General features: G+C 47.2%; 2 protein-coding genes and 3 long non-coding RNA genes across 15 annotated transcripts; 4 read left to right on the top strand and 1 right to left on the bottom strand.

The window, feature by feature from the left end:
* The first annotated feature begins 12,391 nt into the window (after positions 1-12,391).
* Positions 12,392-62,789, top strand: LOC128912627 (uncharacterized). Of its 2 annotated transcripts, none has more exons than XR_008467698.1 (5): positions 12,392-12,459; positions 16,658-16,923; positions 17,295-17,459; positions 61,746-61,862; positions 62,652-62,789. It is a non-coding gene; the product is annotated as an uncharacterized LOC128912627 (long non-coding RNA). The 2 variants fall into 2 exon arrangements; XR_008467699.1 differs by lacking the exon at positions 12,392-12,459 and adding an exon at positions 12,822-12,928.
* Positions 62,790-91,604: 28,815 nt separating this feature from the next.
* On the top strand, positions 91,605-97,149 carry LOC128912628 (uncharacterized). Its single transcript, XR_008467700.1, has 3 exons — positions 91,605-91,812; positions 93,356-93,479; positions 96,320-97,149. It is a non-coding gene; the product is annotated as an uncharacterized LOC128912628 (long non-coding RNA).
* Positions 97,150-127,860: 30,711 nt separating this feature from the next.
* On the top strand, positions 127,861-139,635 carry COPS8 (COP9 signalosome subunit 8). The gene is made up of 8 exons (XM_054208164.1): positions 127,861-128,034; positions 130,747-130,817; positions 132,328-132,376; positions 133,874-134,006; positions 134,986-135,093; positions 135,557-135,619; positions 136,798-136,839; positions 138,173-139,635. The coding sequence occupies exons 1-8, from the start codon at positions 127,957-127,959 to the stop codon at positions 138,250-138,252; spliced, it is 624 nt and encodes a 207-aa protein (XP_054064139.1). The 5' UTR covers positions 127,861-127,956; the 3' UTR covers positions 138,253-139,635.
* A 12,760-nt stretch (positions 139,636-152,395) lies between these two features.
* LOC128912381 (uncharacterized) lies at positions 152,396-211,475 on the top strand. Its single transcript, XR_008467616.1, has 8 exons — positions 152,396-155,122; positions 167,822-167,903; positions 169,429-169,521; positions 170,478-172,682; positions 173,517-173,627; positions 193,911-198,018; positions 200,716-200,853; positions 209,859-211,475. It is a non-coding gene; the product is annotated as an uncharacterized LOC128912381 (long non-coding RNA).
* Positions 211,476-215,366: 3,891 nt separating this feature from the next.
* COL6A3 (collagen type VI alpha 3 chain) lies at positions 215,367-281,092 on the bottom strand. 10 transcript variants are annotated; one of them, XM_054208153.1, is made up of 45 exons: positions 280,846-281,092; positions 271,088-271,237; positions 269,520-270,137; positions 265,122-265,724; positions 260,360-260,962; positions 256,938-257,537; positions 255,068-255,634; positions 251,746-252,366; positions 250,068-250,667; positions 248,883-249,485; positions 247,876-248,478; positions 245,887-246,233; positions 245,413-245,491; positions 244,936-245,081; positions 243,440-243,532; positions 242,972-243,025; positions 241,867-241,938; positions 240,864-240,890; positions 240,707-240,751; positions 240,548-240,601; positions 240,311-240,373; positions 239,845-239,910; positions 239,100-239,153; positions 238,874-238,909; positions 238,299-238,361; positions 237,927-237,989; positions 237,119-237,181; positions 236,376-236,438; positions 235,566-235,616; positions 235,001-235,036; positions 234,832-234,894; positions 234,617-234,679; positions 233,918-233,950; positions 233,764-233,812; positions 233,000-233,493; positions 231,379-231,478; positions 230,171-230,869; positions 228,809-228,917; positions 227,789-228,069; positions 225,724-225,984; positions 223,848-223,922; positions 221,269-221,448; positions 221,100-221,153; positions 216,365-216,535; positions 215,367-216,146 (listed from the first exon to the last, which is right to left on the bottom strand). In XM_054208153.1, exons 2-45 carry the CDS (start codon positions 271,173-271,175, stop codon positions 216,106-216,108), a joined length of 9,654 nt encoding a protein of 3,217 aa, XP_054064128.1. In that variant the 5' UTR covers positions 271,176-271,237; positions 280,846-281,092; the 3' UTR covers positions 215,367-216,105. The 10 variants fall into 10 exon arrangements, with proteins under 10 accessions (XP_054064128.1, XP_054064129.1, XP_054064130.1 ...); XM_054208154.1 differs by having other exon boundaries at positions 221,100-221,150; XM_054208155.1 differs by having other exon boundaries at positions 227,792-228,069.
* Positions 281,093-285,426: the final 4,334 nt, after the last annotated feature.

The following is a 285,426-nucleotide window of genomic DNA, read 5'->3' as shown; positions in this document are numbered from 1 at the left end:
AAAGCTTTGCGAGGTTTCCAGTGTTTGCTGCTTCCAGTCAGGCTGGAATCCAAAAGTGCAAAGGCCCGTGAAAATGATTAATAAAGAACAAAAACCAGACCCTGAGACAGGTTCAGCTCCGCGACTCCTCTGATATCGTAGGCTTGCAGAAGTCTCTCACTTTACTTGGGTAGATTTGCTCTTTTAAAGCTGAAACCCCATTCTTCAAACTGGATTCAGCCGCAGGTGCTGTTTGTGTAAGGGTTAAGAGCATCTTCAGGTATAAATTGCCATTGTCCGTCAGCATCGGTGGGTTATACTCCTTTATGTGGCTGGAAAGTCTGGTCCAGGTCGTTTGGTGGAAGTAAATGGGATTTACCTGCGTGGGTGGGTAAGCGCTTCTGTACATATAACCTTCTCCCTGCAATTTGCCGTTGTTCTTGATGGCACCTCTTTTATCTTATGTCAGTGAGAAAGTCCCAGATGCCTCTTGGCCTTGTACGAGGCTTCTTGATTCCCTCCTGCTCTATGAGACCAGCAGCTTGTTGCTTGAGGTGGGTGTTGGACCTGGGAGAGGTGTTTGGGGGAAAGGGAGGTTTTTTCCCCATTTGAGCTGTCTGTGTGGCATGTAAGGAAAGTCTACGCAGGCAAAGATGCCTTTGGAGATGGTATAGACCCAAAGATGAGTTGCTGTTACGCAAAATATGAAAGGAAGCTTGGGATTATGAGTCAAGTTTTGGTGATTTAGCATTGGCAGGAAAGCAGCCCTGCCTTGAAGGGTCCTTCTCTTTGGCCGTGCATCTTCTGATCCGCTTCCATGTGTTGAGTGTTATTCCAACGCAGAGATGGCTCCTGTGAATAATGGGACATCCCGTACATCGGCGGCACATCGTCTCCGTCAAGGGATGCCCACTCCTGAGTTACAGGTGGTGCTTCTGTGCTCATGGCTGCCATCCAGGGCAAGAAATCTTGGCCTGGCTGAATCCAATGGGATGTCATTGACAAATGGGAACTGATCTCTGCTCAGCTAATTCTGACTTGTAAGATCAGACCCTGGGGCCTTCAAGGGGTTCCCTGGGGCCTTCAGGGGGTTCCCTGAGCCCTCTTGTAATCTTTGGCTGTTCAGAAAGTTGGGGCCTGATGCAAAAGTACAGCAAGCTCTCCTGAGGCTTGTTGTGGGGTTGGCATAATGAGGTCTCAGTCTGATATACTAGGTCAGCAGAAGTCGTTACTAAGAAGAATTATGTGGTCATCAATAAATCAGACTGCTAGAACTTAATGAAATTGGCGTCTTTATACTATTTGTACTGTGTGTATGTATACACTATACCATATATTTTTACTAATATCGATCTAGTCCTGGGGGTGGATGGCATGCAGTACCAGAAATCCTACCTGGGCTCTCACAAATCCCTCCTCCTTTCCTCGCGTGAGTGACCAACCACTTCCACTTTACAAGGCATTGGGTTACGTCCCCATCGCTTAGGAGCTAAAACTGTCTCAGCTTGCACGGTGATGGAAACGGGAACTTTCCATGAACCGCAAGTCATCAGATTTGTGTAACGCACATAAAACCTTCCTGCAGGGAGTCGCTGTTGGCCAATTACACCACCTTCCCCCCTTCCATTGACAGCTGAAGTTTATGGAAGTTGAGTAAGACAGCAAGGGAGAGAGGTTCAAAACAAGGTTCCCATCATCCCATGCCTTGTAGAAGGAGGCGGTTGGAGATAACTGATGGGGGAACAGCCAAGCTGCTGACTGTTTCCAGGACCTGCGGTTCACAGGTGAGGGACGGTTTTTGCCCTTTGCTGCTGTATGATGTAAGTTAAGCTGCCATCTTAACCAGAAACACATTCAGTTCTGATTTGGAGTCAGCTGAAGTGTTGCTGGAGGTTTTTTTGTCTCTCTGTTTCATTGCTCTTGTTGTTCATTCGCAGGGGTGAAGATGGGGGGGGCGGTTTGGAGTCCACAGGGAAGCGGTAGGGTTTTGCATCGTTCTCTTGTAGCAGCATCTGCTTCATGACCAGTGCTGCATTCATTGGGATAGATAAAACTCCAGGCGTGTTCTGCTGGATTGGCTTGACTGTGCTTTTCCTCTGCTTCGTGTGGTCATCTTCACCTCCTCCTGCAAACCTGGGGCCGATTCGTGTCCTGCTTTTCCACCAGTCCCAGGGGCCTTATCTCTGCCTTGCACGCGGATGGCTGGGAGCAGGATCCTGTCCTATCTCTGCACGAGCTGTCACCTGAAATCCTAACAGCAGGGCTGGTAGCGACCACCGAGTCCTCTGCTCATTTCTTCCCTTACCCTTGCAGGTCGCATCCTCTTGAGGGTCATTTCTCTGGGCCCCTTCACAAACACGCACAAGTGAGGATGCTTTGTAAAAGCCGTTTTGTAGCCATTCCGCTGTGGGAACAAGGGCGACGTGCGTTTCAAGCCAGGTCCCTCCCTGGTGCACTGCTGGTCTTGCTGCCTGCAGCGCTCCCACAACCCAGGCGAGGTTTGTAGGAAGCCATCTCTCTTGTTAGATGAGTCGATAGATTTGGGGGAAAAAACAGACAAGCCATTCTTTGGGCAAAAGCATATCTGTTTTTTTCCAGTGGTATGTATCTGTGTATCACGTATAGCCAGCTGATAAAAGACAGGCACCGTGGTCCCCACGCTATCAAACGCTGTGAGATGTTGCAGGAGTTATCTGCCTGTTATTGGCAGCAACCTGTGATCTGGTGGAGTCCAATTCTTACGTGCCTCTGTCTGAAATCCCCTTGGTAGATGATCCCTGCTCGGGCAGGGGCTTCCCATCCGTATTCCATTACTCAGTTGCTTACCGAGACGCGAAGGTCTCTTCTCTTGGTGGAAAGCATCCCTGGAAGCGCATTCCCCTGGCAGCTCATGAGAGCCAGGGTTGCATGCATCCTCCTTCCAATCCACGTTAGACAGACTCAACCAGCTTTTTATAAAACTCCTCTGAGATAATACTGTATCTATTTGAAATCTCTTTTGTTTTATAGTGTAATCCATGTATTTTTTCCCCTCTGTTTCCTGGCTGCAACAGCAGCCAGTTGTTTCTGTGCAAGTCTAATACATGTTAGTAATATATCATGGGGTAAAATTATAGGTTTTTCTCTAGTGCCAGATATTTGGAAGCATCTGGTTAGTTAGAGAAGTACCCAGCGTGGATAAATCATGTTTAAAAAGGTTGTCACTTTTTTTTTAACTACTTTTTTTTTTTTTTTTTAAATTATTTTTTGTGTGCTTCTACCTCTTGGGGCGTCTCCCCAGCTGGCTGTGGAGGGGTGATTGTCAGCGAAAGCCCAGCCCAGCGGATGCTCTGCTGGAAAGACAAGGAAGTAGTGGAGATGCTCCGAATTCAGTTTTATACCTCATTTACCCGGGATTGCCTTTAAAAGCTGATTCTTCAGCTAAAGTGGGTTTCCTTTTACTCTTTTGGCGAAGGAAACATTTTGCACAGGGCTTTTCTCAGAGCATCTGTTCCCTTCATCTAAAAGCTGGCTTTTTAAGCTGTGCTTTGTAAGTCTGTAGTATAGCACTGCTTCTATAGTAATTCTTTGCTCTGGTTTATGATAGGATGGTCTTCTCGGTTACATATACCTTTGTCAGCCTTTGCCTATTGGGACTGGAGTTTTCCACCTGAGCTGTCTGCCTCGAACCAAGTTCTCCTGGAGAAATAGCAGCTCAGAGCAAAACGGTCCTCTCTGAGAATAAGACCGCGGAAAATCAAATAATTTGCTCCACATTTGGTCTGGCTCTCTCTTGTGGAAAAGGCAAGGGGGAAAAAGGAGAGAAGACGTATTAGAGCTTTTCAAGTTACTTTCCTGAATATGCCTATACGTGAACCGTATTTTATCTCGCCAACATCTCCCTCTGCACCCAGGGATACGGGACAGAACTGTCCTTACATTTGTGTTTGTGTGAGCCCGAGGGCTTTGGCCTGGAAGAGATGGATGGCCTGTTATTGAGGGGAACTTGATCTCCATTCTGGTGGCTTCTAGTAGGATGAAAAGAAGCAGTGAACTGGCTGGAAACATGATCAGTTTGTAGTTCATGCTTTTATTGTGTTTGAGACTTTTTTTTTTTTTCTTTTTAAAGACAAGCCATATCACAAAATAGAAGAAGTTATATGGTTTCCAGAACACACAAAAATCTGGACAAGCTAATCACACTGGGGTGTGCCTGGGGCATCATCATGATGCATCATCATGATGATGCCTGGGTCCATCATCCCAAAGGCACTGGGGATGCCCACTAGAAGGATGGAGTTGGCTTCGTTCAGGCAGCAGGTTCTGCAGCAGCCCGGGAGGCAGCCTGTGTTTCTGGGAAGGAGAAGAACTGGTGTGGCTGTCGGGGAAGGAGCACCCAAGGGTAACAGATGATGGGCAGCTTGGACTGCTGGGCCACCTCCAGCCTTGGGACCTGCAGTTTGGGAAGGAGAGGATGGTTCCTCTCTCTCTGCCCCTTTTTCTAATGGCTACCGAGCCAGGCCATCCAGCGTTTGCAAGTGGGAAGATCAGCTCCGTCAGCATCTGCCTTTCAGGTTCATTGTCCTTGGTGTTGTGGAGTCAAACTGTTGCTTATTAGGGACTCCATCCCAAACCGCAGTGATTCTGCAGCACACGTGTGTCTTAGCGTGCGAAATGACCATGAATCAGTCAAATGCAAGGTTAGAAGTGAACGGGGTGGGAGTCAGGCCATATTTCCAGGTCTGCTGTATTTGGCCAGAGCTGAGTCCAGATGCAAACCATGAGCTTGCCCAGAAGGAAGCTGGCCTCCTGATCGCAGGTGAGTAGCCAGGCAAAACCCAGCTGTACTTCTCGCCTTTGGAGAAGATCCAAAGGGGCAGTGGCTGTGGGATGTGTCCCTCGAGGAGCTGTGTCACCCTGTGAAGGGGAGCAAGCTGGAATCAGGCATTTCCCAGCCACTGGTAGCAGCGGTGGAGGGGAAAACAGCCTGGGGTGCAGTGAGCTGGCTGGCTGCCATCCCAAAAAGATGCCCAGGGTATTTTTCTCTCCGGAGTAGCCCTGAAAGTGAAGATATTCAAAGCTAAATGAAAAAAAAAAAAAAAAAAATCATGTTTACATGAGTGAAAGCCCTGGGCTGTTGTCTGTCGGCCGACGTGCAATTAACCTCTCCCAACGGATTGTCTGCCTGTACGTGATAAGAGAGGAGGGTGGGAGTGGGGTATTATTGATAGTTTCTGGATGCACAACATCCTGGGGATTTACGCCGGGGAATGATGCAAGGGGACGTCTCCCCTGGAACAGCCTTTGTGTTCAATTCACCACTGATTAGCTTCCACAAACGAAGACGCGCGTAATCTGCATGAGAAAAGCTTGCGGAGGGACAGAGGCCAGCTTTGAGATCCCATCCCATCACGTACCACTGTTCCTGTGCATGGGGTAACGGAGTGGGCTTGGAAAGGCCTTTTTGGTGGCAGCCCAGCTTCCAGGGAGAGAGTGAGAGGCAGCCAAACTCCCAGGGCAGGTTTGGTAGCCGAGGGCTAAAATTAGTGGGTCCTGCAAGCCTGACTTGCTAGGCAAAACGTCTCTGAGCTGATTTCTGCTGGGCTCGGTCTCTGTATGCATACATCTTGGCGCAAAGAGTGGTCAAAGCCTGCAAAAAACAGCGTTTTCACTAATGATACAAAGCAAAAATGAGCTTCTGCAGAGCTACCTTTCCTGGGACAAAGGCGGGAGCGGTGTTTTGGTGATGCAGAGGATACTGAGGCAAGGAGAGAATTCCTGAAGTTTGTAGGCATATGTGTAGAAAAGCAAAGAAAACGCCTGAGCTTGTAGAGGCACAACAGCGAGAGACGTTTTTTGAGCAGCGACGTGATGCTGTGTGTGTAGCACCCAAGCCACGGGCTTACACGGACATGTCAGCGTGCCCTCGCCAGCCAGGAGGGTGCTGCCACCTCGCTGCAGGTGGGACGAGTTTGTGCGCCAAGCTGCCCGCGGTGCCTCACAGGATTGAGCTAGTCTTAGGAAGAGAGGTTTTGCCATTCCTGCCATAGGGATGGTGATGGAGGGGGACCAAGCTGGGGAGAAGAACGACGGGAGGTTGGAGGGTCTTGCTACCTTGGAGAGGAGACGAACGGAGGATGAGGGCTCTGGCCACTCTCCCCATCTTTTGCTATTCTGTCCCTTTCCCTCCCAGCACTGACTGGGTGGCAGGAGAGGTTGGTACCCCAGCTGTGGTTGCCTCTGGCAACTCATTGCCCTTGGCGACATCTCCTGTTTGTGCCCTTCAAACCCGGGTTTGGCGTTGTAGCAGGGTAAAAGGGTTCTGTTGGGGTTACTTTACTTCTGTTTGAACTTTCCCGGTTCTCTCATCTCTTAATTAATCCACCCCCTGGAAATCTTCATGCGGAAGGGCATTACTCAGCAGAGTATTTAGCCCAAGTAGATTAGGGAAAGGCAGGAAGAGCTTCTGATTGTGCTGTATCTGTAGCATAGGTGTTAAAGATGTATTTGTGAGCCAGTCAGAGAAGAATGCTGAGGAAATCCTGTTTGGGTTAATCTTGTTTAATTTTATAATAAAAACCAGATGGCTGGCCATCTGGTGCTTCTTGCAATCAAATATCTCACAATTAACAGTAATTTACTTGCCCTGAGACTTCCATGATTGTCGTGGGCGGTTTTTTTTCCCCTTCAACCTGAGTCTGTGTGGTCCCTTCCCGGAGCAGCGCTGGGCCCGAGTCTCGGCCCTGGAGCTGCCTGGAGAAAACTGTGGTGGAGAACCCTGCGGGGCTGCCCAGAGGCACCTGCTTTCCCGCCAGACCTTCCACTTAACACCCCCAAAATAAGAGGCAGGCAGCGTATCATCTGCCTGTCAGACCCTGGAGGAACCACGGTCAGGATAAGCTGAGCGAATGACGGTACATACCTATGTATGACTCATTGCAAGACAGATAAGATGGCGCTTCAGGGGAATAGACAAATTAGATCTACATTTTCCACCAGGTGATGGAATTTCTTCATATCTCAAGATGATGATAGCCAAAGCGGGTTTTCTCTCGCAGTTTAAGTAACTGAGCGTAATTAAACAAGATGCAGGTGACCCTCTGCGCTAGGAAAGCTTTCTGAGGGAATTAGCAGCAAAATGGGATGCACAATAAAACCCACTGGGCAAACACGCCGTTCTTCCCTGCAGTCTTTCCTCCAGGAGGTTTAGAAACCCACAGGATTCATCCCACTGAAGGTGTTCTGTGGTAACGCCAAGTGCGATGGGCCACTACCAGCTACAGAACCAGACACGGCGTCACTAGCTCATCTTGGTTGATCCCATGGATAAATTTGGACCTTTGAGACTCGAGGTGTAACAGACGTGCCTTCTATTTCTGATGACGCTAATGAATTTGCACACAGGAGGCAGAAGCGTCCTGCCTTTCGGAGGGGTGGGAGCTGTATCTGTTTGATAACGCTGGATTTCCAGGTGGTGCTGGTGCTGCTGAAAATGGCATTTCTTCTTCTGAAACATTAGTCTGCGGGTTCGGTTACGTTATTTCCCGAGGAGACATTGGCAGTGGAGAACGGTCTCTTCAATACCTTCAGGTCTCTTTTGAATGGGTCCTTCCCCAACCACCTCTGTAGTTTAATATCATCAATAGTGAACATGAATAAATGAATTCCAGATGAGAGATCTGCATGCCAGTAGGTAAGAGCTCTCCCAGGCATTCCTGTGTGATTGCTAGCTGTTTACTATCCTAATATTTTTTTTTGCTAGCAGATGAAGAAAAATAATTGAGCTCTTCCCCTCCTCCTCCATAAAATCCCTGGCTCTGTGTGCTGGTGCTAGCTTCGTCAGGGAATCAGGTCGTGGACCTAAAGGATATATGCAGATCCCAGGGTATGTTAGGCTGCTGCTATGCTCCATCCTCCCAGTTGTTTCTTTAAATAGAGAGGAACCTTCTGAAGGGCAAGAGCTCATTTTAACAGGGCTCCCAAAGGGGACTTCAGGCCATGGGTGGGATCCGCAGAGCTAGCAGGTATAGGGTTTCACGTTGCCATAGCCCTCAGAATGATCAGATCTCAGAGTTGTTGGTCTGACGTCCATCCAGAGCAGCTCACCATCCAGTCTAGATACTGGCAGTTAGAAAAACACAGTGATTAGTGGGACGGCATGCATGTGCGGGTCAATAAAGTGGTTGTTGCTATTAGAGTAGAAAAATGCTGCGTATGATGATCTGGGATCTGCGTACGTGAGCATTTCTCGACGAGTGCTGCTCAGCTTTGCTCAGCGCAGAATGCGTTTTGGATTGGAACCTCTTCACCCTGTTTCCCCCTTTTCTTTTTCCTCTCTTTCCGGTGGGACCAAGGCAGACTCTTTTGTCCTTCGATGCTTATTTTTTTTTTTTTCTCTACTGCAGCCGGTATCTACGGTACCTTTTAAAGAAGAAGGATAAGAATGGATGATCCAACCACTGGGACCTGTGTCTGACAGGTAACCCCACAGAGGGCACTCTCTTTTTTTCTGTGGTATGTGCTGCTTTGGGATGTCACTAAGGATGCGATTACAAGCTTTGGTCCAAACTCTGCTCCAGTTCAGGGTTTTCCCCACCCTCCTGCTTATTGATGTGGAGTGGATGGAGGCCCTGGGACTCTCTGGGAGGGATTGCTCCCACCTGAACGTCCCCCATCTTCCTTGTTCCTGCCACTGGCGTGGCACAAGCCCACACCGCCGGCAGAGCTTGGCTCCATCTGCATGGTGTGCGTGATCCCCAAGGGGTGTGGAGGCCACGAGACTTGCTCCAGCCTGCTCTTCGCCCTGCCCCTGAAACACTTGGAGTCGTGGACCCTGCAGGGCTCCTCACCCTATTGCTGTCGCTCACCAGGATGGGAGAAAGCCTGGATGCCCCCCAGACCTCTGATGCCGCTTTGAAGGGTCTGTGCGGTCCCTGCTAGGCAAAGTGAAGAGACACTGGGGACAAATAAAGGGTGATGAATCGGCCGTGCCAGGAAGCAAGCCTAGTTCTTTAGGAGAGCTAGATCTTGCCAGCACAATAGCGAGATTGCAAAGCCATTTCCTCCAATTACCTTCTCTGTCAAACCTCTGTGTTGTCTGGCACTAGGAAAGCTTGGATCCAAATTCATTGCGAACTGGGGTGACGACACCAGAGATTTCTAAATTAATATCCTGCCAAGAGGAATTGAGCTTGGTTTTTCCAGTCACGTCAGTTCTGATTCCTTTGTCTGTCAGAGAAAACTTTGGCTTGCCATCTGGTTCCAAGGGCATGGCTTTGGGAAATTGGAGATTGCTCAGCCCAGCATGTTGAGCTTGCTGCGCAGCGGCTGCAAGGAGCTTTGTGCAATAAAAAACCCCAAAAAGCACTTTGTAGGCCCTTCTTGGCACCTGGCGAAGAGCAAATGGGGAGACCAGAGGCACTGGGTGATGCTGAGAAGGAAAGAGAGGGCACAGGGAAATCTGAGTGTGATATGGGAGTCACATAATTCAGCAAAATGGATTAATAGGCTCTACCCATGCTTGCAAAGAAGGTGGGTTAATGGTCTGAACGGAACTGGGGAGCATTAGGAATTGAATGGTGCAGGCAATCAGTGTGTGAGCCCATTCTCTGGTCCCCATTCATTCTTCTGGAGAAAAAATAATGAATTAAATAACATCCAAAGCTTGGGGGGTGCCTCTCACCAGAAGTTAGGATCCTGTGCTAGCCTCCCCCTTAGCTTTCTGCCTCTGCTCGCTTGGGAGGGAGGTCTGTAATGGCATAGAATCACAGAATTGCCCAGGTTGGAAGGGATCTTTCAGATCATCGAGTCCAACCATCAACGTAACTCTGACAAACCTGTCACTAAAGCATATCTCTAAGCACTGTGTCTGCCTGGCTTTTAAATACCTCCAGGGATGGTGCCTCAACCCCTTCCCTGGGCAGCCTGTTCCAATGACCCTTTCAGTTTAAAATTTTTCCTAATATCCAGTCTAAACCTCCCCTGGCACAACTTGAGGCCATTTCCTCTTGTCCTACTGCCCGTTCCTTGGGAGAAGAGACCGACCCCCCGTGGCTACCCCCTCCTTTCAGGGGGTTGCAGAGAGCGAGAAGGTCTCCCCTCAGCCTCCTCTTCTCCAGGCTGAACACCCTCAGCTCCCTCAGCTGCTCCTCACAAGACTCGTGCTCCAGACCCCTCACCAGCTCCATTGCCCTTCTCTGGACACGCTCCAGCACCTCAGTGTCTTTTTTGTGGTGAGGGGCCCAAAACTGGACACAGCATTCGAGGTGGGGCCTCACCAGTGCCCAGTACAGGGGGACCATCACTGCCCCAGTGCTGCTGGCCACACTGTTCCCCTTCTCCATGTTGGCACTGAAAGGATGGCAGTGAGATGCTCCCATGGTGAAAGAAAGCAAGAAAGCAGAAAGGCAGTGTCATGTCTCTCCTTGGTAGCTGTTCACCAGAAGTGCCTCAGACCCTTTGCCTTTATTCAATTCTGAACAGTGTTGTATTTTGGAAACCCTCATCAGACTGGACTGGGACAGGCATTACTGTCCTCTTCAGGTCTTTCTAGCAGAAAATTAGGAGCCATTTTGGATGCCTTTAAAGACCATGGTGTGTTTGCTCTGTAGGCTCGGTTAGATACATTCAGCTGAATGTCAAAGGACTCCTTTGTGCACTGCAAAACCCATGGACCTTAAAATTTCCAGGAAAGGAGCAGTGTGTTGACCAGCTACTGAGCTCTAATGCCACCTAATTGGGGTCTGGTGGCCATGTTACCCCAAATACACGCTTTTACAGGCTGGGAGGACTCTGGGACAGTGGTCTCCACAGCTGATGATGGGAATGCTGCTGAGCCAGAAGGTAAGCTGCAGTGGAGTTGGCGGGAGTTGGGAGGGTCTGCTTGTCCTTGTCCCATTGCAGACAGAGTAGGAGAGTCTTCAGAAAGGAGGGGGCACAGGTCGTAGAGTAGGACCACGCAGTGGCAGGAGACAGCTTGGTGGCTGGCACATCTCCTCCAGAAGCAGATCTGGGGTGTCAGGAAGCCGGCCAGCTCCACCGCCAGAGCCCTCTGGGAAGAGGCAGAGCTGGGGATGCAAAATATCATACACCTGGAGCGCTGGCCACATGGCTGCAAGGGGGATGGGTGCACGTGGCTGGGGGGAGAGAAGCCCCCAGAGAAGAAATCCTGCAGGAGCAGACAACTCAAGCAATGGGCTCTGCAGCAAAGCGCTTTCTAAGAAGGTGACACTGACCTGTTGGAATGGGTCCAGAGGAGGGCCATGAAGATGATGAGAGAGCTGGAGCTCCTCTGCTGTGAGGACAGGCTGAGAGAGTTGGGGTTGTTCAGCCTGGAGAAGAGAAGGCTCCGAGGAGACCTTAGAGCCCCTGCCAGTCCCTAAAGGAGCTCCAGAAGAGTTGGGGAGGGACTCTGGATAAGGGAGGGGAGCCATGGGACAAGGGGCAAGGGTTTTACACTGAAAGAGGGGAGATTTAGATTCGATATTAGGAAGAAATTCTTTGCCGTGAGGGTAGTGAGGCAGTGGAACAGGTTGCCCAGAGAAGCTGTGGCTGCCCCATCCCTGGAGGGGTTCAAGGCCAGGTTGGACGGGGCTTGGAGCAACCTGGTCTGGTGGGAGGTGTCCCTGCCCAGGGCAGGGGGGTTGGAACTAGGTGATCTTTAAGGTCCCTTCCAACCTGAACCATTGTATGATTCTGTGGCTACCGTGCGGGTGCGATGGTTTGTGTTCCTCCTGTTAGCTTTTCTCAGAGGGAGAAGGAGCCTCATGGAGTGCACCAGGGCTGAGCTCCCTCAGCTGCCGGGGATGCATGGATCCTTTGTCAGGGCACCAGATGCTGGCGACGGGCACCCAGCCAGCAGGTCACGTCTCTGCAGAGGCACTGTTGGCGCTGGGTGCCAGTGTTCCCACCCAGCCGTCGGGAAGGGGGCACCTGCTTCCCCCGGGCATCCCTGCCATCAGCTGCCATGTCCTTCCCCTCCCGGCCCCTCGCAGCTGCGAGGTGAGGGCTCTCTGTGCGCGCAGCATCTCAGGGCGCGCAGCACGGCCAGTGCCAACTGCCAGCCAGGCAGGGGGGAGGCTGCCGCCACCGCCGCCAAATTTGGACCCCACGAGCCATTTGTACAAAGCCATCTGCCTGCCCCTGGGTGCCGAGCCGGGGACTGGCATGGCCTGGAAAGGCGCAGCGATGAGCGACGTCCATCTTCCATTTAATATTAAACCCACGTCCTGCCTGTGGCTGCCTGCGCTGCTCAGCTCCTTACAAAAGGATGAAAAGATGGGCAGGCTCGTGTTCTCCAGACGAGCCAGGAGCTGTGGAGGTGTTTGTGGTCAGTGCTGGGAGCGCGGGGGCTGCATGACCACGCACCCCATTTATCACCCTTCCGCACACCCAGCTGCTGCCGCTCCTTATCTCTCCTCCCAGCACTGGCGTGGTCCATGCCAAAGGCTGGAGCAGAAGAAATTGGTCTCCGTGTCATCTCCACAGCCCTTTTCTCAGCCGGTGGGTCCTGGGTTCTAGTGCCCCCTGTTTTCGGATGCTGGGCTTGGGAAACGCAGTTCGCGGCTCCTTCAGCCAGGGGCTTCTGGGAGCTTTCTCAACCACGGCTTTATAAATTCAAACAGATGTGGGTTTTTGAAAACTTCAGCTCCGAGGCATGCTCTCTTTTTCAATGGCTTCAGTGGAAATTTGCACTTCAGTGGACGTGGGGAAAAATGGTGTTTTCAAAGTGAAAATGAAATGAAAACCAGCCTATCCTCTCCTCCCCCTCCCTCCCCCAGTGAAACGTTATTTGGAAAGCGGGGCCTCTGTTTTGAAATATGTGAAGCACAGAGACATCCTTCTTTTTACTTCCTCCGCTTTGCTGTTCCTTTCTTTTCTTCTATCTCGCTTATTTTCTTTATGTCTTGAGTCAGCTCCCAGCTCCCCTCGTCGCTTGTAGGGCACAGGGCGTCGCGAGAGGTTTGCTGAAGTGCGTTAAGTCCCTTTTTTTTCCAGGTTTTTTTTTTTTTTTTTAAGTAAAATGTGCTCAGAACTGAAACACTCTGTAGAAACTTTTGCATAAATTAGGCTTTATAATTTATGCCCGCTTCCCTGGGGCTGTGCCTGTGAGCTTGGCCGCCTTGGGTCCTGCCCACGCGTGGGAAGGAAAGCGGATGGCTTCCCAGGAGCTGCTGGTTTACCTGTGAAGGATGGGGAGCGGGTTTGCTCCGGTAGCTTGCTAAAATCCTCAGGTCCTGCTGCACGTCCTTCCCTCTCCGGCTGGGGAGAGGATGCTGCATGGCGGTCCTGCGCCCACGAGGCGGGTTTAACGCAGAGGGGCTGTGCTGCATTAAGGTGGTGTGTGTGTGTGTGTCAGCTTGGACGTGGTGTCCTGAGCATCGTGCCTGAGAAACCCTTCTTGTTTAGAGGTTGTGCCCTTTGCTGGGGAAATTCTGTGGGTGGAAATAGCTGGTACCAATGCCTATCTCTTCTTCCAGCTCATCGTTGTGTGGCCACACGAGGGGAATGGGCAAGACCTACAAGAAGGGATGCGGTGGGGTGATGGAGGCCACGGTGGATGAGGCAATGGCGGTGCTTTCGCAGCCGTCTATACGGAGGGATGCGAAGGGCACGCTGGATTCCGGCTGCGTCTCGCAGAGCCGGGCTCGCGGGGCTGAGATTGGAGGGATGCTGCCGGGTGCAGGGGAGGACGGACCCGGCACTGCGGATCAGTGGCGATGAGACGCTGCGTCTGGGCATTGTACGAGGAGCTGCTCACGTGGTTTCAGCCGAGCCAAAATATTCTTTCAGAAAGAGAACGGACCAGATGTCTTATTATTGCCGCTCACAATGCTATCCTCCGCGTACAACGATCCATCAGGGGGCTCGGCACAGCCCTACAGAAAAGTCCCTGACACGTTTTTACAGCAGGGCCAGGTTCTCACCACTTGTGTGCATTTGTACCCCTTGACAAATAGCTGTTTGACTTCGGTTTTGTTCAAAGTGGCGGTGGTGTCAAGCACAGGGCTCCTATTCAAGTGCCCACCAACGGTGGTCCACAACTCGCTGTTTCCTCTTCTTTTCTTGCTTTGTTTCCCTGTGACAGTCACTCAGGAACTTTTTTTTTCTTTTTTTTTTAAATCTTATAGGGTTTTTGAAAGACAATTTTAAAGGATTTATCCACAGCAAAACAGTGCCTCTAATAAGGACTGTAAAAATGCCTTGGGAGTAAATGGTGTGAGGAATTCCCATTTGCATTGATATGTTGCTGACATGACACTTAATTGCTTTTTTTTTTCCTGGTGATTTTTTCCAACAAGTTGATTTATAGAATTGGCTGGCAAGGCCTTGCATACATTGAGAAATGCAGCTCTTTCTACAATGGACGAACTCATCCTTAATGAATGGTTCCTCTTAAAGCTGGGAGATGTGCTCCTAATCGCTCTGAGCACCTTGGGCATGGGGGACAATTAGTACCAGGTTATGAACTGCAGTGTTTGTCTGGCTATATAAACCTCTATAGGTGAGGCGTTGACTTTAAACTGCTTTCTAAGTTACGCGTGTGCCCAAAGCTGCATACAGAGAATGGACCCCACGTGTGTCACGGGCTGTACACGTGGTGCAAGGAAAGCGGCAGCGCAAGCTCCCAGGGTGCTGGTAAAACCCACGCGGATCCGTCCACGCAACCCTGGCTGTGCAGCACCAATATGACATTTCCGTCTCGGTCTCCTGGTTATTAAAAGTTTGGTTTTATAAATGAGGAGTCCTTTGCATTCTCCAGACTGTGACTTTCTGCTGTACTTCTCAAACTGAAGTTCCCCTTTGACTTCAGTGAGTATTTTGTGTGCTCAGAGAGCGTTTTCCATCACTTGAGCCTGAAAGGGAAGAGGATTTATGGAATAGGGAGCGTGAGGCATCAACTCAGCAAATACCAAAGCGTGTATGTAAGCGTTTGCAGGTTGGAGATGTAAGTACGCAAGTGGTCTTGATCTTCTTAAGCCACCCCGTATTGCTGGGTCCAAAGGCTGAGCTGAGAACATGCAACACAGTTTGCATATTGGCGTTTTCAGATGCCTTGTGTAAGGAGAGCTTTTCTCTCTGCTGTGATCTTGCATCTTCTTCCAATCGCTCTCAGTCTCAGCCTGTTTAATAGACTTACAGCTACTCAGCACCCTCAACAGATGCTGAATGTCACATTGTCAGTGCAGTAGATTCACTATCTTCTTATGGTCTTAGTCTCCATACTCTTAAATTTTGGCAAGCATGTTATGATGTATCTGACCTATTATTGTTTCTGTCTCCTTCTGACCTGTTGATGTCCCCCAGCTATGGGTCATCATTACGGAGGTCTTTGGTGGCCCTTCCTATGCTCTTACACCTTCTCTAGAGATCAGCTTTCAATCTAGCCTTCAAAGTCATCTCTCGGCACATTGCAAGCTTCTTTCTAGCCAGGTAAAGCCTGGAGGGGTCTTGTGGCAGATAATGTCAGCATCTCAATTGGTAATTATAAAGTCAGGATCTGTAATTAATTTTTCTATAAAACTCTCAACCTCAAGGTGAGCCTTTATCCATCTATTCATTAGCACAGGGAAGGGACGCTCTGGTCTAGAGGCAGAAGACAAAAATGGGAGCAGGAAAGAAAGAGAACTGGCTCCTTTGTTTGGATGATAAATATCATTCCCTTCATGCCTTAAATAAAATGAGATTTTGGCTAAAACCAGTGAGGTTTTAACTCTCGGAAACACAGACTTAAAAAGGATTGGAGAAAATAGTCCTAGAATAGGCTCCAGAGACCCCATGCAGCAGATTCCTCTCATTCCAAGGCAAGCTCACCGATACCTGTGTGATTCCTTGTAAATGTTTTGTTCAACCTGTTTCTGGGGCTGTTGAAATGTTCTTTTTTGCAAACGCAAGGCTCAGGGGCACACATAATCACTCGGATTCTCGTGTGAACCACTGTGAGCTGTGGCTTTGGGAAACGCACCAAATATCACGAGATCTGTTAACACTTCATTATTTGCATAAATTATTTTTTCTTTTTTTTTCTTTTTCTTTTTTTTTTTTTTTTAATAACTACTTGGAAGCAGTTTAAAAATCCTTCTGTGGAAGGCTCTGTCAAAGAACATATTATTTTTTTTCACAAATCTCGATGTGGAATTGATTATACAGTCCTAAGTACTGGAGCCCTCCGTGGAAAGAGAACTTGATGTACCTCCATATAAATCTACAGGCGGTAGGACTTGTTCTGCCAGAGTCAGAGGACAAATAAGAGTCCCCTAGGGATGAGAGAAATACCTAAAAAAAGCAGATAGTGTCTGAAAAACCTTATTAATACCAAGGATTCGAAGTCTGCTGAGCTGGAGAGCGTGCCAATATGTCCCTGTGTTAGTCGGTAAGAACACCTGCTTGACGACCATGCAACTTTGCCAAAGAAGAAATGCAGATTAAAGAAAAGTTGAAGTGTTTGTTGTTTAGCTGGACTAAGGGGAAAAAAAAATAATAAAAAAACAACCAACCCAAAAGCTATTTCTGTTGACACTATTGAAGGCTTTTGGGGGACTCTTGGGAGAAAAGTTTAAAATGCTTTTGATTCAATATCTTTCATTTGCCCTGAAGTGAAGAACTAAGTTTTTTAAGACTAACATGTGAAAAAAAACCCAAAAAACCAAATAAATGCAACAGGTTTTTTTTTTGGTTTTTTGTTGTTTTTTTTTTATAGGTAGAAAGTATCCCATAGCTGTGATCTACTGCTAAGCGCAGCTTGGTGTCGTAGCCCAACAGCAGCTCATAGAAATGCCGTCTCTACAAGTGATGGCAAGCTGACTTTTCACCTTCCAATCTGGCTACCTTTTGAAGACCCTCGTGGCGATTAAGGGATGCACTGTGATTACATTTCCAAGCCTCCGATACGCATGTATCCCACTGGAAAGCTAACGGGAGAGGGCTGTGCTGCAATACCGAGAACTGCTTTGGAGACCTTTAAGTGTAAGTGCGTTAAGACATGATTTATATTCACCGCTGAGCCTTGAAATTTCTTCCAGGAGATCCCAGCATGCTTATATGTCTTGGCTCTGCAGGTTACGGGGATGTTGAGAGATAGCTGAGCTATCGTGGCCGGTTCTTATTTGTGGGGTTCCTTGAAGCAGGCAGCTTCCCCGGTGGGGTGTGATTTTTTTTTTTTTTATTTTGTTTTGTTTTGTTCGTTGCACAATTCCTTGGCCTAACGCCTTTCACCTTGTCTCCAAATGACTGTTTTTAACTCTGCGTCCCACTCGGTGACTCAGGTCAAAGGCATCTTGTTCAGTGCAGTATGTTTCTTGTTTTGTTGTTTTTTTTTTTTTTTTTTGCTTTTCCAGATGTGTGTGAGCTCTAGGACGATAACTGCAATATGGAGACAAGTGTTATGAATGGCTTTGGTGCTCAGCTCTAGTTCTGCGGGACAGGCTCCAACGGAGGACCCTCGCTTTCCATCCCATGGCAGTTGATGACTTGTACCCCTTTGGAGCTGGGCCAGGTGGCAGGTAACCATCGAGCTGTTTTATTCTCTAGCAGCGCTGGCAAGCATTTCAGATGAAACCACCACCAAAGTAGTGGCTTCAGTGTACTGTCTGCAAGACACTGTGATTCAGCACAGATCCTCTCTAGAGACAGCCTCAGGAAATGAGGGTCCAAAGTCCAAAGTGGAAACTGCCCAGGCCTCCCTACTCACCTGCCAGTTGATGCTGTCAGTACCTCTCCTCAACCTGGTTGAACTTGGAGTCTTTAGGGTGGTTTAAGGTTCTGCCTCTGTGTTGGTCTCAACATCTTGTAGTCTATCTACTGTCTGAGGATGATCAGGACAGAGAATCATAGAATCATAGAATTGTTAGGGTTGGAAGAGACCTTAAAGATCACCTAGTTCCAACCCCCCTGCCATGGGCAGGGACACCTCCCACTAGATCAGGTTGCACCAAGCCCCATCCAGCCTGGCAGTAAAGACTTCCAGGGATGGGGCTTCCACCACCTCTCTGGGCAACCTGTTCCAGTGTCTCACCACCCTCACGGTGAAGAACTTCTTCCTAATGTCCAATTTGAATCATCCCATCTCTAGTTTTAATCCATTCCCTCTAGTCCTACCATTACCTGACATCCTAAAAAGTCCCTCCCCAGCTTTCTTGTAGGCCCCCTTAAGATACTGGTAGGCCACAATAATGTCTCCTCAGAGCCTTCTTTTCTCCAGACTGAACAACCCCAACTCCCTCAGACTGTCCTCATACGAGAGGCGCTCCAGCTCTCTGATCATCCTCGTGGCCCTTCTCTGGACATGCTCCAGCACGTTCATATCTCTCTTGTAGTAGGGGCTCCAGAACTGGATGCAGTACTCCAGGTGGGGTCTCACAAGAGTGGAGTAGAGGGGAAGAATCATCTCCCTCGACCTGCTGGCCATGCTCTTACCAGAACTCAGGTACCTGCATGTCTTGGTTTGAAGGCTCAGCTTCTCCAGTGTAAGATGGGACCTCCTTGTAAATCCAGCTGTGGCTCCATCCATTGGCCATGGATGTGGATGCAGGACATGATGTGCGCTCCCTCTTCCCTTGTAAGGACTTGTGTTGAAACACTTGCCCAAGGGAACAGGCAACCTGGGCCACTTGCCTTTTGTTCCCCAGCCTGAAAGATCCCCACCACAACTCCACCTCTGAATCTAGGCTACTGTGCAAAAAAAAGATGGCAAGACTGATGGGCAAGGAAAGCAACCAGCACCTCTCCTCCCACCACCTGGAGCACTTGCCTCTCCCTGGGCACTACAAGGGGGCTGCCCTCTGGGTCATGATTTCTCTTTGGAGAGCCCAGCACCATGTCTCCTGACAAGGAGTGTCCAGGATCAAGCCACACAGATTTCCGGTTTGGAATTTCCAAAGCTAAAGCAAACCAAACTTTTAAATACTTCTGAACCCTTGAAAGAGCCTCAGATACTCTGATGATAAGCCCAGAAATGCTTGGATTATTAGCTGCTAATAACTGTGGAGGTATTCCAGTGTTGGGAACAGCTCGTGCTGTCATCACGACATGGGACAAAATGCTGGCTGAATAGTTGAGTGTCTTCACGTTGAAGAGCCTAGGCTGATGTGCTCAAAACGCGGGGTTTAGCTACAGGGCTGTCGTGTAGCTCCTACCAGTTTCTGATCCAGCTCTTGAAATCCTGGCCCATACGCAAGTCAAGCTGGCTTTATTCAGCTTACTCTTGCCTATACGACAGGCAATGCCTTACTCTGAAGTGGGAAGGAACGCACCTCTGGTGTGCCGAGACTATGGATTTCTGATGATATCTTGTGAAAATGTTTCTGACTGGGGTTCTGGCCTCTTGCGTCCTGGGATACGTGTTTCACTTTGCACTGACTTGCAGTGAAAAATATGCGCTGGCAGTTTGAAGAGTTGTGCTTTCCACCCTGCTACCACACCAGATGCTTTTCCCTTAGGCAGATCTCTTTTTTTTTTTTTTTTCTATTTTTTTCTCCCCAAGCTAAGGTTTTTAGCTGAATTTCTACTGGTAGAGTTCCCTCCCTTTCGTGTTGTGCAAGGACCTGGCAGTGGGGTTAGGACTTGTCATCCGCAGCTGGCCTGAGGTCTTGGGATCCAAAGCGCCACGAAGGAAGCTGGAAAAGGGCAGGGGGAATTTCTGTGTATCTCAGAGGACATGGTGTCTGATGTGGAAGCACATCTGCTTTTGTCTAAAATGAAGTTCATGCAGCCACACCCTGTCGTATTGGAATTATCAAGTTAATTAGAGCTGACTGGGAATTTCCCAACTTTGATATAGAGTGATTTTTGCAGGTTGAAATTTCCAGCTGAAAGTGCGCTGAACGTGCACTAGAAGTGACTGGAGAGGTTGTGCAAAATCGCGGCTTCAAAAAAAAACCCAACCCGCAAAAAACCCTTTTCAGCACACACCTAACCTGACTTTGCCACCTTCTCCCCTAAGTGACATGCCCAAGGTCCCACAAGAAGTCTGTGGCAGAGCAAGGAGCAGGAGTGCTGCTTTTCTTTTCCTCGGACTTGCATCTGGCGTTCCAGGATCGCTTGTTCCAGCTGGGAGTGACCTCAGCCAGAGCTCAGCTTCGCCGAAGCAGGGTTAGTGTGTCCTCACCACCAGTGCTTCCACCGGCAGAAATGGAGGAGGGGAGAAAATGGAGCTGAGATCCTGTAAAAAGATCATTACAGGAAAAAGCGAGTGAAACCGCATCCATTTCTGTCTCCTATCTGTGGCTTTTGAGCTGTCTGTGAGTAACTGGGTGGCTGCTGGGAATAGCAGGAACCTGACTGTCAGCTCTGCTGTTCATTGTCAAGAAGAGGCAGCTCTGAAAGAAATTAGAAATATGTTTTTTTCATCTTCTTGCCGTAAGAGCTTATAGGAATTCCTCCTCTGTTCTCTAAATCCTGACCTTTGGTGAGGTGGTTTCCATGTCACTGCTCATCTGGCATTTCACTGTAGTACAGCTTCACGCAGGTGGGAAGAAGAGGAGGTGGGAAGGAGGATCTTTAGGTGACACCTCTAATGACCTTAAGACAAACAAAACATTGAGTCGTCTGAAGGCCTTCTTAGACTTCTAGCTAAGTTTCTAGGTCATGCTAACCAACACAGTGCACCATCTCCCCCCATCCGAGGCTAGACAAGGCTTAATGGGCTATGCAAATAGTGAGGTCTTATTTGTATGCTGCAATGTATCTATAGCACCAGACACTGATTCATGTGCTAAGTTGGTATCGATGGGTGCTATAAGTTGCGTATTACATCATTACCATAGTTCGTTCTTGTTACTTAACCATAAGGAGAGCTTTAGATATTGCATGCATTTTGATCATAACTGCTGCAGATGTTCATAACCTGCAAAACTGACCTTTTTGCAACTCTTTGACCTTTAACACATGAATAGCAATGCAATCTTAGTACCACCTTGCTTTTCTTAGCACTTTGGATGTCATAAAATTACAGAGCATCCCAGTCATCTCAAGAAAATGTGTGTCTTAATTTATTCCAGCCTTGAGAGTATTCTCAGCTGTTTTGCTAATCAACCCTTCAAAGGATGTGCATGAACCCTGGCCCCCCTCCTTCCCACTGCCTCTAAACCTTGGCGTGGTGAAGGATGCTTCTACAATGCTCAACTGTCCTGAGCCTTGAGTTGGGTTAATGGTCCTTATCTTCCTGTGGATGGTGATAATGACTTTGCAGACCATGTACTCCTAATGTTTCTCACACGGAAAAAAAAAAAGTTACTGAAGTCTGGAGAGAGTCTCCTTAATGTTTCTATTTATAAGTCCAAATGAGTATGGGCCCTGCAGTGACCATCGCCTCCTGCTGCTTCTCCCAGCACACAAGCCTATGTGTTTCTTGTCAGTCTTTGGCTTTCTTTCCCCTTTCTAGAGCAGTTGTCATGCTGCCCTGAAGGTCCTTGGATCCTCTGTTCTGCCCGACACAGGTTCTCCTTGGAAAGTGATTGTGCACTGCAAATGGTTTAGCAAATTGCTGATCAAAGCAAGACCCTTGTGGCCACCCTGACGTCTCTTCTGCTCCCAGTTTGGAGCTAGTTTTCTTGCAGGAGTTGTCTTCTCAGCAGTGCTATGTGTCACAGCATGAAGAAACCAAGCCCAACAGCTCTGTCCTGAAGACCTACTGTTGACTGGGAACAGTACCTGCACCCCACACCTTGGCTCAGGACAGGAGCTTAAGTTTAAAGGAGGTTCAAATTTAAACTCGTTCCTGGTTCAGGTTAGAGGCTTTACTGTGAAATGGTGAATCTGGGGAGCTAAAAGCAAGATCCTGATGGCTTCATACGCAACATGTGAACTTGTTCTGGATAAAAGTAGTGCCTGAAGTCATCTGACATGGTTGTCAGGACAGCTCAAAACAGGGAGGGCTTCTCTGTGGTGGAGCTGGATAGGTAAATTCCTTTTTAAATGTGATTTAATGCATTTGTGTGGTATTAACAGAGTAACCCATATCAGTACAGGCAGAAGGCTCCTGTCACCCTGCAGTGGGTGAACCTTCAGATGCCTGAAGCTGAATGCATGCAAGCCTTGCAAACTGGACTTCTTCTCCTTAGTCGCTTTTCCCTGCTGCTAGAAAAGCTTTGGGAGACTCTCTGCCGCTTGATTCTATCTTGAATTCTTCTCAGTCCTCCTGTATATGTGTGACCCTGACTGGTCACCAAACAAAGGGCAACTCAAACTTTTTTTGTCTCAACCTACAGTCTTGACTGCTTAAGCAAAGCCTTTCAGGCAAGGTCGAAGACAAAGATTAGAGGAAGGATTCTGTTGTGGAGGATCACACTTTGGTTGCTATCTTGATTAAATTAAACTAAGCATTGTGCATGATGAACTCATGTAAAATTTATGCTCTCAACTTCCCTCAGTGCTTTATTAGGTGTTTTAATTGTTTTACACCCTTTTCTGCATGTTCTTTTAGATGTGCTTAACATCAGGAATTTCTCTTCCTTTCTACAGTAGTTGGTGGTGTGGGATGCTGTGGGATCTTGGCACCAGTCTTCTGCTTTGGGAAGTGGATCAGACCAGCCCCATGAATGGGCCAGAAGTTGATGACATTGCTTTGCCCAGAGGAGGCAGTCTAATCAGAGTCTTCAGCAGGCTTTGGATCAAGTTTACAACAAAGCTGTTCTAAGAAGACAGTGTCAACCTAGTGCTATTTCCTGCAAAACCAGCCTAGCTTGGAGCAGGAATCACAAGATTTCTCATTCAGAGGGCTCTAATCAGTCCTTCTGGCCTGTTAAGTGAGGTCCAACCCATAAGCTTTATGATTACAGCAGATACCAAAGACCGATGCAAGGGCTGAATGACTCCCTTCATTTGTTTATTTTAAGCATTGCTTCAAGTACAAGGTTGGTCAAAGTAGTGCTGGTGGTGGAAGAGCAAAGAAAGTATGCCTCTCCACATGGAATGTTACTTCAATTTCCAGCGGCCTCCTACAGGGAAATATTGTTTGCAGATGGTGCAGTCACAACACAGTTGTACACAGCTCCATTATTATCAAGACGGATTTATTACTGCAGAGAAATTTTTCTGCTATCTTGTTTCCCCTCTTCCCTCTCCCGAGGATTGCTCTCCCCACCAACGTGTGGAATGGTTCTGCTCAAAATCCATCCAGCGGCAAGACGTAAACACTCAACATCTATAAACTTGACAGGCTGGTTTGCCGTTGTTGTCTTTAAATCCCAGTCTAGGCTTGGCATGGTGGACAGAAATGCCTGGTGCATCTCCAGAAATGCCTGGAGATATTTAGTCCTTCTGGGCCTAGGTATGGAGAGACTCTGCTCCTTGCAGGAAAAGCAGCTCCCTAGTAGATAGCAGCCTCGATGTGAGGTGTGTCAACCTCTGTCACATCACACCTCTCAGAGGAGATGCTCTATCTTGGAGGGGATGCTCCATCTCCTATTGTGGCCCTGCCTGAGTGGTGCCAATATCTGGCTATGGCTTCCCTTGAGGCCACCTATGAAGACGCCCATTTTTAGGCTCCCGTCATCCTGCCTTGAAAGCTGGGACAGGTCCAAAAGGCCATTCTACATTCAAGCCAGCTGGGGCACGTCTCAGAGGTGAGATGAATTTCTTCCTGGCCGCTGTAGAGCAGAAAACCCAAAGTATCCCAGACAGCCATGACTCTGAAAGAGCAATTCTTTTCTTCTCCACCCAAAGCAGAGGTCAGGCAAACAGCAGTTATGCAGGGTTAGAGCTCCTGGCTGGGTTACGTATCTTAAGGAGGTTATTTCTGAATCTGTGCAGGTCTCCGTGATCTGGTTACGTTCTCTTACATTTCCAAACCTTCTTGGCTAGCAGCAGTATTTTTGAAAGAGCATCCGTGGAAATTATGGTCTTGCTTCACTGCACGTGCTGGGATGATAGCTGGTTAGGGCTGTATGTTATCTGTAGCTCTTTAAATCTAGTGGCCTGCATTTAAGTGCATTTCATTTATTAAAATGGTGAAACATAACCCTTCCCATAAATGAGCACTGTTTTTCTTAAGACCTGCTCAGTGATTCTGTCTTTGTCTTTAATTCAACATTTCAATCATTTATTTTTATTTTTTTCAAAAGGAGTATGAACTAGTTACTTATGTGTGTACAGACCATATTTGTGTGGGTTTGGTGCTGATCGGCTGCATGTGTGTTTACAATAGCCCTTGTGTTATCCCAGCCGGCAGCCTAAAAACACTTCCAAATTATTCCACATCAGAAGCAAAGAGGGTTTGGATAGACTCCTAGGGGAAAGTCTTGAAGTGGTGCCCAAACCTCAGTCCCAGTGCTGTAAGTCAGGCACGTGGCTGATATTTTATCCACCCCAGCTTGGACTTTTGCAAGCTGTTTTGTTTGTGGAGGAAACGGGAACTTGGGAGCAATTTTAATCAGTGATTTTGTGGAGATGGGGTTCCTCCTTTCCTTTGTCCTCTTTTCCTCTCTTGACACACACGCTTGCACTCTGCCCACATTTTCTAAGAAATGATGGAAAATATGTGCACGTAAGTGCAACAGCTGGGCTGTACTGAGACAAACCCCTCGGTGGAGGGGGACTGACCTGGTTACAGTTTGTGCCTTTGGAGCCACGCTGATTTTATGCATAAAACACTTGAATGACTGTAGTTGGATGAGCACTAGGGATTTCAAGTTCAGCTCTCTCACCAAGGTTTTTGGTGTTTGTTGCTAACCTTAAAGAGGGCTGGGAAGTTCAGACCTAAATGATGCTCTGATAAATGTTCCAGGTTTTGTCCTTGTGTCATGCAGGTAATCATAGAATCATAGAATGTGTTGGGTTGGAAGGGACGTTTAAAGGCCACCTAGTCCCACCTACCTGCAGCGAGCAGGGACATCTTCAACTAGATCAGATCGCTCAGAGCCTCATCAAGCCTGGCCTTGAATGTCTCCAGGGATGGGGCCTCCACCACCTCTCTGGGCAACCTGGGCCAGTGTCTCACCACCCTCAGTGTAAAGAACTTCTTCCTCATGTCTAATCTAAACCTGCCCTGCTCTAGTTTAAAGCCATTGCCAATGATCAAAACTTTTAGACTGCTGCTTCCATGAAGGAGAACTAGGAGGAGAACTGCTGCTCCTTGGGGTCTTCAGCTTTCAGGCAGCTTTGTTACATGCTGCCCTGGGACCGAGCATCGCTGGACTTTCCAGGTCTGAACGTCACAGGCAATGCCCTGGGATGTGATGTCCTGAGTCAAGTGTCTCCCAGCCAAGCTAAGCTCCACAGCTTGAAGAAACAGCTGCCTTTTGGACCAGAAATCCCACGAATAACCTGCAGCAGTCATTCACAAGAACGTGAGTTGTCAGTTTTGTAACTGTCTCTTAGGCCAGTTTAGGTCAGCAGTGGCCAAGGATGTCAGAGGGGACAATCCTACATGATTTGGAAAAAAAAAGTGGTATTTTGTTGTCTCAGAAGCAACTTCCTGCAGTGGGATTTCATGTCTAGAAATGCCGGAGTTCTTTTCTTTTTAGCTGGACCAAAGACGACATTGTTTTCCAAAAATGTTGGCATTACTGTGGTTTGGAAACCCAATACCTGAGCCAGCTCTGGTCTTGGACCTTCAGTTACTCATATAATAGCCCACTTTACTATTGGAGTAAAGATCAGTTTTTTAAATGTAATTTAAAACCAGCACACGCATTGATTTAGGAATGCAAAATTATTTTATTACTCTCTCATCTCAAAACCTTTTCCTTGACTGTCTGCAATTCTGAATTGCAAAATGCATTACAGAAAACACATCTGTCATACTTTGTAATGTGAGATAAGACATGCTGTAGTGGTTGTTTGTCAAAAAAAAAAAATTTAAAAATTCCAGAGCAATGCAAGAATAATACTGTATCAAAGCTAAGATCCAGTGCATAACACTTTGTCCATCTGAGTATTGACTAAAGGGTTGGGAGGACCAAGAGGTGTCTGTCTTACAGAGACTGGTAATTCCCTTAGTTGAACCTCCTTACAGAGGTCATGCTCTGAGGCTGAGAGAAAGGTCTAAACTTCTCCTTCCCAGGTGGCGCAGAAGTTCAGAAGAGTCTGAATGACGCACATGATCACTTGACTCCAGGATCTGGAGCTTTCAGTCTTTTCCTCTGCAACTTTATAACAGAAATTCAGGAATCCGGCGACACGGAGCGACCTTACAGAGAAAAGCAATAATGTCTCTGGAACTTGGGCCAATCCTTTTCCTCATTAGGGCAATGAAGCTTTTATCGCTCCGGCAGTAATGATGCATTTTTAAAGCATTTCACACCTCCTTTAAATCTCAGTAAAGACCATGAAACTTCTTTGGTCCTGGCCACATGGTATCTATTGTTAAGCAGACTGTTAAAATGAATCAACCCTGATTAAGCAGCCAAAATTACCACTTGCTATCGCGAGCCTGAATCTGTTCCCTCAGAGACAGCCCTGTGAAGAGGATGAATGCTGATTAAACACTTCTCCGCCAAGTGGAGTCCGAAAAATTCTGGCAAGAATTGCCTGTAGAAAGCCTGGAAAAAAAATTTGTATGAAACGTAAAAGGCTCGATGTGTCAGTCTGCTTGAATCCAAACTGTCCCCTGCCGTAAAACCCTTCGTTAGCAAGCCTTCCATCTGCCCGGTGAGAGCTTCTGTATCCTGGCCCTGAATTTCCTTGCTCTCTCCCCGGGGGCGTTATCTTGTGAGTTCATTATTACTGCTGTCTGTAATTCACGCTCCAATCTGCACTGCTATTAGCAAAAAAAAGATTAAACACCCCCCCCGCCCCCCCAAACATTGGTAAATGGCCTTGATTTGCCTCAGAGCTCAGGCTGGAGGCAACCATCCAGGGGAGGGCTGTGGGAAGGAAGCTCAGCCCGTTGTGCCTTCAAATGCGCTTGTTGGCAGGGGAGGGCAGCAGGATAAAGAGCAACTTTTTCATGACCTTTCCCACTGGGCTACTTGACCAGAAGCATCTGGTCAGGTTGGGACAGGATGGTTGAGGCACCATCCCTGGAGGTATTTAAAAGCCGGGCAGACACAGTGCTTAGAGATATGGTTTAGTGATCGGTTTGTCAGAGTTACGTTGATGGTTGGACTCGATGATCTGAAAGGACCCTTCCAACCTGGGCGATTCTATGGTCCACCTCTAAAACGTCTCTAAAACGTCAGGCAGGCTGGATCCGTGAGTGAAAGGGCGCTGCTTTGTGCTAGCTGAGCCTCCAAATAAAGCTCGTGGCTTGCAGAAAGCTGAATGGAGAGTAGCTGTCTTGCTTGCTGGAAAACGTGGCTTTGATATCACCTTCCTCCACTGGGCCAGTTGTTCTTGAGCCAAGGAATATACCAATTTCGGACAATCCATCAGGTTACTGCAACCCAATTCCAAAAAGCAAATCAATGCTTTGCTTAGATTTTCTTTTTCAGCCTTTTCCTCCTCTCCTTTCCCCTGCTCTTCCCTCTCCCCCTCTCGGAAAGCACGCACATCAGTGCACGGAGGAGTCTTAAGGGAGCAATCACAGTTGTTCGCAATGAAGGAATTTAATCTCTTGGTAATTATGGATGGAAAATTACAACACGGGAGTGTTTTTGCTTGAGCAGAGGGGCATTCGTGCCAAGACTCAGATTGTCTTGGAAGAAGTAGAGTCCCGTCAGGATCGCAGGATGCTGAGACAGAAAATTTGGGGGCCAGATCCCGCGGCTGGAAAAAGTGGGTGCAGTGCCACTGACTTCGGCAGAGGTCTGATTTGTGTCTGCTGAGGATGTAGCTCTAGTGAAACTGTGCTGTGATCCTGAGAAATGTTGCTTGCCTTTCAAAACACCGCAGATGATGTTGGAAACCCAGCAACCTGTTTAATGTCGTGTACAGTTCCCCTCCACCAGCTCTGTGTAGTCTGTCCATTAGGTCCAAATGACATCTGGTGTCAATAGTTGCTTTTGACATTTTTGCTGTTGTTCTTTTTTAAAGGCAAATAAGTTTCATGCAGGGCCAATGGAGGAGCCACCATCTCAGCTGATGGATGTTCCATGCAGTCCAAAGCTGTAGCGATAGAGTGAAACACAAAATCAGGGACTGTGGATCTGCACGTCTTACAAGGCCTTGTAACTTGTAATCTTGCAACTCTCAGTAATTTTCTTTCCCTGCACCCATCTCCAGCAAAAACTTGTCCAGAAGCTGGTCTGAGATGGATGTTAAACCATCTGGTGCCCAGTGTGTTGGTCAATGAGATCAGCCCTGGCTTCTCCTGCCCGGGTGGCTGCCACCAGCTCTGCCCAGCCGCAGGGCTCGCACCAGCTTACCCAGGGGCAGTGACTGGAACGGACCCGATGACAAAGCCTGGGATAGTTCTGCACTTGTGCTTAGGCTGGAGTAATTTATTTTGGTAGGTCATGGTTTTTACTGAAAATGCTCTGTACTGAAACAGGACGGCAAGCGGTCGTGTCGCTGGGGCTGCTGTAGCTGAAGATGTGCAACTGCAGATGTTGCCGTGGTTGAAGTTGTGACTCCTTGTTTACCTGAATTGGTGCAATTTGTGTGTTGATTTGCACCTGAGCTGAGGAATTATCTGTTTGGCTGGGTTTCTCTGTCAGCTCCAGTAACTGGTGGGGAGGTGATAGTGGGTGGAGGGTATTGCAGATGTGCAGCCACCCGCTGGCTCCCCCACCAGCCAGCAGTGCTCGTCTCCATCCTTTGATTGGAATCATGGCATAGACAAGTGTGCTCTTCGCTGGGTTAAAAACTGGCTGGATGGCCGTGCCCAGAGAGTTGTGATTAATGGGGTGAAATCCTCTTGGCAGCCGGTCACCAGTGGTGTCCCTCAGGGCTCAGTCTTGGGGCCGGTTTTGTTTAATATCTTTATCAATGATCTGGATGAGGGGATTGAGTGTACCCTCAGTAAGTTTGCAGATGACACCAAACTAGGTGGGAGTGTTGATCTGCTGAGGGTAGGAAGGCTCTACGGAGGGACCTGGACAGGCTGGATCGATGGGCCAAGGCCAACTGTATGAGGTTTAATAAGGCCGAGTGCCGGGTCCTGCATTTCGGTCACAACAACCCCAAGCAACACTACAGGCTTGGGGCAGAGCGGCTGGAAAGCTGCCCAGCAGAAAAGGACCTGGGAGTGTTAGTGGACAGCCGGCTTAACATGAGCCAGCAGTGTGCCCAGCTGGCCAAGAAGGCCAACAGCATTCTGGCTTGTATGAGGAATAGCATGGCCCAGCAGGAGTAGGGAAGTGACCGAGCCTCTGTACTCGGCACTGGTGAGGCCTCACCTCGAGTACTGTGTTCAGTTCTGGGCCCCTCTGTACAAGAGGGACATTGAAGTGCTGGAGCATGTCCAGAGGAGAGCTACCAGGCTGGTGAGGGGTCTGGAGACCAGGTCACATGAGGAGAGGCTGAGGGAGCTGGGCATGTTTAGCTTGGAGAAGAGGAGGCTGAGGGGAGACTTCATTGTCCTCTACAACTACCTGAAAGGAGGGTGTAGAGAGGTGGGTGTTGGCCTCTTCTCCCAGGTGAATAATGACAGGACCAGACGAAATGGTCTGAAGTTGGGGCAGGGGAGGTTTGGATTAGATATTAGAAAGAATGACTTTACTGAAAGAGTGGTCAGGCACTGGAACAGCCTGCCCAGGGAGGTGGTTGAGCCACCATCCCTAGAGGTATTTAAGAAATGTCTAGATGTGGCACTTCAGGGCATGCTCTGAAGGGCAGAGATTGTAGGTTGTTGGGTTTCTTTGGTTTGGTTTTTGGTTTTTTTTGTGTGTGTGTGTGTGCACGTATGGTTGGACTTGATGACCTCAAAGGTCCTTTCCAACCATGAAGATTCTATGATTCTGTGAAGTCGTTAGCTTTGCAAATGAAGTTGAAAAATCAATTTGAGGGCCTTTTTGGAAGCCATCCCCCCAAAAATTAGGTTGACTTGGTATGAAAGTGGGAGAGGAACTTCATGTGGGGCTTTGCCTCCTTTCCACTGCTCTGGTATTGCTGTTCTTTCGGTAACGCTGCTGTGGTTCTGGAGGAAAGGCTTAAAGGAAGAGGGGAAGAAAACAGAAGAAAGAAGGACGGAAACTGCTTTCCTCTAGGGTGTCACCTGGTAGAGGAGGACTGAAAAGCCCTGCTACCACCATCCAGTATGGACCCTGGATCAATGGAATCACACACAGCCCGCGGAGACAGTGGGGTGGTGTAGGTGGGAGCAGGACATCTTTCTGAAGACAGAAGGCTTCAGGGGCTTGATAGTCTTTGAGGTATTTTTGATTCCTTTCAGCAATTTGCCTCTCCTTTGTTGGCAACAAGCTAGTTGGACTCTGGAGAAAGAAAATATCTCGCCGTTTGGCAAATTCCCTGTGAGCCTGTCCTAGCTTTTTGTCCAAGGACATCTGAAGGCTCACTTCTTCCCGGCCATCATCTTTTGGCAGGAAAAAGCAGCGATGGAGCCCTGGGGGATGGCGCATCAGCTCCATCGGTGGGGCCGTCCAGCGGGTCTCTGCAGCTGGAAGCCAGGGCAGCGCTTGGGTCTCTGCCTGCTCTGCATTACCCTCCCCGAACCTAGGGCTCGTTGTTGGCCACGCAGGGGAGCTCGGGGTGGGGGGGTCTCCTCAATGTGCCCGCCAACCCAGAGGGTCTGCTGAGCAATTTCTGGCAGTCTCTAGGGCTAATTTGCATTTCTTTGGATCACACCAGCACACCTTGATGAGCCTTGCGTTTGACTTTTTCCCAGGATGCCAGATTTTGGAGGTTGCAAAGAGGCAGAAAATCTGCAAACTTTACTAAAGGGGAAAGCGTTTAATAAAACCCTAAACCGGTGCATATTCTGTGTTGCTCTGGAAATGCTCCCGGTGTTCCCTGCGGTGAACAAGCGAGGATGGGCTAGCAAATTCTGTGGCGCCTGCCACATGCCATACCCTCTTCTAACTCCAGATTTTACTAATACAACTTCACGCCAGGCTGAATATCTCAGCAGACCTATTGTCTTATTAAATAGAGAGGTAATTCATGTGTTCCAGCTCTCTGCAGGTGAACTTCGGGAATTATTCGGGGGTGATTTAGGGAGTTATTCGGGGGTGGCTCTGGTCCGCAATCCCACGGCATGGCAGTGATGTGGAAGCGAGGAAAACTGGAGAAATCCTGCAGTTGGGTAATCCTCCCCCCCAAAAAAGAGGAAAACAGAGATTAACAGGCGGTTGGTAATGCATATCCTTCTTTTCCAGGTAAACACCAGCTCTCTCTTTATTTCTTCCAAGCTCTGCCTCTATATCTTATGTCCTTTGGAACTCCCTTTGCTGGTTGAGTGCCATTACATTTATTTTATGGTGCTGTTCTTATGTGTTAAAAATGGATTTTTAAAAGCAGACTTTTCTTTGTATTTGTCTGCACTTCACCTCATAAATGTCTCATTGACAAGCGTTTGAAATCCTGCATCAATCACCAGTATTTTCTCCATACGAAAAGGAGAATAATTTGAATTCAAATCTGACTTCAAAACTTCGAGTTCCGGGTTTTTTTTTTCCCCCCCAGGGTTTGAAATAGGTATAATTTGAAGAGAGTTTCTTAGAAGTACTTAATGTCAAACTAAATTGCAACTGCAATTATTTTTTTTAACAGAAAGTTTAAATTATTGATAATGAGACTTTTGGACAACTTCACTTGAAACTTTGGTACTGGAAAGCTGGGAAAAATCTGTGAAATGCTGTCAGCTTTTTTTTTTTTGATATGCTTCCTTAAAAAAATAATGATGATTCTGGGAAGGGACTTCTTTACTTCACATCGGTTCTCTCCACTAACGTACTGTATTGTCACTGGCGATGGAAACCCATCGCAGGCTGCTGTGTGCTCTTCTCCTGGACCTGTCTGGGTGCAGGACTTGCTTCTGGAAGTGCCGTCACATGTAACCAAAGCTTGTGGCTCTTATAACTTACTCAGAGTGAGCTGGCTTTGCGTTTCCCTCCCTGGGCTAATGCCATACTGGTTTAAAAGCTGCAACGCTGAAAGATAAACAATGAAGAGGATTAGACCAAACTAGTTCCAGAGCACATATTGTACATACTAATGTCTCGTTGGAACAGGAGAAGGCTGACAAACATACTGCCCATGCTTTAAATGAGAATGCAAGCTTGCTTTCTGAATCCCTGCCTCCTTTTGCCAATCAGATAGGGGTTACTCTGTGTTGCTGAAGAAGCCGAGCTAATGAGATTATGGTTTATCACTTTGGAAAGTAAAACTGTTCCATTGGAAGAACACAATTTATATAGGAACTGTGCTAAACCTTCAGTGCGATCACTTGACGCGCGTCCTGAGGTTGTTCAGGGGAAAGCATGGAGCTTTGTAAATGTTTTCACATAGACGACTCTGCATCTCCGAGCAAAAACCTTGAGCCACTTTGTGTCCTGAGTTTCATCTCTGCTGAGCGACGGCCCAAACAAGGTCAGGCTCGGTGAGAAACACACCTGCAAATTTCAAACGCGGCACGTCACAGATCTTTATTGACCTAGCTGCGTACGTTGTGCCCCAAATGCTGCCACCTCACTGCGCCGCCAGCTGTGGGGCAGCAGGAACCGACTGTCTGCAAGCAGAGGAGGAAAACCTTGGCAGTCGTCGTCTTTAGGAAGAAAACCTCTGAAGCAGTCATCTTGACCGATGCCATGCATGTCTGTAAGAGGAGCCGTAGCATCCACTCGTGTTTCTCCACCTCTGTCCTCTGCGGTCTCCCACCACCCCCGCCCTCTGGGCAGCGACTGCCCCACCGTGCGGCAGCAGCACCCGGACCCCAAAAAGGGGTTAAGGGATAGGAAACTCTTCCCATCTCTTTCCCTGTTTCTGGCAGGTTTTAAAAGTAGTTTTAGAGTTGCATTTATCTTTGTTCCCTACGAAATCCCCTGCTATGCAGAGCAGACAGTGCTGCCGGCGAGAGAGAGATACCTCTGGAAAGAAAGAGTCGCTGCGGGGTAGTAGAGGCGCTACCTCAGCCACCCTTAAACAAGTAGCTCAGTAGTAGTTGGAGTGCGGGAAGAGCAGTTGCCAGCATCACCGCGCCTCTATGGTGGGCTCGATGAGTGAGGATTTAACCCTCTCTGCTCGGTTTCCCTGTTGGTGTGCGAAAGGTCTGGCTTACAGGGTCAGGGGATGCAGCAGCAGCAGGCTGAACTTCACCTTTAGCTCCTTTCAGCCCTTCTCTCTCCTGTTTTGCTTTTCACCAGCAGGAAGATATTTGCCAGAGGGCATCAGGCAAAAGGTGGCTTGCTTTAGCTCTAACACACGCCACGTAAACACCTCCTTGGGGCTGGCTCCCGGGACCACCAAAGTCAGTGGCACGAGTCCCACCATCGCTTAAGGCTTTGCTAGGCTTGCTCCTCGCTTATTGTCGGAGAATACGTGGGCCGTAGTTTCTGTGCTGGAAAACTCTGACGTTTATGGACTTTTGGCTTAGTTATTTTTGGAAAACGTTAGCTAGGGCTTGGCATCCTGCCTAATAACTCTTCCTGGAGTATCGGTAATTCGCTCTGTTTGGGGAATTCGGAGGCTTCCCCCTCACGTGTCCAATTTTTATTTACAGAACCTCGTACCAATCTAAGAGCTCACGGCGGTGCCAGTTTTCCATTAGAAAGCCAACAGTAATCCCCCCCCCGCCCCCCTTCTTGCTTTATCCAAACAAACCTGGTGCGCCACATTCCTCCTGTCTGTTGGTAGGGTGGAGAAGTGGTCCCAGGAAAACCTGAAGTGTGATGTGAAAAGAAGCAAGATATGAGAGAGGGGAAAAGCTGGAGGTCTTCTGCCCTGGGGAAAAGCTGGGGCTCTGGTGCAGGTATCGGGTGATGCCGGTCCTGCTGCTCCCTTGGGTGGCCGTTTGAATGCAAACGCTCCAGTGAAGCTCTTGGAAACCCCCCTTTGGGGTTCAGGGTTATTTCAAATCCGTTTGGCTTGTTGTCTTTTTTTATTAATTTGCAGTGTGCTACAGCCGAGGCGTTGAAGCCTCGGGAGTCAGCTTCCCCTTGGGGGACTCTCCAAGTCTCCCAACACTTAGCTCAGGAGCAGTGTTTAAAATCCCAGAGTTTTAGACGTAAATATGTCTGGGTTCTTCCTTTTCAGTTCACTGCTTTTAAAGAGGAAGTTTAGAAAGATATTTTTTTTTCCCCTTTTTATCGAGAAAGCCGGGTTTTTCACCCACAAGTCAAGAACAGAAGATTTTAAGATACAAGTACCAAAGCAGAGTTTTGAATTAAAGGGCTCAGTGCTCTGCACTTAGAGGTTCTCCCCCTCTCCCCCATCCTCGCTAGGTCTCAGACAAGGCACTTGAGATTTCTTGGCATCTCCCTAAATTCTGAGTCTCTCCGTGGTTTCCCCTCACCAGCCTCACTGCAAAGCACCACCGTCCTGCTCCAGCTCCGGTGGCGCATGAATCGCTGGGCTCTGCGAGATGGGAATGGGATTCCAGGTGATTAAATGGTGGGTTCACTAAAACCAAACCTGAGCCAGCAGGAAGCAGATGGGGCTGACGGATCTTTCCCTCTGAGCCGCGGGCACCTGCATCAGTTGGACCCGCCGTCAGTGCAACCTGAGTCCCAAGGTCAGACTTTCGCCTTGACGTACACCCCTTCCATCTCCCTCCTGATGAACGGGAGGTTGCAGGGTGCCTGGTGGAAGTGCCCTTTGGTGTCAATAACTTCTCTGGCGGCCAATTTATGCTTTCATCTCCCGGCCGCTACTGCTGATTTATGCAATTTGTGGTGCTGAGCGATGCCGCAGCTGCAGGGAGGAGGAGATGAGAACCAGAAACCCCGCAGGCTTCCTAGGAGATGTCTTCTCCAGCAATAAATCTGGGATAGAGGAAAGCCTGCTTTGATCCTCTGTGCATGCTCTGGTGTCTTGGGAAAGAACCGAACACCCAGACGATGCTCTCCAAAAGGAGATGTTGGCTCTTTGTTTCTTTCCTCTGCAGCTTTTTGGGATGCTGGAGCTTTATGACCGCGTTGGCTGGAAGGTGCCGTTGACTCAATGATCTCCTAACGCATTCAGCTGTCACCAGCTCTCACCAAACACAATTCTTCTTCCGTCACGCATGAGCACTTGCATGTAGAGCTCCCCAGGCATGGGCTGGGACCCATGGGGATTACTAAAGGAATGGGGATTACAAAGAAATGTAATATCTGTCAAGCCGGAGGCTGTGTGGCTCTGATCAGTGATTAGAGCCACACGGTGTGAGGGGCCGTACAAATTGCTACCGATGGAGATGTTCTTTGCCCTACAGATCTTGTGGTGCTTGGCTGTTAATCTCACCGTGGGGGCTCCGGGTCATTTCTGCCACCGCCAGTGAATGCAGAGATGTTTACGGGGTTATTCCTTGTGTTGCATGAGCGAGGATGATGGAAATGGTGGGCAGGAGGAATTTAGGGTTGGTTGCCTGGTGCCTCCTGACGCTCTGCCTAATAAAGGTGTGCTGTTGTCAATTGAGGTGGGCCCCGGCCAGACTGACAAGGTAGTGGGATGGAGACCACCTTGCCTTCTCCTCCTACAACTTGAAAAGGGATGAGGTGCCTCGCCACGCGGGCCTTGACAACTCCTCTGTTTTCATTATGTAAATGAAACAGGAGCACAGCAATAACGGCCCTTAATGGAGAAGCACACCGACAGAGCGCAGCAGAACTAATACCAAACAAATCAATTGTCACTGTGACAATTCCCTTTCCCATTTTATGTGAAATACCTACCGAGCGCTCGCTGAATTCGCTTGCATGCTGAAATAACTGAGTAATGAACCTTTTTTTTTTTTTGCGAGGAAATGTTTTGGTTTTTTTTTCTCTAAATTGGAAGCCCGTCTCCCATTTATGGCGCGCTCTATCAGATTACCAATTGGCTTTCCCAAAGGAATTATAAGCCATATAGAAGCATCTCTACTTAGGGCAGCAGATAAACAAATGAAACATGCAAGTTATTTGAATTTGCTGTAGGTTATAATATGCTGTAGTGAAAAAAGAAAAAGGGAAGGGTTTGTTTTGTTTTGTGTTTTGTTTTTTTTTTAGAAGCTTCTTACTGAGGGCACAATCTGGTTTCTGGCAGCTGAAGTCTTAAAGTGAAAGGGAAAACCTGCAGGGGTTAGGGCAGAGCCTGGTGAGAGGTTTGCTTTCTCTCCTTTTAGGAGAGGTCTCTTGTAGGTCTCTCTCACCTCCCAGGGCAGGTTTGCTCAGGTGCTCGCCCTGTTCCCTGACACCTCCCCATGGCCTTTTCTAACTCTGTCATACAAACAATGAGATTTTTTTTTTTTTTTTTTAGTGAAAAAGCAGTTTTGTCCAATTGCCAGGCGGACATTTCAAGCAGGACCGCTCTGGTGAGGTTCATGGGGAGGGATCCCTCTCTTCTGACAAGGAATTGCAATGGTGTTGGTGAGAAGAGGTTTGGTTTCACCTGAAAGCACCCGGTGAAATCTTCTGGATTTCGAGTGTGGGGTTACATAGGGCCCAAGACTGTCCTTGGCGATTCTGGCGTGGGTCTTGTATGTGTGTGGTGGTCCCAAGGAGACCAGGGTAAAACCTGTGTCCTGACCACAAACTCACAACCTGCATCTCAACCAGGGAGGGGCATCCGCATGCGTGAATGGGGTGGAGACGGTCAGCATTGTGTCTTCTCCTGCTGTCTGGTGAAAATCAGGAGATGTTCATTGGGATGGAGGCTGAAGACCTGCCTCTCACTCAGGATTGCTCAACTCACGCACTTTAGATGTGGCTGCTTGTGGGCTGTCTCCTAGCAAACCCTTCCTGGGCACAAGACGTAGACTTCTATCAGAGCAAAGCTGAAGACCTTGAGAACACCCTGCAGAGGCGTAGGTCATCCTCCAGGGTACGAAACTCTTCTGCTTGGGCCGAAGAAGGAAAATACATCCGACTCCTGCATAAGTGCTTTGGAGGTTTGGCAGTAAGTTAACAACATGTTGAACTATGGGCTCCCTCTGCTTTTCTTGAGAAAACAGCTGGCATGGATTCAGTGCATAAGTTGAAGTTGAGAGTGAAGCAACCAAAAGGAGTTAGTGCCCCACCAATTTCTGGTTCCCGAATGCCTGCGGTGTATTAATTTCTGTGGAAAGGAAAAAAAAAAAAAAAAGAGAGAGAGAGGTGAATTGAAATGAAGAAAACGTGCAATCTTGCCCGAGCCCCGCGCCTGGGGAGCCGTGTCCCATCCCTTCATGTGATGCCATGAGGCGGATACGGCTCATCCATCACTCTGAGGCATGTGCCCGAGCCTTCTAATTAGTGAATATAACCGGAGGTTTGGAGCTTAAACTGGTTCTGACCTGTATTTTTTAATTAAGGCATTTTTTAATATAACCCTTGCTTCGGGTCATCTGATAATACTAATCTGGACATAATGCCTAACCTTCTTAACCTGACATTGTTACTTCTGCACTTTAACACCAGTCTTAAAGAAACATTGCTCCATAAATTAGACGCCAGCTGCTAAACAAGAGCAGAACCAGCTACGAATTAAAATGCTCTTAAGGAATAACTAGATGGACCCCGAAGACTGGCTCCCCAGCAGACATTCTTTGGCCTCTTATAAAAGCATCAAATGCTGGTGTTCCTTTCGTTAATGCCGCCTCGCACTCCTTTGGTCTGCTTGCCCATAAGGTCAAAGGGGGTGTCCCGTCTTCCTCTTGCCCACCCCATGCCTGATAACGGCACAAACCGAGCAGGGATAGCATCTCCAGATCCTTTGGGATCGTTGTTTTCAGCTGGCTGAGGGCCACCTTTGCCACCCGCGTCTTGGAGAGCAGAGATTTTTGATAAGCAGAAGAGCGCTGTGGAGGAGACCCTTGTTCCTATCAGCAGACAGAACAACCGATGAAGCCAAGGGATTAAGGAAAGAAAACCAAGCGCTGTGCAATTTTACGAGAGCCTTTTTTATGTTGGTGGGTTTTTTTTTTTTTTTTTTACTTTTCCTGTATTGTTCTGCGCGTAGCATTATCATGCTGAGAATCACAGGGAGAAATGCTAATTCAGTGTTTTTATATAGGGGAAACAGCATGCTAAGTGCATTCCTCAAGTCAGTCCAGAAACCGCCTCCTGCAAAAATTCATGAAAAGCACATGTAATGCCTTGTCAAGCTTGGCTTTTTTATCTGGGATAGTTAAAATATTTTCGCTAGGGGAAGAAAGGTGGCGGGGGGGGGTTGTTTGTTTGTCTGTTTGTGGATAAAGATCTTCTGAAGGTGGGAAAACACTCCTCTTCCATCTGGCAGGCAGGATGGGGCTCTCCAGTGCAGCCCCTGGGCATGGTTTGGGCTGTGATTTCCTAGAGGAGCCAATGACAAAATATATATTTCTATAGGCACAATTTTTTTCTTGCTTAGCAAGTCTGGTAGCCTTCTTATGAGTAACCAGCATGGAGAATCGGGCAGAGAAAAAGCTTCCTGATCTCAAATACAACAAAAAGAAATTGAGGACTGGAAAGAACAAACAATTTGACTGAAAGAGCAGCCTCATAACTTCAAACCATTCCCACCAGTTCTCCGAAGTACAGTGTTTCAAACATTCGTGGCTCAATTTACCACCTATTTGATGGGGGGAGTGTTTACGACACATTCTCTGCATTCCTTTACCAGAAGTGCTGTAAAATTGGACTTTTTCCCCAGTACACGATGCAGAGAATGACTCGCATCTGGAAAATTTACCTTACAGCTCGGCACTGAGCTCTTCTTACAGCAGCTTTACCTAAAGGGAAGAAATCAGACGTGACCCTGTGCGTTGCTGCCCCGCAAGTGTGGGCGTGCAAATGTATCTTTGTGTACTCAGGGTTAGTTCGAGTCACGGTAATAGCAGAAATGGAGAGATACGGGCTTATGCGGAGGCTCTCTAGACTCTAACAGGGGAGAATTGGTTAAATCAACATTAGGTCACGCCGAAGGGCACGTTTCCCTGTGGTCATGGTTATCTACACTCAGCGCGACAGGAGTGGGAAGGAGAAATGTGATGATACAGTTGAATAGGTTATTTGGAGGCACAGAGAATGTTGGAAATGCGGCGATCGGAGATGGCAAAAGCACCGAATGCAACACGTTTGTAACCGGTCTCTAAGGACACCCAGGGAAAGAACGGAGAAAAGCATGGTTGGTGGCAATTTAGCATGTTGAGGCCCTTGAACCACCACTGGGAGGTGGAAAGATCTCGGAGGACATTGTAGAAGGGAGCGGTGCTGCTTCTAGCCATACGGTGCTTGGAAAACGTCCCTGGATGGTTCTGCACTCGCGGCATCTGGATCAGCCGCCGGCATGTCACCAAGCTTTGGCTGTAGACATGTCCTCAACCAAGCAGAAGACCCAGCCAGGTACAATGACTGCAAGCTGAAGTCGTAAAATGGGTATTAGATTAGTGCTTTTTGAAGATCAGCGGGTTTTAACCATTGGAATAGATGTCTAAAGCATCCTGTGTGTTTTTTCTCAGCTTTGTCTCAAGCTTATATCCATCATGCAGTGGCAGATTCCTCCTCTGCCTTGGGTTATTGGACTTGATTGAGGAATTTCTGGGTGAAAAGCACAACCCGCTCTAACGCAGGAGGCCAGGCTGGGTGTTTCTAATGATTTCTTCCTGCTCTCAAAGCGTCTGATTAAATCTGTGTCTTTTCCCACAAGTTGAGAGCTGAGCCCAGAGGGTGAAATTCCATACGATTCACCGATTAATTCCACCTTCATTCCTGCATACCGCCTGATTGCGAGGTCTTAATTGTTGCGGAGGGGGGAATCTCACCTTTCCCAAATACCTTCAAGACGGCAGCTCCCGCTTCCCATCAAACCTGGTCCAACAACGTAACAGTGCTGTAACTGCTCTTCCCAACTCGACTGGGGTTGCTACTGTCTCTCCTGGCGATATACGAGGGTGTCATGACTCGTTATGTCACATCAGACGATGCAGTGGGATAATAAGAGCTGACGGGATGCGGCAGCAGTCGTTTTGAAATGGGAGAAAAAAAGGTTCTCCGTGCACCGAAGGACACATCTGGTTTGTGGCATAATTCAAATTAACTTGGGGGAATTCACTACGTCTCGGGTGTCTTCCATGGTGACATGCAACACAGAAATGCAGGCTTGGAAAGCTTTTATGAAAGCTCAGCAGCTAGAGTGGTTTTAAATTGCTTTTGCTTTCTTTTTTTTTTTTTTTTTGTTTAAAAAAATAAAAAAGAAGAAATTCTGATGGCAATTTCCTCTTCTTGACCGATTCTGCCTAATTTGCGCTTGCACTGATTGCAGTTTTATAAACAGGAACGCCAGGGTTGTGTATCTCTCTACAAAGGGGGGAGATGTTTAGCTTTCCACCTTTCTTCCGGATGAAATGCAACTCGCCTGCATTGAACCTCTCCATGTAGAGTGGTGCCAGAAGATGGGAGGGCAGCCATGCCTGCTGCTGCCCGGCTCGTGTGGGAACACCCTGGAAAATCCCATCTATTAACTCCCTGTGCTCGGCTCGCACCCAGGGCAATGCGATTCAGGGGCTGATGTGTGGCACACGGACCTTGGGACCTTCTAGAGGGTAGCGGGTGCGCGCTGGTACAAACCAAACTGTGCCAACCAGGTGCCGGGCGGGAGGTGTCTCCTAAGGAATTAGAATTTAAATCCCTAAGGTTGCAGCAGAGAGATTATTTCCAGGGTGAGGAGGCACGAGGTGGCTGCTGTTCGGTATCTTCAGGCCTGCTCTGGATGGCGGTCCATGCTTGCAAAGCTCAGCATCTTCCTCTCAAAGGCAAAGATGGATGGAATAAGGGTCGAGTAGGGGTCTAAAGGAGAGGGTTTCACCCTCCAAAAATATGTCCTGGTGCTAGCTGAACACATGTTTCCCCTGGCTGTCAACAGGCACTTTGCTGTTGGGAGCCAAAATCGTTCTGCTACATCCCCTATGTCAAATGTTGATGAAGAGCTTTCTAACTATTTCTTTTTTTTCCTCTTAATCTTAACTGAAGTATATCTCTTTTCCCTTAAATCTGGAATAGAAGTTTTCAGCCTCTCTCGGCCTTGTAGACATTGCAAAATCCAATAAATCCTCCCCGCGGGAACATCTGCCAAAGAGGAATCCTTGTGGCTTGATTGGGGGCAGTCTGCTCGGAGCAGGTCTCCCCCATGGGATGTTCACGCTGGGTAGTGAACGGAAAATGACCCCGTGCCTGGCCTTGTGGGTCTCAGATTGGACCATAACTGCAGGGAGATGGATTCTCCGCCATGGGCCAGCTGGATGAGCAGGAACAGTCACATCACCTCCCGTGCCTCAGTTTCCCCAGTTGCTGAAATGGCAGCAATGAAGTTCTTTCTTATGCGGTACTTCAAGACTCCTGAGGAAAGGCTGGGAAGTGTGGTCGTACCCTGCTTCCGAGCTTTCAAGGGGACATGCAGTTAAATTAAGGACCGAATCTTGCTATCAGCAGTACAAAATGTGTGACGACTTGTTGCAATTCATCTCCGATTGTGGTACTCGGGAGACCGCGTGGGCATTACTTACTGGAAACATCCCCCGACCTTAACCCAAAACACACGTGGCTGTTAGAGCTGCCCCAAGGGAATGGGCTTTGCCTGGCATGGCCAGTAGCTGCAGGGGGCTGGGGCAGCTCTGGGTGTTCACTATGGGGCTGCTCCTTCAAGGGGAGCAATGGGCCTAAGCAAGGTGGGACTTTTTCCTAACAGTAGGGTGGAGCTGGCTCAGGAGAGGATATAGGGCAGGAGCTGGGCCAGCAGGAAGCCTGACAATGGGGATAGCAAGGGAGGAGAAGGAGGATTTTATGGCTGTTTGCGTTAGTATGGGACTAGATGACCTTTAAAGGTCCCTTCCAACCCAACACATTCTATGATTCTACCGAGGACCACAGCTGAGCTTGGTTCTTGCTCTTCCCGTCTTTGTCTGTGCTGTCTCAGCTATCCTTGGTTCAGCTAGGCTACACCTCGCTTTTTCCCGCTTGGGTTAGTAAGCATGGAATCGTAGAATGGTTCGGGTTGGAAGGGACCTTAAAGATCATCTGGTTCCAACCCCCCTGCCCTGGGCAGGGACACCTCCCAGCAGCCCAGGTTGCTCAAAGCCCCATAGAGAAGGGAAAGACAGCCGTAATCTTCATTAGAGGGGAAGCCACGCTAATTAGCTATAGAAAGAAAACATCCACGACTCAGGAGCCAGGCAGAAAGGTCTGACACAGCGAGGGCCACCCTATTTATTGTCCAGCCCATGGTGTGTCTGATCACCTGCACATAGGATGGTTCTACGTATGCATGGAAGGTAAGCCTGAGCTCAGCATAGAGGGAAGGCTATTGCTGTGTTAGGAACCAGGGATCTTTTAGAAATAGGAGGAACCTGTGCAGTCCTAAAACCAACAAGAAAAGATGCCTTTCTGGATTGGGTCCTGGTTGTATCCAAGACCTAGGTCAGGAGGTGTTGGTCCAAGGGATGCTCAGAAGTAGCAAAGGCAATGAGGTCCCAGGTGTTGGGCCCAGGTGTTTTAAGATCTTTAATCTCCCAGAGGAGGGTGATGGAGAGCAAGACAGAGTGCCATTTACCAAAAAATAAAGCTTTGGTGCTGCTATGTCTTGAACATTGAGGGTGCTTCTTGCCCCTGCATCTGAGGAGGAGTGTGGTGGAGGTAGGTACAATGGTGGAAAGCAGGCAGTTGGAGACTGAAAATGTTGGATTTGCACTGTCTGGAGAGGGAAGAGAGAGATTTACAAAATCACCAAGTCAGCAGGAAAGGCAGATGTGGGCCTGTCCTTCACCACCCCCTGTTTGTGATAAGTTGACGCACCTGGTGAAAGCAAAGGGAGCCAGGGAGGAGACACAACCTGCTCCATCTGGTGTGAGAACATTTTTCTTATGCTTTTTCTGCTTTATTTTTGAAGTTATTTCCCCGTTTCTCAGTCATTTTTATTTTGCGTCTCTCCTGTTCCACCCACCCCAAATATCGTGGCTGATGCTTTGAATACGGCTTAGCAATTTTTGTTCACGGGAAAGCACTACAAGAGAGGATCTTGTCTACACCCCCCTCACGAAGACTTATTTTATGCTTAGCTGTCATGTGTGTGGGTGCCAGAACCTGGAAGAGGAGTAGCTGTTGGACTCCTCACTCCCTCCCTGGTCCAGGAGCCTGTGCAAGACCACCTCTGTCATGATCATCAGATATCAGCTCTCTGTAACATGTGAGTAGGTGTCTGGGGATGTTTTCAGAGGGGCATTTTAGGGTTTCCGATGTTCTGTTTCTGGGGGTCAACCTGAAAAATGCAAAGAGCCTTCTATCTTCTGCTTTTGGCTGGCTGCTTTCTTCCTCCCACGGGCAGAGTTTTGGGCTGGAATTTGGATCTTGAGGCCAAATGCAATGGTTCCAGTCAGCCACTTCTTTTGTGAATGCATCTGCGCGGGCTGTCTCTCCTAGCTGGCTTTATCAAGCTCTTAGGCCGCCCAACCCAGAACTTGATCCTTGGGCAGGCTGTATTTTGTTCTCTTTCCTTTCTTTCTTAATCCTTGCATTTAACGGGTGGTGGTTCAAGAAGCAGCTGGCTGTTTCTTACAGTCCTGGAGTGGTCTGTTCTCCCACTGCTTTCAAGGCAAAACGTTGAAAAACTTGTCCCTTTCTATGCTTGCCAGTAGTTTTAACAATTCGCCTCGTCCTTGCCGGTTGGTTTCCTATCTTTGTGTTGATGTGCCGCGCCTTACGATGTGCTGAAATACAGTGGATGACTCCAAGTTTTGTACCAATCCGTGTGTGGCTTCCCTCTTCTTCTCCTTGGTTCTTTCTAGGCTCCCAGGGGTTGGGTTTGGGAGGCAGCTGGAGGCAATCTAACAATGCACTGCCTTAAAAAAACCACGGAGGCTTCCCTTTTTTATCATCCTTGCTCTAGTCCTGCACTTCCTCTGTTTATCTAGTGCTCGCTTCAGTGCTTGTCGGACCCTGATTTAACTCACTAACCTGGCAAAAAAGGGATCCAACAAAAACACTGAATTTTTTTCTTCTTTTTTTTTTTTTTTCCTTCTTCTGTGTTTGTGAGTTAAAGCAGCTCCGAGTGTCGGGATGAGAAGCCTGTCTCTGGAGCCTGCCGCTCTTTGCGTTGCTGGCAAAAGTCCTGCTGGCTTCAAAGGGGAGTAGAGCCCGGGCAGGACCCGCGGTCATGTGTCCTTTGAGAAGGCTGCCCCAAATCTACAGCCAGTGTCGCTGAGCAAACGGTGCTTGGGCTGAGTCCCAGTCTGTTTGCTGTGTACGCGCTTTGGTGGGGCAAATCCTTCTGGGTATGCGGTGGTCCCTGCTCCTTTCCCTTGCTCTGCTTCCTCCCTCCATGGCACCCGCACTTCTGTTCCTGGTTTTTTGGGGATTAGGGGGCGAGAAGTCCGTCTGTCCTGGAGGCATGTTTAGCTTTGGGGCATTTGCGATGTGCAGATAAGAGTTTTGTGTCAACAGCATCATGTACGGTGCTTGGCTTCATACAAAAGGGATGCGGGTTCTTCCCCACATCCCTTGCTTTAACTGGGAGAGGAACATCTCCAGCCCCACCCTGAGCTGGTCTGGAAAGAGAGTTTATATGTTTATTTATTAATTTTTAACTGCCATGTATTTGTGTGGTGCTGTTTGCTTCATCCCATGGAAAAAGATCCCTAGATCCTGCATCTAGTGCGGACATATCTCTGGTGGCCAGGTACCTCAGTGCTCTGCAGCTCCTGGCCTCCCCCAAAGGCTTTTCTTGAGTGCGAGGGAGCTAATCGCGTTGTTCCAGCTCTTTTTCCCTCTCCACTGTTGCTGCAGCATGGTCAGAGGCTTTGAAGAAGAGGAGGCTGAGGGGAGACCTCATTGCCCTCTACAACTACCTGAAAGGAGGTTGTAGAGAGGTGGGTGCTGGCCTCTTCTCCCAGGTGAATAATGACAGGACCAGAGGAAATGGTCTGAAGTTGGGGCAGGGGAGGTTTAGGTTAGACACTAGGAAGAATGACTTTACTGAAAGAGTGGTCAGGCACTGGAACAGCCTGCCCAGGGAGGTGGTTGAGTCACCATCCCTAGAGGTATTTAAGAAACGTCTAGATTTGGCACTTCAGGGCATGCTCTAGTGGCAGAGATTGTAGGTTGTTTGATTGGACTCGATGATCTTAAAGGCCCTTTCCAACCATGAAGATTCTGTGATTCTGTGAATGAGAAGGGTTATGCCAATTACACGGGGGAAGGTTGCCTCGCTGGGCTTGCGGTCTCCATCGGGCACTTGGACCTGCAGGAAAGGGGTCTTTGTGTGACACAGAAATGGGGCTAAATGGGTGCAGCTCCTGTGTCGGCAGGGAAAGGATGTTGTGCATGGGTGTGTAGACTGGTGGCAGGTGGAGCCGAGTAGGACAAAAAAAAAAAGGGCCCTGCTCCCCATGTGGATGATTGCCTCAAGAAGGTCCCTTCCCTCTCATAAAGAAAGAGGAGGAAAATTGGCAATGAACAAATAGGTTTTGTTTTCCCAAGGGCCTTTCCTGGATGGAGTATTTCAGCTTCACCTTCCTCCTGATGGCTGTGGAAATTGAGCTCAACCATCTCCCAGGGCTCAGCTATTCAAGTTTTCCAACAGAAAAAACTTTGCAGTTTCAGGACTATTTCCCCCCTTAAACAAAAAGGATATTATCCAGGGAAGGATTTTGATTTTATGCTTCTTAAGTCAGAAAACTTCTCCTGCAGAAGCTTTCTGGCTGGCTTTCACAGCAAGTTTGCTCTTTTCACGTCCCTGGGGGTGCTTGGCAGTGCCCCCGAGCACAGCTTGCTGATAATTTACACTAGTTTGGCTAACTTATGAGAGCAAGCATGCTGCAAAATAACCCTCAGACAGCAGCACCCACCCTGTCCCTGGTGCATATATTTGATGCCGAGGACTCGTGGCACAGCCCAATGTATCGTGGGATAATTTCCCTGTCCTTTCTGGGCTCTTGTGAAGAGCTGTGAGAATGCACGAAAGAATAATAAGCCTTAAAAACAAGACGGTTGTGGCAGCAGCTACCGTGTTCAGCTCATCTTCTGGTCTGCGCTTTTTAATTGACCACTCAATGCAACTTCATTGCGATGGTTCTCTTGGGCTAAAAGGAAGATGGGTCTTGGGCTGGGATCGAGAGGGTCAGCTGCGAAGGAGGAGTATCATGAGTACAGACAGGGTGGGTTGGTTGGTTTTTTTTTTTTTTTTAATCCCCACATTTTTGTCCCATCATATGCCTCCAGACAGCCTGGAACAGAAAGAGAAATCTCAAACTCCCCTCAAAGGGATAATGGAAGCAAGAAGGAGGCCTTGTTTGATTTTTATTCCTAGGAAAAATGGCACGCACTTCTCGTTCTGCAGAAGCCCAGTGTAAGTTAAGCTGCCAGACGCTTACGATAGGAATTTGCTAAGCACGTATGATTCACGGTTTGGATTGCCGCTCAGCCCCTGCAGGGATTTCTGAGCAGCCGTGCTGGATGCTGTTCCCTGTGGTTTAACGTGAAGGAAGGGTGTGCTTCCATGTGGCTTGGCACCACCTTCCTAAAGGAATATCCCAGAGCAGGGGAAGATGTTTGACATCAATCTTTTCCTGCTGCGGTGAGGATCTAATCTCCTGAAGGAGCGGTTGGGCTTGAAGTCAAGCTGTGATGGCTCTCCCCTTCTCGGGGTGCAGTGCGTACCCGCCTTTGCTACTGTAATCTCTGCTTCTGGTGGTGGCCCTCTCCCTCTGACTGATGGCCATCCACTTACCCTGGTGTGCAGCAGCAGAAGCCACCGGATAATGAGACATTCAGACTGTTGCTGCCCCTGGGTGAATCACCCGTATCTATGCAGGCATCCAGTGGGGGATGCATTACCAGAACCATTTGCAGGGGAAAAGGCTTAGATGGGGGTTGGTGGTTCTACTGCCTAACCCCCTCCCCGGCCCCGTGCTGAACTGCTTCAGCCCTGCATCCCCCAGCTATGAGCAGTCTGGAGCAGTCAGTTCACAAGGAGCCACTCAAGCTCTTCCAGCATTAAGGTCCTGCAAGCATCAAAAGGCTCTGCTGGGCGCTGTCTGTTGGGTGCTTTTCAAATGCTGCCTTGCAAATAATAAATGAATGGGCCAGGGACCCCAGCACAGGTGACGTGAAGGAGCCTTGCATCCATGCTGCTCCAGGAGAGGTCCCTCGAGAGTGGTGGTGGTGGATGCTCCAACATGGCACTTGACTGTGGGGCTTCTCTGGCCCTGAGTCAGAGCTCAAGGTGAGTCCCCGGGCCGTGGAGACCCTCTCCACGTTCTCCCTGCCAGGAGCCCTTTCAGAAACCAATTTGGTCTGGTTCCACCATTAAAGCAGATGAGTTTTTTTTTCTGCCTGCTCCCGGAGGGATGCTGTCCCGGCCGTAGTTGTGCTAACATTTGGGAGCTGCATGTTTCAGTCTTCCCCTGCTCCTGGCAACACGTGCACCCATGTCTTGTGCTAGCAGGGCTCCTTCGCTGTAGTACGGCTTTTCCCTTCCTCCTCACTCTGGGATTTTATTTGTGTGTGTATATATGTAGGTATATTTATCTACCTTTTTTTCTGTCCCCCCTCTGCTTCTCTAAACATGTTGAGCTTTATTAAGCTTGATGAATCCAGATTCCCCCTATGAGAGTATTAAAAAATGGATAAGAGGAGTGAGGCATCTCCACCCATATTCGGATACAGTTGTGAAATGGTGCCTGAGGATGGAGCGAGGGAGGTCCAGGGCTGGCGATTAAACTTACCTCTAGCCAGTTTTGGCTGTGAGAGGTATCCCCAGCCCTTTAATTCAATGTAGCAGGGAAGCAGCACCCTGCCAGACCTCTGCAGCCCTGGCAGGCAGAAGCTGCAGGGCATGCGCACGGTTAGCGCTCCTCATCCATCTGAAATCAAGCAAATACCATACCAAAACTCGTCCTTTCTGTGTGGTGTCTGTTTTGTGCTCGTGACCCCTTTGGCTTGGCTGGAAGACGATGGGTGGCAGATGTTAGAGATCTTGTCTTGGAGGGAGGAAGGGGGAAACTGTTCTCTAAACAAAATCTTCCCTTGTGTCGTGCGGTTTCCTAAAACTGCTCGTTTGTGAACTACAGATATTTATCTATCCCCTCCTATATGTGTGTGAGTACATCTATAAATACAAGTGTGTGTAAACATCTGTATATATAGAATGCTTTATTCTGTTACCAGTGCGCTCATGTAATTTCAACAATAACAGCGGTACTGGGGCCAGAAAATGCATCGTTCTCAGAGCTCAGCCTTGCAAGTATCATAAATTTTTTGATGTCAAAATATCAGTGGCTTCTCTAATGTGATGTAAGGACATGCGATGCTAATCATCCTTATTACCTCATCCATATGCACGCCAACTATCTAATTAATGTACTTTGATTTTGTGCTTTTCAGCCCATGAACAGAAACCCCATGACTGCTTCGATTAGAATCACAGGGTGATTTTGCAGGTGCCGAAGGCTGGGACGGCAGTTGGGTGGTAGAAGTTAGGCTCAGCCCAGCAATCTGCCTTCGGTGGCTCGTGGGACCAGCCTGTGGTCCTGTGGGGCAGCAAAGGTGGGATGGAGCAGAGCAAGGCAGGAGAAGCAGCAAGGAAAGGGAGCTTGGAGAACAAGAGCAAGCTGGTGAGAAGCCAGCAAGACCTCTGTAGGAATGTGGGCATATGGTTTGCGACACCCTGGCCCTGCTCTTTTGGCAAAGAAAATTTGAGGCTGGCTCAGGGATGTCTAAGCAGATGCCACATCGAGGTGTTGCCAAGGGCATTTTTCATGTCTGAGCAGCCTCCCTTACTGCTGGAGGAGAGGAGGGTCTGAGGTTTGCTCTTGTGGGTACCGAGGAAAGTTTGTTTATTGCAAGCAATCTAAATATTGTGTTCTATGTGTATTCAAACCTATATGCAAAGCAGCAATTGCTTGCCTAATCTATTTTTTTTTTCTCCTCTCCTGCAAGCGATTTGCTCGCTCGCTTCAGTGTAGAGCAGGAGTATGTTCTACAACGTTGATAAATTCTGGGCTCATATAACCCCAGTGGGAGAAGAACTGGGCTCTATGTGTTTATAAACAGTGAGAGAAAATATATATCTCTGCACACAGAGTTTACGTTCCACATGGGCTCTCTCTTGCCAGGGTGTCCAATAAAAGAAAAGATGCATTTCTTTTCAAAAGGCACTGGAAACATCTGGTGGGTGGCACCAGCACTGCATCCCATACGTGGAATTCAAAGGAGGTGAAGCATGATGCAGCAGCCCCATTAATTTGGGGTGCTTGCTAGGGACTAACGAGTTCTGTGATTAAGTAAAATCAATCAAAACCAGGAAATCTGGGCCCTGGGCTCTTAGTAAAAGGCTTGGGGTGTGATGGGGGGGTCGGGGCGAGGAGGAACTTATTAATTAATTTGGAAGGTGTTTAGGGGCTTTTTTTGTCACGGTTATCTAGACACAGTTGTCATCCCATGTAATCCTTAACTAACTTGGAAGAATTTTTGGCAGGTTCCTTATAGTCTGAGGTTCAGAGAAATTATTTTAATCGTTAAATATTACTGTTGCCTGCTGTCCTGTCCCAACATTTCGCTGTTCCTTCACAAGGTGTCAAGGCGTCGGTTATAGCAGTGATTAGAAACTGGATGGACGTGGGGAAAGGGAACTCTATTAACTATGAAAAGCAGAAAACAAATGAAAACCATGAGCAGTTCATGCATGCGTGGGCTTCTGCATCTTAGGCTAAAAGTTCTGCAAGGCCTTGCTGTGTTTCTGATGTGACGTGTCCTTTTCTTTTTAAAGTAACATAAAGGTGGCGTCCACACTGCGCTGTAAAATTAGCCAAGTAACCTCTGATTAGATTTGAAGGATGAAAGGTAGCCAGAGAAATCCAATTCTGTGCATGAAGTGCAATGTCCTCTGTGGTCCAGTGTTGAAGTGCTCTTTCCAGCCAAAGCAGGCATAAGGCCGTGTAATAGGCTTTCCTGAATTATTTTGAGGGCAAGTGTTGGAAAGGGCTGGAGAATGGACAGATCATTTAAGCCCCACAGGGAATTTTTAACAGTTGTCAATTGGATCTGTAGAGGACAAGCTCCTCTGTGCCCACACCAAATCCTTCCTTTAACAGGATCGTTAAAGTTACAAACATCAGAACAACTGACTTTCAAATACCTTCTCTAAACAGGCTGGACTCAACAGTGCCGGACTTTGAGATAACTGAGGAAGAGAAGCTTTTTTAACAGACTTTCACGTATTCAAAGCTAGCAGAGGTATTAGGTCTCTAATTCATCTTTTTAGGTGACAGATAAGATCGTGGCAACCTTTCTGGTTACTACAGCAGTGTCTATCAGCACAGCGACAAGTTAATTCACTTGTATCTAACAAAAGTCTCAGGGCTATTTTTCCTTTCTATGCATTTCTGCAAAGATAAAAAATACTCAAAGGGGGGGGTCAGTATTCATCTCGCCCCCAGGGAATATTTTTCTCGGTAATCCATAGTTTGATTCCTGCCTTTTCATGGCTCTTCATTATACAACGCGCTCTTCACTGGCACATTGGAGTGGCTACCTACGGACCCATCCTCGGAGATGCTCAGTGGAAATCTGACAAACAAATGAAGTGATTCTTCCTCCTTCTCTAATATCCTCACAGTTTGTTTTGTTTTCTTTAATTTTAACAACAAATGGACTGAAGGAAAAGGTGATGGTCCAGTTGGTAGAGCCTTCCCATTACTGTCACCAGCTCCCTCTATAATGTCTTTGATAAATGAACCTCGGTGCCGGTTGCCTACCGTCCTGCCAGGATCACTGACCTGACCACACTCTCCCTTTTAGGAATGAGGACAAAAGCAAGATTCAGGGGAAGTCACTAGACTTGTAATTCTTCCCACATTTTACCCATAGCTGTTAAACGTACATGGGGCATGCTGTCGGTCATGAACCCTACGGGCTGGTCCTTGGCTGCAGAGCTCCCTAAAGGAGGAATTTTCCCACTGCTAATCTTTTTGGCAAGGAGTGTAGCCTCACTCAATGCAATTGTTATTTTTATCCATTGCTGAATGCTCTGCAGCTCAAGCTGGGTGGTCTTTAAGACATTGTACACAATTAACGTGGCTGAGTCAGGGAGCGGAGAGGTATTATCAGGGAGGAACGTGCAAGCCAAATTCTTCTAACACTGCTGGGACAGCGGTGATGGCTGACAGTGAGCTGAAGCTGCTCTTCGCACAGTTCAGACATCCGTATCTATCTGCCATCCCTCTCTTGGAGGAAGAGCTACGCGGAGCTGTCAGTCCTGGCAGGATTGCATCAGGTCAACAAATCTTATTGGACTAGTTGGATTGGACTGACCAGATTGCGTCTGGTCAACAAATCTTATTGGATGGGGATGACAGCTTTGTCCTCAAAAAGCCCATCCGAGGAGTGCTGACTAAACCCATCTGTCATGGGCAGAGCTGACCAAAGAGGACTTCTGAGCCTGAGGCAAAGCAAAGCAAGGCCAAAGGGATTGACTTCAGAGCATGGTCTCTGATGCAGATAACACCATGTCTTGCTGAGAGCCCATGATGGCTCATGCTTCACTGCTGGGCAAAGCCAGAGGGAGATCTTCTGGTCCTCAAGGGTAGCTTTTGCCTGCAGTAGGGTTGTGTGTGGCCAGAAGAAACGTGACCCCATGGTCTAGCGACCAGTGGGAAGGGCCAGCAGCAATGGCATTGCTGGAAGGGATTTGGGAGCCCTCTCTAGCAGAGAGCCTAGAGCTGTCATCAGTGGGACGCACTTTGAGGACTTCTGCTTCCCTAGACATTTCTTTAAAAGAGAATTGAGAGGGAGATGGGTTGGAAATTATCTTTAGCAAGGGATCGCTATTTTTTCCATTTTTTTCCCTGCTACTGAAAGCGCTTTACAAACAACTGATTAAGTTTTGCATCATCCCATGGCAGCTGTAAATGGTAATAGATCATTGCTTTATTTCCCTCTTTGGTCTGGAAACCTCAGCTAGTCATCAGCAAATCAGGAGGTGCAGGCGGTTAATGAAACATGTAATTGAAAAAGAAGGGAAAAATAAAATCTCCATATGCGTGAAAAGTTACGGAAATCCCTGTACACTGAGAAATAGGTTGGCGACAGGTTGGAAAAATCACTTCAGTTGCTCAGTGTTGTCTCATGGTTGGATGCAGCAGCTATCACCGGCTTGGCCCAAGAGTCATAGGCAATGCTAGTCTGTCCACTGGTGGTGTCGTCTTGGGGGTGTTGCCTTGTCTGAGGTGGAACAGCCCACCCCGCTGGTGTGCTGGACCTCGGCTTGATTGAGTTGCACATCCCAACTTGGGATGAAGGCCAATTGGATGTGACATCAGAATTTAAGCTGGGCTGATTAGATCCTGCCTGGTCCTGGGCTCAGTCCTTAATTTCTTTTGCATGCGCTTCTCTTGGGAAGCTCTGTTACCCTTTAAAGAAAGCCAGCAGTTTGTCAAGGGAACGGCTGGCGTGCATCCAGGGACCATCTTCATCACGCTGTGGGCTACTGTGCGCCACCAAAATAGCACTGGATTCCTCTGCCCTCCCTCAGGGATGGAGAGGGCTTGTGCATGTGTCCCATCTCCGGGTGCTCTCCCTGTCCAGCAGACGCTGCTAGGACGTTCGACAGCTGCTGTCGTTTTGGGACGGGGTTGGATGCTTGCCCACCGTTGGATGGAGACCACCAGCTCATTTGCACTGGAGCAATGAGCTGCGAGAGGCTTACAGCCATCCGAGTTTCCACAAGGCGGTATTTATCTTTGGAGGGATCCAATTTTCTCTTTCCTCCCCTTCCTCTGTCCGCAACCTCTGCCTCTGGTTTAAACCGTTGTACTTCAGGAAAGCCTGAAGGCTGCAGCGTGACCAGGCATGCAAATCTCTGGATCACTGCAGGGTGAGAGGCTTAGAGGGATGAGTTGACCCCAGGAGAGGCATGGCAATTCAGCTCTTTTTGATTAAGTTGGGGTTTTTTCCAGGTTTTCATGCAGTAAAAGTATTATTCTAAATAACACTTTTTCCTTATTTTCCTTCCACCTCCCCTATAATTTTCCATCTCCCCACCGGAAAAAGGGGAAGGGGGATTTGTGAGAAACGCAAAATCATTTTGCTTTTGGTTTCATTCATTTATTTTTTTTTAAATAAACTGCTTTGTTTTCTTATTGGAAAACCAGAGAAAATCAGCGTGGAAAAAGGAAAATATTATTCTTCCTCCGCTATAGAGATGCCGCATGGCAAAGTACTTCCGACAGAGCAGCCACTGGGGGTGTAAGGGTTGCCAAACACATCCTTTTTGTGCAACTGAAGTCCCTGAATGTCCCCGTGTGCCAGGAGCTGCCAGGACCGCGTGAAGGCTGCCAAGTGCATTGGTGCTGTGTTGTTGATCTTCCAGAAGTGACATTTCAATTCCAGCTGTAGGACCGAGATGAGCACCATTAATATGTCCTGAGGATACCCAAAATGGGGGAAACTGGGGTCTTTGATATCTATGGCAGAGGACTTAAGGGAGGTGGTAATTTCCCCATCAACCTTTAACTCTAAACCCCAAAATGACAATCCTAGAGGCAGGTTTAACTCTTTCAGCTCTTCCTTCTGTGGCAGACATGTTCAGCTTTACGCTCTCCAAGTGGCAATATGCTTTCCTGAAATAACTTGTGACACTAGCCCTGGTTATTCCCAGATGCTGCACTGAGTCATGGTGCCTGGCTCCTGTCCCAGGAGGTGTTTGACTACTTTGAGAGTCGGAGAGCGACCCTGAGGGTATCTGGATGACATCCTATAAATTGACAGGAGCACCATCACCTTGAGGATCTCTCCTGTGCCCAAGCCAGAGGGAAATGTAACTGCCAGGCCAGCAAAGGGAGGAGAAATGACGAGGAGCTTGGAAAGTCTTCCACAGGTGGAGGAGGAGGAGGTGGTTAAACAGATTCGGGCTGTTTAATTTAGTGAGGAGCAGAATAAGAGGTGCCTTGGTCAGGTTTGTGAAACAGTTAGTGGTGCAGAGAAGGTCAAGAAACCACTGCTGTCTACCAGGTTGTATATTTTACAGGACACCTGATGTTACTCAGAGAGAGGGGTGGAATCTTAGATAATACTTATATATAACATTAAATCAAATGTTTAAAGTAGAAAAGCAAGAAATGTTTTTTGAGCGTATGTCAGTACTCCGGCTGTTCTTGGGTGACGATGTTAGGATGGACGGTGCCCAGGCCTTCGCAGGAGCACGTCTCTGTGGTCCATGAGGGGTTGCAGGATAGTCTTATAGTCTTCTGCCCTCCCCATGAGGCAGCCAAAATAGTTTCTAATGGATATGGAAATCTAGCCTCTACTTGGCAAGATTTTTGGGATGTAAGCCTCTCCTAGGGCTGAACTCTTAAAAGACAGCTTAGATGTTTTGCGTGCAGACCTGGTAGTGTCAGGACATGGCAAATGATGCATTGGCGCATTGAAAAGGACCGGCCTAGCTCAGGAGCCAAGCATCAAGGGTGGCTGGGCACCGAGGGGCTGGTCCTGGGGAGGGGGGGCTGGCAGGTGAGCCATGGCAGCGTACGGCCCCCGGGCCAAAGGCAGCAGGATGTCTGCTGCTGTAGAACTGGAAACAAGCTATGAGATGGGGCATCCCTCTTCCATAGGACGTGGATGCTCAGGCTGCATTCCTCCAGTTAGAAAGGGCAAAGTAGCAGCAACATCAAAGGTTTTGGTTGCATATTTTTCAAGTGTAAAATGCAATGAAAGCGATGCCTTACTCTTAAAGGGAGTTGTGGCTTATGTCAGAGAAATTCATTACCCTACGCATAGAAAAGTGATTGAGTCGCCAGAAATTTTGGATATACTTTAATTTTTTTTCCACCAATGTTGTGCCTATCCTCCATAAGAGAGGTTTTGGTCTTTGAGGGTAAAAGCATCCCTTTTGCCAGCTGCGCATCAGGCATGAATTCCTGTGATGTGATGGTGCCCGTACTTAAGGCTGGATGTAACCAGGTCTATGATATATGAAATATTACTTCCCGGAGGGAAAGGTCTGAAGGCAAACACTGTGTATCATCCCATTGGGAAATTATACTGCGCTCTGTTCTCCTGTTAAAATGGGGGCTGTGTACGAGCCTCGCCGTGTTTCCAGTCCCCTGGTTGTCCCACGTGCAGCCAACTTTGCATGTGCCGTCCTTGGCTCTGTATCGTCAGACGAGACTGATCTGATTATCTCTGAAAGGAAGATTTATTCCTTTGCCAACTCAGTGCTGATGTCTCGCCCTCATTTCGCTTTCTGCAGGGGGCTTGTCCTGCCTCGCTGCAGTTTCAGCCCTGAAAGCTGGAGCCAGGGTTGCCTGTGCCGTACTCAGAAGGAGGAAGGATTTGGGTGACCATCTCTGAGCAGATTTCAAGGGCCTATGAAGTGATGGCTGCAAATTATTACATGTGGGTGATGGGGAGCTGAGAGATGCGGCTGGCAGAAGCACACAACTGACTTGCTTTTTCACCACAATGGTACAACAGCAAAATCGTATATATGTGTAAAGTGCAAGAAATCGGTAGTGCTAAGACCATTCAGGTCGAGTTAAACTGAGCGTGGTATAGCCTGTCACGTAATAACTTAGAATTGTAGAATCATAGAATCGTTTTGGTTGGAAGAGACCTTTAAGGTCATAAAGTCCAACAGTTAACCTAGCACTGCCAAGTTACCATTAAACCTCATCCCTCAGCACCACACCTGCATGTCTTTTCAATACCTCCAGGGATGGTGACTCAACCACTTCCCTGGGCAGCTTGTTCCAATGCTTGATAACCCTTTCAGTGAAGATATTTTTTCTAATATCCAGTCTAAACCTCCCCTGGTGCAACTTGAGTCCATTTCTTCTTGTCCTATTGCTTGTTACTTGGTAGAAGAGACAGACCCCCACCTTGCTGCACCCTCCTTTCATGCAGTTGTAGACAGTGATAAGGTCTCCCCTCAGCCTCCTTTTTTCCAGGCTCAATGACCTCAGTTCTCTTGGCTGCTCCTCACAAGACTTGTGCTCCAGACCCCTCACCAGCTCTGTTGCTCTTCTCTGGACACACTCCAGCACCTCAGTGTCTTTTTTTGTGGTGAGGACACAGCACTCGAGGTGGGGCCTCACCAGTGCCCAGTACAGGGGGACCATCACTGCCCCAGTCCTGCTGGCCACACTGTTCCTGACACAGGCCAGGATGCTGCTGGCCTTCTTGGCCACCTGGGCACACTGCTGGCTCATATTCAGCCAGCTGTCAACCAACACCCCCAGGTCCTTTTCCACCAGGCAGCTCTCCAGCCACTCTGCCCCAAGCCTGTAGCGTTCATGGGGTTGGTGTGACCCAAGTGCAGGACTCGGCACTTGGCCTTGTTGAACCTCATACCATTGGCCTTGGCCCCTCCATCCAGCCTGTCCAGATCCCTCTTTAGAGCCTTTTGATGCCGGTGATAAATATACAGAGCCAAGTTAGTCCTCTCAACAATGCTCAGGATCTACTCTAGATCATGGGGCGGTTGTTGGCTTTTGATGGCTCCATCAGTATCCATCTGTCTTCAATATCAAAATATTAAGTTGGAAGGAAATGTACGCGCATTCTTATAGTGACCCATGTTTTGTTCAAAAACAAGGAGCATGTGCAAAGTGGCATTTGTTATGGTAAATCTTTAAAAAAAAAAAACAAACAAAAAACAAAAAGAAAGAAATGTAATCGGGCCTTTGAAACCTCAAAAAAGTCATGGGATTGTTTTTGGCAGGAAATGAAAAAAATTCCTTTTCCTTGATTATTCTTCTATTTTCTTTCTTTTTTTTTTTTTTTTTTTTTTTTTTTTATTTTTCTGAAGATGATGTAATTTCCTGACTATCCCTAATCGGAGTTGTATAATCAAAAGGACAGGAAGACAAACCAGGGTAGCTCCTTCCTGTAAGGAAATGATTTCCAATCTCTATTTGAATGTACTATAGCTTTGGGTGCCTTATCCTTCAGATATAGCTAGAAGTCTTGTTTGGCAAAGGTCCTTGTTGCACAGATAGGGGCTGGGGATGGAGGAAGAAGATGTAATGGAGTAGTATAGACATCTCTAAGGGTATGCAAGATCCAAAGCTGAAGAGAAGGCTCCGAAGTAAATTTTCTTTTGTTTTAATACACATTCTTATAATCCAAATAGTGCTTTAGGTTTATTTTTCAAGATCATACCGTGGCTTGTGTATTTGGGAGTACGGTACTCAGACCAATTGCTCTCATTATCTGATGAATATAGAATCATAGGGTTGGAAGGGACCTCTGGAGATCATCTAGTCCAATCCCCAATGGGTTGGCTCTTCCCTTCCAGGCAAAATTATGGGAGTAATTAAAACTTCCTCAGTTTGCAAATGGGAAAGGTTTTGCAGCTTGCAAAACAGACGGGAACATTAACAGCAGTTACTGGAAGGAGAGCCAAGCAAGTGAAGGAAATGCTTGCCTCCAAAACCGTCTTTCCAAAAGGATGCTTGAGCTAGCCTCCAAGAAAGCTATGGAAAGTTGCTGTGGTGTAGTTTGGTTGGGAATTAGGTTTCATAAAGGATTTGGGTTCAGGCTCGTAACTTCATTGAAAAATGGTCCTAGACTTGACGTTGACAGATTTTGCTAGCGGTACTCATGGGTTTTGTCTCAAACCAAGACTTGAAGCCATTATGCAAGCAGGAAAACATTGGAAGATCTGTCTCTTCTATGAGTTTTTCAACCACATCTGAAAACAGTGTTATGAGACTGGTCTGATTTGGGTTTCCACATGAAAATAGGAGTCAACTGATCCAGATTCAAGGCATCTCATCCAAACCGCAGCTCAGTTTTTAAGAGGGTTGGATTTGCAGCTCTAGTTTCAGTTCACTTATAATGGGAAAATGACTTTTATTTTGGATGACCCCCAGGAATTTCTCTATCTTGCAAACTGCCGATTTCCAGATTTGTGCGTAGCGTAGAGCGGGGGGGGAAACCTGACATCTTTTCAACTCCAATGTACATTTTGCCTAATCCAATTGCTTCTGCTTTCATCCGAGTCAAATTTACTTCTAGAGAAAAGTGGGAAAGGTTCCGTGTGTTCTTTGGAAATGCAAAGAAATTTGTATATGAACAAAGATCATCTCCTTTGAACTCCCAAAGAAGCCCTCCACTCCCAACCCAAGGGTCCACACCACGCTGCAAACACCCGTCCTAGGGTGTAAGGACAATTTATTCCAACCCTGGTTCTCATTATCATTTTTAGCCACAGAAATTTCCCCCTGCTGCAAGAGTTATGGCCCGATCTAAAGAAAAGAAAATGTAATACTTACGTAACTTCTTAACAACAGGTTTTTTGGTTATTTACTTGGTGTTCTGTAGCATAAAAAAGATAAATCACTTGGGAAATGTTTGCTTTAATGCCCTTGTGGAACCGTGCTCCTGTCCCTGGAAAAATCCAGAAGCAATTAATACGTGTTGCTCATTCACAAGTATGAGCAGGCTTATTTAACCAGCATGTCCAATATCGGTAGATGCTGCAAACATACGGTATTTCAGACTAGACGGATTTGACTTGTAAAACTTCAAAAAAAAAAAAAAATTGAAAAGCAACCTGAGGCTTGCTAGGGGGAAATTGCAGGCTTTGAGCACGCATTGGGATTTTTTTTTTCTTTGTTTCTACAACAAACGGCAGCTTCTAATGCAAATATTCGAGACTCGTTGGTATTTATCATTACCTTATTGAAAGATCATCTTCAGGTCCTTGAAAAAAGCAGGAGGGGAAAGGTTTCTGGTTTAAATTGGGGGTTCAAAGGGGGAAGTTTTTCACGGGAAGATGTGACAGTCTTTTTCCAGCAGAGAAAAGCAGGTCAGTTATCAGTCCTGGGCCCTTTTGCTCCAATATGGCACAAACAGGTACCGTGAGCAAGGTTCTCCCGAAAAAGCAGATGATGGGTAAGCCTGCATCACCCTCGCTGATGTGAATTCCTGACGTAGTTTCCGTAGCAGACTAGCTCAGGAGCATGAAAGAGCTGCCGGGGATGGAGAAAATGCCTTGCAGGCAGGCCGACCCTTCGGTGCATGCAAACATAAGGCAAGCATGGCCACGTCAGAGCAAGTCACCAGGCACATCACAAACCAGCCTGTTCAGACCTGGTCCTCAAGGGATTTTGCCCCAAGATGCTGCTAATGTGATAGATGGAGAAGAAAGTCTTCTCTGCTGTCTGTGGAAGGAAGTGGGTGGTGGTTTTGTCTTTAATATTTTCCACTAATTCCACTATTTTTAAAAAATTCTCCAACTGCCAGCCCCTCTTCTACTCTCTGCCCATCCTCTTTCCCTCGTGAGAATCTCAGTATATTCCAATTTGCCTCCTGGGCTTGCAAGAAGTTGGCACATCTTTCCACCCCTCCCATTTTGGGTTTGGAAAACAGGAGATTGGTGAGATCCCTGCCCTTGGAAAGGGCAGCAGCTGGGCTGTGGCATCCCCATCCCACCAAAAAATATCTCCCAGGGTAGCAGGCACCCAAGCGTATTCTGTTGCATGGCAGCGGGGAAACACAAGCTGATGCTTATAGCTCTCCTCGAAGGCTGGGGTGAGGATTCATGGCAGCCATAGGAGCCGCTCCCTCCACGGGGAGGGCTGAGAGCCCCCTCCATGCCCCGGCACATGGAGAACTGGGGGATGAGATGAAATGTTTTTGATAGTGCGAGTGTAAATAGCTCCTGAGTCAGCTGCCCTGGGGGCTGCAGGCTGCTCCGTCACTTGAGATCACTTGGCTCGGTGCTTGATGTGTACTTCTAAACGTAATTGCTAGCTCAGGGCTGGTTTATTGGGTTTTGCTGTGTGCCTTTGCCTGGCAGGGAGGATTAATTCTCTCTGCTGCAGGGGTCACTGGATGGGGCCATGCGGAATGTCTCCCGAGGACGAGGGTTCAGAAAGGCGCAGGGACATCAGACACCCATTTCCAACACGAAAGCAGAAAGGGAAATGAGTGCTTTATCCTGCTACACCCCTCATCTCCCCTCTGACTGCCACAAAAATTCGAATTTACGGAAATATGTAGATGGCTTTTGGCCTTCCAATGAACAAATCTACGGCCTCACAAAGGGAAAGTGCTCCTTCACATGCCCGTTTCGTGCTCCAGTTTATCCCATCCAACTGTATTTCAGTTGCAGCAACGGTCTCTCCTCTGACAAGGATTTAATATTAGGAGGATGTTGGCCCTAATTCAGCAAAGCACCAGGTTGTCGGCAGTGCTTGTGCTTTCATGGCTTGCTCCCTTCTTAATACCGTATTGAGCATGGGCTCCTTGGGAGACGCATATTTGGAGCGAGGAGACAAGTCGGTTTTGTTTCTGTTTATTTTGTTTGCTGTCCAAATTAATACTAGGTTAAAGAAGGCCTGCTGATTAGCCATAACATCTCAGCAGTATCATTTGTTCTGCCACAGTCACGATGGGGGTCCTGGGGTGCTAAGGAAAGAAGACACCAACTCTGCCATGGAGATAGAGATGGCTTCCCTTCTTAAGGAAAGGGGTGTCAGCATTAAAGTGACCTTAAAAAAATGGACTCACAGCTGGTGGCGTGGGTATCCCCAGCTGATGAGCGTGAGATGGCTGAAAAGTAAATATGGGGAAAATGACAAATGAATTGGAGGATTTGAGTTAAAGAAGGAGGTGCATGAATGCTGACGGTGTTTGTGAAACTAAGTGGAAGCATCTTCAGGTGTCCCTTTTCCATGGGAACGGAGTGGGACAGACTGGAGAGTGGCACCAGCTCTGCTTTTTGGGCATCAGGGCAGGGTCTGTCTGGCTGGCAAAGCGTTTATCTCCCCCGTCCTTAGGACCTGTGCTCCGCGAAGGGACGCAGATTAGGAATTTCACATAACCTTATCCAAGACTTCACATCAGTCATTCTGCTTTCTGCCCCAGGTCCTTCCGTGCCAAACTGAGGGGTCTCCTCCACTCCCCTCTCCCCAGCCTCTTGCCACCCAGCAGCACACAGGGAATAGCATCCTTGTTCCGCAATTAATGGGTGCTGCCCAGCGGCCTGCGTCTGGCCAAGCATGCTCCGCATGCCTCAGAAAAGAAAATGTTGAAAGCTCTTTCTTGTTTAATATATATCTTTATATATATATATACACACACACATATATATATGTAAAAATGATGTGTATGTATATATATAAAATATCTATAAAAGAAGCTTGTCTAGAACCGTAGTATGCAGCTTTTCTCTGTCAGCAGGCTTTCCACAAGGCTGGGCTTACACATGGGGACCAGATGTGGCCATCCAAAAAGGCTTGTTCACTTCTATACCTTCTCTTTTTTTATTTCCCCCTCCTACTTCAGTACAGCACGAGACACGTGGGCCAACCACCCATCTGAGGCTAAGCGGAAACCAAGAGTGATTGCTCACAGTGCCATAAATAGCTAAATAGCCATTTTCAATAGTAAATAGGGATATGTGAATTAAGAACTAACTCTCCAAGCGGCTTGTAGACATTCCAGTTTCTTGTTTTAATATCTTCATGTGGCTTTTTTCCCCCCTTTCTTCGCTTCACTTGGTGGGAGGTGAAACGTTAACAATGCTTCCCATGAGCGAGAGTCCCACGCTGGTTATCTAAAGCAGAATTTAAAAAAAAAAAAAAAAAAAGGGCTAGGAGTCTTCAAAAGGAGCCTAGCAGAACTAGAGACCTCAGGCATCTTGGGAGCCATATATTCAGTTCTTTGAGGGGACCCTGAGAAATCCCATCCACACGATATTGGCAGTCGATGCAAGGATCGGGGGACGCGTTGCCAGCTTCGAGCCTTTGTATGAACTTCCAAAGCTTTCACGAGCTGTCTCAGCCAGCCACCCTTCTGCTTGACAGCAACGAAAGCCATCCAGAAAGTCGAATTCCCGTCGCAGGGAATGAAATTTTTCTGACAATTTTCTGTTTGCTTTTGTTGCAGATCAGGAAGAAAAGTCAAAGTTTTTTCTACTGAGCAGAGGTTGTTGGGAAATGTAGAGTCGGAAACATGGGAGCGACCTTATTGAAGCGGGCCATTTGGTTTCAGTCTAAACACCAGGTAAAGTGATACAAAACACGGGTCTCAGAAAGAAAGGAAAGGGTGGAATAACCAACATGAAAAAGCTGAAATGAAGCTTTTGGTTTCAAACTTAAATGTTTCTGAGATTTTGCTACGCAGCTCCTTCAAAATCAAAATTCTCCCCCAAGTCAAATGATTTTGGATAAATCAGAATTTACTGTGGAAAAACTGCTCTGGGAATTTTAGCGGGGACAGAGCTTGCTGTCGCATCTGTGCTCATCTTGATAGTGCAGGGTTCATTAGCACATGCAAAACTTGGGATCTGGCTTTGAGGCTGGCCCTGCTTTGAGCAGGAGGTTGGAGCAGGAGACTTCTCGAGGTCCCTTCTCACCTTGGTGATGCCCACAGTCTTTGCCATGAAAAACGGTAACTTTGCTAAGAGATAATGGGGAAGGAAGGAGGGAAAGAGGGAGCAAGAGGGGAGAAAAAAGGCAAGATAGCAGAAGAACATGGTATAGGAACATGGTTCTCAAAGCCAGGCCTAGAAGGGAAAAAGCAGGAAGAGCACGTGTACCTTTCCAGGCTGCAAATTTAAAATTCTTTTCCTTCTTCTCTTCCAAAATATCCCCAAAGTCATCTCCTCCAACCACCTTACAGACCTGATCTCAGTTCAGCTGTGGAGGAGGGGTTTTCCCAGGTGCATGAAGCATCTTTGGGAAGGTGATATCTCCAACTGCGGGGAGCATCCATTAATGGGGAAGGCGGGGGTGAGCTGGCTAGTTAAGCAGTAGGTCGAATGTCTTTAACTTTACCCACCTCGCTTTATAGAGTGGGGAGAAAATGGCAAGCAGAAATACCAAATCATATGGCAGAAGACACTGCGTGAATCAAGAGGGAGGAGTGGTCCTGGTTGGCGAGGCTCAGCACCCCGCGGCAGAGGGAGCACTCGACAGATCGAGAGGTTCAGTAAGGTAAGAAGGAGCATCTTGATTATCTGGTGCTGGCTCTCTCTGCAAATCTAGGAGCTGCATTAAGTCACTTGGTAATTCTTGGTTGCGCTGGTAGCTGTGCTGGTCTTCCTTGAACTTGGGCTGCTAAGGAAATGAGAGCCTACAGCCACCCCTGAGTGGATGGGACAGCGGCATAGGAGGGACAGTGGAACTAGTTCAGCCACAGCACCTTGAATGTCTGGTGTATTTTGGCTAAATAATTTTGGTACTAATGCGATGCGAGGTTGACGGTGCAAGTCCTGCTGCAGAGGGCTGTCTCCAAGGCCCACAGCGTGCTCGATAAATAGGTTGGACATTTGGTGTCGTAATTCCAACAGTGCTCGGTATTGGCTCAGCTCCGCTTTATTCAAAGTCAGCGGGAAGTGCTGACGGCGAGCCAGCACGTCTCTTACAATCCCTTTCTCTCACTAATTACTTCTGGCTGCCGTGGAAGCCCCAAGGACTTCAAAGGGATGACACTGGATTTGCATGAGGCTGTCTCTCTGGATCTTCCACCCCAGTTTCTCAACCCATGGTGGTCCATAAGGCTTCAGAAGGGGACCCACTAAACAACTGCAGAAAACATTAAAATATATTTTGCGTTCCCACAAATGTGCGTTCCCACACAGACAAAGGCAAGGAAAATGGAGAGAAATCAAAGCGCTAAATGAACAATTGAAATGCAGCTTCTTTTTTTTTTTTCCTCTTTTTGGCTGTAAATGAAAAAGCATCTGCACAAGATGGAGTTGGGTTCTCCAAAAGGCGAAATGGTTCTTAAATAAAATGCACGGAAGCACAAACTCTGCCCCGCATCAAGACCGCTATGGGATGCTGCAGAGGTGGTCCAAAGCCCAGGGCACCATCCTTTGGGGCAAGTCCAAGCTTGAGCCCTTAATCTCATTGATGTCTTGGTGTTTTTAACATCTTGTTCTTAACTAGCTGCACATCGTCCCTCAGGACAAATGCTGCATACACCCTTCTGGCAATGTCTTAGGACCATGTAGCCTTCCTAGCTCTCTGTTAATGCAGGAACCAAAGATAGACTGATGCAAGCAGATTTATTTTGTTTCTTAATATTATTAATGAGTCTGCAAGGAGCTTCATACACCTCACACCTAAGCAATTGCATCCCCGGCGCTTTGCTGCTCAGGGGCTAAATTTTGAAGCAAAACATTGATGCGTCAACTTTGCCGCAGTGATATTGCTTTCCCTTGGGTGGGGATGTGCCCTGCTTTTCTACGAAGGAGTAGACAAACCCCAAGGCGAAGCAATCTGTGGCATCCATGGCCATGCCAGGACACCCACCAAATCAGTGCAAATCCTTCCCCCTCTCTCAGTGGCTGGGTCAAAGAGGAGAACCTCTGCTCCAGGCTGAGCAGAAAGAGCAGTTTTTGGTCTCAGTGGATGTTTGAAGGTGATTCCTTTGCCAGGGACAGTGATGCCAGCTCAGGGGGATGGGGGAAGGTAGGCTAGGAAGGGATGTTCTCCACATCCCATGGAGGGGCAGCAAAACATGGCACTGAAACCATAGCAGAATGTGTCGTAGGCTTTTATTTCTTTTACAGAGCATTTCCCACCTTCTCGGGCCCTTTTGGGTTGGAAAAGTGCTATAATCAGAGGGTTTCTGTAATAAAGGCTGTTGGAGACATCTCCAGCACCACTGCATATCCTAAAAGAAAAGGAAAGATGGATTATTTTTTTTTTCACTAGACATAATCAACCCATGGCTCTTCTGGGCAATTTCCTGCAGTGGGGAGCAAGGGGAGTGGGGGGCTCTTTATCCCCAGAGCCTCCATCAGCCCCACTCCCTGGGGGGCCCTTTGCCACAGGAAGGTTCAGCCCTTGGGACACAGTGGTGGCTCTTTCCACCTGGCAAGGGTCCCTGAGCCCTGGAGGATTTTCCAGGGCATGACACTTGAAAAAAAAATCCCAGGGCTGGATTAACCTTATCCAATGTGGAGACGCTTTATAAGCAGTTTTCATAAAACAGGGAAGTTTTATAACGAGTTAACAAGCTGATGGGACAGCTCTGGATGAAGCAAACAATTAGCATCATCAGACAAATTTCAGTGATTTTGGCCAGGCTCTTCTCCCGGCCAAAACCAGGTTGGCTCCGTTTGCTCCACTCCTGGTTTTCAGCCGTTTCAATGAAGGGAGAAACAGAGGTTTCCACTCAACCATTAAGAAAGCGGTCATTTCAAAACAGCTAGGCAGATCTGACCGTGCTCATTTGAACGGGCTTTTAGTAACCTTCAGAGACTGGCAATTCGGGTGGTAAACCCACTTTATGATCTGTTATTACCTGTGCTCTGCTCAGAGGCAGCAAAACTCATTATGGGCGTAAATGGCTAGAGCGCTCCCGTGTACCCGCGCAGGCAACCTTTAATGCTCTCCCTTTTCCGGCTTCTCAGCGATAAAAATACATTACCAGTAAAAAACAAAAGCCGTAGAGTTAGCTGCTGGTTTGCTTAGTGGTCAGGCTTCTGTGCTTTAGGTTTTATTTCGCTGCTGACGTCCCATGGATGACTGTAGAAAATGCGCTTAGTTTTTAGGAAGTCAGCCAGTATGGTATGCTTTCTGGTTTTTATTTAACTGCACATTAAATGTTCCCCTTTGCCCCAAGTTTTATTAAGGAGAAATTAAAGAGAGCCTTGTTAAGCTGGAAACACGGAAGGAAAACAGTCCATCCTGTTGGGCCAAAGAAACAGCCTCAGGATCAACCCTACAATATTAGCCCAGTTCTCCAGACCTGATATAATTATGAGCATCGCAGTCTGCAAAGGGCAGACGTTCCTCTTGTAGAAAACTGGGGAGAAACTAAGGCTGAAAGGGACCTCGGAATTCATCAAAACTCACAGCTGGTGGATGTCGGTGTAAGGTGATCATGTTGGCTGATGGATACCCCTCAATGGCCCTGTGCGCAGCCTCTCCCTGCTATTACAACATTTACCCTCAAATAGAAAATGTTTTGTATCTCTGGCAAGCAGAAATATCAAAGTCTGCCAACGTCCCAGACAGCTTTCTTGGCTGTGGGGTATCACTCCTGAAAAGCTCAAGAATCTGGTTCTGTGGAGGAGGCCTTCGAGAAATGATGCACCAGAGGGTTTCCAATGGGCTCACAGGTCCATTGGCATGTGGTACGGTTGTCCTGAGTGTTGGGGCACACTCACATTCCCCGTTGACTTTGCTTCTCCCATCTCACCCACTGTTTTGGCTCAACACCATGGTACGGCCAAAGGGCCACGCATTGAGTTTGGGCTTGAAGGTGCACACTAGCACCGTAACGCACCATCACCTCCAGATGCTTCAAAAACCTGTTTCTGGTTTTTGGATCACGTTATGTCTCAGACAAAGCCATGGGATCTGGCTGGTGCTCTAGGAAAATGCAAAAATCTGTTGCTTTTGGTGGTTTTTCTCCACACCCGACCTGTGCTGGAGATTCTGTGCAGAAGGAAAAGGCGTGGATTAACTTGATATTAACTAATACCGAGAGCACCATCTGGTGGGCTATGGGGCCAGATAACGTGGGCAGTTGGAGCCGAGGATGGGCTTGGGGCCTGAAAGCAACCCCGAAGTGCATCTGGACAGGGCCGTCAAGTGGCTGTAGTCCACCTGGTCCGGCTTCCCACAGACACCACCTGGCAGCCTCAAGGAGAAGGTGGAAATAATCCCCACGGCAGCTATTAGGGAATAACATTTTCTCCTGCCTTTAGACGGACGGAGCTTGATGTGCTCCTTGAAGTGTGGAGAAATCCCTAACTGGGATGACGTAGCTCCTACCTTTAAATATCCACCCTTTCTTTGAACATGGATGAAATCTAAACATCTGTTATATTGTGGCAATGAGTTACACTGGTTTGTGATTTTATTTATATACATATATATATGAATATACGCATTTCTCTTCCATATATATAAATATATATCCATTTTAGGTTGGCTGATATTCAACATTATCATCTCTAGCCTTTTTCTGTGACTTACCAGAGCCTGAGTTACTCGGACCAGCCACAATACTGCTGGTCCTCATGGTTTTGTCCAGAGCCTTCTGGCAGCCCGTTAACTTTTGCAAAGACCCTCCATTTGCGGTGCTGAACAAAACCTAGAAAAGGTGACCTTCAAAAAGCAGACGAACTCCATGCAAATCATACACCATTGCTAAAACCTCAATCTTTTCATTGACCCTTAGGCATAACCCCTGAGCTCCACGTGCTTTGGGGTGGGAGACATCCTCCCAGGATGACACGTGGCTTTTGCCAGGCAGCTGATCCTCCTTCTGCCTGTATGAAAGCAAGTCAAAGATGGTCCTTAACGTTAAAGCTCCTTTCCCTGTTTGCTTCTGGCCATGGGTCTGACTAAGACGTCCCTCCTTTACTGCATCCAGCACGACGAGGGACGAACTATCCCAGGTATTTTTTTATGCTATTATCATATAAATGTTGATCCATCCAAGTGTTTCTTGTACGCAAGCTGTCAGGGAACATGCCTTTCTATGTGCTTGCGCAATTTGGTACAAACTGGGGACCTCAGCTTTAGGGGGGCACTTGAGCAGGGCTGCAATATGAAGAGTACAGTAACAATAAAGATTTTGTGAGGTCTGGAGCTGCTGTCAGCCCTGGGGGGAGAAGCTCTTGCATCTCTGAGCTGAGCTCCTATCCCGACTCAGTCCATCTGATTTCCATTAAAATATCTTCCGAGCAGAGGTGAAAACAATCAGACTCACTAAACAATTTTAGCCTGGCCTCAGCTTTCTGCTTCCCTTGCGCGTGGGGTGCCTTGTTGGGCTGGCAGTGACGGGTGGCTGATGGCAGGTTTATTTAGAAAACAAGCAAAGGCATTTGCCATGGTCTGCTCTGCCTGTGCTCCTGCACCTCCAAGCAACGACGCTGGCAGAACAGTCTGGAGACATAAGTGAATATAACCCATGAATTTGTTATATCTTAACGGGATGGCATTGCTGCAGACGCACTGTGACTGTCTCTGGGGCTCTGCAGAACAAGTCGAGTGATGTTGTGTAACGAGCTTACAGTGAATTTTATTGTCACTACTTGTTGTGTTTCTACACAGTCATCACATACTGTATAGAATTATAATTTGTGTGAATTATTCAATAACAGAGGTAGCTCATGGTATTTTATCCTGAGCGTCAGTTCTGGTTTTTGTTGCAATGAAATTAGATCAAATATAAAGAGAAAAATCCGTACCAAGGGAGTTTGCAGCTGTGCCTCTCCAGGATGCTTTTCCATCGGTTCTCTGTGCTGGTCGGTTCCCAGGGCTTGCTGTTCCATCCTCTGTTTGTGTCCTTCTCGGTACTTACTGCTCTTCTCTTGGCTGAGGCAGCATGGGACCGGTTCCCACATTTTCTCAAAAGAAAAATCTCATAAGAAAACACATGAGATTTTTCTCATCGTTTTCATAGCGTAGCAGGTGGAAACGTGCAAGCAGTGTGGAAAAAGAGCCAGCTGGGTGGACCCAACTCTGTTGTCAAAGTGTCAAAAGATAGTGAGTAGAAACTCCTACTGCTGCTCTTCTTGAGTAAACACTCCCAAGGGCTTTGCTGCCGACAGCAAACAAGTCAGGCTGGAGAAGCACTTGTTAGTGGGAGCCTCGGGCAGGTTTCCCAACCTGAGGTAGATGTGGGTTTTCCCCTTTGGGTTGAGAGTCATGGGAAGTGCTAAAAGTGCCTCGTGGAGACCTTCAAGTCTTTCCCCTCTTGCAGGCAAGGACTTGGTAGAGTCCCAATCCCTCGCACAACCTCCCCTTGGGGTTGTTTATCCAAGAGGGAGTGACTATGTAAACTTTTTCTCGCAGGTGTACCGAGGTCCTCTTTAGGACAGGGGCAAATCTGTGCCTCTCCTCCTTTTCCCCTGGCCCATGCCAATGTGCTTGGGCTGCCATCGCTGTTGTAGTCGCTCAGGCCTCAACGGCCGTGCAAAAGCTCCATGTGCATCGTGCCATCATCATGTTTTCCCGGTGCCAAGACCCTGTTAAGGTAAACCCTCCCAATGCAGCTACTCTGCTGCAGATGCTGACCACGCACGCTTGCCGCAGCAGGGCGTAGACCCCAGCGCGTGTTGAAAAACGAACGGAAGAAATCAGAGTCGTGCTCCACACCAGTATCTTGTCCACAGCCCCTTGTTTTCCTCCATGCCAACAGCTTGGCATCATCAGAGGCACACGTGGGAAAAGGCATGTCTTGGTTAGAACCTCTGGCTATGGATGCAAACCGGTTGCAGCTGAAGCGGGCTTTGACTTGTGGTGGTGCGCCCGTGCAACGCTGCCCCGGCAGCTACTCACCATCCTCACGGAGGAAACGAGGAGCGTGACCACAACATGCCTGCGCTGCAATTTAACGAGCCAAAATAGTAAAAATCCCTCACGCAGATGAGTTTTTCCCCGTGACGTTTCCCTTCCCGCCCCCCCCTCACCCCGCCGTCTCCTGCCCTTTTCTGTGGGCTCTGAATCGCAGCACCTGCTTGCTTCAGCTGCTGTGATTAAAACTGGGAAAGAAAATGATCAGTGGGGCTTGCTTTCTTCTCCCCAAACAATACCCAAAATCTCCCCAAACTGGCACGCTCTGCACAAAAACCTCCGCATTAATAAGCGCGCCTTTGGACCCTAAGAAATGTCTTTTGTGTGGCGTTCTCCCTGCATTTTAATAAGCCTGGCTTTTTACAAAGACACTCCCCGCCCCCCCCTCCAAAGAAAAAAAAAAAAAAAAAAGAGAGAAACAGACACACGCACAATGCCAAATTTCATTAGGCTCTAATCTCCTTTCTGACGAATACGCTCCTACCGATCTCTAAGCCCTTTCAACCCAGCAATGCCTTTTTTTTTTTTTAATCTTGTTGTTGTTTTGTTCCCCACCTAAATCAGAATTGTCCCGGGAGAGGAGACCCTGGCGCAAAACGCTGGGTACCAGCATTAAGCTCAGCGATGCTGAAATGGATAACACCACTTTTTTCTTTTTTTTTTTTTTTCCCCCCTTTCGTAAGGGTGTGAAGTTGTTAATGAGGTGTGCCACGCAGTAGAAACCCAGCAAATCCTTTGATTAAAACCAGCCCAAGTGGCAGAGGCTGAATTATTTGTGCTTGGTCCCTTTGAGGGATGGTAGTGGCAGCGGTTGGGACGAGAGGAGAAAAAGATGAGAAATAACATACGCTGGGCAGCGGGTTCGCTTAATTTAGCAGTGCGGTTTAAGAGAATGTCAAGAAAAGGGAGGGGGTTGTTAAACGGCATCAGTGCTTGATACTGTATAGAGATGCTGGCAGGAGGATTTGCTTTGAAACGCAGCATTTTTTTGGCAGGGGCAAACTGTTAACGGAATACCTCAGGTTGGCATGGTGGCAGCAGGGCTGTGCTGCTTTCTGTCGGGATGGATTTTCTGTCGGGATGGAGGGAGATCAGGGTATTAATCCCTGCATCCGTATGTGACCTTAAGTGGTATCTCCACCCTTGCTGTGGGGTGAGATGTACAGCCAGGGCTTGGTCCTATGCAGTCCCGTGGTGGGGCCGATGTGAATTCCCTCGGGAATTTTCCCCCAGTGGCACTCAGGGTGCCACCTTTGGGCTCAGGTCCTCAGAGCTAAGGGTTTAGCTTTCTGTTCTCTTCTATTTCTGTTCCCAAAGCCCACGTTTCCCCAGGCTCTGAAGACTTTGGCTGTAGGGTCCCATACCTACAGTCGCACCAAGGAGCGCCGAGCTTTCCCTTGCTCTCTGCTTTGCATTTACCCACCTGCACAGTGCAAGCTCTTGAACTCTATTTTATTCTCATTTTGATCGATGGAAATACGGGTCCATCACACGCGTATAGGAACTGCAAACAAGGGATGAGCATGCTTGGACTACCGAGGAGCGGAACCCAGGCCAAAAAAAAAAGGAATTGTGATGGAAGAAGCAAAACACCCGATTCAAACTATCCAGCGCTGCATTGCCGGAGGAGTTCACGTTTTTGGCTGGCAGCCCACCGGAGCATTCCTGGCATAGCTGCTCTGGCCCCGGGGGGTATTTAGTTGCTTTTTGGGTCCAAGCATTTTGGCTGGCTGTGCCGGACTCCTCCTGCTTGCAGGGTCCAGCGGGGGGGGATGTGAAGCCAGGTCGTGGGTGTCTGGGCACTCTGGTGGGAGTTCGAGATGCTGTGGCTTTGGGATCTTGAAGGCTGCTGAAGACTCAGGGCCCTGTCCTGAAGCAAATGCCACCCGGGCACCTCAGAGCAGGCAGAGCATCACGTCCCCTGCAGCAGCTGCCAGCCTGAGACCGTCCACGGGGATGGAACCAGGGGAAGGAGCTAGCAATGACTGGCTGTCCGATGGGAGCAGCCAGGAAGGGAAAAAAACAACCCAGCCTCTATTTTTCTTGCCTTTGGCTGTCAAGCCTCAAACACTCTTTGCAAGTTTCCAAGCCTCAGCGGAGCCCCGGTGGGTGCTGGCAGCTGCCTGTGCCCCCCACCCCGCTGCATGTCAGGCTGACAAAAGCTTTTGCGGGGAGCAGCGAAGGGCACGAAAGCAGATGGCAACTCATCCGCCTGCCGCAGCCCCGTCCCTCCTGTGGGCATTTGGGTGTAGCCCTGGCGTCCCCCTGGCTCCATCCCCGGCGGCTCAGCTCCGTGTGGAAAATACGGCATGCAAAGGCTGTCGAGCCAGCCTTCTCTGGCGGCCAGCCGTCAAAAAAAGCAGCCCCCTGGCCAGGGGAGGGCAGGAAACATTGCAGCTCCAACCCCCCCCACCCCCTTCCCCGGGCAGGGCCAGCGTCTGAGCTCCCCAGGGTTTGGCGGAAAATGGTTTTTTCATGCCCTGCAAAAATGCTGTAATTGCAGACAGTTTGGCTGGCCCACGAGGAATTCGGTTGGTAAAATACCCACGACCTCTCTCCCATCCAAAACGAGAGCAAAGGCAGGTCGAGGACGCATGCTGCATCGGTGGCTGGCATGGCCGCAAGGGGCCTGAGCCACGCTGGGGACAGTCACCGACCGCCTGACAAGCCGGGCAGCCAAGGTGGCAGCAGGATGGGTGCCTTCGCTGTGGAGGTTAAAGCATATCTGTAGCTCCATGGGGGCTTTAAAAGGAGCCAAAAGCTGTTCAGAGACGGACACCGGTCACTCCTCGCTCTGTCGGCGTTATTCTTCTAATCAGAGAGCTGTGGGGTGTAAAAAAAAAAACCAAACAAAACCTGGCTTTTTGCAATGCTTGGGAAAACAACCCTCATAGATTCGCACTTTGGGAAGAGACCGCCTGCACGGGGGAGCAGGATGGCCAAGCTCCCCACCACCCCACTGGTGATCCTCCAGCCCTAATGGAGAGGTGCAGCAAGGCTCTACCCAACCCCGAGTTATTTTTAGCATTGATTTATTTACATTAAAAAAAACCCAAAACAAAAAATTAAAAACCCAACTAGGGCTGTGAGATTCCCCTGTCCTTGGGGGACGGGTTCGGAGGAGAAGCGTGGGGTCCTGCACCTCTTTGTGCCTCCCTGTCCATGTCCGGAGGATGCTCCCGGCCGTTCGGCGGGCGGGGAACACAGCTGCAGCTCTGCGAGGTCTTCCCGGCGGATGCTTTTTGACCACGTAGAGAAAAATTGGGAAAAATATCTCCAAGTATTTTGGAGTGGGAACTATTTTTTTGGGAGTTTCATTGGTGCAGTAAATATTTGGTCACCTAAGAGATTTCCTGCACATCGTTTGTCTTCTGATTGAATAGTCTGGCTTCGTTCCGTAGCTGTTAGCGCATGCAGCCAGTTTTCCCTTCTGGGTCAAAAAGGAGCAAAACCAGCCACACACCTTAATATTTCTGTGCCATCTTAGAGGTGGGCTTCTGCACCGACACAATAAATCAGGGGATGCAGCAAGCAGGGAGGTCTTAAAGTTTGCCATGTTTGCTGCAGCAGAGCCTCCTTTGAACATGACAACAAACTGCAAGCAAAAAATCTTGCCTTACCAAGTCTGAAATCACTTAATCGCTGCGAGCAGCTTAAAGCTTGAAGGGGAAAAAAGACCAAACCCTCAACCCAAACGCTCCAGTGATCTTTGGGCAAACAGTTGGACGTAAGAGCTGCAGAAGGACTTTTGCGTTTGAAACCTCACCTGGTTATTTTACCCAGTGACATCATTTGGGCAAGTGAGATAGGCACCCCTCTCTGTAAACGCTCAACACGTGGCTGTTCAGACTATAAGGACACGGCTTTAAATGTGGAAGATAACAAAGACTTCCAAGGAGGTCACAGCGAATGCATTTGAAAAATTGCCCATCACTTGCAAAACCAAAAACTTGTCTTGAGTCATCTTTAAAAAGAGGAGGAAGGCTGTTAGATACCTTTTTCACCTCCCCGCAGCCTCATAGCATGCTCCCCTTCGTGCTCTACGCAGCAATAGCAAACCCGTAACGTGTGAATTAAACACTGGAGATATTTTGGGAGAAAAATCCTGGCACCAAACATCTGTTCCTGAGTTTCCCGTGGCCAGAAGGGATAGGTCAGGCTTAGCTGGAGTCTAAGTGCCTTTTGCATCCTGCTCCTCCGTGCGGCTCCGCACAAGCTCAGTGCTGAGGGGATGGATGAGCTGCGCTCTTCAAATTAAACACCCGCAGGGGCTCTGCCAGGATCCGCGCCCGGGGTTTTGAGCTAAAGCAAACGACAGGTTCTCGAGCAGACTTTGAGAAGTGAATGGCTTGAGAAGTTAATGGCTTGAGAGCAGCCCTGAGGAGAAGGACTTGGGGGTGCTGGTGGATGAGAAGCTCAACATGAGCCGGCGATGCGCACTTGCAGCCCAGAAAGCCAACCGCACCCTGGGCTGCATCACAAGAAGCGTGGCCAGCGGGTCGAGGGAGGGGATTCTGCCCCTCTGCTCTGCTCTGGTGAGACCCCACCTGGAGTACTGCGTCCAGCTCTGGAGCCCTCACCACAAGGACATGGACCTGTTGGAACGGGTCCAGAGGAGGGCCACGAAGATGATGAGAGGGCTGGAGCCCCTCTGCTGTGAGGACAGGCTGAGAGAGTTGGGGTTGTTCAGCCTGGAGAAGAGAAGGCTCCGGGGAGACCTTATAGCGGCCTTCTAGTCCCTAAAGGGGGCCTACAGGAGAGATGGGGAGGGACTCTTTATCAGGCAGTGTAGTGATAGCACATGGGGCAACGGCCTCTAATTGAAAGAGGGTAGATTTAGATTGGATATCAGGAAAAAATTCTTTACTGTGAGGGTAGTAAGACACTGGAACAGGTTGCCCAGAGAAGCTGTCAATGCCCCATCCCTGGAGGGGTTCAAGGCCAGGTTGGACGGGGCTTTGAGCAACCTGGTCTGGTGGGAGGTGTGCCTGCCCAGGGCAGGGGATTGGAACTACATGATCTTTAAGGTTCCTTCCAACCCAAACCATTCTGTGAATGTGAAAGTTTCCACCCCAATGTCTGCCTTTACGTTTAAGCTGAAGATGATGTGCAGAAATGGTATGTTACTGTGCACAACAGTCGCCATCAGGAGGAAATAACTACCTGTCCTTACCCAACTACCAGGCTCGGTTTTAATGGAGCCTCTTTGGGGAGGTCAAAAACTCCCCATCAGAGAGATTATTGCAGAATAAATCAGAGCAGCTCCAAGCAAGCAGCTTTTTTCCATTAGCCAGGGCACAGCTGAGAGATCGGGTATCAGGCACTCTGTCCTGCCTCGACTGTGAGGGAGGGTGAAGGAAGAGCGCACCGAAGCACGTGTCTGCTCTGGGAAACTGTAGAGGACACATTTGAAAAAAGAAAAAAGGAAAAAAGAAAAAAGGGCTTTCAGCTCGATTGAAGGGAATGATTTACTGGAAAAAGAGCACTGGATGTAAACTACTCTCCCGTCCACCTTGTCTATAAAGTGATGGTTCACATGCTCATCTTTGGGAAGGTTTTACGAGAATATGTTGCAGCCTGGGCTTTGCTCGCAAGTCCTTCACTGCGGGGATGATCGGCATCCTTTCCTCCCCAAGAAATTCAGCGGGGGAAGAGGAACAAAAATTCCTCAGTCCCTGGAGAAGCCAGGGCTGTGCCGCACCGTTGGTCCCAGCCCTGCAGTGTCGCGAGCCCCTTTCTGGGGGAGGAACAAGGGGATCCGAGACAAAGCATTGTGCTCAAGTGGATAGATGCCTTTATCTGGGGATGAATTATCCATTTTAAGGGGTCATTTGGGCTGGGATTCAGGAAAGAGCGATTTGCCCCGTCTCTGCCTGGCTGATTGCTGGCAATAACGCTTCTGCCGTGAGGATGCACTTCGCTTTGGGCACAGCCGAGGTGGTCTGGTTGGAGCCGCAAAACTGCTCGCTGCTGCTGAGAGGTGCTGGTTTCTCTGGGAAATCTGGAGTTATGCCCTGGTCCTCGGGAAAAGTAACCTAAATTGGAAAAGGAATAAACTGGAAGAACAATAAAAGCGAGGGAACGGAGCGAAGGATAAACAGAGCAAAAACCATGCGTAATGCTTCCCTCAATCTAGGTCTGAAAGACATCTAAATATAACTAATATTGAAAACTTTAATCCCGTCCAGTATAAACAACAACAAAGTAATTTTTTTTTCCTGCCTGGCAGAGAAATAGGAAAAAATTCCTTTCGTATCCCACAAGCAAATTGAGGACAGGATGAAACCCTGCCCCACACGGTGGTATGGCCCTTCTTAACCTTTTGAGATGCTCGGGGCGGAGGCTGGACATGGCCCCAGTTGAGCTCAGTTTCCCAAGTTCACACCGGTTCGGCTGGGATGCAGCTGGGAACACCCGAGCATCTGCAGAGCTGCTCTTGCCAGCACGGCCTTGAAGGAGCACAAAACCAAACGCACCCTATATCTTTAGTAGACCTTTTTTTACGGCTGCAGCTCAAGCCAGAGTTTTCCCCTTATTGAGGAGCGTGGGGCTGAGGAAATTTGTAGCGATAACGTCTGACTGCTCCGATCATCTGTGAGATTTTTAACTGTGTGGTTGCCCATGAGAACAGGAAAGACCCTGCCCCACACTGTGTCGGTTCGGGGTTAAAATAAAGCGGCGGGATGTGTATTGGTATCTTGAGGAGGGCAGTGGAGGTAGAGCAGGGGACCAGGATGGGCAGCCAAAACAACAGAGGGAACGGAGCCCTCCCAGGAGGGACTGGAAATGTTGGGGCTGCTGAGGCTGGAGGGGATGACGGAGGTTTGCAAAATCATGATGGCTGCAGGAAAAGCGAATGGGGGAACATTGCTTCCTTGATGGACGCACGCAGGAGCTGGGGTTGCTGGAGGCGTCCGAGGGGAAGGGCAGCAGAGAGAGGCTGGGGCTCATGGACCACCCAAACCAGCATCTCCTATTGCCATGGGAGACTGAGCACTGGGCAAGGTGGGTCCTTGGGCTGGCAGAGACCAGTAGGGTATTTCCCACGTTGTTAAGCCCTCAAGCTTGAGATGGCTTCTATCTTTTTGAATGCCAAAGGTCTTAGCACTCATTTTCCAAACCTTGATGGTTCTTCTTGTTTTAAAAGCCCACCAAGAAGCCCTGCAAGGTATTCATGCTACCATGCCATGGCCGGTTAATGTCCCGGTATTATACATGGGGAGGCAGAGATAGAGGCTTCCCCAGGCACTAATTCCCCTGAACAAAGCCTTTCTCTGCGTATCCCTACTGACCCAGCTCACTAATTGTAGTAGGTCATTGACCGACAAAATGCTTCCCAGCCTTCATCCTCTTCCTCACCCTGTGACCCCTGAGGCATTGAGCTGCTTATTCCCAAACTCTCTGCTATGGGGCTGGGCTCTGTGACCCCGGTCAATAACTGCGTGTAGGTCCTGCTCACGCGGTCGGTGACTTTGGGTACCAACGTTCAACAGGTTGCCCATCTGTAGAGGGTCCAACAGCAGGTCCCCAGGGCTGGGCAGATCCTCAGGGCTGAGCCCGGTTGACTCATCGTAAATGCAGAGGAGAGGGGATGATTTGCAGGGAGGAATTCAGCAGACAGCTAACCCCCAGTAAAGGTTAAACTCCTCATGCGGTGTGGTTAATAAAAACTCCCTTGACAGGCAATGCTTAAAAATGAATCCGATTAGATTGTTGTCCTGGTTTGAGCAACACGGGATTAATTTCTCTTTCGGTAATTTTACTTTTCAGTAAGGTCTCTTCTAATGCTAGGGAAAACCGCATTTTTAGAAGACTTTAGTGTCTGAATTTGTAAAAATACTTACTTTCTAGCCAGCTATGGTATGCAGGTTTCAAGGTCTCACCAGGTGCGGGGACGAGATGGAGCGAGACCCGGGCACTTGACCCAAGCTGGCCAACAGGGTTATTTCATACCATGAATGTCACATCCAATATAAATTAGAAAGTTTTCCGAGGAGTTCTCTCTCTCCCTTGATGGCGGAGGTCCAGAGAACTCCTTGCCCTGGTGCCGGAGCCCTGAGCCCTTCCCTTCCTCCCGAAGCCGCAGCGCTCGCAGTGTCCCACATTTGCTGTCCCCCGCTGGGAGTGCACGGCTTCCTGCTGAGGGAATGGGATGAGTATAATCCTGTATATTTTATATTGGTATCGGGATCAATATTGGCTCTTTACTATTATTAATGTTAATAATTTTGTATTGTTCTATTGAATCTGTTTATATTACAGCCCTCGCGTTTCCTTGTTTTTTCCTGTTTCCCCTTCCCAGGTGGGGAGGGGTCATCGGGTGATAGTGCAATTGTCTAAACGACAATAAATTGTTGTGGGTTCTTGAAACTGCAACAATTGTAAAGACTAAGAGCTAATGTGATACAGCAGAAGTCGCGGGGTGAAGAAGCAGCTCCTTAGCAGGTAAAAATGGGGGTGTAATAATAAGAGTTTCCACCTGAAATCTTTCTCCTCTCATCTCAAAAGTTTTGGCTTTTGCAACAGCCTTCCTCCTCTAAGGCCAAAGGAGCCGCCGGCAGAAGCCTGTGACCTGCTGTGGAGCCAGCTGGGTAAAGAAATCCCTAAAACACGAATGCAGGAATTCAAGGGTCTTCTCGTGTCATCTATTTCTGATGTCCCAGAGATCGCGGTGGGAACGCTACCTTGATATTTCCGGCATATCTGGAGTGGGGAGGAAAGTGTTTAGGAACAGCTGAACTGCTGCTGTAAAATACAGAACATCGTGAATGAATCACGTTTGCAATAGTGCAGATGCTGGCGTGTTAATAATGTTAGAATAAATTTATAACTCGTGTAAACTCCTCATGCCAGCAGGATGAATTCAGGCTTGGAATTAGCTACCAGGTAGAGATAAAGAGCCAACAGCCACATGTAGGCTGATCCTTGCTGTGCAATGCACAGTTGTGGCTTTGTTCTGCGGTGGGCTGCATTTCATGTAGGTCCATTGCTTAAAATAGATTTGGCTACTTGGTAGGAGAAAAATTCCCGCTTGCAGGCAAAAACCTAATAGCAAGCTCCCGGAAATTGGAAAGAAACCTTCCTGGAAGAGTGGAGTAAGTCAGTTTGTACCCCAAAAGCACGCATCCCCTTAGGTCTGGGTCTGAAGGAGCCGCTACTGGGGATGGTTAGAGGCAAGGGGTTTACAGTGGCACGGTTTTGGGGGGACGAAAGGGCAGTAGATGGATGGCAAAGTGGGAGTTTTTCCAAACATGTGGCCAAGATGCTAAGGATAAACAGTGCTAACAAAGCAGTGACTAAACAAAGGATGTCAATATGACCTGATTTCTATCAGTATTCACCAGTATTGTGTCCGTTCCCTGCCATGCAGCCGTGGTTTCCTGTTTATACACCGCTCGCAGAAGAGATAGTCACAATAAGAACTGTAGCAATTGGCGCCTGTAATTTCTCTTATTTCTAGGGCTAAAACCAGTCCCCATTCCTGCAGACATGATGGAGTGGCGGAGCTCTTGCCTCCTGCTGCGATCAAGTGCAGGTGATACCCATCAGTTCTGAATTCCAGGTCCCATCATCTCGCCACATCTTGTTAGGCTCTGAAGTCACTCCGCTAATCTAAACAAGGGAGAAAGTGTCATACGCTTACAAGAAAAAAATACAATAAATTAATTCTCCGTCAGTTTTGTAGCTTCTTGTTTGACATCTGATGACAGGCGTCTCTGGAGTCAATCTTAGGAACATATGTACAAAGCTGTTTAAGGGGAAATTCTGCCTTATCATCTATAATAATTTATACTCCCAAAGCTGCTTATCTTGTGCTGACTGGTGGGACCCCTGTGTGCAAGCTGAGCTTCTGTAATTAACCTTCTTCCAGAAGACAGATACTTTCGGTACCTCCTTTGGTGCTCTTGACGGGAGAAAGTTGTATCAATCAGTCATCGCTCCCCTCTCCCGGCACAGCACGAGGGAATCTGCACAGGTCTTCGAATTCCCTACCAAAAGAAAGCGAAAACCTCACGTAGTTTTGGCAGAGGAGACTTTACAAAAAGAAAGAAGAGAGTCTTTGTGGGATTATGGTGATGCAAAGGCTCTCAGAAACACCCAGCCCAAATCTACGCTACCCCTGCCAAGGTTGGTAGGACTTGTGGGGATGACTGTGAAGGAGTGATGTTGCTTTTAAGGTGTTATCCCACAAAAACAGCTGCTCTGGATCTGGTAGTTGCTCTGTATTTACTAACCCTCAGCAGAGCCCTTATTGCATGAACCTCTCCAGACCCCACAGCATGACCAGCATGTGCTGCAAGTGTTTAGTGCTGAGAGACGTAATGGGACATGTGGAGGTAGACGCTCCCCAGACCCTTCCCATCTCTGCAGACGATCTGTCTCCTCCACCTGCACATGAGTTGTGCAATCCCTCCCGGGTGCACCTTCCCTGTGCAGGAATCACCAGGAGTGGGTTATGTGCTTACGGCTCCTCTTTTTGGTTTTAATGTCTGGAAACTGAATGACATAGGTGATGAACCGAAGATGTTACAGAAAGGGAATGGTCGCAAAACTTGCTTTTAAAAAAAATAAGAAGAGATTGTCATATGGGTCCCTTTCTTGAAAATAAGAATTGCCACAAAGTTTGGCAATGCTTTTGTTGCAGCGATGAAGGGCGAAATACAGAAAGATGAATCTATTTTACTTTTAAAAAATTGAGTTATTTGATGAGAACTGCAGTAATATTTTTTTTACATAGTCCATGTTTTGTTTACCTTTGTGTCAATCTAGTGAGGATTTTGACTCTATTTTAGTGGCATATAAAGAATTTCCTGTTTGTTCGTATTTTAAGGAACTTGATGAGTATTTCCATATAAAGAAGAAGGTCTGAAACAGAGGGTTTGTCTCAGGAAGAACAGTTTGCATTTTCCAGGATGCCCTGAGATGATGCTAAGCACTTAACCACAGAGACGTTGGCTTGTGGAAGTGCTGGTGGCCAGACGTGGGGGCAGGCCAAGTGATGCTCTTTCTGCTGAAGCATCCACGCTGCTGTTCATCTGAACACCAAAAAATCAAACCTTGTCCCTGCCAAGTGGTTTTAATACGGTGTCATCAATCCATACTGCAAACAATTAGCATTGTGGCATTGCAAGGCGTAGCTTTGACAGGGTCATTTATGAAAGTCTAAGTCCGGAGAGAAGAAAGTAGTAGAGCTGTCAAGCCACCCCAGTTCCTGTTTGTTCCAAAATAAGAGCCAAGGTTATGGCTTGGACAATGGATTAACTAATATGTTGCAGACACAAAAAACTCTGGAAAAATGAGGGAGGGAGAGGTTCCACCTTAAGAATGTCTGATGTGGGGCTGTTGGGCAAAGCAAAAGAAAGGCAGAAGTCAACTTCACCAAGGAAGGCTTTAAAAAATGGAGGAGAGCTTGTAGGAAGGATCTGGGAGAGAAAAGGAGAGCTGGAGGGATGTTCATCCTCAGCCTTGACTGCTTTGAGAGTCACCCGTCCAGGCAGTCAGAAGGTCAAACCAAGTTCAAGAGTTATTGCCTGAACTCTCCCCAAAGTCACTCCTTGTTCTTGCGTATGCCTTGGCTTACGATAATAATTTCAGTTTGCTTTTATGCAGCATAATCACTTTGCTCTGCAGGAGCACACCTGAAACAACTGCAAAAGTACTGGAGTTCAGGCGTTTCTGGAATGAGGGTTTCTGAATCATCTCAATAATCCCCGAATCCCAAGAGATGCGCTTTGGTTTTGAGGCTCATTCTGCTTTTGACCCCGGGTAAGGATAATGCTCAAACCCATCCCCGCTCCTGGCCTCTCAAACACCATCGCTGCTGCATTTCTCCTCAACGAGACCAGATGCAGTGGTGGGGACGGGTCTAAAAGCCAGAGCATCGCTATGCGTTAGGCTTGGGTCAGCATCCTTGCAGCCGCAAGGCTGAAGTTCAAAGGTCTCTTTCTTTGTTTGGAATATGCTGTGTTAATTTGTCGAATTTTATCTATTTCTGCTACCCCAGCAGCTGCAGTGGGTGTAAAATACTCTGCCAGCCTTGGGCTGGAAAAGCAACAAAAGCGGAGGCCCCCGCAGCCTTTTTCATGTAAATGTTTGTTGGGGGCGTAATTGTCTCGCAAACCCAACCGAAGGCACTTAAATTGGTTTAAAGGTTTGCAGTTACGTACCTTTGACAGATCCAGCCATACCGAGCTTGTTCTGGCGTTCTTGGGTCTTGTCACATGGATTTTTACTGTCAAACAGAGCTTTTCTTTTTGTTTTTTATCGCTTAACATCAGTTAATAGGCTGTTAAGATGAAGTAATTTCCTTTTTATTTTCTTACTTGGTCTCTGCTGATCACTGTGGGATGAGATCACCTGAATTTCATTTGGGGGGTCAAAGGAAAAATTGGCAACATCTACCAAGGGCTTCCCCCCTCCTTTCTCCTTTGAAGAGGGAGGGATTTCTGCAGAACAATTAACGTTCATTTGCTAAGTGGTTTTGCAAGCATGTTTACGAGAAATGCAAATACCCCGGGACTATGGTGGGCTTGTTTTCTACCCTTCACCTAACTTTAGCCCCTGATCCTGCAGGTTTTATGTACACGTTTAAGCCTCAGCTCATGCTAAGGCATTTGAAAGATTGCGTGCCTGAAGCTGAACGTATCTGCAAACCTCTCTAAGGTGGAGGTGCTAAGATATAAGAGATCTTAAGCTCTTTGAAAATGCTGTTGTATCACAGCTTAAAAATAGTGGGTATTTAGACCTCAGAAGGTGTCGTGGAAGGGAATTTCAGTTGGAGGTGAGGAGCTTGAAAATACCACTGTCACAGCGGATCTGTGATGTTAGCCTTCCCCTAAGATAACCCAAGGAAGCTGACGCCTCCAGGACTGTATTGTTTCACATCAAACTGTCTGCTGGCAGAGCAAATGCGATAGAAGGGGTGTTGATTTATGAAGTGGTGGCTGAGTTCCCAACCAGAAGCAGCAGAAACTTTTTGCGTTTGAAATATGATGGCTTGAAGGCTTGCGGTCTGCCTGGGGTCCGTAGGAGTGTTGGGTTTCTCAGGCCTTGTGAGAGTCATCCACTGACTTGGGGACATCAAATGGGGTTTTTTTGCCTCCCCCCAGCTGCCTGGTTTTCGTGTAACTCAGGCACAGAGTGGCAACGAGACCTCTCTCCTTCTGTTGGGCTTTGTGTGAAGTTGGCCAATACATTCAGAAATCATTAAGAGAGGACAGGCAAATGCACATACACTTTCCCTAGGAAATGAAGCTAAAAATGGAATGACTTGTTCCCAACCAATTAATGGGCTTCAAAGAACAAAACCCGACTGAGGGCTTGGGCTGTGGAAAAGATTGGCAAAGGATGGTGAGAAGGGCTAAATTTAGCAGGATGGGACAAGCCAACCTGAAGACCCCCTCCCACATCAGGAATATAGCCCCTCGGGGCCATTCACTGGGAAAGTCTCTGCTTAATTACAGCCTAATTGCTGCTCTGGGTGCAGTTCTCATGCCTTTTGAAGATATCTTGAGACTGGCCAGTGGAAAACCACTCTAAAAGATGGGGGTTTTTTTAAGATATCGGGCCAAGCCGAAGGAAATATGCCAGGGAGTCGTGGGTATGATTGGAGCCTATCAAGATGCAGGGATGAGGAAACGCGTATCTTGTTCCCTCAAGTGGGAAGAATTAACTGCATGTGAACATGAGTATTGCGAGGCCTGGAAATAGTCATGGGGACAGCAGTAGCAAACACAGATATAATTTAACCCTTCTCCTTTTATCCCTCATACTGCAGAGCAAAAGGACTTCTGCTGCAGGGGTCACCAAGTCAGAGCTGGAATACTGGGGTGGTTTAGGAATGACCTTTCGTAATACTAAAAAGTGTTGTTTGAAAATTAAATATTAGAAGAGTATGACGCAGAAATTAGGATGTAATGCAGAGTTTTAAACTTAGTAGAAATGCAAAACTCATCCAAAGGACCTGGAAGAAATGATAGCTAATAATTAAATAAGGATTATGGTAGATAACTGCTTTAGTAGATCAATGTGCCCAAACGAAGGGGAATATACAGGTGGTGGGTGAATGCATCTTTAGTCAGTCCACAGTCAAGCTTGTGGAGAAAGAGATTCAAAGGGGAGGAATGGCCAGGGCCACCCAAGGGCTGGGACAAGAGGATCCTGCCACGATCATCCAAAGCACGATGTGGCCCCGGCCAGGGCCGAGGATGCCACAGCCGCCACGTGCAAGGCAGCGGCTTGGGCTCCAGAATTGTTGCATTAATAAAATCACCCTTGTTCAAGGTTACAGCAGGAGTTGATTGCTTCTGATTAGGGATTTGTATTCAGTTGTGACATCCTGCAATTTTTATTACCTTTATGGTAATAATTGCAAATAATAAAATGACAAACTATTGTAATTAAACTTTTATGAATTGCAAATCCATTACTTTTAAGTTTATTCATGGTAGGGACAATGATACTGAAAACAATTCATTAAAGCACTTGATATGTAAATTGTGGAGTAGAGCATTAATATTAGGCAGCTCGTGTATTCACTTGCTGCACAGCAGCAGAGAATTTGTTTAAGGAAAGGCAGCTCCCCTGGACGATTTTAACTGTTTACTGTAGGGAGCAGAGAAATACCGGATACTCTTCAGATGAAATTATTCCCAAAGTCAGGTTCTGCATCCTCTAAAGCAAAATGCTAAGCAAGCGAAAAAGAGAAATCCCTGCCCGGGCTTGCTACTGTGCGTGGCTAATCACTTTAGCAGCCGGTGGGAGACGTGGCAATCCTGTAGAGAGGTGGGGAGGAGAGCAGCCTCCTTCTCCCAGTCCGCGTGTTTTGCCTCTGATGGGTGACCCTACGTATGCAGGGCTCAGGGAGAGGGTCAGCATCGCTCTTGTAACATCAGCAAAGCAACGCGCCCTTCGCTTCGGCTATAAACACCTCCCTGACTCCCCCAAAACCACTAACTTTGTATTCCACCCACCCGGGGCTTCTCTGGCAGGGCGGCAAACCTCTCATCCCCACTCTCTAAACTGAAATAATCTCATTTGCGATGGTCTATTTGTCTTCAGCTTTTGCTGACATAACTCAATGTAACGAGCCGGGCTGGACTCTGCTTCACCTGGATAACCTGAACACAGATCGCTGCATGTCACCACAGCAAAAAATGGTCCGTGTCGGGTACACGATGCTAATTGCACTCCCGTATCATGCCATTCACACTCAGAAAGCCTCATCCTTGGCCCTAGAGGAGCATCTTCTGCAGCAAAAGTGCCCGGTGCAACATCTCCAGGGTGGCTTCTTATCTGCAGGCAATGGGGACGCGCTGTTCCTGCTGGGTGAGGCCGCGTGCTGCAGTCAAATGACACACGCGTATTTTATTTGCCTTCCCTGTTCCATGGGAATGGGTTGCAGTTGGAAGACGGAAAAGGAAAAGGCTTGAGAAATGCCCAGAAAAATGCCCAGGGACGGTCAGCCCTGGAAGGCGCAGGCTGCACGATACAAAGCATGCGGGAGGGATGTGACTCCGCTGAGAGCATCCTTCCCCAGAAGGGCTTTTTTTCCACCGTCTCTCCTATTTAGCAGCTTTGACCGCCTCCTTCCAACATGCTGGGGTGTGCTGGCCCGGTGGTGGTCAGGCCAAAGCTTTTTTTTTTTTTTTTTCCCCCCCCTCTAATGCTATTTTCAGGTGGAGGCATCAGCGCCATGTTGGGAAGCACAAAATAACATTTGCCTTCTGCTAAAGGGAGCTGGCGTTTTACCAGAGCACCCGCCGTGCTGCCAGTTGCCTGCAACCCACATGTAATTTTATCTCAGTTTTGCGAGCTAGGGCAAGAAGCAGCTTTTTTGTCGGGGGGGGGGGGGGGGGGAAGGCAGGAATAAAGGGGAGACGTGATCAGACAGAAAGGCACCTCCAGCTCGGACAAGGAGAGCCTAAAGCAGGGAGGCACACCCAAGGTTAATAACATGTTGCTCCACCAGCTTCTATCTAATCTTGGAAAACGTCCTCTGCTGCAAAGAAAAATGGGAAAGTGATTATGTGACTTGAAATAAGGTCTTGCTCTACTGTCTAGACAGCTTTAAAAAACATCAAGCTAGGGTGTTCCTATTTATGAAAAATGCAGCTGTACTTCTGCCTTCCACGAGCGGGAGAAGCAAGCGGTGCACTTGAGGTCATTTGGCTGCAATGCGCTCGCTGAGCCTGTCCATGGGAATTCAGTCCTCTCTCTTTCTTTCTTTATTTGTTTTATTCTTCGTGCAGCATGGCTTCTGCTTCCAACCTGCCATCTCCAGCCCTCTTGGCCGCTGGGTTTCGTCCCCGGGGAGGCCAAGGAGGGCTGCCTGCCCCGGGACAGCCTGCGGAACGAGCATCCCTGCGAACACCCGCAAGGCAGGATGGCTGCTGCGTGCTAACCTGGGCTTTTTTGTTACCATAATATTGCAGTAGGGATGACTGCCCGGAGGAAAAACTGCAGGCAGCCTCCAGGTCCTTAATAGAGTCTCTTATAGACTCTCTCTTAAATTGGAAGAATTTAATTTGCCCTAGATGCAGCCTTGGCAATTCCCTTCTCCTTTTTTTTTTTTTTCTGCCATAGTAAATTATTGATAGGGTTCGACTTCTTTTTTTTTTTTTTTTTTTTTCTGGTGGGATCTAGGCAGGTGGAATCTGATGCCCAAATCGGCTGGGCAGGATTTTCGGCAGTGCCCAGCACCAGCAGGAGCCCTGCTGCTCGGCATCCCCTGCGGATTGGACCCAACACTGCTAAGGTTCAACCCTGGATGGTCTGAAAAAAAACCCTATCGATCATGGGGCTGCGTCCTACAAAAAGGAGAAATGGGTCAGCAGATATGTTAATCCCAGCTTGATCTAAAGTCTTCGGGACAGGTGGCAACCTTCATTTAATGGAACAATGAGATCATTAGGAATTCGTAATGAACTGTACCGCAGCCATGAAAGTAGGTCACCCTTACCCCAGGAACACTTCAAAATGAGTCTGTCCCCATTCATGTGCAGCAGCAGAGATGGCCGGGGGCAGACTGACAGCTCTATCTTGGGATTCACTAACCAGACGATTTTAAGAACAAAAAGGGGCAAATGCTACGGACATCAAATGAGTTATATTATCCCAAGTAATAAGAAGACTTCAAAAACGGGCTGATTCGGTTCAGGTGTCAAGGCTCACTGGCCACAGGCTGAAGCCCTGCTGCCCTGGATGAGCTAGGAGCGTGGTCAGTTTGGGAAGAACTAGAGTCCCAGGTCAGGGATGGTAGCCACCCAGGAGGAAAAGGGAAGACAACCTTCTCTGGTCCCCAAGGGAACCTTTGTCCGCCTCTGGTCGTCACATAGGTAATGCTATATCCACGTCCTGAGAGCCTCCCGAAAGGTCCTCACTGCAGCATTCTCCAGCCAGAGATGGTACCTTCATCATTGAGCTTGAGCATTTCAGATGCTTTTTCCGTGGCCTTCCGGGCTGACATTTGGGTGTTCTGGTGTTGGTGTGATGCCACTTCTGTGATGGCCCAGACACAAGGATAAAAAGAAATGACCCATAGTCCTTCTGTTATGATGTCCAGCCCACTGGACATCATCACAGAGCTGGCTGATAACTGTCAGAGTTACAGAAAACAGGGTGTCCTCTGCCCAGGGCACCCAGAGCAGCACTTCAATCCTGCCCAAGGTCCCAGCCCTTGCAAGTCAAATATGCTGCATGTCAGTAAACCATCTATGAAATTTTTCCTTCTCCCAGTGACCCCTGTGGATGAAAACCAAATGCTTGTGATAGGGCTATGAGTTTGAAAAGCTTCTTTTCCTCCCTCCACCTCCTTTTGCTCCTGAATCTTGATATTCCTACATTCCTAATGTAACTTCATTAGCTGCCAGGCAAGGAGTCTGCTGCTCTGCAGAAGGGGAACAGGCAGGCTGGCGTGTTGGGAGGAGAGAGGTTTGCTCAGCTCGTGAAAGCCCCAGGGTTGAAGATTGGAAAGGTTAAGAAAATATTGTGCTAAAGACGCAATAAGCAGTAGTGGGGTTTGGAGGGTTATTTAATTATTATTTTTTTAAAAAAATGGGTATTCAAAGCAAGCATTTTCTAAATATTTATACACAAGAAACCGTGCTAAAATAACACTTGAGGGCTGGTTTGAACTCCTCCAGGAAACTGAGGTGGTGCACAGTCACCATGTGTGACTCGTGTATTGCCACTGAGGATCCACAGGTTGCGTTGCAGGAACGGGGTTCAGCCGTTGTCCATGTTAACTACAGCTTTTGCCGTTGCACCACGGTGGTCGTGTGATGCCAGGTGGTGGTGGGTGCTTGAATGACCGGCCTCCCACAGTGATGTCCGACATGCCCTGGGCATCTGGAGGGCTGCTTGCCCCGACATGCCCAACCCACCGTTGCTTCCCAGCATGGACCTTTAGGCAAGGCTCTGTGCAATGTGCTGGGCCACCCTGAACATGTGGCAAAATTCCCTTTTTTCCACGCACCACAGCACTGCCAGCTCACACCCAGCACCAGAGCAGAGCAGGGAGTGGAGTTGGCAAGCGCCTGCATTAGTAACCGTTGTTTTTATGGGAGAGGGGAGCTCTCACACACCCCCTAATTAAGGAAAGAGCAGCCCATTTCCCCCCCTAATTGTTTTTTCAGATTCACCCTTTCCGCTGTAGCTTGTCTACACCTGAGATGTTAATCCCATAAATTTAGCAGAAGGCCCCATAGTCTTGACTCGCAGCCCCACGAGAGGCTATTTAAGACCCAGCCCATCCCACTGAAAACTGTCATCACTCCCTGCAAGCGCATCAGGGGACCAGGCATGCCATGACTGGCCACCACGCCAAAGAGCAGGTCTCCTTTTGTCCCCCTGCACCAAGTAATGCTCTACAAACCCTCCCTTCCCTCCCCAGCTGGAGGTGGTTGCCCATGTCCTTTCCTTTTGGGCACAGGCGTCCATAGTCTTTGCTAGCACACGGAGCTTCAGCAGTCGGGAGTGGAGGTTTTCACTTCGATTTTTCCATGCCTTTCCTCTTCTGCACAGAGCTCCAGGTTTTTTTTTCCATACGTGCTCTGGCATTGTCTGAGTTGCTTCACGAGGACTTTCTGCTCACACCCTGCCAGATAGAGTCTGGAGACCATTTGCTGGAGGAATGGGAAAGAAACAAGAAAATGCTTGAGGTCATCTCCTCCCTCACCACCTCCCTGCAAAAAACAGCTCTGGAGGATGACCTTGCAGAGGACTGTAAAGATCTGTGGTCCTGGTAGGTCTTGGTCAGAAGGTAAGCAGAGGGGTGGCACTGGTGGCACACTCAGTGCAGCCAGCCACGTTCCCCCATCTCAAGTGAGCTGGCTTTGGAGGCAAAAGGGGCACTGGGTGGGGCAATGTTCTGGGGAGACATATGGGGATGAAAAGGAAAATGAACTTGGTAACTGTTAAAGAGAGCTGCAATGAGAGTAAAGCAATTCCCCTCATTAGAACAGGGTGATTTCTTTGTATTTTGGGGTAAAAGGCATCCTAAATGGGTATCTGTGCCATGGTTCCTGTGCAGCTGAGTTACTAAAACAAAAAAGTTGTTCTTTTGGAGAAAACTAAAGAAGTTACCATTGACCAAGGCAGGAAGACTGCCCCGTGATAATGCCAGTCCCTTGGCCCCCATCCTTCCTGTCACGGTTTTGAGAACTTAGATAAAATGTAATATCCATCATGCTACGTAATGCAAACATTACACCATGCCAGGCAGCTGATAAGACATCACCTCTTACTTCTAATGAGAAAACTTGACATAACCTTAAAGAGCATGCAGGAAAAAGGAAAACATTTCAAAGAGTGCCTGCAATGGAACTTTTTTGGTACTTGAAAAGGCACAAACCAAGTGTGGTTCATGTCAGCAAATGTTTGCAGCTTCCTTTTAAAAAAAAAAAAAAGAAAAAGTGTAACAACTGTAAAAATTAAAGCGAAAGATAAAATCTTTCTGCAAAGGCACAATGACTCAAAGAGCAGTTTGGTCTTGAAAAAAGTTTTCATCTACTTTACCAGGAAAGCAAAAGTAAAGTTTTGGGGTTTTTCCCCTTGTAATTTAGCTTTAAATATCCAGAGTGATCAAAAGCAGCAAGCCCTCAGTAGGGTTTCACCTAGTTCAAGGAGGGCCAGTGACAGTGCAGTGGTTCTCAATGTCCAGCCAGATATGCGGATCCTGATGTTTGATGGACTTCAATTGGCCACTAGCTGTGCTTCAAGGCGCCCACTGGGTTCTTTCCCACTGTTCTCAACAAGCTGTGCGCCCAGCTGGAAGGATGGAACTGTTGGGTTATTTAGAGATCTCCTCTTGATGTTCCGATGTCTAAATAGAGATTTTTATTGGAAGGGGAGAATTGGAATGCCGTCTCCGGCACCGGAGCATCATGGTTTCGTGGGAGCTCTCCAAGGTCTGCCTGGAGACGCTGCGTCCAACCTTTGACCACCTCCTGGAATCATAGAATGGTTTGGGTTGAAAGGGACCTTTAAAGGTCATCTAGTCCAACCATGAGGTTGGACTTGATCATGAGGTCTGAGACCCTTACGAGTGCCTCTCGAACACAGTGAAGAGCTTATAGCTAAAAGCAGTAGAATGGTGCCAGTGTGCTATTCTTAGCTTTAAAAATGTTTGTTTAAAAACAAATAAAACTGGAGGATATTTTTACCAATATGATAAATACACAGCATTGATCCCTTGTGCCTTTCTGCGAGAGTCTTCAGAAGCATCTGATTGTTGTCCTATTCTGGTAACACAGTCTCACGGTAATAAACTTTACACCTCCAGGGAGACAAACAGATTGTGGTGGCCCACGTGGTGGATCGAATCACACCCTGCTAAAAACCTCCTGTGTGGTCCTCAGGAGAAACGTCCTACCTTCCCCTTGCTTTCTCCACCCGGACAGCCAAATTATTGTTGCTTCATTTTCAGCGAGGGTCAATGAGACACACAGAGGAGACAAGCTGCTGTTCCACAGCTTTGCCCCTCATGGTGGTTGGAAAGATGATTAAAAAACCCCAGTCGTACAAAGCTTGAGTAAGATGGGAAGAGATTTATAACAGACAACGCTGATAATGTGTAGCGCTAAAGCTACCTCCAAAACACACAAATAGGAGGGTAACTCTGCTTATTTATCTCATGTGAAATTGGCAGGTTCTTAATATTGTTGCTGAAGTGTGCTTCCTCTTTGCGTGCACGCAGAGACTTTGAGCGATGCTATCTTACCTTCTTTTGCATTCTGGCAGTCCTCCTGCTAACTCAGCCCCTTTATAAAGATAAAAATTGGCAGCAGACTCCAACAGCTAGTATGCCGGTGTGGTAAGAGTGGGGGGTCGGGGCTGTATTTAACCCCTGCAATCACTTGGACTCTGTCCTCTGACTTGAAAGGGTTTTGGGCTATGCCCATTTTCCTTGCTCTAAATGGTTTCCTATCGTCCATCTCAGTCATTTATTCTAATGTTAATCTTGAGTAAAACCCTCTGTTGATGGGGAGCACTGTAGGAGTTGTTGGCAGAGCTGAAGCTAGCATTCACTGGAGAGAGGGATGTAGTGGACCACCTGGGTAGGTGGCCAAGCCAAACTGGAAATTCCTTGGTTCCTTTGCAAGAAAAGGAGAAAGACAAAAACCTTTCCTTCAAGTAAGTCACTCAAAACTTTCTGTGCAACCTGGAGTAAACCATTTTCCTTTCATGGTAGGGTCAGTTAGTCCTTTTGTGTTTTATTTTAATAGTATTTCAGTTTGGGAAGAAAAAAGACTTTTGAAAAAATAACCAACAGTGTTTCCACTTCATGAAGAATGTGTTTCCCTTTATAACAAACAAGTGGTTGACAATCTCAACTCAAATGCACAAATAGATTCCATCTCCAAAGTAGACTTTTCCAGCAAAGTTACCATTTTCCGAAAATAACTTGCCTTATGCCTTATTTTTTACATATGCTCTACATTTCGGAAGTCAGCTTCTCCAATAGCCTCTAGATTTCATCAGATATTGAGCAGTGTACTATACATTCTGGCAGTAGAGCCCAGTTATATTTCTGCACAGATAGCAATGAGATTTATTATAAATTCATAATTTATAGGACAGACAGATAGGGCATTTTGTGGTTCTGTTCAACAATTTTTATGTCAATGGGAATTCTTCCTCCATGGGCATTCTGGATGAAAACCTTAAAAAATGTATTTAAAAAAAAAAGTATTTTAAAATGTTAACATCTGGGAACATGTAGTCAAATCTAGCATAGATGCATGTTTTATTAACCAGATGGTAACATCTTATTTACATTTCCCATATAAAACCATCTGTGCTTGAACTGAGGAGATGCTGTCTCTTGCTACAGTTGGGAGTTTGGCTGCAGGGGGTGTAGAGTCGCTTTTGTTAGCATCCAATTTTCCCCTCTCGTCAGAGCTGAATGTGTAACACTAGTTTTATTTAACCTTGTTTTAATTAGAGGGTTACAAAACTACAATTGGCTCTTTCTGCATCAGTTAGCTGGCACTCTGGATTTTGCTGCCTTTAAACAAAACTGAAATCTCTTGCCTTGTTTTCCCTTGATATTGAACTTGCAGTCTGCCTCCTCTATTTTCATCCCATGGTTCCTGCATGTGGCCTTCTCCACCACTAAATAATTCCTCCGCAGTGTGAAATCCTGCCTCCACTGGAGTCAATGAAAGCCTTGACATCAGCTTCGACAGGTCAGGATTTCTCCCTGGGTGTTTATTTTCTTTAAGCGCTCATAGCCTGTTAGTCTGTCCAGCCCTTCCTTGAGCCAAGTTCAACACCTCCGTCTCCACCGTCTCTGTTGCTCTTCTACAAACTCCCTCCAGATTATAGTGTTGGGTGCCCAGAAAGGACTGTCCTATTTCAGGTGTCGTCTAACCGGCGACGTCATGGAAATACAATTTTTTTTTTTGCTATTGTCTTCTCTAGCCTTTTTTTTTCCTCTTTTTTTCCTTGTTTGCTAGTATATTGTGTTGCATTTTCATGTTATTAATAGAGATGTAAAAAACTATCAGACCTAACACTGACCTCCCAATGGAATCCCCCAGCTCTGCCAACAGTATACTCCGCTGGTTGCCTTTTTGCTTTTTCTCTCATCTAGCTCTTAGCCTTCATGGACCGTTCCCATCCAAGCCAATTTGAATTAATCTTGTGTGATGTGAAGAGACACCATACTGAAGGCTTCATCGTGGTAAAAATCAGATGCATGTGGGAACCAGATGTTGTCTTGTATGAAAATTTTCGTAATTTGAAAAGGAATTTGAAGGAAAATTTGTTTCCCTTCCCTGTCAAAACGGACTATCAAATCTGCCCACAAAGTGATTTTTTTTAAATGAGAAAAAAAATCATTCACTGATAAAACTGAATTGATTTTTTTTCTGTTAATTTGAATTATGTAGGCTTATGCAAAACATAAATGAAAAAGACAAAATACTTGGATAAAAATCAAGCCTGTAAACTCCGATAAAATCAATCAGTACTGACACAATGCTCTCAAAAAGCAAGGTAGCTCCACAGATCATCATTTCCCGGTAGAAAACTTTCAGAAGAGAACAGTATTGACTGTCACTGATAGCCTACGATATGTCATTTCTTCCCCCAACCCAACCTCTCATTTCCTAGAAAAACCATGTTTGTAGAGTTGTGTAGCATTTCCCATCTTAAGGATTTTGTTCTTTTCAAATCTACTATAGGAAATACGAGTACGTTCAGGAAGTGTCCAAACCGGGCTACAACTGTCCAATGTTCAAGCATGGAGCAGGCTTCCTTGGGGCTTTCCCAGCTCACAGACTTTATTTGTATTTCGGGATAATTCAAGATTTTCTGTGGCTTGCATGAAGAGGGTAGTGCTGGGAATCTCAGTCGGGGGTCAAAGCAGCCAGTTTGCTTTGGCAAGCGTGGTGTGAGCGTAGTTAGATGAGCGGCTGACCACCGCCTTCGCTCCACGTATGGACAGTCCCGGCCATTTACCTTGGGTGATGGCCAGCAGTTCCTGCTAGACTCATGTTACAGGGCCATATTTGAGCTCATCTCTGTCATCCCAGGCATCCAGATGTGTGAGAGACGCACACACGCACCACGCTACAGATGCTGTATATTGGCTGCAGCTGAGATAAATATTATTTCTGTATCACGATGAGGATGAAATAATATCTCTGGAGGATTTGGAAGAGAGATGGAGGAGACTCAGTTTGTCATGGCCTGCCCTTGGAGTTCTTTTTTGTTTCCTGAAAACAGGAGGAGAAAACCTAGCCTGCTAATGAAGGGGATTTCGACTCTCACTCAGATCCTGGTCAGGAAAACAGAGCACATTGTTTGTGATGGCAGTCTCCATCAAAACGGCTCAGGGGCCAAGTTAAGGGTAAGGAGGAAATTCAGCCTCTCCAAAGATGAAAGGTCTGCATGCATTCTTCCCTTGCCTCTGCCGGTTCCCATGCATGCCTTGCTCTGCTTGCTGCGGCCACTTTGTCTGCAAGGCAAGGAGAGGCTCCAGGGCTGGTCACCATCAGTGGTTCAGTGCTGAGCTTCGTTCTGGAGACCAAGTCATATGAGGAGAGGCCGAGGGAGCTGGGCATGTTTAGCTTGGAGAAGAGGAGGCTGAGGGGAGACCTCATTGCCCTCTAAAACTACCTGAAAGGACGTTGTAGAGAGGTGGGTGTTGGCCTCTTCTCCCAGTCGAATAATGACAGGACCAGAGGAAATGGTCTGAAGTTGGGGCAGGGGAGGTTTAGATTAGATATTAGGAAGAATGACTTTACTGAAAGAGTGGTCAGGCACTGGAACAGCCTGCCCAGGGAGGTGGTTGAGTCACCATCCCTAGAGATATTTAAGAAACATCTAGATGTGGCACTTCAGGGCATGGTCTAGTGGCAGAGATTGTAGGTTGTTTGGTTGGACTCGATGATCTCAAAGGTCCTTTCCAACCATGAAGATTCTATGATTCTATGATCACCGATTACAAAATGTCCTTTAGTGGACATGGTGGCTGGGTGCATGTTTGGGTGACCGCTCCCAAGAAGACCGAACATGGGGTGTGACATGGCTAAGTGAGATGTGAGCCCAGAGAGACGTGAGGCAGCTGGTCTGGGGCAGTGGTGACCGCAGGGCTGCTCCGAGGAGTGGTTTCATGGGGCAGATGGATGGAGAATGAGAAGGTAAATTGGAGCCGCCACAGCAGACTTCAGGAGATCTGGGCTCAGATCAGCGTTGCAGCCTGGGCACCTTTGCAGACCTTGAAAGGAAAGCGATAGGAGCACAGCCGTGATGCTTTAATTCAGCCAACATGTGGAACCCCTACTTTAGTGACCAAAAAGCCTGTAACATACGTGGTGCAAACTCTTGTTCCCTCCGCTAGCAAGCATAAGCCAGGGTGAGCACACAACCATGTCACAGTCACTTTTTCTGGCCAAGTGGCTGCCTCTGTGTCTCTCTGCTGCAGTGGTCCCTTTTGACAGAGGGATCCCCAAACGGCTTAAGCTCTGGGGAAGAGGGAGGGAAGCAGGCAGGGATGCTGTTTCTCAGCAGCTGGCTTAAGACATGCTGCTCCAGCACTTGAAGCTCGCATGGCTCCCTGTCAGCTCCACGGCCCTGAATTACCTGTCTCCCCACCCTGCAACCTTTGAAAAGCATCCCAGAATTATCCCCTCGGGGTGACATGGGACCGCAGCCACCCCGGGCGCGTACAGGAGAGGCAAGTCGCTACCTGCGCACCAAAGCTCGCTCTTGAATCCCACCCAGCTGCTAATCCCCCCAGCTCCGAGCCAGGATGACGTTGCCCTTCTCTCACCCTTTACTTCCCTTGGCTGTCAGGATGGCTGCCTGCTCTCCTTCCCTGAGCTTACAGCCGCTCAGACGCAGTTTATGCAGAGCCTGACACTGGGGGTCCTCAGCCTGGAGGGAAGAGCAGGAAAATACAGGCTAATTTAATTGGTAAAAACCCCTCCATAAATTAAAAGTTCAGTCTCTCAGCTCATGTTTTTAAATTTAAGCACATCTGGAAAGGCTCTCCCTCTAGTAGGAGAACTGCAATAATGCCAAAATTCTATTCAAGGGGGGGAAAAAAAGGGAAGACGTAGCGAGAGCATGAGGTGGGTTTTGGTCTCTGTCTTGCCTTGCACCTGGCATCGCGTGATGTGGAACCACACCACGGGAAGATGATGCCACTGGCTCCCCATCGCTGATGTGGGATTGTCTGTCACCCCCGGGCTCCGCGTGCCCCCAGCTCTGCCCCACGCACAGCGTGCACATGATGCACTGCCTGGGGCATCCCAGCCCCATGGTCGCAGGCAAGACAACGTGTCATAGCGTAGATGGCGAGGGGTTCATCCCCACTGCGATGACAACGTGCTGGCGGGCTCCTTTCCGCTCCCCTTCCTTCGTGTAAGCGTAATAAATTACGTGCGACATCCCACACCGGGCTTGTAAATAGGGTTTTCTGAAAAAGAGAGGGAGGTTTCCCATGCAGCAAAGGCAGCCAGGGCGGAGGGGTGGGTGTTTTGTGGTTCCCTCCCCCCCGCCCAGCCAGATGCGCTCTTCTCCTCTTTCCAATGTGTCCCTTCCGTGTTAAGTTACCCGGGATGAGTAATGCTACTCCTCACCCACATCTTTCAAAAAAAAAAAAAAAAAAAAAAAGAGAGAGCGAGAGGAAAAAAATGCACAGGGGAGGCTTTTCCATACCATTTCCCAGGAGCGACAGCTTTGTGTTTTGGGGAGGAAACACTTCTTTGGAGACTTTCCCTTTCAGCAAGATAATGTTTCTGTGACGAGCTGGCAAAGCTCAATGTGCTGTGTACTCGCGCGGGTGGACAAGTGATGCTCGGTGCGACCCTCTCCCTGCCCTCAGCCTTCCAGCCCCTCTCGTTTGATGGCTCGCTGTAGTTTCTTCAATGGCAAATAGTCTGTTTTTCAATTCTCTTATTTGAAAATTTGCACAAGTTTTGAAAGAGCTTGAAAATCGGTTTCAAAACTGTGCTGGAAAACCCCCTTTTGGGCAGATCTGTTTCCCAGCTTGCTCACTATAATTAATAATCAGCACTTTGCTAGCCCTGATCATCTTGAAATCTCAGGCAGTTTGAGATACCACATTTTAGCAAAAGGCTGAACTGGAAATGGAAGCAGCCGGGCACTTCCCATCAAAACGCTGCTGGAAAATTTTCGCTATCATAATTTTCTGCCTGTAAATGTTGTTTTTTCCTTTTTTAGGTCCCATACCCCTTTCTGTTTCAAAGGGGCTGGTAGTACGGTCTCTCATCCTCAAAGTGAACATCTCAAGGGCCGGAAGGCTGAAAAGTCCTTCCCTGAACTGTGAGGGCATCCTGGCTCGGGAATTGCCCGCAGGTGACGGGATTTTCACCACGTCCATCAGTCGACATTGAAAATCAAATCCGGAAAAGACATAAGACAGCAGCAGGCAGGACTCGGTGTCCCAAAATCCAGCACCCTCCCACCTGTGTTTGACCCCGTTACCTGCCAGGCTTTTGCCACTGGATTTTATGGGGCTGGAGGTTGTGGCCATGGCTGCGGCGGGCAGGGTCTTGGCGGGCTGCCGTGATGTCCCACCCCACAGAAACCAGCGGAGTCAGGTCCCCCCCAGCTCTGAGATCATCTGTTTTGCTGGCGTCCAAAGCTGACTCAGTGCGAACACGTGCTGCCTCTTGGCCTTATTTATTACTGTTACATGACATCCAAAATAAACAGCGCCTGAGGTCCTTCTACCCCTTACCCTGCGCGAGGCTTCAAATGGGAGCCGGGCTTGTGCTGGGGGGCCCTGTGCTCCCCAGGCTCTGTGGAGGATGATAAATCACCTGGCACGGGCGATGACTTTCAGCCGAGCCCTAACCTGTTTAGTCTAACGGGCAAAGCGAACCGAAACGAAAGGCTGGTTGGCAGCTCCCCTTTAAACACTGCGACCCAGGCATCCCCCGTCCTCCTCCAGAAATAAACCACAGTTCGAAGGAGCTGGCGTCACGACAGCTGAGATATTCGACTAGAGGATGGCGGGTGTTTCTAGCCATCCCTCATCCCTCTTAAAACACAGAAGGGGAGGAGCGGAGAAGCCGCCAGAAGCGGGTGGGTGCAGGGCAGGGCAGGCCCGGTGGTGGTGGGTGCAGGGGGACGGAGGGGAGGCAGGAGCAGGAAAAATGGTGGGATCATGACTCCAGTTTGCTGGGTTTATGTCGTGAATCTGTCCCAAAGGGCAGCTTGATAGACCTCATTTATGGCTATTCCTGCCCTACATAATGGCTAAGAAGTGGTGCCACTTTCAGTTTGTATGTCTTTAGCTGACATGTATATTTAGCACTCATTAAGCACTTACCTTGGGCTAATAACTCAACTTTTGCTCCAAACTCCAAATTTCCTCGTTTCCGTGAGTTCTCGGGGCCAAAGAGTCCGTGCCTGACAGATTCGTTTCAGCTTTGTCTGAAGGTTCGCTATAGCCTTTTCGTTCATTTGAACAATATTTTCCATGGTTTTTTTTTCAAAAGATTAGCCACAGTGAAACCATCTCATTGCTTTAAACCTGTGAATGACTCTTACCCTTTTCAGGTAAAAGCAAATTCAGAACACTGGGTGCTTTTTACAAGAAATAATAATAATAATAATAATAATAATAATTCATTACATCTAGGTGCTTTAGCCAAGCTGACTGCAATTAACGTTGCTGTTTCTGTCCAAATTCTTTCTTGCTCTGTTTTCTAGGTGCTTTCATTGTTTTGTTCTAGATTCAATAGCCTGATGGTTTATTTTCCATCTGTTTAACCTTTGTCAGCACACGAATTCCCACAACTGACAGTGCATGGAGTGCGTAGTCTTTGTGCAATATCTTTTTGTTGTTGTTGCTTTCACTCAAGTGCATTTAAGCACATGCTTAAACCTGACTTCAGTGCGATCTAAGCCTCTGTGTCAAATACACGTAGGCAGGATTAGGGCTGTTTCCTGCAACAGCACCTGAGACAGGACGGGTTATGAGCGTGGCGTGGTGGTGGTGGGGAATACCCAGGCATCCGTCTTCACCTCTGCTTTGCCAGGATTTCCTGCCTATGCCGAAACCGAAATCAATGCAACGAGTCTGCGCAAATGCAGAGTGAACCGCTGGGGTTTTCCCCCGTAAACGGAAACTGAACTCGAAAGGGGATCGCGGCCAAAACAACCCGCTTTGCTGCTGAACCTAAACCAGAATGAGCCTTTGGAGCACGGTAGTTAAAAAAGAGTTTAAGTTGCTTTGCATTGCCCGGATCTGGTGCAGTCCCTGGATCTCCTTGGGTGGGGAGACATGGAGCTCGTGACGTGTAGCGTCCCCAGGATCAGAGCTGGCATCTCCCCCTCTTGGCTGCTGGGCAGGTGCCACCAGGCCATTTGGGCAGGGACCTGCCTGGGCTCTGTCAAAGTTTCATCATCCCACCTTGGGAGAATGTTTTGATTTCAGCCGGCCAGCAAATTTCTCCAGGAAGTGCTTCGCTGTTGGGTTTAGTGCTTGGTGGATTTTTTGTTTCATGTTATTATTTCTGCGGCTCAGCTGTAGAACAAGGGATGTTGCACATGTATGAGAAATCCTCCGCGGACGGCAGGAAAACAATGAGCAGCCCAGGCTGAGTAGGAAGTGGATGGAAACCCAACCCAGAAAAATGAGAAGTGAAGCATTCAGCCTTGGCTTGACTCTGTGCCCAGCGATGCTGATGATAGTTGGGCTGACACCCATTGCAGCAGGCTTAGGGCAGTCCTGGGACCTCCTGAGAAATCCAGTCCTAGAGCAAAGCAGGGTTTATTCAAGCCCTTCCCCCCTCCCACACACTTTTTTTCCATTAAACCCCATTTTTTTCCAGGGAAATTCCACTCTTATGTCACATAACTCCCATTTAAAATAGCTGTGCCGGTGCCTCCAACTGAGGGCTTCTCATCCAGTTGAAAGGCTTTGGCCACTTTTCCTGGGATCTCAGTGGCACACAAGAACATCCCAAAAGCATGGGAACTCTTCAAATCTGCAGATGCAATAAAAATAACAAAAATATTTATTTTATTTTTTTGACTTGTCTGTGCAGCAGTGGAACAAAACACAGCGCCGGAGCAAGCGAAGGAAGAGAGGGGAAGATTTATCCTTCTGGCTTAGGTTATTGCCCTAAGGGGATAGGAAGAGCCGGCACAGGGGAGGAGAAAAGCTGGAAGCAAAAATCCCCGACCTCTGGGACTGGAGGCACTCGGAATCAGCCCACTGGGCTGCTCGGCTGCAAAGCTCACCCCCAGGCTGAACGAACATTGCTTCCACTGAGATCCTGGCTGAGGAGCGTGTTTTTGAGTCATGTCGCGCTAATTTGTGGTTTTCAGGAGAAACCATTGGAAAAGAGAGTAGCATCCTGAATCCGAGCCGAACTTGCTAATTTTGGCTGGTCTTCCTTTTCTGGATTCCAATTGCAGTTACATTTTTGGTATTTTTGCTTAAAAACACGGAAACTCAAGAATAAGAAAAAACTGAATTAGATTATGAAGATTTCCATTCACTACTATGACTGAATATAACTGAGTTTTACAGATGCAAAACTGCCCCCTCCGCCTTTCTTTATTTCTTGATGAATGCTGAATTATGTTTCACAGTGCTACTGAGTCGAAGAGTAAAAATCAAACTGGAGCATCGGGCACCTCAAAACTTGAGTTTAGTAAAATTAAGCCCGTGACTAGTTTCGCATTTTGCGTGTTCCAAACCAACCTCTACCTGAGGTCAGCTGCCTCCTCATAGGAGAAACCCCAGCATTTTTGAACTCACTTTACATTGGCACGGGGCAGGAAAATATTATTTCTGATTTTTTTGGTGCTCATACGGCCCCTTTAAAATGTAATGATGTAAATCCTTATATGCTTTGAGGTGTTTATGAGCACTGGGGAATTCATGCTTGACCCATCCTTTTTTTTGGATATAAGTTACTGGTTTTGGTGCAGGCTCAGATGCAAAGCTTCCCTTGCCTGGAGCATGGACTGCTGGTTGGATGTCCCAGGCGGTGGGCACCTTGGCCAAGCCGTGGTGGGTAGACATCCATGGTGTAGTGCCCAGCGGTGCAGGCACCGAGACACAAGCTCTGCTGCAGAAACACAGCAGCTGAGCGCCACGTTTGTTGGACGCGAGGTGAAGGCTGCATCTGCTCATTGAAAACAGATTTAAGAAGCAGACGAAGGATGCAGTGAGATGGCAGGGATATCAAATCTGTTTGCTCAGGGACGGGTCATTTTCCATAACACCTGCTTGTTATTGTCTTCTGCTCAGCGTGGAGTCCTTTTACAACCTTGCGTTTAGGGAGCTTGGCTGGGCTGCCAAAAAAAACAGAGGGAATCACTCTTTTATGAGCCGTCCCTTCCTCCCTTTTATGTTGTTAGGAATTTCCCCGTGTGTCTCTCTTTCACAAATTCCTTTTAATTATGTTGCATCCAAGTGAAAGTAATCCATCCCAGTTTGGCTTCTCTAACGCTAGCAACTGGACTCTTGGTCTCCTCTTCTCTCTCCTCTTTTTTTTTTTAGGGTGTCCAGTATACATCAACCCAATGGCCTGCAGAAGAAAAATGATCTCAGGCGAGAACCAATTATCACCGCTGCCCGTTCTGGCTGGAAGAAAATGTTTACCTTGAATTCCATTTAGCCGTGGGGTTTCGATTAGGAAGCATCAGCCCATCTGCTGAACACACGCATGACAACGTGGGTGAAGTGTTATTGCACCCAGGCGAGGTTAAAGACCGTCTTCGCAGCTGGGGCAGCAGGGACGTGGGTCTACGGGTAGGGTAAGGGGTCAACACAGCAGTGACTTGAAAGTATAATCCTGGCATCTCAGCGTGGTGTTGCTGCTGCGTCTGAGATTGCAGTAAGCACAGGGATGAGGAAAACAGGAAGTGGTTGAACGCTTTCCAAGGGAATGATTATTTTTTCTTTTTCCCCGTGGTAAACTCCCCTTTGTCAAAATGAAAACTTTCCAGGAAGAAAAATCAGCTTACAGAGATTTTGGTCAAGTCTTTCATTTGTTTGTTTCCAAATGTCTTTTTAATGAAGTCGTAGAGCCATATCAGGTTTTGTAAAAGTCACAATGGGGAAAAAAAAAAGATGTATCCATTTCGCCATTAAAAATAGAGCTGGAAAGGAAGATTATACAGCCCATTCCCCTGCCCCTACATGGGATCGAATATTTTCAGGGTACAGATAAAATGCCAAGAAATGTTGACGTTCCTTTTGCTTTGTTTGCGTCTCCTTCCCCAAGCTGCAATCTCCTTCTTTGCGTCGCTTTGCTACTGCATGTTACACACCCTCTGCTCCCTCTGGATTTTAGCTGACCTGAATTAAATGCATAGTTATAAATGTGAATTAGAGTATCCCATCCCAGATCGTGGCCCCTTGCACGGGGTGCCATCCGTTGGAGTTCCCCTGGTCCCTGCCCAGGCTCCTGCCCTGCTCCAGTCCTGATCCCACCCAAGATCCTGCCATGACCTTCCTGTGTCCTGTTTGTCACCCACTTTCTAACCAGGGTTTTACCCGTCAACCAAGGAAGTAATTTATAGCAGTGCTGGAGAAACTCCTCTATATCTATTAGATGTTTAAGCCAAACCCACGCTGCTGCTGCTACTATTGAATCTGGCCAAAAATGGCAATTTAATGAAATCCAAACATTTTGTGAGAATGTATCAATTTCACCTACAGTTTCAACAGGAAGTTATGGAAACATTTCCATCCCATAGAGTCAAAGTGTTTCCTTTTGACCACTGCATTGGCTGTTTTTCTACCATGACTATAATATGCCGAGCAGTTGATGCTCAGATTTCTATCTGATGTTTTTTAGCATTAAAGTCAAACCAAACCAAACATTTCGGCTTCATTTGTAATTTGCTCTCATTTGTATTTGGAAAAAAGAAAGTCACATATTCGTACACTTGCTTCCCTCAAGACAAATGCTTTTGAGAGCGCTTTTTCCTAACTCTCATGTTCAAAAGCGTCAAGGAAATCTGAGTCACTTGCCTGCTTTGAACTGTAGAGAATAAACGGGCTTCTCAACCCCTTGGGCTGTTTCGAAACCCCAGCCAGAGGCCTCTATTAATAACCTAGTGAGCTCTTGTATGACACTTTCTTATCCCCATCTCGCAGATGGGAATGCAACATGGTAGTGGTTCTCCAAGGTCACCCAACAGCGGAGTCGCAGCCAGAGCCCAGTCATTCTCTCGCTGCCCATTGACCTACCTGAACAGGATAAAACGTAACGTTCTCTTACACAACAGCTTTTCCATTAACACACAGCAGAAAACTAGGGACTTTCTCGTGGAAATTTCCATGGGAAATCCTCACTTCCCCGGTCAGGAATGTCTGTCTTGGGAAATTCTGCTTTTTCTATAAGGAAGTTTGAAAACGCAGGGAAGTGGGGGTTACCTTCCAGTTCTCCTCCTCCCCCACATTTCCCAGTTAGAGAGGAAATCTGTACAAGCAGAGCTAACCATGCAGCTCCAGCGATTTGATAATAGATGTTTTCTGCAGAAACATAAGCCAAGGCTACAAGACTTATTCACACTCTGGCAGCACTGACTAATGCTAGCTGCGCTAAGCGAGTGCTAGCAAAATCTTCAGGCTACACCCAATTACCATGTGCTGTTGCAAATGCCATGGCATGTCTTGCAAAGCTTCATGGTCTGAGAATTACAAAAAGCCCAATGAAGTCATCCTTTCAAACTCCCCTGCCTGAGAAGTCTGGTGCGTTAGCCTTCCTAGACCTAATCCCCAAAGTCTGAGGGATAACGAATAAAAACATCGTCATCATGCTTGAGAAACAAAGAGCTCCAAACCCCTTTCTGATCTATCGCCATGAAGAGTTCAGGTCTGATGTCTCTCTGCTGGCTGTTGGAAGATGCGAGTTTACAACGCGGTAGTGATCACTGCTTGACTCATAGGGAAGATGGGAGGATTTCTGTTATTGCTTTTTGAGCAGCTGCTTGCCAGGGAGCAGGTCGAAATGAGCAGCTGGGGTGGAAAATAGGATGATCCTGTTCCTAATCAACCCCTATTGTGGCTCTATGTTTGATCACGTTAACCCAACACAGGGGTGGCACCAGCTCACAACCTCTCTGCAGAACTGTGTGGCCAACGCAAAGACCACAGGTCAAGAGAGCTGTATGGGAGGACAGGCATAGAGGGAAGCAGGATAGAGACCCAAAGGGGAAGTCCAGGTTTTCAGAGCACCAAGACAGTCTCACGGCTGTTGAATTATTATTTATTAAGGGAAAAATACCATTCTCCCAGTGACAGTAGATGCATTTCACAGTGACAGTAGATGCAGCAAATCCAGTGGGTCAGTGACACTGGTGTGGCTGTGGCCTCAGCATGAGGACCCCCATCCTTGCTTCATCTCTCCAGCTGGCCAGTCTCTTAGTGGCCATGGAAGGACTTTGTTTCATGCAGCAGAACACAGCGGCAAAAGCACCAGCAAGACAGTTGTGAGCGTGTTTGAGCGTAAGACTGACAAATGAGCCCCTGGGAGACCGGCGACAGCTAGATACTCATACACCCCTAATGGAACTCATTACAGCAGAGCTTTTGGGTGGGCGTTTGATTCAGCAAACCCTATTACAGCTGCACCTCACCCAGGTGCTCTGCGTGAAGGCAGGGCTGGGCAGAGACAATTAGGCAGCAGCAGCTGCCTATAAAAGTCTGGCTGGGGAGGCAGGAGGGTTGAGCGATTAAGCATGGATGGGTGGAAGGATGTGTGTGTGCAGATGGAGGTAGGGAGGGCAAGCTCAGAGCACTGATTCTCTACTGTATTTTCTCCCATTTGCTTCACCAAAAAGTCATAGAATGTGTTGGGTTGGAAGGGACCTTTAAAGGTCATCTAGTCCAACCCTCAAAAAATGCTAGGCAGGGTCCTGAGCTGGAGCTTGGCCAGATGAGGGTACTTTTCCACTGACAGAGCTTTTAGAGTCCTTACAGGGCATGCCTAGGGTGGTGGGACTCCTGGGGGTGGCTGGAGGCTGTTAATGTATAGACTGCTTACTGCTAGTGAGTACTGAGCAGGCAGCCTGTGCTGTGGGCTAGTAGTTGGTGAGGTTTCTTTTCACATGGATGGAAAAAGCTGCTCTTGACAAAAACTGCTCTCTGTTTGCTTCTTCAGCAAATGCCGTTAATGGAGTGGTCTCTTCCAAATAGTGTGCAGCACTTCTGTTTCTCACATTAGGGGTATAAATTAAAAGGAGAGCGCTTTTTCTGTGTTTTAAAGAGTTCAACCTGAGTGACTGATAGGTCAGGTGCTGACCTGAGCTTGATTTTGTAGAGGATGATGGGGAAACAAGCGGCAACTAGAACAGCCATCTTACTTTATATTGGTGCTGGGCACCCATGGGTGCTCCCTGGGCTATGAATCAGTGTAGCATATTTTCCTCACCAAAAGTAGACCTCTCTTCTCTGTTATGCTGGTAGATACCCTAAACTGATCCTATGAGTGGAGTCCCACAAGGGGAATGCTCATTCCAGGATAGGAATCGAGATCTATTTTAAACTCCTCCAAACTGAGATCATCTGCGTGAAAATAGGTATTTGTATACCAGGATAAAAGTGTCCGTGCGGGAAGCTACACCAGTACATGCAGATGACCAAGAACTGATGTCCTAGATCCATTTAGCTAATCCATCTATACAAGCACACAGAGATGACATCCCATGCACTCTGTTGTGCATTGAATGAGGCTACTCATATTTGGGAAAACACTGTCTTGTGGTTCTCCTTCTTGTTACTGGTTGCTTGTATCTTTTAAAATAACAGTAATTTCCTACTTGGCAGCCTGTGGGACTAGTGTATGATTCTCACAGTGTTGCCATCAACTGAGCTACCGAGTCTTCTCAAGGCTGTGGGTCTAGTTAAATGCAATAAAACAGTCTGTGTCCCACACTCCCATGGTTTATCGTTCTTTGCGTCTTTTGTCATTCTGTATCATTTAGCAATTAGGAAATTGGGACCCTCAGGGCCATTGCTCGGGGTTTAATGGGCTCCTTTATATCTCCAGGCTGTAGCAGTGAGGGGCTTGCAAACCTGACTAAATATCCTCTCTACCTCAGATTCCAGGGATACACAATAGTTGTCCTAATTCCCAAGCACCCAGGTAAACAGAGCTATGGAAATCATCAGGGGAAATGAACCCAGCCTGCATAGCAGCTCATGGATGGCACCACTGCAAAACTTTTGCGGATTGTGGTTAATGCAGAATGGGTGAAACTTAGCACCTCGGTTCAGCTTCACAAACTGTGGGGCTTTAATCCCAAGAAAACTGAACTGAAGTTAGCTGTTGCTTGGCTTGTGGGGTTCCTTGTTCTTTGCTCCTGAGGGAAAATGGATTCTCCAAAATGGTTTCCCGCAGAAAACTCTGCAGAAATTGTGTTTGTCTGCCTGAAAGAGCTATTTTCAGTGGAGAACTCCCAGTCAGCTCTGAAGCCCAGTTATTTAGGGGTGGACTTTTGTATAGATGTCAGCGACGCAGCCGACTATTAGCTAAGTTAGTTGTAGAATTTGATCTCTTACATATTTCTCTTTAATAGCAACAGAGCCATCAACAGACTTAGTGGTTATTTATGTTTCAGATAACTGCCCTTGGTTTTGGGAAAACCTTTGTTGTTCCCTTATGCCCAAGGAATGATTTTCTTTAATGTAATAGTCTCTCCATCTGACAACTACCGTAAAATAATATGTCAAGGTGGCAGAGGCCATATTGATGTCTTGCGAGCCCTCTCCTCACTGGGCTGTGGGTCGGAGCCCTAAATTGTGGATGTTTGGGGCAGCATATGGGCAGCCACCCACCTGCATGGTCCAGGCTGCTCTCCTGCCCCCACGCTGCCTCTCCTCGAATTCCCCAGCAATGACCTTACTGCAGCTATTTCCGCGCCTGTAAATCACCTTGCCTGCGTGAGGCAATGCTGTTAATTATGTCATGTGAAGAAAAATTTACAATGTGGAGCAACAGTAAAAAAAAAAAACAAAAAAAACCCTACTTGAAATGACGTGAGATCTACACTTAGTGGGCTCTCCGTAAATCATAGCAGCTCCACGTACTGGGCTGATGGGCTCTTCCCACCCACTGGCAAAGGTTGCGGTTATCGGTGCTGACAGGCCAAAAGAAGGGAGTGCTCAGCGCCTGCAAGCCAGAGTCTGAAAACTAACCCACATCACTCCAAGTGGATGAGAAAAGCCTGATTGTAGATGCCCAAGTGTTGAGCGACTTGATTTTCTGTGTTGGTGGCACTGTAGTTTCTGGTGGGAGGAAAAAAAAATAATCTTCTACCAGCAACTGAAGGTATTACTTATCCAGGAGGGAATTTGCCTGGGATGTGTTGGCTGGGGAGGAAGCAATGACTTAGGTGCTTGGTGTTCTCTGGTGCACTGTCCATGTCTGTCTGCATCTCCAGGTGCTCATCTGCCTTTAGTCATCCCATCCCTCATCTGGAGAGGACCGGGACAAGCGATGGTGCTGTGACTTGGACACTGGGAGGGTCACGGCATAGCCTGGGGACAGAATCCTCCCCTTTTGGAGGTGACCTAGAGTGCTCAAAGGGGAAATAAAAGACATGTGGTGATGCTGGCATTTGCTTAATGGAGCTAACAGCTATGGTCAGACCTGTAATTTCCCAAAGATCAAAGGCGCAGGTGAAAGCAGCTATTTAACACCGGGCCAGAGTGTTTCAGCATGCATTTCCCATACCAATCTCATTTCATTCTGAAGAAAAGACAGACTGACCTGACATATCTCCTCAGGCGTCACCAGAGCTGGGCTAGATTAGTGCTGTCTCTGGCTGGCTTTTCCCTCCCTGGTCCTACCACTGTTGACCTTTGCAGCTCAGCCAGAAGAAAAGCCAAGGCAATGTTTCCAGCTGAGGGGATATCAGCCAGACACAGAGGCGTCCTCGTGGAGCATGTCCAACGGTTGGGCTACCCATGCCCCAAGGAAGGAAGTACAAGTTCCGCTATCCAGGATCCTCTTGTGTCTGAGACACTCAGTTTGAGCTCCCATGCTGAAATTTGGGAATATCGGCAGGCTTTTCTTAAAAAAAAAAAAAAAAAAAATGGAATAAGTAAATACTCTCAGTAAGCAGTAAGTGTGGGTTGAGTGCCAGGGAAGCCTTGCTAAAGCAAAACCAACAGTTCATGAATGATTGGTTTAAACAACGGAGTGGAATGCCCACCTTGGCATACCATCATTTTTTCCCATTTCCTGGCTTTTCAGTCACTTCCAAGGCTGTTGCTGTGTAAATCCACCAGGCAAACATCTCGCACTACTACCCACGCACTCATTGCATGGCGTTCCAGAGTCTGGACATCCATCCGGGCACCTCTGTCTCCCTTTCAGGTCCAGCTCTGCTGGCTAACCCATCTATGTGGATTTTCAGTGCAAAGTAAGCATCCTTGACAAAAATGTGTGGCGATTCATCTCTTGGCTACGTTCAGTGTGGTCTTACATTTTTCTCGGAGCAGCAACGAGCATCCATGACACCCTCAGAGAGCACACCAGCAGGCAAAAGGCATGCCAGGAAGGGCTGATCCATTTTCTCTCCTCGTTCATCTTATGGAGAAATGGTGGCAGCGCTTAGTAACGCGGGCTTCCTTTCACATCGCTCTTGCTAAAAGTGTGTTTCTGGCTGCCTCCGACTTTCGGCGCAAGGATTTCACTGCTCTTTCCAGGTGACCAAAAAAACCTGGGTCTGCTTCAGCGGTGCTATCTACTTACCATACGGCGCTGCTGGGTGGGCATTCTTTTGGCCCTTCCAGTGAGGAGGGGGAGGTTTCATGGCCATGAGGTGATGGGGACAGGCAAGGACCCACTGCTTCAAGATCAGAGGAACCCAAAGGACTTGCCCAGATGCAGCAATTGCTCCTGATGCTTCTTTCTCTGTGGAAACCTTTGGCTTTGGAGGGCTTCCGTGGCTTTCCCAAGGAAGGGCAAGTCCAGAGAGTAGTCGTGGCCCTTGTCACCATGATAAAATTTGCCCTGACGGCCCCAAGGCAGCCAGGCAAACACCTGGAGCCATGCTTGGAGTGTTTGTGGCAGCTGTTGAATATGCAGGCTCCAAAACCCTCTGGGTGCTGAGGGTATCCCTTCTTTGCTGTGGACGCACACGATGCCCCCAGGCGTGGTCCCCACAGGAGGTGGGAGGACCTGGGGTGTCCCAAGTCCTCATTCACACCCCATCTCACTGCTTTGCCAAGGCATGGCATGCCCCAGACCGGAGCTTTCTGACATCAGCTTGGCCATGGTGGGCTCATGTGGCTGTCTCTCTTCTTGTGCTTCTTCGCTTGCCTGACGAGACGGCCCCCGTTAAAATTACCCTGGTGTAGTGCCTTAGGGCTTTTATTTTTTGACACTACATATGGAAGGCAGCTGTCAATTAGCAGCTGAAAAAATAGCCTGCAGTGCTAATGGGAGCAAATCTAATAGAGACCTCTTCCAAATTGTTTCCATCCATTTTTCAGGGCTTTTAATTGCTGTCATATTAGAAGGATGCCAGAAGGAAAACACAAGGGAAAAGCCCCATTCAGAGGTAGATTCCTCTCTGCCAGGGCTGACTCAGACGCAGCCCTCTTCCCTGAATTTCATTTACAGGAGTTTCTCAAGTTGTTTCCAAAGTTACATTTGGAGCTGGGCCCCAGCGAGTTCCTGCAATCCCTTTTTCCGTGCAGCGAGGACAGGACCAGGATGTTATACCAGCCACCACAGCCGGATCGGAGGCTGGGGACAGATGCTGTCTCCCACCCACCCGCAGCGCTTGGAGGAATGTAGTCAAAAAGGGAATGTTATGCACTGAAACAGCAATGGTAAAATACTTAATATTTCCAAATTCTTACCAAAGAAAAGGCTTCCTAATTATCGTGTTGTGTATTCCTAATTATTGTGTTGGCAAGGGCAGCGCCGCAGCCCCATTGCATTAGGCACTGCAGGCAGAGAAGAGAACAAGGCAATGAATGGAACACGGAGAGGGCGGCAAGAACAAGAAAACAAAGCGATTTATGAAACTATTATATCTAGACTTACTGTTAATCCTGGCATGTATTTGCATGTATCCAGCTACCCATTTCTGGCAGTGGATATATTTACCTGAGGGGCTTTTCTTAGGCTCGCCCTTTGAAATGATGGGTGAGCGGCTGCTGTCTTGTGGTTACAGCCGCCGCTTTCGCAGGGGAGTTGGCGCTCCTTGCACGACGTGGGCAGCCTAAGATGTATTGTGGCACCCAGCATGTATTTTCTTCCTCTCAAAGGTTTGTGGCTCGGTAAATATTATTATCTATCTGCTTGTCTGCCTGCATCACCCCCCTGGTTCAAGGGTATCCATCATCTGAAGATCTGCTCCTGCAGTGTCTGGCCTCATATGATATTTTGCTTCTGGATCTGAGCCGTGGCGTTTTAAACCTGCTTGGATGGGCTTTGTCCAGCCCTTAGCTAATACAAAAGCTACAGGACTGTGGAGGGCAGGAGAACACACGGACTAGAAGGTGCTCAAGAAATAAGGATTGAAAGCGTGTCTTGCATGAAGATAAGGGGTTATACTCCTGGTGTTACCCCAGGGTAGGCTGTAGGAGGTGCTTGACTTGGTAAATAGGCTGATTAAAACACAAATAATACAGGGGTTATCAGAGAAGGCGTCTGTCTGGCCTGTTGGGCTCTCTGTTATTGACCTTTTTCACAGTTAATAAGGTAGCCAAGGGTTTGTACAAGCATATTTGAGGGGAGAACCAAGGGTTTCTCCTGCAGCATCAGCCCTATGCACAGGGTTTATAAATATACGCCACTAATAAAATCTTGATTCAAAAAAAAAAGTAGATTTTTGCAAAAGGCTGGGTTAAGGGAGAGCCAGTCCAGCATATCCCAACACAGTCATTAAAACCACAGAAAAAAGATGACCTTGCGGGTTCACGATGCACCGTTGCGGCCCCGGCACCGGGAGCTTCCTGCTGCCTGTAGCAGATAAGGCAGCCCCAAGCAAACAAATTCGTCTCCCTGCCAGTGTCACAAGTGCAAAGCCTCTGCAAGGTCTCAGCCCACCCCTGGGGTCAGCTGCGAGCCCCGGGGGATGCTGCGACCGGTGAAGGGGTTTCCCAGGGTGGATTGTGTTTTGCGCAGCCCCACTGTAAATCACTGGGCTGGAAGGGGATAGGAAGGGAGGGCATGCTATTTCCTGATGCGCCGGAGCCTGCTGGGATCGAGTGACGTTAATTAAAGCCTGATGCATGATTTTAATCGCGGGCTGGTACACGCTGGTGCCAGGGGCTGAAATCCCACCCGGGGAGGCTGCTGCCATGAGTTTCCCCGTGCAGCGCTCGTGGGGCTGCCCCTTCCCGGGGACACAGGGCCAAGCCATCCACGCACAAGCCCCTGGAATCCACTGCTCGGGGTGCTGGGATCAGTGCTGGTGGCAGGGATGTGGGGGTGATGAGTCTAAGATGCAGCAGCCCTCGGTGCGATGGGGTGGCACATCTTTTTGAGGCTCACTTAGTGGGAGAAGAAAAAAAAAGCATTTCCTCCAGCTTCGCCATGTTGTTTGGCCCATTCTGCATTTCCCCAGCGTGGCTAAAATAGGGGCTAATGCACCAAGTGTGCCTGTAATAACCCTGGGACAGTAGCATCCTAGCAAAATAAACTTTCCCCAGCTGCACCAGTCTGGAAACAAGCCTGCCCAGCTGCTTCCCGTGCTGGCCCCTATTTCTGGACCTGCCTCGTGAATCTGAGCCAGAGTGGGACAAGCCAGGGATGACCCCGACCCAGAGAACACGCTGTTCGGGGAACACCGGGTCCTGCCTGCCGGAGCCTGGGGGGACCGCAGGGTCAGTGGTTTTGTCTTAACACACCTGCCCTGGGGCCAGCACGGAGCCAGTCCAGCACAGCCGAGGGTCAGGTTGGGAAGCCCTGGACATCTGGCCTGAGGATGGATCTTTGCCCGGCTGCAGTTGGATGTGCCGGCTGCGGAAGAACAAGCTCAACAGCAAGGAGAGAACAGAGGAGAAAACCGGAGGATGTCCCCATCCATGAACCTGATGCTCTCCAGGACCACCGAAATTACCTTCACCCCCTCCTCTGCCCTCTCTGGAGACTCTTCCAGTGTTTGGACACCGATGACTTTCACTGCAGGTGTGAAACATCCCAGCTGAAACTCTTGGCTTCACATAAAATGAAGCTGTAATGTGGTGGCTGGTTGCTTCACCTGTAAATCCTTGCAAGATGAAGCCTTTTTTTCCCTTCAGATTCATGAAGTACAGAACACTTGGCCACCAAATGTGAGGCAGGGAGGACCTGGAGCGTTTACCCCATCCTTCCCTCCATTCCTCCATCCATTTCTCCTCCTTCCCTAGACCTCATTTACCCAGACCATCTGCGAGGTTACGAACCCCCAACACTGCTGCAAGCCCACGTGCCGGGAGGTGATCGTGAGGACGGAGTGGTCTGAGCGCCGAGCCAGCCATCTGTTTCATTGAATGCTACGTGTGCTCGCTGGTTTTAAGAGGGAACAAGGCAAAACTACCCCTTGTGAGACTACAGCCTGCAAAGTCCTACAGAGTCAGTTCCTTTGCTGCAGTGTGTCTGATGGCCGGGGCTGAAAGTCAGTTCTGCGCAGCCCAGGAGAGCCAGCCGCACAAAAAGGGGTTCCATTTGCCTTTCCGGTACAGGCACGGCCCTGGATGAGAAGGGAAATGGCAGGAGAGGGCTCCAGGCTTTATTTATTTCCAAAAAGTTCTGAGGAGAAGCAGCAAACAGAACCCAGGTATGGGGTTGGTTCAGGCAGGCAGCGCTCAGGGACAGGTAGGTGTGACTCAGGAGGGAGCTGGGGGTGGAGAAAGGTTTCAGGAATAAGCTGATTTTTTTTTTTTGCATATGGTTGTGGAGGTATTTTTGCAACTGCATATCCGTTTTGTGCTCAGCTGTCTGCTTTGTGAGATTTTATACGTACGTGTGTTTAAGTGTTTAAGGTGGACTCAGGTGGTACCAATGACCTAGAGGAGGGGAAACGTTTTCCCTTGGCACCAGTAAGCGGTAGGACAGGTCTTGGGGCAGCAGGACCCCTCCCCAGTGTAAGGAGGGGACACCTGGGACATTGACGCCCCCAGGGTACTCCTCAGCAGGACTTGAGCGCTATGTGGGTATGCCCAGAGGTGCCCACATTGGCATGGACAGCCAGACTAGCAGGAGGATGCACAGTAGGTGATTAGGGTACGTCCATCCGTCCATCCATCCCCAAAAGGAGCTGGTGCATCAGCCCTGCTAAGGACTACATTTTCTCCCTCTTCCCTGATGAAGAAGGTGCTGGATTGAGGTGTGAGGTGAGGGCTTCTCACTCCTATTGAATACAGAGTCTAAATCCCTCATTTTCTCAAACTGAGATGGAGCGCACATTTTCCTCAGCTGAGCTCTTGGCAGCTTTCCTGGGGGCAGCCACTCAGAGGCATCGGTGTCAGCCGTCACAGCCCTCCGTTGCAGGCAGTCCCCTCACCCACAGAGCTGGAAAACAAGGTGATCGGTTCCTTCGCTTGGCTGCCTGGCCTCGGGTTGACAGGATGCAAGTGAGCTCAGCCCCCCTTGGCCACGCTCTGCCTTTACACCAGGGACCCGGCAGCAAAGCGGAGCTGACATCAGGGTCAAAACATCCAACTGCTGGTGCAAGCCGAAGCATTCCTGTCGTGCCTGGGGCCTGATGCAGTTCGGAGGAGACCAACAACTCACAGCAACGGGGAGAGGCAGCATCAATGACGGTTTTTCGTTGATATGTAAACACATACCCATCTTCTCACCTTCCCTCCTGGGGATTTCTGACCCCTCTCTAAACCAGTCTCAGGCTTGGATGGACTCCAACACAGCGCTTTTCTGCAGGCTGAGCTCCCAAAGACTTAATAAACCCTTAACCTTGCTGGCAAACATGGAGGAACAGGCAACCATGCCAAGCCCATGGAAGAGTGAACCGAGTCACCACTGGTCCGCTGCTAAAACAAGCATCTTGACGGGCTCATTCAAGGCAAATGAGGTTTTGGTGCATGGTGGATGTGGGGTGGGTGAGCTGCCCATCGGCTTTGCATCAGGGCTGTTGTCGGTCCCATCAGAGCAGCCCCTGGGCTACAGACACTTCCCATGATTGCCACCGCCCACAACAGCAGTCTCCTCTGGAAGTGCTGGGGGAGGCATCTGCCCAGCTTGTTCTCTTCTCTTTTTTTTTTTGGACAGTCATCATCTGGGAGATGATGATCTCCCATCATCTGGGAGACCTCCTTCTGCCTTTTAAGATTATTCTCTAAAGAGAAGAGAGCTGCTCAATATCAGCCTCAGGTAGTTTCAGAGGTGATGGAGAAGACTGTAAAAAGACCTGCCTGTGGCTTAAGCCCGTGGCAAAAATTATGATGTGTTGGAGAGACAACTGCGTGGGGAGCAGGACTTGTCGGGAGATGGCCGTGTCGTGATCTCAGGCACGCTCCATCCTCCCCTCCACCTGGGAACGGCACGAGGTGTTCATCCCTCCACCCATCCTCCAGGCAGAAGCCTCTGCAGGTGTTAAAGACATCAACTGACCACCCTCCTGCTGGTGTTTTTCCATCTGCCTCCATTCCACAGCTCATATTTTTTGAGCTGTAGGATGGGCGCAAAGACTAACGGGGCATTGCTGGGGCACATGGAGGCCCAAATAACCCGTAGGTGGGAGGGAGCTGGGTTTGGAACTGTGCAGCGCTGGTATCTTCCAAGGCGTGGCCTTGGAAGTGACAACTCCAATGATGAGAGAGAAAACACAGCAAGCCCTACAGGTTTATGTCAGCAGAGCAGGAGAAAAACTGATTTCTTCCAAGGAACCTCCCTTAAAACTCCAGTCCAACATACCTCCCGTGCCTTAGTTACTCAACAGCAGACCAGCGTTCTCCAGGGGAAATGGTTTTCTTCCCAAGAAATGCAGCGGTTTCACAGGGAAGGGAGAGGCATGGGCAACAGCCACGTTCTGGGGGCGTTTGCTAAGGGGTGGGGGTGTCTATCCCAGCCTGAAATCTAGAAATCTCTTTACCTCATCCCACATAAAATAACCTCCCACCACTTATCCCAGGTGCCCTCGAGCTTGCCAGGACCCTGACGGAAAAAACGTCAGGGAGATGACAGTTTCTGGCACCATCTCCAGGTTCCTGGGCACCCTCATCTCAATGTTGCCCATGCAGTAAGTGCCTTTACACCTCTTCTGAGCCCAGATCCAGGAGTGCGTGGGCTCACCCGTATTCAAAACGCGCACGGGCACAGGTCTAAATGCCCTGCGCTTCATTAAAGCTTAGGCACGTCCTCAAAGCCAGCTGATGCTGGACGTTGTCCACCTCCTGCCGTGCCCTTTCCCTGCAGGAGAAGGCTCCTTGCGTCAACGAGTCCTTCTGAAAACGCGTCCCTCGCCTCCTCTGCGGGTGTAAACTGGCACAACTTCATGGACTTCGAGGGAGCCCTTGGCTCTGGACGCACTTCTATAATCAGCTCTATAAATAAAAGAAGAGGGGAAATGATAAATGATACCCAAAGTTATCCAGCCAGGGTAGATTACTCACAGGCACTGTGCATAAGTGACCTTGAAAATAAATTCCAGCTAAATTCTTTAAAAAACTTTAAGGGGGGGGCGGGGTGGAGAGGCGGAATAAACCGGGCTTTAAAATTAACGCTTCCCGATTTTCTAACTCCTGTCCAGCAGAAAAAGGATAAAATGGTCCCGCGTGTCCCCTGGGCAAGAGCAGGATGGGATGTCAATAATCAATATGTATCACCTGTGAGGGCTTCCAAGGAGCAATCAGGGCTCACCAGCCCTCGGAGTGTGTTTTCCAGCCGTTTGGAGGGAAACTGGAGCAGATACAAGGGCTTTGAAAACCCAGCTCTAGAAATGTGCTTCATCAGGACAAAGGAGAACTTAATTAGGGCCGGCTGTTTTTTTTTTTTTTTCTCTGCAAAGCTCCTCTCGTGCAGAACAGATCTTTGGTCAGAGTGGGAAGATTATTAGGAATTTTAGAAACGAGGCAGATCCTGTCATCTAAAATGCGTTCTTCAAAAAAAAAAAACCCCAAAACGCTCCTTTGGGGGCTTTGGAGTGATTCGGTTATTTATTCATTCGACTGTCAATGAAACATTTTCTTTTTTACAGAAAGCTGCTCTGGCAATGGAGCCTTTCCAGGCGCAGTGGGGTGATGGATGTAAAATTCATTTTTTCATTTTTCATTTGTATGAAAATCAGTTAAAATTTTTCAGCCTCCCATTCAGATGGGAGACTCCAGTTGCTGGCACAGCAGCTGATCAGTTCGCCCCCGTGCTTTAAACTCAACAACCTCCAGTAACCTAATAAAGATAGATTTTAAATATATATTACCGGTTATATGCAATTTAACAAATATATTCCTCCTGCTCCTTTGCCTTACTTTCCGCAGAAGACATTTTAACAGCTTGAGTGATGTTGCTTTTATGATGCACAAGTCATTTTACCAAACAGCATGATAAAAGTTTGTTGAGGCAGGAATTTCATTAACTTCAGGGTCCTTGTTGCATTTAGCAGCATCGGGCTTGGCACGCAGGAGTAATGGGTTCCAGGGCCTGAAATTTCCATTATTTTCCATCCAGTTTATTTAAAACCCATTGGATGGATTATAAAAGGCTGCGAAACAATGAACATACTGTTGGTTCTTGTTATTTGTTGCTGTGCCCAGATGTTTGGTGTTTCAGGGTTCCCTAAGAGCACTTCGGGGTGCCACGGAGGGAGATGCATCCTGCGAAACAATTCCTAAATCTTCGTTTTGTCCTCATAGAGCGAAATGACGAGTACTTGCGAAAGGGATGAAGCAGCAGCAAGTTTCTGCTGGAGCCGATGGCGCTGCTGAGCGTTTGGTGAGCGTTTGCGTCGTGTCTTTTCGTCTGTAGGGCTCTGTGAAAAGCAGGACCGTTTTGCTTGGCAGAGGGGGAAACTGAGGCATGGCGAGGAAATTCGACATCCCATGGTGCCAAAGAAACCTGAACCACAGGGTCGACCCTCCTTTTCCATCCCCGAGCCAGTGTTTCCCATGTGCCTGCAGCCAGATCCCTCCCGAGGGACGTCCATCAGCAAGACGTGCCGGTGTATCTTCTCCCCCAGCTTTGAGCACCCTGTGGGAAGCGACGTGATGGGGACCGGTGGTGCAGGGGCACCGGCTCTATGCCTCCCAGCCAGCTCCCGCCCATGGGACATACATTACAAAATGATCCCCCTAAAGCATCTCTGCTCCCAGACCGCGTCCTTCTTGCCCATCCAGGGCGCAGGTTTGGAGGGGAGGGATGCGGAGGACATTATAATAGCCATGTTCTTAGGGCCTATGGGCCGGCTCTGCTCCGCTTGCCAGCCTTTTTATGTGTCCCTGCTCAGTGGTGAGTGTAAATCGGACACGGCTCCGAAATAAATAGCCTCCTTTTCTACTCGCCAGCAGGTCATGAGCGTGGGGAATGCCACGTCCTGTAAATAAATGGCTAATAAAAGCGGAGTGTTCTTACAGAATAAATAGCTCCGCAGCCTAAATTAAATAGGTAAGTGAAGTACGGAGATGCTGGATGCATCCCAAAATATCCCCCCCCTGAGAAGAGCTCCCGGAGGGTCCCATCCCGAGCAGCGGTGGGGCTGGTCCTCCCTGCTGTGCAGCACCCCCAGCCCCCTGGGAAGGACGCTTTCGGCCTAGTTTTGGACACAGTTTTGATGAAGAAATTCCCCATTGAGAGCATTTGAGTGCCAGTAACTGTGAAGGGAAGGGGGTGAGGAGGGAGGAGAGTGGGGTGGGAGGTGCAGAAAGAATCCCCATTGGGAGAGGGCTCACAGCTTTAGCGGTGACGGCTTCGTTGTCACCTCCAACAGGCTTTGTCAGAATTAAGGTACGATGGGTATGGCGTTGCCAGGCCAAGCCGCGTCAGAGTGGCAAAACACAGACTAACACAGGGAAAGCCTTTCCCAGCAACAGTGACGTCCAGAGAAGCTGGGAATTTGGTAGTTTAGCAATGATTTGCTAAGATTATAGAAAGGAGGGGAAACAGAATAACTTTCTGTTTCATTTCGAGTGGCTGTTTTTCCATGGGCATTGCTCTCTGGAAGCTCTTAAAAGCCAAAAAAATACCCCAAACCCTCAACAGAAATGCTTGCATCGGAAGGTAATCCTGTTTGCAGTGTTTGGCAGGTGAAGAAAGGATTTAATTCCTCAGCTGTCCCTGCTGATGCCTGGGAGATGTCTTCTGCGACAAAGCAGAAGCTCAGATGGAGTTTGCTGTTTTTTCCAAGGGCAGACATGCTTTCGCACGGAGCGTTTCTGGAAGTCAGGTTTTTCTGCAGGGCTCCTGCGACGTTAAGTGCCAGCTTGGAGGCAGAAATCAAAGCTGAATGTAGAGATCTTGTTTATTGGTCTCCTGCTTCAGTCATTAGTCTGGAAACCATTTGAGGAAAATCGATCAAACAATTATACTCCTGATGCTGTTATTGTCATAAACTCTTCCAGTTCCTCATTTATGGAACGTGCGTGTCTCTTTTTTTTTAGAAAATCATTTCAATGCTGACTGATATTGCTCCAGTCTTTTAAACAACTGACTTTCCTTCATTGATTATTATATTCCTTTTAAATTTGATGGCCCAGCCTGTGCTAAAAGCCCGTCTCCCTACACTGCTGTTACGTTACTGGTGTAAAAGGGGCTGTTAACAGCAAGAAGCAGAGAGCAGGACTGGGGTCGGTATTCCCAGAATCCTGTACCCATGTCCTCCCATCATAGGAAATTATTAAGAAAAGTCAAGTCCTGACTTTGGCCCAAGCTGAGCCGGTGGCCGTGCCTCAGTTTCCCCTCCATCAAAGGGTGATGATGGCAGGAGCCTGTTTCGTCCCAGACCGGGCTGTATTAGCATGGATAACATGTATGAGCGATGCTAATTGCCTGGTGAGCTTTTACTCAACGCTCCAGGGATTTTTTTCCAGCTGGCTATGTCCAGCTTTATCGTTTCTGACATGGAGGCAGATTTACAAGGGGGATTACACCGGCTGCGGCTCACTGCCCCCATTGCCAGCTCTCTACAAATGGCTCCTGTGGGGTGTCGTCCTGCAGCACTAGCGAGCTCATGTCTGTCTAGTGATGAGAAACCCAACTTAAAGACCTATATTTAACCTCCTTTTTAATCTCTTTGCTCCCCATCGGCATCTAACGATGCTTAGTTCATAGCTGCATCTGACGATGCTTAGTCCATATGTGAATTGCGCTTATTCGGGCTCAGCCTCCTCTTTAAGGCTCGGGTTTTACACTCCTCAAATGACTTATTTTAGAGAAGTTTTTTGCCTGCTTCAGAGCCCTGCGCTGCGGTGGCCGGAGATGAGGCACAGTTGCAGCGGGCGGTAGCGGTTCCCCCCTCCCCAGCACAGGCTGCAGACACCATCCTCTGCTCCGCCAGACATCCCTCCCGCATCCCACCGCGCCTGGCGGGCGTCCTCTGCGTTGACCACCTTGACGGCGACACTATTACTTTGGGACATGGGTAGTTTGCTCGGAGACTGGTGCTCACTGGCACCACAGCGCAGAACGGGTGGGCTCTGGAGATGCCTAGCTTGGTCCACGTCCCCTGATATTTATTTATTTTTTATTTTTTTTTGCACATCCAATCCCAGCATGAAAATCCCACAAAAAGCATAAGATGTTGAAAAAACGTCATGGGTGGATGGTCCCACATCCCTGGCATCAAGGATGCTCCTGCATCAAGGGATGCTTCCAAGGTGCCAGCAGTGACTTGTAGAGACGCATCTCCAGCCCTGCCAAGGTGGCTTTGGTCTCGGCGCGCGTCCCCTGGCACAGGGTCTGCCCAGCTCGTGGTCTCTATGTCCGCACCTTTTCCTTTCGCTCTTCATCTTTTCTTTCCTGAGAAAACATAATTTTACACAAAAAAATCATGATCTCGCCTGGGAGCAGCTGGCCAGCCTGTCCTACACAGGAGAAATTAATAAAGAATAATACCCGATCGTGTCACAGACAAAGGTACATCCGCAGACTTTTCAGCTCCGAGGGGGAGATTTGCACTCGCCTGACACAGGATATTGCAGAGAACAAGGAAAAATTCTCTGCTCAGCACACAAAACACGGCCCCAAAGAGCAGGGTGGCTCAGGGGCATTTTTTGCTTGCACCCCCCCTCCCCATCCCTTTTAACAGGCAAAGGTCCCCCGTGGTTGGTGGAAGACTTGCTTTTCATCAAAACAAAACCTCTCCCAGAGCGCGTTTGCCCTCCTTGAGATACAAAATGTTTACAAAAGTGTACGCCGTTTGTTATAAATCCCAAACTTCTCTAATGAAAAACTTTTGCTCTCCTCCCGCAGCCAGCCAGGAGCAGGCAGCCAGGACGCACGGGGAGGAGATCCCACCCTTCTTCTGCACCAGGCACCCAGTGAAAATCACGTTGAATCATGGTAAGAAACATGTTTTTTTCCCCATGAGTGGAAGGTGTCTTTGTCTTTCCTTCTTGGATTCCCTTTCTTCTGGGTTTTTCCATGAAAAGCAAAGGGGGGGAAAAAAAAAAAAAAGAGAAAGGGTTTTGTTTTTTCACCTGGGAAGCACTGCCTGAAGCAAACTTTAGGGACGATCTGAGCAAAGCCTGAGCCATGTGGGACAGTGGTGGTGGGCTGCATGGGTCTGTTGGCAGCAACCCTTCCCCTGTGCCTTTGGAGACACGCAGCATGGCAGGTCTGATCCCCATCCCACATCCCCATGGAGGTGATAGACCCCCACGACCAAGGAAATGGGTCGGGACCCTCTCCAAACTGGCGCAGATGGTGGGGAACAGAAGGAGAACCTCCTACCACGCACTGTCCGGGCTCGAAGCAAAGATGCTGCAAAATTATGGTCTTCAAGGCATGTGGGCTCTTCAAGACCTTGCTGTTGCAGAGCGCAGGGATGTGTCCTGTGCGAGACGGGAGGGGAGCGCTGGGGACATCCTCTCACAGAATCATAGAATCTTCATAGTTGGAAAGGACCTTTGAAATCATCGAGCCCAACCATACACACACACAAACCAAAAAAACAACCTCCAATCTCTGCCCTTCAGGACTCTCCTCCCAGTGCAGGAAGCCACCCAGTGATGGGAAGTGACCTCTCTGTCACAGGGGCTCGAACCAAAAGCCTTGGGCACGCCTGCCTGCGCTGTGAAATATTTATTCTGTGTGGCATACCTAATCTCTTTTCCCAAGTTTTTTTTCCCCCTCCTCTTGTTTTATAGCCATCTCTCTTCCTTTTCAGACCCGCCTTATTCCAGCGTTTATGGGAACTACATGGCAAAAGACCAGAAGGGTTTTGGGTTTCCCCCCCGCCCCCCGTCCTTGTTTTAAGAAGTACTTCCCCTCGCTGTCCTGCTGACAAAGACCCGTGGAAATTAGGGATGGACGGGACCTGCAGGGCTGCGTTTTGTGCTCCTGCCAAGGCAAGACTTTCCGCAGCGATGCAATCTCTAGCACTTCAGTTATTCAAGGTTTAACAGCCCCAGGTGTATCGCTGATGCAGAGAAGAAAGCTCAGGCTTTCCAGGACAGGCACAGGGAGACACAAGCATGTCTTCTCCTAAAGGCTGCCTGGTCACCTGGGCTTGGCTTTGGGCTGCCGTTCCCTGGCTCCTTGGGGAACACAGTGGCCACCAGCGGGACTGGCTCAGGTTGGAAGTCAACACGGGGAGTCACAACCTTCCCCCAAAGCTAAATTCTGCTTTACCAATGCTGGTGTAAAGCCAGAGAAAGTCTCTTTGGGCGAAAAATCTTGTCCAGCCATGTCCCTCTCCTGCTCTCAGATTGCAGAACAGAAGTTGGGCCACCAGCACGCCAGCTGTAGACACCCTAAATATGGCTTTAATTTCTGCTCTGTTTCTTGCCACAGGCTTGGAAAGAGCAGCCGCTTGTAGCCCAGGACGCTGCATCCTTGGATGCAGAGATGGCATAGTTAATTGGGGAATAAGAAGTCTTTGGTGTGATGCATGGTTCCCATGGTGGCCCAGCTGCAAGGTAGGGTCTGCCTCAGGCCCCTGTGGTGACAGCCTGGGGTGTTTTGGGGGGTTAAGTGCCCAGGGGGCTGCAATATAACTATATAACCTTGGAAAGGCTTAGAGGGAAAAGCTGGACAGTGTGTCCAGCTGCTTTTTCCATTCCATTCCACGCTGCTGTCAGTGGAAATGGACAGCAAACTGCTGGGTGCAGCAAGGTGTCAGCATCTCACTCTTGCTCCTTCCATACCCAAAGCTACCCAGGGTCTGATCTAACTATTTCTACAGCCCCTGGACATCGTGGTGCCATTTCTGGCTTTTTGATCCTGCAAACAGGACTCAGATTTGAGCTGACCTTTGGAAATCAAACAGCAAACAAGCCACACATATCCTCTTCCAGTCTCACAGAAGCACCTCATCAGAAGAAGCTTTAACCCTTGATCTCTTCTGGGCCAGCTCTTTAGCTGACAGCATCCTTGAGTGGAATGTGGATGGGATGGAGCGGGAGCTCTTCTCCCCATGCAGAATGGGACACATCCCTCCATTGGGGTCGCCGGGGATGTGCACAGGGTGTCCCGGGCAGTGACCCACATCCCGGCTGCCTCCCCGCTCCCTCGCCCGCATCCCGGCACAGCTGGATGGAGAACCCAGCTGTTGGCAGGCAGGGCTGCGGGAACAAAGGAGCCATTGCAGGGCGGACTTTGAGTCACGGAGAGCAAAGCCCAGCAGCTCTCAGCAAGCGTCGGGGCCGTGAAATTCGATTCGCGCCCCTCCGCGAGCAGCAATGGGGAAGGGACCCCGAAGGCAGCAGGCTTTAGCGGCGGGGAAGGACAGGTGGCCGCGGGCTGGGAAGAAGGACCGTAATGAGGCGCCGCGGACACAAGATCTTCTTTGTTAGGATGTTACCGAAGTAGAAGAGTGACTGCAGGAGAGGTTTCGGCACAGCTGCCTGAACTCCTTACCTCCCGGAGATCAAAGCCCGCCTTTCTAATCGCATCTTGTATTACACTCACCCAAACTCTTGCCGGGTATCCCGGTGGCTTTGCAGAGGGAACAGGTGTTTTGTAACACGTGTACGATTACAGGGGATTAACAGATTTAAAAGCGTGCCCCAGGAGACACGGCAATGCATCATGCTCCTGTTAAGATGGGGTGTGCCGAGCTGGGCCGAGGGGTTTCTACAGAAGCATCTCCCTCCCTGCCACGGGAGGCTCATCCCACCTCACAGGCGGCCGATGCCATGGGGCAGCGTGGGGCAGAGATGCGTCCCCAGCCGGCCTCAGCACAAGCTGGGAGGCCAAAGGAGACCATGGATCCCCGAGGAAGCCTCTGAGCTCACAGTGCGAGCAGGAGCCCTGAGACCTGCGTCCCATCCTGTTGATATGGGCATTGGTTGGAGAGTGGCGGCAGCCTGCTGAGGGGCTGCTGCACAAGGATGCTCCATCCCCCAAATTCTCCCTACTGCACCAGGGGCAGCCCCCCCACATCAATTCATAACCTCCTACACTCTGTGTTGGACCAGGGACCCCCTGGCTCTGTCCCCCACGTGCCCTCTATTAGACCAGGGACCCTCCATTCCATCCCCCAAACACCCTATGCTTGACCTGGGATCCTCCCACTCCATCCCCCTCAATGTCCCATGCTGTATGCTTGACCCCCCCAAACACCCATCAGGGATCCCCTCCCTTTTATACCCCCAAATCTGGGGGATTTCAGGGATTTCCAAGCAAGGGAGCAGGGGGGTGGGAGACACAGCAAGGAGAAGAGCTGTTCTGTTACTCAAAGATACCAAAGGTCTTCACTGTAGAGGATTAAAATATGTGGAGAACAAGAACTGCTGGCCCAGGAGCCAGGGAGGGGACAGAAACTTGGCTGAGGATCCCACAGAACAAAAGAAAACCAGGAAAATGCATAGACATGCCTAGAAAGTCATAAAAACAAAGTTTAGGTTAAATACACACAGGGTCTCTTTTCCTCTTGGCAGGTTAAGAAAGGGCAGTCTTTGCCTCCAGAGCTGCTGGTAGAAGCCATCGCTCTCGCTTATTCCCGAGAAAAACAAGAGGAGGTAGATGGAGGTGCTCAGGGTGGGCAGAATGGGGCTCAGCCGACCCCCAGATCTCAGCACAGGGGGAGATTTGCTCCGGAGCAGCAGCAGAAGGACACACAGCCTGCATAGGCACGGACACCTGGATGGATAACCCTCACACCGGTCACTGCGCTTCCTCCCAGCTCCCCAGCCTCCCCAGTTTAGGGATTTTCCTTCAGTTATCCCACCATATAACTGAGACCTCAGGTTGGACTTGAAAAACCAAGGATGAGGCATGAAAAAAAAAAAAAACAACAAAAAAAAATCATTCCCAGCCAGCTTCTTGTTTATTGGAGCCGGAACCAACGCCCCTATCAAAATGAAATGATAAAAAAAAAAAAAAGATAAAATTGTTTGGGAAAAAGAAATGATAATTTCCCATCTGCCACTCGCCATTTCCTTTCTGCTGGGGGCAACTCCCAAAAATGAGGCGTTTGTCCCCTTTGATGGCTGGTGTAAAACGAGCTTTGATGTCGTGGAAGGAAATAACGTATTTAGATACACGCTTTGCTCAGATCAGGCAGAGCTAATATAAATCAGGGTACCAAGGGGACCGGGAAGGGTGTGGAGAGGTTCAACTTGACCCTTTACCACCGTTTTCTTTAACTTTCATATTAAATTAACTTTCCTATTGTTCCATATCAGCGCTTTACATCTTATTTTCCCCATCTTGATTCTTTTGTTCCCCTGCAAAGCTTTTGAAGCCAACGAGAAAGGGAAACCTCTTGTAATCATCTTTCCAGAGGGTACCTCCAGATCACAGGCAGCACATGGAAATGACCGGGAAAATAAATCCTTGTCACAACATCTCCGCTAATCTTTCTTGGAAATGCCTTGGTATTGCTTTGAAAATGACTTTGAAAACAGCCGATGGCTTGTTGGGACATTCCAGGACGGCAGAACTGGAATCTGTCTCCTTGCCGCCTTCAAATTCACATGAGGCACAAGCGAATTGCTGAGATTTTCATGCCATTGTCACCAGGAGCTGAAGAAAAATCACATTAAATTGACACTTCTGCAACAGCTGGCAGCCATGTCATAAAGTGCTTTTCAAGCCCCTGGGCCAAAGAAAAATCGAGATCCTTTCAAGCCAAGGAGTTTTCCTGTTAATTTAACGTGCTTCGCTTTACCAAGTGGCCAGATTTTCCAGTGTGCTCGGCTGTTTTCTGAGTGCGGCCTCTTCCTTTTGGTGACTGAATTGAAGAGAAACTCCTGAATAAAATAAAGAATTTCCTGGGATGCTAGCTCAGCTGTTCTTCTTCACTGCCCTGAGGTGTTGGATGATGCCACCGTACAGGGGTCAAGCTCATCCTGCACTAGCTCCGGACAATCCCAGGAACAGCATCCAAACCTCCCAGATTTAGAATAATCCTGGAAATGCAACAGATCTGCTGTATTTTAGTTTGGTGATGCAAAAAGCGTAAAGCAAGTGAAAAGAAACATATTCCCTTCTGGCATGTTTTCTCCCTGGAAATATTATCAGAGCCTTAAACAGCTTTGGAAAGGGGGGAAAAAGAGAGGGAGGATGCAGCATGTGCATGGAAAAGGGGCAGGTTTGGGCTGAATTCATAATTTTTCAGGAAACTTCAACAGAAGCCATTCTCCATGGAATAAAAGCAGTGCCGGCAGGGCAACGGGACATCAGCCTGACCCACGTGGCTTGAAGATTTCTGCTTGTGAAGGGCTCTTCTCTTATCCGCAGGAAATTTATTTGGGAGGGGGTGATAAAACGATGTTGTGGTGCTGGTGTGGTGTTTTTATTTAAGCTTTCTGGTCCCGAAGCCTGCTGTGCTCCAGGCTTTGCAAGGCCATGCAAAGGGAGAGCCCTTCGCGGGATGAGATGGGATGGGATGGGATGGGATGGAGCAACCATAGTTTGCCTATACACCCGGGAGTTTCCTTATTTGCAAAGGGCTGGGTTTGTTGTAATTTAAGTCTTTACGCTGAAAAGTCCGGGCTTCTGGATGTCAGAATTAATGTACACTGGGTCTTCTCGGCCCGTGACCAAAATGCAGACCTCGGTGTTCTAATGTTCTTAATGAATTTAGCTCCTAATGGTGAAACCCACCCGCTGGTGACACCCCTCCAGGTATGGCCGTGCCACCTCGCCTTGCGCCAGCGGGGACCCGGGGCCTTGCTCCCCTATTACCCAGCCACAGCCCCTCGCAAAGCAAATATTTGGGCTCTTTGGACATCCCTGGCAGATGGCATCTCCTGGCCCACCGCCGAGACGCCGGTTAAAGCCCTCTGCAACCAGCCCCTTCCCCAGGGCTGAGCAAAACCGTGTTGGTCAAGACAGGAAGGCAAGGGAGGTCGGTTGTTAGAGCATCTTGCTCAAGGGTTGACCTTCCAGCCATGATGCTGGATTTCCTCTTCGCTTATGGGGCAGGGAAGGGGTCTGAAGAACCTGCCACGCTGCTGTGGCAGCATCCCCAGCTCTCGCAACCACAGGGGTGAAATAAAATCCCATGATAAGCCGACTCAGGGCACTGAAGTTGGCAGCACAGAGCAATTTTCTATCAGTAGTGGGATTTTTCTGGTGTGTGGCTCGGTTTGGTGCATCACGCTGGCCGAGCCGGAGCATGCAGGGAGCACGGTGAGCGCAGCACCCCAGAGCTTGCAGGGGGACGTCCCTTGGGATGTTAAGGTGAGCAGAGACAGATGGAAGGGAGGGAGGGAAGAATAAAAAAAAATAGAGAGGAAACAGCTTTTCCGGCTGCCCCGACGCCAAGGCATTGCTTCCAGAGAGGTCCTGGTGGCTTTGGGAGGCTCAGCTAACCAAACTGGAAAGCAACACTTCCTTCATTGTCCCAAAAGCTTAATGAAATCCTGCAAATAAAAATATTTTAAAAAGCCTAACTGCCCCCAAATGGAAAGTTTCTCGCATGAAAGGGACGGTGGGACGTTTGGCGGCAGCCACAGCTCCCGCTCCAGTTTCCCTGGACTTTTTAGACGCTTTCTCTTGGAGCTAGTGCCCTCTCGCGGAAACCTCTCATCTCCTCCATTTTTACTGTGTTTTTTTTTTTAACCTGAAACGAAATGAAGCCTTCCCAAATCAACGTGCTCCATGGTGACAATCCAGGATGCTCTGACCCCAACCCCGCCGGTCCTAAGGGAAGGTGTCCGGCTGGAACCATCACAAGCTGCCGCCCACTTTGCTCCCTGCCCTCACCTCCCGAAAAGCACCAGAGAATTGGGAACGGGAGCAAAAGGTGAAGACAATGTTCCTCTCAGGTGGCCGAATGTCAAACTGATGCCGGCAGGGAGCTGGAAGCAACAAAGAGCCATTGGGATCGATGTGGCCGGCAGGGATCGGAGTGGGATGTGAGGTCAGTTGCTGGGAAAAGTGGTGCCTGAGCTGGCGGAGCAGCAGTGCCATCGCCTGGAGCCCTCCGCCAAGAAGCTCTCCTCCGGGCAAATCCCGAAGCGAACACAACACACGTTATTTTTACTTTCCCATAGCCAAGACCTCTCCCAGAGCATGGAGGCTCCCCAGCAAAGGGGCCAAGCTTAACACCAGCCTTCCCTTATGGCAAAGCATCCCTGTTCTTTCCTTTTTTCAACCCAAAAGCATGGGGAGCGCCGCTGGACATCCCTGCCACTGCTGGGTCAGGCTTGCACAGGGCACCCTAATTGTGCATCGAGGTGGTTCAGCTCTTGAGCACAGCTGGGATGGGGGAAACTGTCTTGCAAAGGGCTGGAGGGGGTCCCCAGCCACATATGAAGAATAAATAACTTTGGGGATGGTGTTTGTGGTAGTGCTAGTGATAGAATGAGGCAGGGAAACGCTGGGGTCAGGCTTTGTTCAAGGGATATGGGCCTGTGGATGACAGTGGAAAGCAAATTCATCGTATTGGAAAGCAAGGGTGTGCAGAAAATGATGCCTCTGAGTTAATTTTACCCTAAAAAATAAAAGTTTCCATCTGTGGACCCAGTAGTTTCAAAGATCTGGTGACAATCCTGCCATTTTCCACAATTTCATGCCTCCAACCGGGCTGTGCTCCATGCCGCAAAAGTCTTCAAGCCCTGTCCTTCAGGCATAAATAAGTAAAAAAAACAAAACCCATGAAGTCATAACTATGGCTCCTGAGACCGATTCTGGGGCAAAGTGGGCCGTACTGGAGGGGGTCCCGATATTGTCCCCACAGATGGGACCTTGCTGGGGATGGGCACCGGAGCCAGGGAAAGGCCATGGTGGAGGGGTGTCCTACCTATGAAACCGCAGTCATGCTGTTATATGCCATTTTAGTATATTGTGTGCAATTTTGGCAGTTAGACTATTTTATAGGATCTATGCATGCATATAGATGCTGTATGATATTGTACACGTAATGCGTAATAAAAGGATGTAGTGTATTTACCTCAAACCTGACACAATATACGAGGTATACAAATAAAAAAACTAAACATAAATCTGTGTATTACACACAAACACACGCAAATGATGGGAGGGAAAAAAGGTATAATCTACCTTTTCCTTTAAAAAATGCGGGTCTGACACATGTGCTGCCCGGAGCACGCCCCTTCAAGGCGCGCCGCGATCGTGACCACGCCCCCACCCCACATGACCACGCCCCCCGATCTTGGTCACGCCCCCCCGGCCCGTCCGCCCTCTATCCCCGCCCCGCAGTCCTCCAGAGCATAAAAAGAGCGGGGCTAGAGCGGCTCGTGTAATTTAGCCGCGGGCGGAAGTGCGTGCTGCTCCGGTCGGAAGTGAGTCACGGCGCGGCCGCCTCCTGAGCGGAGGCGGTTCTGTGCGGCGGCAGCGGGGCGCCGTGAGGGGAAGATGCCCGTGGCGGTGATGGCAGAGAACTCCTTCAGCTTCAAGAAGCTCCTGGAGCAGTGCGAGACCCAGGAGCTTGAGGTAACACGGGGCGCGCTGCGGGGGCGGGCCCGGTGGTGCCGGGGGCCTGGCTGAGGCACCGTGTGCTCCGGCGCGGCCTCGGGGCTCGGTGCCGCCCCGCAGCGCCGGTGGGTTTGGGCCCAAGCGTCTCCTGGCGCAGCCGGGTGCAGTGTGGGTTGTGCTGTCGCCTGAGAGTGGTGTTATGAGGGTCTGATCTGGTCCTGCACGGAAGGAGGTTCGTGGCACTCTGCCCCTCTCTGTGTTGATGAGGGTTCGGTGTTTAAACCTGCCGCTTGTGCAAACGCCCGCCAAAAAGCTTTTCAGAAACTTCTGAAGCTGCGGACAAATAAATGAGTGCATTTTAGGGCCTTTGTGCAGGAGAGCATGTGAGAGAGAGAAGTTCATATGTCTCCATGTGTTTCACGTAGTTGAGAAAAATAAGGTTTTGAAAAGGAGAGTGGGGCACTGGATTACTCTTAAATCAATGGTGCGCTGGTTGTGGGAGCACACACTGGAAGCTTACTCTGTGCCGTTTTAAATTCTATTGCTCGATGGGTTTTTGATTCTGACTGCATGCACTGCTTGTGTGCCAGACTCCAGCCTGTGGTAAATCCAAGTAGCACCACAGTGCTAAAGGCTCTTCCTGGGTGGTATCCATAGACCCTTTCTCGTCTTGCAGAGTTTCCAGTGCTTTTCTAAATGTGAAGCTCACGGATTCCACTGTAACCATTTGAAGTAAGAGCGAATTTTGAATTTTCCTCTTCTGTGTGCTCTTCAGCAATTCTGATTTTTAGATCTTTCTACCCTAGCAACTGAAGGGAGAGGGCTGTTCCAGTGTGTCATCACTTGCAATAGCAGAACTTTGGTGTTGACAAACTGTGCTGCTTTGCAGTGGAAAATATAAACCTTAAATGGAAGGGCTCCCTGGGGAGCAAAGAGTGCCATTGTAACATGTGGGAGAGTTGAGTGTGGCTAGCCCTTCCTGCTGGGAGCAATTTAGTACTCCCTTTGAAGGTATGTTCGCATCCTTTAGAGGAGCACATGTGTACAGTATTTACTGCTAATGTGTATTAGATGAGTAGAGGAATGTGTAGAGGAATATTTAAAGTTATGAGATGGTCTTACTCCCCTAACCACAGTATGCGTTAACAGTCACTGAATGGCATCCTATGAGGGAACATTGGTTCTTATACACTGTATTTCTGTAAATAGATTTACCTTTTTTTCCCATTCAGATTAATAAGTTTCAAAACAGTGATTGATATGTGGTTTGAACCTGACTTGTAATGTCTCTGTCTGTCTTTTTGGCTTCTGCGGGGCAATGGGAGGGTTGTGTCAGGCTGAGTTCTCAGTGATGGTGACAGAGCTCAGGAGGCTTTAGGCTTTGTTTCGGTGGCCATCTGAGGAAGTTTAATGTATTCTCCTCACTTCCCTGCTGCAGAGTGTGTGGTGTTGAACCTCGATGGGCCCCTGGGGGCTGTTATAAAGCCACTGAGTTTAGACTGCGCTTTGCTCAGGGTTTCTGCTGTGTCTGTCAGCAGAGTCTCCTACTCAATGGCAACAGATGCACTCCTGGCAAACTGTTCCCAAATGCTTTGACAAAGCCAGTAAGTTATTCGCTGTGTGTGTCTACATCCACATCAAGATTTTTGTAGGCACACTAAAGTCTCCTGATAGCCTTTGTGTTTCAGGTCATGAGTTGATATGTAGGCTGACTTTTTTTTTAGATGCAGCCATAGAGCCTCCTTCAGTAAGACTGTAGATTGTAAACTTAGTTGTTTTGGTGGTGGTTAGCTTTTCTTTCTGTTCCACTAGTCTTCTGTCAGATAAACTAATGATTTTTGTTTTATTTAGTACAAAGAAGCACCAAAGGTGAACTTAAACAGTTTAAGCAGGAGGCATTAATTGACCTGGCTTTGTTTTAGTGGGCATGATCGAAGGAACAGTTGCAGAAATTGTTCTATCTGTACACAGGTGATGAGCAGTGGAAACAGTAAAAATAGCTGGAACAATTGTGTCTGCTTGATGACGCACCTAATCACCTGCTTTTGGCTTAGATGAGCCTATAAATCACACATGTAATTAAATCAAATAGCTGCATAATTGGCTTCCTGTGAGTGCTTGCAGCACTAGTCTTTGATAAATTTCTAAAACCTTATTGGAAATCTTTTCAGCTTTTAAATGATTATAGACTTTCAAAATTTTATAACTGTATCATAATTCTTTTTTTCCCTACTTGTATGATTTCTGAGGTCTGCTGAAATGTTGCAAGTGTCAAATCTTACTTTGGATTTTTAAAAAATGAGCAAAGAAACTTTACTCTAGTGCAGTGCCCTGAATTGAGCTGAAGTTCATCTAAAGGTAGATGAAGTCATGGGTGCCTAAACCCAGTTGCTTGTGAGGAACTATGAAGCAAGATGGTTACCACTTCCGTGAGCATAAGCTAGAACATTACAGTGATTAAAGATGTAACCTTACTTTATTCATGCAGCAAAACAAACTAAGTATTCTGAGTAAAACACCTGGCACGTGCAAGTTAATTCTTCATCGTAAGATACAACTGTATTAATGTAACATTGCAATTCTGACGATTTGTCCAGACCTATTATGTGATGTGAAAAACATCAGCTGTCTTGGACTATTCAGATTTCATTAAACTTGGCTACCTGGTGGATTTTGTTAAAATACCTTACTCTTAAAATAGGTAACCAAATTATTTGTACTACTTTTCAGGCCCCTGGAGGAATTGCAACACCCCTTGTTTATGGCCAACTTCTAGCTTTATACCTGTTGCATAATGACATGTAAGTATTTTGTATTCATTTTTAACTTCATATACTGAATTTGTCATTAGTAGCTTGAGCTGTAGTTTTCAGAATATTAGTAATTGGATGTGTGACTAACAAAATGCACATAGACAATGCTATGTTTTTAAAAAGAAATTCACAGAATGAAGTCTCTTTCACCCCTTGCTCTATCAGGAAAATTATTCTCCTTTGTTTGCTCTTGCCCACCCTTTTGAATGGTAGGGAGGCGGATTGGCTTTAGGAAGAAAGTTCCTGAAGTAGTGAAATGTACTCCTTTGGAAAGTGTTGAACACTTCAGTGTTTTGATTTTTCAAGGCTGCCTTTGTTTTGAGTTAAATTGCATGCTGCTCCATATGTTTAAATTACACCAGGATAGTTCTAAACTGTCCCTGTTAAAAATGAGGGATGCTGTTGGCTTGAATGAGCTAAATCTGCATGAAGCAGCAATCCTTTGAGTTTGATCTGGTGGATTACTACCATGTCCCTGTGTGGACTTGATTTGCTATGTTTAGGATTTTATTGAGAAATTGATGGTAGAAAAATGACACTGCTGTGTTTGGTTATCAAAACAAATTAAACATTGGTGTGGGGATTCAAAGATTTGAGTGTTTCCTTGCATTGTAGATGTATATTCTTTCAGAGCAGATTCCCTGAACACCGGTACTGAGTATTAGGTTTAATGTGCATAACCTTGGTTTAAATGAATGTGGAGTTTTAGAATTGTGCTTTAATGAAAAGCAATGAATCTTTTTCTCTATTTGTCATTTTAAATCTTTGAGAATTTGTAACCATTTTGGTTTTAGACTTCTGTGCTCTAAAGATCAATGACTAAATATTTCAATATGTCCAATTCTTCAGAATGTCTGTGAGAAAGCTGGGAAGAACATGCTCAAAACAGGCTAAATCTTTGAAATGCGAAGAGGGGCATAGGTGCATGAAGAAAGTATTTTTATGCTATTAATAAGTAAAATAAAAATATCTCTAAATAGTGTTTATTTAATCCTTTAAAACTTCTGTATTTGTATGCTTTGTAATGTACATATATATTAATACAGTAGTACATGTATCTAACTTGTAAATATGTATGCGTGTACTGGGGGTGCATGCTCAAAAGTGTTTTTCTGCTAGAAGGGCATGATCAAAGTTTGGAGACCACTGGTGTAAATGACTACTGATGGTATGAAAAGTTGTTACTTGTACCTGCGTTCATCAAAGATGCAGCTATTCCAAAAATAAAACCGCAAAACTAACTTTTGTGAAATGCTGCCTAGGGTAGACAAATGAAAAACCTCTTCTAAACTATTGTTAAATGAGGCAGTTAATGAACTATTTTGTTTTATTATGTCATGTTGTCTGCTTGAGAGTAACTGGCTTTCTACTTCAGTAGGCATAGAAGGAATATTTTAAAGCACTGAGATTGTTAATTATAGCATCCGAACAAAGCTTTTGGTGTCGTCTTGTGGCAAACATTGGGTTACTGAGAAGTATTTTAATTTAATTTTTTTAGGAACAATGCACGATATCTTTGGAAAAGAATCCCTCCTGCTATCAAATCTGTAAGTGCTTTGTAAAATGTAATTTGATACTAAACTGGTTAGATATTAGCTTGCAAATGACTTTTTCCCCCAAGGATTCTGTTTGGTGAGCAGTCTTGGGCTCAATTGTGTGCTGTGAACTGCTTGCCCAGCAGATGGCACACTGGTTTTTAAGATCTCCCTAACTGCTCATCTGCTCCCTCTCTTCCTTCCCAAATAATCTGGTGCAGGACTTTCCAGTAGAAAGCCTCATGATAAAGGGTAGTGAGATGGAGGAAGGCAATGGATGTGATTCTGGGATGGGGCCACATTCCACAGGAGGGTGCAGAATACCTTGTGCAGTGAAAAGTCACATTTCAGATATGATACACCTTCAGACTGATTAACTTTCCGAAGGCCGTTTGTTTTGCACTGCATTTGGATCAAATATGCATTTTGAGGTTTTAGGTAAATACAATACCAGAATTTCTTCCAGACTTTACTGTTAATTTTTTAGTTTGAGATCATGTATTTTACAAGGAAACAATTGTTCTGTAGTCTTGTATTGAGAAACCTTATGGTCAAGATGGGGATCTCTCAGGTGGTCCTGAAATAATTTTTTTGATTCAACAGTCATCTGGACTGAATTTTACTTGGACTTTCTCTGAAACCTGCTCTATTTGTTGCACAGCAATATTCTAGGCTTTTATATAATTGGCTTTTTTTGGTGCAACTTGCATTTCAAGTGAAGTGTCAGTTCTTGGTGGAGGAAAATTACTGTATGACTGACTTTGGGAAGGTTACACCTCAAAGCATAGTATTGTCTTACGTGTATTTGTTGATGAATCTTGTACTAATTGAGTCAAGTAATAATTAGTGTGAGTCTTAACTTCAGAAAAAAGTTAGTTCTCCTTACAACTGAAAATATTAACTTTATTACCTAGTTTCGTGCTCGGTTGCTATTCTGACAGGCTGTTCTGGGGTCCAGTTGACCAAATGACAATGTGTAACACAGTAGAAGTAGCCCTTAAAGCCAGTCATGGGAGAGGAGTTGTAGTGAGTATGACACCATATTAAGTGTGACCTATTATCAAGATTGCAAGACAGAATTTCAAGTTGAAAATTGCCTGCACTGTGCAAACAGCCTCTGCACTTTATAAAGCCTCTACTGAAGAGGCAAGCATTTCTCTAAGCAGAAAATAAGCTGTACCTGTCCTTTTGCAACTCTAGCCTGCGTGCAAACTATCCTCCATGATTGTTTTAGCTGGTATATCCACCTGGATTGGTGTAACTGGCATGTGAGCAGACTTCGCATATGTGGGTGATAAAGTTTAGGCAGAGGATGGATTAGGGAGTTTGCAGCAGTGACACCTGCTAGAACTAAATTTCCCAATGCTTGTCTGTTCATCATTACAGGTATTGTGATATACTCTCGCAATGGGAAGAGGAGGGGAGTGGAAATGGGTTTATACAGAATGGTCACTGTAGAAAATACACCATTCTGGATTAACTGGGTTGGGGTTTTTTTTGTCACAACAGGCAAATGCTGAACTTGGTGCAGTTTGGTCAGTAGGACAAAGAATCTGGCAAAGAGACTTTCCAGGAATCTATACAACAATCAGTGCGCATCAGTGGTCTGAGACTATTCAACCAATCATGGAAGCACTTAGAGGTACAAATTGAACTCCTACAGGTAGCATGGAATTATATGTTGCCTTAAATTATTTGTGTGCTCAAACACAAATAGACAAGTAGACAAATGACTACTTATTATTATGAAAAATCAGAAGTCGTCAGGAAGATTGTTGCTAAGTTTTTGTAGGTTTTACTTAAAGGATTTCAGGTGTAAATAAAAAGCTTGTTATGATAACTTGTGGAAACAAACTAAACTGTTTTTATTAGGATTATGTGTGTGATTGTATATTCTTTCATATTGGAATTTCTTACACTGTATGTTTTGTTCTGTAATAGCAAAATAGACCATTAGTTATCCATTTTTATCAGATTCTAACCAGTAATCTAGGGAACTGGGCATGGCATTTCAGAACCTTGTGACACTTATGAGAAGGTTTTTCTCTTAAATGTGGATTTAGACAAATGTTTTATAGACAGTGCAACAGTTACATACAGTCTTACTACTAGAGGGCAGCACAGACTGCTAAACAGCCTTCCAAAGTATTTTGCAATAAAAAATTCTGTGTAGCTTTAGAAACAACTGATTTGCAGACACCTTGGTATCAAAGCACATGTGGTTAAATAGGCATGAGTAGTTTGACTAATTGACTTTTTCGTTATTTTTTTCTGATTCTGAACTATTTGACACACAAGCTTATTGCAAATGGAGAATGCTATCAGAAGCAGAGTTTCCTAAACTGGTTTACATACTGGTGGTAGTGCCCAAGGTGCTGCAAACTAGATTTGGAAGTTAAATGTGGTCTCTGAGAAGTTTTGTCCTTGCATAAAGCAAGCTGTTGTCTCTGGCTGCTGACTGTGGTACTTCAGTAAATTGTGGGAAGGGAGGGGGAACTTCTAAAGTGCTAACTTTAAGTGTGGTAGTGATTTTGCAAATGTGTTAGAATTGGAAAAATTTTCTGATTTCCTAGTTATGGAGATTAGTTAACTGTCTGCTTACAGTGTTTATCTCATCTTAGATGCAACTAGGAGACGAGCCTTTGGACTGGTTTCTCAGGCTTATACCTCAATAGTTGCAGATGATTTTGCAGCCTTTGTCGGGCTTCCCGTAGAAGAAGCTGTGAAAGGTACTTTGCATTTATTCACTGAATAGCTTTTTTACAGATGATTGCGATCAGAGAGCTGTGATAGTAAATACACATGTATACAAATTCTGAGACTATTATAAAGAAGTAACGAGGCAGTGAATAGAGAAAAATATCTTGGTTCTGGATAAGTGTTTAATTTTATTATTTGTCACTAGTTACCATTGGTTATCCTCCCCTTATATATATAGAAGTGTTAAAGCAATGCCACAATGAGTGAAGACTGAAGGTAGTGGGTTAACCCAGTTTTGTCAGCTATTATTACTTTCATGAGCTTGTTTATCGAACTAAATGTCTAAATGCTTTCAAGAAATAAGTCTGAGATGTGCCATATAGGCAATGTACTGAGATGCTTTTCTGCTGTTCTTAATGTGAGTCTTTATTTTGCATTTCTAGCAATCATATAAGGTATTTGTTCTTACAAATGTAAAAAATGCCTTTTCAGGTGTATTAGAACAGGGCTGGCAAGCGGACTTTTCAACTCGGATGGTAATGCCTAAAAAGCCAGGTAGGTGGAGCTGTTATTTCATTAGACATTAAGTTTAGCATTTTGTATTAATTAAGTGTTAGGTTTTTAATGAAAATTTTGCACAATATTCTTTGAGATATTTTTTGGGGGTGTCAGGTTGCCACTGTAAAACATGGAATGTTTATAGGAAATATGAAGTAGTGGGTTTGGTTTGGGGTTACAAGTAGTCTGGGTTAAACTATATCCTCAAATTAACTTTTTTAAACAAGAGCAGGCAGGATGTGCTCTGATTTCTCCTGCTCCTCCTCTGCTGCTGGCTCTGAGTCAGTGGAACATAAGTTGGATGACCTCAAATGACATGTCTTAATCTAATAAAGATGAGTAAAAATATACCATTTCGAACCTGAAATTTTTTCAGATGTAGAACTTCTTTGGGCAAGGATCTAGTGGATCCTTACGTTCTGAGGAGCTCGTTATTGGTATAATTTCCTTTCCTCTTTAAAATTTATTCTACTGGATCTTTTCTTCACTGTCATGGTGTTTATAACAGAATATCTGTTCCTGCAAAGCTCATCCCGCAGAAATACGTGCAGGTTTTGTTTGGGGTTTTTTTTGCTAAAGAAGTATCTATGGCTGGCTGAGGCAAAAATAAATATTGAACTGTGAAGGCAGAGATGAAATGATTGCTCTTAAACTGCACAGTGCAGCTCTGGAAGAAGGAGCCAAATCACAGTATATCTAAAAGGGCAGCATCTATTAGGCTAAAAAAATATACTGTTTATATGGGCAGAATTTTTAGGTGTTCAGAGCCCAGAACATTATAATAAACATTTGCCAGGCAAGGTGTTGAAATTTATCCTTCAGGGTCACATAACCAACTGGAGTCCTGAGCTTTTGCATATGATCAGTTTTTTCATGAACTGGTTGCAAAATATGCAGTGCTTACAAGTGCTGAGAGTTGATTACATGTGGTTCTTTTCCAAAAGTGAGTGCAAGAACTATTTTAGAGGCAAAAGAAAGAGGCAGGAGGTTGGAATCTATTTTGAAGCTGTGCGTCTAACCAGCTAAGCCTTGAGCGTTCTGCTTTTTAGCTATGAAGTAAAACAAGTAAATCAACAGCCTTAATTTAAATTACCTTTTTATCTAGTTCTGGCTTGATGTATAGAACTGCTTAAAATTGGTCCACTGGGCTAACTTCTGTTGTGTTCTTCCTTCAGGTGTGCTGGAAGCTTCCTTTAACAGATTTATTCCTTCATCAGGTACTTCCTGTGTATATGTAATCTACTTGCATGTTTCTAAAACTTGCATGATTACGATGAACACAATTTCACCAGCACCACAAAATAGGAATTGGGTCTTAGATGAATGTTGTCATTTCCACTCAAAAAAAACCCAACAAACCACCAACCCAAACAAACCCCAATCAGCTGCTAAGTAAATATATTTCTCCCTCTGTCCAATCTTCAGCTCATATTTTAAGGAGTGCCCGAGATTTCTACTTCTATAGGTAAAGAAGGGAGCAGATTCCAAAGCAGGGGTAGGCAGGCCCCGTACACCAAAAAGGGTTTTGATGAAAACTTCTGACGTACAGGCAATTTCTTCACAAAGCAACTCGGAGTAGGTTTTGTTGCTTTTGCGTGATGTGGGAGTTCTGAAGTCTTCCCTGTAGCAGAAGGCAATTGGTTTTCCTCAGAGCTCAACTATGGGTTGAGATGTAATGTGTTATGTCATGCTGATTCTCAAAATGCTATTGTCTCTACTGTTCACAACATGGTGACAGCACATCTGAATTGGTGGCTTGCTGTATCTAACACAGTTGCCAAAAGCGTCTTAAATTTACAGATTTAATTCCAAGCCAGTTTCAAGAGCCAGGGTCTTGCTTTTTGAAAACGTTCTTTTCATTGTCAGCCTCCTCTGTCACATACTTGCAGTCCTAAGCAGCGTGTCTACTTTAACTGTATCCTGCATGCTAATCTGCTAGCTCTTCGGGGGGAGTAAATGCCAGTTTTCCTGCTATTTTTTTATTTCTGATTTTTAATTCCCAACTTACCTCCCTGGCTTTAGTCACTTGTCTTCCAACCTATTCTTTAACTGTAATCTCAGGTTAGCTGGCATTTATATAAGGATCTGAATGTGCACTGCATTCTCCTTCGACCCGTGCAGTACTTTGCTGTGTTTTGTTAATCAGATAACACAGTAGATTTATTTGGTATCTTCAGTATGGCAACTTGTAAAGAAAGGAGCAACTGCAGAGCTCCAGGAGCCTTTTTTGTCAAGTGGAAGTACTGTCAGTCTTCATTATTCAGGCTCTGGTATAGTTAAAGAAAAAAACAAATGCGTGGAGGCTGCTAACAACTGGAACTTGTTAGTTATCTTTGTTTTTAGTAACTCTTGGACTACTTAATGTTGCAGATAACAAAAAAGTAATGTCAACTAAAGCTGCACAGGTAGGGGATACAGTTAAGATATGCCCCCATAAGACTGTTAAACAGTCTCATGCATTTAATTTCTTCCTTACTGTTGTGATGGGTGGTATTGCAAATGCATTTTTTTCTTAGTTTCATTAATGATGCTTTTGTTTTATCTTTGTAGAACCTGCTCCGGTTCCACCAATTCCAAATGAACAGCAGTTGGCCAGATTGACTGACTATGTGGCTTTCCTTGAAAATTGATTATCCTGCTCCTGTATTCAGAACAACTTGGGAATCCTGTGTACTGACAGTTTTAGAAGTCTAAGATTTATTTTATTTCATTATCTGTTAAATATTGCAGCATCCCCTACTCAAATGTGTGAAATATACAGTGTATGTTATCCCAATTCATGTTTTGCCAAAGCCAAGCTAGCAACTGAAACAGTCCTTTAACTCCTGTAATATTTATTCAGTAGGTACACAGCAGTATTATATAGCAAGTTTTTTTTATTGACTCATAACAGAGAGGCAGAACTTTTTTCAGGTATATTAGAAATAGAAAAGAAAAAAATGAATAATGAAGCAGGTTAACCGTGTTGAGGAGTTTATGCTAGAAGGTTATGTGCTTCTGTGGTGAGTACTGCTGTGCTTATCACAGGTGGATTGCATGTGGAACTAAAGTACAAAGAGTGGAAGACCGCCCTACCTGTATCTGCAGAGAGAAAATATTTTGAAACATAACTTAAGAAGAAAACAATTTACAATAACTCTTTTGCAAGTATATTTGTGACATATTTATAATTGATCTTTTTTCTTGTTGGTCTTTCCGGATTGTTAAATCTTGTTTTGATGTGAGAAATTTCACATCGGGCATATTGTTACGGCAGAATAATTGGATTCATTTAAGAAAGCCAAATCTTCACTTTAAGGAGGAATTTTTACTTTTGGAAGGTTGTATTTGAGTGATGTAAGACACCAGACACTTTGCTGGGTAAATATACACCTTCTTGAGGCCTGTTATGTCTTGGTTCTTTTCAGTACCTTGGGCCAGGATCTACAAGGAACAGCAACTCTTACCTGTCTTCAAGTTTTCTGGATTACCTCTGCAGTTATTGGAGGGGAATTTAAAAATTAGCACAGGTATCCCTGAGTAGAGACCGATTGGGCTGGGCACAACAGGTTATGCTGCAGTGTCAGTTTGAGGAATACATTTTCTGTATCAGAGCACTGCTGTGTTAGTCTTTTGAGCTGAGAGTGGATTTTAGAAGCAGAAAGATGACTTGTATTCCCAGTCTTATTTGTGTTACGCTGGTAAAAAGGCTATGGGAAGATAGTGGTGCTTTAAAGGGCAGTGCATGCCTTCATTTGCTTCTCCCCTCCCTTTTCAATATCATATTCAGTGGTTTCATCGAAGATGGCAAACGTGCCGTATGTTGTGATTGTTTTTTCCAGTGTGCACTACCTACTGTACATTCTCTTGTTGGGGGTGTGTTAGCAGGGAGGAATTATAAACTGTGCACTGCTGCTTTGAGAGCTCCTTTTGTATGTAAACACTTAATCAAAATGATTATTTATTTGAAACCCACCTAAGACTTGGATTTCTAAATTTATCTTCAGTGATATTAAAGAACATGTTTACACTGACCTTGTGTACTTGATTTTTTAATTTTCCTTAGATTACAGTTCTCATTTGGCTAGTGTTTTAATGAATTCTTATTGGTCTAGCTTGGATAGAGCTAGTTAAAGGTTACTGCAATACATTATGCTTAGACAGGGGTTTTTGAACAGCTTTGTGTGCCGCTGTATGGTTTTATATTAAAAGAAACACTGGTAGCCTTCAGATGCCTTTTAAAATATTCAAAGGTGTAAAGTACTTGAAGAGCTAAGTGAAAATTTCCCCTTTTGTGTATGTATTGTGCAACTCTGCAGTTGTTTGTAGCATGCAGGGACAACTCTGCTTGCAGCAATGAAAATTAGACGTGATTAAAGGATTACTAACCATTTGCACTTAATGGTAATAGAGGAGCAATGTGGGCACTGGTAATCTGTGTCAGTATCAAATCTATGTCAAATGTGGTAAGTTTGACTCTTCTCTGTCCAGTTCTGACAAGCTCATAATGTTGAGATCTCTGGTCTGCTGTGAAATTCAAGCTGGCTTTCGCCTTTGAGTATGGCATTAACTCCTAACTTGCCTTGAGTACTGTGCTCCCAGCCAGACTCTTTTGTTTGTGCTTCTTTGGAATCTGAGCTATTTCAGATCTTTCATCTTCATTGCTCCTTATCATGGCTTCTGCTTCACAAATACCCTTTTTCAGATGGGCTGCTTCTTGCCACTCTTACTAGTCACGTAGCGGACATAGTGTGGCTTGTAACAACAGCAGAATATTTTCTATTTGTTCCTGATCCTTTCTAAGATTGCCTTTGTTCTAACACCTCTTGAGCATTGCCCTTTTCTCAGTGTAGTAATGACAGTGACTTGGGGATCTTTCAGCAGCAGTGATAACTAGATCGGTATGCATTATTGCATGTCCTTAGTCAGGGTTTTCCCCTCTGGTTAGTGCAGGGCATGCATGGGTAACAAATGGGCAGTGAAACAGAAAGTGAGATTTCAGTACGTTAAGATGCTTCTGTCTGGTCTTCATAATCAGATTTGCTTTTGACTTCTTGAGTAACTTTACAATCTTGGCATTGTTGCCTTGCTAACATGAACTCTATCAATGTTGAACACAACAGGTATTATGGCAATTTATGATAGCCTCCTCCACTGTAAAAACTGACTACCTGCTACTTACCCTTAGCCAGTCCTTTCCCCTTCAGTCTAGTAGTTTGTGCAGTTTTGGAAATAATCTGTTGTATATGAAGTAGACCACTTAATCCACACTTGTTGATTCTTTATGGAAAAAGTTAGTAGATTTGAAGCTGCTTACAAAGCCAAACCTCACTTCCTCAAATACTCTTCTATGTAGTTTTAGTATTTCTCCTTTTTACTAACAAAAACATTGCCTGGTTCCCCTGTCTAGACACTCAGCTTGTTTTTTTTAGGTTTTAAATGAGCAGGTGAGGTGGCAGGCTGAGTTTTAGACTTGGTAAAGGAGCTAGAGGTCTTAAATGTTGGAGAAGTAGGGGTATTCCAGCCAAATGGAATGCTGTGCTTCATGTCTGGGAAAGGCAAATGGGACAAGTTGCTGTATTGATATTTGAAATTAATAGGTCTTAATCTACTGCCAATGATACAGCTTAATATAAATGGCTTTGAGGGATGTTAATAACTGTCGTGAGGCCTTGAATGGACTTGTTTGGCGTGTAGTGAGCTAATGAAGTAAAATTTTTACTTTTCTAATGTGTTCTTAAAATTAGTGAATGATTTTATCCTGCACCAGGCTATCGGCTGGTTCACAGTACCTATAAATAGGAAACTTACAGCCAGTGGCAAGTTTATTGTAGTTCTTTGTGGAGATTTTGTGATACGTTGTCATGATTGATTTGGTTCCTGTACTGCACTGTGCCATGGATGCTCAAAATGGGAAGGAGAGCCATCTCAAAGTACTATGAAATGATGTGCTTAAGTTTAAAAATAGTGGATCAAAAAGTTTGGAGTTACAGCAGGTCACTGGTGAAATTCACAGTTGGATTTAATGGCTGAAGACAAATGCAGCTTTTCTGTATCAGCAGACGGTCACTAGGTAGAAAGACAGATGTTATTGTATAGCATAGTTTTAGTTAGATGAAGAAGACTTAACTAGCCTCTGAAATGTAGGGAGAAATCTGTCCATAGAGGTTAACCTAGCAAGCAAAGATGTAAGCTGAGCTTGATACAGAAGGTCAGAGAAATCTTGTGATGGCAGTGAGTAGTCTCACTATGGTAGATATTTTTAGGGTTGCTCTAATTCGTATTATGGTCTTCAGTTAAGTGTACTTTGATGTTATGGAAAAGTGTAAATAACTTTGTGACACATGGCATTACAAAAGCCAAAATCAGACATATTTGTAGAAAAGTTTGTTTCTCCCTTGGCTTGGGCCTATCTTGTGCTAAAATATTGCAGTCTCAAAGGGGTCAATAACCAAAATTCTACTGAGAGGAAATGTCAGTCCATTTGTTAGACATGATCTGTGTTAAAGGATTGCAGTTGACACTTTCACTGCTCTGGCAAGCAGCATAGCTCTCTGCTTCCCTGTCCAGAGCCCTCTCCTGGTAAACAGATTGTGTAAATTACTTCCTAAAGTGAGATCTTTCGGCATTTGAATACTTAACCTGGGCTGCTTTAACCCTGTGCTTTCAACTTGACAAAGAGGAAGTATTTTTGTGGTCATATTTGCCTTTTTAATTGAAGCAACCGGTGTGTGTTTTGGGAGTTCTTCCAAATGCTTTTCCGTCCGCAGTGCTGGAACAGTGCTGGAATGGGAGGACCTTTGGGTTAAGAAACCATTAAGAATTCAGTTGGGAGCAGACATTCATGAAGGATTTGAAAAAAAGAAATTCCATTTCAGTTTTGTGTTTTCCATTTTCGTCTGCATCCCACATGTAATTGAACATTGTTTATTTGCATTTTATTAGTATCTCCTATATAGGTCGGTGATGCTCGTCTACCTGCAGTTTCAGTCTCTGTAGAGGAAAGCTTTTTCAGCTCAAAGGTGAAAAAGGAGAAACTATCTGGAGGCAGAACAGTAGAGTGTGCCTCCTTAACGAAGATCCTGATGGAAACCATGCATAGGCTTTAAGAACAAAACCTAGTGGTTTTTCCAGGATCTGAGCAGAGCTGTCAGTAACTCAGTTAAGGAAATGAAAGCAGAATGCATTTGTGGAAAAACATCTCACCGGGCTTTGCAGGAGAACGGTGCTGTTATTGTTGTAATGCATTTTGATCAATCCTAGTGCAGATACCATGCTTAGATAATATTCTTCTTGTTTTCGTAATCTGGATTCGTTCTGAAACCCAGTGGAGGTTTTTCTGCGTTACTAGTCTATAAAGTATGTGCAGAAACTGGCCAGTCCAGTTTCTGAGCATTTGAGAAGCTCCTTCTAAGGGTGAAAAGGGCATCAGCTCAGCCTGGTGCTTATTACTCCTCCAGTGGCCTGAGTTTATTCAGGTGACTGGCAACAGTAGCAACAGGCACACCATGCAAACCACTGTGCTTTGTACATCTTGTTAGCTTCTTTCCTCTCACCATAACTATCTTGCGGGGCTTCCAAAATGAATGACATCACAAATCCGTTCCAATGCACTTAAATGCTCATCTTCTCATATGTAATCTATTGGAACTTTTTTGTAATGTAGTAAAGAGATTGTAGATTGGCAGGTTTCCCGCAATCCACTTACGAAAGCTAAAATCAAAGCCTAGGTTTATTTCTCTTAATTCAGAATATACGTCAGAAGCAATGGAAACAAAGTAAATGGGTGTTCTGCCAAGGCAGTGGATAAGCTGAATGCAAAGCTCATTTGGCAGATGCCGTAGTTCTAGAGGTTGGACGTTGGTTTAAAGCAGATGAAGGAGCATACTTCTGTATTGCATGTCATAAGCCTCTGGAACTTGTTACTGCAGAATAAGGTAGAGGCAGAGCATATCTGGGTACTCTCAAAGGGATTACAAAATCACAGGTAACAGGTCTGTAAATAGATAATAGAAAGAATAGGCAATGTGCCTTCTAATATCCTTGTTTTAGTGGATGCTGGAGGAGTCTTAAGGAAAGAAAGGATAATTGAGAAGAGCCAGGCTTAAATGCCATCTCCAGTTACCACCATGGTAGGCAGGTTATTGGACTACATTGACCTTTGTTCTGAGCCAGTGTAGTATTTCATATGTTCCTAACTTTCAAGTCCCTTTCTCACAGGTAGTATGTTTGTTCTCTCGCCTTTTAGTGTCCTTCAAGCATTGTTTGACACTTTGCTTGGACGACATTGGTAAAAAGGCCTGTGAATTTTTCCATATAATGCTGAAAGAACTGGTACTGAAATACGAGTTTCTAATTGGGTTGTTGTATATAATGAAGTGTGCACTTATATTCTGTCAGATCTGAGAACTTTGTTTTCTAAGCAGAATGGAGGTTATTTTCTAAATTTTAGGCAAAAAGAATCATCTTGCCATATGTCCAAGAAGTCAGTGGATGAAAAGCTTAGTTTAGATCATTGAGACCCAAAGGACATGAGTGTTCCCTGATTTGCGTGGCACATCTTAGCTCAGCACTTTGCCTCCCACAGCCTTCACAGGTTCATGGCCCTCTAACATCTGGTGAGTAAAGCTCAGGGTTAGTAAATGCTCCCATGAGGTCCTGAAGAGCAAATTCTACTTTTGTGTTAAAATACTAGCTGATTTGATTACAAGAAAAATGTCTAATTATGAGGGAAGATCCTCCTTCTGTTAACAGTCTGTATCTGTGCTGAAGGTCTTGTCTTGGTTTAAATTTCCAGCCCGGTCTCATTACTGCGGACTAGTTTGTGTAACTTCAAGTACAGTCTGTGTGAGAACCTTTTGTGTGCTACTTTGGGTATTTGGAGAGGAAAATTTAGGTCAAAGTGAATTGCTTGGATACCATCCAAAGGTTTGGAGTGTCTCTGTTATAATCTGTGTGTGCAGTATCTAGTGTCTAGCAGAATGCAGTTGACTCCTGGGCTACTTAGGTTCCAATTAATATTTTATAAAAAGTGAGGAAGCATGTGGGAGTGAAATTGGGAGTGGGTAGGATTGTCTGATATGCCAAAAAATTTTGATCATTTTCCCTGCTGCTCAGTGACTCATACAAACCACGTGTTTAGTCTCCAGTTGTTACTTGATTTTGCAATAGTTGATTTCTGTGGGACAGCCTTAATCATCATCTTCTAATCATCTTGGGGGGGTTATCTAGACTCATTCTTTCCTCCTCTTTGGCTGCCTGTCCAGGTCTCAGCTGGTTTAAGGATTTAACAGAGCACAGCTGAGCTTTTAATTGATTGTGGTGAGAATTCTTTGGATGCTGGAGGTGAGCACACCTTTGGGAACAGAAGAGAGAGGAGATTTTTATTTTTCTCATGTACAAAGGCTAGCTTGGAGATTTGCAGCAGGAACGGCCTGCGGGCTGGGTAGATGATGTGTGATTTTGAAACTAGACTGTCAACTAGTTGATGGTCTGAAGTTGCCTGAAGTAGGATTAAGTGAGGAGGTGATTGTGCTCTTTCAGAACTTTGAGGGGAAACTTGTTTCTCGTTCAGCAAGAATGGGATTTGCCTTGCTGCCTTTAGTTGTGTGCCAGAAAAGCTGCTAAGACCACCAGCAGTACTAGAAGTGAGTGAAAGTTTTTAGGACTCTGATTTGGAGAATAAATCTTGGAGAGTTAACACAGATAAGGCTGTTGACAGGTGGGTTTAATCTGTGTTTCAGTTCAGAATCATCCTTGCTACCTACAGAGGGAGAGAGATATTCACCTTATGTTGTTACTGGATAGTTTAATTTTCCCCAAAGTTTAGTCAGTGGTGTTTGTCTACCCGAAGACACGTGTATAATCACTGCAGTATCTCCTAACTAGCACCTTGGCCCCAACTTTGAGTTCAGAAGACACTGAAAGCAGCCAACCAGCATGGAAGAGGAGGATGACAATGAAGGTAGCTTTACTACCCTGAGCATTTGAGCAGTTTGTAGGAAGTCTCTGTCCTGGGGAAGGAGACTTGCTTTGCTGATCTCTGGAAGGTGGGAGGCTCAGGCTGAAATTTGATTCAGTTGAAGGCAGCACCTATAGTTTTGCACAGCTTTGGCTATGGAGTGCACAATGAATATCTAATGATGTTTCTTTTTCTATCAGCAGTATTAATTATCAGCCAGGGAAGAAGATGAGAGAGCTTTATTGGCTAGTCAGATACCTTTGTACCAGAGAGAGAAGATTAATGCTTTTGCAATATACTTGTTTCGGTTTGGAGTGCTTTTGTAACAGTAAGTAAACTTTCATCCCTTGAGAGCTTTTTTTTTGTTAATATAATTAGTGATTGAAAAAAGTCTGCAAACCAAACACTGCCAAGTTTTGTTTGGTTTGGGAGTTAAAATAATGCAAAACAGGTAGCTCTTGTCATCTTCCTGACCTGCCCAAGTGCCATAATTCTGCCAAGACTTTCAAAATGCAGCCTGAATTTCAAAACTTCTGTCTGAATTTGTGAATCTGAAAGATGGATGATTTTCAGCACTTGTTGCAAAAAAAAAAAAAAACTGAAAAAGCTCATGTTCTTCTTGGCTGAGAAATAAAACCTGGTAGGGTTGCACTAAATGGTGTCCTTTCAAATCGCCCTTGGGTCAGTGCCTGTCACTGTAAAGCCTGGGGGAAAGGAAAAAAATCAGCATTCTAGTAGGTTGTGAGCCTGTATGGTCTGCAAATAAACCCACGGGCCCCAGTGAAGTGACAGGTGGTGTTACCAGTAGCTTTCTGAGTACCTTCTTGAGGTTTTTACCCTTGCCCATTTTTTTTAGATGGTGAGAACATGCTATTTCCTCCTCACACAAGGGCTAGCTGTGGAGTGGTTAACCACCTGCTTTGATGGATCACTCCCAGGTGGCACTGGAGAGTCTGGCTGTGTGCATGAAGCAAATGGATGTTGAGTTATGTGCCTTAACTGCTCTCTCATGTCTTTCTGCGGGACACCTTGCACAGAGGGTATCCCCTTTCTTGATTTGCAGGAGGTTGCAGACATGTGCCAACAAAGTGCTATAAATAACATCAGCTGGTCTGCTGCTCTCTCAAGGGAACCTGAGGCTTTCTCTTGAGTCAACATCACCTTTAAGCAATGTTTCCTTGAATTTGCAGAGTACGTATGCAAACTTTGCAGTGTGGGGATGGGTTATTTTTAGGCTATGATGAGGCAAGGTGTGTACAGCATGGTGTGGCAGAGTGATGCAAACCGTGGCTTGCAAAGTTTATTTATTACCACCCGCTTCCTTTTTTGAAGGAGTAAGAATTGAAGCATGAGGGAAGGAGAGGTGGAATGAAGTTTAGATTCTCTGCAGTTGTTGAACTGCAGATGCTCATGATGGGGACAGAAGGTCTAGAGATACTGTTGGATTTTTCAGAAGGTCACGCTCTACGTTTGATCTCAAGTACTGGTTTATGCTGGATGTTTCTGAATATAGTCTTAGCAGATCCGTGTGCTTGTGGAAGTGTGAATGTACACTCAGTCTCATTTTCCCCTTCCTGCTAATGATCAAAGTTGGGGTTTTTTTGATTGTTGCAGCCAGTAGCCAGTTAGACCCCATTTTTTGCCATCGAGTCTAGTGCTTATTCCTGCTTAACGTATGAGCAGGACACAGGAGAAGGTTCTGTGGTAGCTTTCACACAAGCAGTAATTTTTGTGTGGACTGGGAGGATTGCTATCAGCAGCTAAAATCTCTCTTGCTAAGTATCTGTGAAGACAAGCTTTCAGGGAGTATTGCTCTCCCTTTTTGGACTCTCTTTCTTGACAGAACATGCTGGGTGACCCTAATTCGAGTATAAGCACTGCAGCAGACCCTTTTCGAATCTTGTTAGGTCCTGGATGTGCAGAAGTGGATGGAAAGGATGTGCAGAAAAGGCACGAGTGGGAGTTGCAAACTGACAGGACTTTTTCTGGAGCAGCTCCACTGTATAAGAGCCAAGATAACAAGATTAGAATCAGAAGAAATTTCATGGTGGTAGGGAGTACATTGTTTCCATCTGGATGCTGCTAAAGGAGAAAAGTCATGGTACAGTTGGTGAACCTGAAAAGGAAAAACATGACAAGAGAGTCTGTGTACTTATAGACAGGGAGGGAGTGAATTTTATGTATTGTTCAAAATTCTGCCTGTTACTCAAGCAGCCTGTCTTGGAGGAGTTACGTTCAGCTCAGTGGAGAACAGGCACCCAGATACTTGTCTAGGTAAGAAGTCAGTTCTGAACCCTCGGTTGGATGATGGTGAGTTTACCACAAGGACCTGACTTATTCTTCCCTGTGAGAAATCTGAGGGGCAGCCAGATCTTTGAGTCCTCTTCCATCCTGCAGCCTGTGTGTTCACACTACAAGAAGAGATGTTGGTGTAAAAGAAAACCGTGCCCAGCTTGAGGCAATAGAGGAGAAATGTGGCCTCGAATGAGAAGTGAAAACATGCTGTTGTGTAGAAAAAGACTGAACAGCAAATCAGTGCATTATAGTGTGATCCAGGAATGCAATTAATTTATAAAAACAAGACCTATGTTGGCTACATTCAGAGCAACCTAGTTCTATAGAGAGATTTTTCTCCTCTGTGATACCATAGGGAAATGTCTTTTGTTCAGATTCTCTCTGTTCCTGTGCAGATAGTAAGGCAAGGTCCTGTGAGAGTTTATTACAGACTTTGGGAGATTCAGATCAGTAAAGCTAATATGCAATCTTTCTGGACTTCTTCGGGGGGCACCTTCATGTGCTCACCTTGTTCAGAGTTAGTATATTGAACATGCATTGAGAAACGGGAAGGACTTGTGTTCTCAGATCTGCATGCTCACGTGGCTTTTACTTCCACGTTGAGAGATCCCTGAATGTTCACTTTGAGATTTTGTTGTCACTATTGATGGAAACCTTCCATTTTTTGTTCTCATAAGCCTAAAGTCTTTCAATGTTTCTGAAGTGAAGGTAATTCCCCACAATGTAATGCAAGTGCCGAGTGAATATTTGGGAAGTTTGAAACCCCTTTTGTGAATAACTGATTCACATAGAGCATTAGGGATTTCATTCCCAGACATGCTGCAAAATACAAGTTTTCATTTCTTCTGTACTATTAGCTGAAGCTGGAAATACTCTGCAGTGATAGCAAAAAGTCAGTAGGATATTTCAACTGAGCTAATGTCTGTGGGAGGAATGGAAGTCTTTTCCTTTGCTGTCCTAGATCCATGTTTGTTTTAAATCTTTTGGCTTCAGCAAAAGGCTGAAAAAGAACAATGTGTTTCTGTAGTTTCCTAGGACTGTCTCGCCTTGGGGGCAAGAGGTCTCTCTTTAAAAACCATTTCCTGTTCAGTTTATCTCTTAAGAGTTTCATCCAGTTCCCACTGTAGTCAGTTACGAGTCTTCTGACTTGAGTGGAAGTTAACTTGGATCAAGACACAAGATTTTAACAATGTGGAGGAGGTTAGTAGAACTGACTAATTAACAGTTCAAATCGAGGGCCCTCTGGGCTCTGCTGTGGCAAATAAAATGGATTTTTTTTTTCTTCCAGCTGCTGCAAAGATGAGCAGTAATATTGACTCTGAAACTTGGTTCCACTCTTGGCGTTTTCTCCTTGCTAAAAGTGACAAGTGATCGGATTCTCAATACTTGGTTTAGTCCACTGGGAAATTAATAATTTCCCTGTTTTTTTTGTAGAAGGTATAAATTGTTACCACAATTATTATTTTTTTTATGAGCAGCTTCACTGCTTTACTTTCCCTTATAAGACACTGCTCCAGAGCTGACAAGCTAGGAAGGATATGGGAGTCTGGTCAAGCTTAGAAGTTTTTTCCCTTTTAAAAATTTTTTACTGTTACTTGTACTTATGTAAGTTTCAGGTCTTTGTTGGTATCCGAAGAGCTTTTAATGAAGCCATAACTGATTCTTCACTAGAACATGATTCTGCAGCATTTGCAAAAATGTTCTTATAGTCTCAAGAAAAAGCCATTTAGGAAGAATTTCCAGTTTATTTAATTTATCCACCTTCCATAGTTAGTACTCAGAATACCAGACTGTAGGAAGGTCACTGCAGTAGCTGATCCGTCTGAAGAAGGTGGGAAAGCCTCAGGGAGTGTTGCAGGATGTCTGGTGAATTCTTTTGAGGGCAAGGTGTTTCCCTGTTAGCAGCATCCCCAAAGAAAGCTTTGAAGACCAGCTGATAATGTTTATATCTGACTCTGCGCTTGTGCCTGCTCCTCTGTATCCATCAGCACTGAAAAACATCCTTTCTCATTTCCAGCATTTACCTAAAGCTTTAACTCGGTACGCCCCTGAGTGGGAAAGTATGCAAAGCTGCCAGACGCTCGTATTGCAGGGTGGTTGTGGATTCACTGGGGGGTAGCTGGAGGGAATGTGGATCTCAAGCCAATGCGCTCTGGGTAGGTGGCTGCCAAGTCTGGCTCCAGTGTCCTGCTTTTCAGCTGTTCCATAGGTTGCTGTGCCTGTGTCTTGAGGCCAGAAAGACACAATTATGGTGGGAGTGCACTGTCATCTAGCAAGAGGTTATCTTTGAAAGCGTTCAAAGAGGAAGGCCTGCTCGTAAGCTGTGACCCCAAGTGTGCCCTAGTGCCTGTCCTGGAATCTTGGCTGCAATGCCTGTGCCAGATGGGTGGGCATCCTGGGCTCCCCAGGTGACCAAGGTTGCTTTGACTTTTCAGAGTATCACCCTGATAAAGAAAAGGAGTGATAGGGGCACAAGTCCTAGTTATGCGGCCCGTCTACAAGCAAAAAAGTGCACTTCTGTGTGTGTTGAGGTCTTCAGAAAGTGAGGCAGAGTAGATGGGAATCTACAAAAGAGGGGGAAAGTGCATTAAAATGATTAGTCTTTGTTACCCGGTTTCTTCCAACATCTTCGCAAATATCGGCAATGAGTCATTCTGAAGCCTTGTCATTTTTCCTGTGGTTAAGAGTTCCCAGACTTTTGTAAGATGTGTCCCATTAGAAACATGGATCCTCTCCAGACTCTTTTACAGTGATCTAGGCTATTATAAACTAAAATCAAGAATGCTTAGCTCAAAGTTATTTGGTTGTTTTGTTTTTTTTTTTAAAAAAAAACAACCTTCATCAACACAGTCAAGGTGAGTGTAAGGGGCACTGTCCTGATTTATGCATGGATATAAAACAAATACTATTCTTCTTAGACAAGAAGTAAGGAATTAATATTTAGCTATTTGGAAACCCAGCATCAACACTTTAGAAAAATTATGCTGTGATGTTTGTCGTAGATATGCTTTATTGTGCCTCTCTTTTTGGGAAGAGAATAGGAATTGAGAGTTGGCTTCACCACTTATATTTTGAGACCCAACTAGATAGGAGGAAGAATACATCTTCTAGAATGTGTGAGACAAGAGATGGAGTCCTGTTCCCACTGAAGCCCATGGGAAATCACCCACTGGCTTCAGAGAGGGCAAGGATTCCTACCTTGAGTTTAGCACAACGTTTAGAGAACACATCTGGCTAGATGGCAAGAGGAGAACTGTGGTAAGGAACTTTGCGGGCTCTGCTTGGAAGCCACTGAGAACAAGATAACCTAAAGCATAGGAAACAGCAGAGGGAAAGGGGGGAAGAAAAAAGGTATGGACATGTTTAACCTTCATTCAAATTTATTTCTCTCTTTTTCAGTATCTTTCATAGGAGGGAGATGGCGGTGCTGCTTTCTCCTTTGCCTCTAACTTTGTCTTCATGCATTTAGTATAGAACTGAAGCTCTACTAAATGAGTAACTTTCCCAGATATAGGCACCAAGAATATTAAGTGGGGGAGGCTGAACTCCAGAAATACTGGCATATTTAGAGTCTGATCAATTTAACAGCACACCACAAGACCACTTTCTTCCCTTTTGTGTCATGTCCAGCACAGTGGCAAATGATGTTTTTCCCAATAATAGCCTTCTTGGGCAGCAGTCATGCAGTGGGTGGGGTAACTTAAGAAAAAACCCTCTTTACTCCAAGAAAAGTCTTCCTGCTCAGAGTTATTAGAGGACTCTCCTCGTATGTCACAGATGCAGTTGGCAAACCTTGAACAACTCAGCTTCTTGTCCCTGTAGCATTTGTAATAGAATTGGACGTGCTGCTCTGACCCTTCAACGTGCATGTTTGAAAGCTAATGGCTTTTTAGCTGTTTGTATTCTCCTGTGTTTGGCGGAGCTGATACCAGCCCCTGCCACTGCAACTTTTGTGGGGTCACGCATGTGTTGGAGTGGTCAGATCTATAGATCGAAAGAAATTGGGACTTTGAGGATGAGCTGTGACACTTAGTAGTATATTCACAGTGTAAGTATGTGACTAGGGGAAAGAAGGGGTAGAAGGACATGTTAAAAATCCCATATTTTAGAGCACTTCCCCCGCATTTCTTCCCCCCTCACTGGACCCTATGGAAGGATGCACCTGAGATGATAGGTGAGACAGATTTAGCCAAAAGATCCTGGGAAAGAATCTTGTAATTTGAAAGAAGGTAAGACAGAGTATGGACCCAAAAATCTCTTGGCAAGATTATTAACTCAGCAAAAGCTTGCATTAAGTTTGAGATTTGGTTTAGAGCTGGTTCCTTTGTTTTCTTCTTTTTTTTTTTTTTACAAAGTCATGAGGATTTTTGCAGTTTTGCAACCCTCCCAGGTGCACACTATGGACCAAATAGGAACCCTCCCAGTTTAGCAGCTCAGGGATACTCTGCTGTGTTTGCAACACACAAAGAAATGTGAAAGGCAACCTCCTGTTTGAAACTCTAGGGTGTGCTTGTGTTCAGGTAGAGAGAGAAGTCTGACTGTAGCCTGCATGCTGACTTTGATTACCTGTGGCATGTTGGGGAATGAATCAGTGGGGAGAAGAGCTGTAATAGGTTATGGTGGACACTTTTTACCCTATGCAAAACAGAATAGCTCTTTCAACTATTTCGGAGCTGCGTTGACTCATGCCAGGAGGGGACCTTTCTCTAGTTTCCCCCAACTGTCTCTTGGGCTCATTTGTTTTTCTTACAGTGGTGGTTTATGCTGCATGGACTGCAAGTAGAGAGCAGTCTTCCTCTGACACATCTCTGCCTTGTACCCCTCCTGCTCCTGGAGACAGCCGCTGCCACAAACCCTTCTTTGAAGAGGTTAAAGAAATGGCTGTGTTGGATTCGTTGCAAGATGGGGCTGGTAGGAAATTGAGTGGTGCAGAGTGCCAAACCCATGATGTGTGTGCTCTTTCCGTTGGGAACACTGAGTCATAAAACGAAATAAAAAGCTGTTACATTTCTGCATGATGAAAAAAACGGGCCCCAGTCTAACCTCCTTTATGCACTCACACAATCTGTCCAGTGAACGCTTTCCCTATGATAGGTTATGAAACCTGGCTCCCCTTGGTAGAAATTCAATTTATTTCAGCTGAAAAGAATTGGGCGTCACCTTGGATGGGCCTTCTCCCTCACCTCCAGCCAGGGCCAAGCACTGGTCTTGTGACTTTCTAAATACAATCTGTGTTACTTATTTGCTGTTATTTTATTTCAGCTGAGAAGAGCTTGGCAATGTCTCCATTTGGTTATATTGGCAGCTGGTTGCATTGCTGATCAGTTGTCCAAGGTATGCTTGGTAGAAAGTAGAGGAGGAAGCACTTCTAATAGCCATGGTTCCCACTTTTAATTCCTGTTTCAGGTGCAGAGCAAGAGTGTAACATATCAACAGGAGAAGTAATATCAGATAATTAGAGGAAAGGAAGCTTAGGAGAAGATGTGAGCATTCTCACTTTCTGTGTCCAGCATAAGGTGCACAGGTTTTATTGCATGGTGAGTTACTAAGTGATTTCAATGTGGTTTTAGGTCTGCAGCTTTTTTTGTAAGTAGGTAAAGGCAAAACAAAAAATTATTCCAATTATGAACTGAGACACACAGTTAAGTTAGTTTGTGTGACTGTGACTACAGATGAGCAATGGTCTCAAACTATCTGAAATTTCTGCAAATACTACTCTTTTGCCTGAAATACGAACAAATGCATTATAATTCCAATTGTGTGATAGAGCTTGAACTGCCATTGGTAGAAGCAGCATAGTATGAGTAAAAGGCAAATGGAATCTGAAAAGATCAAATAAATGTTTTGCTTTGTTAGGGCTCAGACGCAGCTGAAGGAATTGCTGCTACTTGCACCCTGACCTATACGCAGGCCTTGTTGAACTTCATGAGGTTGGTATGGGCCCACCTCTGAAGCCTGTCCAGGTCCCTCTGGATGGCATCCTTTCCCTCCAGCGTGTCGACTGCTCCAAACAGCTTGGGTGTCAGCAAACTTGCAGAGGGTGCACTCAATCCCACTGTCCATGTTGCCGACAAAGATGCTAAATAGTACTGGTCTGAGTACTGACCCCTGGGGAGCACCACTTGTCACTGCTCACCACTTGGAAATTGAGCCATTGACCTCAACTCTTTGAGTTTCTTATCCACTGAGTGGCCCATCCATCAAATCCATGTTTTTCCAATTTAGAGGCAAGGACATGCAGGACAGTGTCAAATGCAGGTGATGTCTCTTGCTCTCCCCTTATCCACCGATGCTGTAACACCATCGTAGTTACTTGGTGACAATTGGATTTCTCTCCAATGTCCTGCCTCAGCCACTAAATTTAATTCTAGCTAGTTAAGTTGTGCCAATGAAAAAATTCTTGTTGCTTTGATTGGACTTGACTCGCTTTAACCAGTGTGTTTTTCATGTGCTCTGGGAATGCATCCTTGCTTTTCAGTTCAGCATTCTGGATAGAACGCTGAAGTTATCAGTGCGTGTGAATTTCTGGAGACAGGGTGATTTCCTGCTTGCAGTGGGAACAGAGCAAAGAGCCAGGAGCTGTTTAAATCCCTTTGTTATTAGCAGAGTGCGCTGTGGCCTTTGGCATTCCCTAATTCTGCTTCTCTGTCTGCAAACTGAAGGTAGTAATTATCGTACCTACCATTTGCGGGAATGTGGGGGATTACTTGAGATGCATGCAGCCTCTTTAAAAAATGTAAAGTGATACATCTGTTGAGTATTAATGGTTTGTTAAATTTATTGAGTGCTTTGGGACTGTTGAATGAAAGACCTTATATAAATGGCACTTAATTATTGTTATTACTAGAGAAGGACTAGCACAAAAGCAGCAGTTATCTGGGAATCCATGAAACAAAGGTCTGGAGCACGCTGCCAACATCTGCTACCACTTAAAATTTCAACCCACTTACAGCACGAGGCACTCTAACTTGGAGACACACACGGAGGAGTAGTTTTGTGATCACGGAATTGTGGCAATCCTTTGGTCAGGATGTTCATATACTGAATATTCTGTACACCTTACACCATGGGAAGTACTCTGCCCTGGTGGGATTGTCAAAGGGATTGCACGATACCCTTATGACAAGTCTGCTTTAAATATTGCTGTTTCCTTCCTTGCAGAATTGAACAGAAATGTGCACTGAAGCTTTTCATTCATGACCTTAAGTGTCCTCACAAACATGGGCAGGGACTGTACTGTAAAGCACACAGCCAAGTTTTCCAAGGTAGGTCAAAGCTTTCTATTTCTAGGAGCCCTACCGGCTCCTTCAAACTCTTGGGTTTCAGCATGGGGAAAAATCCATGAGTGTGTGGTGTTTGGCTCTGGGTACACAATCTGCTTGGCTTCTGTAGCAGTGAGAAGCTCTGCCCCTCAGTTTGAAGAGAAACTGATAACCTTGCAACACCAGTCCACTGTGAGGCATCTCCCCAGTGCCTTTCAGAAGAGAGAGAATGAAACCTTCTACCCCTAATGTTGATTACCAGTGACTGTGACACTCTTATTAGGCCCATTTCCTGATGAATTCACTGACAAGCTTGCTTTCTTCTAGTCCTTCCTGTGGCATACGAACAGCTGAGGAAATGGGGCAGGGCAAAGGGATTTATTTTAATGGTCCTATTTATGTTCCTATTGGGGAACAATAAATCTCATCTGGCTTGTGACTGTGAGCAAAGCTGTTGGTCATGAGGAGCAGGTAGTGTAAATGAAGCTGGGGAAGTTTTGTATGGTGTCTGAATGGAAATTAATTCTTCCCATAACAGTTAAAGCAGATCGCTTAGCCATTTTGAGAGTACGCTCAGCTAAAAACAAAGCCCATAATTCATGAAAGAAGGTGCCACTGCTCTCTTTAACCTACTAGTTAAATATGATCCTGGGGTGTGGGAGCTTCCAAATCTTGTTCTGATAGCTGTTTATGGATTTTTCTATTGTATAGGACCAGGAGCTGTAGAAAGAGAGCCCCGGGCCAGAATATCAGATGTGTGAACAGCCCTTCTAGGACACACAAGATCCAACTTGAAGTTTAGGTTTATATCAGGTTGAGGAGGAGTTTGTATCTGAGGTCTCCCATGTCCCATGGATTTCCTAATGACAAGAGGAGGAAAAGGGAGGGCTTCACCTCCATCCCCTCTCTGGTCTCTCAACCAACCTCAAATTCCCTGGGACACATTTAGATCTATCTGCTGTATTTCCAGCAATGGTCATCGTGGCGTTTTAGCTCTATTTTGTACATAACTACTTTATTATTCAGCAAAGCCTTTTGTTAGTGCTTGGGAGGAAAAAGAAGGGCAGATGCTAAAGTCTATAGGGTCTTTTTTTATGACATTTTTATTTTGGCTTTAGCAGCTTAACTACAAATGGAGGCAAAAAATAGAAGCTGTGAATAATCTAAATACTTTTACTCCTGTTCGATCTTCCCTGCTCTTACGACATTTTTGTTGCTCTTTCCACCCTGCATGGATGTAGATGAAAGCTTCCTCCAGCATCTGCCCATCCCTGAATCAATACCAGCACAGGCTTGTGGTTGCTCAGCACGCTTGCATTAGTAATGTTTTTGGCTAAGAGTAGTGCCAGGCACAGGAGTGCCCTGTGCTCAGGACACATCTGATGCTCTTGCACTTGCTTTGCCAGAACACTAAGAAGGAAGATTGCCTCAACAATTCATAGCTTCATGGCTCAGGAGAGAGCAGGGCCGTTCCCTTCTTAGACCCGTCTTTGTTGCAGCAGAAGCTGTGCAGCTTCACTCTGTGCAACAGAGCCTTGCAGGAGTGGAGTATGCCAAAGATTAATTGGTTCCCAGATAATTTCACGGTGACAGGAACTGTAAGTTCCCCAAATAAATCTGTGGGTTCTGGTTTTGACCCTGGGTCTGGGGCTTTTCCACTTGTGTGCCAGCCTGTAAGAGCGCACAGTAGGGGAAACGTTAATTTGGACACGGAAGGTCAGTCCTTTTGCCAGTGGCTCAGGAAAATGGAACTTAGTATTTGTGCATCGATGTGAACTCTTGATTTGCAGAAATCTTGTTCCTTTATAGAGCAGCGGATACGTATTTCCTTCCAAAGGCAAGCAAGGGAACATAGTACTTATGACTGGTCTGTATTTGACTAGCCTTTGAGAACTGACTCCATTTCAAATTGTGCAAGTAGTGCATATCATGTTATCATTCCCGATTCAAACTGCTTGGTTTCACTACTTCATCATCTGCTCTACACAGTTACTGATATTTAATGGGATAATTCCACAGTTAATGAGGAACTCTTTTTTTTTTTTTCTTCCTAGTCTTGAAGTTTCCCCTTAGGAACAATTAAATCTGACTCCTGATACTTTAACTTTGACATTGCCTTTGACACTTTTCTAATCAGACAAGCTCTTAACTAAGTATCGTTGGTCCCTAGTGGTTTAGCAACCATAAGTCAGACTGAAGAAGTCAAAGACTGAAAAAGTAAAGCAAAATTCCTCTTTCTACATTTTCTGTTTCTAAATCTTTTAGAGCTTGTTAGTTCCCATTCCCAAGGCCTTCCTGAACTGTAACTGCTAAACTATTTCTTCTTGTAAAATGACTGCCAGAGCAGGATCTTGAATAAAATATTACGTGTTGCAAAATTTGACAATGGTGATTGTGCAGGGTCTTGTTGGTTTATTGTTCTCTGTGCCAATTCTAAACATTCAGTGATGTTGTATATTGCTCAGAATATCATTAAAATATTGATGTGCTTATCCTCAAGTTGTCTACACAAGAGGAAAATACCTGGGCTGAAGTTCAGGCAGATGGGATGGCCCTGATGTGAGCTTTCCAGCATTTAAAATTTAGGCTCTATGTGGAGCAGATTCAGCATCCCCCTTGTATATGCTTTCCCTAGCAGGGAAACTGAGGTCTGGACAAGCACCAGTGCACTTGGGAAAGATCATTTCCAGTCTTGCCCCGAGGGCATATACAGCTACAGTAGCCCGTGATGTCAGTGAGAAATAAATCCTGGGCTGCTACAGCTCAGTTTGCACTCTAGTTTTTTAATGGTTGTGATCTGTCAGACCCAGCTACTATTGAATTTGTTCCTTGGGACCATTCAGCATATCTATAATGGGGATATTATTTGGAACTAGAGAGAAAGCGTAATCCTTCTGCATTTTATGCCCTTTTGGATCAAGGGTGGGTGAATTTTGTGTCTTCCTATGTAATAGCTTCAGGAAATGCTGTTTTGTTCCTGGTGATGCTCCATCAGAGTTGCTCTGAGGAGACGCTCTGGCTGACAGCAGCTCAAGCCTTGGTACTTGCTCCAGAAATGCTTCTGCCAAATGCCTTGCTACTGAGTTTCTGCTCCCAAGTGCCAACTGTTTGCTCTTTGCAAGGTGGGGAACTACTGGGGAAGGGAAGCATTTCATGAATCACAACTCCCACGACACTAATCCCCAGCCAAAATACTTTCACCCTTACTCACACCAGATACTACCTTTACTGGAGAATCTTTTCCATCCTGTAGGCTGTTGTGCATAAAGGAGATGAGAGGCTCTGGGGCTTCTCTGAGAAGATGGCTGACCTGAAGCCATGGGTACCTGCATCAGACATTTAAGTTTCCTTAGTAACTTTTGCTCTCTTCTATTCTTGCTGTCAGCTGCTATCACCAGCACCAGGATGACAGCAGAAAGAGAACTGAGTTACCCATCAATTTGGCCGTAGGAATATCTTGCAGCTTGACAAGAAACACTATCAATTTAACTGGATGTTTTGAGAAGCTTTCTCAGCTCTGCTGGCTTTCTGCTCAGCTAGAATTAGCTGAAAAGCTAATCCTTCATCAGATGTATATTTGATGGTAAGCCGGAAATGATATTTCCTTTGGGTCTTTAGCTAGTGGCAAGGATTTGTTGCAGTATGGCCTATTTTAAGCACCTTAAAGCACATGCTGACTGGTGTAAGACACTCTAAAATGGCTTGATTTTAAGATTCATGTGTGTTGATGCCAGACAGGACCCATTCAATCATTTGGCTGAACTCTTAGACACTGGAAAAATCATACTTGGTGAAACTGATGGTATTGTGTCTGTACTACTGCTGTGAGTGGTTAAAATCTGTGTTTCTTAAAGATAGGATGGGTCTGAGAGGAAAGTGCTTCCTTGGTCTGCACAGAACTGACTATCAGAAGCGAGACTGTATAGCATGCAGTAGGCAAGTAGGCTGAGATTTGAGGGAGCGGGTACAAGATCCAGGGTGGAGGCAACACGCATGGAGACCCACAATCTGGAAACACCAAGCCTGAAGCTACAAAGGTGGATCTTAACCCTTCTGCTGGGCCAGACGTGAATCGTGTTCTGGCACAGGGACAATGTCAGAACATAGCACCAGTCTGAACCCTTGATATTTCATGGTCTGGAAGCTCAGCTTCAGAAAATCGGTTCTCTCCATAACTATTTATGAGCACACTGTGTAGAGAAAAGTCAGGTAATGGTGGTGTTACTGGCACAGAGCATTTGAAGGACCTGGGTGTGAGTGTCAGGCAACACCCGAAGCTCCTGTGGTCTTATGATATTAGCAGAGCCTGGAAAGGAAAAGACTGTGTGTTTCTTCCTGGTGTGAAGTGATGGAAACAACCGTATTGTTGCAATGTTAACATGAAGGTATAGGTGTTGATAGCCCTTTCTACCATGTGTTGGGGTGGTAAAGGGGTAAAGGTGGTGTTCTTGCCATGGTCCTTTTTTTCTTCCTGTATCCGTTAAATAAGGATGGTCATCTTGCCTGTTAATCTTTGTAGATGTAATGGAAGGATTATTTGCCCTGTACTCTGAGTTGGTATTTGTATACCCAGTGAAAGGGATGGGCATCAACTGACTAATTCCCACTAGGCATATCTTGTCCTCAGAGAGATTCCCAGGGCTGAATCTGCTAGCTAAAATAAGTATTGCTCAAATATGAATAGGGCCACTTCAGTTGGTTGATGATGTTGAAGACTGGTAGGAGTGACAGCAGCTGGCTCATGCTTTGAGGAGGCAATGCCAGGCAGGAGTTTGTCACTAAATAAGTGACTGATACTATTACCTCCACCCTGCTCCCCTCCCTCAAGCTAAAGCTTTCCATGGAAATTTTAGCTGTGTTGGGTCTGGCTGAGGCTTCAGGCACTCCTTGCACTCTGCTTGTGTTCAGGTCTTTAATAAAACACAGCAGGGAGCCAACCTGTCTGAGCTTAGAGTCTGGTTAGTGTGGCCTTCTGGTGATTGATGGATAAAAAGTTGACCTTGGCCCCCAAGGGGGTGGTTATTTTGTTTATGGTCCTGCTTAGTAGTCTCCAGGGCGTTCAGGTTACAGAAAGGGGGTGACTCAGTTATATCAACATCTGAACTACCATGCTTACCATGATGTCTGTCTCTTCATTAACCATGTCATGAGCTTGAGCAAACTGGGAGTGGAGCTTAATGCCTGTGGTTAGCTGGGTTGAATCTTGGCCACGGTGAGAGCCAGCTTCTTCTCCCTACCTCAATGATAAACCATTGACAAGTTTGGCTAGTACGAAGGATTAGGAACACTTGTTTTGGAAAGAAATTCAGCATTAGAAAACAGAGTCAAGATGCTTATTTTGTTCAGGACTGAGATACAGAGAATTTCAGGAGGTGGTTCTGATTTTTTCTCAACCACTGAGTAGCGTTTTATTTTACTCACGGCTTTATTTAGTGTGATGGGCTAGTCAGGCTTTAAAGAGTTGGTTCAGCCACAGTCAAGTCTTCAAGAATCTCACATCAGGTATCTGTGGCAGAGCTAGAAATAAAACCCATGTCTCCAGAGACTTGGTCGTCATCACTGTAAGGCAGTTTTGGAGGTGCTTTGTTTTCTCTGTGTGATATGGAAAGAAAGCTAGCTTAGAGTATCTGCCCTGACAGTTTTTCCTCTTCCAGGGAACGAGGGGAGATTCACTCTTTCCAGTGGCAATGAGAAATCCCTCTGTGTTAAAGTCTATATAAACTGTGAGAGATTAAGCTGAACATTGTGTGCAGATTAGAAAAGTAACTTTGCCCAAGAACTAAAGAGGCAGGAAAAACAGAGTCGTGGCCTTGGCAGCAGCCTGGAACGTACAGCAAGTACTTACGGTGGGTGTGGGATGTGATGCCATTACTTATTACCGTTGCAGGAAAAGCTTTGAGTCTGTCTTGCAACAATCGCTGGAGGCTTCCTGGGACTCAACAAGGCCATGGGGGAATCTCTAAACCAAACCAGCCATTCGTTAGCCATTGTCTTAAATCTTTAAACCCACTCTGCTCCCCAAGGTGAACGTGCTCCACTGCTCTAGGTGAAGTCATTCATCTCGGGCACTTGAATTAGAAAGCAGCAGACACTCTTTTTTTTTTTTTTTTTTTATCCGGGAAACAGAGGTACAAACACACCTAATACAAACTGGGGTTTGTTGTTTTTTTTTTTTCCCCCTTTTCACTGTGCCTGGGCAGGGAAGAGGTTTTTTTAATAGGAATGAAAAAAGATGAGCTGTAATTCTTTTTCCATTTGGAATCCGAGGGGGTAGAAATCACACCTCTAATAAAAAGGGAGAAAAGTATGTTATTGGACCTGTTGAGGACATGAAAAATTTCTTACACTTCAGTTCAGCCTCAACAGCTGAGCTTGGAAAAAAAAAAATCTGTAGAAGAAAGAAACATTGTTTTAAATGAAGCCATTTCGGGCTCTAAACTTGGCACTTTTCACTTGAAAAATGTTACAGCAAAACATCTTGAGAAATTTGAAACTGAAGACTCATCTGGAATAACTCTTTCCTATGAATATTTTCATTTTTAGCGAGGTCTCTATTTGGTCCAATGTCTTAGTGAAATATTCCTAAATAACTCTTATGCCCCTAAAAAAAATGCGTTTCTGCCTTGCATGCAACCCAACTGTTATTCAAAGAATGTTTTTTGAAGGGAGAAGATACGTCAAGGTGTATTTGCATTGGGGAGCAGTTAAAGTTCAAAGCCCCATTCAGTCATTCTAATCAGCTGGTGGATACTATATACTCAAGACTGAAGACACCAGTGTGCTGAAGGCTCGGTGCTTTGTGTTTTTTCTACTGTTTTTAACTTTTTGGCTAGAAATGTCCCAGAAAATGCTGCCATGCTTTGAATACTCTTGAATATCAGAACTTGATCAAACTTTCCTGTCGCTTATCCTCAGGTACCCAAGGTACTTCAGGCCGGTGTGGGGAAAGGTTCCTGGCTCTGGGGCAAACTGGAGCGCGTAGGGCAGGTTTCTGGAGTGGTCTTTTTCGGTTAAGTTATTGGAGAGAGATTCTGGCTGGCAGCATTGGATCCCTAGATGAGGGTGATGTGATAATCTCCCTGGGAAAATCCTGGTTCACAGAAGTGAAGCTGACATCCATGCACCCAGAGTTTTACCTGCAGTGACTGTGACATTTTCATTCCATCCAATTGTTTTGGGGGGCTCTGTTTGTTAAAAGCGCGGCCACAAGGAAGACATCTGGCACTGTGCCTCCTGGGTGACGTGGTGGACTGTGATTCTTTAAAGGCTGCTACGTGCACGGGAAAGAATTTGATCTTGTAAAAACGGGACAGCCGTGTGCAGTTATGGTCAACTTACGTGTTCTGCTTCCCAGTGAATATACGCTTTTCAGCTGAGATACATCCCTCTCGGTTTCACTTGCCAGCAGTTTTCAGCTAACATCATGGTAGCATGAAAGTAGGAACTGTATTAACCAGTTCTTTTTTTTTTCTCTGATCTCCCAATTTTATTCTCTTCTGTTCCTCTCTGTCTACTGTTTTATATAAAACACCTTGAGTAGAAGCATGCTGAGGGTTTGTTTTTCTTGCCGTTAGTCAAAGGCAGTGTAAGACTGTAACCATGCAGGCAGAGAGAACAGGGCTCTGAATGGTGGTGCTGGGGATGATGGGACTAGGGTTCTTAAAGTTTTTAGACCAACCAGGTTGCCATCGTCTGTCTAACTTTCCCCCAGATTGCCGTTGGGCAATAGGGAGAAGCAGGACCCTGTGTGACGCTTGACGCATGCTGTGGGAGCAGTCTGGTGTCATGGTTTGAGAAACCTGGAACAACTTATTGTTGTTTAGACAATTACACTATCACCCAATGACCCTTCGCCACCTGTGAAGGGCAATCGGGGAAAACCAAGGAAACACAAGTGTTGAAATATAAATAGTTTTAATAGCATAAGACTAAATAATTAACAATAATACTAAAGAACCGATATTGATCCTGATACCAACATAAAATACACAGGATTATACTCATCCCATTCCCTCAGCAGGAAGCTGTGCACTCCCAGCGGGGGACAGCAAATGTGGGACACTGCGAGCGCTGGGGCTTCGGGAGGAAGGGAAGAGCTCAGGGCTCCGGCACCAGGGCAAGGAGTTCTCTGGACCTCCGCCATCAAGGGAGAGAGAGAACTCCTCGGAAAACTTTCTAATTTATATTGGATGTGATGTTCATGGTATGAAATAACCCTGCTGGCCAGTGCAGATCAAATTCCTGGGTCTCGCTCTTCCTCATCCCTGCACCTGGCAAGGCTCGAAAACACCGAGACCTTGAATCCCACATAGTGTCCCATGGTTTCCTGGTGAGCTGGTGACATGGTCCTGTCTGGGTACCAGCAGTGGGATATCAATGGAAGCTCTGCAGATCGCAGCTTGGGCAGGGCTAGATTAAAGTACTCCATTGCAAAGGCTGTGTGTGAAGTCCGTCAGCCAGACTTGAAAATGGCAAAGCAAAATTAGTGTGAACCAATAGTAGGAGAAAGTGGAAATCGTTCTACATTTAAGAACGTAAGAATGGCTCTGCTGGGTCAGATCACAGATCTGCGTGACTTGGCATCTTGTTCCTAGCGTGGTCTGGGGATAGAGATCTGGAGAGAGCATAAAAATGAAGTGTGTGTGGAGCAACGCTTCTCCCAGATATTCTCCAAATCTCCAGCAATTGTGGCTGGGAGGCTTCCTGAGCCAGAGGTGGGTTCTTTGTGTTTATTAATTCTCACTTTGATTTCAGAAAATATTTATGCTCTCCTTTAGCATAGGGAATTGCAGTGGGTCCTGGGTTGTGGAAGCAGTGGTGTTACCAGCCTTCCTGGATGCAGCAGGGCCTCCTGGGCAGGACTGCTAACATCTCTTCTGCATACAGGTTGGCTTGGTTGTGCTCCCTGTGAGGTTGTCACTTGCCAGGGGACAGCTTGGGATCATGGGGTGCAGGAGGTGCCAGGCTGCCTTTGGTTCCTGCCCGTGGTGTCAGGGCAGGTCTGAAGTGAGGTGGGATGGAGAGGAGCTGCTTTAGCCTCATTCAGGAATATCAGGCAAGGAATATCGGCACAGGCAGCGCTCTCAGCTTTTAAACTGGTAATTAAGCAAACCCAGACTGCGGTCTGTATCTGCCACTGTAATTGAAAAGACTGCTCTCTGCAGAGGTTGAATTAGCTCTTGAGTTAGGAAATCCAGTTTACTGCTGCCACAAGCAGCCATGTGTGCTGTGTCTTCATGAAGTTACCTTGGATGCCCTGGCTTTCTGTATGTGTAAGATGGAACATGACTAGGCTTTGGCTTTCACCAGGGCAGCAACATCCCCAGCACTTCTACAGGCACTTTGCAGTTCAGACCATATCTAATTTCCATTAGGCATCACAGAGCGATGAAGTCAAACACATGTAAGGATAATGCCAAGCAATAATAATCCTTGCCATATCCCTGGACTGCACTAGAAGTCACTCTTGTTCTGTACTGAGGCTGTTGCAGTAATTAACTGGTAGTTAGTAAAGAAATATGTCACCATTATTGGTGCCACTAAGCCTAGCACATTTGTCTGCTGATGGAGACATTCCTTGTCTGGTTTCCTCATGAATCACAGGGAGAGTGAAAACTTACTTGCCAGGCCTCCTACTCAAATTTTTCCTGGGAATATCAATCTAATTAATGGCACTGTTCTCCAGAAGCCTCCTAGGTAGCAAAGCCAAGAGAACAGAAGGGACTTCAGGAGCTGGTCCAATGTCTTACACCTTCCAACCTTGTTTGCACCATGAAGTTTCCACTGTGGCTTTGGAAGACCAGAGAGAGAGTCCAAGCACCGAACTGACTGGTGCAGAAGATGCAGTTCACTGGTTTCAGTGCATCGCAGTGAGGTCAGCGGGATCCAGGTAGAAAGGCACACTTTTCCTCTCTACCCAAACTGCGATATGATGGAAAGAGCTTCAGGTATGATTCCCAGAAACACACTGCTCTTTTTCCGGTAATCACTGGATTTATTAATCTGGATTAATCCAGTAATTATTAAACTGGATTAATCCAGTCATCAGCTCTATTTATTACCCTGTTTATCTACCTCTAAAAGAGATACTGTAATATTTACTTCCCAGCATAAATTTGCGGTTGTTTCAGTGCTTAGGATTCTTTGATGGAAGAGTGGATGTGGATGCAGATCTGAACGGATAGGAAGGTTTTAGGGTGAGTTTGGGTCCAGCACTCAAGAGGGTGACATGCATTTTGCCAGGGTGGCTCTAGGAAGAGTAAGTACTTTGCAAAATGGGTGACACAATCTTTTAGGATTTTTCTGTGTCTCGGTGAGCTGCCATACTAATAAAATACTGTTACTTTAAAGACTGATGCCCTCCTTTCCTTTTTGTGCACTGAACTAAATGCTAGAGCCTCAACCACAAGCCTTGCTTTAATTAGGTCTGCTTCGAACAGCAGACATAAGCGCATGCTATGAAGAATTATGGGCTGCTGCTGCCAAGGATGCCATCAAATGACTGAGTGAAAGGGAACATTTACAAACAAATAAAACCTGTTATTAAGGGGATTATTAATGAAAGGCCTTCGAACAAAATAACCCCTCTTCCTCCTCAAAATGATTGAGGTTGTTGTTGTTTTGTTTTTACTTCTTAGTAAGCTTCATGGGAAGATAAATACCACACACTTCCTTCAAAAGAAGTGACTGAAGAAGCAGGCAGCATCATATGGGTCAGTTCTTTGGGACCTGGAGGTTTCGCAATGCTCGTATCATGTGTCTGTCCACCCCTGCCATTTTGCACAGATGTAGTGAGCTTCACAGTCTGCTCTAATTAGCACCAGGCCTGATGAGCTGTGAAGTGGGAATTCAGGAGTGGGGTGGGATGGAGAAAAAGAATTCATACTGTTATTATTTGGTTTTGGTTAGCTAAGGAAAATGTTTGCAGGGCTGGAAAATGCGACTTGGCACTTAGGGTTTCATTTCAAATGAGGGTGAGTAGCTGGGAGATGGGGAAACTGGTCTGTTTTCCTGGTTTTTGGATCATGTAGGCAAGAGTTTGTCTGTCATGTTGTCTTTTGTTGCCTCGCTAGATGTTAAGGCCTCACTGTACTGAGCACCAAGCTGACAAGGTGAGAACAGTGGTTGCTTGCTTTGTTTTGCTGCAGGGAGGTCGCCGCTTTCTGGTAGAGCAGCAGCGAGTGTCATTCCCCAGCAACTCCAGTTCCTTCTCCAAAGTAACTGGTGCTATTTCCTAGTTGATGGAACATCAGCAGGTTGGGAAGACTGGTCCATTTGCCCAAGAGAACTCTTCATATGCTGGGCTGGATAGATCAGTGCCTGAGGAGCAGATGTTCTCTCTTTTGTGCCATCTTTGCTATGGAAAGATCTGGGAGGACAGCTCTCTTAAATCACTGAAGGTCTTGCTTCCCGTGAGAACCAGATCTTGGCTCAAAGATGGCTAAAGAGATGAGAAATGCCAACAAAAGAGAGGAGGAAAGAGAAGCCCTGAGAAAGGAGTTGATTCCTCTGTAAGCCCTTTCATCAGGCAAGTGATAAAGTGGAGGAGAGCCCACATCTCCTGAGGGTCTATCTACCTTTGCATTTGCTCAGCCGGTTGCTCATAGCCTGAGTTACAAGGTGACTCTGTCACTTGTCCCTGTCCCAGTGCCACATCCCTGGTGTGTATCATCTCTCTTGAAACCAAGCAGGGCTGATGGACACAGTTCAAAGACACTTTTGCCTATGGTAGCACCCAGTTTACCTCCAATAGCACATGTGGTTGCTGAGGAAAAGGTCTTGCTGTGCCATTCTGACTGTCCAAGAGTGAGGTGATGCTTCCCCACGCTGGTGTGCTATGGGCAGGGTGAGAGAAGCGTATTTCTGAGATGGAGACCGACTGGGGCTTTCCAGGAAAGACAGGGCTTTGTTAGGAAACTCGGAGCAGTTTGGCTGATGCTTGGGATTTGAAAGAGGTACCCAAAAGAGAAAGGTAGGAGTTGAGCGGAGAAGAGGGAGGGCAAGGCCAAAGTACCTGGGATGGAGGCGGCAGCCTGTGCTCAATCAAGGGACCTCGCTCACTTGTCCAGTATTGCTTATGGTCTGACTGGTCATGAGCTCAAACAGCTGGGAGAAAATGGATGATGCAGAAGAAGCATCTCTGGTGTTGGAAGCAGTAAAAGGCTTGGCTTCTTCCACAGCAAATATTTCCGGGAATCAGGATGGAAAAAAATTCAGCTGGATTAGGAGTGTGCAGCTGGGAGACAGGGATCCTGCCAGTTCCTCCCTCCTTGCTGTCACTGCAAAGGAAAGCAAGGGAACGCATTTAAAAGGATTTCACATGATGCAATTGCATCTTTCTTGAGGTTGGGGAGGCAGAGGCCTTGCTGATGTCTGTCTTGCTCGCATGCAGATTGCCCCTGAGGGCCACATGCTGCTTGCTCTCTGCCTGTGCAACCCAGCTGTGGTTTGCTCCGGATGAAAACCTCTGGCCTAAGGAAACCAAGGAGCTGAGCTGCTGCTCTGATGAATGAAGCACTTATCTCATGTGTGTCACTGGATAGCTTAGTGGGAACCTGTGGAAGGGAATAAATGTGATTTGCTCTCTGTTAGCGCCCACCGCTCTCATCCTGCCATCTCTGTAACCTGGTAGTGCCCCCATGAGTCCTAATTCAATGCGTAGTCCTCTCAGCACTTCTGAGTATGAATGTCCTGTCATTTTAGCTGTGCAGCTCCTACAAATGCCTGGAAAACCCACCTCCCGAGTGTGGCTGAGCTGGAACTCATAGGAGCGCCGTGCTCACCGGTAAGCAGCTTGCAATATTTAGACCACAGTCTCAGGTGGCTGAACACAAAACTGAGATCCTCAAGTCCCCCTCTTTAGGAGCTGCCTCACGTCAGAAACATGAATTAATTGCAGTGTTTTGCCTCTTGTAACATGATAACTCTTGCATCTGGTGTGGCATGTGCCCAACTTGGCTGCTGCTAGGAAAGGAGGACAGTTTTTAAGGTTTTGTATGTAGCTGCAGCAGAAGACATCCCAGACCTCCACAACCTGGCTCCGTGTCTCACTGGATCCAATAAGGGAAGCCCAGAGCACGGGATTTACCTTGTCGCTGAGGTTCCTCACAAATCCACGTAACAGAAGGCAGCATCCTCCCATGGTGGTTAGCTTATTAAGTGATGGAGATGAACATTTGGCCTTTGCCGCTCAAACCCTTCCCTTGCTGGGAGCCTGCCCAGACAGACGGCAGAGCAGGTCTAGCTCTTCCAGCCCAACGTTTGCTGCGTGCAAGAAGCAGGGAGAGCTCAGCCCTGCGCCCTGAACGCCCGCCTGGTCTGAAGGGAGGGCTCAGTCCCAGCTCCTGCTCCAGCAAAGGGACTTTATACTAAATCTATAGGTTTGAATGAGAAGCACAGAGAGCTGCCTGCCTGCCCCCTTCATAGCCTGTCGCCTGGCACTTACTGTGTGCTCCTACCATGTGTGCTTAAACTCCCTCCAGTGAAAAACTGGATCTTGAGGAAGATATCAGACCAAGCAGTATGTAAGCATCTTCACCCGGTAAGGCTTTTGGCTGGCAGAGGGAGCAGGGGGTGGGTGTCTCAGTGGTCTGACATGGTAGAAGATATGGACGGAGATCTGTGAGGCCCTAACTTGTTATTTGGGAATTGTTTCCTGGTTGCTTGCTCTTGAGATGATTCGGTTGGCTTAACTAGAGGGGTCGCTGCCTTCTCTACACAGCAGGAGGGGAGGGTCATCAGCGCAGCCTGCATCCTCTGAGTGATGAGAAGGAGCAATACTTTTAACAGACATCTTTGCCTTCTCTCTTAATAGTGTAAGATGATCAGGGCAACTGTGCTTTACAGCTTCTGGTCTAAACCCACACCACATTTATTTTGAAAGCTTTCCTGTGTCAAATGCTTGTGGTCCTGCCTGTAAAACTGTGCTTCCTGAGATCGTTGCTCATAATGGTCCTCTGCAATTTCTTTCCTTGGTGGTTGATAATCTCCATTTTTGCTTTTGGGGTTGCTTTTGCTCTCTTCCTTCCCTGTTCTGCATGCCCTCTTGGGTAGCCTTACGTTTGCTTGAACCTGTCCCAGCTGTTTGTAGGACTGATGTCTGAGCAACATGTGTTTTCATGTATGACGTTGACATGCAGTCAACTGAGGACCATATGCCTGCAGCTCTGTGTGACCTTTGAGCCATGAGGCTCTTCGTCAGTCTCTATTCCGTACTCCATAGCAGCCTGGAAAAGAAAGCAAGCCTTTATGTAAGGCCATAGAGAAAACATTGCGCTCAGATATTTTTTATTTCTTTTTTTTTTCCTCAGATTCAACCTGTCCACTGCTTTTTCCAGTCTGCACACAAAGAAAGGTCCTCCGTGTCAGTGGATGCATACGGTGACGCTCTCAAACAGATTTAAGTTAGTACACAGGAGGTCTGTGGGATCCTCTTACATCTGGGACTGGTTTTGCCACCTTGGGTAATGCTACAGGCGGTGAATAGTTGAGCATCATCCAGGGACTTACTCTGCCTAAGTAAGGGTGGCAGAAGGAAGGAGGCATAGTATGAAGTAACCGCAGCATTAAAAGTTGAGGGATAAACATATCCATAGGGATATACAGCTTCATATTGTAGTCAGATATGCAAAAAGGGCAAAGTCCTCACAAGGAATGTAGGCTTTAAGTAATTTTTTCCCCTAGATATGTTTTTCTCAGAACTTTTATTTGAAAACCTTTAGATTTAACAAATTGAAACAAACCCCAAGTGAACAGAAATTTAATTGCATCTAATTGATAATCTGGCTGCTTTGGAGAAAAGTCATTCTTAATGTAAAAATATCTATTTTGGTCAGAATAAACATTTTCCACTGGAATAAGGACAGATGGAACATTTTGACCCGTTCCTGCAGCAATGTCTCACTCCTGACTGCATGTAGTTAGTTTGGAAGAATAAGCTTCTTTAAAGGTTCAGACTATTAAAAACATCTGCTTTCCCATGTACCCTGAAACATCGCAGTATTTGAAAATGGAGAACATGTATCACGCTTGTCCTAGCCACCATAAAACATCGGCTCCGCAGTTTAAATTGTGGTATTTTAATTATGGTGTGGAGGTAGTATTCAGTCTTATGTCATGCACTTTTGGTTATGGTGCTGTGGTCTTTTTCCTTGGTTGGAACTGGGCCAACTGACCATATTTGCAGTGTGGGGGCGAACATCAAATGCATCCGAATAAGCAAAGTAATCACTTCCAGACTAAACACATTTCAAATTTGTTTAAAATATTGAACAGGCTTCATCACTGGGAGATGTCTCTTCTGTGACATCAAGTTACTATGATGTGTCACTGCTGATGCCGATCTTTTTCTCGTGTTTAGGTCTAAAGGCACTGGGTCACCTGAACTCCAGTGAAGTCTTCCTTTGACTGCAGCAACCCTTGGCTGGGGGCCAACCTGTCTTATGTCCGAGCATCTCCAAGTATGAATAGCTATGTCTCCATTGGCCCCGGTGGAGCAAAAAGTTAACAGTTATCCTCCTCTTTCAGATGGGAAAACTGGATCGTGAACAGACAATAATCCTCATCTGTTTAGCTTGGAATGGCTTGGGAGAAGCTGGTGACAGTGCCAGAGGAAAGCAGAGATTTAGCATTAATTGAGTTTGCTACAAGACCCTTACTTGTTTAGCAAAGCTGTTTGCTGGTGGGCAGGGAGAAAGGGAAGCTGGAAAAGCACAAGTAGAGCCCATGTGCGTGTGTGACTTCTATATACAGTTTCATGGCTGTTATTTTTTTAGGCTTTTTGTTTCAGTTCTGATGTTTAGTCCTGACCTTATCCTGACAGCACACTCTTCACTTGTTCTTGCTTTCTTTCCCTTTATTTAGTTCACCAAAGCACTGAGGTAGGGGTCTCTACGTGTGTGTTGTGTTTTGGGGACAGAGCAATGAGCAGTGGCACGTATTCTACATCCATTCAGGTGCTGATCTGATCGTGTCTCATACTAGTAAGTCTGAACTAAATTCAGTGGGGATGCCCAGTGCTTGCAGGGTCTTTTTTAAGTGGTCCCACAGCAAGAGGGTAGCAGTGCCACCGCGGAGGCTGGCCAGGAGATGTGATGCTTGGCTAAAGCTCTGCTCGTGGTACAGAATGGGGGTACAACAGTACGGTCCTCCTGCCTAAATATATGCTCTTTTGCTAATTTGGCTGTCTTCTTGCTGGCTACATTTCTGTGGTTGTGGAAAGAGTTTATAATGCATCTGTGGTCCTTAAAGATTCTCTGGCTCCCTGTTTCTCTGGAGTGAAGGGTGCTATTAAATATAGCCTCCCACCAGATTCCAGTGACTAGTCACAAACAGACCAGTCCCAAACCAGCTATGACTCAGACACCGATGAGCCTCTGAATAATGCTTGCAGGAAAAGCTAAGGCGCTTCTTCCCTGGCCTTGCACTGGCAATGGGAATGCTGAATAAGAGCAGACCAAATTAACAAGGCTGGTTTCTGAGCCAAAAAAAGAGGGCGCCTGCAGTTACTAGGTATCGTCCAATGTTAGTGCTGAGCTTTCACATGGCCGTAGCTGAAGCATGGTGGAGGAACTGGATGTGGATGCTGTAAAAGCCTGGAGCAGACTTCTTTTTCCCTGGGCAGAGTCATCTGGCTGGCAGGGCGATAGGAGAATTCCTCACAGTGAAGCTTTCCTTTGAGTTTAAGAAGACATTTAGGCAGGGCAGAGGGGAGGCCTTGTGCCCAATGACGCTGTTTATATTTAAGGTTAGGCATAAGTTTGAACATCCTGCTAGAGTAATGCTGTGGATGAGAGTTAAAGGATGAGTTCCTCATTGAGCGCATTCCCACCTTAGAGATACACTTTTCGTCTTAGACTTCTGAAGTTCTTTACAACTGAACCCTGCCTTCCTCTTTTAAAATAATTTATCCTGAATAGCAATGCCGGTCGGTCATTTCAACCTGCTGCTGTAAGGTTTGTGCTTGCTGCAGTTATTTTTGTACACTCGAGTGTCACTTTTTTTTTTCTCGGATGGTACCTAAATAGCAAAGGACACATTGAAATGGATAGCATACGGGTTTTTTTCCGAATCATTTGAATACAAGAATGAGGATGGAGAGTTTGTGGCAAGTTGCTGTGTTTATGAACAAACAGGCTCAAAGGAATTAGCTTCCCAAAGCAACTGCAGCTGTTAAAGTCCTAAATATTTCTGGCTTTTCTGAACGCATTCTTATCAGTGTGCTTTGTTAGAAAAATAGGGTTTTTTTATCTACTGAGAAATGTCTATTCTATTTTTCAGGATCTGAAGTTTGAAACCTAAAACAAAAAAGGTTCCTCTGTTTATATTCCAAGAACAGACAAAATTTCCTTTAAGATGCTTTCCTAACGTTTTTGTTTTGTTAAGAACAGGGCATTCAGAGATGAGGCTGGATGCATATTTTTGTCAATGTTTATGAAGTCATGAAAGCATCTGGATACAGTATGGAAACCCTCAACCAAAAACTTTTTGAAGTATCTTTTTTAAGATAATCACCCGGGCTTACTCCACTAAACTATGTATTTATTGGATTTGGATGGAAGATAAGGTAAGAATCAAACTGATATTGTTGAATTTAAGTGTACTGTTAAGATTGCATCGCTTCAGGGTTGCTAAGTTGTGAATGTTAATTGTAGGCACTTTTCAGTACCTGATTGCTACTTCTGCCATTGATTCACAACCATCGTGTGTATCAAACAAATCAACTAGAGAGCGATGTCTGTCCAGTGTGCACTTAAAACAACATCGTGGCATGTCAGGGAGCAAAGAAACAGAGTAAACGGTACGCGTGACCCCGAGTTTGCAATGCATCTCTCACGTTTGACTTCATTGGCATTAGTTCCTTAACTGCCAAGTGGGAGGATGTTTGTAAAATGAAATAAAAAGGTTTTGTTTGTCTTGGTTTATTTTTTCAGAAAAATTAAAAAAATTTCCAGTGCTCTGAAATGCCCTCATCTTTTTAACCCCCTCCTTTATCTTATAGTCTTCATCTCTGGAAAAATTAGAGCGCCTTGGGAGTTAATTTAAAGGAAAAACTCCTCCCCCCTCCCCTTTCGCAGACATCAGAATCTTTGGGAAGACACTGGGCAGCACATCTGTACAGGCCTGATTCATTTGCCACTCACTTCTCAGTGTTTTAAATCGCTTCTAAATTGCAAAAGGAAAAGTCAAATAATAGTAATAAAACCTGAGGCACCATTTACTATGCATTGCCCAAGGATGAAGAGCTTCACCCTGGCTCTGTTGCTGTGTATCTCTATTGCTGCAAAACACCAGTGTGGTGTATCAGTTACTCATCCCCTTTCCCTGGTCTGTTTCCTATAAAATTATCAATAATGTTTTTAGCTGTTCTTCTTAGTCTGATATCTTATAATACTTGCAGATCTGGTGATACCCACTCTGATAAGGTTAGCTGCATTAGATGGTTCCAAAGGTTCATCTTGCTCAACATCAAGACTACAGCAGTGGATGCTTGAGAAAGATGAAGCTCAAGGTTGGTATATGTGGTATTTCCCCCTTACGTTCTCCTGCTCTTCAGCAATTACCAACCCAGGAACTACTTGAATCTGTCTATCTCCAGGTTCTGCCATGCTTTTTTACTACTATGTCTCTGCCCTAAAATTTTTCAGATATTACAGATACCCTTAGGAGAGTGTATATTTCCAGGCTGAGCAAAAGAGTTCAATTAAGCTTCTGATTAATGTGACTTTCATTCAGTTTTCCCACATAAAAGGGTCACAGCAGCTTAGTCTGTAGTGGGAATCACACCTCTGCAAGTATTTCCAAAGAAACCCTTGAAGTAAACTATTTGAAATGATAAAATGAAAAAACCATTTATTTCTTTCTGTTTGCAAGGCCAGAAGAAGATGGAAAAGAAAGGAGGAACGTGAACAGAAACATACAGGAGCGTGACCATAGTCATATCATAGATAGTGACTTTGTTCTTCATGTTAGGAAGTCTTCTGCTGTCGGCCTGCTTCAGGATAGCTGGTGACACCTCACGTTCCCTGCATTCACTGGATTCAGCACAATGAGCAAGACCCTCAATAAGCAGTAGAGAAAGACTGATAGCAACAAAATGGTACCAGTATACACCAACTCATCTTTGGTTCTAGGGCTAGTCTCCGCTTTTGTTTCTCTTGAGCCAGTGCTGAAATTGCCAGTCAGTGAAGGAACTAATTAGTAGGACAAAATGCTTTCATGGAGCAATTATTTCCCCACTTTGCTGATAGAGTTGGAGAAGGCTGTGTTTTCTGTGAGTTATACAAGTAGCACACAGGTTTGAAGTGTTTGAGTTTCTTGCGATCCACATATAAAATGGTGTAACGATCTTCCGTTGTGCTCTGCAAGGAGAAGAGGTGGTCAAAGAGTAGAAATGCATTCCTTATTACAAGATGGGAAGTAACCTGGGGTGCGTTCCAATGATCTGTGCCTGAAACTGAAGCCAGCCAACGACTGGAGGAGAGTTCCCAGTCTCTTGAAATCCCCGTCTTAACCTAGGCTTAGGGGGAAGTCACCTCCTTATCTGTGATTTATGTGAGTAGGCTGCTATCTGGTTGAGAGGACTCACCACCTTGGAATTAAAGCTGGGAAATGCTTTTGGAAAAACAGAAGATGTGCTGGATGAGGATAATGTTGTCCCTCTGGCCTGGCAGGATTGAATTGCTCTTTTTCCATTAGGAGGAGAAATTGATTACATTATTTAGAAAGAGGTATTCCTTGGAAAAATCATGATTTACTTACATGCCGTGTTCATGATGTCCTGTTGCTATGATCTCAAAAGAAACAAGCCGTGTTCATGATGTCCTGTTGCTATGATCTCAAAAGAAACAAACAGTTTCCTTGTCAGAAATCTGCAACTCTCTTCAGCTCCGTGCCCCAGAAGCTGTGTCTATCCGCATCTTTATACAGGCTGCCTCCCACCTCTTCCTTTAGGCTTTCTCCTCTGCTTAGGTTCTTGAATGACATGTTGCCCTGCCTTTCTTTAGGTCTGTGATCGACTGTGGGTCTGAGTCAGTCATTACCAGCTTCCAAAGTAATTGTGCATTTAATATTCTGGAAAGATGGAGATTGAGTTCTGGAGTAAAACAAGAAGATATTTCTACTGACTTTTCTTTTGCGTTTGACTCTTTGGACTGTGTATAGCTTTTTCTTTTACTTTTCACCAAATGGTAGATTCTTCACCCCTTGTGGAGTTTAGAATAAGAGTGGAAGATAGGCTTGATGAAGGATAACTGGATTAAAACCAGTGTTTGGTTGCGGTAATGTGATGCTTCCTTCTGGCCGTAGTCTCTGAATTTATAACTGAAGGACACGCAGGGCCTAGCGTCAAGGCTGTAGTGGGAAGTATCTAAGCGTGGAGGACAAGAAGAATGTCACACTGAATTGCAGGAGACCCTATCTTATAGTGGCCTGGGGTGATCTGGTCCAGGTGGGAGCTCACGTGCTATCCACAGCGTCTCAGAGCACCCTTATTGCATGACCGATGTTACATTACATTTTTGCATGAGCAGACTATGCTCATTCATTTCAGCTCTGTTCTTAGGGCTGACAATAGTGAGAAATTTTCTGCCAACCACTCTTCCCTGGGGATTTCTTGGCTGTTTTTGTGTAATCCCTTATGTGCTGGACTGGATGATCTCCAGCAACGTGGGGCTTCCCCTTCCTAGGGTGGCCGCTGTTTGCTCTGGGATTTCCCAGCATATTCAGGCAGCGATGAGTCTACTTCTTGCGTGAGAAGCTCACGTCTACTCTGTATGCACAAATTGACTGTATGGCGTATGCACAACCCTCTGAGAGCTGGATTTCACTGAGCTGCCACTCACCCTTGTGCAGGTCTCAGATACTTGCTGAAATCTTTGACTAATGGAGAAAACCTTAAATGCCTTTCAGACTCAGTCTTGTGGCCAGGAAAAAAGCACAAAGGTAAAGAAATATGACCGTATCTGACAGACTCTAAATTGTGACTGATTTATATTCTGTGGTGCAACCTGGCCCTGGCTGAGCTGCAGTAGAAGGAAATTTGCCTTGCAATCAGCGTTGTTCTGTGTATCTATTTCTGTCAAACCAAGTGGGAAGACCTTTGGATCCCATTCAACAGGTTGAGAGAGAGATGACTCGGTCACCAAACTTAGACTCCCAGCAGAGTTGGTCACCCTGCCCCAGTACATACAGTATTTGACACAAAGATTGATTTCTGCTGGCTCACTTACTGGGAATTTTTTTTTGTTGTTGCATGTTGCAAAATCATCCTGTTAATCCTCTGACGGCTTCTATTCTGTGCACTGTGGTGTGAGCTAGACCTTCATTACTCTCAACATGTGATGAGGAATGAGCAGTTTCTAACCTAATCGCGTGGTCTCAGTCTTTCTTATCATCGTTCCCGAGTTCTGTGGGACATTTTTCCAAATGTCTCATCTTTTATGTATGGCCTGCAATGGGGGACAAGATTTTCATAAACTCTTAGCAGCTGTGAGACATAAGATGTGATTTTTCCAAAGCACTTACCCTATGAACTCCACTTCTCTTGAAATAAGTGGTGAATAATCTTCATTTCCGTGGGTCAGGGTTAGAGCAACAATAGGAGTTTTGTAAAATCCCACCGATGAAGCCAAGATTTCAGCATTCACCATCCTGAATTCTCTTTAAAGACTAGAAAGAAAATCCCAACAAGAGATCCTAAATAAACATAAAATTTTCCCCATTCATTTCGGCACACGATGTGGGAGAAGAGAGCTCTTGAGAACTTGCCTGAATGCTCCTGCCTCTGTCCTGTAAAACAGGTATAAAAGAAATAATCTGAACAAAAGATTATGAACTTTTCAGGTATGTGAATGTGACACTTTGGGTTAAATGAAACTTAGTCTTGAAGTATCAGGACTACTTGTGAGTGGCCTCTGCCGTAAAGTAGAGATAGTGACATTAGTCTTCGGGGAAACAGGTTTCTGCTAAAATTAATCACCAGTAACAATCCTGGCCCTGAAATCTGTGTTGTTGCACTGTAGAGCTAACACTTGAACAAAATGAACTGGGTAGGTTATGTTTCTCGTATTTCTTTTAATCAAGAGATTGGGATTTTCAAGCTCTGTTCTGTATAATGACAGTACGTAAGACTGAGGCTTGCTGTAATAAGCCCTGAACAGGCAGATGAAGGCAGCGGTTCCTGCCCAAAAAGTTCGTAACGTAGATAGATCGTGCAGATGGTGGTGAAGGAGAGGGGCAGAAGGTGATGTGATTGTTTGAAAAGTAAGACAGTAAGTGGTTGCTGGGTTAGAATTCCTACCAGAATTCACCCCAGGCCGACTCGCCTGCCTATGGGTGCCTTCTCCATTGGCTTGAAGAATGACAGGCAGTAGGGTATGGTGCTATATTGCCTCTTTGCTGCTGGCGAGCTCAGAGGGCCATTAGGCATGTTTGACTGGGTCCAGTTCTCGGAGAAAGACTGAACTTCAATTTCACTGCTCCTAGGGCCTGTTCCTTGAGTCCTAATTAGAAACTGTTGTGTCCTCTCAGAAAGAGGTAATGCAGCTTTTTCCTCAATAATAATTCAGTATTCTCAATATCACCTGGCTTGGCAAAACACTGAAGTTTGAGTAAAAACCCTGTTAAAGCTAACTTTTATTTAAGTTCTCCCCCTCCCAGATGTACCACTGTAAAGACCGCAGCTGCCTAAGCAGGCAGAATAGCGCGGCCGCTCCCTGTCTGTGTGCAGTGTGTGTTCCTGGCTCTGCATGTCCGTCTGGTAAAAATAGCCATATTTTAAATCTATTGGAAATACTAAGGGCTTAATTATCATCTGCTTTGGAGCTTTTTTTCAGCAGAGACTAAGGAGATATGAAGAATTTGGCTGCTGTTCTCTGCTCCTGCACCACCCAGCCGTAATGAGAGCTAAAGCAGCTCGGTGGCTACTGTATTTTTAGTGGCCCCTCTGGCAGGACGAGATTAGAGGGGATGCGGGTACTTCAATACCTTGGTCCAGGTGTCTTTGTGTCTGTCCCCAGCAGACCCCTTGGCTGTGTGTTAGCAGTTGTAGGAGCTAGCTTTACATGAAAGAGGGAAAGTAAAATCTATTTATAGGCAGTCTGAGCGGCACATTACTCAAGGCGATGCTGTTGACTCATGCCCATCTGATATCATTTAAAGGGTTAGCTATTGCCAGCGAACAAAAATAAGTGCTGTTACTCCCTTCCAGTCAATAGAATTAACTGTGCTTAAGCTGACCTTTGCTTTTACGGCAGAAGCAGCGTTGTGTCTCAAGGGTCCCGTTATAAATATATACATTGCTGAAAAGGTGCTAATCTGGATTTCCTTGGGATTATTATGGTGATGGAAATGGAAACATAAGGGCAGCAAAACCAGCAGAGAGCCTTCGGTTGTGTTGGCTGTGATTTAGGTTCATCTCTATTAAAAGGACCTGCAGAAATTGAGGGGGAAGGAGGCAAAAGGCAGCCCTGTTAACACCAAAGGTTCCTCATTTTCCATGGTAGAGTCTTGGAAAGGCCCTTCCCTCCTCATCCCAGCCTGTCTCAGGAGCGTTCTCTTTGTGAAATAGAAACGATTGTGTTTCCTGTCTGTCTTGAGCCATTGGCTCTCGGTGTCAGTTTTCAAGCCCTGAATCACCCTCTGGAAGGCTGATGGGAACTGATCGCCTATCAGCAGCTGAGATGCAATTCTTGGCTTTGCTCTTCTTGGGAATCACAGTGTGCGGACCTGGACAGCATCATCCTCATAGCGTAAGAGACCAAGCACCTCTCGTGGGCTGAGTGCATGAAATCCTGAGGCAAATGCTTATTGCAAACTTCAGGGCACAAGGGAGGTGAGGGGGAAAAATGTAAGCTCATAAAGCTTTGCCTGCTGGCTCAGGAGCAGGGAAAGAAATACAAAAAGAATGAATGTAGTTCCTTTTCTTTTTTAGGTCATGGCTGAAATTAACCATGAGATATTTAACACTGAAGTGGAGGAGAAAGCTGAAAAATTAGGATAGCAATTGCTTAAAAACCCCTGAGCCAAAAGTCTCTATCCAAAGACAAGGGTGCAGGATTTTCTTGGTGTAAGGTCGCATTTATCAACAAGATCCTCATCTTTCCTTCCCACAGCTGAACTAAAGAAACTGAGGCCACGACTCCAGGCCTCCTGCTTGAAATGGAATGTAAAGGGAAGATGCAACAGGCAGGTGGGGAAAACTGGCTGTGAAACAGGCCTCCTATATATACTTCACACTGTGGCTGCTCTGTGAAACTGGAGCAGCAGCCATAGCTGGGAGAATGAGAAGACAGAGCTGAACTCCTCCTTACAGCTACTTTAATTCCCTTCGCTGCCCAAGTCTGAGCATGATGGCCATCATCTCCCATGGAAGAGATGCTAATAGCTACTCTGCAGAGAGGGCGCACCCTTTGGCTTGCAGTAGTGGCAATGGTACCTCGATTGCACTGTTATAATCAAGGCTAGCAAACACTAAATGGTGTTTTGCCTCTTGAACAGTTTTTATACATCGTGATAATAATAGTCATCTCAGAAATATTCCTGGAAGGTTTTGTTTTTCTTCCAAATGAGGATGGGGGCAGAGGGAATGGCATTCATAAGAGTCAATACCCTAGTTGATCCCAACACTTTGTGGAGTCTGGGAAGACTTCTTTAAAGTGCTGCTCTGTCTCATTAGATGCATGAATCAAAATTTAGTCTGGGGCTCCTCATGTTAGCACTGCATATGCTGGGCTGTGCTCTTTCTATCCAACTAGGAAATGTTTCCTGGACCTGGGAAAAAAACCCTTCCCTGATATACATAAATTCCATTCTAATAAAAACGCATTTTCTTATCCTGACAAAACAAGATTTTTTGTGAGGTGAGAAAACTGCATCCAAAAAACACACAATGAGAAAGCGTATCACAAAAATATGGGCGAAGTAGTCATCAACAATTAGAATAGTCTCTTGGAGAGGGGCCTGAAATAGCAAAAAAAAGCTGCTGTATTTGTGATATGTTGATTAATGATGTGCTAATAGCTGAGACACGTTTGTAATAACTAATTGGTTTTTAAAAAAACCCTAAGCAGAGCCAGGATCCTCTTTGGGCTGAAGGGGCATTTACAGTTTGCCAGCAAGGCAGACATTAGGATCGTACCCAGCAGCTCCGGGAAATCAGAGCCGTGGTTCATCAAAGCCCAGAAATCACATGCCTAAGCCCACCCTTCCTCCAAAAATCTTGTGATATATATAGACAAGACAAAGCAAAAGAAATATTGCTGCCATTGGAGGGGGAAGATTAAGTGAGTTGGCCAAGTCAGGCAGGAGGCCGGTGTCAGAGCCAGGAGCTGAAATCACCTCTCCTGAGGATAGTCTTTAATGTCATTGCCAAAGGCAGGCTCCCCTCTCATCGAGAGCTGACCTCCCTGCGGCTCCTTGTGCGAGATCTCCATGCTCCGCAGGACCTGCCTCTTGCATCCAGCTTCTTACTCTTATCTTTTTTTGCTTGTGTGCCCTCAGTTGGCTTTCTGAGTGGACCATGCTAGAATAAGCATCACCAGTGAAAGGCTGTGAGAGGGCTTTTCCTATTCTAAAAAAAAATACATATATATATATATATATAGAAACCCCCCCCCAACAAACCAAACCCCACCCCAGTGTAGGGCAGACACTGCCAGGATCTGCTCTGCAAAGCCTGGGGGAAGCAGAGAAAAGCTCAGCCCTGACTGCAGGCGGAGAGGGATGGAGTTAACTGTAAACAGAATTTCACCTCTTTGCCCTTCTGCTCCTCCCTTTTAGGAAATCCTGGCTTTTGGAGAAAGCAGCTGGTTTTACAGAAAACAGAGGTGGCCCTGGGAGTTTGAGGGGCTGCTGGAACAGACTGCCTGCCTGCTGGAAGCCCCGCACCAGAGGCAGAGGCTGCTCCTTGGAGTGAAGGAGGTGAGTGAGCAGCCTGAGCCAACGCTGCAGTGTTTGATGGTGAGGAGCAAGTCAGCAGCAAACAACATGAAGTGTGCTGAGCAGCGGCAGAGACCACGGGGTGGCCATGCCTGAGGAAGCTCCCTTCCTGCCAGCTCAGCTGTGTTCAGTAGGAGGGGTGGGCTCCAGCCCCTGGCAGTAAACAGGTGCACTCTGACCAAGCAAGTTTTGGTATGTTGGTAACAAACCCCATTCACGGACCGATTGGCGAGAGCAAGAAGCAGAAAAAGCAGCGTGAGAGGAACTAACTTAAAAGGGAGGGTTTTCAGAGGAGCTTGCACAGTCCACCCTGCCCTACCACGTTCACCTTTCAGACCGATGCTTTTCAGCAGTCCGTGGGGATGCAGTCCCTGCCTGGTTGCATTTGCCCAATCCCTGACCTTTTAGGTCATTGCAAAGAGTCAGCAGGCTTGGGAAAAAGCCCCAAATGACAGAGAAAATGAGACTTTGGGATCTTTCGACTGTTATTGCTGCTTGACTCATGGCTGTGGGTATTTTCCTCTCTGTGCAGCTGTTGGGAGAACTGGGGGTGGCTACTGGGAGATGATTGAATACATGTGACATCCCTGAGGTAAAAGAGGCCTTAAAAATGTTATGGCAATCCTAACAACCAGCAAACTCTGACAGGCACTGCTGTCCTGCCAGACTGTTTCTGGGGGAGCAGGCGTTGGCTCTGTTGTGAAATCCCTTGAATTATTTGTGCAGTGATAGTGGCCACAGCCCCCAGTGTTACGTGAGCAAGGTCAAAGGGATGGTCTGTTGCCCTCAAGAAACTTACCGCTTACGAAAGAAATGAGAGGTAGAAACAAAGGGGCTGCTTCAAATTTGAAACCCTGAAAAGGAACAGGAGGATTGGTCAAGTGTGGATGCTGAAGAAGGCTTTGAGGTGCCTTCTTGAATGGAGCTGGCCCTCCAAGAAGGGTTTTAGTGAGGTGAAAAGGAGCTCGTCTGCTCTAAAAGGTAGGACTGAGGATGGCTGCATCCTTGTCAGCCGGGTCCTGTATCAGTTGTACAGTGGGAGGGAGGCACGTAGCCTCTGAGGGCTGTCAGGCTGCAGCAAAGGAAGCCGCCCGGCTGTGCTGCTCGCAGCTGCTTCTACTTCCCAACTCTGCTTCTACGAGGGGTCAGAGTCAGGGCAAGAACCGAAGTGCCAGGGAAAACTTTCAGTGGTGATAGCTGTAGTTTCTCCTCCATCTGCAAAGCTGAAAATGGAAGGAGACCAAACGAAAGTCTGACTCCCCACAATGATAATAATAATCCCCAATTCCCTCGTAGTCAGTCTCATCTCACCCCACCCTTTGTTTTCTTCTCCAGCAGGAAAATGTTTCCCCAGCGTTGCTGGCACCCTTAGCAGGATGGATCCGGTGCGGGAGTTGTGCTGGGGGTCAGGCAGAGAGATAGCGTGAAGGGTTGGGATGGGACGCTGGGTTTCTTTCAGGACAGTGAGTTCAGATCATTGCCCTGCCAGAGGATTTTCCACGTGATGTTAAGCCTGTCTTTTAAACCCTTCTCCGTCTCAATTCTCCAGCAATTAAATAGGATAGTACTTTTCTTTTTAGCTGTTTGGGTTGTTAGCTCTCTAAAGCAGAGGCTGTTCCTTCTTATGCTTGTGTACATCTCCTGGAGGGCCTGGTCCTGCCTGTACCTGCTCCTGTGGACGTTTTTTTTTTTTTTTTTAATGAGAGAATGAGCACATGTCCTCCTCTCTCTACTCAGGGTCAGCCAGTTCTTCCCCTTCAGGTTTCCTATCACAGCAGTTGCACCGGGGTCAAGACGACAAGATTTTGACTCTAAATTGTCCAAGTGTGAAAGCACAGCACGCGTTGTGCCAGTCGAAGTGTGAAGCAACCCTGGACTTCACGCAGATCCATTGCCTGAGCCGGAGAGGAACACAGCAGCTTCTAGCCAATGTATGTCTGAATAGCGTTGCCGCACAGCACAAATTAGCCGAAAAAACCTTTGTGTAAAAAAAAAAAAACAACCAAAAAACCATTGAGTCAATCTCTGTTCAGAGAGGGAGGTCCCTGAAGGTTGTGTCTCAGCCCACAGCGTGCCTTGGGACAGGCTGTGCGTACGCCGAGCAGCTGGGTCCCTCTGGACCGCTGGGCTCCCACTAGCAGAGTCAGCCATAGGGCTCCAGGTTTTGCAAATTTTGCTTCTTTTTTTTTTTTTTGTTTCTTTTAACAAGCAAGGCTCAAGACCATCTGTTATTCTCTGAGGTCATTAATGACTTCCAGGAAATAGAAAATACTTCGGCGGTGTACGATGTGTAGGGCAAATAAATAATATACATATGTATGCAAGAGAACAGACCAGGGTGTAGTATTTTATGACATATTACAGTGGAGTGGCTTCCAGCAATTTTGCCTTAGGAAGCTGCACAGCTGTTTCAAGCTGTTGAGCACTTTAGGGAGATGATGTGTATTTGCATGACAAAGACAAAACCAATGGAGTTATCTGCATTACCTCTTCCTTGGTGTGCCACACAGGGGTGCCGCCCAGCTCCTTGCTCAGCCAAGGGACAGGGCTGCCTCTGCTTGCAGCCAAGGATCTCCCAGGTGTTATCTTGTTGTTCAAACCCATCTCTTATCTGGAAAACTTGGTGTTTTGGGCTGTAGCCCGAAAAGCCAAATGAAAGCCTGCTGAAGCCAGTGGGAATCTTTCCATGAAATGCTCGAGGGCTTGCCTTGGATTTAATTTGCTCTCTGCAAATCTGACCCAAAGCCAGTGGAATGACTCTGTTTTGGGATACTCACCCTGTCCCTTAGGGTAGTGTTTTGGAGGTTAGGAAGAGCTCACCTCCAGACGGGAAGCAGGGCCCTACCAGGAGCACGTGGGGTCCCGTGGACCTAATCACCCTTTGAAGCCTTAAAGATGTGCTTCTATGGGGCAAGGCCACTTAGTGTGGCTGCCAGGCGCTCGTGTCCAAGCCACCCGCTGCCCACCGGGCAGCTGGGAGTGCTCGGGGGCGGGCTGAGACGTGCTCTGCTCGCTTGGTTTTGCAACTGGCCATCAACATCTGTCTCAAGGCAGCTGTTGACTTCTCTGGGACAGGCAGGACCAGGCTGGACTCCTGAAGCAGTTATTAGGAGTCTGACTCAAGTGGGAGGCAAAAAGGCTCGTGATAAAAAATGTCTGGGTGTTTCATTTGCAGCCAAGAAAGGGAGCTTAGTTTTCCTAGGCTGCCATAGGTTTCCTATGCTCTGACAGTACAGTTTTTTGTTTTGACACTATCAAAACATTTCACTTTTATGTCCCACTTTGCCTTCTTGAGGGAGATCCTTTTATTAGAATATGAATTCAGTATGCTGTATACCATGTTATTTTTATAGTATGTTAATAGAATAGTGTGTTCTATTTTTTTACTGTTATTGCAACAAACTATTTTGAAAAGGAGATGTTTTATGCTGATTTTTTTCTGATAACATTACTAAACCCAAACTATACTGATATTTCTGGGGTTATTGAAGCAATTCACTGACAAATTTCCACAATGCAATTTTTATTTAATTTCCTTATTCCATCTGGAGCTTATACAAAAATATTGGGGCTTTCCAGAGAACAAAAATTACACCTGCCAGCCCTCCTGTGTGTAATTCTCTTTGCAGAGATAAGGATGCCTTCATTTCACTAGTGCGAGAGTCCCTTTATCAACCTATTTCATGATCCATATGGTCTGGCAATAAGAACCTGCAGTAATTTAATGTTACCGCTTTCGTATCGGTTATTAAATGTACCTAAATTGCAACAACACCCAGGGGCTTTAACTGACCCTGAGGTTAGATACCATACAGACAGAGTCAAAGAGTCCCTGCCTACTGTAATTGCATAAAGTAGCCAAGAGAGATATTGCTAATCCTCCTATTTTACGTCCGGGGAATTTGGGAATGGAGAGAACTATTTTCCAAAGGTTGTGCGGGGAATGAGGGGGAGACAAAACCATGAATGCTGGTCCCAGGTCTCCCACACAGCAGCAGGAGCCCCACAAGCTGCTACCTGTGTTTCCCATTCTGTCTTGCCGATGGTTTCTCCAGATCCCAACCTTCTGTAGTGAGAGACTTTGTGAAGCTCTTTCAGGAGCAACCACTCTGTGCTGTTGTTTAAAACTTTGCTGCGTCCTCGACGAAACAGAAGTTTTCCTCCTCCTCTTGCAACTTGTGATGCCTTCAGCTGTAGCATCACAAGGAATCGATCCATATGATCCTGTGTAAAATTGTTTTCTTAACAGCTTCATTCCATCCAAAATTCTTATTTTCTGAGGGTTATCCCAAGAGTGATGGTTAATACGTGCATCCTTTCAAACTTGCTCAGAATTAGTGGCTTACCAGGATTGTTCAAACTTAAAAGCCAAACTTGGGAGGAATAAAAGTGCTTAAACAGATTATTGTGTTTTGATGGTCCTACTCAGGTAGATAAGTGCATGTTTGCACCATATGGACAGCCTCTACTCCAGTTCATCCAAAGGATTTCACTGCCAGCAAACTTTTTTTTTTTTTAACTCCATCTGGGTGAAACTGGATGAAATGGGGAGGATTGGCCAGTGAGGTTGCAACACGAGGGTCGGGGTTGCAATATTTGTGGTATGCCAGAGTAGAAATTTTGGTTCAGTGGAGTCTAGCTTGAAGTGAGTAACTCCTGCTCCCTCAGCAGACGTGCCTACAGTCCTGTGGAAGGAATTAGTTGACAAACAGCCCTGCTAGTGCTTGAGGACAGATTTACACACAGGGTGACTGGAGACAGACTACCCTGCAGCATGATTTGTCGGGTTTACAGCTTTCAAAGTGTTCTAGTTGCCTTTTAAACAGCTATTCCTTTATTCAAGGAAGCCTGCCTCAGGCTTTCCCAGTTTAAATTCCAGATTTTCATGGAAATCCAGGAGCCTGGGGACATTTCAGCCTGACGTTTACGCTTTGTGATGTCTTGCCTTTGTTCAGAAATGTTAGATGATACAGTGTAAAGCAAATGCTAGAGTAAAAGATCTCAGGAAAGTGTTTGCCTTTAATTTGGTTTACACGATGAGAAATGCAGCCCAGCCTCCAGCCTTTCATCATGTTAAAGTTACCCAGGCTTAGAATAAACAGTCTGTTAAGATATCATGGTAGCATGCGGCTTGCCAGGGGTCTGCTTCGTTCAAGTCTCACCTACCAAATGTTTGGGTCAGGCCAGCTCCATTCTTTACGTATTTTTTTTTTTATTTTTTTTTTAGCATTCCGTGTGAGCTTTCTAGGAAAAAAAAAAAAAAACACAACAATTCCTGTTGCAAGGTTCTGCAACCAAATATAGTTCTAACTCCTACACTAACAACACTTTTGATGTGCTGTTCAAAGCAAATCCATCGAAGCGGAATACTGTTAATGAAACTTGGGAGAAACAAGAGGTCAAGTGACGTGTGTAAATAGACCTCTCGGTCCCTTTGGAGCTCCTATTCAAAGCCAAGAGGAATTTATCTTGACAAAAACGCTAGCTTTAACTTTGGAGATTGCTCTTTGAACCGGAAGGAATTACCTCATGCTAGTGGCTTGCATAAAGACACTTACCCACATCTTTCCAGTGCTCCCAAATGTATCCAGGGACAGCTCCTAATTTTTTTTATATACTTTTCCATCAAAAGAAATAAACCCCAAACCCCAGTATATTTAAACCTTTAGTCTCCTGTAGACTCATGACAGCATTTTTAGCATGTCAGTAGCAGAAATATTTGTAATGCAAAATGAATTGTCATTGTTTATCATGTAATAAAAACTTAGATTGGACAGTCCTTGCGGTAATACAAGCTCCCTTATTTGGACTGTAGGAAAATTCAGTGAATTTAAGAGAATTTCAGCTGATAAAAATTGATTCTTCCTGAAACCTGTCTAGCTTCACCTGGCAGCCTTTTGAGAGAGTATGCAGGTATCTTATGTGGCACCTGTGGCTTCATGCAGAGCTGAATGTCAGTCAATACATCAGTCCTAGACCGTATTTATTGTGTCTTAGGTTCATACATCACTTCTGAATGGAGCCCGAGGTATTTAATCTGAGGAAGAGGTGTTGGTGATGTGCAAGGGTTTACACGGCATGGCAGCTGGCCACGGCTATCTTTCTCTAAGGAACCTCTGTTTCTAAAAACTGCTGCATTTTTGTTGCTCCCCCCGCAGAGAGAAATCCATGATAACGCTCTCTTTTGCACATGGCCCAGTTCTTTTAGCTGATGTTCCATCCTCCCCTTCACATAACTGAGATAATGCCAGCATGCAAGATGCCTTGCGTCTTGCAGAAAACTTGTGCCCCAGACCTTTTATGTGGGAGTCACAAGTGTGAGGTTCTTATCTGGAGGAGGTGCTCCCTGCCTTTGGGACGTCTGCCATGTACGTTTGGTAGCTGGTAGGACTTGACCCTACTGGGCTGGCTTCCCTTCTGCAAGGCTTGCACCAGCTGTATCTATGTCTTAGTTTCACAGAATCACAGAATGGTCGGGGCTGGAAGGGACCTCTGGAGATAATCCAGTCCAACCCCCTGCCAGAGCAGGGTCACCCAGAGCAGGTGGCACAGGAATGTGTCCGGGTGGGTTTGGAATGTCTCCAGAGATGGAGACTCCACCACCTCTCTGGGCAGCCTGTGCCAGGGCTCTGCCACCCTCAGGGTAAAGAAGTTCCTCCTCATGTTTAGATGGAACTCCCTATGTTCAAGTTTGTGCCCGTTTCAGATTGATGCCACCAAGATGCACATCTGCCTTAGCTGATGAGGAGAGCTGCACACAAGGGAACCTGTCTGTCCCCAACACCAATGACCTGGCCCACTCCCTCTTAACGCAACATGTTGTGGAAAGCCGTTTGCTGATGCTGTTACAACCTTGTTTTCATTAGTAGGGGAAACCAGAGGTAAAGATGATGACTGTGTATGAAAATTCCATTTCTACATGGCCCACCCAGCCCTGCGGTTTGTCTTTCCACCTCTTGCCATTCAATAGCCTTGAGCTGCTTGTCAGTGTGGGGACCACTAGCGCTGAGGGCGAGGTGTGCTCCTCTCTTGGCAAAAATGTTTTTCATGTAGCCACAAACCCAGAGCGGTCCTGTAATCCTCGCTGCTCCCTGCCAGTTCCCTGCCCTCCTCCTAATGTCTAGAACTGACCTTGCAGGTTTTTCGGGCCTCCAGAAATGGGAGAACTGAAGCAAGAAAAAAAAGCACACCTCACCAAATTTGGCTTTCTCTCAAAGTCTTGTATCTAATTAAAATATCTTGACACAGGCACTGTGTCAACTGCGTGGGCTGTCAGCCTGGCAAAATACGTATTGTGTGTGAGCTTCTCTGTGCCCTGAAACCTCAGTCCCGCTATTTCCGTGTAACCTGAACTTATAATTCCTGCCAAGGGAGACTGAATTAAGAGAAGCCTGCGGTATTCTTTCAGGGATGAAAAGGAGCATATGGGAAAACCTGAGCTCACCCCAGCCTGTTAATTGTCCAATGAATACTTGCTGATGGGAAGACAGTATGTGGGATATACTCTGTGGGGACTCTCTTCTTGACACTCCATTGGCTCTGTGCCTTTTGCGAGCAATTTCCATGGCGACATAGAATCGTAGAATTGCCCAGGTTGGAAGGGACCTTTCAGATCATAGAGTCCAACCATCAACCTAACTCTGACAAAAACCCACCACTAGACCATGTTGCTAAGCTCCATGTCTACCAGTCTTTTAAATATCTCCAGGGATATTTAAATAATTAAATTTAAATGTCGCCACATCCTGGTGGCATTCATGTCAAATTCTTCCCTTGGCTAACGGACGTGGTCGTCAGACTCACTGAGCAAAAATCTTGCCCTGGTTTGGCTCAGGACCTAACTGGTGACCATTCCCAGTCCCTTGTGTGGAATTCTGTGACCGCGGACACCTACAGCTCTCTCAGACTTAGGAGCAGCCCTGTGAACCAGTTACATCCCCAGGTCCAAGGGGATTCCCTTTCCTCCAAATGACTCATGGCCTATGTGGATAGAGGCCCTTTCTTCCAGAAGGCTCCCAAAGACATTGGACATATTGCAAAAAAAGGGCAAAAGTAATTTGGAAATGACTGTATTGCTGGGATAAAATGTAAAAAAATTGCAAAGCGGGGTTTGTATTCCAAGAGAACAGCAGGCTGGCTCAAATATACATCCCTCCCACCTAACTTTTGGACAGACTGACTCACCCTATGAGGCTGCTTCTCTCTCTTTCCATCAGCCACAGAGTCCTGCATGCCTCCCTTAGGTGGGTGCTTAACTTCTAGGATCTTCGCGGGATCTTAATTTCCCTTTTCAAAGGAGTTTGGTGCGCTTTCTTAGCATGTCACTAGATAACATGTTAAAAAACTGTTGAGAAATATTGAACCGTAGCTTCGGCTCAGTCTAGCACAATGCACAGAGAAGTAAAAAGCATCAGGAGCTCGCCCAGGCTCTTTTCAGGCTCCTGATCTTAGTGGGTGAGGGTGGAAAGAAAACGGCCACTGCTGGGGTGGCCGCCTGGAAAACGAGCATCCAGGGACACAGGACATCCCTAGTCCCATCTTGGGGGGAAGCACAGGTAGAGGCTCCCCAGTGAGCACAGGTTTCTCCCCTGGAGAAACTCCAGACTTAGAAGTCTTCAGTTACGTTGCAAAGACTCGGTTATATCTGTGAGAAGTCTCAGAAGCGCAAATATATTCACCTCTTATGGGTCTCTTTGCTGTCAAGGCAGGACAAAGTGACGTTACTTCCCTGGTACCTCTGTGGGTTGGTAGTAGCCAGCCCAGCTGCTGAGCAGCTGGCTCGTGCTTTAATGCAGGACCAGAATAGCGTAAAGCATGTAAAACTTATTTTTTTAAGGCAGGTACGATTATCTGGTCACATACGAATGATGCTTGCAAGTTTTGGTTAATGTTGCGTGTACCTGAAGGCAGAGATTGGATTTAAAGATTGATTCTCTATAACGCTGAGTGAGAGCAGGCTAATTTTAACAAAGATACTTTTCCCATAATTTTTCATATTTCCATGACTACGCATCCCTATTTACTTAACGTATAGCCCTCACCACAGTTATTACATCATGAACTTAATATCTCTCCCTGGGAAAAGAAACACTTTTTAGGAAAAAAGAAAAGGGAGAAAAAAAAAAAAAAACAAAACAAAAAAGAAGGAGGAAGTGTTTGTAGAAGTTCAGAAAGCCTCAGATTCCTCCAGGGTCCCCAGCTGTGCTGTATGTTGTCCCAGCTGAACGCCAGATATTTCCGCTCTGCACGTTAATGCATTCAAGGAGAAATCCAAGCTGCTATCTTGAGCGTGCTTTGAGCCAAGTGCGGTATGTCCTACCTCAAAACAGCCCCGATCCCTAAGGTTTCAGCCCTTTCTTCTTCCCTCCTTATAGGCCTGCGGCTGAACCCCAGCTCTCTGGAGCTCATTATGGCGACCTGCCCATCAGCGCGGAAGGTGATAGACAAGTTTTCAGATGCTTTGTGGTCCCAGTGGCCCAGAAGCCACATCCTTTGCTGGACCGTTTCTGGTGATGCAGCAATCTTTCCTTCCCCGTTGAGGGGAAGAAGAGCAATACTTCTCCAATGGTTTCATCCCATCACGTGTCCTGTTGCTACCACTCTTCACAGAGGTGCCTCCTTTGGAAGCTCTTGCTGGTGGGGCGGCCAGGCGCTGGTGGTGTTGGGGCAGCCCTGGGTTTAATCCCCTGTGGTAGGAAAGCTCCGCCAGATACGTTGCCTCAGGGGGTTGATTTATTGGTCTAGTATCATCTGGGCCCAGCTGTTAGCGTGGAGCCAGGGTTTTGGTGAGTTTCTGCAAGGAGAAACCCTTGTCACAGTCCCCCTTTCCTTACGGCCCTGTTAAGACTCTGTGCAGGGGTTTGACCATAGAGCAGAGCTGCAGCACCCTCATTCGGGAAGGCTGGCTGGGGGCTTCTGCATGGTGGCAAGTTGTGTGCGGCCCCGTGGTAGCCTCGCTGCAGAAGCATTGCAAAGCAGAAGTGGAATATCTGGGAAAAATGATCTGGTTGTCTCCTCAATGAGGTGAAGACGCAGGGGGCCAGGCTGACCTGGATTGGTCATACACGTGGTTTACCTGGTTCTTGTACCTTTGAGCAGCTGCCCTTGTGTTATTTACAGCCTCAGCCTTTAGTGGGACAGGTGGGGCTTTGCGTCCTCGTTGAGGCATCATTTCTGTCTGCAGTGCTTTGTGATTTCTTGCTTAGATGATATGTTGTGCAGCTCAGATCAAACCCATTTCGCTTACCATCTAGTAAACGATTCAAAGCAATATTTCATGTCTTCACGATAATTGTTCACTCTAACTATGAAGAAGATTGTTCTGCAGCCAGTCCTTGCATCTGCCTTTCGGTTTGTAACCACTCCCAGCAAAGGAGACAGGGAGATCTGCTGAAAACTGAAAGTGCTGTAGACAGTAGAGCGTGTTGTGCAAGGGCTCTGTCCCTCATCAGTATCAAATTGCATAAATCAATGTGGGCCAGAAGAAGTGAAATAACAGCTCGCTTCCTAAAATGGAAATATCCCCATATGTTGTTCCTGGCTGAGGACTGCTCTCGGGGGCAAGATCCGCAAGCGGATGGTAGTGACTGCAGTATATCCCTCGCCGCTGCCGGCCCCCGTGGTGCTCGAGGGAAGGAGAACAGCACTATTTGCCATAGGTCTGACAAGTAACGGGGGACTTTGCACCCTATAAAATCCCTAGTTTAACTGTAACTGCCAATAAATGGACTTTAACCTAAATAGCGTATCTTTCTTGAAAAGAAGCTACTGTTCTCTGGGATCCAACCTCTGCCGGTTAGTCTGTTGCTGCTCATGTCGCTTTGATATTCCCTAAGTCTTGAATGTTTCGGGCATGTTGTTAGCACAACAAATTAAAACGGGAACTTGGAAAATCCTATACAGGGAGTTTACTTGCACAGTTTAGCAGCAAAAGGCTGTTCTTCAACAGTGAAGAGCAGTCAAGGGTCCATCTGTGCAACGTGGGGAAAATGACTGGTGGGTGGAGGAAACCCAAATATATTATGGGACTCCTCACCCTGGGAATGATCTGTCAAGGCCAGGGGAGCAGCTAGTCTCTCTCTCTGCTTGGGATCCTAAGATTTCAGGTCGTCTTTGGTTTTAGTTTTAACTGTTCTCACCATTTTTAGGCCTGCCCTGAGGCTTTGGGCAACCTGAGCAACGCAAAGCCCAAGGTGCCCATTGTGTTTTGCTATCACAGTTTTTACCTCTTGTTTTTCCCTTAGATGACTGCAGCAGGATTGTATCATGAAGGTATTCATGGATAAGATATTTAGCCAAATAGCGTATTTGTTTAGCAGTAGCTCTGGACACTAGTTCCTTCCAGATGTTCTTGAAGCTTGCAGAGTGCCTGGCCCACAGCTATCTATCAATCGTGCAGTTACTGCCTTGCCAGAGCTTGTGGACGGCATTTGTCCTGATGTAGCTTCCAATGTATCTGAGCATTTTTATCCATTTAAGGACTAGGGACTTGAATTGCTTGTCCTTCCACGTGAAGTTGCCCATAATTTAGCCATTTGACCAATGCAAGCTCTTATTTTGTAGTTAACTTCTCTCCACGATCGTTCACCCCATTATGGCTTTGCCCAGCCCTTCATCTCCAGAATTTTCTCGCCCGCGCATTTTCTTCACAAAAGCTCCTTGATGGTGGTATCTGCAGACCTGTTGCCTCGGCTTTCTGGAGCCTTCTGGCAAAACTCATCTCTTTTGTGATGCATCATGTGGAGTTTCACTGGTTTGCCCCTTCCGTCTAGCTCAACTTGGCGTTTCATATGTGTTTGTCATCCCAGCTCCCAGCTTTGTATCACCTGCCTCTTACATCTGTTAGAGGCTGAACCTCTACATGGTTCAGTGGAGACCTTCAAAACCTTCAAAGAAGGTCTGCAAAAATCTGTTTTTCTACAGAATTGATGAAAATTGCACCCGGTCCACAGCTTCCTTCCATAGCCTGGTTTCAGAACCAAATCTGGCACCAGCACAGCCAAAGCTACGTGTCACGCTTCCACGAAGATGTCCCCACTGGGGTGTCAGGCATGGCTGTGCAACTAAACCAGAGCTTCATCGTTCTCTTGCACAGTGCATGGTCCTCATTTGCTCCTGTCCTGAATGTGTGAGCAAAATACAAGCAAATCGGAAGAGATCCGGATCTAATCCAGGTCAGGCTGCTGCTAGCGGGGTGCAGGCAAGCAGCCGCATCCGCCGCAGGGATGTCAGGATGGCTGTTTTCACATTCTTCTTCCACTTATTTTAAGATCAGGGATCAGGAACAGGGATATTTGTTCCAGAAAAAGAAACCACTGGAGTCATTCATACACATCCACCCCTGATTGCTGAAGTTAGTCTGTGGATCAACACGTTATGTGTCTCTAGGTGTAGATACGTACACACACTTTTAGTCAGTGTGGTTTGGCAGAAAAAAGGGGCAAAGTCTTGCCTTGATTCATGCAATGGACGTTTGCAGCCAGATCTTCCGGCACAAAGACCCCGCGAAGCTGGGTATGGGGGCGGAGGAGTGAGGGTTAGTGTAGGGGAGGCCTAAATTTCAGCTGCCCTTGCTCCATGGTGGACTTCACTTCAGCACCCTCTGAATCATAGAATCACAGAACGGTTCGGGTTGGAAGGGACCTTAAAGATCATCCAGTTCCAACCCCCTGCCCTGGGCAGGGACACCTCCCACCAGACCAGGTTGCTCAAAGCCCCGTCCAACCTGGCCTTGAACGCCTCCAGGGATGGGGCAGCCAGTTCAGATGGTGTCAGGAGGAACTTCTGCTTTAAAAACAAGGGAAGTGTTTAATGGGTTTGGGTTGTTGTTTTTCTTTGCTTTATTTTTTTCTTTCAGAAATAGGAAAAACGAGAATGAAAGCCACAGTGGCCACGAGGATTGTGGAGCTGACCACTTTTAATATACAGCTCGCAGGTCCACGGTCTGCCCTGAAATCCCAGCTTGTGGGGAGTCTCCAGCCCTCCTGGGGAAGGACTCACAGGTATGCTTCAGTATGAAACCCCTAAAACCCACGGGAACAAGTGAAATAAAGATGACACAAATTTTTCTGTAGAAATTCTGACTTTTAAGGAACCTTTTGAGGTTTGGCTTATCTTTTTTTTGGAAGGGCTGCAGCCAGAGCTTCCCAAGGGGCGATGGCAAGGCGATGGCAGGCGAGCAGGGGGCTCCAGCGTTGGCTGCTGTGGGGAAGGAGGATGGTTTCCATTTCCTTGAGGTAGAGCTCAGCTCTCACTTGCTTGGGGAATACTTGATAACAGAAACTTCTTTTCAAAGTCCTCGCTTCGTGGGTTTTTTCTGTTCTCTCCTTGGCCTGAAAGCTTAAGTTTTTTGGAATTGGAGGGTCCTTTTATTTACCTGAGAAGGTGACCGTGTGGCTGATGCTCTCTTGCCTAGGGTGAATTCCCAGGGTAAGCGCCTCTCTAACTCCTTAGTTCTGGGCTGGGATTCAGTCCATCAACTAACTTCAAATGTGGTTGTTTTCATTTCTGTCTTCCTTGGCACAGGAGGGACATGGGCCATGACTAAACTTTTCTGGCTTTGGTGCCAGCGCAATCGTGTGAGACGTTCAGGGGCTGAGAAAAATGCTGAAGAATCACATCTGCAATAGGAGACCTTTTTGCACGTCAGACTGCAGAAGAAAACAAGCAGCCTTGGGCAAAATTCAAGCGAAGGCTGTTTCTTTTTGGCACTTTCTGGTATTGGGCAGAAGTAGCAGCAAGAGCAAAGGGCAAATGCAAAGGGTATTTGCAGCCTTTTTCCTCGGCTGGCCCAGAAACCTCTGCCCTGGTCCACCAGCCCCGGCTGGCCCAGTGCTGGAGGGTGGGAGCCCCAAGAGGTGCAGATGGGCGGTTGTTTAAGGACTTGGGGAAACGTCTGTTATCCTTAAGCTGCCCAGGTCAGCTGGGTGTTATCTCGGAGCCGTTTGCTCAACAAAGTCTGTGAACTGGGTCCAAGAGGAACAGCTCGTCCAGGAGCTCCCAGCTGGTGTCTATGACCGTGCGGCCTTGGGAGACTTCAGCAGCAACCTGAAACTTAAGAAAAGGCTGATATTGACAGTGAAATCATGGAGATAACAATGTAGATACCTCACTTCGGCATTACTTAGTGACTCTAGAGATAGCTGACCAAGATACTATATAGAAATATATATATCTATTTTAAAAATACAGTACTTATACACACTCTTTTGAGAAACCACGGAGCGTGCTAGAGGCACTGGTAGTAGTCACTCTCCCTTACAGTAATTAGCAAAAGCATGTCTCAAGGCTGTCAGTGAAGCTGGCTTCTTATTTGTGCTTCTGTTAATGAGGGTGGGTTTGGCCTTGGGTATAATTTCACTCACTGTACCTGGTTTCCTTGTCTGTCCCAGGAGGGACCTGGGGAGCTGCTGTTTGGTGGGCAGTACTGGAGCACCTCAAACCCAGTGCGGAAACCCACCTGGAGGACAAAGACACAGTCCTCCTCCAAAAATCGAAGTCGGTGCTTGCACCCTTGTGATGGACTTAGCCCAGCTGCAAAATTAAAAAAAAAAAATGCCCTGCTGTGTTTTCTCCCCACTGATGTGCACACGTGGGTTAGGTCACCCTCAGAGAAGGTGAGCTGATTGCTTTCCTGTGCCCTGAGAGGGGTGCTGGGGAATGCTGGGGCACTGACACGAGTGTGTCCTCGCTTACAAGTACCACCACCGACGGCCCTCCTAGGACTGACTTCCCCTGAACTCTTTCCCAAATCCTTTTGGAGATGGCTGGAGGAACGTGTGGTGCATGCTAGCAGTCCTTGGCGCTGACCCAGGACCTGCTGTCCGTCCCCTCTGCCATTTCTTCATGTTTTCCTACAAACCCATGGAAGGCTTGTAAAAATGCCATCCTGGGGCTTTCATGTTAAACCAGGTCACACCTCTCCCATGGCTTGGCTCCAGCTGAGCTCAGCTCAGGCTGCAGCAAACGCTGCAGAAAGCTCCCTGGCTTTGCTGGAAGAAAGGGCAAAATGGTGAGGGGCCAAGCGTCACCTCCTCTCATCTTAGTCGAGCAAGCTGGTCCTGAATAGGCACCCAGAAAACCCATGTCACCCCACTCCTAGCTCATGCCCTGCCTCACTGGGCAGCTTGCTCTCTGCTACCAATCCCTTAGGCCGTGGAAGCTGAACTGGGGGAAGATTTCTTGCTTAGATGGTCATCGCACCATCAGCAGTATCATGCTCCTGCTCTGGACACAGGCAAATTATGCCTCTCACCATCCACCTCCTACACTTTGGTTTTCCCTTTTGGTGTTTAGCTGGCTGTCACTCGTTTGAAGGAGTTATGTAGCTGTCTGTTCTCACCATGATCAAGCCATGTCAACTCTTCCACCTCGTTGACAGAGGGCAGGGTTTGTGTTGGTCCTGTGGCCCTGGCAGCCACCGGGCAGGACGACCCTGTGCGCACTCGAGGCTGCATGAAGCCGTAACAGCAAGTAGTCCCCACCCAAATTGTCTGAAACTTATTTTGCAAGACTGGAAGTATCTGGCCAAAAAGTAAATATATAAATGGAAGAATTGTTTTTCTTTTTGTTTTGGGTTGGGTTTTGTTTGTGGGGGTTTTTTCTGAATATTTTGTACCAGGCAAATCAGCCACTTAAAATAATTGATCTTAAAAGAAAAAGAAGTGCGAAAAAGAAGTTCAGCCTGGAGAAGAGAAGGCTCCGGGGAGACATTATAGCAGCCTTCCAGTACCTAAAGGGGGGCTACAGGAGAGATGGGGAGGGACTCTGGATCAGGGAGTGGAGCGATAGGACAAGGGGTTGTGATTTTAAACTGAAAGAGGGGAGATTTAGATTAGATATTAGGAAGAAATTCTCTCCTGTGAGGGCGGTGAGAGACTGGCCCAGGTTGCCCAGAGGAGCTGTGGCTGCACCATCCCTGGAGGGGTTCAAGGCCAGGTTGGAGGGGGCTTGGAGCAACCTGGTCTGGTGGGAGGTGTCCCTGCCCAGGGCAGGGGGGTGGGACTGGATGATCTTTAAGGTCCCTTCCAACTCTAACCATCCTATGATTCTATGAAAAATGTAATTGAACCATAAAGTGCAGTAAAAGCAGTTAGTACATAAGGTACTAGTGCTTTAAAACAAGGACCTGACATGGCTGCACTGCACTGGGGTGGTGGAGGGTGACAAAGCACAAGGCAGGGATTTTTACGCCTCTCCAAAAGCCTCATGACAGATGAGGAGAGAAGAGCATCCTCTTCTGCCAAGAACGCAGAGGCTGCCTATGCGGGTCTAAGCGGAGGTTCAGAGCCGTGTGGAGGAGATGCTGCATGCTTAGATCAATCTGGACCTGGAAATCTTGCTTTTTGCTCTTTTTCTTCTCTTTTTGTCTCCTCTCTGTGCAGAAGGGACTAATCCTCTGCCACCAGCGTGAGCAAGGGTTGTGGCATCCTGCGCCAGCAGGGAGGCAAAGGGAAACACGAAGAATCCCAACGCGTGAGCGCTGTCGTTATTGTCTTCACTCGGTGAGACAAACTGTTAAAGCCTGAAAGGACAGGCATCTCTAGGGAGAGGTTTTCAGCCAGCGTATAAATCAAAAAATTCACCTAACTTTTCCCTTTCCATTTGGGCCAGCGTTTTAATTCTGTTTGATTTGGCAGCCCCTGTTCATTTTCAGAATATTAAAGAACTGGATTAAATAATTAAAAGTTTTCCTTTGCAAACTTCGCTCCTTGGCTTATCACCAGGTTCGTACCGGGATGGGGACACCAGCTACTCCTTTCAGCAACAAAAAATACACAGCAAACAGCAGGCTGGCTTCTCAGTGATCGGCCGGGCCGTCCGGCGCACATTTCCCCGTTGTTCCTGTGTCTGAGGGGAATGTTCCCCACATTTGGAGGACCCAAATCCCCGTGGAGGGCTGTGGACCACCAAGGAAGCTCCAGCATCGCCGGGGCAGTGTGCGTGGGCTGAGTGCAGGGTGCAAGGTACGAGGAGTGAACTCTCCTAAGCATCTAGCAAGCTGACTTTTATTTAATTTTCATTTTTTTTTAATGGACCGCTTATCCCCTGTGGTATTTCCATGCCAGAATGGACCTGTTCCTGAGCGCAAAGGAGATTCCTTTGTGTTTTGTTCAATGGCGACCGTGGAACATAGCGGCACCCACGTGGCTCCTCCTCCGAGGATTTTAATGAATTGTAAAGAACTTTGCAGGACTGTTGGGCTCTGTTACGCACCTGATAACATTAAAGTTGGGCTCAGCAAGCTTAAGTCTTTCCCAACCAATTTTGCAGCGGTACGAAACAGGACCTTTTGTATCGGTGGGAAGGGAGGTGTGTATGTAGGGTGATGTTGAGACCAGTGGTGACAGTTTCTGAAGTCCCCTCGCGGTCCCCCAGCACGGCACGTTATTGCAGATGCTTTTTCCCAAAGAAGCCGTGTTTCCCTGCCGCCAGCGCGAGCTGTAGGAAACCTGGCGGCTGCCAGGGGTGCGGATCTCTCAACTTCCCAACCACATTCATTTTGGTGCCTTTTGCCCACATGCCAGCTCTCTGCTTTTTCTCCTTCCTTGGGACATTCCAGAGTCAGCCTGTGGGCAAGTTTTCATGTTGTAGAGATCTCTGTGGACAAGTTTTCGTGTTGTAGGCCCATCTCTCCCCCTGCGCCCTTCCAAAAAGGCTCTCAGCGGGGTGGCTGGTTGCATTTGCCAACCCCACCAAGGGGATGAAACCTCCAAAAAGGCTGGGTTTGGGCAAGCCTGAACTTTTTTAAAAATTAAGAAAGTTAGCAGGAATGGCTTTGGCTCCTTCATCCGTCAGCCTGGCCTTGATAATCCATCCCTGGCGCGCTGGGTGCTGGGGTTTACCTGCTTATCCGCGGCCATGGTGGGGAAGGAACTGGGAAACCTTGCTGCCAGCAAGCTCAGCATCACCCCCCTCCTCGGGGTATGGGCTTTTTCCTGCCCCTGTGAGAAGTAAAAGTGGGGTGTTTAGGCTTTCACTAATTTTTTTGCCTTTAAGCCGCTATGTAGAAAAGACTTGTTTTCTCCTGTCCAGAGGGTTAGGGAGGGAGGATTATGGTTTTCAGTTTGAATCGGTTCAGAAGTGGGAGAGGGACGTTTTTTCCAGTGCAACCCAGCAGCATGCGGTTACCTGCCAGCTTCACGCCCGAGCGGCTGCCAGGAAAGTCGGGGCTCTCACGCCTGGCTTTTATTTTGCTGCGAAATATCGCCTGGACATTTCTGCTGAAAAAAAAAAAAAAAAAAGACAGGGAAAGCAGCCAAATAAGGAAGCTTTTGAGGACACGTTTTCAGCCCAGCAGTCAACCCCTGCGCAGCTGGGAGGTGGAAGAGGGATTTCAGAGGAGTGAAGGGCTCTGCCCTCTCTCTCCATATGGCAAAGTCCCCAGGAAAACAGAGGGGGCAAAGTAAAAGTAAAGCTCGAAGTTTTTCCCATATTAAGGTATTCCTAGATTAAGGTTTTACTAGAAAGCACTGAGTTTCTTTAAGCCCAGTTTGGGCAGTCGGTCGCTGTTGCAAGGAGGTGTTTGGCCGTCCCTCTAAAACATGAGAAACCGCACGCTACAGTAAAGCTTTCTGCAGAAAGCAGTGTAAATGAAGTAAAGGAAAAAGATACTAATTGGAGGAAATTACTAGAAATTCTGCCTTAGATCAGTCAGCAGCAAGCCCTGAGTTTCTGGAAAATGGCACAGCCAAGGGCTGAGGGTGCCGGGTGGGTTATTGGCTTGTTTTTACTGTTTCCTGAGGATTAGCCACGTTGGTAGGGCTGTGGTGGGCATCCAGCGTGCTTGTTTAGCAGCTTGGTAAAAGACTGGGGTGGGTATGAGTGCAGTGTGAGTTAAAAAAAAAAAAAAGACCTTATGTCATTTTTGCAAATAGCTTCTTGGAAGCAGCTTGTGGCCAGGAAAGCAAGGCTACTGGGTAAAATAAGCAGTAGCCATCTGAATCACTCGGAGTCAAACCTGGTATATTTTCCTTTTTTCAGAGCGAAGTGGCTTGGGGCTGCCCTGGAAAAAGGCATCTCCTGTCTGTCCTTGCGGGGCTGGCCAGGCAGGGTCTTCCCGCTCGTGATTTATGGGGGTCCGAATCCGTCTGGGGCTGCATTGGCCCCACCTGGGCTGCGAGGAGGTTTCCTCCCTCCCGAGCTCTCATCCCTTTCCCAGCATTTGGACACCCAAAAGCTTCCCCAGCTGCCCAGAGCCCTGCAAGGACCACGCCGTGATTGGGATCAAATCAGGCTGGGTCTTTGCTTCTGCTGTTTCCCTCTGTAAATTCAACCCGTAAAAGCTGTAAGGTGGCAGTAAAGGTTCGCATGGTGAGCCTCCAGGAGAAGCCAGCCTTACAAGAAGGGGTCATAAAATATTTTTCCGTTTTAAACAGAGAGCTCCTCCTCTTGCTCCCACCCCACCAAGGCCTCACTCTCCCCATTCTGTGGGGAGATGCTGGTGGGTTTTCAGTGATGCCTTGTGAGTCCTTGAGCCTCTCCAGAGGATAACTAACTTAGCCTGTCTCTATCAAAAAAATACAAAGCCACCAGCTACAAATAAAAGGCCCTGAAAATGTGCTACCACCAACCGAGTGTATTAGCAAGAGCTGCTTGTGGTATGGTGGTTCCCCTCCAAAAAACCATCCCATTCTACCGCTTTTCCTCCCCTTGCTTTGCAGATGGGTCCAAAATCAGAGCAGCCGATGTTGTCCTCTCCTGCCAGGAGGGTGAGGACCACCATCACCATCGCTAGCAGTGGTTCCCTAAGCATTACCACGTGCTGGCTGGACACGGTGGACGTCTGACCTCGGAGACAGGTGAGATGACCTCAGGAGAGGAGGGATTAATGTACAGATATATATAGTCTGTATATAAACTATATAATCTCCACTGTCAGCAGATGGCACTCCTACTACTTGATCTCTGCACATATAGGGCTGCACGGGAGCCGAAACCTGCAGGATTTCTGGCCCCAGAGCGGGGCAGGTGTCTGGGCATGGGAAGATCTCAGTCCCTGAAGCTGCTGCGCTCACTGGAACTTGAACTGTTGAACTGTTTCTGCCTTCTGATTCCTAGGAAGGTTGTTAAAATTAGACCAAAAAAAGGATATAATTTACCCTGAGTAGGATTGTGTCAGTAAGAGTTGGATGAGTCTTACTCTCCAGCTTTTCAACATCAGTTTATGATCCTAAAGAGTAAAACAATTATTTTTCAAAGCTCCCCAACCCCAGGACATCTGAGCACAAAAATAAACTGGCAGCAGAGGGGAGCTGCAAAAGGGCAGCCGGCCCCGTTGGCAAAGAGGTGCCGCTGGCACAGTGACTTGCAGTGCAAACATCCTGCCACTGGCCCATAGCCTGCTAATTATGGCTAATTGCATTGCACAGTGGCTGGTTTGTCAGGGAAAGGGCTCTTCACCAAGGACAGGGGGTTCTCTGTCTGCCACAGCCCCATGGGCTGTGCAAGTGGGTGCTCTTCTCCCACTGCCGGCTGTCAAAGAGAGAAATAGATTATTTTAGGCTCACAGCCTGGTTTCATTCTGGTGGACCTTGAAGCTTGATGCATAAAACTGTGACAAGCTCACGCGCCCTTTGCTGCAGCCAGAGCCTGAGGGTTGTGCCTGCCCTCGGGCTCTGGGCTATGAAAGGTTTAGGAGATGCTAGTGCAGCCCTCGGCATCTCCTGACTGTGTGCTTTGGCTCGCTCCTTATTTCCAGCAAGCTGGTAAAAGGCCTGGTCCTGGTCTCTGAAGGCGGCTCGGCAGACAGACAAGTCCTGGTTTCTCTTATATATCTATAGATGCCACACGTGGTCCCCAGGAGGGAAGGGCATCATCCCTGGAGCCCGTTGGTGTAATGTGGGACCGTATACAAGGCAGCCAAGTGGCTGCCTCTGCTCATAACTAACCTAAAACTCCCCTGCTGCAATTAAATTGCAGTCTAATTAATCTCCAGTCCTATACAGACAGTAATTTACTGGTTTTACACATGGACTGGGAATAAAAAGGAGGAAAGGCCTTTCCATGCTCTTCGTTGGGGTTTGTCCTTGATTTTGATGCAGGAGAAGTGATTTTTTTGAACTCCTGCAAGCATGGGGTGAGTGCGGGAGCGAAAGTGATAATTCCCTGGGTTGCGGTACCTGGTACTCATCGTTAGGAGGATTAGGCTTACATTTTTAATAGGAAATGTGTGCTGGTGCCCTAAAACCGAGGGCTGGAAGAGATGCATGAGGTCATCACATCTTTTTCTGCATCAGAAGCAAGGCTTTTTCCAGCAGATTGCCACCTGGCTGTGCGTGTCCCCGGCAGCTGGGCTGCTGCCACCTCTGGGCCCATCGCAAACGGGCCGATGCGCTCAGCCACGCAGCTCCCTTCCTCGGTCAGTAGCTGGCCGATGCTCTCACATCAGGATTCTCGTTCCTCCTTTTTTTGCTCTTCCCAAACATCTCTGCTGCACTCCCTTCTTCACATTCCTACCCTCCCATCTCTTCTTGTGGGTGTCCTGCCCTGACCCTTGGCTGCGCACAGGGTTTGGCCCCGGTGGTGGCGCATCAGAGGGGCTTCAGGTGGCTGCGTGGTGGTGACGAGCTGCCCATGAATCCGATATTTCACCTCCAGCCTTTAGTGACAAGCTGCGAGGTTGGGGTGTCTCTACCGGACCCCAAGGCGTGGGGAGGAAGCTGCAACGAGAAGGGTCGCTACTGCAGGAGGATGGAAAGCCCCATCCTGGTGGGTGCACCGCACACCCCGTTTTGGGGCAGGGCAGCATCCCCTTGGGTGATGCCCGGAGAAGCAGCCTCCCTGCTCTGCTCCGAGCTCCCAGCGGCACGCCGCTGGTTCCCACGCTAATGAGAAACAGCTTAAAACAGTCTTGAACCTCTCTCACTTTTTGCACATTTTCAAGAGATTAGTGGGGCAGGGTTCGCCGTCAGGAGGAAAGGCTCCTTCCCTGCCTTTGCCTTGCTAATAAAATCACTTCCAGAAAATCACAGCACGGGTGGGACGGCCGTAGCTACGCAAGAGATGGATTTTCTTACTCACCCCGTGTTGGCATCATCGATTTTGTTTGCACAGTTTGCTGGGTCTCGGCATACAACCCACCTCCACCCCCTGAGGACGAGCCAGCCTATGGGTGTCCTCTGAGCTGGCTCCCACTTGGACACTACAAGTGAAATCCTGCTTTACAGATGCTTTTGTGATTCCCAGAGGGTGGTTAAGAGGCTTGATCAGTGATCTATTACACAATGAGGAGCAGCGGAGTACCCAAAGTATAGGTGATGGGCGATGTGCGAAAATAAATGTTGCCTCTTCCATCAGGCCATGTCATAGCTGACGTGGGGAAGCAGGTCATGAACAGGGGGCACCAAACATGGCCATCGTACAAGATGATGAGAGGAACAGCTGTTGCACACAAACAGAGCAATGAGGATACATGGCATTTTGGTAAAGGAGTTCGTTTGTGGCTGAAGCACGTTTCTGCAGAATCTGTTCAGTTTTTCTGAAAAACAGATAATGGTATTTTTCACTGGATGGACTGCCTGGGATATGGAGCAGCAGGGGACAAGCCACCCCATAGGCTTTCCGTGGGGACCCTGTCTCCACGTGGTAGTTGCGGTCATGCAGGAGCCAGAGAATACGATCGTAGTTGCACAAATACTAAATCTGTTGCTGTTGTTTATCAAATTCTCTTTTTTTTTTTTCCACCAGCCTGGCCCTTAGAGCAAGAGACAGCGGCCATAACGTCAACAAGGGACTTCATCCAAAATCTCATGCAGGGATTCATGGCCGCAAATCATCCTCCTGTCTTAACCAGCTCAGAGAGGAGACCGGCCAGGCAGGGTCTTTAAAAACAGTTACTTTTCCAAACAGTGAGTTATTTACTTGCATCCCTCATTGTCTGAGTGCATGCTGACACGGTCGTCCCCCCGCCACGGGCCTCACGCTCACCCCCCTTGCCCCTCTCTGGTGCAGAGAGGCAGAGTTACCTGCTCGTACGTGTGTTAAATACACGCAGGGCTCAAAGAACTTCATATGGCCTCAAAAGGCGTTGAAGTTCATATGAATTTTTCCCTTATTTCTGGGCTGGATGAGGAAGCTGATTTCAGCAGGCGAGGGACTTCTTTGGCTTGGTGCCCTGCCCTGGTCCCCATCCCACCCCTTGTCCCCTCTGTGAGTTGCTGTAGACCCATGTGGATTTGGCCTCAATTTTTTCTTTTTTCTTTTTTTTTCTTTTTTTTTCTCTTTTCTTTTTTTTTTCATTTTTCTTTTTTTTCTCTTTTCTTTTTTCTTTTTCCTTTTTTATTTTTTCTTTTTTTTCTTTTCTCTTTTTTATTTTCCTTTTTTCTTTTTCTTTTTTTTCTTTTTTCTTTTTTTTTATTTTGCTTTTTTCTTTTATTTTTTTATACATATATATTCCTTTTTCCTTTTCTCTTGGTTTTTTCCCTTCCCTCTTTCTTTTTAGTCTTCTTTTTTTCTTGGGCTGCCTTTGCTCTCTTTCCCTTCCCTCCTCGGTCAGGCTGGCAGCACCCCAGCAATGAGCTAATGCGGCTCACTGCTGGGTCCCGGATCTGCGTGGGAGGCAGTGAGATGATGCTCAGCTGCGGCTCAGCCCGGTGCCGGCCGCGGTCGGGGTCCGGCCCCAGCCCGGCGAGCACCGGGCTACCGTGTGCCGTCAGAGCCACGACAGGCGAGGGGCATATCCAGGCAACCAAGTGCTTGTGGGGCTGGGAAAGAATTGCAAAAGTCAGACAGGGTCTGAGCATGGGGTTGGTCCTGGCAGCTGGATGCAGGAACGCAAGGGAAAAGCATCGCTGCACCCCACAGAGGGGAGCGGGGCTGGCTGCCCCAAGGCTGGGGTGATGGGCCCTGGGCTCTGCCTCAAGCCCATCCCATTGCGAGGAGGTCAAGCCCGTGGGAGGGTGTTGAGCAAGATGTAAACCCCCGCAATTCCTGCCAGGCTGATGGCAACAGGGTAGCATGAAATTGCCAGCACAGAGAAGTGATGGTAGCCACCGAAAAGAGGGAAGGGTGGGCTGACAGTGGGGTGTGAAAGGGGGACCCCAGGGAAGGAAACAGCTCTGGTGTGTCAGCACTGCCCTGGCTGTTTGCAAACGGTGCTCTCCTCTATAAGCTGCTTTTAACTTGGCAAACAAGCACTCCTGCCCAAAGACTCTCTCATCACCAAAAATTAAAAAAAAAAAAAACAAACAAAAAATCCAAAAAAATCAAACCAGGGAGGAGTTGGGCAGCTCCTTATGTTTAAGGAGGACCTCCTGGCCACCAAGGTCTGAGGTGGCCAAGCCACCATGACTCCCAGGGACAGCAGTGGGAAATGAGGGGTCCCAGCAGTTTGTAGAGGTGCAGAGCATCTCACAGGAGTAAGGGGATTAGGCAGCAGCGGAATGGCTTGTAGGGGGATGCGATGTACACCATAAAAGCTGGACACCCTTTGAGGCCCAGGCTTCTTGCTTTCTTGGCTGATTGTGTTCTCCTCCATTTCCATCCTATCACTCATTTCCATGGTGTATCCAACTTCCCCAGCTGCTCAGCAGGCCGGCCAAACCTCTCCTGTATATTTTAATGTTAAATTTCATTTTTCCTGTTGCCAGACTCTGAAATGAGACAACTGGGTGTTATTCCTAGGGGATATGATCAGTGACAAATTGGAGGTTGCACTTTCTCCCTTGGGATAACCATCTCAATCAATTGCCAAGTGACTTTCCAACATATCCATAAACTTTCAGCAACACTTCTTGGAACAAGTGTGTGCTTGCTTTAAAAAATGCAAATTGCACTCCTTTGAGCAAGAGGGAGATTGCCCCAAGCACAGATGTAGTGATGCACAGAAACACGTATGTAAAAAAGGCAAAGAAAACACCTTCTCAGCTCCCTTTCCGCTTGACCGTCTCTCTCCTCTATCTCTTGCTTCACATCTGTAAGGCCTGTGGGCAACCCTTGTCTCTGAGCAATACAAACCTGCTCTGGTTTTATTTCCAAATGCTCTAAGAAGTGTAATCCCCTGTTGTTCGCAAGCATTGGGACTTTCTCTTTGAAGACAAAGAGACTCTTTGAAGCAAAGAAATGACCAGGAGGAGGCCGGGAAGATGCCCTCTCCTTCTCTGTCCAGCCCTGCGCTTGTTCAACTTCCAGGTGTTGGACCTTCAGAGCAAATTAACGCTGTGAAGCATTAATTCTCCTGATGCAGAATTATTTGTCCTTTGTGCTCTGCAATACTGTGCTGCTGGAGTCTTGTGATGGCATTCCATGGGAAGCTCGCTGCAAGACACTCCTTGGGCACCATGGCATCGTCTTCCTAGCTCTTCCAAAGTCCACCATGGGCCGCTAGCGACATTCCCAGGGCTTTACAGCTGGGAAATAGCAGTGGCCTCCTGAGAGAGCCTGATGTCACAAGATTTTTCAGCTTGATTTCCAGAGCAGTGGTCTGGATGTGCTTCAACCTTCTGACTGCTTTTTCCGAGCAGAGTTGTTGCTTGGGGTTTTTTTTTTCTTTTTTCTGGACTCTCCCTTCCCCAGTGCTCAGACCGTCTTGTGCAATCGGTGTCCCTTCGTAGACACGTCTGTGAAAAATGCAGAGATTTCCTGAGAGCGGTGCAGTGGAAATTCCTGAGATTTCTGGTGCAGACAGACATGAAGGGAGCTGGGGCTGGGGAGGAGGAGGCAGCAGTTTAGGAGATGGCTGTTCTGCAGAAACAAAGCCTTTCTACTCATCCTCTCTGCTCTGCACCTGTAAAAGTCTTGGTCAACCCATGTTAAACCAGAACTGCGGGTAGACTTAAGCATTTGCCGCTGTGCCAAGTTTTCCTAACTACTTTTATGCCCCTGGCAAGCTGGGAGCTTGGAAAGGGGGCTTGGACCTCTCCTTGCCATGCACAGCATGGTCGGCTTGAACCAGCCCTGCTGGTCCCTGCCAGGCAGGAGATGCTGTCCCCAGCTTCCAAATGTGCAGGTGATTTCCTTGTGCGCTTGAGAAACGCCAAAGGAGCGAAGGCGTGACGAGAGCTCATGGGAGGTAGCGGATTTTGGCGGTGCGTGGCTGCCGCCCCTCATGCCAGCTCCTCCCCGGCTGCTGCCAAAGCTGGGGAACTCATCACACGCAGCCTCTCACAGCCCGGTGGGATGTCCCATCAAGAGAGCACAGGGTCCCAACTTGGGACCTGTCCCTGCACGGGGAAACTCCTCTAGGAAAAGGTTTGAGCCCACACCTGTGAGGAGGGAAGACCTCGGGAATCAGCACGGCACTGGTTTAGTGAATCCTTGAGCCCCCTTGGAAGAGGGCTGAGCCTTGCTACTTACAGGCACAGGCTGTCAAAGAAAATTTGCAAGGGGGATTTTCTCCTTCCCGTCTTTACGTGACCACCAGCATTAGATGGCCCCGCGACGGAACACAGCTGTAGGGACAATGCGCGGGGCTGATCGAAGTACAGCCTGCTCTTTTGCAATGAGCTTGGCTCCGGACTGCAAACAAAAAAATGCCTTTTTATTCCCAAAAAAAGGAGGCAGCATTCCAGCAACTGCCTGTTGCAGCAGCAGCAGCAGCAGCAGAGGGGTGGAAATGAGGTGCCGTTTTTCAGCATGCTGCTTCCTAACCGAGCGATGCTCAAATGCCAGTGGCCAAAACTGAGGTCTCAACCCCTGGGGGCTTCAGATGGATCAGGCCAAACGGACCAGGGACACCTTAGAGGGATTGAGAAACCTATGAATGGCACCGAACTGGGGGAAATCCACCCTCTGGGGTGTTAAATGGAGATCTGCCAGTGATGGTCACAAGCCCAATGGTGCTGTAAGCCCAATGTGGAAAGGGTCCCCATCTGTCTCCCTGTCCTCACACCCCTTTCCAAGGCAGCTGGGGCTGGCTGGTGTTGCAGGCAGAAAAACGCAGTAGATACAGCTTTGGTCACGTTGGGGAAAAAATACTACAAATGGGAGGTAACCCTCAAATCAGGCTCTTTAATCTGGGCTTAACCCCCATCCCCGATTCCCTGGCTTCCTCACTCACCTCCCACTTTCAGGATTAAGCTGGCTTCAATTCCAAGCACTTCAGAGCTCGGTAAGCTCTTCCAAACGACAGATATTTTTCTAGCCCTAAGAAGCCTTTTGCACTTGGCTGCTAAACCCGGCTGATCCACCCTGTCCTGCTGGGAAGTGGGCAAAAAGGGGCTCCTCGGGCTGCATTGAGAGGATGCTCTGACTTGGCCTGTTTCAATAAAAAGCCTCCCTTGGGAGGAGAATTATAATTCTCCGTGCTGGGAGAATTAGCACGTGTTTCCTAAGGTTATAGGCAACACGCAGGTATCACCTAATGCACCTACCACAGGCTCTGAGGTTCCCAAGCTGCGCATAGTCTGTGTTATACCACGGTGTAAAAAGCTGTTAGTGTTCCCTGAGACCCTGTGGGCTTGTCCGCTGATGTTTTTCAGGGTAACATTTGCATTTTTAGGTTCCCCTTTGGACAGTTTGCTGCTTTTAGTCCCAGATCAACACCTACAACCTGCTCTGCCTCGGGTGTGAAGGAGTCCAGCTTCCAGACTGCTCCTGGAGGTGCCCCTTTGCCCTTCTCTCGTGGCTTCTTCCATCCTGGGGGAGAAATAGCATTAAATAAAACAGCTAAGCTCAGTCAGGAGCCAGTCTGGGACCACCCGCATCCATTGCTGGCTGGGGGGGGGATGGCACCGGGAGCGTTGCAGAGCTTTTGCCCCTGGTCCCACATCCCACAGAAGAGGGATGGGGGACAGAGAGCAAGAAAGCGCAGCGAAAGTGAAGAACTTAGCCGGGCTTGATGGGGTTTTTGAGTAATTATTTTGGAAATGGCTTTGGGGTCTGGCAACTTTTTTGCTGTGTGTCAAACTCTTGGCAGGTCCGTCCAAAATCCACCCCTGCGTAACTCCGAGCGCCGCCAGCCCAGGAGCCTGGGGAGCTGGACGTTTCACCCAGTGAGCCCCGCAGGGACCCCAGCAGGAGCAAGGACACCCGCCCAGGGAAGCAGCAGGGGGTCAAGCCCACTGGCTTTTCCAAACTCATTTTTTGTTTCTAGCAGGCCTTAAAAAAAAAAATAAAAAATGAACCGGGGCAAAATGCAACGCCACGAGAGCAGCAGAGCCTTGGGTTAATGGGAAATGTCAGGCTCGCTGTACTTAATCCTCCCGCTGCAAAAAAAAAAAATGCCTCTTTTAAATCACTGATCATCTTTTACTTAGAAAACCATTCTTGCCACAAAAATTGTCAGATTTCCAGGGGAAAAAGTGTGAGCAATGAGTGAGCATATTGAACTTGCCTTTCCAAATGGCGCTCATTTAAACTTTTAGCTGCTAGAGAGTAAGCGGTAATGCTGTCACCCGAGGTTTTACGTGCGCTGCAGTTAAACCATCGGTAAAGACGAGGATGCTCAAAGGGCTGGAGCGGGGAAGCAGCAACGAGCTGGGCCGGGGAGCCTGCAACACGTACGCTGTAGAAGAGCGGCCACAGCGGTCCAATTCTTTCCAAAGCAGGCTGTGTCATGCTGTCTGCAATATTCCAGTCAATCTAATGCAATGCTCATTTTTTTTCATTAACCTCCGACGCAACCTCCCCATCTGCAGAATTAATCACCGCTGGAAAACTAGACAAGTATTTTAGAACTAACAAACTACTGCTTTTGTCCCTAGCAACCTTTTTTCAGGCCTTTCAGGTCCACTTCAGTTCATTGAGTGCGCTCACAATTTCGCAGATCCCCATTATAAGCTACATAATAAGTATTAATTGCCTACAGGCTTAAATATTTTCTACCTTTTCTTTAAGAGTGACAACTTATTTGGTCTTTTCCCACTAGGATGTCCTAACGTTGAGACACTCACACCTCCGCTGAGATTCCCAGCAGCGCACTGGGATGCTTTAACACCAGGTTCGGAAGCCGGTTTCAGCGGGTTAGAGAGCTGGATGTTATTCCCAGGGTATTCCCCGGCCTGTGGAGGCGCTGAGCTTGGAGAGTGCATGCCTCAGGCTCTCCCTCTGGAAATCCCCATTGCTTGCACCGGGCTGTGAAACCACCCCGTGTGGTCCCCCCGTCGGCACAACCTTCCCAAGAGCTTTTCATCACGGGTGGCCAAAAGTCGCCCCTTCCCTGGGAACACAAGGCAGGGCCCGTCCCTCTCCCACTTGTCTCACTGGGTGGGAAAAATCCCAAGAGATGGGTGCCTCAACCTCCTGCCCTCATTCTCTCTGTGCTTGCCCTTCCCCATCCTCTCTTTCCCGGCGACCACAGCCATGCCTATGTGCAAATCTTCAATGATCTCCCCGGGTCCTATCTCTATAATACCAGCTTTTAATAGAGTAAGAGGGTGAGGTCATCACAGCCCGCTGCACTTTTATTTCAGCACGGTCGCTATAGCAGCGAAGGTCGAAACAAAACATATAGTTCACCAAAGCAAAGTTTCCTGGCTAATGGTGTTCATTTTTCTTTATGAGCTGACTTTGGAAGACAGCGGAGCGGCAGCTAATGGAAACTCGAATGTCTTTCTCTTTCCCCTGTCTGCTCCTCTGTCTCCGCAGCAGTCAAGATAAAGGTTAGACATCTGGTTCAGATCTGCTCTGTTTAACCAAAGAAAAGACCCGCTCCTGCCATCTCGTAAATCATCCTGCAGCTGGAGCCCAGTCCCAGCTATTTGCTGGGGCTGTTTACCCCGCCACGTCCAATTTAGCCGTGGGGTTTGCTTTCGGAAAGGCCGCCCTTCCAGCCAGCTGCCTGCTGCCATGTTGTGAGCTGTCCCCGGCTGCCAGGACGGGGCTCTGGGTGGGTGGCAAGGGCTGAGAAATTATCATGGGTTTGAAATTATCTCGGGATTTAAAGCCATTCGGGATGCTGGTCTTGGTGGCAGGCACGCCAGCAGCTTGCGGTGAGCTCCCTGCGAGATGCTGCTCCCCGGCAGTGACCGCCCTGCCCCAAAGTGCTTATGGGCGTGCAGGGGCTGTAAGACATGGGCAGAAAGCAAATGAGGACCTACAAAATCTAGCGTCTTCCAAATCCCCTCATCTCAGCTTATCAGCTCCTTGTTACTCAGAGGTTTAATGATTTTAGGGTTGGGAGATGTATTATTTCCATCTCACAAGCATCAGGCTGATGCATGAAGGGACCAAGGGTAGGGTGGTGGCTGCGCAGAAGACCCGTGGCCGAGGAAATGCCCACGCTTATGTCTCAATTATCTGAAAATCCTTTTTGCCAGGCTCAGCTGCTTCAAGTTTATCTGCATCTATGCTGAAGCACTTGGATTCAGTCCTAATTTCCAGGAATGCCTGGTGCGGAAGACATCCTTTTCCTTAAACTCTTGACCTTGCAATGTCAACACTGGTGGTGTAGGGCCTTGCTTTGGCTTTGCGTTGCTGGAAAACCCACTTTAACTGAAAGGAGCCAGGCAGGTACACGTGTACATCTATATGCTTTTAGACTGACTTCTTTTACTGATGTAATAAATGTAATACTGGCTAATAAAATGTGTCAGAGCCACTTTGCCTCTCCTTGTAAAGGTTTCCCAAGAAGGCTATGATTAAATGCGAAGCTACAGCATGAAGAGAACGTAACCGAGCATTAAATGCTGGTGCTATCCTAACTTTAAGGGCCTGGCTGCGATGCTTGAGTTTGCTACATGTCCTACTCCTCGTTTTTACGATACCATCGGTATCATAAAAGGTTACGTCTCTGCTCTGGTGTTGAACCCTGTGGTTTTCACCAGTGGACTCGTAGCTTGTCTGCATCCAAGGGCAGCATGTTCATCCAAAAGTCTCTGGCTTTCAATTAGAGCCAGGGAGACCCGAGACTGGCAATGGCGAAAGCCAGGTAATGTTTTGTCCCAGGGACTGCCCACTATCACCCTGTAGGGCAATTATAGAATTGCCCTGAATCTCTGGAGTTTTCTGTGAACAGGTTAGGCGAACCTTTGTAGAGCTGACAAGGTCAGGATGACCCTGCCTTGGAGATCCACATAAAGTCCAAGCGAGTCTTGGATTTAATGATTTGTCTTCAAGTCCTAATGCTAACTCTGTCGCAGTTAGCAGAGCCACCAGCCCTTATTTTACCTGTGAGCCTTCACAGTAAGTAGCCCAGAGGAAGCCACAAAGGCCTACATCCCCTCCTCCATCCACACCCCCATTTAGGAGTGGGTCCTGGTTGCCTGAACGCAAGCCCCTGCTGCAAGTCAAGGTGCTCAGTGGTGGTCGACAGTGTCTGCATGGAGTTTGAAGCGATAAAGGTTAAGGAGATCCCACATGCACCGTGTAACTGGTGCCTGAGGGTTTCTGAAATGACACATCACACCTAGACACATCCCACCCCTACAGTCTATATCAATGGTCAGACCTTCATAGTGTCCCTTCGGGGTGCCTCAGGGCATGAATCCCGCAGGCGAGTTAGGCTAAAACGTGTGGCCAAGCCTATCCAGAAGAAGATGCGAAGTCAGGGTAGGGAGAGGACGTCAGGTTACCCTCTCCACTGACACTGAACCTTTTTACAAGACGTCTTGGCCATTAGTAGAAGTGATGTAGCTGTTGTGGTCTGGCAATGAGAGATGTAGTTTGTAGGGGGTGAGAGTGTCTTTTATTAGGCTGATGTGCCTCAAGAAAGCAAGCTTTCAGGCAGGCGAGTCCTTTTTGGGCCACAGCCTGAGGGTTTGAGAGCATCAGGCTCTCCACGTCCTCCAGCAGCTCGCTCGGGGCTCATGCCGAAAGATGGAGAGACTTTCAAAACAACATTAGGCCACCAAACAGGTCGTCACCAGGATACTTTTGTTCCAGTGAAGCTCTTTTATTTCACTATGTGCCCTCAGCTGATGGGGAAATGCTAGGTTTCAGTCCAGCTTTTACGTCTTTGCTGTCTGGCTCTCAGGCCGGGATGGAAGACGGAGCCGTGGGCATTTTTGATGCAGGAGATTTAGATGGGAAGCCTGCATCAGAAATCCAGCTTAAAGGACTGCGTCCTCTGGATTACAGCACATCCATCCCGTCCGTTCTTGAGTTCATTACCAGAGTGTCTGTATTTCTTTTAGGATGCTGCTAAGAAATGGTTTCACAAAGGGATGGGAACTATTTATCCAGATCTAATTTGTCTACCAAAAAAACACAGTAGGGGAGCAGCCCCCTCCCCTAACACAGGGGGCTTGGCGACTGGAGGGATGCTAGCCAAATCTGCAGCGTGGGGGGGGGTGTGCTAATAAATGGTGGTGGGAGATGGCGAAGGCCACCCCAAGAGCTGCAGGGTGGGGATGTCGGGGATAACCATCAGCAGCCAGGAGCGGAACGCACTGCTTGGGGCTTTGCCGGGCCGGAGCTGAGCTATTTTTACTCCCGGTCTGGTCCCGCAGCCACGCTGGCAGATGCGCTCCCAGCTGCAGATGACTTCCATGTGTAATCCCGCGCGGCCGCTGGCCGGGGGCCCGGGGCGTAACATGCTTCCTTAAATGGCTCGGGAGAGGCGACTGCAACGCCCCAGGGATGGAGGGGAGCGGGGGGGCCCCTTCCCAAGCTGCTGCTCCCCCCGGCACGCTGTGAAAGCCCGGGCTGCGCCTTCGCATCCCAGAGCGCTGCACGGTCCATGGAAAGCGGCTTTCCCGGGAAACGGAGGCGGCACTGACATTGGGAAGAACCTCTGCCATGCTGCAAAGGGGTGGGAGGGCGGAGGGAAGGGTGGTTTGCGGGTCGCTTTAGCCTAGCTGCAACTTTTATCCCGTGAGGGCAAAAAAAGGGGTCTTCAGCATGTCTCTGTGCACGGTGAACTGCAGGGCAGGCTGCTCTGTCCTCCGCAGTGTCCACAGCCATTGCAAGAGCCGATTATAATGACAGATAAATAAATAAAAGTTACCCATTACCCTCTTTTTTAAACGAAGTCCTTGCGGCATGCTCGGAGAAGGGGCCAAATCCACAGCACAGCTTCCCGAGCATGGCTGCCAGGGCTCAGCTTGTGCCCAGTGAAACCATGTCCCTGCCATCTCCAAGCCCGGAGCAAGTGACTTGGTACTGATGGGAAATTTTGGGAGCTAGGCTGCTCCACGTGCCGGGAATGGCATAAAAGCCGGGCCACCTGAAAATGTAAATCCCCACGGGGACGAAGCCCAGAGCAGCCCTACTCACTCCCTTTGCCACGAGGAATCTGCACATGGACAAGTCAGGGTGAGCCTCTTGGAGCCCTGTGGATCACGTGCAGCAATGAACGGGGAGCCTGAGGTGTCTTGCCAGCTTTGTTTAGTCTTGTAAATGGTGTTATGGAAGGCAAACCCTGTTGGGAGGGCTGCTTCCAAAGGCATCGTGTACAACACATGTGGAATGTCTCATGTCATGGTCCTCAAAGACCCACCTGAAGTCATTCAGAAAGTAGCACCTCAACGTGTGGGGCAGGTGAGGACCAGGTCACCTTCTCCTTGTGACAGTCCCACCCCAACCCATGGAGGAAGACGCTGGATGAGCCTTTAATTGTAACCTTGGTCTCCTTTCCAAGATTTAACCAATGCAGCCCTGTTCTCCAGAAGGGAGTACATGCCCTCTCCCCTGAGGACCTGCTCTGGTTTTGGCATTCAGTTGCTCCATCCATGGTACGTGCCTGCAAGGCTCACTTCTCCCTCCACCAGGCCACGGGAAGCGTTATCAACCCCTACCTGCGAACCACAACGGAGGCTCAGGGAAATTTAGGACCTCAGCCCCAGAGCTGCCCCGTGTCCTGGGGAGGGCAGGTAGAGTTCATTTGCTTTGTGCTTTTGGGGGGACTTTTCGGAGGGGCGGGAAAAAGTGCGTTGTTTCGGTGAATTTTATCTTCCTGGGGTAAAAATCATCGTGGCTGTGGGCAGCAAAGGAGACACCTGGAAATGGCCATGGGGTCATTGAGTCATGCAGGATGGAAGGGACTTCTGGATGCCTCTGGTCCAACACCCGGCTCAAAGCAGGGCCAGCTGAGGTGGGGTTGCTCAAGGCCATGTCCTGCTGAGTTTAAATTCATCCAGGATGGAGATTTCACTGCCATCTCCCAAGACATCCCAGTTTCCACCTTTTTCTAAGCTGGAAAACTCCAGGTTACCAGCAGCATCTCAGCGATGTCAGCCTGAATATCCATACTACACCCATCCTCCCTTTAAGGGCCACTGGGATTTCCCTACAAATAAATGGTTTCCAGACGCTGGGAAAAATCACTCCACTGATGTCCACCATACAACGACAAAACCACGAGTTTCTCAAAACCTCCATTAGACTTTATTTAAAAGTTCTTTGTATAGACTTCCTGACACAGAATCCACAATAAAAATAAAATCCGCCACCCCACCCACCCCCACCCGCCGCTCCCCCCTCCCCCAAATTGCTTCGCTTTGTGTTTTATAAAACATACAACATCAGAAGAATGCCAGAGGCATCCTACACCACAATTTAAAAATTTGTTAACTGAGGCCTTGGTCCCAGCAGTGCATTTGCATTTGGAAACCTTGCTTCCTTTTTCCTTGCTAGTTCGGTTGGCCACATACATGGTTACCAATGCACACAAGAGATCTGGTTTGAAATCTAATACAGCAAAAGGAGCAAAAATAAAAATATTAAAAAAAAAAAAAAAAGGAAGAACGAAAAATTGAACCGCTTGTTTATCAGCATTAGCTACTCTCTTACACAAAGGCTTCCCCTGTAAAGTTATGCTCAGTTATGAAAACGATAAAAGCAAGCATGTAACAGTTGCAGTGAAATTATTATGATTTATTTTTTTCTTTTTGTCTTGTTTTTATGGTGCCTTAGCCAGGCAGACTGCCGGAATCGTAAAGAAAGGGTAATTTAGAGACGTGTTGAGAGACAATAACAATCTGCAATTAGGTAAATATTTGGTAATGTTGAAGCTATACAATATAACCCGGACACACGTAGCACTCAGTCCACAAACAGTTTAGCACCATATTGATAGGTCATGCAGCAAAACACTTTCCTCAAGGTTTGCTTGGAAGTTAAAAAGCATGAAATAGTACAGTGCAAGGTAGTCTATACCCTTAGCTTCTATGGGGGTAGGGTGGCAACGGCTGATGCTCCTGGCTGTCTCAGAGGTATGTGTTGACAGGTCGCTGGCTCTATGTTCCTATCGTCGTCACCATGCCAGTGTTGATATTACCTGAAAAGGTTTGTTGGAGAAAAAGAAAAAAAAAGAAAAAAAAAAATGACGTTATTCCATGCGTGGAAAGCCGTGCAGGGTATTGAGGGAGGATAAGAGGAGTTCATTGCCAGCACTTGCTGTGGAGTCCAGAGCACCACAAGGAAACTCCCTACAGCCATGCCCCACACTGGAAATGCCAGGGACCTTGGCTCTCCAGCCACACGTTGGCTGCTTACCAGGGATGCAAACTTTTTCACATTCTTTCTGCGTGTTAAATCTGTTCTCGTTGCCTCCGCAGCCGCCATACCAGAACCGGGCGCAGCTCTTGGTCTTGGGGTCGTAGTACCATTTCAGCACAAAGTTCCTGCAGGTCCCCTCGTCTTTTTGCAGCCAGCAGATATCCGTGACTGCGGAGAAAAGCAGGAGCAAGGAGAGTGAGCGATAGCACTCCTGGGGGAAACACAGCCCCTCTGAATGTATTTGCAGGGCAGAGAAGGGCCCGCGAGCAGGGCTGGCATGCAAGCTCAGAAAGGGCAACCACAACGCAGACTTTGCACGTCTCCTGTGACTAAATCCCATCTCTTAGTTCGCAAAGAGAAGGTCTTTCTTTGGAGGTCGCCAGCCCTGATCCACAAGCCCTCGGCCTGGTTGCTGTCAGGCATCCACGGAGCGATGCCGAGTGCTGCACGGTAGGAAATGAGTTGGCCAGTCTCAGAACTGGGAGAGGGCTGTCTGGGCTGCAAGGGAAAAAGTATTTGTGCCATCATTTTCCCCATTAAAAATCCTGTCTTCCCTCGAGAAGAGGAATCCTCTATGTAAAGATGCTCCCGGACCTGCCACACACTGCCCCGTGGCATTCCGCATCCTTTGCTGGGTAAGCAGGGAACCAAAATAACAAAGTACTTGGATGTGTTAAAATGAAATTGCCAAATATATTTAAAAAAATAACGAAATCTGATATTAGCCACTAATTTAACATCAAGTCGCAAAGAAGGCATCCCCTGCACACGGGGAGGGGGGGGTGTGCTCAGCACTGCATAACCATCAGCCATCGTGGTTTGCCCTGGAAAAGCCTTGTTACCGCATTCCTGAGTCAGGCAGATCCCCAAAATTTCTGGTATCGCAGTCGTTGCTTCCACTTACCAGCAAGCATGGCTTCAAGGTGCTGGTGTCCAGCCTCGGGCATGCATAAAAATCATAAGTCATCGGTCAAACAAGTATCAGTAAAACAGCCAAAATGGAAAAATGAATGGGGGCAAAGGGGGAGCCAGATGGGCAAAGCGTTGGGTTCCCCTTACTAGAGGGGTATTTGCAACCAGGACCTTTTTTTTTTTCCAACTAAAAAAGCTGTTTGTATTCCCAATGTGAAGATAAAGCAATATATACAGAGTACCTCAGCAACGACTGCTGGGGTAATTCAGGTCTGGAAGTTATCTTCTGGTAATCTAGTTCTTCGGATCATGCCTTTTGTAAACCAGGTGCCAGAAATCAAGCTATTTAAAGGACTTGTCCGAAATTGTAGTTAACAGCCTCAAGCCTTTTGCAGCCCCCTTCCAAATCACGCTGGGCCCCCGGAAACAGCTCTTTGTTAACGACGAAGGTGCCTGAACCGAAGCCTGAACCTCGCGTGAAGGCGGGATTTTGTGAGACCCAGAGCTCAATGCTGGGAACAAATAATTTTATATTCACTTTTCTACTGTTCTGCCTGTCCTGAGCAATAAGAAAAACTAATCAACCGCTAATTGCGAGGGGCTGAGAGATCTTCCCAGGGCTCCCTGTCCTACCAGAAACAGAGCCCCAACATACCCACGAATGACTATAGGAATGAGTATAGAGATATAGGGCGAATATATAAGAAGGTGCATTTGCCAGCAAGTTTCTCTGGGGTCTGGTGAGAGCAAAGGCGCGCTAAACCCTTCTAAAGTTTTCAGGGGCAGAAAGGCGCAGATCCTCCCAGAAATCCCAGCTAGAAAGTAGGTCTGGCAACTGAGCCCAGGCAATAAGAAAGCCCTGGCGGCGGGTTTACTTTAAAGGAAATTGCGGCCGGTGCTGGCGGCTGCCCAGAGCCCAGGAACGCTGCAGCAAGGCCGGGACGCTCCCGGGGGAAAAATGGAAATGCCCAGACCAATGTCAGGCATGCTTCTGGGCAGATCCTGCCAAACATCTAAACCCTTTCTGCCAGCTCAGTTTAATTGCATTTTCTTTTTTGCCCTGCCCTCCGTGCCGTGAGGGATTGAACAGATAGCTGCCAGAACAACGCTGTGGTCGAAGGGGTCAAACTCAAGTGGTCATGACGGAGATTGGGTCGTTTGTTTGAGCAGTGGGTTTTCTGTTTAGATAGGAGGAGCTGGGAATATGTCTCTTCCGAGAGAGGAGGCGTGTCCGAAGGGACGTGCCTGCCCATCGTCTCGCTCGAAATGCAACTTTTTGAAACAGGATTTCTGTTTTAATCTCTGTTTTTCCTTGGAATTTGAAATCAATATTGGCCTTCCAGTTCAGCTTTGCTCTTGGGCTCCTACAACCCAAAGCTTCCCCATGTCTTTGGCAGGCTCTTTGCCTTTTAATATTCAGATGTATTTTTTTTCAAAGTCCATCTCCCTTCTTTCCTGCCTTCCAAAGGCCAGCAGATATGAATACAACACCAGCTACCCCGAACCCTGTGCACCTTTTTGGGAATCCAACCAGTAGCCAAAACATCCAGCTGATGGGAGGTAAGACACAATTTTTCACTGCAGCGCGGGGTGCAGGCAGCCTGGCTTTTAGCCCCCTTGGTTCCCTCTGAGAGTGGAAGCAGCCTTTGGGATCGGCGGACGCACAGGGAAATTCGACCACCGCTTTAGAGCCAGGTCTGGCTTCGGGAAAGCTGCTGAAAAGCCACTTGGATCGTGATCTTCAGTTTGCCTGCCCTAATATTCACACCATGGCGGGGGGGCTTGTGCCACTGTCCAGTCTCGGAGCACCGTCAAACACCATCCAGTAACTAACTCCTCCAGATGAGCCACTGGATGGCGTTTTAGCAAAAACCTCCCCCCTTACCAAAAACCCCAAGCCCAAAACACAACAAATTAAACAAAAACTTATCCAAAAATTTCAAAGAATTGATGGAGAGCAAGAAGTAGGGAGTAAAACTGCGTTCTGAGCCGTGGCTGGCTCTGGCAGGTCGAAAAGATGGGGACAGCCCCCGTATGCCAAAGTTTTAATTCATCCCGCGCAGAAAATGTACCTGGGCTCCCCAGTTGCAATATTGTCACGGTAAATAAATAAATAAATATAAATTTAAAAATTCAATAATTAAAGGTTAGCACGACCTTTAAAAGGCTTCAAACGGGAGGTGGGTCTGGGGCATGGTTTTGCACCTAAAAAGCCCTGAGGTTTGGGAGACCAACTCATTTCTCAGTGTTGCACCTGGCTCCGGTGCCCGGCATGGGCTGAACTTGAGAGCCCAACCCAACACTCAGCGTTTTAAAAGCCAAGCTGCCCGTGAGCTCCCACATCTCGTTTTCCATGGTTGAGTCAAGCTCTGGTTTTGCAGAAAACGAGAAGACAGTGGTGAACAGAGCGGGAGACCCTGGCAGGGCAGGCAGAGACGTGAGCGTCCCTCCAGGGCCCCTTCGTTGCTTTTCTTGACTCTCTGCCCAGGGCAGAACGGCGCCAAGTTCATGAAATATCACTTTAGCCTGAACAACAGTTGTTGGAAACATCATCAAGGCATGTGACAATGATCAGAAGGGGTTGGTCTAATGGGATGAGGCTAGCAGAAACACGTGCCCTCTGGAGAAAAAAAAAAAAAAACACATCGGGAAGGCTTCCCTGCTCTATGAGGATGAAATCCTGGTCCAGATTGGAGCCATAGGTTTCTGCACAAGCCCTACGCTGCTTCCTCTGCTTGAGAAGTCTTCAAGCAGCAACCAACAGATCTTTGTCCACGATATTTGTTCGCAGCCCAGAAGCATCTTATAATCTCCTTTTGCAGGCAGCTGCCACCCCAGGCATCTCCATGGCTAGTGGTGGCCTCCTCCCCGATTGCCCGTGTGTTTCTGCAGGGGAATCCACAGCTGGACTCGGGCTGCGCCGCTGCCAGTGACAAAAATTCCCAAGTCTGATTGAAGGAGCCTAAGATACACCTAAGAAAATCAAATGGGTGGCAGGAGTCCTTAATTTGCCTTTTCAAACCCTGTCAGGCCCCTACGAGGATTAAACCCCGCCTTTAGGTACCAGAGCTTGCTTCACGCCTAGGTTTCCCTCCCATCTCTGCAAAGGGCCATGAAACGCCACTAGAAGCAGGAGGACAGCAAGGCTTTGCTGGGGTCAGATTCCCATTCCAACCCCTTGCTGAACCAACACAGGTGATCGCAAGTCTTTACTTCCTTCCCAAGTCTTAAAGGGGTTTGCAAACACCACCTCTTAATCTCAGAAGCTCCGTGAGGTGAGAAAGGTCGTTGCTCTTTTCCTGTGGGCTTCTCCCTCACCTTTGGGTTTTTATCTTTTGGCGCAAAAGGAAAACATCTGCACGCAAGACCCAAGCCCCCGTGGCATAATTTTCCATCAAGTGTTTTGGTTACAGGCAGTGAAACGTTCGCAATTCTTTGCACGTCAACAAAGGCCCACCACTGAGTGGTGGCATTGGTTAGTCATGCAGTGATAATAAAAACTGCTTTGGGACCGTGCTGTGCTCCAGTTCAGTAACCCCACACTTGTCGAGGAAATCCAGTGCGGGATTTTGCCGTGTAGCTGTGGTTTGCACTCGGGTCGTGCAAACACGACATGTCCTGGTGTGACAACACGCATGCAAGGTGACTTGCTCATGCAAAGCAGACGGCAGGGCATGGTCACGTCAAGGAGCAAATGAAAACCAAGCCTATACTACTGGTGATCTCGTACTGGACAAGCTCGGATGCATGCTATGAAATGGTTGAGGTGAAATGATGAATTTGCTTTGGTTTGTGGTTATTTATCTTTTTTGAGTGTTACCTGACGATAATCTTTTCTCAAGGGGTGGCTGCTGCATGGCTTTCTCAGCTGCTGCTGGAGGAAAAAGTGCGTGGGTTTGGATTTGGAATGACGCTTTCTCTCCGATCCAAACATTATTTGACAATATGATAAAAAAAAAAAAAAGGATTAAGCCCCACATGGTACTTACATGGTTTTAAGCATTTGCTAATGCACTCAGCTTCGGCCTCAAATCTATTGGCATTACCACCACAGCCACCATACCAACCCTGGCTGCAGATCTTGTTTTTGTAGTCAAAGAACCACACAATCTGATAGTCCTTGCACTGCATGCCCATGTCAAAGTCCAGCAAGCAAGGGTCTGGCCAATCTGCATGTCAAAAGGTGCAAAGGTTAACTGACTCCGAAAGGGTTAAAAGCTGAAAAAGCAAAGAGATTGAAAAGAAAAAAAAAGAAAAGCCCGGTACAGGACTGGCATTTCCTTGCCACGTGATTTCTCTTGCTGAAGGCGAACCTCCAGCTTGCCTCTCCCCATTCTTGATTTCCTCTCACGTCTGAGTCCCTGGACCAAGGTGGTGGGAGCCCCTTACTCCCCGCCAGTGCACGCAGGATCAGGCCCTCACACAACTCCCTCCCTGCCCGTTTTCAAAGTTATTTGTCTCGACAGTAACTTTGAAACCTTAAGTGTGTTTGGTTTATCTCTAAAAGCAAGCCACACCTGGTAGACTTTAAGGCTTGATGAGGATTTAAAGATATGCTCCTTTCCTGCCCAGAAACGATAATTTAGGTGCAAATCACGGAGTTTTTATTAGCAGAGACAAGCCATCCCTGCTAGCAGCTGCTTTGCCTATATAAGAAAGGCAGAATTTGGGGCTTCCTCTGAGGTCCGTCAGAAGATCGACACATGGCTCTCTCCTGTTGCACAGAGAAGACTTGCCCCGGGGACAGGACAAGAGGTAACGGGCACAAACTTGAGCATAGGAAGTTCCACCTAAACATGAGGAGGAACTTCTTTACTCTGAGGGTGGCAGAGCCCTGGCACAGGCTGCCCAGAGAGGTGGTGGAGTCTCCATCTCTGGAGACATTCCAAACCCGCCTGGACGCGTTCCTGTGCCACCTGCTCTGGGTGACCCTGCTCTGGCAGGAGATTGGACTGGGTGATCTCCAGAGGTCCCTTCCAACCCTATGATTCTATGATTCTATGACTCGGCTAAACAACCCATCCCAAATCCCCTGCCCTGTTTAATGCCTTTATCCTTGAAAAACTTCAGGTTGGCACCCTCAGGGAACATATTCCCCCACATTGCTGGCCGCCATAAATCCTCGGGCAGAGGCGTTTGCCACAAGTGCGTCAAATGAGGAGCTGAGGTCTGCATTGAAGTGCAGAGTGAGCACGCAGCACATCCATTTTCCGTCCCCAGGCAGACACAAGGCTGCATACCTTGTTTCCAAAAGGCTGGAACAGAGCGGGTTAAACAAAGCCTCCCCCTGAAAAGGGGTGTGTGTCACCTGGTGAGGGCTGCGGAGGGGATGCCTGTGCCAGGGAGAAGGATCAATCGTGTGGGAAGGGTGGGATGATGGGACATGCAGCATGGCAGAAACGAGATGGTCCCTGCCCAGCACCAGCCCTCAGCCCCTCTGCTGCAGCAAGCTCCGGTGGTGCCACCAGCCAGGCATGAGGTCCACGCTCATCCCTTGCAACACAAACCACCAGACCCCACCACCAGCTTTGCAACCCTTGCTGCTGCTCAGTGCCTTCAGCCAACATCTCCCCATGCTCTCGCATCTCCTCGGGAAGAAAGCGAGCCATAATACAAGCAAAAGGCTTTAAAAAAAACAAACAAAAAACCCCCACAAAACCACAAAAGAGTGAAGATTCAGGGATGAATTTTGGATGCCAGATCCACAGTTGGTGCCTGCAACAGGGCTGTGCTGCTTTATGGAGGCTGAGAGCCCTTCCAGACCCATGGAAGAAGGGTTGCAGCCTGGCACTTACGGTACAACAGAGTGGAATAACACCGATATAATGAGCTTGATTGTCAACAAAAGCAGTGAGATGACACATGAACAGTAATTACTGGTTATTAACCCAGGTTAACAGGATTAACCACAGAGCAGGATCTGAGAACTTACTCGTTTAGCAGTTTACTACATACACCACCAGTGGCAGAGAAACAGGGGATGGGCAGATGGGTTAAACTGGAGGGAGGCTACCATTTAGCCAAATTTGTGCAAATGTTTGACAGTAACTCCCTTGTGATCCCTGGCTGTTGGTCAAGCTCTTGTTGAGAGCTGAGTGATAAACTAAGGACCTAAGACCTACTATTTGCCCCAAATTGGGAGCGAGAGTGTGCACAAGCATCAGGTGATGTTCTGCATCCACACCTACACGTGCCAGGGAGGCCACGGGGCACAGCCTGTCCCAGGAGAGCGGCCAGAACCTGGACACTGGCTCATCGTCCACCCTTGCGCTGCAAACAAGACCTGGTTTGAGGTCCACCATGAAGACCACAGCGACTTCAGGGGGCTCTGGTTCCCGACCCCAAAAGAGGGTTCAGGTCTGCATGGACGAGGCTGTCATCTAGCTCATAATCTGCCGGCTCTGCAAAGCAAAGGACTCGCAGATCCATTGGTCCTAGCAGGGCTCTGAGAAAGGCTGGGTTTGGGATCAGGCAAGGGGAAGGCTGGTGCAAATGGCCACGCTCTCGGTGAGGGTCCTGGCAGAGCCCCCCGCCCCAGCCCAGCGCTCCCACCATCACCCATACTCACCGCTCTCAGGCCCTTCCAGGGGCTCAGTGTTGAGCATCATGTTGGCCAGGGACACCTTGGGCTGCGCCGGGGTCTCTGGGGGAAAGAAGCAGTGGGGTCAGCCAAGGGGAAGGGGATCTGCAGCAGCGCCCTCGGTGCAGCCGTAAACAAACTCACTGGCCCCAGCTCCAGCACGGGGGACTCACACCAGTCTCAGGAGGCAGTTCTGGATCTGTTTACCCTAGCACATACATTTCAGAAATGTTTATTGGAGCCAGCTGACGGGATGAGTAATCCACGACCGCCCAGACGCACTGGGACGGGTTCGTCCTGCTCTCCCCAGCCGGCAGCTTTGCTGCGCGGTCGGGCTCGTCCTAGGTGGTGACTGTGAAGGAACATCCCCAGGGCCCCACACTACTGCTTTGGATGGTCCCTGCTCAGCCCACAGCACACAACTGGGCAGGGGCTCTGGAGAAGCAAATGTGGCCTCTCTGTCGTTAGTTTAGCTTTGCACCTCTAGCCTTAAGAGATAGCAGAAAAAAATTATGACATCCTCCAGGGGAACAAGTAGTCCATGATGGATCTTCTCGTGCTCCCCTGCAGCCCTCAAGGGTTGTCCATGCCTGCTTCTCCTTGACCACACTCCTCCCATCACAGCCCTCTGAGAACTATGTTGTTGAGGACTGTTGCTGGGGGAAGAAAGCTTTTGTGATGGAAAGGAGAACATGGTTCCTGTTGCATCATGCCCTGCATGACTCCACCACATGGCATCACGTCCCTTTCCCAGGGCAACCTGTGGCTCACTTTCCATGGGGCTGGAGGGCAGAAGGGGGCTGCAGCCACAAGAAGGGTTGGATTTGCTTTTCTCTGGTGGAGGGTTATGAGTGTGGGTAAGGGGGGCAGGTCCTACCCAGTGTCCAGGTCACATCTTGGGGGCACAGGTAGCATCACTGTTGCCTGCCCAATCTGTTCCCATTTGACATTTACTCAATGGGAAATGCAGCTTCCCGGGGCATCGAGAGCTCCAAGTGAACAACATGAAAATGTTTCTTCTACACATTGATGTCTTTTCTCAACATTTTTGTGGACACTTTTATTGCTCGCGAAGGTAAGAGACTTCAGACCTGATCCAAACCCACTGATGCCAATGGAAAGGCTCTCTGTGGTCGCTGAAATTGGCTCTGAAGTGCCAGAACAAGCCAGATGCAGCACTGGCAGGACCAGCGCAAACTTCTCCACACCACCTCTACGCCAAATTATGTTAAAAAAAAAATTCACTGTGTCTTACACAGCAACTTTTGGCCATGCCAAAGGGTTTGATGAGGCTTACATGTGATCTGTACACATGGAGCTTGCTTCCCCAAAGGACTAAACCCTCTGCTTAATCTCTTCTTTATGTATTTTTGGAGGGGTAATGTAATATGTGCAGCAGGCAGGTGGCTATGGAAATAGTAATTGGAGAAACAGCTTTTCTTGCTTATTTTGCAATCAGGTTGGGCTGAATTTACTCTGTGTTAACCCAGTTTGACTCTTATTATTAATTACAGCAATGCTGGCTGGACCCCACCAAGACCCATTGTTCAAAGCCTCCTGCGTGCACAGTAAGACTAAGCCCCCACTCTGGGACTGGCTTTAATTCTCCCACAATCTGTGTCGATTTAACACCACTGAAGTGTCAACTTGCATGTGCTAAAGAAACACATTTGCAGCATTTCGTAACCAGGTCCCTGCTGCTGGTCCAGAGGATGCCAGACATGCAGTGACACAACCGATCATTGCCAGGGCTGGGATCGTTGGTACCAACTGATTCCTCCTCCCTTACATGTGTGCATACATTTTTCATGCCCATTTTATGAAAAAAATAAGCGTTGGTGTGTTTTTCTCAAGAGGTACTTACTTGTGCTGAATGTCCCTGTGTAGGTCACTTTGGGTTGGGATTTCTGGTAGCCGGTAACAACAACAAGGTATTTCTGTCCGCTTCTAAGTCCTCGGATGGTGTGGTCAGAGCCGGTCAGGTTTTGCTTCTGCACAAGAGAGTGGTCATGTGCTAAGGTGACGGTGATATCAAAAATGTAGGTGTTGTGTGGCTCGGGGCTGGCCCAGCGCAGCCTGGCACTGTTCTCCGTGACGTCTGTGATCTGGATATCGTGGGTCTTTGCTGCAATGCAAAATCAGAAGAAGAAACACTAAGCAAGGACTTGAAGAGGAAAGGTCTCAAGGGAAAAGTGTCTCGGTGCTGCAGGATCTCCTTCCCAGTCCACAGCAAATAAATTTGTCCGCAGCCAGTTGTGGCATGGGCAAACCGAATTGTGACTTTGCTATCTCAGGTGCCCAACCCAGCACTCTGCAGGGAGGCTTTTTTTTTTTCCCCATAGCCCAGATGATTTACCAAGTGGTTTATTTATTTTCTAATGATCTGCTGCGATCTAACAAAGCAAAGCAATTTTTTTTTTTTTACGAGATTTACGCAGCTTGAAATGTGGTTCCCAGCACAACTTTCCCAACAACTGGAAACATGTCCTTCTCCAGGGTGCAATGGATTCACTGAACTGCTGAAGACCTTCAAGCAAAGCCTGCTTAAGATCAAATATAACCTCAGACAGGTCAAAGAAGTTATTAGGGAAAGGTTTTCCTGCTATGACAGAGTGTTGGACGAGACCTTTATAAACATTGCTTGGAAGCAACAGTGGAGCAAGAAACACCCAGAAATGCTTGTTCCTCGGAAGCTGATGAAAGTATTAACCTTGCAAAAGCTGATTGTTTTTATTTATTGCTTTTTTTATTTAGTATTTACACGGGGGCATGCATTCATTGACTGGTTAAGCATCCCTGTGCTTTGACACGTGTTCTTTGTTACTTGTTCCGCTAGTGCAGAGCTGGCTGCGCTCCCTTGGGAAAACACGTGGGGGAACTCCTTTACATGAGCTGTGTCGATGTGAAAGAGCTTTAGCGTTCCCAAATAGGTCTCTGCACTGATTCAGTGGTGAACTAACTCAACTAACTATTTATATTAGCTGACACAGAATTCAAACAATGCCATTGTATGAATCGCCATAAATAGCAAAACTTAGCAGAGGGATAACACTACAAGGAAAACATAGAAAGCAAATGGGCCACACTGAAAAGAGAAGTGCTCTGTCGCTGTACTGCTGAGCTAGGCAGCACATGATGGATTGTCCCTTCTTTAGATTGCTTGTGTTTTGCCTAGAGGCAGCCTGTCCCCCTCCCGGTTTTGCACAAAATTCTCAACACAAGTTGACAAAGCGCAGATTTCCAGTTTTGCACCTAAATACTTGTTTCTGCAAGCACAAAATCTGGCCTCTGAGTGACGTTCCCCAGAGGAATAATCCTCTCGGGGTGGAAGAAAAGCCACAACCCACTGTGGTACAGGCAAGTGAGAGGCCCTGCTCATTACCCCACCTGGAGTGCTGCATCCAGCTCTGGAGCCCTCAGCACAGGAAGGACATGGACCCATTGGAGAGGGGCCAGAGGAGGCCACGAAGATGATGAGAGGGCTGGAGCCCCTCTGCTGTGAGGACAGGCTGAGAGAGTTGGGGTTGTCCAGCCTGGAGAAGAGAAGGCTCCAAGGAGACCTTAGAGCCCCTTCCAGTCCCTAAAGGGGGCCGGCCTACAGGAAAGCTGGGGAGGGGCTGTTTACAAGGGCATGGAGCGATAGGCTGAGGGATAACAGCTTTAAACTAGAGCAGGGCAGGTTTAGATTAGCCATTAGGAAGAAGTTCTTTGCACTGAGGGTGGTGAGACACTGGCCCAGGTTGCCCAGAGAGGTGGTGGAGGCCCCATCCCTGAAGACATTCAAGGCCAGGCTGGATGAGGCTCTGAGCAACCTGATCTAGTTGAAGATGTCCCTGCTCACTGCAGGGGGGTTGGACTAGATGGTCTTTAGAGGTCCCTTCCAACCCAACACATTCTATGATTCTGTGTGGGGACAGCCCTTCACGTACCACCTTGTCTCCTCCTGCCACCTGCCGCGGCGGCTGTGGTGCTTGTGGTGGTGCGTCCGGCAGCTTTGGCGTGGGTGGTGGTGCTTGCTGCACTCTGCGTGGTAGCGTTCACCTGGACCACAGTGCTTGCTGTGGTCTGGTCGGTGGCTCTGGTCTGGGCCGTGGTGCTGGCAGTGGTGGTTCTGGCACGGGCGTTGGTGCTCGCAACTGGCTTGATGCTCGCATTGACTGTGGTGCTGGCATTGAGGGTCCGGCTTATGGTTGTGTTGGATGCCGCATACCTGTCAAAGCGAAAGCATCTCATGTGGCTTTCCCTCCCCCTTCCCCTCCATATAAGCAGAATTTTGGAATTGGAGAGGAGTTGATGTAGAAACCATTGGTAAGAATTCCCTGGAGGTCAATAGTCTTTGTCCGCTTTGGCATGCCCACAGCCAAGCAGTGAAAAGCGCCGCAGAGCACTGCCCACCGCTTGGGGCAGAAGTCTATACACCAAATTCATACACATAAAAGTGAATTCAGTAGACAGATCTGTAGCGTGCCTGATTCCAAGGGGCTCGTCCTTCTAAAGCCAGGACAGCTCTGTGCCAGTGACGAGTGAGTCACACAAGCTTTCACTTCTGTTCAGAAAATACGAGGATATATTCTATGATGGGTCCTGAATATTAGACAGTCCAGGGCAGCCCAGCCCCTGAAAAGAGTTTGTTGAATGGAAAACCCCAAATTAATAGCAATTTCTGGAATTCCTGACCTGCGTGACAGTAGCATATGCCTCCTTCATATCATTTATATGAAATTCAACACAAATTTTAAATTATGTGTGTACTCACCTATCCTTCTCTATTAGATCCGTCGTTGCTCTTTTGCCACCACACTAAAGGAACTGGTAACACACTGATAATCCTGATTGTTATCATTGAAGCTGCTTTTTCTTTTTTTTTTCCCAAACAGGGACTTGGAAATGAGTACTTCTTCCCCAGACAGGCTTAATAAAGCTTTTCTTGCAGACAAGGCACTACTTACACTGCTTTGTGCCCGGCGTGCCCGGGGCTCTGGGTCTTGGCTTGCTGGTCACTCTGGAACCACTCACACTGTTTCCTTATCTCTGGAGACAGGTAGAAAGCAAAGTCGCCTAGAGACAGAGAAAGCGTGACATTAAACATTGGCATTGAGGATGGTGGTTACCTACCAACGACACATTACGTATATTTCCTCTTGATTAAAAAACGCCTCTTCTCTTCTTGCTTGCTCTGACAAAAACTATGGAATATCTCTTGACCTTTGGTGTGGTTACTGCAGCATCCCGGGCTGGGAGATTTGTTATTACGATTTACAAACATGAGAGCAGTAACTGCAGGATACCAGAGGGCTATATGTCTTAGTCTGTCACATGTAAACAGCTTTCTTATAACAAGGCACTTCCAACCACACAGTTAATATTTTTTCAAGAGTTTGAAGTTTCCAGGACCCCTGTAAGTGGTAAATGGAAAAAGCAAGCTGAGAAAACCTAAACATTTATTTCCAGGGAAAGATATGCTCATGTCTGCTTCCTATTTAGTGCAACACGTTCCTGAATCACTAGTTTATTAGCCCAGTAGACTGATTTTTCAGGACTTTTTTGATAAAGGTAGCTTTCCTAGAAAAGGCTCATTTCTTGTCCTTGCTGGCCAGGTCTGTTTATGATCTCTGGCAGCTGGCTTTAGCTGAAGATCCAGCCTGGGGTCTCTAGCTAAGACGAGATGCAAATTTTCGAGGCACAATCTGCACATCCCAAACACAGCAGCAGTATTTATCCCTCAGCAAAGAATCCTGCTCATCTGGTCCTTAAATCTGCGTAGAGCAACTCCAGATCTCAGACTGAGCCGTCCAAATGCCTGCGAGACATGATTATGCTGAAGTTGGGAAGAAAGATTTGCTGGCTGTTGAGGGAGTTCAGGAGGAGTGCCTGCAGGCTGCCGGGCTGCAGAGGTCCAAGAGCTCCAGCAGGACCAGACCCTATGGGACGTGCGGTAGATGTGACTAGCAAACCAGGCAGGATTAGGTCAGATCCCACAGATGTGCTAATGGAGACCAAGTCAAACCAGACAGAAGTATAGACTCTACTTGGAAGACCAACAGACTGCACGGGATGGGCTGGGGAAGCCAAAGTGAACAAAACCCAGATATATTTAACTAGGCTGACCTATAAGAAGCAACAAAACAGACCAAACAACACAGAACATATAAAAAGAGATTAACATTCCAGTGGGCCCCGCAGCCCAAAGAGGTGGTTAGTCTAGAGCCCACCCAACCAATGGGCAGGTAGACCAAATCTGGCAGATCAACCCCTCTGAGGTCACACTTTGCTCCTTCCATAATACTTTAGCTGCAGGGTGTTTTACTTACTTCTGATAAAAGATGGAAGCAGTCTCCCAAAGCGTAGTAAGGGCTCTTCATGAAGCTCTCCTGGTTTATCGACCAGTTTGAAGAACACATCGTTTGGCTCACTAGCTAGGCTATAGATATTCTTGGCATTCACCTTCCTGCCGATGCCCAAGACAACGAAGAAGTACCCTTTGCATTTTGCATTGATAACAACCTTCTGCAGGTATTCTAGTTCTTGTTTATTCACCTTTCCGGTCATCATCAGAACTATGACTTTTAGATCCCGAGGGTTTGGTGCACTTTCAAAAATATGAGCCATTGTGTGTTCAATGGCACTTCCTATAGCTCTTGTGCCGTGGAGCTGGGTCATTTGGTTGTGAACGTAATTAATGATCTTCTCTTTGGATCCATAATCAGTTAATGAAAACTCAGTTTTTACTGGCGGGAAGCTTGAGTTGGTTTCGTATTCATAAGGAGCTTGCTGGAGAACTGCCACTCTTGCGTGGTGCTGAGATACTTTTGGCTCAGAGCTGATTTCCAGGTTACTTACGAGGTGGGAAATGTACTTCTTCATCTCGTTGAACTGCAGAGGGGTGGTGGACTCCGAGCTGTCCATGATGAAGGCGATGTCAGTGTCTACATCTGTTGGGGCTGCCCTTTTGTCTCTGAATACAGGTCTCTGACTACCAAAACCACAGATGGGATCAGGGTCACACACATCTAGGGAAGAAACACAGTAGGTTTCAACTGGAGGAACTGAAGAAGACCCTCCCTTGTCACTGTAAAAATCTCTCGAGTCACATGAAATACTGCTATCAAGCCATGAAAATTCACTGGCCCATTACTTGATACCAAAGTAATTTCAGCCCAAAACACATTTAGTTATGCAATGACTATTTTTACATGGTCCTTTGACCAAAGGGATCCCTGAAGTGCTCTGTCATAAATGGCAGAAAGCCATGTTTTAGAGCACTTAGTTATCAGTATTTGGGCTGTAAAAATGGGAACCGGCCAAAAAAGGAGCTTCCAGTTGCAAAGTGGAGAACGCCCATGCTGAACAGTGAGCCTCATTCACAACGCCAATGTTTTCTGCTCAACCTAAGAATCCCTTGTCTTCAACAGGAAAAGGGCTGACTCCCAACTGGGCTTCGCTTCTGCACCACTGACAACCAACTGCTGCACGACCAGAAGGACTTGGCACTGTCTAGAGGAGAAATTGGATGCTTTACCCAGACAAATGTGACAAGTCAAAAGCCTCCGTATAGTTTCATTCAGCTGACCGCCACTGGTTGGAAGAACAATTGCATGTCCAACCGCTGTGTTGTTGATCTGGTGAGACGCAAACAGAAAAACATGGTGTTAGTAATTCCACCTTCTGTTATTTTCAGCTCAAAGTAGGGGAGGGCAATCCACAACTCTAAGGGATTCTCTACTCAGCACGCTGCTTTTGGTGGATCCCATTTGGAGGAATCTAACACCCCTGACATCAGTTAGTGAGACTAGTTTAGAGACATAAGCTCCAAGAAAGGGGTGAAGCACTGCAAAAAGTGCTCAACATACTCGTCTGGGGCTTTTTTGTTGCTTTAAATCTCTGTACTTCCTCTCTCTCTCTCTGCCAATGGTACTTCTTATCGAGTGCACCCTCAGCAAGTTTGCAGGCAACACCAAGCTGAGTGGTGCTGATGACATGCCTGAGGGATGGGATGCCACCCAGAGGGACCTGGACAAGCTTGAGAAGTGGGCCTGTGTGAACGTCATGAGGTTCAACAAGGTCAAGTGCAGGGTCCTGCATGTGGGTCAGGGCAATCCCAGTATCAGTACGTGCTGGGGGACTGAGAACAGCCCTGCCGAGAAGGACTTGGGGGTACTGGCGAATGAAAAGCTGGACATGGGCCAACAATGTGCACTTGCAGCCCAGAAATCCAATCATATCCCAGACTGCATCAAAAGAAGCGTGGCCAGCAGGCTGAGGGATTTGATTCTGCCCCTTTACTCCACTCTCATGAGATCCCACCCAGAGCACTGCATCCGGCTCTGGAGCCCTCAGCACAGGAAAGATGTGGACCTGTTGGAGTGGGTCCAGAGGAGGCCACAAAAATGGTCAGAGGGCTGGAGCACCTCTGCTGTGAGGACAGGCTGAGAGAGTTGGGGTTGTTCAGCCTGGAGAAGAGAAGGCTACAGGGAGACCTTATAGAGGCCTTCCAGTACTTAAAGGGGGCTTATTAGAAAGATGGGGACAAACATCTTAGCAGGGCCTGTTGTGACAGGAGAAGGGGTAATGGTTTTAAACTAAAGAGGGTAGATTCAGACTAGATATAAGGAAGAAATTTTTTACAATGAGGGTGGTGAAACACTGGAACAGGTTGTCCAGAGAGGTGGCAGATGCCCCATCCCTAGCAATATTCAAGGTCAGGTTGGACAGGGCTCTGAGCAACCTGGTCTAGTTGAAGATGTCCCTGCTTATTGCAGGGGGGTTGGACTAGATGACCTTTAAAGATCCCTTCTAACCCAAACTATTCTACCATTCTAGTTTCCCACCCTTTGCCTTTCTGTCTCAAATTAGACCTTTCTCCCTATAGGCACCATCTTTTCTTCTGTTTCATACCACACCTGGCACCCTGGAGCCATTTTCTGGGAAACAAATGACTCATAACCTCACTAGCGTTTCACAACATGCACTGTGTTTTGGATTTCTCTCCTAATAGACACGCTGGATGAGTCTGGCCAGCATTGCTTTCCCAGCACTATGTACTTGAAAGGCCTGTGAAAGCCAACCACCACCTATAAGAGTCAACGCCACCAATCTCCTCAGCAAACCAGACTAGGAAAGAAAGGGTGAATGACCCAAACCTCCAGAGCTCTGGTGAGAACCGCATCCTGCCTGCTGGTGAGGAACACAGGCATGACCCCGGCATCGTAGAGTTTCAGCACAGCGTCGTTGAGCTGTGGGGAGGCTCTCGTGTCCCCATTGCTGAAAAAGACAGCCACCTTCCTCATAAGGAAGCCACTTCTGGCACGCTTAAAGGTATTCCTGGCCACAAAGGACATGGCGGTCTCCAGGCTGCGTGGCTTCGTAGTCAGGGTTGCCTGGAAGTTTTGGATCTGCTGGAGGAGGCTTGATTTCTTCCTGGCATCAGCAAAGCGGATCTCTGTGGTGACCTCATTGTTGTAGGTGACCAGAGCCACCCGGGCACCCCGAGGACAGTTGCTCTCAGCGATGGTTAAGTTGTTGACCACTCTGAGCACGGTTTGCTTCATCCTGTTGAAAACTTCCCTCACGACACCTGAGGAGGTGTCGATAGCAAAGGCCAGCTCAGTTGGGAAGACTGGGCACTCCTTGGGACCTGCCAGAAACATGCGTTGGGAACAAATAGTGCCCCAAATAGTTGCCAGGGTGCAAGGACCATGTCCTCAGCGGGGGTAAACCATTCATACCACGTACGCGGGGAGAGAAACAATTCTGGCATATGGTCACACTGGGATTTAAAGGACTGAAGGTGACTTACCATAGCAGCAAGCTGTGGAAAAGATGGGGGAAAAAAAGCAGTTTGGTCAGTGCCGTTCATGTAACATGACAGGCATACAAGGGTAGTGGCAGGGAATTAGCAAAGCACTGATGTACTCACGGCATTTGTCTTTGATGTTCCGCACAAGTGCACATTGCTTTAGAAAATAAAATGAAAGAGAGAGAGAAAGGGAAAAAAAAGATACGTGACACAGCCAGCAAAAGAGTATTTCAAACCAAGAGAGAAATGATGCCACACTTACATCTCTGGATTCTCCTTTATCGCCTTTAAGTCCCTGTTTAAAAAAATAAAGTAAAATTGATGAGTGTGTTGTTTATTTTCAGGGTGCCCCATGAACCTAGTTGGAATAATTATTTAACCATGGGTCATACAGAAGCTAATGGAAAACCTGCCTGTTTTCAGTTGCATTTCCAACAACAGGGGGAAGTGTTTCCCCCTGTGAGGGGTGAACCTAGCTGAGACCAAACCCAAAAGGGACATTTACGATGCTCTAGGTTCATGTGCAAAGCAAGCCAAGTCACCTTGGCCTTCCTAGGGTGCTCTGTGCCAGTCAGATTTGGTCATGGACCACATCCTGTGTGGGGTGATAAATGATAAAGAGCTGAGAACTTCCTAGAAGGAGCTTTACGTGGCATGCTGCCATGGGGACATCCTAGTGTCTGATAAGAACCCGTCTCTTGACATTTTCCTTCTGCTGTGCGTTGCGGTTTGAGCATGGGTGAATATTTATCAATGATAAACAGATAGTTAGAAATTTACAGAGACGCACCCAAGGCAAATAAAGAGGAATTTGCCCAACTTGAAATTAGCAGGAGATGGAGGTGGGCATATTTTTCAACCCCTGGCCCCAGTAGGGACCACCTCATTTCTCAGAAAGGCAATCAGGAGTCTCTCTGGGGAGGAAGGCAGAGGTTCCATCAGCAATGCAATAAACACTTACAGATGGCCCGGGATATCCAACCTCTCCTTTCTGACCAGGGGTCCCAGGATCTCCTGCATTTCCCTAGAAAGAGAGAGAGAGCAAAAAATATCCTCTCCATGAACCTCTGCAAGAGGACTCCCAGGAGCATGGGTCAACACTTAGGGGTGAAAAGATGTACACATCTTTCAGGCCATTCATGCAGAGGGGAAAAATTGTGTCATGGTCCAACTTACTCTGCGGCCTCTGTTTCCTTTAGGGCCAGGGCCTCCAGCACCACCACGGTCACCAGGTCCACCCTAGTTGGGGAAAAACACAAACGCGAGCTCTAAATTCTGCACAGAACCACGGGTAATGGCTACATTGCTTGGAAAATGAATGCATGGGTCATGGGCTGCACCATACCTTAGGCCCTGGGTAGCCTATGAAGCCACGTTCTCCCTGAAACAACATAAGGGTTTACATGAATATTGGGTTTTAGAAAATTATCCTGATTCTTCAGGCAGATCTGTAACAACTGAAGGAATTACATGGAGGAAAAAGAAAGTGAGACTGCAAATCCATTTTGCAATTTTGTTCCTCATACGATTAGCGAAAAGCTAACAGCTACTCTTTTTAAGGTCTGATTGCTCCTCTAAGGCTAAGTCCAACTGTAGAGAACTATCAGAGATGCTGGCATATTGTTTTCAAAGTCCGACAGGCATTCATGGGGCTTTCTGGCTAAAAGGTACAAAAGGATTATGCCTCCTCCTTGAAGAAGCTGATTTACATAGGCAAAACCAAGACAAAGACAGAGGGGAAACGTTTGAAGAGTCTTGCCTGATCTTCTCACCAGGGTGCACGCAGGGCTGCTTTTTGTCCCTGTATGCATCTGACTTCACCCAGGCTCTGTCCTTACCCATCTGCACTGGCTACTTCCTTATCCTTGGTAGCTCCTGTGGGTAGATGGGCACGCTGAGCACACACCTACCTTTCTGCCTTTAGGGCCTGGGCCACCAATTCCATCTCGTCCATCATCACCCTAAAATCAGAAAGCCAAAGTCATTAATATGCCATCATATGTGACTAGCTTAAACCTCACAGATCCAGCAGTATCAATAAAAAGAGCCCACTGATGCCACAGGTCTTTCAGAAGTCCTTCTTTAGGTGAAATTATTGCAAGAAAAAAAAAAAAGTACAAAAAGGTGGTGCCAAAACTACAAATCTGAATTAAAACCTGCTTAGTATACACATATAATGTGTAAGACCCAGGTGGAAGCCAGAAATTGGAAGCAGGTTAGCAGGTCAGTCAATGCTAGGGGTGTACTTATAGCTATGTCTGACCCCAGCTTGTCCTCCCTTGCTTTGCACAAACCATTTTTTCCTCAGTTGGCTCCTCAATATACAGAGAAATGAGAATCAGGCCCCACAAAAGGGCTCACTTAGTCCATACATCCTTTTTATAGGTTACTTTAGACTAGCACACGGGGTCAGCTGAGGGCATCTACCCATGCCTCATACAATGAGCCAGGACAAGACCAAGCAACTCTGGACAGCCTCGGCCTTGCAGACTGATCTCCGAGATGTTAAAACTCGTTTTTGAAGTGAATATAATTCACCTCCTCAAAGGGACTACCATGCTCACGCCAGCTGAAGACATAAGGCTGATTTTCCTCTCTCATATTGTACTATGGAGGATGCAAAGACCAGAGGGGAGCTAAACTCTCCGCTGTGGCTCTTTTGCCACAGGAGAGGCTTCAGCCCAGCATCCTTAAAGGTGTGAATGCATGGCCACACTTACCATCTCTCCTCGTGGGCCCTGTTGTCCATTTGGCCCTTTGGGTCCAGGGTTTCCAGGCTCACCCTAAAAACAAAAGCATCTGTTAAAGCCTGCACTGAAACTCCAGGCAACTCTCAGCCTTTCCCACCCCATCAGCTCTGGTTTCTTTACATAGACCAGCCTGCAGTGGTCCTTGCAGTAGAAAGTCATGGCTGGACCTACGTGGCCAGCAATGCTACAAAATGCTTGCCCTTTAGTGGCACCATTAGTGAATTCAGGAAAGCTGAGCAATGGGACATGGGAGACCAGCCAGCTCCCACCACAGGATGGTGTTTGCTTTTTATAAACACTGCAAAAATAAAAGCTCTCAAGCTCTGGGCATTTGGCCAGCGCAAAGGGACAGTGGAGCAGCAGCCATAGACATGAACCAGCGTGTGTGAATCTGGAGAGAAAAAACCGTACGGCAGGTCTGGAGAGAGCCAGCATGACCACCTTCCCATGTGGGCACCAGCTGAGAATCTACCCTAGAAAATTACTCGGGAATCTCAGTTACTCAATTATTTTTGCCTCTGTTCAATGAAACAGGAGCCTAATGAAACATGAAGAGCACAGATCTTGCTCCACTCCACGCTGTGCCATCCAGTGAAGACAAGCTAATTCCACTCCAAGATGTTAATCTCCAGTATTTTTTTAAGCTGACTCTTATCCAGAAGCTTTTCATTGTTATTTTAGTTGCTGATGCCCCAATGTTCGTGAAGACACACCTTTCGTCCCAGGGGACCGATCCTTCCCTGCTCTCCTGGGGTTCCTGGTGGTCCACTACCAGCCTGGAACAGAAACAAGGAGAGGCACATTGGCAACGTGTCAATAAAACTGGGTGCCAGAAACTGAGGGATTGGTTGACCGTAGAAATTATGTATTAACAAGTAGGGCTGGTGCCTCCCAAAGCACCTTAGGAAATTCAGAAGTCTAAGTCACAGTTGGGAAGAGATGAAGAACCGGGTCAGTTGAATGCAAATATCAGCAGCAACCTATATTATTCCCAGGGCAACCACCTGAGAAAGGCGTAAACAGGAGGGAGAAAGTCCTGCTCAAGATGGGGAAATGCAAGATGCGTCTGGCTTTATGGCCACGAGTCTTGCTCGGGTGGGAAGCAGGAGAGAGAAATAAATGCATGGGGGGCCCCCAGCAAGCATGTGAGATGGCCACGCTCTGGCCTCAGAGGCTGAAACACCACAGAGGATGCTCTGCCAGTCACTCAGGGATGTTCTTTAATTAAGATTGCAAACCGTAATGAGCCATATGCTGAAGTCCTGATCCCTTTGTGGTTGCCTCTAACTCTTTCTCTTTTGTAACTCCTGATCAAGAAATCTTTAGCATAAGTTGAGGAGGTCTGTACTCAAAGAGCGTGAGGAGGACTGTACTCAAAGAGTGTGTTATAAGAGAATGAAACAGAGTTAGGGCCCTAAAGAGGGAAACGGAAAGACACATCGGCCGCATCTTATTAGCTGAGCGAGATGTTTGTGCCGAGCAGGGTTGGGTCAATGGCTGAGAAGTAGCAGAAGGGTTTACCCTGGGTCCAGGAATGCCCTGCTCTCCTCTTATGCCTGGCGTGCCAAGCTGGCCGGGTGGACCCTGTGCAGGGAGAAAAGAGAGACCGTGTCAAAGCACTTGAGCAAAACCACACCAGAGCTACATGAGATTGCAAGGGGAAGCAAATGCTGCAGCACCCGAAAGATGGTTTTCAAGCACGTCACAGCTCGGGAGGTATGAATGGAATGGGAAGCTTGATGTCCCAGGGAAGGACAGCCAGGCCATAGACCACCCAAAAATAGCCAAATCCCAACAGTCCTCGCTGCTGAGACTCTTTGAGGGAGCAGCTGTGATGAAATAACACAACAGCATCATGACATAATACATACGCTTTGCCATAAACTCACTGACCTGTGGCCCTCTCATGCCTTGTTCTCCAGCCGGCCCTGCTTGACCAAGTGAGCCTTTAGTACCCTTGAAGTGCAAAACAGGACAACACAGGTTAGCATGGGGGGACGTGGTCAACACTGTGGGGAGGGAGAGGGCATTTGCAGCAGCATAAAGAGCAGGGAAGAACAGTTATTTTAGGGAAGAATAGTTGTTTGGGGTTGTTTTTGCAGAATATGGTTATAGCAGAGAATGAGCACAGAACTGGCAGGTTATTTTGCCTCCTGCAATCAGCAGACATCAATCTCCTCCATGCTTTGGCCCCATTATGCTGCTCCAGCAGCCTATGGAGGAAAAGTATCTGAGTAGGGAACACTGCAGAGGATGGCCAGGCATGTGGTTGCCTGGTTTTGCACCGAGTCCACGAAGGAGCAAACAGGGAGATGAGCCAGAGGGGAAGGAGGGAAATTTGAAGGAGAGAAGAGGCAGAGAGGAAGAAGCAAAGCATGTCTCTTCTCTTGGCACATCCCTCAGGGTCCTGTGGCGGCCTGGCCAGTGGCATGGCAGGGGCCCCAGGTGTTGTCCCCATCACCATTTACCTTAACGCCTATTGGTCCCCTTCGTCCTGTCATACCCTGCGAATGAAGAAACGAGACTTGTTAGGCAAATATGCAAGCACTTGTGTTCTCTACTGCTTTCAGATCTGTGTGTCACCACTTCTCTTAGCTTTTTAAGGTTGAACCCCTGGCTCTTGTAAAAGCAAAATACTCGGGAAGGCAGGAGGGTAAACAGTTACTCTTGCTGGCTGTGGGTCTGGCAGCTCACCTTCCTCCCAACTCCACCTTCTTGGCCATCCAACCCTGCTGGTCCTGGCTCTCCCTAAGGGAAAAGCAAAACTCAAGTAAGAGCCCTGAGACAATCAGGGGCCAGGAAAATAGGTTGATTTCTCAAAAAATGGGTCCTTTCACACTCTCACCCAAGCTACTTGATATTTCCACATCAGTGGAAATCCTTCAAACTCATGGAGACTTGCCATCAAATTTCCAAGCTAGCGCAAGCCGACATTCCCATTCTTTGGGAAATGCCTTCTGACATTTTAAGATGCATTTTTATCCTGAGCTAATATGAAAACAAATGTGGTTTTTTTAATTTTCCAAGGAGCACATGAGGTTTTCTTTTCAAAGGTTTGAGGTGAATCAGGACATTCAGATTTGGTATCATCTAAACCGTTGTCTGCTTTTGACTATGAGCCTCAAGAACATAGGAAGTTAATTTCCAAGTACAAAGTTGTTTTCACTGACAATCTCCCAAAAAGGCATTGTAAAATAAAATAATAATTAAAAAAAAAAGCGCACTCTTTTTACACAAAACATCTTCTAAACTGACTTCTTCCCAGACAAAGTTTTGGTTGCAAAGCAGTAACATTTTCCAGTGGAAAAATATTCCATCTGATAAGTCACAATGAGTTTAAGAACTTGCACCTTTTTGGCAACATCCTCTTCTCTTACTTTCTCTGTCCCATCCTATTGTAAAAACCAAAAAATAACAAAAGACAACAAAGAAACTTTACCATTGGCCCAATTTCACCCTTTTGGCCTCTGGGTCCCCGTTGAGTATTATCAGCTCCTGAATCTCCCTGAAAGCAATAGAGCAATGAGAAACATCTGCGTAAGTGGGACACAGAAGTCAGACATCGTGAACTGCTCTGCTATAGCTCAGAACCAACATTCCTTTTTTTTTCTTTTTTTCTTTTTTCACCGAATTAGGTGAAGCTTTATTTCAGACAGACACAGCTTTTCAACTGAGAAATAATAATATTGAGGAGGAGGAAGAAGGGGAATTTTAATATAATGAATTGTGATTGAGAGGTTGGTCTCAAGAGACATGCGTCACCCACATGTCTTCTTCGAGTCCCCGGACCTGCCACTGCCAAGCGGCATTTATAAGCCTAAGTGCCAAAGGGGGTCTTGCTGAAGACTCCCAGGACTGGTGGAAAGTGGGTGGAAAAATCAAGAAGATGCCTTAGTGATATTTACCGGATCTCCGCGGAGCCCACGGTCACCTCGTTCTCCTCGTTCACCTTTAACTCCCTTATCACCCTGTGGGAAGAGACGGAGAGTTAGCAAGAGCAGCCCGGAAAGCATCTCTGCTGCTGCGCACCTCTGCCCGGGTCCTCGGCCCCGAGGGGAGCGTGATGGCGTTCCGCTCCCTCCTGGCTCAAAGCCACCTTTTCAGCATCATTTAGCCCCACCGTAAACATGATAAAAACCTACCCTCCTGCCAGAGTATCCCTTCTCTCCAGAGGATCCAGGCAAACCTTTGTCTCCCTAAAAAAGAAAAATATTTTATGATGTTTGACACTTTCAAGGTGCTTCTTAGATGCTTAACCAAAGGATCTCTTTATAACGAGAAAAATTATTAAAATGACTGACCTCTTCTCCATCAATGCCATCCAGACCCATTTCTCCCAGTTCACCCTGCAGAAGAAAGGCAAGGGACAAATGCTCACTGAGGGCAAAGGGAATTGGGGAGGGGGATACTGATGCGTCTATAAGCTCACCACCATGGCATGAGGAAATAGCTCCATACCTTCTCTCCTGGGAATCCCCGAGAACCCTAAAGAGATCAGAAAAGGGAGTTACTCCGCTTCTGCCCAGTCTGTCACCTTGGGAGGTGGTGGGGAGGGGGTGCTGTGCTTGGTGGCAGACCCAGAGCCAGGACCAGGGCAGGACAGCCAGGGCTTGCTGCACCAGGGTTTAACTGTCCCTTATTTCTTTTACACTAATCTTCTTCTTCAGTTGCCTCCTCAACACTTGTACCAAGATAAAACATGTGCATTATGGGGTTTAGCCAGCTGATCCAATAAAACAGCTTAATACTCAGCCACAACTCCTTCTCCACTGGCTCTCCTTTCTCCCTGCACCCATTTTTATATGAGTCCAGATCCAGTCTCAGTGACTTTGTCCAAGGCTGGACAGCTTTTTAAAGAGGCTCAGTATCTCAGCTGCAACAAATGGGCTTGGTTCAGGCACTCCTCTGCTCCCTGCCAGAGGATCCTGTGGTCAGAGCAAATGGTAGGAAACATCCCCTTAATATCGCTGAATATTTCCCATAAATATATTATATGTTTCACCACCTTTTCTGGCTTGTGACACAGCTGCTGTCCTGAACCGTTTGCCCAAGGTTCCCCTTTAAAGCAGCAACCATGGCTCACTTCTCTCCCTTCTCCCCAAGAGCGGATTTCCATCCACGTGCCGTCCCAGCCCCGGGCCAAGACACGCACACGCCGCTTCTTGGTGTTCAGAACAAATCCATCTCTTCTCACATCTTTCGCCTAGAGCCAAACTGCAGAAAATAAATCAGCCTTGTCTGCAGATTGAGCCTGGGTTGTTGGGCTGCCCTTTTGCTCTTCATAGCAACGCTAAAGCCATGACGCTTGCTGAAAGCCTTGGTGCTTAGCCAGGTGGACACCACCACTCGAGTGGACTTGGCAGCTGTCACATGACATCCTAAAGCAGCAGGAGTGGCCCTTGGTGGACTCCCACCAGCTGGACTTCTGGGTCTGCGCCATGCAGGCTCCTTCCGCACGTACCTTGGTTCCTCTGTGCCCAGGACATCCCTGGAAACCTTGCGTCCCATTCATACCTGGTGGTCCACGCTCACCCTGTTGCATGGAGAGGAAAATGCAATCGTCAAGGTTTGCCTGCTGAGAGTGTTTCAGCTAACGACATGCATCAGCAAGCACAGGAGGAGGCTTGGAAGCACAGGAGCAAATGGAGCATCAGGTTTTGAAAGGTTAACTCCTGGCCACCCCACCATCACTTGCCCACAACCTTCTTCACATAGAAAGCAACTGCAAGTCTTCATCACAGAGAGAGAAACATCCTTCCCAACCTCTCAGCTAGGAAAGAGCTTTATAAAACTTCTCCTTCGAAGGTAAAATGACAGGATGAAACCCTCAGAGCTCACATAGATGTCTAACCCCATTCTGACCTTAAAGCCCCAGGAAAACATTTCATCGCACGTGATATCTGACAGCAGAATTTGGTCCCTGACTGTGCTACTGGAAAAGAGATGAGCACCGCCAGCCCCTTGGCCTTGATTTCACCTCCTGGGCGTGATGCGTGGGGAGTTGTTTACTCCAGGGGTGACATGGGATTCGTGAAGTCAGAGTTTGGATGGAACAGTGCTAGTAAGAAGTCATGGGACTCATGTTGTCTGTCCCTGTGATGGATAGAAACACCCCTTCTTGGTCCCATTATTGGCCTAACTCACATCTTTCAGCTGCGTTTGGTATGGATAACTTTGGGATAGGCTGCAGCTTTGCTGAAGCTGGGGATTTTGTTGTGTTCACAATCACTCTGCCCCACTCACAGGTGTTTGGGACCAGCTGCAAACATTCCCACCTGCCCTGGAGGAGCAGCACAGAGCTGGGTCACATCAAATAATGGGAGTTATTCCCCCTGTCCTGCCTTCTCCAGCTCTCAAGGAGCTCCTTACTGACCTTCTGCCAGGAGCAGCTGGCACCAGCAACTCAGGCCATCAGGTGGGGGAAACACAAAGTTCTGCTTGCTCTCTTGTCTAATCCATGCCCACATTCCCAGCAGAAAATATTTAGTGAAAAAGCCTCCAAATGCTCCACTATGGCGAGTTCCCTAATTTGAGCAGCACCACGCAGAACGAGGGCAATCACTCACCGGTCCTCCTTCATCACCGGGATAGCCTCCATAGCCAAGATCACCTGTGGCACCCTAAAAAACAAGAGAGAGGATTCTGCATTTCTTTCATAGTTCTGTGATCTCCCTCTAAATTGATAGTCAAGATTTCCCTAAATTAGCACAAAGCAGCTGCTTGGTCATGTGTGTAGACAAGTTAATGAGAGAAACCCTTTGACATCCCTAAATTGTTTCACGAGACACTTCACCCACTCCTTCCAGTCACTCATACCTGCCCTCTTGGTTGTTTTACAACACAGAGGCTGTGAGGAAAGGGAAGAAGAGCCGCTCTCAACCGCTGTGCACAGCCCAGGGCCAGTTTTAAAATGGCAGGTAAGTGGAGATGACCTCCCCGTTAGCATCACCTTTCTGCACGTCACCTACCCATCACCATTGTGGTGGACACCGACCTTGCACAGGGACCCTTCATCCCCAGATGAAGTGATCTACCTTTGGTCCTATGGGGCCAGGCACACCTCTGTCTCCTCTCTGCCCTGAGCACTTGCATGGGACCTTGCAGCATGTCCTCTCTGCGATGTTGTCCTGCAGCAAAAGGCACATGAAACAACAGGAAGGTGTTAGAAACCTGGCAGAGCCCCAGCGCCGTAGCTCCTGCAAACCCTCAAGTCCGTGCAATTGCTCCAAATGCCAAGCATAACGTTGGTCCGGCAGCATTTTGGGGCCTCTCTGCCTTGAAACACCCACAACTGCAAGGAGGAAGAGGTGCGTGTTGGCAGACTGGTTAGGTTGCATGGTTAGAAAGCGGCAGTCAACATTATCTTTTGGATATCAGAGGCAAGGGTTTAAAAGGGAACCGTGTGGGGCAGAATTTGTAGAGAGCATTTAGTAGAAGATCAGTCCCCAGAGAGGTGCTTGTCACTGAAGAGAGCAATCTCATCTCCAAAGAAACAAACCCAGGCCATGGAAGAGGCCACAAGAAAGTCATTGCAGTGAGTAGCTCACGAGGAACCCGCAGGCTGAGGACAATTTGCGAGCACACAGCGAAAGAGGAAAAAAGCAAAAAAAAAAAAAAAAACCGATAGATATGGATTCAGAGAAATCACAGCTTGGTTTTGCATCATCCAATAGAAAGAAAAAAAAAAATCACTTTCTTTGCCAAGTACATTTCTGGCTGCAAACGTTTCCTGCCAACTTTGCACATTTACATTTTGAAAGGATTTTCCTAGGCAACTGAATTACTTGGGAATGGGCTGAAGACTCGCTCTATCCCAAAAACCAAGGTTCACTCCCAAGGGGCTGCACTTGGATTTGTGGAGAAGGGCCCAGCGAGGTTACCACAGCGATCAGTGGTTAAGCCCAATCTTATTAAATCGCCTGGAAAAGGAGCTTAATGACACTGGTAGCAGATGTGAAGTTGGGAGGAACTGGACATACCGAGGTTGATAGCAAATGAACTCAATGAACTCAAGAGGGACCACATACATGGGAGGGAAGTAAATCTAGGAAGAAGAAGGGATAACTCCTTCATCTGTTAAAAGCATGTCTGGAATACAGGCAGTGCATCAACTTGAGGAAAAAAACCTAGAAAGCAGTGCTTCTGCAAGAGATTTAGCACTGAAAGGCATGACACTGCATTAGCCGTAAGGTTAAAAAAAGCCAACAGTATAAATATCGGTGGAGGGCGGACATTTTGGCATGGCAGCTTTCGATGGCATCTTATCCCATCCCATTCAACCTGATCCCATGCGCTGTAGCCTTGGCCGGAGTAGGGCTTCTCCAGGAATGGTACGAGACCAGGCAGCACCATGATCTGCTCTTAACTTTGTTTGCAGTGGCATCTGTAAAAAGAGCTGACGTGAAGTAGGGAGGGGAGAGGACCAGAGCCAAGAGGGTGTAATTCAGCCACAGTTCAGCCCCGGAGGAGTTCCAGCCGTCAGTTTTCCTCCTGCATTACGAGACAGCGCTGCCTGTGCCAAGTTACTTACGAGCTGCTCTGCCAGCTCGAAATCCAAGTCCAGCAGATTAACTCTGAGCGGTCTGTTGTAGGTGAACCCACGGCCAAACTCCAGCTGCATCACTCTGTCAAAATTGCTCACTCGGTCCAGCCCGACGAAGATGAGAGCGTTGACACCTGAGAGGAGGGGAAGCAGAAGGGTCAAGGTGCTCTGCAGAGCCTGCAACACCCTCCCCAGCAAGGATGGGTCATCATCTGCCTCTTTGATCACAAACGGAGCTTATTCAATCGAGAACAAGCATCTTCGAGCACATTCAGTGCAAGTTACCCACACACTTAGCTGCCAGCAGGTAGCTAACCATCACAGGAAGGCAACGAAGAACAGCAAGTGCATGTAGAGATCGTAGAAATCATTACTATCAAAAGGTGGTGGATTCGCGAGAAACAGTAGTAAAATGGGCCACGTGTTAACATGGAGTATAATCACTGCCTCAAGCAAAAAAGTTACCTTCTGTACGCAAAGTAGACGAAACAGCCTCCAGCTGATCTATCGAGTCATCCGCACCATCAGTAAAATGGATTATGACCTGGGAGAGAAACAAATTTATGTCAGGACCCAGCATATTTCAGATGTGAAACGCCATGAATGTGCAACCTGCAGGGCCTTCTTCCAAGGGACGTCTCATCTGAGAGGAGACGGGGGAATTGCTACGCCCTTTTCAGGCCACGAAACTTTGTATTTCTGTGCCAGCTTATGGCACATCATACCGTGCAGGTGTTTTTTCCTAAAGCACAAATAGGGAAAATTTGGAAAGCAATAGTTTGCAGCCAAGCAGTACTCATGGGTACTGGCTGCAATAAATTTCCATATTTAATGAATAAATTTATTTATTATGGATTCACAGTTGTTCTGCCAACTAAAATACATCAGAAGTCAGCTTTCCTGGCCAACGCCATCCCAGTGGCCTTGGGTTTGACTTACCTTGGTGCTGCCGGAGGGCGCAGATCTGAATTTGTTCAGATAGGACCTCAGCGTATCTGCCGTGAGAAAATAGGGCCCGCGGGTCCGCATGCCTTGAAACCTCTCAAAGAGCTCAGGCTGGTACTCGGAGAAGTCCAGTCCCTCCACGGGTCCCTCCTGAGCCTGGGCCATGATGGCTACCCTGACGTTGGGCGCCTGGTTGCCGGTGCAGCTGATCTTCTGCATCTGTGTTATTCTTTTCAGCACGGACTCGAAACGGGACTCCAGAGCTTTCTGGGAATTAAATATCGTTTGGCCGGGCTCGGCATCCGTGACGTCGAAGCCAAGTATCACATCTAAGTCGCAATCTGAAAGGGAAATGCAGGGAGGGGAGGGCATCACCATTGAGCAATACAACCGCTGCGTTTCAAGTAATGACTCTCCCAGTTATTCTATTAGTCGTTAGAGAAGACACCGCATCAAGAACTGCCACCATTTGATATACAAGTGCCTCAGGCTTCCTTTCATCATAGCACTGATAACCCGAGAAAATCTACATTTTATGTATTTTAGTTTTATTTGTTTTTCCTGTGCAACTGGGGCTTAGCGTCATGATGAGCCTGCTAAACCAAATCTAAGGGGATTCTGCATTCCCATCACAAAGACTGCTGCTTTCTCTCCTCCGCATGGAAACCTGTCGGTACTTGCACAGTGTTCGTGCCCCTTCTGCCTGTGCTTCAAGCAACCAGCCCGCAGCCAGGTGGTTGCACAGGGATCCGGTCCCTGAACGGTTTATATCCTTGATTTATATGGGATAACTGGGAATTCGGGAAGAAAGAGGCATTGAAGTTGCTCAGCCCAAGCTCATAAGGCGGTGCACGGTCTGCCTTTCTGTGGGAATATTTATCACGGGCTTGGAGCCACCCTGCAGGCCTGAGCTGCCCCTTGGGCTGGAGCACGGGGAAATCAGCCCACCAGCCACCTTTGGCCTGGATCTCCTGCGCCTACACGGGCTTTCAGGCATGGAGGTGTTTGAAATGTCTTTGACGTTAATCACACAGGTGCTGCACTTGGGAAGCACCCCTGGTTACCACCAGGAGCAGTTTGCTTTTCCCCATGCTCAGTTTTTCATCCCAGCTGGAGCTGCTGCTCAGCTCAGGGCTCCTGTGGCTCTCCTTCAGCTCCTCCAGACGTTCGGGAGACGCCTTTGCTCAAAAGCCAGAGGGCTGAGCCGCGGTCGGTTGTGCTGGGAGCAGGATTTGCCGTACCGTAGTAAGTTAAACCATCTGCAGGGACTCTGGTCCAACAGCAATACCATCTCACTTACTCACCCCAACTCCCCTCGCTTGGCTTCTGAAGTAGCCAAATCATACGATTCCTTCTTAAGGCAATTTTACCTTAAAATACAAGCACTAATGCCCTAGCTTTTTCTCGTATACCTGTCACGAGATCGAGAGGGCACCCTGGATGATCTGACAAGAGAAATTCTGGTTTCTATCACGTCCTGCATGCCAGGGACTGAACGGCCAATGAGTCCAATTAGCTTGTTATAAATGCAGCAGGCAAAACAAGGACCGTGACTTTTCACTTCTGCACTAAACAAGTTGGTCTGCCAACATGCACCATGTGGCATCCTGTGCCTACACATCTGGAGAGGAAGGTAGTGAGACTTAGGCCAAAGGCAGCTAATTAAAGGATCCCCTCCAATGCGGTAGTTTCGGAGTCAGTTATTTAGTGCCTGCCTGCCATATCTGAAATTCTTCCACCACAATGGCACCTCTGCGGCGATGGTACACCAGTCGTTCACGTGTTGAAGCATGCCAACAGACATCTCTCGTACCAAAGGCTCGCAGCCTACCACCACGCTTATGCAGGAGGTCTGAGCCCATGGTGCACCTCAGGCTACAGGCAAAGCACAAGAGCAGGCTGGAAGAGTCCATCAAAATGCCTTGGATATTAAAAGCCACCCTCGGGAATGACCTGAGCACATTATGAAAGGATCACACTTACCTCTTGTAACATCTGTCGTGCCTGGGCACAATTTCTCCTCCATAGCGGCTTCCAGCGTAACCAGGACCTGCTCGTTCAGCTCAGACAGCTCCTGGGCTGTGGACGCTCTGAAACTCATGGCGCTCTCGCTGGCCAGCCTGCTGACTTCCTTCAGGTCGATGTTTCTCACACCAACCGCAAATACCTTGACGCCTTTCTGTGTGATTTCCAAGGAGGCACTCGGCCCGTCATCCGAGGACTTCCCACCTGTGACGATGAAGGCGATCTGGGGCACCCTCTGGTCAATTCGGCTGCCAGCCTCCTTCACAAAGTGTTTTGCCTGGATGTGCTTGATGGCTGCACCGGTGTTTGCCACTCGGCCACCTTTGTAGATGACTTTGTTGATGGCATCTAAAATCTCAGGTTTGGTGGAATAGTCCTTGAGGAAAAACTCATCGGTGACATCTGAGTTGTACTGGGCCAGTCCTACCTGGATAGAGTCGCCATCCCTATAAATGGCGTCCACCACGGAGTAGACAAACTGGAGAACTTCTTGGAAGTTATCTCTCCCCAGATTGATGGAGCCATCCAGCAAAAACACAATATCAGCCTGCTTTTTACCTCCTGGAAAGATTACAAAGAAAACACAGTTATTAATATTTGTTTGTGGCATCTGTATTATTTTAGATGCTTAGTACCGTAGCACTGTGTTTCTCTCTTCTCTCTACCTTTTTAGTTTCATCGGTCTTTGCCATGATTTTACATCCGTACAAGAAGAAAGGTTTTATACCACACACTTATTACCCTTTGTATAACGTTACTTATTTTTGTGATAGACACTCTCATCTCATTTCAAATTTAATTCTATTCTTTCCTATGCTCAACAAGATCTTCTTCAAAGTCTTCTGTACAGTGATGTGACTAAATGGTTGGGAATCACAAGGTGTTATTATGGAATCATTTTCACAGTATACAAATTCTATCCGTGCTCTATCCAGAAAAGTCTACAGGATGAATGGCAGTCTTACCAGGTGCTAAAAATCCAGGGGTTTCTGTTGTAGGTATCGGAAGCTCTTCAAGAATACTCTGCACTTTCTTTTCTAAAGTTGGGAGTCCTGTGAAGTCCCGTACCACAAGCACACGCTCAGGGTCATTGGTAATGACCTGCAGCTGGCCCCTGTCCACATTCCTGGCTCCAACACCCAGAGGTTTAATGCTCGTTGAAGTTATCACGTTAGCAGGTCTGTTCACGTCATCCTGGGACCGGTCTCCGAGGATGGCGACTAGGTGCTGGGGCACTCCATCTTCTATCCTGCTCCCCGCAGACTTGATGAAGTAGTTCTTCACCACATAGTCTAGGGCTTTGCCAGCATTCAAGGGGGAGCCTCCTCTAAGCCTCAAGCGGCGGATGGCTTGCAGGACGGCATTTTTGGACTTGTGGGTCTTCAGGTAGAACTCCGGGAAGACATTGTTGCTGAACTGCACCACGCCAATTCGTACTTTGTTTGGCCCAACTTCCAGCTGCTGAACAATTCTGCTAATGAAATCCCGAATGTGAGCAAGCCCATCGGGCCTAACACTGTCAGAGCTGTCAATAAGGAAGACTATGTCCTTTTCGTCACCAGAAACATCTGCAGGGAAGGAAGGACAGAGGAAATTACTTGTGTGCCAAGTCTTTTAAGCTTTGTTGGAGGATTTCTGTGCTATCTGTTCTTGTGCAATGTAAAATTGCACGGCATATTTTAGCCAACTTTAGGCATGGTGCTACTCCAAAAGGGTTTGTGTGCAAGTATGCATGCGTGTGTTAGCAGTCTGCCTAATATTCAAAGTATGCGTTACTCAGAGCCTTGTCTGTTTCATTCATTAACACTCTTCTCTGGATTTCTCAGTTTTTCCAGCTTCATTTAGTTCCAGATTTATGTTTTTTTCCTAGAGAGCTGCTAAATGGGAAGAGATGGTATTTGACTTGAAAATCAAAATATGTAACGTATTTAGGTACTTGACTTGAAAAACAAAAGTTATAATCTATTTATGTACTTGGGTAGAATTTCCACATATCTAAAAGTTTCCTTCTAAAACTGGATGTGCTACACCTTTGCTTGTAACTGAGGAAAATCTCAGTTTAGCGAGAAAGGATGGAAAGTTATTTACACATTTGGGCAATGTTTACTTGAATTGCAACACAGAGGCAGCCAGTATTGACAGAGCCTTACCTACGGGGGGTTGCACGTCTCCCAGCAGTCGTCTGATTTGGTCCCCAGTCAGGGTTTCAATAGGAGTCAGCAGCTTCTGCTCAAGGCTTGGCAGTTCCTGGAAGCTGGAGACTTGGAACACATAGTCAGGACTAAGGGAAATCTGTACCATCTCCTCAGGATCCACGTTCTTCGCTACCACCATAGGTGCCACCCCAACTTGTTTAACTTGGAGTGATGGGTACTCTAAGTCATCATCAGACTTGCGGGAGGAGAGGATGACCAAAAACTGAGGGACACCTTCCTCTATGCGGCTCCCAGAGGGCCGGGTGAAGATGGTCTTTGCCACAAACTCAAGGGCCTCCCCCACGTTCACCTGCTGACCACCCTGCGGCCGTAGCCGTCTCACGGCGCTCTGCACCTCATCCTTGGTGGAGTGGGCATTGAGCAGGAACTCCACATGGGGATGCTCGCTGAACTGGACCACCGATATCCTGGTGGTGTCAAAACCCACGTCCAGGTTGTTCACTAATCTCTCAATGAGGTCGCGGATGAGGTAGAACTCCTGTGCGGCGTAGCGGGAGCCGTCAACCATAAACACGACGTCCCTCTTCACACCCGCTGCAGGAAAGAAGGCAGCAGTCAGAAGCTGCATCAGGCATTGCTTATAGAGAGCAGCTAAGCCCATCATCTACTTCACTGGCCCATGCCTTTGGCCGTGGAGAGAATGTTCATTGTTTTGTTGCCTGTGATATCTTCTGGGAGCCCCAGCAGGCAGCTCTAGGTTCAACCCAGAGACAGGACCAGTCTGCTAGGCCCATCCCCAGGCAGTGCAAGAACAGCAACTTCCAGGGCAAAGGAAGCAAGAGGGAGTAGGGGAAACCTGGAACAATAATTCCTTGTGGGCTCTCCACCCAAGGAAGTGTAGCCCGGTGATGCTCCTTACTCAGGGCAGGTTGTAAGGCAGCCTTGGGTTGTTGGGGATAACTTTTTGCTTAATAAAGTGATTTCTGCAGTGGTAATGCAGGTCAGAGCCTGAATTATTGCTGAATATCACACCGATAAATGAGGTTCAAGGAAACCAGTCTGGCTCTGAAGGGAAGGAACAGATAAAGTAGGATGGTGGACCTCAAAAGGACTGATCTAGAGTGGGTACCTTTCATCCCAGGCATACGCTGGCTGGATTTCATTCCAAGCGAGACCAGAAATGGAAGATCTGATCCTTTTCCTGATCCCACTTCCAGTTTCCCTTCCCCCAGTGAATTAACATGGCAAATGTAAGACACTTGATCAGGTCTTACATTTAGCAGAAAGCTGACCTTGATTTACAGTGGTCTGAAGGTGTCCCTGTATCATCTAAATGATGCAATTTCCATTCCAGGGAGTCCATAGCATAGACTTAAAATCTGTCAACTTACAGTAAGATTAGGGTCGTAGCATACACTTTGTGGGTCTTCCATGTGGATACAACATGGATCACTTTGCGGGATGGCCCTAAAGATGGCTCAGCTGAATTACACAGCTCCTACCAACCCTAAGTACATTAAAAATATATATATATATTGACAGTGAGACCAAGATGGACTTGGAGTCTTAACCGTGAGCATCTTTGCTTTTCTCAGTTTGTGTTGCAACCATGATGTTACTAAACATCATATTTTGCTGCTGACTCTCGGTGCAGACACAAACATCTTCTCACCTGGGCTGGGTGATGTAAAAACCAGATCAGGGGCAAGTGACTCTATCTCTTTCTTGGTCAGCCGGATGACTCTGTTCGAGACGACCTGTTGCACTGTATCCAGCTGGCTGAAGTCAGGCACAGAGATAGCAAAATCTGGGAGGAAAGAAATTGTCTGCAGCTCTGTGAGGTCAGCATTTCCAACCCCGATTCCAAAGGGCACCGTGCCACTTGTCTTCAGGACCACCGAGGGCCTCCTCACATCATCTTGGGACCGGTCAGCTGTCAGCAGAATCAGGAACTGTGGGACACCCTCTGCTATCCTGCTGCCGCTCGACACCGTGAACACATTCTTGATGAGATAGTCGAGGGCTGCTCCAGTGTTCAGAGGAGATCCTCCCATAACCTTCAGCTGCTGGATGGCGCTGATGAGATCTGCTTTGTCTTCGTGGGTGTCAAGTAAGAACTCAGGTTGTATGACGTTGCTGTACTGTGCGACGGCGACACGGACCTTGTCACGACCAATATCCAGGCTTTCAACCACTCTTTGGACAAAGGTCTTCAGTAGAGGGAAACCTCTTCTGACACCATCCGAGCCATCGATTAGAAACACCACATCCTTCTTCTCACCTCTCTCAACTACTGTTTGAGACAAGTAAGGGTAGGGGGGAATAAGTGTGATTCTCTTTTGCAGTGATTATTATTCTCCGCACACATTGAAGCGAAGGAGGACAAAGCTTGGGGAGGGGATAGCGAGGTGTGAGGATGGGTGATTTGGTTCCTTTGCCATCAGATGCAATCCCGGGTGAAGAGGCAGATGGGTGCAAATCGGTGGAAACCGCAGTGCAATGTGTGCTCTGCCTTACCCACCGAGTCATAGAATCATAGACCCATAGGAAATAGGGTGCCAAGGGACTCCGGACGCCATCCCCTACCTGAGGCTGGAAGAAGCCATCTGCTCCCAAGGGGGCTGGGAAGCTGGCACATGGCTTTGCAATATGCAACAGGAGTCTGGGGCATCAGGGATCTTTTCATCCCAGAGAAAACTGAGTTTCTGAAGGAAATGACATACTGCAGAGAGGGTGCTCACAGGGAGCTGGTGAAGAGAGAGAGAAAAGCCTGTCTGAGGCATCTCTGAACTTAGAAATAAATAATCCTGCACATGCTCATACAAAATAAGAATTTGCTGGAAGGAACATCCAACTGAAAATGCTTTTCTAAAATGCATTTTTAACTAATGAAGTTAGTTATTTATTTTTACTAACTTCAAGCACAAAAAAAATGCTAATTGTGACCAAATATTCTTCTTTTAAAAAACTGAGACTGTGAAAGGTCAAAGATCAGAGAACTGTTGACGTGTTCTGCTGTTGACTAACAGAATTGCAAAGCTTTGTCTCAGCCAAGCAGAAAACATCAGTGCCTCTCAAACACGGCAAACGATGGAGGGCATCCCCAAAAACGCCATTGGTTTGTTTATAGCAAGGTCAAGTGAAACAAGCGGGAGCATGATCTGTCCTTCTGACGAAAATCTTAAATATCTGCTTATGAATGCTAGATATATAAAGAATTAACAAGGGCAGTTGAAGTCTCAATGCAGACTTCAGACCAAGTTTATTTTTTAAGAGGAATGTTGGAAACTTGGTGGGTTAATGCATAGTACTGAAATATTAGTATAGCTTGTTGAGCAATAGAGGCAGGAAGAGAGAGCAGACATCGCCTGGTGTATCCCAGTTTCATCCACTTCCTCTGAAATTCAGGAGCAGGGAACAATAACCCTAACAAAGGTGTCTAGGTAGCAGATATAGAAGAAAAAAACATGGGAATCTTCTGAGGTGGCTCTCTTTTAGCCAAGAACACTAGGAAAAACAGGTGGATGGAGCTATTTGTGAGCAATTAGCTCCATTATTCACAGTACTCGGTGGTCAAAGGGATTCAAAATGATCTTGACAAGACAGAAATGGTTTGAAAATGGAGGATGCAATTCAAGACCACCAGTTGCACTACTCTATGCTGCGGCAAAAGCTGCACAAATATGGGAAAGGCAATGACTCCACATGGAAAGGATGGGGTAAGAGGTGACCAGTGGATACCATCGTTAATCTCCGGTCATTTGGAACAGATTGACATTGGAGAGACAAGGGTGAAAAGGTAGAAAACCTGCAAGACCTACAAGAAAAGAGTGAATGAGCTGGGTACACAGCTGGTGACATGAGGACCGAGACAAGATGTACACAGCAATCTTAAAGTAAAGGGAAGGCTGTCACACAAAACATGGGAATGAGCTAACACCTGTATCCTTGAGTTAAAAGAGATGTAAGAGACTTAAACTATCACCAGGAAGGCAGAAGTTTGTCACTGAGGGAAACTACCTACAGATAAGGATAAAAGCAATTGAATGCATTGATTTTGGAAGCTGGGGAAATCTCCTCCACCAGAGGATTTTCAGAACAGACTAGACCAATGTCAGCTGGTTCTGGACAAGAAGATCCTATTGGGGACAAGGGTACGTAGCAGATGGCACCCTGAGGTCCCTTCCAGCCCTATTTATTTTTATGTTTCTATGATTCTAAGTCCATCTGCCCAGAACATTTACAGAGAGATGATGTGGATATTATTACGCTTTTCCTTGTTCCCACCTGCTGTTGGGAGAGAGGTTAATCCTCAAATTAGGGCTGCCTCGGGAACTCACACAGCTGGACATATGTTGGGGAAGTTCCAATACCACAATTCATAATTGTGGCCGTGTGATTCTTTTAATGTTTGGTTTTTTTTTTTATTATTCTTTAAGTAATCCATACTCATCTACTGAGCTTGTAACGGTAACTGATTCAAGAGGATCTAATTTATTGGTGAGTAGGTACATAAAGTAGAAACTGCCGTCATATCCCGTAAAAAATAATGGAGCAGGAGTTAATCCAGAGTGCTGCAGTGCTCCTTACTCCCTACCACTCCTCCAGAAAAAGGAGGATGGAAAGAGAAATCAATACAAGCCTTTATTTGCTTCTTCTAGCCCTTACACAGCATTGAACATCAATTTTTGCAAGATCTCTGCTCCAATGACTCTCTTATTTCAGGTTTGCACCATGTTGTACACACTGGTAACAGCACCTACTGCAGATCTTGCAGCCAAACAAAAGGCTTTTTCCTTATTCACCTTCAAAATTCAGTTTGGACCTTAATGCTTTGCTGGATCAGGGTCTGACCAGAGGAAAATCCAAATACAATAGCAGTTTCTACATAATCGTTTGAAACATCATGAGACCAAATTGCCCCAGTTACCAAATTGAAGGTGGCATGTAAGTGGTGTCTTTCAGCCTCCTGGAAATCCAGGGGGTCCCTGTACCTGTTGGCTGAAGCTGGATAGTTTTCAACAGGTTGACTATGTTTGGCTGAAGCTCTGAAATCCGAGGGAGGGAGTCGACGTCCAGAATGAATTGTGGGGCGTAAACTATTCTTTCCAGCTCTCCAGGGTCGGCATTTTTGGCTTTGATAGCAAAGGTCACGACTCCAGCTTGCTTCAGAGCATCTGACGGTTGCTCCACATCGTCGGTTGATCTCCCAGCAGCAAGGAGGACCAGAAACTGAGGAACCCCTTCTTCGATCCTGCTTCCAGCTTCCTTCACAAACAGCCTCCTTATAGTTTCATCTAGCGCAGCTCCGATGTTCAGTTGCTTCCCAGTTTTTATCCTCATCCTTTTCACTTTCAGAAGCATGTCTTGCTTAGATGGGAGCTCAGCAAAGTCAAACTCAACTTGGATGGTGTCACTAAATTGAGCTACAGCTACTCGTGTGGCATCGGGACCCACATTCAGGTCAGAAATTACTTTGTGTACAAAGTCCCGGACAGCAGGAAAGCTACCCAAGAGGTTGGCTGAGCCATCAATCAGGAATAAAATATCTTTCTTGCTTTCTAGAATAAATTCACAAATGAAGAGAGGGAAGAAAAAAAAAAAGATATGAAGGCATTCTTCTTCTTAAATGTCATCCTAGAAACTTCTCTGCAAATTATCTGGATTTCAATGTGCAAAGCAAGTGATTTTCATTTACCAAAGTATTCAAAGGCTACAGGACTAAAAGTACCTTTGACTTATTTATCTGGGAAAGAACGGGAAGCAAGGACACCTCTCTCCTAAGTCTCAATTAATTCAGGCACCACACAGTCATATCATATATTGCATTGCATTGTATAATTCATATCATAAATTTGCTGTTTCAGATCACAGCGGTGATGCTTATATTCTAGCAATCTGCCGATAATTCAGGCGTGAAGTACAACAGCAGTGGAGGGGTCTTTCTCCTATTTAAAGGCTCAGTAGGTAAAGAACAGACATTAGTTCATACATACATACACAAAGCATTTTCTTAACGTACTTCTCCCAGTTGTGACACAAGGAGGCATCTAAATCCACAGGTGAGTTTTGACTCTGGGAGGAGAAAAATCCTGTTACCTGTTTCTGTTCAATGCCCTTTTAATCTCATTGAATACTCAAGGAAAAACCAACCATCTCATGATTTTATGTCTTAACATCTTTCGTATTCATCGTAACGGTCTCCTTTCCATACTAAGCAATCCTGGTTGTTCTTATGTCTCCATACGCACTTAGCCACAGTAAGAGAATTAGTTAGAAAATAACTGTTTAAAAATGGTTAAACTTGCCAACAGCTTTTGGCTTTAATGTTAGAGGCCAAGTTGGAATATCTCGAGTCAAATTCAGCCTCTGTGAGTGCCTGATACAGCACTTTTGACAGAGTGTTTCTGGGGAAGGAATTGGCCACCTCTACCTGGCTAGACCTCTGCTCCTCTGTGCTCTTGGCATGACTTTAACCTTTCCACACGACTCCCTGTGGAAAAAAGTCCTTGCTCCCATATCCTGAGCTACTGCAGACGATGCATTTACAGGCTGTGACATTACGGCAACCAAAAGGGAACACCCGAGTAAGTGACTGGTGGGCGTAGATTCACTCGGCTCCTCCTTCGGTCCTGAACTGCCAAAGGACTTAAAATCGTGCTGTCTTTAAGGTGCGCTAGCAAAGAATTAGTCAACAAAATCAAGAGCTTCCAGCGTCAACTCACATATTTAAGGTTAAGCACACCCCTTACTGCTTTGATGACTCAGGGCCTTTGACAGATGTGGAGGTGTACGTTGGGAACAAAGAGTCAAGAGAAACAAGATTAACTTAATGCAGTCAACATGAAGGAAGGTAGATATTACCTGTTGGGGTGAGTGGAACCTCTTCCACACCTCCACTAACATATGTTGTTATAGGCTTATTTAACTCCTGGGGTAAAGCTGCCAGATCACCGAAATCATCCATAAAATATACCATTCTTGGATTAAAGGCAATCTGTTCAAGTTCTGCCTTATCCGCACTCCTAACTCCAACAGCAAAAGTCATCACTCCGGCCCGAGCTAATTCATTGGAAACTTGCAAGAAGGGATCGGCAGACCTCCCTGCCATCACCAGGACTAGGACCTGCGGCACTTGTTCATTTATTCTGCTCCCACCAGCTTCCGTGAAGTGATTCGAAAGCACAAAGTTCAGTGCAGAGCCAGTGTTCAGCACTGACCCCCCCTTGGGCCTCAGCTGCCCCATACGTTGAATTATGTCTGATTTGGTTTGGTACGAGTACAGAAAGAACTCGGTTTTAGGAGTGTCGCTAAATTGCACTAAGCCAACTCGGATTTTGTCACTGCCGACATCAAGGTAGTTAACTAGGGTGGCAACAAAGTCACGCACATAGGGGAAGTTGGCATTTCCGACGTTGAGTGATCCATCCAAAAGAAAGATGATATCCCTTTTGGTTACTTGAACTGCAGTAGAGCACAGAAAATAACATGAGACATCACAGAAAAACAAAAATAGATGTTTTTTTTCATGTGTGCATACAGCATACGCTGTACACACATGTAAACCTTGTTAGGAGGAAGGGGGGAGATTGGGAGACAGAACAGTGTGATAAGCACAGAAATAACAAGGACCTTGCTGGAAATGACTACATTTGGCAAGGGCAGGGGGGTTTCTGACTTGTATTGTTGAAAAGTCTTTTACACATCAGGCTTATCAATAGGGCTCAGTCTCTCTCATGGCAGATGTTTTCAACAGCTGCTAATGCCAGAGTTGCATGTTCAGGACTAGGTCGTTATCTGGCAAAAGCCAGCCTCATTGATTTTGGTGGAGTAATGCTGAGTTAACGCCCGCAGACACCCTGCGTATCTATCAAGTCACCATGTATTTTCTCGGGGCTTTCCAACAAAGCTTTAGGGAATGTTTCTGCTTTCTAATACCTAAAGTGTGGTTTGACACCCAAGGCTATCACCCCTTTGTTAAGCAATCCCCCGTTCCATGGGGATGCTCCCATACATCCCCAGATGTAGAGAACCATGTCCTGCCCTGCAGCGACTTCCACGGTCGCGCTACCTTCAGGCCATGCAGCCAGCATCGGCTGGCCCGCGGCACAGCATTAGGCTCCACTTGCATGGGAAAAACACTTCTGCCAAGTGACCAATTTGGTTGGTATTTTGAGTGGGTATTAAAAACAGCTTTTACTCATAGGCATAGAAAAGCTGGTCCCGATGAAGCTGCAACGGCTGCCTGAGACGCCTGCCTTTTTGACGTTTGCATTTGAGGCAGAAAAATGCATTTTTATGTCAGACATACATTTTGCGGGCTGCTGAAGCGGGGAGAAATTTCCCACTTCTGGTAGTAATCAGCCAGTTCTCTGCTGCTTTTTTTTAAGGCTAAACCCTTCCCAGGCTGTCTCCCAGCATCTGAGCCTCAAGACACAGCTCTGCAACATCACCCCAAAGGCACCACAGCATCATCCCCCTGCACTTTTTGCTCTAAACACGTCATGTCTAGATGACAGACCCAAATGCCAAAACTTTAATATGATCTCAGAGAACTGATGAGTGGCTTATCCAATGCATCCCCTGGATGCCGTCCTCCAAACAAGTTATTCAAGAATATATTTATGCCCATTGCTAATTCTGTTCAGTATCTTTCTCTTTAAAGCATTTACCTATGGATATATGGCTATATTCATCCATCTCTCTAGCTTGCCTCATCCCTGTAAGCTTGCTGTCCTGTATATAAAATATATAAATACTGAGATATTAAAACCAAAAGGGAGAAAAGGGATTTTTGGAGTACAGGCATTGCTCTCAGATTTTGCACATTGTCTTGACTTTCTGTATTTTTAATTTTTCCCAGAAAAGTGCCATTCAGGGCCCAGGGTGAGACAATACCTAGTTGAAATGTAACAGAGTGCCCAGTGCCAAAATCAGTTATGTTACTAATAACGGTCATTTTATGGACTAGGATATGATTACTTGCTTATTGTGTACGTGAAGAGCTGTGAGTACAGTAGAGCAAAAGGACTGGAAAAAAAGAGAAGCTGCATGAATGAGCTTTAAAGAATAAGAAAGTACAGGAACATTTTTAATTCACATTCAAAAATAAAAATGTCAAGTTTGGTGTATAGCCATGCAAAACTGTATTAGCAGGAAACACATTCTGAAAAAAAGCTTATTAAATGATAAGTCCCATGATATTCATCTTAATTAAGGACAAGTACTGGCAAACTGATTTTAAAATGTCTGTTCTTCATGTAAATCAGTCATAGGCTTTAATTCTTTAAGGATCTTTTCCATAAATTCAGTTTCTTTTGCACTTGGAGAAACTGCGAAAAACACGAACATGGTTTGACACCCGCTTAAGCCAATGGGAACCTCACTATTGACCTTACTGGGAGCTGGAAGAAGCCCTGTTTTTCTAATGTTCATATGCCATGAGAAGGAAACGTAAGGTTCAAATATGATCTAGTGCAACACTAATTCAACCTCAAGCACCTCTATTGGGAAGAAATCCTGAGAAATTTGGTATAAAATCTCTATGCAGCTAGAGCACCTCTTGAAATGCAGGGGAAACTGCCTCAGAAGACATGACTCCAGCAACTGGATTGCTTCCAAAGTCTACTGATGTCAATGGCAAGACCAAGTAACAAGAGTACACTGGCTTCACAGTGCTTTGGATCATCTTCCAAACTAATTAAATTATAATCAACATTGCAATAGTCTCGCCTTTTAGGGCTTGAGCTGAGTAAATAATAAGAAAACTCTAAATATGTTCTTAAAGTCCAACAGTGTCAGGCTAGCTTTCTCTGAACATCTCCATGAACAAACTTGCTTATTTTCTTTACACTCAGAAGCAACCTTTAAGCTTTCTTGAGCAAATATCCACTATGGATGATTTTCAAACTGGGGAAGAGATTATAACATTCACAGTGTGTCCTGTTCATAGGTTACGCAAACCCTAAGTGAGAGAAAAAGCCTCCACTGAAAGATTTCAGTACCTAACTAGTGAAGCACATCTTCCACGTCAAGGCCTTTAAATCTTGGTGACAAACGTGGAATGGGAGAAAAAACTCCAGGAAGGAATGACAAACCTGTAACAACATCCACGCTACCAAATTCACTGATCTGTTCATCCACATTTTGCAAATCAGAGACAACATTTAGCTATGCTGAAACATGTGCTTGATGCTTTTTTTCCCCCTTATCTCTACACGTCATAGAGTAAGAGTTGACAAACATATAAACCCTATCTCCGTAATTAGAACAAGGTACTTCATTACCTGATGGTGGTTCTTGGACAATCAGTCCTCCAGAGAGTGTCCGGATAGGTGACAGCACTTGGGGAAGAATGGCTTGCATGAACTGAACACGGAAGTCATTTGGGTTGAACACAAAATCTTGCTCATGGGCAATTTCTTGAAGTTCTGCCAGATCAGCGTTTCTCGACCCAATGGCAAGGATCACTATTCGGTTCCTTTTCATCTCCGCCGCAGCTTGGTCAACAGCATCCCTGGACTTACCACCAGTGATGAGCACCAGCATGGGGAGCACCCCTTCCTCCATTCTGCACCCGGCAGCACTGGTGAAGAAGTTGTTCCTCACAAAGTCCAGTGCTGAGCCAGTGTTGAGTGCTGTACCACCCATGAGCTTCATTTTCTTCACGTTAGCCATCACATCCTTTCTGCTCTGGTGGGTGTTAAAATAAAACTCTGGCTTCACGGTATCTGCGTACTGCGCCACTGCAACTTGGATCAGGTCGGGTCCAACCTCCAGCCTTTGGACAATTTTGGCAACAAAATCACGAATTGCATTAAAGGGGGCAGTCCCCAAAGCAGTTGAGCCATCTATCAGGAAGACTATATCCTTCTTGTTCACTTCAATAACTGCAAGTAACACATGAACATAAATGTTAGTGAAAGCCTTCACCATGCTCCGTGTATCAATTCTACGACAGTTCAGCAACATTTAGGACACCTTGTTTGTTTGAAGCATTGTTACTCTCAACACCATTAAAAGGGTCTTTCTTTCAAAACAGAATCATTTTTTAGGTTCTAGCAGAGGACTAATAAGAAATCGGATTGAATGTTTCCCCTTCCTGAAACACAGGAGTGTTGCGAAAATTGCATTGTTTATAAAACTTGATATTAAAACGCATATACATCTCTTGCCAAAACAAGAAAGGCAGGCAAACAGTCAGGAGAGATCTTGGCTCTCAGCTGGCACATGAGATAAAAGAAGCAGGTGATGCTCCCTCTCCCTGCAGTGGAGCCGTCTGAATTATGCCAGAGTGTGGCTTGGTCTCAGAAGGATTACGTTCCCAAGAGCAATGACACAAGTAAACAACAGTCTCCACTTACACAACATACCTGGACTTCGGGTCTTCACATCCTACATGTTATTCCTTATCTAACAAAAACAAGTTATAATTTTTCTTGTCACAGCTAGCCCGGTCATGGAAGAGCTGAATTATAATCTGTTTGCCATATCTTTAACAAAACAGGTCCCCTAGGTTGTAATCTCTGAAACTTTGTCATTGATGATGGCATAGGACACAGAAAGAACATAATTAGCTTTCCAGTTCCCTGGCTAATTTTGAAGGAAGATTGTTAGTGGGAAAGAACCCTGTTGTGCAGCATTGGAACCAAAGCACCATCACATTTAATACACCAAATGTACATGAAAACCAGTAAATATTAACAAGACCAATACCATTATGATAAAAGCATTCTACATGATCATCATGGGAGATAACCTTCATGCCATCTTTTAGACAACCCACAAGTATTCTTTGAAGCAGTAAGCCACGGCCAATATTGTAAATAATCCCACTCTCATCATCACCTCCCTGTTTCATGCCATTGAAGTGAAAAAGGAAACCTTGTGTTGCTTCGAGGTTATGCTGGAGCATTATGGATCATTGTGTTTCATTGGACTTGGCGTGTCCTTAAATTGCCTACCCATCTAAGGGCTCCTGAGGTGGGGTCAATACTCAAGGCAGCAGGTACATCACCTCCCAGGCTCACTGCTATGACCCTGGGGGAAGAGGAGACCCAGCACCGTTGGGATCTCACACCCCTCGGGCCAAGTGGTGGAAAACGGCCTCTTATCCTGCCTGGATGGAAAAGGGCAGTCCCTTGACCCATCAGGGCTCCTCTGCGTGAAGGCTATTTACTTTGGATTTGAACAAAGAACAAAGCTTTGGCTGCAGTCCTCCTTGGCTGGACACCAGCTGGCCACAGAAAACAGTGCTCCCAAAGGCCGGTTTCTGTCAGGTTTCTCATTATGGGCAAGCGCCATGAGATTGGGGTCCCCCAAGGAGTGATTTAGAACTGGAGATGACATCTGCGACTCATCTGCCCCCTCTGCCCTGGGACTCCAAGAGAACTGCCTCCGACGGTAAGTGCGAGCCTTTGCAAAAGCCTCTCACAAAGTCTTGCTGGAAGCTGTTTGAGTAAGGACTGATTGTCAAAATTTGATGCCTAAAATAGCCTGCCGTGGTGCTGTTGGACACAAAACTATGAGACCCCTGCACGAAGAGAATGCTATGGTGCCCTCCCCGAGCCACAGGCTCATGTGAGCTGCTGGTGGCTTGCAGTTGACTGCTCGGGCTACCAAAACAGAGCTACTCAGAAAGAAACAAGCATTTGTTTAAACTCTCCCCTCCCCAGAGCAGTAAGACTTCCAGCATTCATCCCCCCCAGCCGGGTTTTTTTCCCCTCACCAGTTGCCCTGAGGAGCGGGCTGAAAACAGGAAACTTTCCAAAGGGAATAACAAGGGCTGGAATCCTTGCTGTATATCACTGAGGAGAGACATCCAAAGTGCTTCCTTAGTTCGTCAGCAGCTAGAAACTCAAAAATGGAGACCCTGGAAACTTTTGACTTTATGTAGAAGTTTGCGGGAAACATCAAAGGGGCTTTGCAGAGATGAGGGAGGCCAGGAAGTAAGAGCTCCCTCTGCTCCTCATTCCTCTTGCAGCTCTCAAATCCTGCAGCACATTTCCTTAGAGAAGAGGAATGCAAGAACCGAAACCAAAACCCACAGGAAGAAACACCCCACGGTGCTAATTTCAATGGACACAATTAAAGCAAAAGCATTTAAGGAAGGCTGTGCACATCTCAGAGGGTCTGATCCAGAGCCCAGTGAAGCTGATGGCTGCTCTCCCAGAAATTTGAAAGGATTTGGGATCAAAGCATTGTATCTTTGACTCTAGAAGCTGAGAATGTCGGAGCGTGTCAGCATCAAACCCAGCCCTGCATAGTTCCCTCCTCGTTGCCATCTCAGCTGTCTTTGGTGAAGCTCTTCATCTAATTTAATCACCCAGGCTCCCCCAGTAACTAAAGGAGAGGGGAGAAGAGAGGCAGAAAGGCGCTTTGAGACAACCATTCACATCCCAGGAGGGCTAGCGTACAACCGAGACCTAAAGTGAAGTGAAACGACTTCAGTATTTCACAGGAACACTTGGCGTCTCAATGGGCTTGGCATCCATTTTGGGCTGCGGTATGTGTCCCAAACCAGTGCTTTACGCTGCAGACTTCCAAGGCTGCCCTGGTTTGAATGAAGCAGACCAGTCAAAATCAATTTTCATGGACACTAGGCAAAGGAAATGCCCTAAAGCTTCTTTGAAAATGCCAACTTCTCCCTTTAGCGTATCCATCTATATGTAATTGCACAGGCTGGTGCTGTTGTAGTACCTTCTACAAAGGAGCAGGCATTTCAAGTGAAAAATATGCAAATGCGGATGAAATCAAATGTACCAACACTTTTAATCTTGCCATTCAACACAGAGTTAAAAAGAAAGGGAAGTTTTCCATTGACTTGCATGGCTCCTGGTGCGCACACTTCAACTTAGTTAGCTAAATATGGTTCTTGTGGGATGCTACAAGCAAAAATGCTTTATGTTCTTTCCTGGAATAATCAAGGCAAGGTCATAAAATGATGTTTTAGGCAAATTCCTCCCTTTGATTTGAGCCACAGGACAGCAATCACATTTAGACATAGAGCAGCAAAGATATCTAGAATGCAGTTTTATATGTCGACATACATCATGAGTTGGACGGTATGTACAGAACTCCAGACTGGCACTTAGATCCCAAAAGTGTTGTTTGCATTAAGCGCCGTGGTAATTAAGTGCAGCAGCTCTAGCCTGGCCCTTTTCAGGGGCCTCTGAAGTACAACATATTGTTTCTTTCATAAAGCCTCTCTGTCAGTAAATTCAACTTTGTCGTAAAACCACAGGGTGAGAAACTCTTAATCACCTCCTTGCTCCGTAAATCCAGATATTCATTATTCTGCTGCACCCAAGCTAATGCCAGTCCAGAAACGACGTCAACGGGGACTTAAGAGGGACGAAGTGACCTAAGTGGAGTATTGACACCTACATTTTCATTTCCCATACCCTCATGGAAAGCTGTAAACTTTCTCATTTTACAGATTGAAGGGGAATAAGTGTTAGCAAGGCAGGGATTTCACTTCAGAAGAACTAAGGGCTGTTTTGCTTCTAAGCTCAACAACACAGGAATTTCACCCTTTTCCCGAGGATAGTGCATTGTTTCAATGAGGTATGGAATTTTTACTGTTTTAGCAAGCTTATAACTTCAGTTCTGTGAAACTGGAATCCATTTAACATCCCCGTTAGCTTCCCCATTCAAATTTCATTCCCTTGATGCTTTCAACTGAGATATAATGGAAGCTTACGTGACATAAACGTTTTCAGAACGGACAGTGCTGCGGTATTTAGCCCCGGGGTGCTTAGATAGCCCAATAAGTGTTATATGAGCTTTTTAACACTGCTTGTGTCCTTTAAAACCCCATGTCATGCCAGTTATTGACATAAAACCTCACGGTTTTCAAAAGATAACCCACTGGGCAAATGAATTTCTGCACATTAGCTGCAGGACAATTTGTCTTTTCCATTGTTTCTCCATAACCAGACCAGAGAGATGCATTGCAAAAATAAATAAAAAAAAAATTAAATATGTTGTTAAAGCGTGCAAAAGCTTGTTCATTCATCGATATGCAACAGTCTAGAAAGGCATACATACCTTCAGTCACAATGGTTGGGGCCTCTAACAAAATGAGTCTTTGGGCCACTCCAACAATGTTGGGCAGTAATAATTCTCGAAGAGCATCAAGGTTACGGATATCCAGGGCAGTAAAGGCGAAGCTTCCATCAGTAGCAATCTGCTGCAGCTCCGCGCTGTCAGCATTCAGGACCCCAATGCTAAATGAAAATATACTAGCTTGCTTCACCGCTAACACGCCCTCTCGGATATCATCACTAGACTCTCCACCACTTATCAGCACTAAAATCTGAGGCACTGCTTCCTCTATCCTGCTGCCTCCCGCCTGGGTGAAGAGGTTCTCCACCACAAACTCCAGTGCCGCACCGGTGTTTGCTTCCTCGCCACCGCGAAAACTAAGTGCCTTCACGGCATCCAGAACATCTGCTTTTGTGGAGTAGCTGTTCAAAGCGAACTCGGTTCTGGGTTGATCACTATACTGCACCACCCCAATGTGTATTTGCTGAGCTCCAACTCTGAGGCTTTCAATCAAATTTACAAGGAAATCACGTATGGCTTGAAAATTGACACTTCCGATGTTGTTTGATCCGTCAATAAGGAAAATAAGGTCAGCGGACTCTTGAGCTTTAAAAAAAGAAATGCAAAAGGTGAAAGCATTAAAACGAGTGATTACATGCGGTTGTACAGTGTTCTGACATGTTTCTTGGAAAACCAGTAAGAAACACGAAAATGAGAAAACAAAACACGTGTTCACTGAGGAGGTGATGTTTGCCTCTTAGTTCTGCATTCTGATTGAATACGAGCTCCCAGCCCCATCCCAGCATCCGCCGCCCACCAAGAGACGGCTTAAGCGGACGCAACCCGAGCTGGTGGTTGAAGTTACCTGGAGGTCAGCGCTATTGGCACGCGAGGAGAAAACTTGGCAAAATGCAATTTTGGGAAATCTAGACCCATTCCATCAGTGGCCAGCGCTGTCCAAATATTTAGACAGAGCCGAAAGGAAAAGGTAGGTTTTGGTGGTAATTCATCCTGAAGACAGCAGGTGAGGACAGTAATATTCGTAGGAGGTTTTCCTCATTGCAGACTTTCTTTTTTTTTTTTTTTGGAGGGGGGAAGGGAGAAAGGCCACTGGAAAGTTTCAGCCTCTCTGTTGTAATTCTGTTCTTTTCCTGGTTAAAAACAGCGGCTGAATATATTGGCTTCTCCCACCATGAAGGATTATTATTTGAAATGCACTTGTTAGAAACAATTGAAAGAGTTTTAGGTGTTATACTTGCACTGTAACGCTTTTACCAGCTGCCAGCATACACATGATGGCATTTGTCCAGCAACCTGACTACGCAATTGCCAACCCATGCCGCGCAAAATTTGTCTTGCTTGAATTATTTTGCACAAAGGTGCATCTATTATCGATAGAGGTGTCCAGTCTGTATTTTTCATATGGACTTGGGATATTCAATCAAGGAATGCAGAATCAGGTTAAAACAGGGCGATGAAATCAGTCATGACACAATTATCCAACTCTCTTTGTTATGACCATACCCGTATGATCACAAGCATCTGCTGAGAATATACCCACACAAAACAAAACTTTTATATGGCATGAACATGGTTGTTGAGGGGGAAGCATTTTATGCTGTGAGACTTACCGAAGCAGACCAAAATTCCTTGGTGTCTGCTCTTACTCTTTTGCTCAACTGATTTTACCATCAACATCCCCAAGAGCCGTACGCATGCAAAAAGGGGGAGGAAGAAGACCCCCAAAGCATGCTCAGATGTTTCCACGCTATTACTCTCCAATCTTGCCAAGAAATCAAATTTCAGGCTATTTGCAAATGAATGACAAGCAGCGTTTGGAAGTCACACGCAGCTCTCAACTTTTGAAAGCCGAAAGTGGAACCAGTAGCAAAACTGGCATGTGGTTTAGCATGGCCAGGAATAAACCTGCACTTTTTTTTTTTTTTTTTTGGCCTGTTTTGTTTAGTTGTTTTTCTAGTAAATGTTTTAGTACATTGCAATGCCACCAAGAAATTCAAATAAATGCCACAAATCCAGTGACAAAGGAGAAGGTTTCCAGGGCATCGTCGCTTCCCTGGGCCAACTCAATAGCCAACGTTGGCTTGAAGAACATCACTGTGGCTCAGAATTGCAAAGGGCTCCAGGATTTATTTTTCCATCATTGAGCTGAAATTTAGGGGTGCTTAGGGCTGTCTTTACTGCGCTGTTTTCAGTTGGGATGTACACAGTCTACTTCATCATATAAACGAAAGGGAAATCTCAAAGCGGTTGTACCCAGCGCTGCTTTAGATACCCTGGACATCTCTTTGAGGAGCAAAGTTTCAGACACCAACGGGTGTCATCACGGCAGCGCCGGTCGCTCCCGCAGGAGAGAAAACAGATATGAAGCAGATGCGTTGGATAATTTGTCATCACTGTAAAAAAAAACCTTGTACTTCAGTGCACATTTATGGAACAAGCTGGTGCTGGAGAACAAATAAAAGCATGCTTGTTACACAACTAAGCGAGGAGGGCCAGGTGAGACAGACAGCTAAGATTCAACAAATACATCAGGGCAAACTTGGGGCTGACTTTCATACTTACGCTAGTCAGCTCTGGGGACTGCCACAGACCAACAGTTTTGGTACTCTATGCTGGAAGTACTGGGGGACCTTCGGTTTTTAACGTTTCTTGTTTCATATTAGGGCTCATTTCCAGCATAACATCCACAGCATTTTTATACATTTTAATGCTACATGGAGTGATCAGCTGAATAAATGTCTTCTTAAATTCTTATGTAAACAGGTATTTGTACCATGCTTTGCACGCTATTGTCCTCCAAAGTTTAGGACCCATAACATCTTTTCCCATCTTTAATGATACTCCGTAGATTGCCCATGCAAGTCACACAGGAGCAAAGCTACAATAGTAGGATTAGCTTAAATTTGTGTGATAGGGGCGGAAGCAAAAAATATCTTTGAGTAGAAATTGTGTGATATACGTGAAGCAGGAATTTGCCTTTAAAGCTTTTAAAGAAATGTCTGTGGCTCCAGATGTTAATGTACTAAGGGGTTACCTGCTGGCGTGCCCTAGAGGACGACACCCAGCCACCAAAGACCAATTCCCCTATTGATTTCAACAGGGAAGCCCGTCGAAAACTTGTCCTTTGTGGCAAAGATGCTGAGCAGCCACTGCAGTGCTGTCAGCAGGTTGGGTAAAACATTCCTTTTCCACACATATTGACAGGATTTTCTCGGGATTGGCAAACTTTATGTCATGGGGCAGCTGCTTTTCTTCCCTGTGGCTTTCGCGTGATCTCGCTATTTGCCCTGTTGAGCACTTTGCACAATAAAAACACACGTGAGCACAGCCTTTTGGTGTTGATTGGTGACATGCAGTGACGGAGAGCACCCAGTGGGGCTGGCGTGAGGGTTAATCAGGCAAGACAACACAGGGGAATTAATGTTACACTGCCTTATTACACTGCTGTTGCCTTACATCACCCCACAAGCTATTGACCTTCAGATGGAGTCTTGGGAATAAAAAGAAAGGTTTGATCTCTGGGACTTCTGTTTTGAAACACAAAGCTGCTCAGAAGGCCCTTTCCATGCTGAAATTTGATAAACAGAGAAGGGATGGAGGAAGACCGTTGTTGGTTTTTTTTGTTTGGTTTTGGTTTTTTTTTCCTCCAGGCAAATTGGGGCCCCGGCTTGCAGTGGGTTGCAGAGAGGTTTCAGTTACGGGGAGGGTCCAGTGCTCCAGCAGGTGGAAGCCATCGACTTGTAAAGAGGGCGTTTGAGTGGCATTGCAAAAGGGACTTTCCAACCACATATGCTTTCTCCGAGTGGATAAGGAGAGGCTAAGGGCCGGCTCAGGGATGGGGTTTCAGCAAAGAAGTTCTCCCCTGAACTGCTTTTGCTGTCTTCAGCCAAGAATGTGACTTTCTGGAGTAGCACATTGCCTATTTGCCCCGCTAGCTGTAAGAGGACATCCCACGTGGTGTTCCCACAGCCAGCAGTGACTTTCTTGGTCTCCGGAGGGTTTTTGGTTGGGGCCTCAAAGAGTCACCTTCGTGGCTGGTGTGTTCATCCCCTATTTCCCTGCCTTGGGAGTACATAGGCTGGGATGATTTAATAACTCTGCAGAGCTCCCTACATTTGCATTTCCATGCCATGTGCGGGAAAGGATGGCCACAACGGGCCGCTGCCCATCCAAGGGCTCCTGCGCTACCTCCTGGCAGGGATGCTGGCTCAGTCTGCAAACACCGGCACCCTGATAGCTACAAACACGGGGCCGCAGGCTTCAAACCTTTGTTTTTAAACCTCTGAACATCCATCTCAGTCTTGCCCCTACAAAGGCTTTAAACAGCGCAACACCAGCAGATACCATGCTGATGGGAGCCATCAGCAAGTCAGCCATTACCTGTGATGTCTTTAACCAGTCCTTTGGCCCCAGCCTTTTCTGGAGTCATGGATGAACGGACACTTGCCACTAAGTCTCCAACTATGCCGTGGAGAGCGGTAAAATTCTCTAGGTTGAAAAGGTGCTTATCGAAGGGTTCGCTCGCTATTTCCTTTAACTCCCCTTCCACTGCGTCCTGCACGCCGACCGCAAACATGTTTACACGGGCCGATTTAAGGACAGATGATGGCAGAGCCACATCATCCTGGGATCGTCCGTCCGTTAACACTATAATAACCTGGGGGACGCCTTCACTGGCTCTGCTTCCAGCAGCTTTAGTGAGATGATTCTCGATTAGGTACTCTAATCCTTTTCCAGTCTTGGTGCCTCCCCCCATGTAAGGCATGTTGGCAATATGGGACAGGACGTCTCGGGTAGAGGGGTAGGTATTTAACTGGAACTCTGTGTGGGGGTTTCCGCTGAACTGGACCAGGGCAAAGCGAAAATCATTTCCTCCCACATCTAAAGCTTTTATAACATCATACAGAAACTCTCGAACGAGTTGGAAATGTTCCTTCCCAATGCTCCAAGAGGAATCCACTAGAAATATTATATCAGCCACAGCAACGGTTTTGACAGCTTTAAAAAAACAGATGGGGGTTTAGGATTTTCTATCGGTCAGCGCAAGCATGCCTCCTCCTCCTCCTCCTCACCCGAACAACCGACGGCCTCTCTCGCATGGTGAAAGTGAAGCTTCCCCTTTGTCGCCCGCAGCAAAACTAGAAGCGCTCGAGAAAAAACAGGCAGCCATCAGCGCCCTGACACCGCCCCCAGGCGCTGGGGGACAGGAGGGGACAGCATGCGACCCACCCTTCGCGGGGAAGGGGAGGTGAGATGCTTCTCCCCCCTCCCGGACCCTCGCCGCAGGGGTTTGGACACCAGCCCTGAGCCAGACAAAGGCGCCTGCAACTTCACGCGTGAATTTAGGCTTGCGCAGCTTCTAGCTGCCCATGGTCTCCTGCACCTTTTTTTTTTTTTTTGCTGACTCAGGGCTTCGCTTGCTCCGCAGTGGTGCTCGAAGAAGGAAAGGCCACTCGGTTTAAACAGCCTGGGTGCTGGCGTAAGTTTTCCATATTTTTCCTGCTGCTAACACCCCCCCTCCCCATCATGACACCAGCTCCATTCCCAAAGGCACCGGCATCTCCTCTTAAAAAAGCCAAACAGCTTTTCTGCAGGTCGGTGGCAACGCTCTTCTCACTGCAAAAATCCCCTCCTACGCATGCAAGGAGGGCAAAAGAGCTCTGCCCCAGAGAAAAGCCGCTCGGGGCCACCCTAGGTGCATATCCCGCACCCCTGTGCCCCCAGAGAGCATCCTCAAAGGCACATCACCGACCAGCAACATGCTCGGGAAGGCACCGCGCGCGTTGGCTAAGGTCTGGGTCTGAAAGGACCCTCAGCTGAGTGGGAGCTGAGGGGCAGAAGGTAAACCACAACGTACCATCAACATGCACGTTAAAAACCAAACGGTTTTTGCAAACTAGCGGCACGTTTGTACAGGCATGAAGTCAGGTGAAGCAGTCCGGTCTTACCTGCTTGCTGCTGGGCACGAACCGAGCAAAAGCCTGAGAGTAGGAGGCAAAACATTGCCGCAAAGGGCACATGTCGGTGTTTCCTCATTTTGGTTTTTTATCTGTGTTTTCCTTTTATTCTCTTTGTTTTCAAAGCACCCAACGTGAGATCTAAGGGAGAAAAACAGGGTGAGTGAGAAACAGCGTCAGCGCTGGCCAGGCACGGATGAGGCACAAGATAGAAAAGCCAAACCACGTGGTTTTGCAATGCTTTTGCGGCACTTCGGCAGGAATAAAATATTTTAATGCCGGACAGTCTACTTCATAGCAAGCATTTCTATGGAAGAGGAATCATCGCTTACATAATTGGCGTTTAATCACCCCTGTGGACTTCAGTATCTTTCTCCTTGTCTATGCTGCTTCAGGTAATACAATATCTAATACATAGGAAAATGGCCAGCCTAGGTTTTTACCACCAATCCTTAAAATATATGATGGCCTCCTACTTGTCTTCTTCATCCAGGGATGAACATCTGGGCCAACAAATCCTCTCTTGCTGTCGCCCCCCCCCCCCTTTTTTTTTTTTTTTTTTTTAAACAAACACCAGAATAAGAATTTCCCTTAACATCCCCTTTTTGCCTCAGCTCACCTTTTCAGCTGTCCCAAATATACAAATGGAATTTTAATTACTCCAGACCACGTGATCTGGCTGTATAGCAAGAAGCCCTTGGACTCCCCCAAGCTCACAGCCCTGGCAGTGGAACAGCCTGCACTCACTGATCACATTCTGGAAAGGCACCAAGAATAATATTTTATGTGCTGGAGCCAAAAATATAATTTATGGAAGTTTCTTATCTGTGATCCACCTGGCAAGTCTTCTAAAACAATGTCTCCTTCAGGAAAGCTGTGTATCTGTTGTCATAGAGATGGCCAATTTATTATTTCATCTTCATTTCCAAGCCTACAGAGCAGAAACCAGCAGGACTTGCTTAACAAAGAAAATATCCTCCCAAAAGAGAATACAGTGATTGAATACTTTTCATTCCCCAAAAGGAGCTCAATTACTCAAATAAGCCAAAAGTGATTCAAATAAATCAAGCTATTAACTGGGTCATTGTTTAAAATAAATAAATAAAAATCAATTTTCTCATGACTATCCTTGCCAACTCCATCAGTCCAGAGAGTTGTGACCAATACAAAGGCCTAAGAGGGCTAGGGGGAAGACTAACCCCTCTTTAAGGAAAACCATGGTAGTTACACAGATGGCCATCGCTGGCACAGCTGGAAAGAGAACCAGGTGCCAGGAATTAGAGAAAATTCATGAATAAACATCTGAGCAGCTGATCCCTCTTCCACTGAAGAGACATTCCTCAGGGCTATCAGAGATGGAGCTTAGTGGAAAGGCAGGGACAACATCCACCTCGTTTCCCGAAACCTGCCACAATCCTGACGCTTCCCACTGGCTCCCTGTGTGTCGAAGCCGGGTTGGGGTCTGGCCCTCTGTGGGAGAAGGGGTTTGTAGCGTTTGCTCTTCCAGGTGCTCCACACGGCATTTATGAATGCCACAAAGCGTGAGTCAGGCAAAAGCTACCCCCTGCCTTTCCCCCCAGAATTTGTGCGTAATAACAATAATAGCGCCAGGTCGAGAGACGTTGAACAGGCACCCAGAGCCAGCAGCTAGCCCGCAGCATTAATTAAGACATGACAAGTCTTCCCTCTTATTGGCAGCTCCTCCATTTATAGACACAGCTGCTGCAGCCCGGAGGTATTGATATCATTCATAAAAACACTAAAAAATATCATCCTTGTTAGCTGGCACTCATCCATCCCCCCCGGCTATTGGAGTCCAAGCCAAACCTCCCAGTGCCTCCAAGTGGGAGCCAACGTGCTCTGCTGGACCACGTCGTCCTGATTTACAGCTTGCCCCCAGAAAACCTAGTTTCACCCAAAGGACAGGTGGGGAGGGGGAAGCTGGGCTCTGCTGCTCCATAGGTGCAGGATTTGCCATGGCCTTCGCTACGACCTTCATCCCCTGAGCGCATACACGTGCAGAAAGGTCTGCAGGTCCCAGAGCTGAGGTTTGCAAAAAGCACTGAGCTTGTGACAACCACCCATCAAACCCCCCACCCCTCCCCGGAGCATCTCTGCTCTGGGCAGAAGAGGTTTACAGAAGAGCTGGAAGTTTTTTGAGGGCTTGCCTTGCAACATCCATTGGGAGTAATAACGCTGCTAGCTATGAATGAAAAATGTGAAATAAAATGCACACTATGGAAAAACAGCCTGTTAAAATAATGTACGCCGTAAAAGTGCTAGTATTTCTTTTCTGAAATGCAGGGGGTTATGTTATCATCCTGTTTATTAGCTGCTGGCATCCTATCCCTCCGCATTCGCAGCAGCTGGGGGTAAATCGAGCATCAAGATAAACCGGTGAAAATGAATGTCTTGCCAGCTAACAAATGACAGGACTGAAGCAAACATTTGGGGTTTTTTTGGTTTTAACCAAAGTCTCTCTGCAGCTGCAAAGAGACTTACGGGGCTGTTTACAGCCATAAAACACAGCAGAAGGGAAAAGCAAATCCCTCCGGTGCTACGAAGCTCCTCACAACACTCCCGTGACTCTCTCACAGTGGTGGGCAACTGGGCTTTACACCGAACGTAGACCCAAACTCAACGGTGGATCTACACCTACATCTTTAGGGCTGCTTTGGCTTGAAACGCCTTGAAGAACTGCCCTGCCCATGTTCAAACAAGGAGCCTGTGGGAGAGCTGGGGCTGAGCCCACCTCCATTAGTCCCTTTAGGTTACGGTTCAGCCCCAGAGCCTCGCGGCAGAGAAGCCACCAGCTGTATTTCATGTACCTCCATCCTGGCAAACCCAAATGGCTGAGTCAGCCTTTGGGGCACCACGAGATAAACCTGGACATCACAGCGTGTTAGAACAACGCTCAGTCTCAGCTTTGGTTTATTTGACCTGGCCAGCTGGGAAATACAACACCTTTTCCAAGCAATAAAAAGTTGGCTGTTCGTTTTGGTCACCTTCGTTTTCATTTTAGCCTTTAGGAGGCCTCCACATCGATTTTCAGCTTTCTCTGTGACCTCCATTGTGGTATTTTTTAGTTATATGAAAGCAAAGGGACTGGTTCATCAACAAGAGATGAACTTTAGCATCATGCTTCCCCAAAATAATCCTAAACTCACAGGAACTAAAATTAGTTATTAAAAGGAAAGACAACAGCGAAGCCTTGCAGGAAGAGGTGACTGATGTCTCTTAGAGATAGACTGCCGATTTCTGGAAAAGAAGAGCATTTAAGCACAGGTGTTCCTGAGCAGGGTTTTTCCTTACATCCTCCCCTCCACAGAACCCTTATCAGCAAAGGAGGAAGAGTTGGGCGCTTGCAGAAAGCGGCGGGTGAGGAGATGATTTTCCAGTAGGAGCTAGCCCCTGAGAAGAAGCAGCAAGGGCAGCGGATTTTTTTGTAAAGGTAACGTGCTTTCAGGGAGGGCTTTGAACTAAAACTCTGGTTAGAACCCATCTGGCTGAGCCAACAGCAAGTCTCTGGCTCAACGAGCAAAGTGGGTCTAAGACAGCAAATGATGTGATTTTTTTTTTGTATTATTTGGAGGTAGGTCTTGCTTGGCTTGCCTTGGTAAGGCACAACGAGTAATGTGCTTTGCTCGATGTGTTCTTGCTTTATGTCCCTGATTACCACTGGTCACAGAAACTGGAGGGGGCACCACTTTGCAGGGTAAAACCAGGGATGTGCATTTATGCTAATTTGCTTTAATTCTCAATTATGGCAAGTCTCTGTTTTGCAACTTTATTCTCCTGGATTATTGTCATTTTCGATAAGGCAATTTCATCCTGGATTTTATTATTTTTATTTTTTTTTAATGAAAAGTTCCTTGAAGCCCTAGGGAGGGGGGTGAAAGCTCTGGTAGAGCTTTTGATACAACCACAGTGAGCTGGAAAAAAAAAATGCTGTAAACCCTGACTACCGAGCGTCTTTAGAAAAGGACAACGCTTTCCTGAACTGTTAAGAATTAGCACCAAAGCCCGGGGAGCCAGTCTCTTAAGAATTCATGTGCTAAAAGATTAACTCATGTAATCTTCAATAATCTGAAGGTTTTATGTCTGTCTAGAGATAATATAGTGTGTGGTGACCTCTTAATATTACAGTATGTCCTCCATTTCATCAGAAGATATACATCTGTTAGTAATAATGCTTTCAAAAGGCAATCATTTCTACCACTAACGCAATGAAGTGATTTCCTTAAATATTTTTCCCAGCAGCTATTTTTTTGCTTATTGCATACTTCTCTGTGCATAAAATCTGACGTTTTACATATTTTTTTTATTTGAGGGGATGCTCCAAGTTCACTTTCTAAGCAATCACTCATTTGTGCGTGTGTGTGTTTTCACTAGAGCGTAGTTAAAATAAAATCTGTAACAGTGCAAAGCAGATGAGCAGACTTTAAAAAGCAGAACATAAAAGACAGGAAAAAATTACTACAGCTGTTACATATCACTTTGATTCATTACATGTGCCTCTCAGCTGGGCTGGCTGACTTGGAGAGGGAGGGGAAGTATATGGCTTTGGCGCGAATAGAAATGCGATGTGTCATCCATAGATATGGATGGATGCTATGGCAGGTAGAGGGAATAATTAATGTTATTGCAAAAGAACTCTTAAATCTGAACTCCCAGCCGGGCAGCGCTTCAGGCGTTGATGCTATCTACCTCACTGGACTGCAAGAGAAAACAATTAGCTCGAGCTATCGGAGGGGTTTTCTGTACTAGTGTTTTGTAGTTGCCTGATGCTTTTCCTCAAGGCTAAAGGACTGAGATGGGCAGAACCAACTCTTGGGGTGTGATAACCAAGGAATCCAAAACTAGCGTGGAATCTGTTCCCATCAGCTCTCCTTGCCCGTGACGGTACTGTTGCTGCTGGGAGGTGAGCAGCCTTTGGGAGAGGATGGAAGACCTGAAGCAACTGCAGTAAGCGGAGCCATGACTTGTATGCTCTTCTGGGGATAAAATGGCCTGGGTTTGGGCTTGGCCTTGGGCAGCCTGTGCAGCTTTGCTAGCTGGCGCAGCAAGGGACCTCTGGGATGTCTCACTGCCCTCAACCAAAGTGCATGGGGTCCAATATTCACCCCCATGAATAGCTTGAATAGAAGGCTGCAAAGCAGTTGTGTCCCCGATTTTCCTTTGTATGTGGGGTGTGTCATCTCGATCAGGGAGAAAGATGTGGATTTGCACCTGGATCCCAACAGCTTTTCTACAACAGGAACAGGCAGGACCAGAGGGAGGGCAAAGCACTGTCCTGGAGATGAGATGCTGTGAGCATCCTTGGAGCCCTCCCAAATTCTGCTCCATGGGGATGTCGGGGTCAAAACGAAGGGACCTCTGCCTTCATCTGTGTTTGCTTTGTGGGCATCTCCCCATGCCTCATCGTCATCCTGTTTCCCAACCAAACTGCTCAGCATAAATACCCTTGACTTGGCTGTTCTTTGCTATATGCACGGCCCCGGGAGGCAGCGGTGAAGCCATGAGGCTGCTGTAAGCCTTGCCAACAGCTTGGAAGTGGACACTGTCCACCCAGAAGAACTATTTGCAGCCCCAACAGTGGGATGGAGCAAGCAGGGAGGAGGAACGGCTCCTGAAATCCTGACATGGAGCCATCATAGCACAGATTGCCCTCTGGAGGTGATGCGTGCTCCTCTCTCGGCTGGATGAATCCCACCTTAAACTTCTCTGCACTGTTAAGAGCTCTGAGCTGGGGAAAACATTAGCCAAAAGCCACTCCTAGCAGTGATTTGGACATCTAGGGGCCAGATGCTGTGATTTTTCCCTGTGAGATAGCTCAGTTGCCTTTGAAAAGGGACATAAGCCTCCCAAGCCTCTAGGCACCTGGCCACCCCTTCATCATATGGCACAAAATATCACCTGGCCACACAGCCTCCAGAGAAGCAAGGCAATTTCTAGAGACTTGGGATGAGCTGGATGGGGCAGATTCTGAATTTATTCACAGCTCCAAGGGGTTGAGAGGGGCCATTTCAATTTGCACCAGCTCTTTTCGAGGCTTTCCATTAACATTGCTGCCATCTGGCATTGGTGGCACCGGGAAGGTGAGGGTTGTTAGGTTGAGGGCTGCTCCTGAAAACATTTCTTCCTACAAAGGCAGACCTGAGCGTTAAAAACAAACAAGCCCAAAAGGGTGGAAAATCTTCCTGCTTCTGCAAACCGCTTGAACTCCGGTTTTTGAAAACCAGCGTTAAGCAAAGCAACGGAGTTATGTAGCATTAATATCCTACCTGGGTGCTAGCATTTAATATGAATCACATTCATTTCTGTTCTTATAAGTGTTCTGTTGGCTTAAAATCTGGTTGTTTTCTTCATCTGAAGACTGAGACCAAAATAGCATAGTTATTAAGAGGAAAGGGAGTATTTGCTAAAAAAAAAAAAAAAGGGAACTCCCTCAAAGATCAATGACTCTTTATGTATAGTAACCTAAGCCTCCCAGTGCCTCTCCACCCAAACAAATCTGCTCCTTAATGTGGAACACAGATCACTTTAAAAGGTGGAAAAAGTGATGGGCACGCGGAGGGGTAAGGCTGGCTGTGATTCACAGCGGAGAGCACGCATGCCATGCCACCCGCAGCCAGCCCCGCTGCCGTGCACACCCAGCGCAGGGCAGGTTCTCCCCTTTGCTGCGAACCAAATGCATCCAGGCTGGGAAAATACAGTCCAAGGCTGGCAAGGCTCTGCAGTTACCCGAGTTTGCACTGACGGAAGGAATAAGATGTTCCCTTCCCTCCTGTTCCCAGACAGGCACGTAGCAAAAGTTAGGAGAGGAACAACATTTTTTTATTTTTTTTTTTTTCTCTTTGATGTGTGGGAATACACTGGGGGCTGGTTCAGCTCACCCTGAAATTAGGGAAGTTAATGCATTTGAATGGAAAACTGCAAAGATGTTTGAAAACCAGGAAGGGAACCACCTATACTGCTGATAATTGGAAAAGGAATGAATGAATGACAAGGGGTGGCAGGAGCAAGCGTGCAGCCTTGTGCTCCTGTCTTAGAGATGCCATCACACCCCTGGTCATGGTCTACCTCTCTGCAAAGACCAGGGTGGCATGGGGTATAAGGTTGGGGGTGGAAAGCTCATTTTCCTGAGCTCTGGGAACTGTGTCCGTATCTCTGATACTACAAAGTCAAGGGATGGCACCAGGGAGGTGTGTAGTATCATAGAATAAATTTGGTTGGAAGAGACCTTTAAGATCATAAAATCCAATTGTTAACCTGACGCTGCCAAGTCCACCACGAAACCATGTCCCTCAGCACCACATCTGCATGTCTTTTAAATACCTCCAGGGATGGTGACTCAGCCACTTCCCTGAGCAGCCTGTTCCAATGCTCGATAACCCTTTCAGTGAATAAATTTTTCCTGATATCCAGTCTAAACCTCCCCTGGCACAACTTGAGGTTATTTCTTCTTGTCCTATTGCCTGTTCCTTGGGAGAAGAGACCGACCCCCCCTGGCTACCCCCTCCTTTCAGGGGGTTGCAGAGAGTGAGAAGGTCTCCCCTCAGCCTCCTCTTCTCCACGCTGAACACCCCCAGCTCCCTCAGCCGCTGCTCACAAGACTCGTGCTCCAGACCCCTCACCAGCTCCGTCGCCCTTCTCTGGACACGCTCCAGCCCCTCGGTGTCTTTTCTGTGGGGAGGGGCCCAAAACTGGACACAGCACTCAAGGTGGGGCCTCACCAGTGCCGAGTACAGGGGGACCATCATTGCTCCGGTCCTGCTGGCCACACTGTTCCTGAGACAGGCCAGGATGCTGCTGGCCTTCTTGGCCACCTGGGCACACTGCTGGCTCATATTCAGCCTGTTGTCAACCAACATTCCCAGGTCCTTTTCCACCAGGCAGCTCTCCAGCCACTCTGCCCCAAGCCTGTAGCATTCATGGGGTTGGTGTGACCCAAGTGCAGGACCCGGCACTTGGCCTCTTTGAACCTCACACCATTGGCCTCAGCCCATGGATCCAGCCTGTCCCAATCCCTCTGTAGAGACATCCTACCCTCCAGCAGATCAACACTCCACCCAACTTGGTGTCACCTGCAAACTGACTGAGGGTGCACTCAATCCCCTCGTCCTGGTTGTTGATAAAGATACTAAAGAGAACAGGTCCCAATACTGAGCCCTGGGGAACACCACTCATGACTGGCTGCCAACTGGATTTAACTCTGTTCATCACAACTCTTTGGGCTCAGCCATCCAGCCATAAGCAGCCAGTTTCTCCAGGAGAATGCTGTGGAAAACTGTGTCAAAGGCTTTACTAAAGTCTAGCGTTTCCCTCGTCCACTAAGTATAGTTGTGTCTCTGCTCTGCCACCGCATTCGTACGTGACATTGGAGAAGTTCCCTGGCTCCCTGAAACAGCCTCAGGCTGAAGACATCTCTCTGGCCTCCACAAAGCTCCCAAACTGGGTGGCTGTGCCCCAGAAACAGCACTATATAAGCACAATAATTATCCAACCATAAATACTGATTTTTTATTTTTTTTTTAAACCAGTAAGTAATGGGGTAAAGCCAGAAGTTTGAAAAATGCAGCATTCGTCCCCTGAGAGCACACTTGAGTCATCACAGCAACCAGAAATGAGCTGAGAGTTTCCCATTGCACCCACTGGAACCAGAGTGTCTTTGGCCACCTCCGCTCCAGACAGTTTTGGCCCCTGTGCCTGGTCAGGAAACCGATTTGGCCGCAACCCTTTCTCGCCCTGGCCTCCACTTGGGAAGGGAGGGCTTTGCTGACCCAAGAGGGACAGTGGCAGGGTGTCTCCATGATTAGTCATAGCCACCCGTCAGCAAAAGCATCGCTGTGTGCAAAGCCCTGGGGAGCTAATGGCAACTGGGGCTATGGAGGGAAAAGGCTGGCAAAGGCAGAAGGGAGCAAGGATGGGGGCTGTGGAGGCAGGAGGTGGCTCCATGCAAGGCTGGAGAGCCCTTGGGGAAAAATATCTGACGTTTGGCCCATTTCTCTCTCCATTGATGAGCATGAGAGGATGACGATTGTCCCTAGAGCCACACAGTGCTGGCCCACCCTGGAGCGGCAGGGACATTCCCAGCAGCGGGACCTGCGTGGGGTGGACAGGCTGAGCAGCATCTCTGGCCAGTTCATCCTACCTCGCCTTGAGGCAGGAAGGGTGAGGGCTGCTACCAAAACAACGCCCAGCCTCAGGAGCAGGAGAGGGGGCAGTGAGACACCCCCTTAGCCCTTAGCCAGGCTCCTTGCAGGGTCCCATGCATGCACCCGCCTCCTTGTGCCCAAGCAGCTCCCCAAACCACGGCATGCGCTGCTCAGGGCACCCACCCCACCGCTTCCCGGGGCATCCTGCTCCCATCCCACCAAGCTGCCGTGGCAGTGATTTCAGGGCATCAAAGGCAAACACCGTCCTCCTGCAGCAGCAGGGGAAATCCTCTGCTCGGTGCTGTTGAATGAATTTAGTTCTCTTGCCCTGGTGGGACCAGAAGTGTCCCTGTGCACGTGCGGTGCATCGGCTCGGGGAGGAGGCTCCTGGTGTGAGCAAGGCTCCGGCATCGCTCCGCTTTTCCAAGTGCAATAGCTTTCCTCTGAGGACACCCCTCTGCGCATAGGACGGGTTTTGTCCAAAATTCCTGGAAAACTCCCCAAAGACAAACACACCACGGAGGAAGGGGAACGTAGCGCGGCAGCTGCTGAGCCCAGGCTAAGGGCTCCCGTGTGGAAAGCAACACTTACCCCTGAGCGAACCCCCAAAAAAGTTGCTTATTCCAGGATTTTCCACTCCGAAGCACCTCTCACCCTTGCTTCATGGTGTGCTGGCCCTGTTCAGCCTTCCCGGTCCCTGCTCGCCTTGCTTGGTGGGGTGCAAGCGGCGGCGGGGCGAGGGAAATGGGGGTGCACTGGTCCCTGCACGACGGCCGCCGCGGGTCTGAGGGAGGCCGGAGGCGGCGGCTGGCGCGGGAGTGCCGAGGGGCCGGCCGATCGCAAATGGGATCCAGATGGTTGGTGTTGGCGTTCCCGGGGCTGAACTCAGAGCTGCTCATCACATGCGGTTCCCGTCACCACCCCCCGCCGTGTATGTGTGTCCCCCCCCCAGCTCCAAGGGATGCCTCCACACTGTGTGTCTTCCCCTTCCCGTGCTGGCCCCACTGTCTCCAAAAGGCTTCTCCCTCTTACCGTCAGGAAGAAAAAAAATAATATTTTTATATATATATATATATAAAAAGCCCTGTGGGGTCGCAGGAGCTGATTTAAAAGTGCTTTTTGGTCAGGAAGGGCCGGACTTGGATGTTTGCAGGAGCCAGGAGGTGCCAAGGACCATACCAAGTTAGGCAGGGCTCCCTCACAGTGCCGTTCGGAGATGCTGGAGGCTGCAGAAAGCTCAGCCTCATCCCCCCGAACAGTTACGAGCGTCGGCGCAGTGGGAGAGAGTCTCTCCTTAATGCAGTTTCCTCTTTACATTACCAGGTTTTTTTTTTACACCTGCCCAGATTCGGAGTAAGAAGTGGAGGGATTATGTCATAGCATAATTTATAAATAAAAGTCAGGTCTTTAGCATAACGACAAATATCTTAAAATATACGTAGCCTAGTGGAAAGTTTCAAGTAAAAGTTTGAAAGTTGCTGACAGGTGATTTCTGCCCCCCCAACCCCCAAAAAAAGTATGCACTGTGAAAAAAATACCTTTAACCTTTTATTAGGCAGATCTGGGGCAGTTATTTTATTCCTCTGCCTTGAGCGGCAGCATGTCACTGGCCAAAGTTAAACATTTCAGCCCAGACTGGGTTGTGTTTTGCAAGAAATGATGGTATGGAAACATTAATCCTTATCTCTTGCCCTTGTTTGGTTCCATATAAGGCTGGAACTGAGATGGCGGCCCTGGAATCAAATAGTCAAACTCTCTTGGTTTCAAATGGGGATTTATTATGTTTGCTCTAGGTTTCTTGTGCTGTTTGAAAGACCAGCCACATAAAGAAATAGCTGGAATGCTTCAGGAAAGTGCTGAGCCCTTGAACTGATGCAATAGCTCGTTTTTAGAAATAAATGGTGCTTGGCTTGGCGCTTGCCGGGCCGGAGTGCCGGCCTCGCGGAGGGACCCAGCACAAACATCCCCAGCCGTGTGCCCCAAAGCAAGCAGGGTGACGTGTCCTGTCCCCCCCCATCCCAAATCTGTCAAGCTGGGCCTGAAAGGCAGGGTGTTCCCAAATAAGAGCTGTGCCTGGGAGCTGCAGGCACGTCTCCTGTGCCTCGCAAACTCCTCCCCGGGTGTCGGCGGGCAGGTGAACTGGGCATGGAGGAAACAGGGTCCACTGGAAAGCCATGACAAACACACTGTGCTCTCTTGAGACCCCACCTGGAGTACTGCGTCCAGCTCTGGAGCCCTCAGCACAAGAAGGACATGGACCTGTTGGAACGGGTCCAGAGGAGGGCCACGAAGATGAGAGGGCTGGAGCCCCTCTGCTGTGAGGACAGGCTGAGAGAGTTGGGGTTGTCCAGCCTGGAGAAGAGAAGGCTCCAAGGAGACCTTAGAGCCCCTTCCAGTCCCTAAAGGGGGCCTACAGGAAAGCTGGGGAGGGGCTGTTTGCAAGGGCATGGAGCGATAGGAGGAGGGGCAATGGTTTTAAACTAGAGCAGGGCAGGTTTAGATTAGACATGAGGAAGAAGTTCTTTACACTGAGGGTGGTGAGACACTGGCCCAGGTTGCCCAGAGAGGGGGTGGAGGCCCCATCCCTGAAGACATTCAAGGCCAGGCTGGATGAGGCTCTGAGCAACCTGATCTAGTTGAAGATGTCCCTGCTCACTGCAGGGGGGTTGGACTAGATGGCCTTTAGAGGTCCCTTCCAACCCAACACGTTCCATGATTCTATGATAACAGTGGCCAAGATGGGCAAGGGACCCATCTAAGGATAAAGGATTCCTTATCTAAGGATAGGACCCATCTAAGGATAAAGGCTAAAGGATAAAATACATATGATAGAGGTGCACTTTGCTGGAAGAAATGTCCAAACCAAATGATTTTCCTTCTAAAGAGGGAAGAGCCCAACTGGGAGGGCACCAGGGCAGCACCATAAAGCACCAGCACGTGGCCACAGGGGCTCTCAGCCCCTTTGCCAGCCTCCTACTGAACAGGCAGGCGCAGGCAATGTGCCACCCTGCATCTTCTCTGGCCTTTGGGCTGTCAGGTTATCACCTCTCCTGCCCATCTCAGCCCCGCTGTCACCTGTACAAGGCACTCGGCAAGAATCACATCCCCCAAGTGGGGTCCCAGCGGTCCCAGTTTGCCGCCACTGGTGGAAACCAGTATGGCTTGGTCATACAAGCTCAATGGCAACTGGGATCTAAATTGGCATAGGTTCAGATAACCTTCAAAAAAACCGAAGTTTTCTGCGTGGCAATGAAGGAACGCAGGAAAACATTTTTAATTGACTGGCAAAAAGAAAAGAACAAAACACAGGGAAGTTGCAGACACCCCAGAACAGTAGTGAAAAACGGCCAAGATAGAGGATCAGAGACAAATAAGGTTAGCAATATTGGCAAAACGCGTATGACCTGCAGGGTATGCCTATCGCAGCTCGCTTGAGAACATATTTAACTTGGGAAGTTAAAATTTATTCTTTTTGCGCTGCAGAATTTGTCTTAATATGGTTTTAATATTGAAGTGACTTTTACCAAGTGCTCCGATAATTAAACGAGACTACGAGAGGTCTCAGATTCCCATCTGACTGCCTTTATGACCGGATTAACCAAGCTGAAAGGTTTTCCTTTCCAAAAAGGGGCTTTGTGGCTGGCGCACAGGGGGAGAGCAGCCAGCCAGGATGTTGAGGGTGTTTCAGGATGGGGTTATTTTTTTTTTTTAATTCCTATCTTTGTGTTCATGACCCCCTGAAAAGTGGTCCCCGTCCATCACGGCAGCAACAGGGAAGGTGGGCAGGTCTCCACTCCAGCTGCTGCAATGTTCCAGGTGTGAGTGAAACCCCTGGGGACGGGGTGGCATCTTTCCAGCCCCAGCCATCAAACAAACCCTCTCTGATAATTAGTAAAAGACCGAACCACATGGCTTTGGTAATTTCTAGAGACAGCTGGGACTAAGTTTAGCAAGATTTCCTCCCTGGTGTATTAATAACTAGACGTGATTAATGCTATGAGTCAGGAAGAGGATTTTGAGGAATTCTCTTTCCACCCACGATACAAAAAGCTCTGTGTGCTCTTTTCTTGCCCAGATGCAAAGGGGACCCTCATGTCCTCCTGTCCCCGGCATAAGGGTCTCAGCTTGGGACCCTTAAAAAAATTAGGGTCCCAAATTAATTGAAACAGGCAGCCATCGGTGAGATTTTGCAGTTCTCTTCTGCGTGTGGATGCCCTTCAGCCGGGCCATTTCTACCCCCAATTTAAGAAATGTTGTGTGGGTTTCCCCTGTGTGTTTCACGCAAGCACAGGGTGTCTGGCTCCAGGTCACGTATGGGTGGGGACACCCAGGAACATCCCGCCTTGGCTCCGTCCTTGAGCACCATCTGCTGGCTTTTTCCTCCAGGGATTCCTTGGGCATCCACCAAACCCACGGTCACCTTCTTTCCCTCAAACAAAACCTGCTCCTGCAAGATGGGGTGGCTGCTTACTCTGAAATCGGTGGGTACCACCAAAACCAAAGGTTGCTCCGCTATTTTTCCATCACCAGCAGACTGGAGGCATGGGGTCCAGCCGTGGCCCTCACCCCCCCTATTTCAAAGAACAAGCTCTTTCTCCTGCTTGCAAAGCAAGGCAAAGAGCTGCTCTGCTAGAAGGGCAGGGTTGCAGATTGCATTTTCGTTTTGCTCCCAGTAGATGGTTTTCATTAGTTCCAAAGGATTTGCCGTTGCTTGCGTCCAAATACTTCCCCCACCACCAGCACCCCGGTTAGGAAGTGGGCCAGGAAATATTTTCTGAAGCTTTTCTTGGTTCTGGTTTTCTCCTACACTTTCTGTTTGCCTGTCTGCCTCTGCGGAAACGTCTCCTGTTGTATTTGTGCCACATTTGATACCACCCTCTGCTTTGAAACAGCCAGGGTGAAAGGAGAGGAGCATCTCTAGAGCATGCAGAGAGGGTGGGGACAACATGAGCTGGGCAAGTCAGGGTGGGAATTAAGGCAAGAGAAGAGCTGCCATTCCCATCCCACAAGAAATTAAAAGAAATTAAACAAAGAAATTAAAACACTGCTGCAAAATCCCCCTCTCACCCTTGAGGCTGAAGTCGCGGTGGCAGGTTCAAAGCAGGCTGCACGAGGAGGGGGCCTTGGGAATGCCACGAACATCCCAACAACCGGGGTGCAAACCGGGATTAA

This window comes from Rissa tridactyla, chromosome 7 (assembly GCF_028500815.1).
Source record: "Rissa tridactyla isolate bRisTri1 chromosome 7, bRisTri1.patW.cur.20221130, whole genome shotgun sequence".
Classification (NCBI taxonomy): Eukaryota; Metazoa; Chordata; class Aves; order Charadriiformes; family Laridae; genus Rissa; species Rissa tridactyla.
The sequence above is the reverse complement of the archived record's forward strand: the minus strand, read 5'-3'. Positions and strand labels throughout refer to the sequence as shown.

Bases quoted from the DNA above. Each gene is read 5' to 3' on its own strand.
- COPS8 (XM_054208164.1), top strand. From the start codon at position 127,957: ATGCCCGTGGCGGTGATGGCAGAGAACTCCTTCAGCTTCAAGAAGCTC. The intron at 132,377-133,873 runs GTAAGTGCTTTG...TTGTCACAACAG, and splicing joins TCCCTCCTGCTATCAAATCT to GCAAATGCTGAACTTGGTGC. The intron at 135,620-136,797 runs GTAGGTGGAGCT...TTCTTCCTTCAG, and splicing joins GGTAATGCCTAAAAAGCCAG to GTGTGCTGGAAGCTTCCTTT.
- COL6A3 (XM_054208153.1), bottom strand. From the start codon at position 271,175: ATGAGGAAACACCGACATGTGCCCTTTGCGGCAATGTTTTGCCTCCTA. The intron at 260,963-265,121 runs GTATGTATGCCT...TGTTACTTGCAG, and splicing joins CCCAACCATTGTGACTGAAG to TTATTGAAGTGAACAAGAAG. The intron at 223,923-225,723 runs GTAAGTACCTCT...TCTTTCCCCCAG, and splicing joins CACAGGGACATTCAGCACAA to AGACCCCGGCGCAGCCCAAG.